This window comes from Crassostrea angulata, chromosome 3 (genome assembly GCF_025612915.1).
Source record: "Crassostrea angulata isolate pt1a10 chromosome 3, ASM2561291v2, whole genome shotgun sequence".
Taxonomy (NCBI): Eukaryota; Metazoa; Mollusca; class Bivalvia; order Ostreida; family Ostreidae; genus Magallana; species Magallana angulata.
Genome location: NC_069113.1, coordinates 41,888,109 through 42,155,389, shown reverse-complemented (window position 1 = coordinate 42,155,389; position 267,281 = coordinate 41,888,109). Strand labels below are relative to the sequence as shown.

General features: G+C 33.6%; 11 protein-coding genes and 2 pseudogenes across 18 annotated transcripts; 8 read left to right on the top strand and 5 right to left on the bottom strand.

Annotated features, from left to right (window-relative positions):
* Positions 1-11,959: 11,959 nt before the first annotated feature.
* LOC128178648 (synaptotagmin-7-like) lies at positions 11,960-42,852 on the bottom strand. 2 transcript variants are annotated; one of them, XM_052845911.1, is made up of 12 exons: positions 42,512-42,852; positions 25,723-25,852; positions 24,538-24,693; positions 16,855-17,292; positions 16,467-16,652; positions 15,456-15,562; positions 14,209-14,376; positions 13,886-14,005; positions 13,547-13,753; positions 12,935-13,049; positions 12,610-12,815; positions 11,960-12,471 (listed from the first exon to the last, which is right to left on the bottom strand). In XM_052845911.1, coding segments are annotated over exons 2-12 (1,827 nt in total). In that variant the 5' UTR covers positions 25,724-25,852; positions 42,512-42,852; the 3' UTR covers positions 11,960-12,348. The 2 variants fall into 2 exon arrangements, with proteins under 2 accessions (XP_052701871.1, XP_052701872.1); XM_052845912.1 differs by lacking the exon at positions 42,512-42,852 and adding an exon at positions 26,548-26,636.
* A 25,447-nt stretch (positions 42,853-68,299) lies between these two features.
* Positions 68,300-128,314, top strand: LOC128178375 (cadherin-23-like). Its single transcript, XM_052845495.1, has 60 exons — positions 68,300-68,569; positions 74,785-75,070; positions 77,695-77,814; positions 78,461-78,664; positions 78,928-79,071; positions 79,363-79,550; positions 79,862-79,964; positions 80,436-80,597; positions 80,853-81,075; positions 81,524-81,726; positions 85,289-85,415; positions 85,759-85,880; positions 86,202-86,363; positions 92,231-92,401; positions 94,581-94,745; positions 97,473-97,619; positions 98,221-98,443; positions 99,587-99,771; positions 101,635-101,847; positions 102,022-102,186; positions 102,629-102,799; positions 103,033-103,197; positions 103,452-103,598; positions 103,685-103,874; positions 104,721-104,950; positions 105,234-105,482; positions 106,035-106,196; positions 106,466-106,640; positions 106,852-107,000; positions 107,324-107,458; positions 107,734-107,976; positions 108,195-108,365; positions 112,555-112,800; positions 113,039-113,194; positions 113,443-113,601; positions 113,962-114,126; positions 114,235-114,381; positions 114,612-114,765; positions 114,935-115,155; positions 115,384-115,635; positions 115,936-116,112; positions 116,403-116,714; positions 116,998-117,156; positions 117,413-117,652; positions 118,037-118,192; positions 118,393-118,556; positions 118,713-118,947; positions 120,615-120,725; positions 120,824-120,898; positions 121,133-121,318; positions 121,525-121,686; positions 121,911-122,058; positions 122,196-122,320; positions 122,662-122,964; positions 123,145-123,327; positions 124,983-126,312; positions 126,891-126,998; positions 127,193-127,290; positions 127,557-127,613; positions 128,204-128,314. Exons 2-60 carry the CDS (start codon positions 74,795-74,797, stop codon positions 128,267-128,269), a joined length of 11,385 nt encoding a protein of 3,794 aa, XP_052701455.1. The 5' UTR covers positions 68,300-68,569; positions 74,785-74,794; the 3' UTR covers positions 128,270-128,314.
* On the bottom strand, positions 127,620-159,452 carry LOC128178376 (uncharacterized; annotated as a pseudogene).
* Positions 159,453-160,266: 814 nt separating this feature from the next.
* On the top strand, positions 160,267-162,263 carry LOC128176891 (CAAX prenyl protease 2-like). The gene is made up of 3 exons (XM_052843422.1): positions 160,267-160,324; positions 161,896-161,958; positions 162,061-162,263. The coding sequence occupies exons 1-3, from the start codon at positions 160,267-160,269 to the stop codon at positions 162,261-162,263; spliced, it is 324 nt and encodes a 107-aa protein (XP_052699382.1).
* Positions 162,264-164,660: 2,397 nt separating this feature from the next.
* On the bottom strand, positions 164,661-167,213 carry LOC128177867 (sarcoplasmic reticulum histidine-rich calcium-binding protein-like). The gene is made up of 5 exons (XM_052844764.1): positions 166,951-167,213; positions 166,767-166,838; positions 166,486-166,540; positions 166,257-166,293; positions 164,661-165,941 (listed from the first exon to the last, which is right to left on the bottom strand). Exons 1-5 carry the CDS (start codon positions 167,104-167,106, stop codon positions 165,854-165,856), a joined length of 408 nt encoding a protein of 135 aa, XP_052700724.1. The 5' UTR covers positions 167,107-167,213; the 3' UTR covers positions 164,661-165,853.
* A 193-nt stretch (positions 167,214-167,406) lies between these two features.
* LOC128177866 (dynactin subunit 3-like) lies at positions 167,407-171,820 on the top strand. 2 transcript variants are annotated; one of them, XM_052844762.1, is made up of 8 exons: positions 167,407-167,518; positions 168,530-168,553; positions 169,437-169,521; positions 169,679-169,765; positions 170,112-170,195; positions 170,807-170,865; positions 170,989-171,048; positions 171,549-171,820. In XM_052844762.1, exons 1-8 carry the CDS (start codon positions 167,423-167,425, stop codon positions 171,630-171,632), a joined length of 579 nt encoding a protein of 192 aa, XP_052700722.1. In that variant the 5' UTR covers positions 167,407-167,422; the 3' UTR covers positions 171,633-171,820. The 2 variants fall into 2 exon arrangements, with proteins under 2 accessions (XP_052700722.1, XP_052700723.1); XM_052844763.1 differs by lacking the exon at positions 168,530-168,553.
* Positions 171,821-175,334: 3,514 nt separating this feature from the next.
* On the top strand, positions 175,335-181,238 carry LOC128176890 (protein phosphatase 1 regulatory subunit 21-like). Its single transcript, XM_052843421.1, has 11 exons — positions 175,335-175,382; positions 175,715-175,783; positions 178,232-178,378; positions 178,509-178,610; positions 178,809-178,973; positions 179,140-179,198; positions 179,523-179,617; positions 179,841-180,043; positions 180,667-180,768; positions 180,898-180,986; positions 181,094-181,238. The coding sequence occupies exons 1-11, from the start codon at positions 175,335-175,337 to the stop codon at positions 181,236-181,238; spliced, it is 1,224 nt and encodes a 407-aa protein (XP_052699381.1).
* A 116-nt stretch (positions 181,239-181,354) lies between these two features.
* Positions 181,355-211,478, top strand: LOC128178781 (protein lingerer-like). 5 transcript variants are annotated; one of them, XM_052846111.1, is made up of 31 exons: positions 181,355-181,438; positions 181,760-181,887; positions 182,259-182,519; positions 182,762-182,863; positions 183,513-183,659; positions 183,945-184,091; positions 184,530-184,628; positions 184,723-184,860; positions 195,143-195,226; positions 195,549-195,659; positions 196,808-197,091; positions 197,333-197,458; positions 197,616-197,710; positions 197,883-197,932; positions 198,073-198,170; positions 198,610-198,715; positions 198,912-199,277; positions 200,979-201,136; positions 201,355-201,541; positions 204,375-204,468; positions 204,611-205,653; positions 205,873-205,990; positions 206,205-206,302; positions 206,397-206,471; positions 206,569-206,659; positions 206,833-207,026; positions 207,293-207,380; positions 207,544-207,627; positions 207,950-208,008; positions 209,700-209,870; positions 210,203-211,478. In XM_052846111.1, exons 1-31 carry the CDS (start codon positions 181,399-181,401, stop codon positions 210,308-210,310), a joined length of 4,950 nt encoding a protein of 1,649 aa, XP_052702071.1. In that variant the 5' UTR covers positions 181,355-181,398; the 3' UTR covers positions 210,311-211,478. The 5 variants fall into 5 exon arrangements, with proteins under 5 accessions (XP_052702071.1, XP_052702068.1, XP_052702067.1 ...); XM_052846108.1 differs by lacking the exons at positions 181,355-181,438; positions 181,760-181,887; positions 182,259-182,519; ... (3 more) ...; positions 184,530-184,628; positions 184,723-184,860 and adding exons at positions 193,441-193,588; positions 194,386-194,542; positions 209,224-209,286; XM_052846107.1 differs by lacking the exons at positions 181,355-181,438; positions 181,760-181,887; positions 182,259-182,519; ... (3 more) ...; positions 184,530-184,628; positions 184,723-184,860 and adding exons at positions 193,441-193,588; positions 194,386-194,542; positions 209,224-209,286 and having other exon boundaries at positions 205,873-206,035.
* A 343-nt stretch (positions 211,479-211,821) lies between these two features.
* On the bottom strand, positions 211,822-225,217 carry LOC128178783 (6-pyruvoyl tetrahydrobiopterin synthase-like). Its single transcript, XM_052846113.1, has 6 exons — positions 225,077-225,217; positions 222,555-222,634; positions 216,267-216,289; positions 216,000-216,056; positions 214,274-214,344; positions 211,822-213,879 (listed from the first exon to the last, which is right to left on the bottom strand). Exons 1-6 carry the CDS (start codon positions 225,139-225,141, stop codon positions 213,750-213,752), a joined length of 426 nt encoding a protein of 141 aa, XP_052702073.1. The 5' UTR covers positions 225,142-225,217; the 3' UTR covers positions 211,822-213,749.
* Positions 225,218-225,241: 24 nt separating this feature from the next.
* LOC128178782 (TM2 domain-containing protein 3-like) lies at positions 225,242-230,438 on the top strand. Its single transcript, XM_052846112.1, has 5 exons — positions 225,242-225,396; positions 225,901-226,187; positions 226,727-226,889; positions 228,859-228,934; positions 229,998-230,438. Exons 1-5 carry the CDS (start codon positions 225,309-225,311, stop codon positions 230,161-230,163), a joined length of 780 nt encoding a protein of 259 aa, XP_052702072.1. The 5' UTR covers positions 225,242-225,308; the 3' UTR covers positions 230,164-230,438.
* Positions 230,439-234,356: 3,918 nt separating this feature from the next.
* On the top strand, positions 234,357-244,129 carry LOC128176623 (uncharacterized). The gene is made up of 7 exons (XM_052843078.1): positions 234,357-234,481; positions 234,680-234,750; positions 237,367-237,532; positions 238,320-238,368; positions 240,382-240,512; positions 240,897-241,040; positions 241,661-244,129. The coding sequence occupies exons 1-7, from the start codon at positions 234,436-234,438 to the stop codon at positions 242,071-242,073; spliced, it is 1,020 nt and encodes a 339-aa protein (XP_052699038.1). The 5' UTR covers positions 234,357-234,435; the 3' UTR covers positions 242,074-244,129.
* Positions 244,130-246,143: 2,014 nt separating this feature from the next.
* LOC128176889 (short-chain collagen C4-like) lies at positions 246,144-249,396 on the top strand (annotated as a pseudogene).
* A 138-nt stretch (positions 249,397-249,534) lies between these two features.
* Positions 249,535-262,910, bottom strand: LOC128176621 (neural cell adhesion molecule 1-A-like). 2 transcript variants are annotated; one of them, XM_052843073.1, is made up of 8 exons: positions 262,765-262,910; positions 262,565-262,665; positions 260,983-261,073; positions 255,120-255,196; positions 254,444-254,642; positions 252,367-252,519; positions 250,683-250,820; positions 249,535-250,544 (listed from the first exon to the last, which is right to left on the bottom strand). In XM_052843073.1, exons 1-8 carry the CDS (start codon positions 262,814-262,816, stop codon positions 250,162-250,164), a joined length of 1,194 nt encoding a protein of 397 aa, XP_052699033.1. In that variant the 5' UTR covers positions 262,817-262,910; the 3' UTR covers positions 249,535-250,161. The 2 variants fall into 2 exon arrangements, with proteins under 2 accessions (XP_052699033.1, XP_052699032.1); XM_052843072.1 differs by lacking the exons at positions 260,983-261,073; positions 262,565-262,665; positions 262,765-262,910 and adding an exon at positions 258,362-258,480.
* Positions 262,911-267,281: the final 4,371 nt, after the last annotated feature.

The following is a 267,281-nucleotide window of genomic DNA, read 5'->3' as shown; positions in this document are numbered from 1 at the left end:
TTCCGTAAAATAACGAAAAAACCGCACGATCACGCACGGTAAAAAACGCAAAGCAATTTTCCTGATACACGCACGATCCCGCACGTTACACGAACGATCACCCACGTTATACGAACTATTTAACACGATTGGCTTGTTAACAATAACGTTGTTACCACTGTACCATGTATGTATGGGCAACAGCGCTCACATGAGCGAAAACTTCGGATGCAGGGTCAAGCTGATAGATCTAGACACTGTTGGATCTAAACTCTGTTCCAAGTTTCTGCTTCTGTCATTTTTGCTTAATACATGTACATGTATTTTGATAATAAAAAAATGTTGAAAAAGATGATATAACATTACCCATTATGATAAATCTCCGTTAGAAATTTCTGGGTGAAAAATGAAATCTGATGATGTGTCGACGAAGAAATCTTGGATATTTTCCCTTTCATCGATTTCAATTATACTTCTTTTACAGGTACATATATATGCATTTCATTGAAAATCGTTCTATTAAAGTGAATCCCTTTCACGCTTCATTAGATAATCTTGCGAATTTTTTTCTATTACATATTTTATACTCCAACTAGAGACTCTATATGACCCGGTGTAACGAAGATTTTTGACCTGGGTTGAAAATTGATCCGGGGGCCACGTTTCAACGTTGAATATTGAGACCAGAAGTGTTGAATAAAGACCCTGGTCAATATTTAAATTTATTCTTGGATTTACATGTTTTCATGTTTTAACAGTCGGACGAAAAATATAACATTTCAAATGACCATTTTTCGAATTAACATAGTAACCTTCAAATACATGTATATACACATGTTGTATGTGTACATTTCCATGCATACTCTTTCTTGGGCTATACTGTTAACGTAATAACTATGTATGTTTTTGATATTTTTCAGCGTTTTATTTTGCTGTGAAAATGTGATATTAGGATAAGTAATGATCTAACTAAATATAATGAAATGATTGAACAAATATTTTTTTAAGGAATTAACAATTCTGCTTAAAAGAATTTATGGTAAATTAGCAACCTAATTTTCAACTTTCAACTTTCTTTATTGCGTAATTTAGACATACATCTTATTGCATATGAAATTTTTATAAATAATATGTGCAGCACATTGCATGGATTTTCTAACAAATGGTAATAGCAATGGATATGTAATACAGTGATGATAACATTGGAGAATGTCAATTCAACACATCAATTTAATTACAATTGTTTTAAAAATAGTATATTAGTCAACATGTAGTTTGAAGGCATGATGCAAGAATTTTCCTAAGTTACAGAGTTCTCTAACATTGTTTACACATAATAGCTGTATAAATTTATACATTGATGGTTTTTTCCAATAGTAATTTTTTATATATTTGGCTCTTAATTGCTGGTATCGTGGACATATTAAGACAAAGTGATATTCATCTTCAATGTCGGATTTACAAAATTCACATATTCTGTTATTTCGCACAATATTTCTGTGGCGTCCACTTTCTATGGATAAATTATGTGAAGACATTCTGATTTTACTGAGTTGTTTTTTGTAAATACAAGGAACGGGTTTCACCAAATAATATTGCAGTGAAAAATGGTCAATAATATTTTTGTGTAAGGATGACAACCACGTAAATCTGCATGTATGGTTTCTAAATGGCTTAACATAGGTTTATTGTTTTCGTCAATAAAATCGTAAATTACATTTTTGAATAACCAAAAAAAAAAAATCCTCAAAACATATCGTTCATGAAAATGATGTAGAGGAACATGCAATGGGGTCATAGCAGGTGGCTGACCTCCATATCACAGGCACCAACATAATTAATGAATATATGGTATCTATTATTTTATAATAAGAAAATTATATGATGTCGCGTGCATGTGTTTCAAATTCAAATATACACGTATTTAATGAAATTGAAAAAAAAATAGGCATCGATTGTATTCTTTAAAAAAAAAAAAGACTATACATATGCAGAAAGTTGGCTGAATAGCTATCAGGAAAATTTGCGAAAAAATTATATATTGTCAAGTCGAATAAATTAAATAAAAACCGTTGACGACTTGTGAGATAAAAATATGACAATTGTTCATTTATTATTTTGTAAGGGAAATGCCCTGACTCCTCAGATACATGCACCTGACGTTAAATATATTTTTTCCTTATAGATATGTATATATAGACTCCTTACTAGCTGCAGAATTGTAGCTACACGGAAGTTCGGCAGTTACTGTAACCCTTTACTTAATAACACAGTATTATTAGGACGAATGTATACATTTTTTATTATAAGAGACGTCCGGTGCCTGTTAAATTAAGCTATGCCAATGTGCATAAAAAGTTACGTTAACGTCCAGTATTTGTTGGACATATTTATCAGAGATTATGATGAGTTTACATCAAATAAAGGAAAAAGTGAGGGTTGATGTCAATTTTCGAGAAAAGAAATTTTAGTTGTATTCTGTTTTAGTATATTTGAAAACAAATAAAGTATTTTCTTTAAGCTACAAAAAATACTAACAGCAAAGACTGATAATTAATCCAAAATGTTCCAAGAGGGAATGAAAATTCATTCTATGTAATAAAAAAAGATTTGTTACCTCGACTCACCTGTCTATATCAGAAGCAAAAGCTCTTTTTTAAGCATTATTTATATATAAATTACATAGTATAATAAATGGATATATACCAAGTTTTCAGTCTAATATTAAATGATTGTAGACATAAAATCAACCTTAAACATGTTAAATCACTCAAGTCGGCAAATGAAGCGGACAATATAAAAGAGTTAAAGTTTTGAGACTGAAACTTTCAAGTACATACATGTACATTTAAACCGTGAAGAGCAAGTTTCAGTTAAGGTGGCTCTATACACCCACAGTTTATTCCAATTTTCAACAGAAGACCACAAAACATATACTTATCAAATATTAAAATGATGATAGGGATACTATAGGTGTTTTAAAAGAATGTTTTGTCGTGTTTTTGTAAAATAATTTTTTTAAGATTAACTATTAACAAATTAAGAGAACTTTTTTTGTCATATGATGGATATTTCCTTCGGACACCTAAAAACATATAACACTTCTTAACTTTAAAAAATGTTATTGCAATTTTTTAAAATAATTCCCCAAAACATAATTTTTCATATTTTCTTACTCTGTTGACAAACCATCTAAAACCATCTAAAAAAAGCTGATTGATGTTAATAGAAAATGTTTTTTAATAAATGAGACATAAAATATTGAATGAAAATCATTGCAAATAAACGCAAAAAAAAAAATAAATTTTATTTGGACTGAAAGTTCCTCAGGTAAGAGTTATTGTTCCTGAATCCCATTGCCCAAACAATTTGGGGACTTTCCATTTCTGAGTTAAAGAAAATTTTGGGTTGGAATAATAAATACATACATATTTCATTATAGGCCTATATACGTGAATATATTCGTTTTAATACAAAACTAAGTCAAATTAATAAAGGGGAAAATTAACTAATATGATTTACATCTATGTATTCCAACATGAGAGAAATTCAAAGCCACCCTCCCATCCCCTTATGGTGGTAAGGAACATCTGCAGATATTAATGTGGATTAAAGTATATTATGATTGATATACTTTCACCGGTTTAGAATTAATTTTTCTTTCACAGCATTCAACCAAAAAATACGTTTTAAAAAATTTTGTTTTTTTAAGATTTTTACATGTATTGTCCTTAACGGGATTCGAACTCACGACCTACAGGTTTGAAGTGAACCCACTTTTTTTTTTATCTTTTATTTATAATCACCACTATATACATTACAAATAAAAAAAACTTTCACAACAAAGAAAATTACAAATGATTCATAAAATAAATAACAAAACTCTCTCTGTTTCTTTTACCAGAGGGTTTCTGTTTAAAAATAATTTAAAGAACATATTCTTCCTGTTTTCCTTGACACACAATTGATAATAATTATATGAAATAAATTGTCTTAATGTGTTCTTGCAAAATTTTGTTACATCCAGCTTTTGCTGACTTTTAATATACATTTGCCTTCTTTTCTATATACAAAGTCTACACACAGATAAAAAAATGTTGACAAAAAATGTATTAACATTTTTTATGCTTTTTGACAGTGATGAGAAAAAGATTTTATCAAATTCTAAAGTATTGTATATACTAATATCTATATCTTTCATTAAAGTTTCTAAATGATATATAACAAACTTGTTTTTAAAATCTTGTAATTCTGAACATCCAATAAACATGTGTATTATATCTTCAATTTCTAACAAAGAAATAGGACATAGATTTGATTCTGTTTTATCAATTTTAAACATTTTTTCATAAGTAAATATAGCATTGTGATATAATTTAAAATCTAGCTCAACAATCTCTGGTGGTTTGTGAGATTCCCATATTACATTGCATAGAAGTGAACCCACTAACTCACTGCGCTACGCTGTAAGATGTCGGTAATGGGAAAGAAACTATTTAAAAAACTATACTTGATTTTATTGTTTATTTCGATACGTAATACAACACAACGTGAAGGTGTTACATACCAAATTACTTGTAAGGAATGAATTTTCCAATTAAATTAAATCTATTCATTTAACATTTTTTTTAAAAGAGCGGTCCCCATACAATTCGCCTCAGTTTAAATCAGCCAGTACCGGAATTGCATGCTTCCAGATTTACTTTTTTGCGTAAAAATCAAAAAGTGGTGTATAGAGCCACCTTAATTAAGTTCAAAGAGAGTTCAAAACTCTGAAGTCGTAGTCAATTTTCAACAGGATCAATTTTCAACGTGTTGATGTCATAAGAGGTTTGAAAAATATTTTTCAAGCTATTGAAAAATGACATCGGGTATAAATTCCACGTCTTTTGGCCTTCATTTTCAACGTTGAAAATTGACCCCGGGTCAATATCCAACGTTGAAAAATGACCCCCGGGTCAATTTTCAACCCTGGTCAATAATCTTCGTTACACCGGCGGGGGAAGGGGGTGGTGGTAAGACTACATTTGTGTACTAACTAAATTCATACAGGTCATTTCCCACGAAGATAGAGCATCCACTTACTTCATAGGGATTTATTTCTATGTACAGCAAAAAACAGAAACAACAAGAACAAAACAACAAAAACAAACAATTAAAATTAAAAAAAGCATATATAGTAACCCCTCGAACTGTGGTACCGGTACTCTAAATCTACATCCTAAGTGGTTATTAAAATCAAACATCTGAAAGATCTTCAAACTTTTCTTTTATTATTAGCTAGCTTCACAAATTAAAATCTTATACATGTAATTACTTTACTTTGTTTAAATGAATTTAAAACACAACCATCACCGCAACCTCACCAGGTTTAAACTATTTTTAAAAAAAATATACATGTATATATTTATGTTCCATATTTGCTTTCACAAATCATGCAACCACATTTTCTGCAAAGGGATTTCCAAAATAATTTCTTAGTAAAATTGGACCCATCCAAAATATTTGGTTTCATTTTGACCCCAGTGTCACAACATGAATAAAACATCCTCATACTTGGTCCTATCTATCATAAATTCACTTATTAATAAACTTCGGCAATTTGCCTTAACAAATCTCTTTGATACACATTCTTGATATTTTGAGCCATCTTGCTTTTCTTTTATGTCAACAACAGGGGTTATGGCATTACTACACCTGAAAAATGTGTATAATAGCTTAATTTTTAATCAGTTGCACAAATAATAGCCTAAATGTTCTTTGACTTTTTCAGATGAACAATTAATTTAGAAGTTGTTTTTTATCTATCTTTTTAATGAAATTTTAAGCCTCATAAGAACCCCTTCCTGGCCACTAAAAGTCATCATTTGAACAAGCTTCAATATATATACCTTATATCAGAAAGCAAATAAAACCTTTTTAAATTAGAAGTTATTTAGGTTTTAGAAGAAGATTTCAAACACTGCATGCCCTATTTTCATTTTTTCTTGCCCTATTTTCATTTTTTCTCAGTCCACCCTTTTAAAAGAGAGACAGGCGCTTCTTTTGAACAAACATGGAGTCCTTTAATTAACTCAAGGAATTTGATGCTCTGTGCCTATTTTGGTTAAAATTGTCCATATTGTATTGGAGAAGATTAAAATATAAAAGTTTACGACAGTACAATAAATGACGATGACAGACAATGGACAGATTTTGATAAGAATAACTCACTTATGCCTTTTGCTCAGGTTAGCTAATGGCGAAGCTGAGATTTAAGAAGTGACTTTTATTCGACCAATTTTATCAATGAGGTTACGTTTTCTTTCAATCTACCAAAATTTCATTTGATTATGAATAAGCTTTTCTTTTTTAAATTTTCATTTTGTTCACAGAAAATATACAAAACCATCTACGCAAAAATATCTTTATGAAATGGCGTCATATGTTATGATTGCGACATTAACTGACTTAAGGCTAATCACTTAAATAGATAAAAAAAAAAGAGATTATTATGGAAATCGTCACAACTAATAATACCCCTGAAAGAAGGAAAATCGCGACAGGCGAGTTTCCTGATAAAGATTACCCTCATAGGGAACCCAAGAGTTTGACGGCAACTCTATTGGTCTAACGCAGCATACGCAGCACTAAGGAATATTACCAGGATAGTTTGTTGGAATATAAGAACAATGATTTATGTACCATGGCAAAGACACCAGTAGCTGACCGTTTATCAAAGAGTTACTCCACCATTATTAGGAAAGGCACACACAGCTAGCATACACAGTCCGCGGAAATTTTGTTCGGTACAATTCATGAAACGCTTTTCCGAGTAGAGACTAGACTCACAAAGATTGAGCTGAAGAGTAATTTGCTTGAAACAGACTGCGTTAAAATCGTTAAAGAAATGACAAACCTAAACAATTCCACAGGAAACTTCTCAAAAGTGAAAACTTTTGATATTTTAATGCAGAGTATGAAAAAGACTGTAACTGAGGTAGAAACTAGTGCGAATGCGATGAGCGAAATGTTCGACAGCGTGAAGACTGGCATTTCACATGATCTGCAACAAGTGAAAGGAACAAATGAACAACTAGACAGCAAACTCTCATCTAGTATAAGTGGCTCAAGAAGAAAAAAGAACCCGAAGACTCAATCTTTAACTGATCTAAGAAGCAGGTCTATGCGAGACGACTTGATATTTACCGGAATTCCAGAGAAAACTCAAAGGCATGGAGAATGTGTAGAGACTTTACAAGATCTTCTGAGAAGAAAACTTTACTTTTTTGGTGACATATCTTTCGAGAGAGTACACAAGCTGGGAAAATTTTAAGAGTACAATGAATCCCCCGGTATATTGTTGTTAAACAAAGACTACAGGACAAGTTCATTCAAAAATGGACCAGTGATATTTCCCAGTCATCAAAGAGTACGCTTTATAGGACTTTTAAGACAACTCTGGTCTAGAAACATATTTAGAAATATTACCAAAAACATTTTAGTGATGTACTACACCAAAATGTTTTAAATTTTCAAGAAATTATGTCCTAAAGAAATGTAGACACACTTTTAAAAAATTCTGTATTTTTATTTGAAAAATCAATGACACAGTCTGCTCTCCATAAATCTCTGTTTTATGTTTGTATATACATTATTCATGTTATCTACACCCTTCTTTCTTTTCCTTTTTTGTGTACACGTCCTCCTCTGACGTCACTTAATTTATTAAATTTTTTTAATAATTATGTTTTGTACCTCATGCACCATCTTTGTATGGTTTGAGAGAAAACAAAGCTCAAGTTCCGCAGAAACACAAAAGCATCAGCAAAAAAAAAAAAAACCCAGGAAGATGTCTGATATCAACAGATGAAATATCAAAGACTATGCAGAGGATTCCATCTTGAAATAAGACTTGCGAAATGTTCCAGCAACTATCAGAAGAAAAGGACACTGTCAATGAAACTTGATCCATGTGAAAGAAATACTAATTAACTAAACAGAAATAAAAATATTTATTCTGCAGAAAAGATATTATAAAGATTGATTTACTACTGATTTATACATGACCATAGTCGTAAGGAGGAAACTAAAAGATTAAATTTGAAGATCAATCTCAGAAAATATAAGGGAAATAAGAAAGAAAACAAAAAGCAAAGGAGAAAGAGGTCAAAATAAGAGCGAAAGCTGAATAAAGGAGAGATTTGGAAGATTTCGCTTGTAAGACGGATACTGCAACAAAATCAAACCATCTCAGTAAAAAAGACTGCTCTGTGGGGAAAAAAAGAAGCGGACCAAGCGGCATACGATCGAAATAGGGGAGATTTTTATTGAGGATAGTAGAATACTGGAGAGATGACAATAACACTTTGAGGAACTTTTCAATGTCCCAACAGAAGCAGCTGAACTTCTCAAAGGATGTATCGTCCAGATAGACGATAAGACGAAGGTATTGAAATTGACCCAGCACAATAATAAAAGGGATTTTCATTTGGAATAACACACCTGGAAAAGTCACTCAAATTAACAGTATATGGGTGTATCCCTCTAACTTTTTAGAATCGGTAGGACAACAAAGAAGTGCCTTTAAGCAAAATAGTTCCTGTACTTGCAGAGTGTATATACATATATTGGGACATTTTAAATCGAAATGCTTGACTCGTTTTAGAAAAGAAGATTTGCAATTTTAAAAGCAAGTGTCAAAATTGAATTATCATTTAAAGAAAAGAATTGAAATTGTTTGACGCACACCCTTTCCAAAACTGTGAAATTCCCTACATTTACTTTCATTTTCAGAGTTTTTCAATACAGACGCATTTCGCCGGAAAACGAATCTGACTTTACACCACCAAATTTTAACAGGAAAGAGACAATTTAATGAGCTTCCATTCAAGAGGTCCCTCGTTGCTGAACGAAAATTAGGGCCGGATCTATGAACTCTAACGTTAACATTACCGACTATGGAAAATGCATTAGTGGACTTTACTCACATTATTTGATTATGAAAGAAAATTTTAAACAAGCTGTACATATGTCAATTAAGAAAGCAAAAATTTTGCAGTTTGAGGATAAAATAAAATTTTAAAAAATTCAACTCAGTAAATAACAACAAAAGCCACTGTGGGTTTTCAAACTCAGAATGTACAGATCACAAACCCGACACTTCAGCCACTCGACTACTGAGTAAGATACATGGCGCCGCCGATAAGATCCCTATAATAAAACAAAATGTCGTTTCGATCAGAGAGCAGCCATTTTGTGTTTATGCGTTATTCCAGTTAAAAAATAACCATGAATCCTGATCACAGTGTTGGCCACTCTACTGAAAACTAACAACATTGAAAAAAAAATCTTGTCAGAAGGGGGATTCGAACCCACGCCCACATTCGTGGACCAGAACACCCACATTCTCCGAGATGAGAACGAAGAGTAATCTCTCTTGAGTCTGGCGCCTTAGAGCGCTCGGCCATCCTGACAGATGTAAAAGATCTTATTCTTGACTTGAAACATATATTGATGCAATATTCACTTTTTAATTTTTGAAACAATCCTACCAAACAAAAAAGTGATGTGTTATAATTATGATAAAATATATGAAATATTTTTCATTAAAATCTGATGTATTTTATTTAAGATATGAAATATGCGATAACGACAACAAAAAAGACAACAGACAAGAAATAGGAATTATTTTTGCATGTAATTTTCTCCTGGTCTATTTTTGGGACAAAAAGGACTCGTTTCATTAAAAACTTATTAGGATTATGTTATATACATCGTAAGACGTTGTTTCGCCGTAAATTAATAAACAAAGTATGCGTCATTTCAACCAGTTTAGTGTTACAGTGTACAATAACATTGTTCTTAACGACACTGACATTACTTACTTTTTCTTCGAATAATTTTTTTTCATATCAGTCCAGCTTGTTCACTGCGATTACTAACTTAATCAAATGGAGCACATCGCATTTGGTATATTTCATACAAATAAATAAACGTTCAGCAATGCCACTGAAAAAGGTACCAAAGTGATTATGAGAACATGTACTCTCTGTACTATATAGTTCAAACAAAAAGAATATTTTTATTGATTACTTTAATTTCGGATTACATTTCTTCAGTTTCTGTAAACAAAATATTTATCGCTGAATGATGCCCCAAAAATAATAAATTGTAAATTTTAAAGACTAACAAATGTAAAAAAAAAAAATCAACCATATGCATTGATTTGTTGTTTTGATGTTACACCGCCGATACTGCTTTGTTTTAACCTCCATATTTATCCTGGTAACCAGGCAGTCCAACTTATATTCATCCCTTTCAACGTCATAATACGTCCAATCGTCTTAGACGCTATTTCATTGGACGACAGTATTACGTTCGTGATTCCCATCCAAAAGTTTCTTGCAGTAACTTAAAATTATTGGATTTTTGCATTGTAACGCCAAGTTCTGGATCTCCTAAACACATTTGAGGAGTGTTGGTTGTTTTTTTTGGAACATCTCCTTTTTTGTCTTTTTTACGTGGTGGGGGTGGGGAGGGGGGGGGGGGTTACACCTGTAATCCCATCATCATGATCAACTACATGTACATGTACTATGTAGCATTAGTGGAACGCTGAAGATTGAATAGTTACTGTACCATCCACCAAAATATAAGGTACCGTCAAGTACAAGTAATATATATCCAAAGGCATCCGGTATGTCTGATCGAAGTTGCTCGTTAAATGTGCCTGGCTTTTTTTTCTCCGAGTAATATCTTAGAATCATTCTTCGGTCGAAACTTGGAGAAAAACTTTCAAATGACGAATGTATGAATAAGAAAAAAAGCACCCAAAAAATGAACGTAAAACATTTTTATTTATAAAACATATCTATGTCAACAATTTTCTTGATGCACTCCTTCAACATTCAACGACATATCAACAGAGACAGAAATCTATTATATCTAATATCACATGAAGAGATCTCAACGAAAGTAAATAAAAGTTCCGTGGATAACATTAACATACATGTATCTGATAGGGACTAAACATGTATACGTACAAGCATTTGTCATTCATATCATAACCAACTTTTTACATGTCTTTTATGATAAAACTAATTATAGAAATCCATTGTTAAAAATCATACTGCCCGTACAATAAGGGTGTTGTTACAACTACTATGTTTTTACCAAAAGATGAAACAGGCGTTCGGTACAAAAATTATTTTTTAAGGCCTAAGTTTGAATCTGAGAAAGGATTTGGTGTTTGGCTTTGGGATATCGGTGTAACATTGGAACAAAGAAAAATTACTTATTACAAATATAACAAAATCAACAGTTGTGTATACTATAGTATATATGTAATAGTATTAAGTAATTCTCACTCTTTCTGCCTATTATAATACATTTTCTCGGAAAAGCAGAATTTTGCAGATGTATAATTTACCAACTGTATTTGGCGTTGCTACAAATCTTAAAATAAATGAAAGGAAACATTTTGGCTTTAAGATTAAACATATCTACTTATTATAACACATTCCTAATTGTAAGTGCCCCTAGTAGGTAAAGTTACAAATGTATCACAGCATTACGCCTCAACACTCCTTCAATGCATACGTCATCAGTCACCTACTTTACATCTTTAAAACCTAGTGCAGTTTTGCAAATTTGAGTTAAAGCAGTTCTATATCTATCTTCTCTGATGGTGTTTCGCTTCATTTACCAAAACGGGGTGAGCACACCAGAAAGATTTAACAAAAGATGGTAAAGCGAGGATTCTAAATATTGCCATACTGCTTTTTAATACTGGGCAATATATATTTTTACTGAAACAATGGCACTGACCGGTAAAATAAGAAGAGATTTCATTTCTTGTAAATATGTAAGGATGCATAAACGCATCCATCTGTTTTAGAAATAATATTGCTATCCATTTCTTTCTTGATGTTCAAATTCGTTTTATTACATATACAAGAAAATGTGTTTCATTTTGTTATGATTAATAATAAGATGGCAGAAAATAGATGAGGGATTTAATCCTGGTATCTGCACATTCACACCATTTACAAATTCTTGGAAATTACAAACATATCGTTTTAAGAAAATATAATGTTAAAAATCACATTTTAAACCAGTACACAAAACGAGAAAGACAACTGTAAAATATACTATTTAATGATGCATGCTTAAATCAACATACGCATTAATATATGTCTCTGATGAATTGCTTCTATAACAGGTTTTTATGTAGAATATCGCTTGTATCATACCATAAACAACAATTCTACTCTAAAAATATATCCTTCTGGGGTTCATATTGGGTATCATTAATTGTTATAACATCTAACCCCCAACAGACACTAAGATTTTCCTGTCACATGTTCTGGTCACGTGATGTGATGGGCGTTACGTCTGTATTTTGCTGGTTTTGATGATCTGATGCCAGTAGTCGGTGGGTCGGTGTGGGTGTTCCATAATGTCATACCAGTGGTCAAGCTGCTCACCGTGACTGTGCCAACCAAACTCAACCTGCCCCGCAAAAAACGTACAATTAAAATTGCAATTCATAAAGTTTAAGGTAAGATTTCCCTCCACATTCAGCATTTTAAATGACGAAAAGGAACAGTAAGCGTGCGGTATTTTTTTTTAAATTGTTGCAGTTTATACCTGGCCTATTTCTTGAATGCCCATCATCATGTCTTTGTGGAAAATACGGAATACAAATACATGGCCCAACAGTTTGGGATTTTCTCGGTTGATTTCAAATACAACTTGGTGGTTCCACATTGGGTCCTGAGTATTCTGGCGGGTTTTAGTCGTATCTTTTGACTCCCTAATGCCATTCACAAACATTTCCACTTTCACGTACGGATCTAAACAGAAATAAAAATTTGGTTTATTAGTTTTCTTTTGATTGTTTAGGAAATGTGTTGGTGGTTTAAATATTTTTTCATAATCCATTTCGTTCATGCAGTGTGTTGATCATACGTACTGACAGCACCAAGAATTGAAACGCGTGGAATATTTCTAGCTTCTAAGATGTTGAAAACCATTTTGCCGGCTACAGGTTGATAACAACCGGATATCCTGATGTCGCCTTGATGAAGCTGAAATGAAATAAAACCGACTGTCAAATCGGGGGCAGTTCAAGGAAACAAGCGAAAACAATCTTCAATAGTTGAACGAACTGTTTGCAGTACACAAGGAACGTTATACCGGAATTGATGTGTATTGGAGAAGAAAATATGGTATTCTGTGTTGTTTGAATGTACGAGAATTTGATTCACAAAACTTATAAATAATGATGCTATTGTTCGATTTGTAATTTTTATCTACAATACGTTATGTTCCTTATACTTTTTAAATTTCTATTAGGATTATCATTTTCAGCATTAAATTAACAAGTGATCTTTTGAAATAAGACCATGCAGTAACATTTTTCGCGTGATATTGAATTCGCGGCAAACGGACTTCCGCCTTCTACTAAAATTTAGGCATTGTACAAACCGATTGGTGATATTGATTTATGATTTCATTTAAGAAATCAATACTGATCATTCTCAACGTTCTTGTACATCGTGTTTGCCTGTTTTCTCATACTTACCCTGAATACAGTTTGTGGCATGATCGTCAAATCTACTAGGCCGTTTTCTAATGTTTCTATCGTTCGTAGAGATATTGAAGCCACACCCACAAGATGTCGCCTTGTCACATGATGTGAGGAATAAACTTGAAATTCTAAAACGGTCTCATCGTTAATATCGCTTGGCACAATGTCATTTATGATAAACTTTTCGAAAAAGGCTGGATTCTGTAAATTAGAAATAAAAGAGACAAACATTAAGATCACATTGATCACAATGAAAAATAATATAGATACACGTAATGTTTTATAGATCATTCTATTTGGTTTCATAGGGAGTTGAAAGAAAACTCAACCAACCTTTGTTTTTGGTATGGTTTTTGTTCTGTATTTGAATGATTTCCCCGGAACAAGGAAAGCTTTCACGTATGGGTTCAATTCCGTATCGTTTGGCAAACCTTCAATTCTTAAACGCGAAGCCTGTAACCACAAAGAATAGGTCTCAATATAATACATGTATTTATAATTTAATTAATGACGCGAGAATTTTGTTTAAGGTCGACTTATCAAAATATTATTACCAGTATATGTTGATGAAATTGGTCGACAAAATGATTACAAAGAATGATATTTAACATAACGTCCTTGAAATGATCATTGAATGACCTTGACATGATAATGACCTCTATAATGATGACCATCAGTGATGTTCTGTCCTCTGAATACTGGAACTGTACTTTCAGTTTTCCAGTTGGGTTCAAGGGAACAGCAGACCGATGCACAACCATCTCTTCCAAGTTCAGATCATGCATGACGACGGGTCTATCTGGTAGGCCGATCCCGACTTGTCTCTGTTGGTTGAAGATAAAACAGGTTGGAAAGTAATTACAGGTATTTCGCATTGTTTATAACCAAAATTAAATAACGGTAAGAATTAAGTGGTTTTGTCCTATCCCCAACCCTCTCTCCCCAAGTCCAAGTCTAAACATGACCTGGTGTGTGTATATATAGAGACTAAATTTGTACTCTTTAGTGTACGTCACACTTTCTTGAGCGTAACAAAACTGCAAAAATATACAAAAGTTTGCTCTATCGATGGTGAGGTTAATAACTACAATGGAATACATTTTGAGTTAGTGTTTTCTGTTTTATCCTACAACAGTTACTACAGTGTTCTTCAGTTGATATGGATCCCGTAAGTTTGGAATTCCTGACAATTTACAGATCTGAAAATGTATCCGTTTGATTAATTATTAATCCTTTTTGGCTATTGGGTCCATGGGGTTTTTTTTCTATTCAATATAATTATATTTAGAATTCTTTTCAACCTCTGCAGGAATCTTGGCGTGTAAAGAAAATTAGTGCGATATTTTATTCAATATCCGATTGAAAGTTTAATCTTACAGACATTTCCAGTGCGCTGACACGGATTTGCATTAATATTTCCTTTCGCTGATAATCAGACACACAGCATAAAACCAATTATACCACAGAGTACAAATTAATATCAAAATCGATTACTTATTCCTTCTGAATTTCGCCATTTTTAACTCTGCATGCTCACATAACAAAATGCAGACTTACATAAAACGAAATGATTAACACTGTCTTTTTAATGTCATTAATTTTTAAAACCTCATATATCTTGCACTGTGTCATTTATTTTTCCAACACCATTTCAAATCATATACATGTAATTAATAACTACTCCCTTCTGAATGTCATCATGTATACTTTTTATGTAACTTACTATATGTGCCAATTCAACATTAAATTATCAATCGTAAAAATATAAAGCAGAATTTCATAACTGATTTGTTTGCTGTTATACGTTTAATTAATTTAAGCATTGATATGGATTGCATTTCTTGATAGCTGCTCTGAACACGAGAGTAAATTATGCAATGTTCAGTTTTCAGTTAATACATACATTAAATTTAGGTTTTTTCCGTTGATACTGGGGGCCAGCTGTGCTAACGTTGTTATCCAACGCCAGTGACGATAACGTGATCCGCCTCCCGTCTGCTCGACCTCGTCCTATACAAAGAAATATCAAAATAAAAAAAACACTGTCTCTATGTAATAATGCTTTAATTGCCTGAATAATATCAGAACAACAATTTGACAAAGGCATAAAATAGTTCCGGATGCAGGGCGCGCAGGTTTACAATCAATAAGCGGTGATAAGGTGCAGCTGTCTTCCTTTGATGGAGGCTACATCCGGTAGAGGCATTTATGAAAGCTGCAGGCGACAAGTATTTAGTACTATAAAGAACGCCATGATGTCAGCAGAAAACAATGTAGAATTTCTTTGGCATGTTTGTGTTATCCTTTACTGCCATTTTATCTGACACTTTTATAAATATGGCTAAAACCTTAAGGTCTAATAAAAGCAAAAAATCAAGCAAACGAACTCCAGATTAGAAAAAAAAATGTATACATTTGAATATTAGCTAAGATTTTTAAATCTAAACTTTTGGGGTTTTTTTTTACTTTTTACTGTGAAATCCTTTTCAAAATTTTTGGGTAGTTCTGAAAGATAATTTGATGAACCATCTTAAACTAGTCGTGATGCAAGAAATCGATTGAATCGTAGCCAATAAGTAATTAAGGAATAGAATGACCGGTAATCTGACTAGAAATCAAAGCTAATAATAAGGCAAAGAAGCGGGAATATTACAATACATCCATAAAGTCAAGTAAAAAAATAGATGTTATTGGGTATTTTCCACTGTTTAAGGTGCCATAAAAATTTTCTAATTTCTTCGAGTTAAGATTAGCGGCTTTATACATTTCTGTTCAGTCATTCAAGCTCTGCTCATATTCCGGATTTGGCTCTGCGGTTTTATGACATTACGGACATTTTTTAGGGGGTAACACTAACGTATGATATTAAATCTTAATCATACATACATTGTGTCATATATATTATATAGGGTACCTTCAGGCAGAAACACGTGGGTAGGTCGAATCTCCGCTAGTGAATGGCTCCTCCGGTACAGCATTTTCTTGTCAGCGGGGGCCACCGTTTTTCCAAAATTTTCTTCTAGACTCGATCTGCGCGGTTCCTGCTTCTGTAATACAGACTGGTACTCTTCCTCCTCTAAGATATCACAGTCTGAAAAATCTGTCAAATAGTCGTAGTTAGTTGAGTCGAGCATGTTATCATAAAAACATCAACATACATGTATATAAACAAAATCATTCATTATAACAAAAAGTTCTAACACCCTTAATTTTTTAATGTTTATATCAAAATGATTAAATTATGTTAGAAAATAAATTAATTGCGATACGAAAGAAAAGAAAAACAGTTATTGTTGGCTTACCTGCTAAATTGTCGTCTGTAATATCACCAATTCTACTAGCATCCGAACTTTTTCTGCTACTTTTGCTACTTCCGGATCCTCGTCTTGACGGACATTCAGAAGATAACAATGAAGTTCGTCTACTGCAAATACTGCTTCCGGAACCCCTCCGATCAATATCGGAAGCAGCAGAAGTTCGTCTGCTACTCAAACTACTTCCGGATCCTCTTCTATCATCCATTGACGCCAATGACGAAGCACAAGACGTCCTCCGACTGCTTCCGCTTTCGCCTGATGATCTCCGGTGATAGTCCGATGCGTAGGAAGTTCTTCGACTTCCGTAGTCTACATAAATCCGTGGAACAACAAACTTAGTCTGTTCCGATTGGCGCCTGCGCATTGCAGGCATCACTACTGTCTTTGACTCTTCCGGTTTTTCTTTTTCCCGTTGAATTTTGTCTGAACGAGAAGAAACAGAATTTTGAGTATTTCTAGAATTCAAACTAAGAGGTAAATCATCCTTAGATGGAAGATAAGAAGAAATCTTGGAAATTACTTCGCCCATTTTGTGTTTCTATCCGTTTGAAATTGCAAACAGGCATAAACAACACGTCATAAAATATGATTTATAATCCTTCTGTTTTTGACATCCTTTGGAAGCACATGACATCTTCTAATGAAATGATTTAATGATCCGATGCGATCGCCTTGTCTTGACGCCGTTCATATCTACATATAACTGGCAAAGTATTATTGAAAACTCCTCCGTTGGAGACAGCGACAATTACGGCAGCACTAATCGGCGACTGCGTTTCTCAGAGTTCAGCTTTCAAGAAATTCACTGAATTTTTTTTCCTTACAGATCAAACACAGTCAAAGCTGATTTAACAGAGTCCATGAACGTTTATACATGATTATTTCAAGAAGTCCGTGTTTTTTGACATCTTTCTTTTTTTTTTTTTTTTTTTTTTTTACAAATTACCAGCAACCTCGATTTTACACAAATATTCTATTCACGGCTTAAACGCACGCTAGCTGTCCACTCATGGATTAGCTGTTGTGGCGGAAAGGCTCACATGCCGCAAACCAACAACCGCGCTGTCGTCTTTCGAAATTAAAATGGCAAATCATTTCTGCCAAAGCTTTATCGCAATAAATATAATTAACATGTTGACAAGTAAAAATGTGTGTTTGGGGATGATTAGCCCTAAGTTATGACGCCGCAGATATAACAGTATACTGCGTTCAACGTGATATTTGCTTTTCTTCCCTCTATACAAATCGGAATAGCTCACAGCTGGAGAATTTTCAATCAAATGTTGACTTTGATATTCCGGATTTCGTCGTTTTAATTTACCTTTCGCAGACTGTCAGATTCATTTTATTGATTATATAAATCATTTTTTCCGTTTTTGTTTCTGGTTTGTTTTTTTTATACTATTCTCCAAAAATTATTATACAGTACAAGTAAAGGAAGCCAAAGGCATTTGATTATATTGTTTAAAAAAAACCCCAAAAACGAATATTATGACTAAAAATATTTTAAATTCTGTAGAGGAAATATCGTTTATGATCCCATCCTCAAAGAGAAATAATTCTGAAAATTGGTTAATAAACAGAGCAAACTATAGCACGCACACAACGTCTGTGTTCAGGTTTAGCTAGACGTCGATGTCGCGTTAACGTTTGGTTGACTTTTGAAGAGATATCGTTCTTAAATTTCGACGTCTTGGAATTATAATTTTTAACTCTTTGTCTTTTAAATTATAAAACCAGTAAAAAGTTCAATGCCTTGTTTACAATTCTGACTTTATAAATATGATTTTGCCAAAAAAAAATCTGTTGGCTTAGAAAAGTAAACTTACCGTTTGAATTTACTAAATTTCAGACTTCAAAAATATGTGATATGTACGACTATATAAAACAATTGATATTTGAAATACATTTACTTCTGACGGGCATTTAGATGAGATGCCTTGCCTTACTGTCTTAATTTTCTAAGCCTTAACAGAGTTTGTCAATGCGTAAACAGTTTGGAAGCATCGATATACTTCTAGATTTCGTCAATTTTAATCAATTTCCAAACTATATTTATCTCCAACAAATAAACGACATTGCCACGTCTACCATTCCGATCACATTTCAACCGCTAGTTTTGTATTTTTCAAACTGTATTAAATTTAGGACAATAAAAGTTGAAGTACACGCCACCAGGGAGTCTACATATCTCGTAAATATGTTCCGAAATTTGCGTGAATAGAAATGCCAGCTGTTATAACTAATTTTAACCCAAAATAAACCAATAGAATGATCTATCAACGTCATTTGTAAACCCACATATTTTTATATAACTTCGTTCAATTTTGCATGGCGTATGCATCCGAAGTAAAGTTAGGTTTTTGATAGAAAGTGCGTGTACATGTTTCCCTTTTATTTTTATTTCATTTAATATTTGTAAATGGCACTCGTTTTTCATTCTGTATCAAACTTTATTTATTTGCTGTGTTTTCCTTTTTCTAATAAAACTCAACCTACGACTTGGTGAGTAAAAACTTCGTTGTTTTCTTTTATCTCTTTAACACAGACATACTCATGTTAATAAAAGCTTGTAATTTATTCAATCAGATTTATGTTTTCATTTATTTGCCGTATTTTCCTCCTGTTTTTTATTTTTTACTTATACTCTGTCCTGAGTTTTTGCTTCCACCACTTTTTGCTTGATATTTCGATAATCATAAACACCTTTGTGCTCAAACTACGTTCATCCACTAATATGAAAAATGTCCAGATTATCTGTTTTGAAACGCCCCCTCTACCGCTTCAGGTTTCAATACACATCCCAAAATAGAAAATCTACGGGGATTTTTCACTGCATCAGCCGTTAATAAGCCCGGATAATAACGTTGAAAAATTGCGCTAGGTATCCCGAGTACTTCCGAGTGGAGAAAAGATGTAAATATTTCCCATTATAAATTTCTGTAAGAAATTTGTTTTCGTTCCTGTGAACTGAGTGAAAAATGATAATTGTTCAATGAAGATATCTTGGACATATTCCCTTTCATCGATTCCAACTGTATTTCTTCAGATATGTGTATTTTTATTAAAAATCATCAAAAAGTGATGGAAGCAATAACATGGGACAGATTTTAAATATATTTACGACTTGGTAAATGAAAAATTTGGGGTTTTTTTTTTTTTTCATTTTTACGTCTTTAACACAAAGACATTTCTGTTCTACTTAGCGATTACTAGGAAGATCAAGATTGATGTGAGACTTAGGTAAGGAGGAGGCTTTTCGCGCCACCTACCATAAATCACAACGTCAACAGATTCTTCGTGCGATTCCATTTTGTACAAAACACGAAAAATGCGCAATTAATGATCGGAACAATCTGGAAAATAAATTACTGTTAAACGACCGAAAACCTATTGTCTCATTAGTTTATGTTTTTTTCTTCATTATAGATATTTTGTTTTGTTAAAACAAAAATCTAAGCAAAAGATGCCATGGACATAATATGCATTATGAATATGCACTCATGACTAATAATCCTAGCAATATTTTAAAATACTTTGTGAGCGAATTACTTAGTCAATATTTAAAACAATTATTTAAGTTTTATTGATTTCTTTTTAAAGTTTAATTTGTTTCCTTTTATATCTATTTTCTTTGTGATTTGAATCATCATCATTATCTATAATTTAGCTATTTCAATTATGATGTAATCATGCCTGGTAATGGCTAAATGATTAAGGAATTGGTTGCGCAGAATACAGAACTATTGAAAGAGGCAAATAATATGTGTCCCTCACGTGATCAAGCTTGGTTTGGCACAAAAGGTCTTACAAAAATAATGTCCCCAGATATTATATCAGTTGTAGATTTTCTTTCCTATATATATTACATGTATATGTAATCACATTCACATGCTAGCTATATCAGTCCTGTTAATTACGTATTGTCATAATGTCACCTGAACTTCAGGGTGCATGTTTTAATTCTCTCTCTCTCTCTCTCTCTCTCTCTCTCTCTCTCTCTCTCTCTCTCTCTCTCTCTCTCTCTCTCTCTCTCTCTCTCTCTCTCTGGGGTTAATCATAATATACACACTTTGTCAACACTATGCCGGTATATGAATAGGAAGAATAAGAATACAAACCTACAGTCCTCGCAAATGTTTCATATAGCTACTGAAAAAACACCATTTCAACTGTTTTATAACTCTATTCAATATTTTAAGCTCAGTCTTGTTTCAGATCAAGACTAATCTTTGTATATTGCATGTATAATATGTAGTTTATGATTTGTATCAGATTCGGGGTTGTTTTTTTTTATCATATTACACTTATGTGTGTTTGGAGGGGGGGGGGGGGTACATTTGATATTCCCATAACGATTTGGTCCGCAAAATATCAGTTAGATATCCTTTCAAACATTGTCAAGTTTCATAGCTAAGGATAATGTTCAGCTACTTTCGTAAACTGTCTTCGGTTTGTTCAAAATCTAGCAGGGAAATGTGCAATACGCAGACAATCTATAATTCAAAATATTGTGAAACACTGGTGTTTTGCTGCTTTCTGTACAGTTATAATATTTCTATCAATTGAGGAGCTGAAATGATTATGACTGGAAGTTTTTCTCGATTTATGTTTCATTCAACTAGAGCAAGTGTTTTGGGTTTTTTTATTATTAAAAGAATGTCTGTACAAAAAAGTCATTCTTTCTTTTTCAAAATAAACATTTTTTAAACGACCCTTATTGAAGATCAAATTTATTTTGAAAAAATGAGATAAACCCCAAACACTTTGGGGTTTATTTCCTTTAAGTAGGTCACAGGCAAAATCAATTTCGCACAATAAGAAGGGGGATTTATGTTTCGCCAAGAGCTACGAGATTATGTGCTTAACAGGGGAAATGCTTTCAATCAGCTTGTCACTCTCGTAATACACAACATTAGAGAAGCAAAGTCTCTGTCAATTTCAGAGGAACGTGTCGGTTGCCGATCGCAGAGAGTTCTGCTCTCTGATTTAGCAACGGTTGCCATGACAAATCCAAATGCCGAAATCATCATTAGCCGTAAACGGTTAAAGGGGTGTTATTGTCGTAAAATCGATGTTGGTTTTCTCTGGATATGACAGTTCTGGAAACGGTGGACCAATCTGTCAGCCAAAAGGCTAATCAGGGGGTGTTCAAAGAGATCTTTCTATCATGATGAACCATTTAATTAAAATCTGATATCATGTTCGATGACGAAACCCGTCCTTCCCACAGATTGTTGTATATAGTTATCCAAACCTTTACTATACATGTATATGGTCCCAGTAAGGACGAGATTTATAGTTATGTTACATCGCTTTATTGGTCTTAGATAATTATTCGTTGAATAAGATTTATAATATTGATCGTAATTACTAAGATCATAACAATTGTGTTTTAAACATACTGTTATATTTTCTATGGGTTTTCTAGTTGAAAATATTGATTGGATCTAAAGAAGTATCATTAGGGACCGAAAATAACATTGAAAGTTATAACGTATAAAGATTGTTATTCCAGATGTTAAAAATAATCATTTCTTTTGATTTATTCGTCTGAATCTACCATTAATTTTTAAATTAAGCTTATTTTTCAGTTCTAAGATATTCTCTGGAGGCTTGACAAACTGAGGATTGAAAAAATAAATAAATAAATCACGAAAATAAATAATTATTTAAAAGAACAAAAGTAGAAGAAACCTCATCTTCGCTTATTTTAGTTACGCAATGATTGGTGTAGATTTTATAACTATCATAATAAAACCACAGAAATGAAAAAGTAATTGCAATGTACACACATATTTAAAAGTACAGAAGTAATTGGCATCACCGTCCTTGCTTAATTTGATTATCACAAAGACTAGTGTAGACTTTATTACTATTATATTTGTATATACATGTATGTACTTTTCATATTTTTTTCATTTCTTAATCTGTGGGGTTTTTTTTATCACATTAAGGCATCTACGCACGCATATCAGGTACAGCTGAAACAAAATCTACCATATCCAATTTTGTGTGGGCGGCTGGGTGCAAGAATCTGTTTATAGAGCATATCAAATTCATTACAGATTTATCTCAATTTGTTGTATATACGCTCCCTCCTTCGAGAACAAGACATCGCTGATTACCGATAAAAACATATGTGAGCCCTTTACATAATTGTTTTCAAAGACCCTCCCCCACACACCCCAAAAATACTATATAATCATAGTTCTCAAGGAAACATGGAGTCATGAAATTAAAACATTCATTGATTGTGGTATCTATTGTTTGTATTTAAAGTTTGGACATATTTTGTAGATGTCCAATTTCATTCTACACCTATGGAAATGATAATCTATACCAATAAAATTGCATCGGTTGTCTAACGTTAAAGTGCCATTTTGACTGAAGTTTTGGCCTTTACTACATGTATTCCTCGCATTGGTGTTCAAATCCTGCAACTGCAAAGTGTTTTTAAGGACAACGTGTAGCACTAGTCACTCTTTGATTTATTTAGGGATTTCTGGTGCAGAGTAGAAATTGACCACCAAACAAAGTGTCTTTCTGTACTTTCAGTACTTTGATTTTACATGATTTAACTAAAACCAAACGTCAATGTAGCTTTCAGTAACAAATCTATGAAAACAAAGTGTGAAGACTAATGAACTGAAGTTAGAGTTAAGATTTGGTAGAGGTTTACTCCACAGGTATTCGTTTGATGTTACTACTTTGCTTTCATTAAATACATGTAACAAAGAATCCTCCCAATAATTAAGAAACTTGATATTCTTGAATTTGTAATAAAGAGAAATAAAAAACAAAAGAAGGCATATGGTTTGGGCGGATGAAATAAAAATTGATTAATATGTGCTTTATCATACGATATCTTTGAACTAAGAAACGGGTTTAAAATCCGTACTTAGCGAAAATAGCAAAAGTCTTAATATGGTAAAGAGGGGTTTTTTGGTTATCGTTCTGCTGTTTACGTAGTTTGAGATTTACATTTATTAGGTATTTTCTAAATTTCTATTCTGTTTCTTGATGTTTCCACATCTGGATGTAAGCATTTCTTGAAATTTTAAAAACATCCTTTACCATTGTTTCGTTGAGTGACAATGTTTCACCAAATACATAACTGAAATTATGTTTACATCAAAAGAAGTCCTATTTTAATTGCCATACATGTTAACTTTACGTATGTATAGTGAGTTTTAATTAAACTAACTTGGAGGGTGTATATACAAAATTTTGTATTTAAACACACCCAGTAAATTAATAAAATATTAAAATAATATGGCATTGACATGATCATGAGGAGTGGCTTACATGCATTTTGTGATCGATCGAAAAATAAAGGTAGAATAAGAGCGTGGACTGCACGGGCTGCACGGACTGCACGGACTCACGTAAGACTTTTTTTTTAGGAGAGACTATATATCAAATTTTAAATTGATTAGTGTCTTACTGTGTTTTAATTAGATAACTCAAGAGTAGCCTTTTACAGTTTCCAAACAAGTAATCTTAAAAATTCATGCTTTTGCAATTTCAATTTTGATCATTATTACACCCGAATAAATATACATCTTCATTCGTATTGTTTAAGTTCGATCTTTTAGAAACTCGTTTTCTTTTTTCCACTTGGTAATTTAAGATAATTTCAAAAGTTAGGCAAATTTAGAAACTCACTGTAAAGAGCTCTAAGAATCTTCTTGGTCTGTTTGTCCCAATATGTTCTAGTCCTTATAGAAGGGTGCTTCCAGCAGCAGAATCCAACGAACCCTGCACTGAAAAGCACAAGGCTCACCATAGCAGTCAGCATGGCGACTAGCTCCAAGGTCTCCACTGAAAGGAGAGATGTCAGAGAATGCAGAATAAATAAATTTAATTCCTGCGTATAGAAGACTCCGCACAATAGCTCTGCCGATAAAGGTAAGATTTTTATTTTAATTCATTTATGGAGTTCATTAAAGCAATGTGAGCTGTATTTTTAAGAATATATATATTTTTTTGGCTGTCGAATCTTGCTAGTTGTGATCATTATGTTCAAATCTTAAAGCTAAAATAAATGGAATTTTTCTTTACTGAATAATAGTTTGTAAATAAAATAATAATATCTGAAAAGGTCGATCTGTTGGCTATTTTGTTAGCAACACAGCCTCAGTATACAGGGTAACAATTACATTGTAACCTCGAGATATTAATACTCATTAACATAACGATAATTATGATAAAAACATTTTCATTAATTTCGGGGTTTTTTTCTTGGCATTAAAAACAGAATTACAACATACAGATTTTCGACAATTCCAAATCATAAGCATGTATTGCTTTGGAACATGAACAGACTTTGTGCTTGGTCGCATAGGTTAATGAGCCACTGGGGAAAAATTGACATTTATATATAACACATATATGTCATCTCAAATAAATATGACTAACTTAATATCAAAAGATAAACTTGCTTCGTTTTAAGACATTATCTTAACTTCTTCTTATTTTTTAAAAAGGGAGGTAACTCTCAAATGTATTAAAACGGGGCGTATTACGATCCATACTGTGATACTTATTATTTTCATACTTTTGATTCTATTTTTCATCAAGTATTTACTAATAAAAGTTTACGTGTACGTTGGGTATAATCATACAGAGCTTAAGCTTAAAGCACAACATAGTACAACACTTAACACACTTAGCTTAATACAAGATGCATGTAAGTGTAGTAACTTTAATTTTTATTTAAATTATACATTCAAATGTAAAGATGCATCTATAATATTTTCATCTTAGAAAGATATACAATAAACATTTTATCAAGGAATTTCTTTAAAGTAGCAAACCTAATACATGCAAAGAAAAGATCAGGCTTCTTACTCAATGTTTTTTCTTTATCCCAGTAAAATATTGATCTTGATCTTGCGTAGCAGTAATCTCTCTTGGTCTATTCAACCTGTGCTCAACTAAAATGATCGGTGGATCGCATCCCTGTCGTGTTGTTAATGGGCTAAAAACAGAAAAGCAGAAATCAACTCTTCTGTAAAAATCAATCTAACATATAAAAAAGAAAACTGTCGAGGAAATGGGCCGTATATTTTTATAAAAATCTGATCGAGGCTATTTTCAAAATACACAAATCAGGGCTTCTTGGGAGAAGTGTTAAAATCTTAAAAAAAACCCAAAAAACTTCCAACTTAAGAACACTTCGTTTCAAAAAAGCATTTTGCAATGAAAGAAACGAACAATTTATAACGCGGTGCTATTGCACGCATATACAAGTTGGAAGTCCAGCAAAATACCACATGAAAAACAATACAAACTGCAGATAATAGTACTAGTTCAACAAAAAACAGACGCTGTATCGTGGGGTTTTTTTTACAAGTTGTTTAATTGGTGTTTTGCATAATTATACGATCAATATATTATAAAGTATGTCACAATTGGTTATTTTTCTTTAGCAATAACATTTCCATCCGCTTTGACCTTGGAGGAAAAGTGCAAGTGTCTGTTAAACTAAGGACTGCGGACCCCAGTCCACCCCTCTGGACGCTCCCCCACCCCCTTCTCCCCGTGTTGGGGGATCGACTGGGGTGCAAATTGAACCGTTGCATTGCATACAAAATTTTGCAAATTTGTACTTTAGAAATTAAATCGTCCGCAGCAAGTCAATATCAATAGGTATTTCAAAACTATAAGCCTTACCTCTTTGACAAAAAAATTAATTCCTAAATTCTAAAATTTCAGAGCTGTCTGAACGGGATTTTCACAATTAAAAAAAAATCCCAACAGCACAGATCAACGCGAGCAGCAAACTTATGAATGAAGTCGATTTACTTACGTTGCAAAATATGTTAAAATATTGATTGAAATTCTCGCCGTTCAAGAAAAAATGAGTAGAGTTTTTCACATCAAGCACCGAGTCCTCGGAGGCAAATGAAAACCTGACTTATCATCATACGTTTAGGATGAAAAGAAATATTTTGTTAATATGTCTCTTGGGCATACTCTTTCACTGACATTTTTCTGTAAAAAAAAAAATAGTTCGTCTGCGGTTTTCTTACTCATTCGTGTACGTAGACTCCACACGATTTCAATTGGCTTCTTCGATGAAAATGAAGAATTTTTGTACGTCTCTTTTTATATGTATATTGGATATATATTCAGCAATCCTCCTTGCAATAGTTTCCAATTTTGTTTCTATTTTTCGGTACATTCGGATGTCATTTATTCACTGACATACCCAATTTCGTAATCCAGATCCAGAGTGTTGGAAATATGAAATTGATTTTTGCATACGAACCTTATTTTAATTTTGGTTGCATGAAATACCAATCAACAGTTTTAACCATGTACCTTACAATTGTCGGAATATTCTATAAACAGAGCACCGATCCCCTAGTTTTTTCTTACCTTTGCTTCTTAGCACATTTTATCTCTGCCTTTAGGATAAATGATCAGTGCATCCTAACTCTGTGGTTACGGCCATGCCTATATATATTCTACAAGATTAATTGAGTTTTCGCAGCAAAACAATTTAATCGGGCTCATTATTCACTTTAAATCAAATAATAGTAATGGCGCAAGTGTGACAGTGTGATTGTGACCTCACGTGATAACGAGTAGGCTTGTCGATGAATCGAAGCACAAGTAAATAAGCTATATATGAAGCTACTGTTACAATACGTCGTACGATGTCGTACGATATTAAACTCCCCATGGACCTCTTGGTGTGAAAGCAAAGTTACTACAATACGCAATGACTGACTGTATTTGGTACAGATCATCTATCATTTCGGTAATAATTGTGACAATTTCTGTATTCATAAGTCATGCACTAGTGCTAGCGGCGGAAATTTTCCTTTGTATTCAATCATTTCTCAGAAATTGACATAAGTTTTTCTAATATCTCTATCTAGACTCTTCAGATAAAAATCTGAATTTACATTGCTCTGTCTCAACCATTTGTTAATGAAAATAAACCGCAAAAATGATTCCAAAGTACTGGTATTCTGGGATGCAAAATAATTTTCATCCTTGATGTATGATTTACTTAGCACGATTCCACCTCTATGCCAGCCATTTTAGCTGGAATATTTAAATGCATGCTAAAAACATAACAGGAATAGACAGAACGTATATAGTGGAGAAACAGGATAATTCGAATACACTGAAGACAAGTGTTATACCAAGGACAAGTCCTCCAGTCCTCCCCTATTTCAAACGGCATAATTTTCTTTATGTGATTTATGGCCCTGTTCTCGATTATCATTTCATTTGGATACTATTACAAGTTAATCTTTCTCTCTTTTTCTCTCTTTCTCTCTCTCTCGCTCTCTGCGAGGTGGGAAAAAACCCTTAAAATAAATATAATGCCCATCGAAATTAAAAGGTTGAAAATAGAAAACAATTACTACAGGCCGCATGATTCAGACACCTTTTACAAGATTCAGGTATTGCCTTGAAGATTGCGTCGATCAAAGACCATTCGAGCCCGTTTACCCTTTCTAGATTAATTTGTGACCACGTGACAATCCTAGCTCCCCCACCCAACACACCCCTCACGGCCTTCTAAGGATAAGGTGTTCATCTGCATTTGCAGTGAAAATGTTATTGCTTTTCGTGTGATGAAAACAACGGAGATGTTTGGAGATTAGAGTCATTTCAATATTGTTAATTATTTCGTGGGCGGCAAATTCGACAAACACACAAGAGAAAACCTTTGGCAGTTGGACTGTTGCTGAAGATGTAATAGCTAATCCGAATTGATATATAGAAGCGGAGGAGTATTGTCAATATCATAAGAATCTATTTATGTAATCTTATGGGTGATATGCGTATATTTACTATCCAATATGGACTTCCACCGAGTAGGTGCAAAATAAACCTGTTGCACAACAGGATGTACAAAATCTTCTGTATCTACAGTTACATGTTTTTAAAATTGATCTATGATATTTTTATCCATCAGAATGTTGCATTAACTTACATGTATTGGACATTATTCAGATCGAAAAATGGTTTACATATTTCGATTAAAAAATTCATTTTGCAGTTGCAGTTGCTTACTTGCGTGTATTTGTCTATTTCATGCAAAGTAACACTTGATAGGCGAGGTGGGTGGGGGTGGGGGTTAAGTTCTCTTTGTGTGTGACAGTGTATTACATGTAGGGATCTACACAGGGTAGGGCTAGGAAATCTCTGGCATGTGGGACACGGTTACCCCCACCCACGCCTTTCAAAATAAACAATTCCAAGGCTGACACGTACACCTTATCTTATTATATGTTTTCTAACGTGCAGGTTATTTAATTCATAATGTAACCTATACGTCTCTTTGTCTAATGTTCAGTTTTCAAATCTTGTATATTAAAAGTTACATGACCAGAATAGAATCTCAAACTATGCCATATAATTTAGTAGTAATTAAGGTTAAGTAGATGTGAGTGTTTTCAGATAATCTACAAGTGCCGCTTTAAAGTAAAAGAAGAATGTTGAATGAATTTAATGATTTCTGTTTATTCCAGATTTGGTCATATATGGGAGTGGACCTATTCCCAAAGATGTGTCTGGTAAACATTTAATTGTTTTACCTTTTGCATTTATCCTAATCGAACGCGCTCACATATACCGTATTCTTTGGCTAATAGCCGCCCTGCTATATAAGTAGAGATAATACTTGTGACATCGAACCTTGCAAACAATGCTAGATTAAGTACTTCATTCTCCACTCCAAAGAAAAACATGATTATAAATTTACGTTAAGTAACGACTCTTTTTTATAACCAAACACGATTGAATACGTTTAATTTACATGTAAAAACATGTCCAATATACCCGCTCGCAAAGATCTGTAGGTAGTAGGAGGGGACAAGCGTGAGTTCTTACAAGAAATAGCATTGACAAGCAATGTCATTGCGGGCGACTCGCAAACAAACAACAGCCTGGGTATACAAGGGCAATACCTCCCAACCAGAGAAGAAGCAGCTCTTATTATATGTCGTTAAAGATGTCGTTGACCATTCGATCCATAGCTGAGGGAGATACAAAGACTGCATGCGGACACATAATTACAAAACAGATATACAACGATGGGATAGTCGTTTATACCGTCTTTTTATTGTATCATTGTTCTCTCCCTTAAGAATATATTTTATGATATGAGTAACTTCAAACTTGGTTAAAGCATGTTTCATTGATCATATCAAAGGAATTGAGCAACAGGAAAAACATTATCCTGTAAACTTCGATATTTTCACGTGTTTTCTTTTATAATAATGGTATGTGTTATTAAATCATTTCGCGGATTGATCAATATTTATTTTTTCCCGTGAATTTGTTGCATATTATCCCTGCAGTTTACTGTCAATCTTGCAAAAAAAGTTCGTAATTTTTTTTTTTTCAAATTATATGACTGGGTGAAAATAAAACTTTTTTTTAAAGGTTTTGCACATTTTATTTTACGCATGATAATGCATTTGATATAAAAAGTACTGCATGTGACATCTGCATTATTGTTTCTCCTGCTAGGCATTTCAAATGCAGATTGACCCAAAATAACTATATATGTACTTTTTATTCTCAGCTCTATGTACATAAAACTGATAAATCAAAAACTGATTGATTTTTTTTTTAACCTTTGTTGTGACTAGCATGATATGATAACTTTTATCTTTTCTAGAAAACTGTATAGATGTGTGAGATCAAAGTAAGGCAAGCTCAAATTAGAATTCGAGATAAACGATGGCATGAAAAATATTGTCGTTCGATAATGCATACATATGACTCAGGTTTTCATTTCTATAAAGAAAATGACCTAACTTTTTTTGGTTTTCCTTTTTTAACTTCAAATCAGTAATAAATCGCTAATATTTCAATAAAACGGGAAATTGGGGTCCTTGGAACATCAAATAGCCATTACCAGGATATTTATATTGATCAATATCAACACGAAATATTAGGTTTTTTGTAATATTTTAAAGAGTGGGCGGGACATTTAATTAGTTCTGAACTGTAAGCATGAAAAGCTAGGCAATTTCAAACAAGAAAACGCTGACGGAGTTACGCGCGCGTATTTTAATGCGTAACACATAAATTGGCAATTTCCCAGAAATCAATGTAAATCGTAGGCAAAAAAAATAATTAACGATGATTAAGAAAAGAGAAAAAATAAAGATATTATACAATGTATAGAACAGTTAAATTAGGATGTAATGTAATGTGCATGAAAAGATCTACTGCAAGAGGGCATATACCTGTATTAAGAATTTCATCTCATAACAAACTCAGGAGATTATTTAACTAAAAGGTGCTATTTCTTGCCAATGGTTTGATGCATTCAGCAAGATGCATGCACAATATTAGTATTACCAACGGCATCGCTGTATCTAAGACTGAGATGGTTTTCGACCAATCTCAGGAAACAGACGACAACCCGAGCAACAGAAGTTCTAAAGAAAAATGTTCGTGTTAGAGGACCGTCTTCCGATGTCAATAAACTTGAGGAGGGAAATGGGCTCTGATTGAAAACGAGACTAATCATGGCCGCGCGATGACATGCCTGTGTGCGATTAAGTGAAATGGCGGTTTGTAAAATCAGCGGATAGTACGAACATACAACAACCTGTTGGAGCCAATAGGAATCTCAAACCAAAGCCAACGGCAGCATGCTTGCTCTTTAATGACAGAGTAACACGGCTTCGATTTTCTTTATATCTAAATCTTTGATAAGGAGGCGCTTAAGGTTCTATTTATGCCCGCTTCTCTGGCAAAACATTGCTAAATCGACTTTTCACGAATAAAAAAGTTTCAATTATATTCTTTTTTAAATTTATATAATTTTTAAAGAAATGCAATTATAGGCCTCTGTCTATTGACGATTGGAGTTCCGAATTTTAGCATTTTTTAATTATACACAAACGGTTTCAATAAAAAGAAAAACATTAACTAGAGCAGAGCTCGTGGCAAAGCCACGAGTAGGTCTTCCGTTGTTGCTGCGGGTTGAAAATATGTGTGATATGGTGTCAAACGATTATAATGACTAAACTTTCAGTTTTGCTTTTGTTATAAAAATGTGTTGTGATTGAAAGCCTGTATATAAGACGTGTTTTGAAAAAGAAAGGAAGAAAATGTTTTAGGAAAACTATTTGTCGAACACAGTTTGTGTAATCGTTTCAAAAGTTCTTTAAAAAATGAGATGTTTAATGGCGAGTTAAATTTTCAAAGGGTAGCAAGCATTGTTATAAACAGTATGTACTCATGATTCATATCAGGAATTGTATTTTTTTAAACCGAACCTGCCTACAAAACACGTAACCTTTTCTATTGGATAACTCTTTATTTAAATCTTTCTAAATTTTTGAAGACTATGTGCAAGTTGTAGAATTATTACGTGCTGACAAAATTTAGTAATTAGTCAAGATTGATGGCTTCCCTGAACTTTTCTACAGGGAAATGTGTGTCGTCCGATATTATTTAATGATACGAGTAGACTTGGACATTCAAAATAATATATAATCAGCTAAAGAAAAAGATCAGCGGGAGAATTTATGCAAAAGCGAGCATCTAAATTTTACACCAGATGGTGCTGTTTCATAGAGACACCGCTATGTTACGTGAATTAAATAACCTTATTAACAGAAATGAATATTACTTTTCTCGACAATGTAATAATATGCAAAATCTTTATTTTTGTGTCAGTGGGTTGACTAAATAAATTGAAAAAAAAAACTTCAATTGCGCTTGCGTAAATTGGAATTCTGGGAAGGAATTAGACAGTCCGTGTAAGAGAAATTCGAAGAAGTTATGAAACTGGTCAGTTTCTAGATCAAACTGCGCATTGATGTATTAAAGGACTATCATGGGTATCGTCTGTACCCGCGGTCCGGAATCTCTATATGCAGTCATACATTGTATGTACATCGATACACCTTTACCTCCCCACATACAGCCATACAAATTAGGGTGCAACTTTCATATACACATGCATAGTATTATAGTTCTGGAAACTATTTATCTTGTATTTTAATATATTGGGTATTCATTGTTCAGCTAAAATTAGTATTCCACTGGCTGTAGCTAACCTTGTAAGTAAGTTAAGTTGCATTACAACCTCATAATACACAACTTCAATTAAAAGTTGTTTTTTTTAAATCAATTTTCATACAATTAGCAATAAATAAAATCCCCAATAACTCACATCTATCTCACTTAAGTGTAACTTTGAGAAGCGCATATATATCTGGGAGACAGATATGTCGCTATATTATAGTCTGCAAGTCAAGTGAATTATCATGGTCTTTAAAAGAAATAAGAAATCTGTCGACACTTGAAGTGCTTTGATGATTTCTATGGCGATCGACTGCATTGCATAATGTAGTCGTACTTCCCAAGAACAAAATTTCCTTTGACTTCAAACTTTTGATTATAATACATGATGAATTATTCTGTTCATAACTATAGAAGTTTAGCGTGTTTAACAGGTTAATTTATTAGCCACATTCTCAGGTTACGATTTTACATCTTCAATGTGAAGATGATTGACTTCGAATAATAGTCTTTTTGGTTATAAAAGCACCCTTCCAACTGTTACTCAATTACATTTGTTCTGAGAATCTTCGGTCGCACGTGGCGATTGAATTAACACAGACTGACCGAATTAACAAACGGGTGGGAAAATGAAACACGTTGAGGAGAAAATGTTACACATAAGAAAAAGTCACCAAAAATGATTTTCGACAGTTCTGGGGATCTTTTCGGCAATTTAAAAAAAAATCCAGCGCGAGCACTTGTCAGCGGGGCGGGAGGAGGGGGGACGCAGCAATGAGTTCGCTTCCACACTGAAACGAACAACCATGTAGAAAAGACTACAGAGCGATTAATATGTGACCGATAGAACCTAATCTTAAGTTGTTTAAAACTCATGTGAATATTCTTTAAAATAATCATCAAATGCCTCAATTCTGGACAATTCAGGACATTATTTTATCGTGCTAGCACCTACCGCAAACATGTAACATGGAACTTTGATTATAATTTGATTTGATTTTTAAAATACCTTGTACGCTATCGTATAATTAAATCAATGCTTAATCAACTGTACAAGTAAAATAACTTTATCTTTTCATCTTAAACCTATATAATAGTTGAAAACACAATAAAATATAGTTCTGTCCGTGCAAAATATGAAACATGAACGCGTGATAAGGTACGTATAGAAGAACACGAGCCGACCGCGGATCACTTGTGCACTCGCGCTGGATCTCCTCGGCCATGTGCGAGGGATGATCATCATTTAATATTTGTGGGGGGGGGGGGGGGGGTGGGGTTAAATTTTTTTAGATATACAAACCAACCATTAATTTATGTCTGACGATGTTTCCGATTTGGAGTAATATCGTTCATTAATATTCACTTACACTCAAATTTTTAATAAAATAAATACTGGATGGACAAACTTTTATAACATAAATTTAAAACAGTTCTTGTATTTACGGCTATATAAACTCAAACACGTTCATATTCATCTAAGTGTGCGTCGCGGTGTGCGAAACTTGTGTATTAGATAACCGCTAACCGCTAGGTAGTGCAGCCGTGGCTGATCTCCTCGACCGTGGATGAAGGATAGTTTACGTAAAGTTACAACGCACAGACACGCACAGCTCAGAACCCAGGAAGATTTGAAAATTTGCAGTATAATGACCATATTCTATCAAATAGAAGTTCTTTATTTTAAACTTGAAACCCACAATTGATCTATGTCTGATATTGCTTTAGATTGAAAATGACATAGCTTTTATTAATTAACTGAACGATTTCTGAAATGACACCTAATCGTTTAGTCCATAAGCTTTTATGTGTAATCAAAACTAAAACAATTCTTGAGTTTGCGGCTAAATAAACTCATATTTGAGAGACGCAACTTCTCGTGTATTAAATAACCGCTGACCGCTAGCTAGGTAGCCCAGCCGCAACCATGGTTACCGATTTTCTCGGCCGCGGGCGAGGGAGAGTTTCGTTAACTTGGCCAAATTGCCGCGGGTACTGGTCAACACGTATTATTTTTTACCCTCATATTATGCAATATCCGAACACAAAAACAGTTTTATGAGATCAATAAAGTCACAAACAACATTTTTTGCAGCGACGCCCATATCGAAAAATTTACCGTTTTAGAGTTATGAGGCAAATACTTTTAAGGGATCTAGACCCCTCATTTTAGGGGCTAGCCCCTTTTTTATGGTATCAAATGAAAGCTCTTAATATTCTGCACAACTTTTGTTCTATATGTGACTAGAAAAAAATTTCAACTAAAAAGTTATTGAGCAAAGATATAAGCAAAATTTAACATTTTTTGAAACATAAATTTCGATCTAATTTTTTAAGAAGTAAACGTGGGTTAATCAAACATGTAAAACTAGGAGGACAACGTTCAAGATGTCTACATTAAAGATTTGTAAATTAAAACTACTTGCTACGGATCAACTCGGAGCCTTTGCAGGTACACGAGACCCACTAAAAAAATATTCAAAGGGGAATAACTCAAAACTGGAAGTAGCGATTTCACAATCTTTTGTGCTATAGTAAGCTATTGTCATTTCCAATAAACCCTGAAAATTTGAATAAAATCTAACGACAAACAAGCGAGATATTACAGTTTAAAGAAACGTCTAGAAGAAAAAGAAGAAGAAAAATAATAATGAAGAATTTCCAACAGAATCAGTACAAGGTCTTCCGTTGGAAACGGAAGACCTTAATAATATCAAACCAGAAACGCTGACGCCGTTAAATCACGTGTTCACGTACTTGGCTACATGTCAGGGACACAGTCCGCTAATAAAACACTCAGTGCTGTTCGGTGAATTTTCCCAATTTCCGCGGTCCTTGGAGTCATTAAAGAACTGCCTAAATGATACTAGTTGAAATTGTGTTGGCACCGATCCTGAAGCCTAAAAAAGATTCAGGTATTGTACGATATAATTGTTTTACCAAGATTACAGTTGCTGTTTACGAAGCGAATGAGCTCAGAAATATTTTCAGAAGGATTTGTCAAAGAACTCCATTCAGAAGACACGATTTGCACCGTGATTTTAGATATCAAATTAATGATTAGCTAACGATCAACTGGTAAAACATTTATTCAAGAGAGTCTATTTCCGAATCCCGACAATGGCTTGAATGAGTACTGTATCACCTGTACAAATCATTCATATTTGTCGGGCATCAAAAAGGCATGATAGTACATGCATGCTCATCTGCAGCTGATCAGTTGAAAGATTTAAAAGTGTTATTATATAATAGTTAATCATTTTTAACGTATCAAAATAAGTGTTTCAAAATGTTTCACAATTAATTTAACGAAAAACTGATTTGGGGGTGGGTGGGGGTTGCTTTTGGGGTTTTTAGGAAGGCTGTTTAAAACAAACCTTGAGCATACATGAAAGTTCAGACGGCTCCTTTTTTATGGGAGAATCTAAAAGTAGAAGGGGCTGTCTTTGATTTTCCTGGTATGTATTATGATTCAAACCGCTTTAATAACTGCTAACAACATTAATTTGGACATTCTTCAAATTCCTGCATTAGAATTTTTGCCATTAATTACTAGCACTTGCTATTATCCGTCAAACATATTACGGAAGAGATACATGAAAGTATCACCAATGCTTCGGACACACGGCCTTGAGCATAAAGCATAACATAACCACCTGACCAATCTATGTCAGACCATTGAGGAATTCGCGGACTACAAACGCTATATAAATATACGATGTATGTCAACAACCATGCGTCATTTTCGATCGCTGTAATAAAAGTACAATGTATTCAAACTGAAAAAAATGATTGTTATTTTTTTTATATAGAGCGAGGCATCAAAGTACATATAATCCTGAGGTATTGCCATTTTACCCAAATTAGGCACAATGATAAAGGCAATAGTTTGTTTTGAAGTTTCTGTGTACTATCTTGTGCGTTCCGGGTTCTGCGCAAAGGACATTTATAGTATTGTGTGCGTACCTTTTATTTGCAACATTCTGTAACGATTCCAAAACACGATCGGTAATGTATATAAGCCTTCCTTGGGGATAAGTGACATTATATGATTAACTTTAATGGGGCATGCACACCCTATTTAATGCCTGGGGAGTTTCAATAATTATCCCGGACCTGACCTCAATATCCAGCCAATCAATAGGATTCCTAGAACCACTCTGATGTCATATATTGAAGAATGGGATTTTTTGCCTCTTTTTTAACTGTCTCGTTTATTTGATTACCACAGTCAACATCAATCAAATGATAAAGCAGCACTGTGTGCACACTGTGGCAGTACGTGTGATAAACAGACCTAGCTATCAGATGGGCCGACTCCACAGATAAAATGGTGATTTGTGATTATGGTTTCACCAAGCACCGCGTCCTTCCCGTTAAAACCATTATGTCGGTCAACCAAAGCGAATTACATTTAAATATACTCATTGTGTAGAATGCATTTCATACAGTAGTTTTGTCAATTGTAGGATTCACCGACAACTATTGCATCATTTCAGTAGAGAAACTTTTCAATCAAATAGAAATTTTACATCGCTTATTTTGCATAGAATCACGGAAGTTCATTTGCGAATTATCACAAATTACACATTTTCAGCAATTTGCTGACTGTATAGTTTAAGGTTTTTTACTAAATCGATTTACGTCTAGTTGAAACTATTACTACGAACGCTTTGTGTCTGGTCTAAGTAAGTCCCTTTTTGAGAGTGTTTGTGTGTACAAAGGGGGAGCAGTTTCTTTAACCAAAGAATCCTATCGTTATCCTATCTTTATACCTTTTGTACGCATATACGCCATAGGGAATACATATATATATGGCGATTTGCTGTTGTGATCTTGACAGTGAGTTCAGTTTTACAGTGTCCGCGACAGTCTGTGTATACTGCACTGCTTATCTTGATGCCTCGCCCAAATAGCCTACACTATCCCGGCTTGTCACCAACAAACCATAAATAGATTCTAATTTATATATAGTAGTATATTTCATGTTTCATTTACTAGAGGTAGTCTACGTATAGGTTTAGGTTCCAATGAATGTGTCCGTAATTATATAGTGCAACACTATTACACAATAACTTCCCAATGAATTGTTTTAATTCCACCTACAAGAACAATTAGGTGTCCGTAATTATTGCCTATCACTATTACACTATAGCTCTTGAATGAAAAGTAATGTGATAACAACATCCCACCTGCACCAAAGAAACCCACAGAAAAGTATCGGGTGCCCTCGCCCAGTCTAAAGATAAGTCGCCCCCTGGGGAGTGGTAGGCTGTAATATACGGCGCATGGAACCCGAACACAGCAAAACTGTTGCACTTCTTTAATTCATCTGCATACATTTCATCCAATTCTAATTCATCTTTCCCCTACTTAAGGGAAATCATGGATTGTGTTAGAGACCAAAATACTTATGTAAAGAGTATTGGCAGGCTGTCACTGAATGTATTATAGATAGTTAGTCGACAAAGTGGTTAGCTATAAGTATTTCACGTGGGACAGCACCTAGGCCGTCAATTTCATTAGGAAAGTCTATAGGATACGGAAGTAGCATTATTAAAAAAGAACAATCGTGGCAACATTTCGGTATATCAAATATAAATAGTTTTGAGAACAAATTTTGAATTTAGTATGATTTATGATTAAACACGATTTTTTTTTCAACTGAAAGTAAATGTTAAAATTCCCTTGGCCATAAAATCTATATTGGATTGGGAAATCCAAAGCTATGCTAATCGTAAAAAAAAATATATAAAATTCTGAAAAATATTCGTTTGGTAAAATCAAATTTTTTATGGAGATTTGAGTAAATAGTTGATTTTCGATTCATTCGTTTTGTCCAAGTTGTCAGTCGATTTTGAGAAACGAATTCACTTGACTTTAAAGTCGGTCCAAAGCCAGATAAAAGAGGTGAAAATGACATTAACCTAGGCACTGGCTATCAGGTCTCCTCATCATAATCAAGGGACTTACTGTCAGGCTAGACATGTCGTCATCGAATCGGAGGCATTGTTGGGATTTTTGCCGCAATTAGCCCCGATTCTCTCTGTCCAATTAACACAAAGAATGCAATGATCAAGCGAAGAGATTTTAGCTCAGGAAAGAGAGGCCGTTGATTCTTCTCTCTTTTTTTTCTAGTTGTCACATCAATTTATTGACAATGGCCATGAGAATAAGCCATCCTCTTGCTTCGATAAATCTCTCGGTATACAAGGGTTATCAATTTCAATTTCATTGGGAATAAGAACTGGAGAAAATGGATATTTGAATTAGCAATGTATGTTTCCACTTCCGCTTCTGTTGTAGGGTTTTATATTTAAATTCTACACACGAAACCGTTTTTGCAAAGACCTTGAAGATCCTCGAACACAATCACCTCACTACAATCAAACGACTAATGAACAAAGCAAGAGATGACCGTCTGTAGAAAGGGTAGTAATTCCGGAGTAAACATTTGAGACTTCTAGTACACCTCAATGCAAAATAGTCCTTTCCTTATTTGTTGACTACAAAATAACACACAGAGCGTAAGGAATGGGATTCCTTCCCTCTCCTACATACGCAATCGTAGCATCTCGAGCTTGTCCGAGAGGAGGAAAAGCACTTCGAACGTTTGTTCACCATTACTGGTTAAAAGATTCTACATACAAAAAAAGTTGCTTCCAAGGGATGTGTTTTTAAAAAGAAAAACTTCCGACTTCCGACAAAATATATGAAAGCTGACTATTTATCAGCTTTCTTGATTAATATTTCAAACTTAAAACCGATAATACTTTTTTAGAAATTGAAAAACACGAGGATCCTATAGTATTGTTTAAAAGTCATTCCACGGGACTGAACAGATTTACGACTTGGATGTAAACTTCTTTTGTTTAACACAACCAAGAATTTTGAAGTACTGGCTAGACAGAGCGGAGCGTTCCTTTAGTAGAGTATTTTTAGTTCAGTTACATAATTTGATCAAATAAAATTCAGTTTACGACAAAGGAGTGAGAAAAAAGGTACAGAATATCGATTAGCATAGAATCTTACTTCAGTTCTTAAAATAGGAGATTTATAACGTGCATACATTATTATTAACCAGATTTGGATTTCACTAATTGAGTAAGCAAATAAAAATATACAAAAACCCGTAGAATTAAACAGTCAACCAACAACAAATTTAACCAACGCTTAAGTAAACCGTTTTATCTTTGAGTTATATACGTGTTGTGAAATTTATATTTATAAAATAATTAGGACAAAGAAAAAATAAAAGATTTGAAGAATATGCATACATTGATAAAACCTTATCCTTGAATCAAAAGAGCCGGTTTCCCTACAATAACTTGAATCAGCTTAATAAATACAGCCTCAAATCCTAATGCAGATAATTCAGAGAGAGAAATTGATTTTCCAAACGTCTTTAATGGTAGCGATAGAGTACGCCCCTTGAATGTAAATTCAATTCAATAAGATCTGTACAATATGAGCAATGATCATTTGCATAGACGAGATACAATGACTGCATCGACTTACAGCTTCAGGATGAATAACTTTGTTAAAAGATATCCGGTTGTAATGCATGAGAGTATGGTGGCATAGTTTTGCCACCACTTGTAAGATAATCATCTTTGACTTGTCAGATTTTAAAGTGGATCGAACTGTCAAATTTACAAGTAAACTCGTCGGATCGTTAAGTTACACTGTCAACTTGTCAGATCTTAATGTCGACAAGTCAGAAACGTATTAACATTAGAAGGAATTCAATATGTTTCAATTAAACTTGGTTTTGTCAGTAACAGTCGTCTACTTGTCATATTATTTGACAAGTCGCCAAATCTGACAAGTCGACTTATCGATTCAAGGTTATCGTTTTTTAACGGTATTATGATAAAAGACGACACTAGTGTACAACGAGTAAACATTACCTATTAGTCGACTTATTAATTATTCAGAGTACTTTAAAGAACACTGTGTTTATTTGTCAGACATTTATGGTGTATTTTTGTTGTGTTGTCAGATCCTTATGTCGACTTGTCTGAAAAATGTGACTGGATGGCACAAACAGAACAGGACTAGATAATTTCAATTTATTGGCAGATGGCACTTTAACTTTATTTTTGCCATTTTGAGATAAAATACAACATCATAAAATTTTTAAACGTTTCTGACATTGAATAAGTCAAGTCGATGATAGATCGGACAAGAAAGGAAAAAACATTACACTTATAGATTGACGATGTCCCCAGTATTACCATTCTAAATCAAATGCACGCGTTTAATTCACCAAATTTGGTTATCGTCGTTCAAAATCCAACACTTATTCAATGAATACTAGCTGCTCGATTATTCGTACATTTTACGAAACATTTTTGGTTTGGCTGAATTTCATTCTGCACTAAATGTTTCACTAACACTAGCAGTAAAATATGCTGTGGCCTTGTCCCCTGGTATCACTCACTGAACACAATAGTGTCAAGTGGAACACTGGGAAAGTGCACATAGTGCTTTGGTTGTCGATATTCTATAAAATTGGAACAAAAATACCGTAAGATCTTCCACAAAGCATCAACTTTCACGATAAGCGGTCGAGCAAATTTCCGCTATCTTGGGATAAATTTGTTGATCTTTCTGTGAGGTTTGGTTTCATCAAACATCGTTTCAATCATACTCTGTTCACATAGACGTTAAGCATATTGCACATAGATTTCCCTTGAAACAAAGTCGTCGGACATAAAAAAAAAAGAAAGATTGTATACACTGCATTCATTTTCCAAAATACTGCTGTTGAGGGAAAACTTTTATGGAATTAATACAAATGGGCACTCAAATGATTGAGTTTATATAGATCCATGAGCGAGTTAATTATTAAGACCTTACTCTAACAAAAAATGCATGTATACACATATCTTTATCTACTCACCCGATATATTTAAAAATCTAAATGTTATGAGATTTTAACGATTAAATGAATAAATATCAAAATGTTGTGCGGAAGGAAAACTGTAAATTACCCAAAGTTCGATATAATATGAGAAAACACCGATGTTTTGTGATTCTTTTGAAGAAAGCTATTACGGTTGCTCTCATCATCACATTGCAGGGATTTTTTTCAGTGTGTAATTAAAAGTCTACCCGTCTAAGTCTATCAGACCATTATTGTGGAAACATCAAAGTTGAGTTGACGCTTTTAGATAACATCAAACTCATTCAGGATTAACTCTAGCTGAAGCCTGTTTGGATCGAGAAAAAAATCACTAGTATATTTAACAATACTTGATGAAACATCAGAGGAGAAAACATTCTGATATAAAACTTAACTTATCTACAGATTGAATAAATGTTATCAATTTTATTCACGTGCATGTATAATAACGACCTTATAAATACTATATTAGAAATCGAAACGCTAAATATCTTAATACTAGCAATGTTTATATTGAATACAGATCTTTTTATTAAAACTATGGTTATTTTTGTTTAATTCTCTTCATTCGTTCAATTAAATTAATCCATCGCGCTTGTCTAAAATTAAATCGACTGAAGAAAAAAAGAAGGAGAAAGAAATCATGCTAAAAAGGATGGAACAATATTAACCAATTTTGTTTTTTGTAACAGAAATATTATTATAATATCTTACCTCAGGTCTTGTAGAATGAAGAAAATTAAAATTCCACAATTGCAAATGCAAAAGCTTTTGAACAGAATATTCCTAATAACCCCACATGCTTCGCGTTTCTCAGAGAAAATCTCCACAACGAGAGACGAACTGATGACAAAGTCGGGCTCGGCCTCCTCCTACACGATAACCGTTATCGGAAAATAATTGCCATCAGCGGGTAGCAACCGCTGTCAATACGAGATGCCGCCTGTCTTTCTCTGACATCAAGGTATTATGTCCCATCATTAAGCGTTTTGACTATAGTTAATTAACGTTAATCAGCCCGGCGCTGTCATATTTTTCAACTCAGATAAAAGTCGAGATTAAATGGTATAACTCGCAGCCCAAGGCTGGCGATGCTTAACTCGGATTTAGAAAAGTTTTGACGTAGAATTCTGGCCGAATAGGTCATTGGACAGTATGAAAAAAAACCTGAATGTACATCTATCTTGTTCCTTGTCACTTTGCCTGTTCTACAAAGAGTTTAACTGACGAAGATATTGTCAAAGATTGGCTTTGCAGAGCTTCGACTTGTTTTGTTTCAATCACGCTGGGTTTACATCAATGGTATCTTTACAACGAGATCTCGTACAAGTGTCGCGTTTCGGAAAGAGCATAAGCTATCGTTCACACACACAAACACTGATTTCTTCGATTTCCCTAAAGAGATTCGACATGGAAGGATGTTAGAAATCGGTAGTTTATTGTTTATCGTAAGGCTGTCAGCATCCATGGAACAACGGAATACGCAATATTTGCAGAAAATGTATTGGGAAAAGCACATTTCTTTCCAAAAAAAACCCCATAAACAATGACGCTCTTTGAAAAAATAAAACATAATTTTAAATCTCCGATTTCCTTTGAGCGATCGATGTTGTAGAACTCTGACAGATATTAGCAGTGCCCTTTGCTCCTATGGAACAATCCTAGAAAAAAAACAGAATTGTTTGTGATTCTAGTAAGTTCTTCCGGTCGCCGGAAGTCAAAAACTGGCCTCTTTTGGGGCTGTTTGTTCAGTAGAAGGCGGTAACGATGACTGAGCGATAATCTACGAGACAAATAGGGCTTACCCTGTCATCTTTGTGTTGAATTATTGAAAGTATTGTGTTATTTTAAATGATGTTTTGTTCAGCAAGATTATTTCAAATTCTCGATCATTCTGGTCCACAATAGTATTCGAGTTGGTTCAAAGATCATCTTTCAGTACAAGCTTGAGGATTTATAAACAAATAACCCACGGTTATTTGTCAAATTATTTAATATATAAACATGCATGTGAGCATCGATATCAATACTAGTATTGCATGTATATTATCAAAACCGATTTGGTTTGACTTTTCCTATAGCGTCACGATCATTTCTGTCAGCTACGTCATGCATAAATTATACACGCCGCCGGTGTGAAAACTATATGATTGGTTAACTCCTATTTTTAGGCCGAGTTATCAGTATACGCTTATGCAATGCCAGAGCTGAAGGATTTCTCAGAACAGTTTATTTCCCCCCAATATTATTCATTCAAAATCGACTATCCCGTATGTTTAAATTCTGTGCTAAACTCTCTCTCTCTCTCTCTCTCTCTCTCTCTCTCTCTCTGTGTAAACGGGCGTTAAACCATAGCCTCAAGCTACGGTCCAGAGTACGGCGTTATAAAAAATATAATATTTAAAAGTTGCATGTGCTAAGCGTTCATTTCATGTAAATACCGTAAATGTATAATGCACATGTATTACCTACTACCTTGCCAGTCAAAGTGATAGGTATGAATTCCTCGATTTCTTCACCTTTCGATCGGCAATCGACAGTCAATAAAAGTATTGAACGGTGGTGTGAAAGAACGAGACGGAAGTGGAGAGTGCAAGGAGGTTTGTACATGTGCGTCTTCATTAGGCAAGTGTCCGATTCGTTTCTCTTCTGTTGCCCTATCACTTTCGGTGTAAATATATATACTAAAATATCCACAAACCATTTACTGCAGATTTCTTTATTTTACCTGTCTCTGAACCCCCGATCACCCGCTCCATACATGAACACTGGTTTGTTTACATACATAAAAAATACAGTTCTTGATCCGCTTTCCGAGTCCGGTTAAAGGTTGTTACTTTAATAGGAGAAAGTTTGGGGCGGGTAAAGCTACAATTATTAACAGTAGTAAACTAAATGAAGAATTATTTAAATGGATTATTTTCACAAAATGTGGTATGGTATGATATAAATATTTTTCAAAAATAGTGTTATTTTTATACGGGGCAAATTGCCGTAAAGTTTTTTTGTACATGTAAGTATTGTATGCACTGTAGCTTTATATTTTCTAACCCAAAATTTATACACAGAGCTACAGCTATATATGTTATGTACCGTATGTATTGTTTTATCACAAGTGTACACTTTCGAAAAATAGCCCAATTTCGACAGTCACGAGTACCCATGTGAATTTTTCATTCTCTGATATGTTGTTGTTCTGTCCGTGCATAATTTAGTCTTAGTTAACCAGCAGCCAATCAGCGGTAAGCTGAATCCACCAATAAAAAAACTGTGGTTAAGGTGCGGGTATTGTTTATGTATGACGTAGCTGAAAAAGTTGAACGCGACGCGATCGGAAAAGTCAAACCAAATCGGTTTTAGTAATAAACATTAGACCTATTTAATCGAATAGCTAATAAAATTAATCCCTATATTGTTAAACGATGTTTTATTCGCTGCGACATAATTTTGCAATTAACCTGATATAAACTGGTTTGCGGCACCAAACTTTCGCGACCAAGCCTTCACACCCATTTTGTCATAAAAGTCAGTTTTACGACATAGACTTGTTCGTATCAGAAATTATTCGCGACGCTGCATGAGGCTCTCGCGAACCTGGCGAAAAATTCTCGCACGCAAATAAAGTTTAGTTTACAATATTTGAATCTCATTCCAACCATAGATTTTTTTGGGGTTTTTTTGGTTTTTTTTTTGTTCCCTGCTGTTTTACAATTTAAGATATGAATAGTGGCAAAGTTTTCAAATGCAAAGTAATTTACAAACCATTGTGAATAAATTGACATCTAATATACTAAGCCTTATAACCAACAAAGAAGACTAATTTAGTACAGTACAGCTCATACATGATCAAATGCATGGACACGTCCAAAACTTGCATTTATCAAATATTAAAAGATGATAAGTTGATCATAATAAGCTAGACATGAATGAAATGGCAAAGAAAAACAACTTTAGGCTAACTCTTTTGATAAACAGAAAACTGCTGTGAATTAGGTATCCATTCCTCTCCCATTTCATGATCATTGAGATAAAAATCAGTTTTTTCGGTGGATATTCAAACAATAAAATGCTTTCTTTGGCGATTCATGCGGGATATGAAGGTTTCAATGTTGCAGAAAGCGTAAGTGGGTTGTGCAAAAAAAAATTCTGCATTGATCGCTACTTTCATAACCCGCATGAATCATCAAAGAAAGCATGTTATTGTTTATATTTACATCTTTTTTTTAACAATTTATAAATCGATTGTAAAAAGTAAGTAAAACTCACTAAATTGCTGTTAAGTTACATGTACATCATTACGTTAGCTTAAGGTAGTCCATCCATAACTAAGGCGAATTTTACCATAGCTCATCGTTATAATTGAAAAAAAAATCATAAGTTGCCTGAACTTGTTTGTGATTTTTTCAATAAAATACATGTATGTTAAAAATATGTAATTGAGTCGTAAAGTTTTTCGAATGAATTATCCGTGGACTTGTACTTATTGCGCACTATCAAAGATACATTTGTAAATATTGATAGAGTTTTATGAAAAGATATTCTATGTATAATTCAAGTTGAGGTTTAGGTTAATGCATTTGATTTTATGCTCTCTCTAAAGACAAATGCATGTATGTTTTTGGGAGGGACTTCCAAAAATAATTTATAATAATTATATGTCTGGAGATATTACTTTAATAATAAAACAATTTGGCATTTAATAATATTTTTTATTCAATCTCATATTAATATGCTTCGGCAGAGAATGACATTAACCGCCTCAGAAAATAATTAAAGATAGTTTTTGTAGACATGACTGGGCACGAACTATATTAAAAGTTCAGAAATAGCCAACTTGACAAATGCTGAGAACACAGTAACATTTGCAAGTGCTCATATATTACTCAACGCGGTATTTAGAATAATCCCACAAATAAAAATAGTACACATTGAATCCGTTACATTGTTTGTAAAACGTAATATTAAATAGATGTCAGTAATATTCAAAGGAAACAATTAGCTTTATTTCATGTTACAAGCTAACGTGCAATTCATTAGAATACTCAATGTTTAGTTTAGAACCATTTTAACAAGAGCTTGGACTTTGGGTAGTTGTGTCAAACACCTATGTGACGTAGGCCTGTCTATTTCATTGCTGACCACTCAGCCATGGCTCTTTGAAACACAAGATTTGTCCGACTTTTGAAGTAAGACTACACAATCGGTGCGTATTTCGCTTGAAACCAGCGTCATTTTAAACTTGTTTTGACGCAAGAAATAGATAGCTACGTCCTTACTGAAGTCCAAGGTCTTGTTAAAATGGTTCTATCTTGAACATGCAGTTCCCAAAAATAGTGAGCGTTTGGCTTATTTTGCAATGAACCTCTATTTCCGTAGACCGTAGATATTTAGCGGAGATTTTTTTTGGACAATACTTTTTGTGATTTCATATAATATCGTGTTCGCACAGGCATATAATATTTGAAACGATTCACCTTTGTATCTTTAATTTCGCATACCCCACCTCAAGCAAACACTTTCATGTTTATTGTTTTGAAGTTAAAAATCAAGATTTTCATATCCGATTCGAAATTGCTTTATTTTTAAGATAATTTTTGAACATTCTTTAACAGCAATTTTTCACCACGTCTTTTGTGCAGAAATAACTCTGAAGTGTAAGGTTTATGAAATAAAATATTTTGAAATACATATACGTGTTGTAAAGTACCAATATCTACCTTATGGGGAAATTGTGGCATTTTATGGGTTTTTTCGTCGTTAAAATGCAACAGAAAGAACAGCCAGCGTGCCGAGGACACATAAAGGCAGTGTCTGCACTTTACGACAACAAAGTACGACACCGACTAGACCAGATTGTGGTACATTTAAGACCAGATTGGCCTCAAATTTCTAGCGAGCGCTTATGAAACAAGAGTACAGGTAATCAAGAGTGAACATGCACTCCATCGCTCTTCTGTTTTCTCACTCAGTAGCTGTTATTCGTAAGATAAGCCAAATAAATGTCATTTATGATATAGATCGTCAATGATAGTACGAAAAGTTCTTTAAAAACTGATAAGTTGAAATTGTTCTCCGCATAATAATAGATTTTGACTTTTCGGAGACTTATTATTATTCGTTAAAATTGATTCTTTTGTGGCAACTGTTCTAATCTTTTTTTTTATCGCAATCTGTTCTTTTTCCGAGTAAATTAAACGAAAAAATTGAAAGTGGAACAAATGTAAAGGTTTATCTCTATAATGAATATCTGAAATTAAAAAAAAAATAAACAGCTTTATGATTTCCCGAAAGTATATATATAAAACCCTCGTTAGAACTTGAAATGGAAACATTATTTTTTTTTATTTAATGATTCTAGGCATCTCTCTCTCTCTCTCTCTCTCTCTCATTAGGAATGATTAATATATGGCATACTAAAATCCTTAATTTGTATCGATATAAAAGGGATATATTCAGCAGGGGAGTTTTGTTTACATTGTAGCGTACCAGTGATATCCTGCTTGCTGCATATTGGGACCAAGACGAACAAGGGATTGGGGAGTGCGTGTTTGCATGTTAAACTGATGGTTTAATTTAAATTCCATCATTGGCATTGATACAGTAAATGTCAACCTGTCAGTTGCCATACAAATAAAATATCTGGAATTCCCCCATTTTAGCTTCTTTTTTGTATTTCCCCGTTAACAATTATTTGCAATGTATACGCGTCGCAGAATCTATGGACCCTTCCTCCCATTTTTTAATGAATGCATGCAAATAGTCTATAATTTTCTAATTTACTTCCTGTTTGAAAATTGCATTTTCAGTAATCTCATTGTTTGCTCCACCCCCACCCCCTTCAAAAAAATCTATAAAGAGAAGAGATACCCATAAAAAATACAAAAAGCCAAAAATATGAATAAATAAGATAAAACTGAAAAGTCGTTATATACATGTGCCACATTCGGAAAAGTAGCCCAGCTAAAGGTTTAGACCTATGTCACCACAAACGGTACGTCATGAAATGAACGGGTAAAGGAAGGGCTTGACCAATACATTCCAACAATTGGACGCTAGGGGCGCCAACAAAAGAGAGATGTCGTGAATTTCTCGCAGTTTCTTGAGGAAACTTTTCCAAAGATGCGCAGAAATTTATGGAAAAGAAATGGTAGGAGTGTAGAAAGGGCATTGCGATGAGTCATTCCACTGATGAGAAAAAGAAAATTAAACATTCAGAGTCGTACAGCAAAAGGTCATTACAATGAGCTAAGCAAGGAATGTAGTGGTTATGTGATCCAAACTTACAATAAAGCTTGGAAACCGTCTGGGGAGTGTCTCCAGCCCAGTCTTTGGGCCTAACAAGGATTTTTGGATGATGCCAGATGCTAGACCACAATCGTGTTGAGCTAATGTATGAATATAACTTTGCGGTTCTACAATGAATGCACTTTTTTTTTACGACAGGCATCTATTTTTTCTTGAGATCATGAAACGTTGACGTTGAGGTTTTTAAACAATAGTAGGCTACCTATATTGTACTGACTTTGAACTGAAACAGAAAAACGTTGGAAAAGTAATGGGATCCCATATGCATTGTAACAAACTTACATTTATAAGTTACACATCAATTTGACTTGTCAGTGTTGTGTTGATATTGTAATCAAACTACAAATCATTCTCGCTGTGTTCCGCATGATAATTATAAGGGTCGTAGAGTTTAATCAAACAAAAAGGAAAATTATTTAATAGATTATTCGCGATCGATCGCATTCTTTCAAAATAATGTCCATGCTTATTGGCTTTTATAAAGGAGTTTTCCATCCCAAAAATTGTTTAATCAAATCGATACAAACATTAAAAGCAAATTAAGATAAATCAAAAGGATGTCAAAACGTACCTCTCGTGGATTGATTTTGTATGGAGATTAAGTACGATAAAAAGAAATCATGCAATCCCTTTTGGGATTTCAATATAAGAAATTTCATGCAGAAAAAAATGAGAAGAATATATTTATTGATAAGATAATTACCTTTCAATATAGACTACCATCATAAACCTCGCCAAACTAATTACAAGTTTGATTGCTAGATTTAATTCGACATTTACGTTACAAGTATCTAAACTTAAAGAACTGCTTAAAATCTCTCAATCCGGGTACTCTCTGTTAAGATAATTTATGACCTGGAAAAGGTGATCAAAGACCTTGTAGAATTTGTCTTGGAGATTATTGACCACGAGAAAACGGAAGTCAAACCTATTTCAAACATCACCCCCGAGGACAAACACCTCGTTGTTATTACAGACAAGACGCGGTACTAATTGCACGCTCTGCCATTAACGTAAGACCTCAGCCTAGCTGACTGGCGTCGTATTGAGGGTATTTGGTACAGACCAGTTTTACTTGTTCTTTTTTTCTAAATAAAATGTACTTACGTTGTATTACATTCTCTGTTTTCGTCTTAAAGAGGGTTTTTTTCTATAATTTTTTTAAATGATTGAAAGTGACGTAGATTTTAATCAGTTTTATTACATCATAATGCAATCCTAAGATAATAGGTAGCATAAGTTTGTATAGAACTAAACATTTTGTGGTGCTTTATGTCATAACGATCTTGCGGTAAATGAAAGCAGGTACACCGAAATCCGACAATACAGCGGTGACTTTTACAGCCAGAGGGAAACATTGATATTTCTTTAATCACAGTCGACGAAATTATTCTGTATAATGAAACATTGGCGGTATCATTTATTTATATCAATTAATGGGTTATACGGTAAAGACGAGCTCGTTGACGCTGATATATACTTGCAACTTATTGCTTTTTCCATGGTAATTGCATATCAGTAGCAATTAATTGGGCTAATTTGTTGAATTTTTGCGCAATTGGTCTATTTTTGTTTTATGTCATACTTGGTATTTATCGGGTATAAAACTTGGGCTTGTAAGGTATGACGTCATTGTTTGAAGAGATTATCTTATATTATTAGAATGTTATAATATCTTCAGTCGGGGAAGCCGATGTTTACCATAATGAAGCAGCAGTTTATTTGATAACCTTTGACAAATAAGTAGGACAAATACAAACAAAAGCTTTCAAAAATATGATTTAGTTATTCCGAGCATGCTTTTTATAATGAATATATGCTAATTTTATTTTGATCGCATTTGCCCTGTATCAGATAAACCCTTTAATTCCTATAGTTTTTTTCAGCAGATACCTTTTATTCTCTGTAATGCTACTCAAACACAACATTATATTTTGGGAATTAAAGGATCTTATTGTTGGATCTTGGTCTAGTATCTAGCTTTAAAAAATGTCCTTGTTGCCAATACACAACAAGGACACTCTTGGAATATTTCGTCTATTTTAGTTGCTAACATGTGAAAAAATAGACAATTGATGAATAAAACTGCAGCCTTGAAATGTAAAATCTGCCGCCTCGACGCAGAAAAGGAAATTTCCATCGCTCCTCTGTTGTTGCTTCTTTTTGTTTTATCCCAATCCCAGCTGCCATTCTGCTGTCTACGGTTTTTCTCCTCTCACGTTTTTAGTGTAGTATAACTTGCGGTGTGGTTACGTGTCTTTATATTGGAAAGCTCGGCTTTTATCTGAAGCCTACGTTTTGTTCCGCTTCGGTACTTTTTCTTTTAATAAATGCGAAATAAAATTACACCAAGGAGTTGAAATATTTAAACAATAAAATGCTTTCTTTGAAGATTCATTCGGGATATGAAGGTATAGCGACATGCAGAAAAAATACATAACCTGCGTTAGCGGGTTATGTATTTTTTCCTGCAATGATCGCTACCTTCATAACCCGCATGAATCCCCAAAGAAAGCATTTTATTGTTTATATTAACATCTCTCTTGTAACTAATTAATAAATTGATTATGAAAAATAAGTAAAAATCACTAAATTACAGTTAATGTACTTAAGTACGTTAGCCAGAAGAAACAGCCAAATCGTCTCCTGTGAATCTGAGAGTCTGACATCATCATGATAACTTCGTGCAGTCCGTGATATTTTGTAGGTCGCTGAAGGTTTAGACAATCGATAAACAGGGCGTGTCAATTTCAGACCTGTCAATATCTTCTCAGTTTCAGCCGCTGTAGATTTCGACCAATCGATAAACGGGGCGTGTATATTTCAGTCTGGCTGTTTCTATAGAGCTATGAATTAACTATAAGTTTTGGAATAATACTTGGTAGATGTAAATATAAAGCATTGTTCACTTGTGATATATTTTTTTAAGGAAAGGGGAATATATCAGATTAAGGTCTAGGATACAAAAAAGCTTGATTAACTTTTTGACGTCAAAAAGTGTTCTTTTTGAAATTTCTTGATAAAATGCGTCGTTTCAAGTTACTATATATATATATATATATATATATATATATATATATATATATATATATATATATATATATATATATATATATATATATATATATATATATATATATATATATATATATATAGCGTTACGAGGATTGGCTTCGCCGCTTTTAGCATTGGAGTATGTTACAATGGAAGAAAAAATGTTTCTTGCATATGCCTATTCTAAATCAATCTCTAAAAATCATATTTACATACATAGGTTGATATGAGTCTTGACAACAGCACAAAGATAGAATCATATCAAAAATCATATTGGTTGATGAAAATGAACCAGAAGTACTACTAGTATCCGCGGCATTAATAAAATAAATATATGCTAGTATATCTTGATCTCTCGAAGTAAAATCTGGGTCTCGTACATGTATGTACATTTTTCACTGTGTTTCACTCTTGATGACTTTGTACTTGTGTCGTACTAATCGTTATCAGTTTAGTAGTTAGATTCTTGTGACATGTGATAGTTTAGAGGATTATTCTAGATTGCATTTTAACTTTTCTTCAATTAAACTGGAAAATTAAGGAAATGAGATGAAGGCATTGAGCAAATTTACTGTACACAGGGTTATATTTACATCTACCAAATATTGTTTCCTCTATTTCTTAGGGAAACTTATATTTAATTCATAGCTGTATAGAAACAGACAGACTGAAATCTACACGCCCTGTTTATCGATTGGTCGAAATCTACAGCGGCTGAAACTGACAAGAAAATGACAGGACAGATATCGACACGCCCTGTTTATCGATTGGTCCAAACCTAGAGCGACCTAGAAAAAATCACGAATAATCATGACGATGTCAGACTGAAAGTCTCAAAGCAGACGATTTGGCTGTTTCTTTTAGCTAACGTACTTACGTACATTAACAGTAATTTAGTGAATTTTACTTACTTTTCATAATCAATTTATCAGTTAGCTAAAAAAAAGATGTTAATATAAACAATAAAATGCTTTCTTTGATGATTCATTCGGGTTATGAAGGTAGCGATCATTGCAGAAAAAATTTACATAACCCGCTAAGGCGGATTATATATTTTTTTTCTGCAATGTCGCTACCTTCATATCCCGAATGAATCACCAAAGAAAGCATTTTATTGTTTAAATGTTCGCCCTGTGTTATTTTCGCCCTTCTACACTAGCAAACAATTCGCCTCGTCTTGAATTCGCCCAGATGCAGTTGTGTTAACATAGATACAGGTATTATTTATACAATATAAATTCGCCTGCTGAGTACGAAGGCGAAAGGGGCAAAAATAAAAAGGGGGCGAATATTTCTTTGTTTACAGTATTCTTTTTTACAACAGTAAATCCCAACTTCAATTTGGAAGGTTCAGTGCACACTATTCCATTTGATGATTAATGATTGATTGATTGATTGATTGTTTTTGAGAGAGAAAAATCATTGTACATCACCAAATACCCATCCCATTTTTCCTTCGGGAAATTGTAATTATTCCTTTTTGTACTCTTTAACGACAAAGTCATTTTTTCAGGCAGACCATTCATAAAACAAATAGGTTAGATAGGATAATTGCCTCCCTTTCGAGTTGCACTTTTAAAATGTAGGGAAGATTAAATTTTCAAATTGATCTTAATATTCATTAGATGTCACATTAGTGAATTACGCCACAGCTAACTTCTTTTGACTAAGAAAGAATCAATATAATTTAAACTAACAACATGTAATTACGAATTTTGATGGATGCTGATATCATTTTGATTAAATTACACTACTTCTAAAAAAATATCGAAATACGATGACTGTAAAAATCGTCATCTTGCAGATAGTTTTTTTTCCCACTGACATATTTATATATCGTATGTGATTCAATTTCCTATTACAGATTTTTCATTCGTAAAACTGTATATATCTTTCATAAAATACTAATTAGTTGGGTCTTAGATATCTGAAAACGTAAAATAACAATGGAATTCCACACCCCCAAAATCAAATCTCACCGAATTAATTTCAAAGGAAATCATTGTTTTATGTTATATTTTGTCTAGTTTGGTAATTTCTCACTTGGGATCATTGAGTCAATGAAAGCACTTCTATCAATAGCATTACGCATGAATTTCGTGGCGGTCTCATGTGTAAAATAATAAATCCTACACAGATGTTTTGAGTGTTATTGTTCAGCTACCCATTAATTAGATGTATAAAGATCAAAATGCAAAAAAATGAAGTGTGGTTGAAGACGACATAAGGCCTTTCACTGAACCAGAAATCTTGAACCTTTTTTCCTAAGACATGTTCCTTCCTGCTTTCTTACTAATGACAAGAAAATTTTTCCGCCGGGGGGGGGGGGGGGGGGGGGTCTCCGAGGCATATGTTTGGTAAATTTATAATGAAATTAAAAGAAATTTGCAGACCCCCCCCCCCCCCTTTAACCCCTCTAGATCCACGCATGACCAACGAAAGGTTTTTTTTAAACTCCTTTGCTCAACTTTACGGATGCGTATCAACATCTATGTTTAGAGGGTACACAAAACTGTACCTTTATGATGGAAGCCATGGCTCTGCATCGTCTTTTACAGATACATATCAAAGATAAACTTTGAAGACATTTATTGATATCCTAAAGCTAGGCATGTAATACCACGTGGGAGCCTTTGGAAATTTAAGAACCCTCTACAGATTAATGAAAAAATTGTTTTTCAGCTTTAGCATAAACTTTACGAGACCGAGTACAGTTCGAATGCGCATGCCTGCACACCTCTTCATTTTCATTCAGCCGTAGGTTCGAAGTTATAATAAGGTCTGTCAATCTAAAACTTGCGCAAGTTTTCTTTTAAAAACGTAAGGAACCGGAGCTCCCAGACCGTCCGTCCATATTTTTTGGAGCCGGAGCTACAGACCTGCAGCTATCCTTTACATACTTATAAAAACTATCAATATTCATGAAAACGAGAAAAACACGACGAGTTAGCCCACGGTCAGTAAGCGTGTGCGAAACTGGTAAATGGCAGAGGTTTTTGACAATGCAATAATATTCTATACTGTAGTATATCAGGTTAAAAAGGAAACTGGATGTGCTGAATATTGACTGTAACATGTAAAAGTACAGGTTACATTCAAATATACTGGGTTACATTTTAGTCGGGGAATTCATGTTTATCAATTTCTTTTCCATTAGTTTCAAAGATATGGAAAAGATCATTACTTTTCCGTTATAATTGTAGCTTTCAAAATTGTGTTTCAGTGGTAGAAATAGTTGGATTTCAGCAGGGAGATAGAATGTTATTCACAAAATAGAGAAATAAAAGTATTTTAGATAAAATTATATACACTTGTAGATCTTTTACCAAACATCTTCTGAATACTAAGTAAGAATCTTCAGGTTTAGAGAATGATATAAGTAATCAATTAAATCATCAGTCATTATCATATAAAATTTATATTATTTTATTTTGTGATTACATATATTTTTTTCATAAATGACAGGACACCCCCCCCTAAATGTCGTGGCTTAGAATGATTCCCTGCACAATCTCTTGCGTAATTGGATACAAGGTCATCTTACTGTGTCGTGGCCGAACGATTAAAAAACCACAATAGTTCTGTACCAGTGTACACTGTATATGTCAGTCATTACACTTTGCATCTATTTCAAGGTTATTTACCTTAATACTGGGTAAAAGAATGAATCATGAGAACACCTGTGCTGTTTTAGGGTATGTCCTTTTGTAAAGGTCGCTATAATCACCAGAAGGCTGCATTTTTTAAAAATAAAATATGGAGATGGCAAAGAATTATGTATGTAATGGTCTTTTAATTAAGGAGAATAAAGGGATTCATTCTGTACATCATTACCAAATAAAGGATTTCCAATCCATGAATTTTACGACATTGCTGTTCATCGACTGTCGTAACCCTTCCCCGACCACGTGACAACGATATAGCCATTGATCAACGGTCATGGCTTCCGTTTGCGATTGACTTCATACTTTTTTGCAGCTACGTTCATTGAATTTTAGATGTTTTCCCGATTTTATTTTATTTTTTCAAGTTTCCGGTTCTTTCAGGTAGCATCGTCTTTTTAGTGTTGTTATTGATGCACAAATCAATTGAGTAACTGAAACATGTTACATTTCTCATTGCAAATCCCATTGTAAATTTGGTGTTGATATTTCCTGCATATAGCCGTGCATTTATAAAATAAAAGTCGAAACTCTCTCTCTCTCTCTCTCTCTCTCTCTCTCTCTCTCTCTCTCTCTCTCTCTCTCTCTCTCTCTCTCTCAAAACAGTGCTTCACTCTCAACAAAGCTTAATTTCGTTACGATATTTTAATGATAAAATAGTTGTGTTTATTAATTCTACTTTGCAAAAAAAAAAATAACTTGATATATTTACATTTTCAACTGTCTTTGTCTGTGATAACATTACAAATCAATTTTGAACCCTAAAACCGAATAACATCAAAAAATATGAGTGACACAAAATGGGCGTGTCTTATAGCAAAACCGAAAAACTGTATTGGCTGCACGGCGCGCGTAGTAATACATTGCGTGTGCTAAATAAAAAAAGTAGTGGTTTTGAAAGGTTTTCTTTTCGCACACAAAATGAATGAAAATTAAAAGGAGCATGTAAAGTTTACCAATTAAAATAAAATTTATAGAAAAATATCTTAATATGCAATTTAAACATTTTATATAAACGAGCCGTCTGCTGATGAATAGATTTCTTATAATGATCGTCTGCTGATCACTTCATTTCTTATTTCGATCGAATGCAGCCACCATGAACGACAATATATCAGATGCGGTAAAATATGGCGATTTTGAAGTATTTAGTGGGGATAATTATGAAGCCCTCCTGCCAGAATTAAAATTAGAAGGTTTTGATTCTGATTTTGACAATTTTCTATCCGAAATGGTCGTTTCGGACATCGATATAACATTAACCCAACAGGCATTTGCCGATTTGAAAAAATCCGATGATCCCGGGTTGCCAGCCCCAGAAACGCCAACAAGTACTCGTTTTGCCAAGCTTTCCGACGACGAAATTAAAGGATTTCAGGAACTCACACAATCAAAGGCTACAAAACAAAGCACCAAATGGGGTATAAAGATTCTTACAGGTACGCTTCTTTTTTCTAAAAAAGTGAATATTAGTAAGCAGAAATTAAACGCAAACAAAAACAGCCCATATTATGCAGTTACAGTTTTTTCTCAAATAACTGTCAAAACATGGATATCATTGTGCGTTTTCTATTACAGATTGGCATATTGAAACGTTTGAAGTCCCTCTAGATCTGGCTGAGATTTGCGAGGAGGATCTGGCGAAAAAACTCAGTCGCTTTTACCGTGAAGCAAAACCCCAAAACCCGAAAAAGGAGCATACCTCCGAATATCATAAAAATACAATGAAAGCAATCAGAGCCGCCATAAACAGGCATTTATCCGACATCGGTCGAAATATAGACATTGTAAACGATAAAGCATTCAAAACTGCAAATAAAAGTTTGACCGGTCTCATGAAGCATAGAATGGTCACTGGAACTTCTCGCCCTACAACTCATAAGGAGATCATTCACAAATCAGATTTACAGAAAATTTCTGATTACCTGGAGAGTGCATATTCTTCTCCAGTCAATCTGCGACTTGCAATGTGGTACATCATCGCGATACATTTTGTGTCTCGTGGTCTTGAATTCCATCATCAGCTCGGGTAGATTCCATCGATTTCAAAGTTGACGAAAAAGGCTCCATATATGCTTGTTTGAAGCATGAAACAAAACCAAAAAACTATCAAGGTGGCATTCACAAACTTGAAGCACTGAACGACAAAAGAATGTATGAAACTGGAAACGAAACTTGTCCTGTGAAGATGTTGAAGTTCTTCTTGTCTAAAACGGACCCAAATGCGTCTCATCTTTTCAATAAATGCGTTAAAGATGCCATTTCTTACCCGAAAGATTGCAAAATATGGTACACAGCCGATCCCATGAAAAAGCGATCATATTATATTTCCTTCCGGATATTTGCAAGGCCGCCGGGTGCTAGCTGCAGAACTGTAGCTCTCTGGTTGAAAAAATTCGGATAGACAAACCAGAGAGCTACAGTTCCAAGCGTTGTAAAAACCTCCGATTTACGCCGCCGTTTTTGTGTCGCTCGCTTCGGGAATTATATCCGACTTTAAAAGCATTCAACCGCCTAAAAAATTGGATTTATTAATTAAACATATAGTTTACCCAAACTCTGTTAACTTTGTTTTCCTTTCAATGGTTCACAACGGCCATCCTTCGCCTTGGAATGTCATCGTTTTAAAAAACTCGCCTTATGACAACCATGTTTACCTAGTAGCGAGATCTCGGGTGCGTCGATTTACCCAAATAGACCCAAATGAACCCAAATGGCGATTAAAGTGGAAAACAATTATAATACAATCCTTATTACTAATATTATCACTTGTTTTAGTCATTTCATGGGGTTGTTAGCCGTTATTAAGAAAAATAAAGACCCAAATAGCGACCCAAATGGCGATTCAAGCGGAAAAAAATTATAATAAAATCCTCATAATTTAGGGAAATTTGGAAAAATAAAAGCCGAAGGTCCAAAACAATAATTAAAATTATTTCAGTATATCTTTAAAAATTGTTTTTGAAAAATAAAGATGAGCATTTTATCTCGATTTGTAAAAGTATATAATGTATGTAATTACATGTAAATTCAAATAATATAAATATATATATCATATAAAAATAAAACAACTTTTTAAAATAATTTTAATTTTTGTTATGGACCTTCCGCTTTTATTTTTCCAAATTTCCCTAAATTATGAGGATTTTATTATAATTGTTTTCCACTTTAATCGCCATTTGGGTCCATTTGGGTTCATTTGGGTCCATTTGGGTAAATCGACGCATCCGAGATCTCGCTACTAGGTAAACATGGTTGTCATAAGGCGAGTTTTTTAAAACGATGACATTCCAAGGCGAAGGATGGCCGTTGTGAACCATTGAAAGGAAAACAAAGTTAGCAGAGTTTGGGTAAACTATATGTTTAATTAATAAATCCAATTTTTTAGGCGGTTGAATGCTTTTAAAGTCGGATAAAATTCCCGAAGCGAGCGACACAAAAACGGCGGCGTAAATCGGAGGTTTTTACAACGCTTGGAACTGTAGCTCTCTGGTTTGTCTATCCGAATTTTTTCAACCAGAGAGCTACAGATCTGCAGCTAGCCTGGTGCAAACGTTACACAGCTCACTGTCTAAGAGCGACAGCTATTCAGGCCATGAACGACGCTGGATTTGAAGCAAGACACATCATGTACTTCTCCGGGCATCGCAACGAAGCTTCCATACGTAGCTATAATCGTGAACTGTCTTCTACCCCCCAAAAAAGTGCGAGTGCTACTTCATCTACAATAACCACCGCAAGTGTCAAAATAAATGATCCATCTGAAGATTCATGTGTAATTTCCGGCCAACAATCACAGCATCTTCAAATCGTTCCCTATAATTCTGAAAATTCCAACTTACCTGTCAAAAATGAACTTAATTGTTCCACCATGTCCGACTCGAGCATTAAATCTGGCGTTTTGAATAATTCCCGCTTTGAGAACTGTTCCATTACCATCAAGTACAATCTCGACTGAGGTGTAGATCGACCGCCTTACCGCGCAGGAGGAAAGTACCTTCCGCTATCACGAAATAAACACTCTAGTTATTTACTATTTTGCAATTACACACATTTTTTAAAAAAATCAAATGATATTTGATTTGATATTTTGTTGTATCGACTTAATAAATTTGCAAATGACTCTTTAATACATGTCTGTGAGTTTTCATGTACAACACACGGGTGATGCAAGTGTCAAATGACGTATTCCTGGGGCGCCAGTGGGGTTTGCATAATTATACGAATTAAAACAACGGTAAAAATGTTATAATTATTAGATCTTTAATCGTGCACATTAGAAATAATATAAATATAAGTAGTAAGGAATCATTCTTTGAATATTATGAGGTGATAATTTCGGTCGGAGCGTGGTCAAATCTATCATAAAGCCCTTCGGGCTTTATTTGATTTGACCACGCCCCGACCGAAATTATCACCTCATAATACTCAAACAACGATTCCTTATTCCTTATACAATAACTAAACGTGTAAATAAACATCGGGTGAATGAATACTTTTTCATATTCTCTCGTTTTGTTTGAAGAGAACTTTATTTTATTATCATGATTGTGCCAATCCTGATAAAAATGAATGATTTCAGCCTACGTTTCAAACTCGGTGACATACTGAAATATTTGTTATCCGGAAACATCCGAATTCCTCTTTTCATATCATCAGCGCGTGCATTGAAAACCTTCCTGGTTTTTCTCAATTAAATGTGAGATACTATCTACCCTTGGTTTCTCCCGCATTTAATTCAATCCTTTCAGTATGTTGTCACGATTTTTTCCTCCAATGGAGAAAAGTACACATTGCAATTTGCTGTCTTCCACATATGGGGCGCCGTTTTAATATTTTTTATATAAAAAAAATAACATCCATTTTCTGATATTATAAATTCGTTTTTGTGATATCAGGAATTTTTTTTCCATATCAGAAATTCAAACTGATTTTTCAAAATCAAAATTTATATTTTCTGATATCACAATTACAAATAAAAATGGCGAATAGATTTCACATATTTAATGAATACTCCCTTGACCCAAAAGTAAATAATTAATAACCACAGAACCCGATTTGCGTTCTAAAATTGGTGGTTTTCGTTTGAAGATTTATTTAATGTAAGAATTTAATTGATAATTCTGGTCTTATATATTAAAAGCACTACTTGTACGCCAGTGTAATGCCTTTTTTTATCATGCAATGCCATCATTTATTTTAGGATTGTCTCAGTATTTACAGCAAATCGCAAAGAAAGCAGTGCTAATCATTGAATATGTGAACAAACTTGCCAAAATGAAATCAGATTTGAAATTATGCATACTTTATCATTCTTAACATGCATCTATAGGTTTGAAACATGTTTTTACGAGACTACAAAGTTGCATCACAGGGAACATTCATTGAATTGATAGTAATTCTATGTTTTTTCTGATATCAAAAATCGATTATTTGATATAATATAAAAATGATTTTTGGATATCAAAAAATGATATCCTGATATCAAGTATGAGAATTTTTTTTTCATATGAAAAAATTACCTTTTATTAATAATATCAACAAATAGATTTGTCTGATTTCATAAAATAATTTTTCATATAGAAATCGAATTTCTGAAATCAAAAAATAATTTGATGATGTCAGAAAATTTTTTGATATCAAGAATTATTTTTTGATATAAAATTGTTTTGATGTCAATAATTCGAATAACTGACATCATTTTTTTATATCGGAAAATTCCTCACAAATATTAAAACAACGCTTTATATAAATGCAATTCATAAGCAGCACACAAAGTGATGACAGTACATTTTGCTACATATGAGTCTTGTTCATTTAATCATCGCAGTTTAGTCTGACAAGTAAGCGGCTGATTCAGTAGCAATTAACATCATATAACTGTACTTTAGTTTAAGGAGCATTTCATTCAAGATTGAATTCTATTTGGCTCCTTCTTTCTGGGATAGGGAAAGGTAAGTAAGCATATTACTGCCAGTGGGAAATATTGAACCTCGTGTAAAGTTTTCAAATTTAATAAAGACAACTTATGCAAATTGTTTCAGGGTAGCATGGATCGATGATAGGGTGATTTGCACTACAACAGTTCTTTGCTGGAAGTCGGCCATCATCTGTTTAGAGATCCAGTTTGTTCGTTGCAATCAACATCGATCACCAATAAGTGTCTAAGACGTTTTGCGTGTAAGGTTTGTATGAAAACTGATGCACTCTCTTGATAATGGAAATGCCGAAAGACGGTTAGATGCCAAAACATTTAATTAGCACCGAATGAAATTATGAATGAAATCTTTTCTGACTCGCCAGTCAATGGGGATGCGTATTTCGCACGCCAATTGATTGAAATGCCATTTAGAGAACGAATTACGAGCCAATCTTTAGTTTGTAGACCGGAAACGGAAATTGGGGCCTATTTTTTAAAAAGAAGAGTACAAAGTTTCTCTCTCTCTCTCTCTCTCTCTCTCTCTCTCTCTCTCTCTCTTAACACTTTTTTTACCTCTTATTTGAATTATCAATCTCTCTTTTTTCTTTCTCCCTCTTTCGAAGGGGGGAGAGAGAGAGAGAGAGAGAGAGAGAGAGAGAGAGAGAGAGAGAGAGATTGTGGAATAGTAGGTCATTACAGTTTAACCGAAATAAAAAGACTTCAGGTAAAATGTTAATGGTTTACCCTTTATTGTTGCTTTTTTTAACCAAAGCTCAAATGGAATTAAATGTTGAAATAACATTTATTTTGTCCATGAAGAGACATTGCAACAACTGTGAGATGGGATCTACAAGGCCAATGCATACAAAGATTATATCATCTGTTCTATCAAAGTATAGGACTTTTACTAGTATACCTATCAAACCCTGTAGGGACTAGCCGTAATTATTTTGCTTGTTTTGTCAGTCACGTTAAGTACATGTACATGATTGGAGTTTTCCAACCCTAGATTAAACAAATGTGTATCCAAGATTCAGCGCACTGTTATTGTCTTGACACAAGGATGAGAGTTCCACTTCAAGTTGAACTGCAGATAACGCAAGAGCTGTCTCAGTGCTACTGTTCGTAACGTGACAGGAAAGGGTGACATGATTGAACGTATTGTTTTGTTTTTCGGAACAAATAATGTTGCACGGTTCGGTTTAATGTCACGTGTCCATGTAACGACACGTGACAATTAAGTTGCATTACATGTTGAAATTGCTCACATGTATCTCATACTTTCTTTGGTGAGGCCATTTGTTTCTTTTGGGAGGCCATTAATACCCTCGAGTCAAATTGAGCTTTGAGATATGTTTGCAGCTGATCTGTAACTTATAAAAACTTATCGTGTAGCAATGAAAACATTTTTTAAATTTTTCATGGGATTAATTTGTGGTTTATTTTAGGTGTATAAAGCGTAGATACGGTACGCATGCTTAGTACACATAAAATTTAATCCCTTCAATAAAGTGAACATGGAATGCTTGTATTAATCGTAAAATAACAGAATAAAACGTGCATTGTTATTGCAATGAAAAAGACAAAAAGGACAATAATAACCATTGACTTCTATCATGATAGTTCCGTCTTCAACTTCATCGACTTTGGAGAGCCAGGAGTGCAAGAAGTGGATCTTGATTTGATATGTCATTCCAATTTTATTACCAAAAACAGAGAAGAGGCACAGCTATTTTGTTTGCTTGTATTTGATTTTGCAACACAGGCAGAGAACCCCATCCTTTGAATTAACGACTGCGTCTATACAGATTCTTTATTGGTGTCACTGTTTTATTAATAATCAAAGCTTGCAATAATTATTTTCACTTAATCTTGTTTTCATCTATGGGTTGTTTATCGAAGCAGTTGCCATATCTGAGTTGTTTTTAGATATTGATAAATATCCGTACAATAAAAACATGCAGAATTGTTAATTTGTAAACAGCCAATTTTTTTATTTCGATTATGCAAATCTTAATATGTTTATAAAATTTGTTCTGGTCATTTTGATAGTGATTGTCAACGGTTTAATGTATGTTCTTTGAATTTCATATTTATAAATGATAGCTGTGACTCAGTAGAACGCATCATTTAGCAGTGAGATGTTGATTTCTGTTCCCAAGCATTTGTCAAGTTACTGAGTTAGTAAATTATCATAATTCCTTGTTTCCTTGTACATGTGTATACGCATGTACAAAAACATCAGTTTCATACTTAGAGCTTTGGTTTTGTCAGGTAAGTTACTAGTAATTGCATGAAAATCAGACAGCGTTTTTAGAAAAAAATTCAAACATTGTTTAATTACATGTATATATGGTGTGCCTCGATGAATGTTACACAAACAACCTGAAACTTTCAGTTATCAAATAATCAATGAGGGATCAAATAGGCTGTGTGTTGAAATTAAAATATGAAATAAAATACCCCTTGCACCATTTGACTTTCCAAAGTGTACGGTCCAGAGTCGGTGTTTTACACCAAGTCCCAAACCTACTCGACGGCACTCAATCTAGACGACGAGATACTACTTATGGACTTATAGGAGCAATAACCTAGAGAGAATATCCTCTGCCCAGCCATATTGCTTATGAATTTGTATTACATCAATACTAGACCATTGGAACGTTGAAAGATGTTTTGTTCTTGCAGTTCTTCAAAGAGAGATCGGCTAAGCTGATTATATGATTTGTGTAAACATTAAATAGACATCTGTTCCCTTTCAAACTATCCTCTTCTTTAACTTGGTAAATCAATTGATATAATGGCACATACATTGGACTCGTGCTATTAATGAATCAGATAAGATTTTTTTCCTTTTAACTTTATAAATCCTAAATCATATTGGGGTCTTAACTTTTTATGTCATTTGGTCGCCTTCTTATTATCGATAAAGTCGGACATAGAACATGACTTTCTTGTTTAAAATCGTCCATTTGAAAGTACAGTTTTCATGATAATATATTTGTAAATTATCATCATGGTTTATCGTATTATATTTATAGTTTTACTGGACCTCAGTATTTCAATACATGGTCAAGTTTGTGAGCCTCAAAACTGCATTGTGAACGAATGGAGCGATTGGTCTGGCTGTTCAAACACTTGCGGATACTCGGGAACCAAAACTAGAGATAGATTAATACTGCAACAGTCTTCGTGCGGGGGCAAATGTGACCTCAATTTAACAGAAACAACAGAATGCAATAGAAAGTGTTGTCCACAGGATTGTCTGTATAGCGAGTGGACAAACTGGAAATTTCTCTATTTTTCATTTAATTGTTCGGAAGGGGGAGAGAGGTACGTGTTCCACAGGGGTAGGACAATAGAAACTGAAAGTACGTGTGGGGGCGTGTCATGTTCCAAAAACCTCAAGGAAATAAAATGTGGTCATCTTAAGTGTTACAGAGAATGTGTGCTGGGCATGTGGTCGTTTTGGAGCTCCTGCGAAGGACCGTGTGAGCAAACGGGTGTTCGAAATCGTACTAAAATAATTAAACAAGAGCCGAGTTGTGGGGCGGATCCATGCCCGCCACTTGAAGAACAGGAGAAGTGTATTGCGGGATGTTGTCCCGTAGATTGCCAGCTCGGGGAGTGGAGCGCCTGGACGGACTGCAACACGACTTGTGGGTGGTCCCATCGAACACGCACGCGGTTTGTCCAGGCCCTGGAGTGTGGCGGACAACCATGTTCTGAGGAGCCAGTGTCAGAGGATAGGGATGAATGTGAAAGCTACCAAAATGTGGATTGTGTGGTATGAATTGTCGTAAAATTAACTCAAACTTAATTTGTATAGAATCGTAAATGCACCGGATACAGTACATTATACATAATCATACTTGTATCACAATTTATAACCGTGGAAACGGTTTGCTTATTATGGTTATATACATGCACTTCCTCATTTCAAATACCAAAGTTTATTTCAAACTCGATAAAGAAACACCACCTCACCCCCCCCCCCCCCCCTTCCCCTCTGTATTTGAGTTTCTATTAAATCAATTTAATCATATTTTATCACTGAAATCCAATCTTGGTAAAATAGAATACCTCCGTTTTCGGTAATGGTTGCAGAAAAAACACTTTCCTTACTCCATACAAGTCAAGTTTTTACATAAATCTTGATCATACGTGGCTCCGGTGTATGTACATTAACATTCCAATAAGCAGATGACATTTTCACAAAAAAATCTTACGATTAATACATCATTGTTTTTCGTGCACACAATATAAAGCCTAAGAGATGTAGCGTTTAACTTTTGTCCAACTTTTTGTTAAGTTTGTTAATAATATGGTCGATATAAACCAGTTTTGGAGGAAAAAAGTCTTCGAAGTGCGTCAATTTGCTGCTAATTTTAACGCACTTTAAAAGTGTTTTTTTTTTCTTCAAAATTTGATCAAAATATATCCCTTGTCTATAAGGATTTGCATTGCGTTTGTCTATATCTACCATTTAATAAAGAAATATGTTTCAACCAAATATTTTATGAAGCATATGTATACCAGTTATTTCGTCATACATGTATTTTAGGTAACACTTTTGCTATATAGTTTTGTTTGTATTATAAGTAGACCAGTGTAAAAGGACATGTAGTGTGGCCCCGTTGCAATAACACTTAGTCGAGCTCACTTTTGATCTCAATCTCACTTTTCCACTATATGTTCCTTTGGTAAAAGTAAGACTGAGATAAAAAGTGAGCTTGTCGAACTTTTATGGCCACGGGGCCTGGCCTCAGGATCATGAAGCAATTTCAGGCTTAAGTCAAAATTTTAACCAGTCATAAAATAATGGTTTCTCATAAAATGACAATGGAAATTCGTAATTGACAACATTATATTAAGATACTTTTAAATAGCATTTCAATTTTGTCAGTGTTTTCAATCAAGAGATATCAAGACAGTTTACAATTTTTGACTTAAGTCTACTTTTTTTCATGATCCTGTGGCCTGGTGTTTTTTTTTAACCAATGGTCATTCTGTAGTCTCGTGAGGATATGACTTTATTAATATCAAATGTCTGAGTGTCATTTTTGGGGAGAGAAATTTAATCACGATTTTAAATAGTTAGGATAGGGGGTGTGATAAGCAGTGAAAAATAATTATAGATCATAGATTACTCAAGTTAAAAAAAAAATAGCAATAATAGGTTCGTCTTGACTTTTGGTTTATATGTACGTGTACTTTTCAATGACGAAAATCGCCTACTCAATAGCATACAAAAAATGAAAAGTGCAATATCTACCAATATACATGTAACGAGAAATTGTCGCGTAATTAAGACACGCTTTTTCTTGTTATTGCCTTGATAAGTACATGCTTTCCTGATAACGGGAATAATTTGATAAATTGATTGAATATGCTAAGGACATTGCATCAAGAGATAGTAAACTCCCCCAAACATCATAAATTACGGTACATGTATGTTTTTGGTGAATACATGTACTTGTTTTTGTAATACATGTACTATTATTTATTAGGAAGCGTAGTTCATGTACTTATATAATAGCTATTTTTGTATAGTTTTCAAAGTATATGTACTAGTATTCATGGAGCATACTATAAAAAAGAACATGTTTGATTTCGTTCAACTGCAAGGGTGTTTATTTAGATATGCAAGTCAGCCACAATTAAACAATAAAATGCTCTCTTGGTGATTCATGCGATATACATGTATATATCATATAAAGATTACAACATTGCAGAAAAATAAAAACATATATATTTCTTTCTTTTTTTGGCAATGATCGCTACATTCAAAGTTCGCCTGCATCATCAAAGAAAGCATTTTAAATTATTGTTTTATTTACATATTTCTTTTAACAAATTAATAAATCGTTTGTATAAAAAAAAAAAAAAAGAAAAAGTAAGTAAAATTGATTAATTTACTGTTCATGTACATCAGTACGTTGGCTAAAATAACCAGCCAAATCGTCTCATATGGGAATTGGACTCTGACATCATCATGATTACATGTATTTCGTGCAGTCCGTGATTTTTCGACCAATCGATGAAAGGTGCGTGTAGATTTCAGTCTTGTCAGTTTCTATTGAACTATAAGATTTCGTTCGAAACAGGAAACTTAGTCGGACGGTAGATGTAAATATAAAATCATTAAACAGTTAAAGTTTTGATCTAGTTAAACTAATACAATCGATTAATTAACATAGCATAAATATCGTATCGACAGTACAAATATCTTTACTATAAAAAACCCGAATAATCAATTACCGAGTTATAGAATTTGAAATTAATATAAGGAAAAAATCCAATTCATGACAAACATTATCGCCCTTATTCATTTCCAGATTTAATTTTACTTAAAATTTAATGACCATAATTATTTTGGATTGCTTATATAAACAGATAAATACATGTATAAATGTGGTGCAGTTTTAAAAGGAGAAACAGTTCAAAGATAAAGAGAATCGCGTAGAACTTGACAGTAAAGATCATTCTAAAAAAAACTTCGGAAGAGATTTTCTGAAAAATTTACAACCTAGGTTGCATGTGCAGGTGACAGAACGCCATTAGCGAGCCTACATTCCTCACGTGAGCACTACTTTTGTAGGTCAGCCCGTGGTCTGGTTGGGGTGTCTGTAGTTTGACAAATGGCTTCTGTGGCGAGGGATCGAGAAATAGAACACGGACAGTTGTGGTAGACCCAGAATGTCGGGGAAACATCTGCCCTGATCTAGTGGAGAATGGGGTTTGCTACGGTCCTTGCTGTCGGCAGGATTGCGAGGTCTCTGAGTGGAAATCCTGGACGTACTGCTCGACATCTTGCGGTCACGGAATCAGGTACACTGCATGCTACTTTCACAGGAGCTCATCCCATACGATCTTTTAATACCACTCATTAACCTTAAACTTTTTAAAGTATAGGGGTGGCAAACAAGATCGTGACGAGCTCCCTGAGAATATATTCATCAAATAATTTTCCATACAAACCAATTATCAACGCTATTATAGACTTTCACCTATTTTCACATGCAGATCGAATTTGTCTCCCTTCAAAGATGGACAGACATGTTAAACAGGTTGGGACCAATCGCCCAAATGGGATATAATATAGCCCATTTGGGATATAATAGCCCAAATGGGATATAAATTTAAAGTGCAAAAAATAAAAATTTCAAAATCAAAATTTTTATTTTTTGCACTTTAAAGGGGCATGGTCACGATTTTGGTCAAATACTATTTTTCTGTTTTTATTATTTATAATGCTTTAGAAATGCATTTCAAATGATGAAATGGAATTTGAGATTAAATCGTAGAGTTATAAGCGAGATACTGAGCTCACAATTCTTTATCTTGTAAACAAGGCTCGTGCCCTGTTTTTGTTTACAAAGGTTCAATAAACCAGTAAAAAATCTTTTTCAAACTGATTTGTCTATCATCTTATTCATGTTAAGCATAAAGAAACAGCTCCAAACGTTTAACACATTCATTTTAGGTCTAAAACTGGAATTTTAACTTCAACATTCAAAATGTAAACAAAAGCTTTGTTTACATAACAAAGTATTGTAAGCTCTGTAACTCCCTTATAACTCAGGTGCACTTAATATACGATTTTGCCTCAAATATTGCCTTTTGTAAACATCGGACATTTTCAATATTATACAATATTTAGTTTAAATATAACCAAAGAAATGCAAATTACACAATCACCTTGATGAAAGAGTCTTAATTATCTTACACGACATAATTAAAATATTCAGGTTTTGTTACGGTTATATAGGAAAGTAGTTAATATACAAAAAAAAAATTGGATATTTGACTATTTGAACCACTCTAAACCAAAGACATCCGATTAAAATTGTGTTCTACAGGTATTGTAGTACACGTTTACATTGAATTGGTTTTGGTTTAACGTGGTCTTCGTACTGAAAATTAGACAAATATTTCAATTAAATATTTTGGTTTATTATGTAAAATAAGACCCCAAGGAAAAATTTTAAAAATTACTACTAACCGGGAAAATCAAACAACTATATCAAAGTAGATAATTTTAATCATTAGATTTATTCAATTTTGTGATCCAAGGGAAAATCCACAAGTCGGACGGTATCCGTAATAAAAGTTTTATGAAAACCCCGAAAACTCTAAACCTGCTGAATTAACAAACAAAGTGAACATTTGTATACCGATAACGATCACAGGCACCTGACGTTGGAAATATTTTTTTACAATAAGATTCCAAGAACTTTGACAATAAAAAGATTTGTCACGGTCGCCATTTTGATTTTCAAGACCAATTTATCTGACACGATTTTCGTCATTTGCGATTCATGCAAAATTAATAGGTAAAAATAAATCCGTTCGCCACTTACTACTTTTTTGTGTAATCTCGTGCATCACCTACACGAATTACGGTACAACCGTTCCTTTCATTAAAAATCATATTCTGAAAATCAGAGACATAAATAACAGAGATTGTCAACTCTGCCATTAGTGTGTAAATGTTACGGGACCAACTTTACTTTGAGAACTACAAGTGCAACAGCAATCTTGTATAAGTCATTAAATTTGAACCTGATAATGAACATGAACCTCTAAATATTTTAAGCATGTTTTATTTATGAAATATTTACAAAAACTCTTATTTAGTTTTTAAATTCCTTTTTTTTTTTAAACTTACTGACTTTTCACAAAGTAATCGACCAGGTAATGCATTACTTTACTCATGTAATGGTAATGTAATGCATTACTTCAAGAAAATTAAGTAATGGTAATGGTAATTTAATGCCCTAATTCATGAAGTAATGGTAATGTAATGCATTATTTTACAATGTAATTCACCCCATGCAAGCCTGATTCCAACTAAGCCGGAAAACATGAACATTAACCACTAACTTTCTTCAATCGATAAGATTGTATATATCATATGATGTATAAGTCTTCCAAAATGTATAATCTATTATAGATTTTGCTTACAATGCGTTGTTTAAAATTTAAATTCAGTTTAATCAACTAAAGAGCCAACAAACGAGAAGGCAAATTCAGACTTGTTTTTATTTTCTTTGTACAAAATTCCTTTAGACTCTGAGACGAACAACAGTCATACCGCGCAAGTAGACTGGAAGCCAATGAAACACCTATTTAATTTGTAAAACATCTGTGTATAACCCGTCCAGATTTTAACTTCGGCTTGCACATGAAGTTTGGTAGTATATGGTGAAAGATTGTCAAAATAAAATTCAAAACTTTTCAAAAATGGCACATTGCATTTGGGAACTTTAATTTCGATTCCACCATCAACCTCTTTTATTGATTAATGAGCTCGTACACCAACTGAATCTCAAACGGCACCGTGCATTTAGTTACGTAACTCATTCCACATTTGAACCCGAGCAAGAATATTTTGATCAATAAAACTATTTGTTTATTTTCTAAATAGAATTTTGTTTGTACACAGAGGACTTAAAAAGATTTAATGCGTGTTTTTATAATACATATTTACTGAAATGCATGAAAACTTTCTGCACTATTTACTTACGCGTATACTCAATTCATGTGTTCTACGCGTGCCTTCCGGTTTGAGACTTTGGCTGACAGTAAACCAATAGACGGGGTCACGTGACCCCGTCTAAAAATGTGAAATGGTAAAGTTCAAAGGAACATCAGGTAGGCAGACATTTTAGTGGATTTGTGGATTGCGATGCATTACTGAATAGAAAATAGTCAAAACACAGCTTGAATAAAGTATTAAAGGTCAAATTTAACTACTATCCATCTCACTTTTTTGTAAAATGCTTTGTTAAATATCCTTATTAATGTTTTTCTATTTAGTTCTTACTCAAAAAAGTCCATCAAAAATGAAAATTGATTAACTGGTTCTATTTAGATATTTGATGTTGACAGGTTGGCTGGTTTAACATAAGAGTTATTGGACTGCTTCATCACTGCTAAGTGTTATTTGTCCTATCTAAGCTGAATGGATATAGCTGAAAAGCTGTGCAACATGAGTGGCTCATGCAGCCAGATTAGCTGCAACTTGAAATTCTACTGGTATCTGTAGTGAAGGGTATACAGCCTACTCCGGATATATTGAAATTCAGGGGACCATGCAAATTATTTCAATATATCCGTATTTCAATATAAGCGAAATTGACTGACGTGAAGCCGCCATTTTTGAAAGTTCAATCCCGATGTAAGCATAGAAAACCAAACCCGAACAAATTATTAGATCATCATTTATCTATTACAATAAACGGATTACATGGAACATTAGTCCTTGAAAGTTTGATTAAAATTATATCCGAAAGTTTTGTAAGTTTCGTTTTGTTACTATCTTAAACTTAATCATAATCTCGGATCGCATTCTTTTAAGTTTTAGAAAAATGTTAGAGAAAAATCACCACACTCGAACTCTTCAAATATTGCTGAACGCTGCTTGTATATCATCGTAAGTGTACACGCGATAATCTCAAAATCCTTAGCTATTTCGAATTTAGGCTTTGTTCTTTCATCAATAGCCATAACTAGTTTGTATTTTGCCTCCCGAGATAAGGTGTTTCTTTTCCGTGGGGTTTCCATATTACGTCTAGCCTCAATACATCTGTATTCGTAAAAACAAAAAATTAAACAGTGAATAAATTTTACTTTTTAATAAAAGTATAAAAACACACATGAAGAGAACTTATCAATTCACACCTTTGTATATCAAACGGTCAGTCTGGCATAATTACTGTAACCAACCGTGACGACAGCCGCCAGGGAGAACTTCAATATAACCGTTATAAAAACAACTAATTATCACCTTTGGGGACCGATCAGTGGCTTCAATATAAGCGATATTTCAAAATAACAGATTTCATTATATCCGTGAAATCAATGCAAAGAATATGAGAGGCAGAAACTGGGGATTTATTTCTATTTCAAAATAAGCGGAATTTCAAAATAAGCGAGTTCAATATAAGTGGAGTAAGCTGTATATATAATAAAACAGATGTTGACTGGGATTTAGGCAACACATACAATTTGGTTTTGCATATGCAACCGTGATAAGATGAAACATGATTTTAAAATTGTAAACAAATGTAATATGATATTGATTCATCATATGTTGATTCTTATTATATAATACTGAAGAAAAGATTCACCAAAACCATGTGCAGTAAAAAGATGTTCTCTGGGTTTTTTTAAGGATATAGTTCAAATATAACATCATTGATTTTCTACTTTAGCTGAGATTGTAGTTTATTCTTTCAAAATATACTGGAGAACAAATATAGCTCTGATGCTGTGATCTGTAACATATCAGTTCACGGGGGTATGAACAGAATTTAATGTGCATTTGTCTTGACATAAACTCTTATGATAATGTTGAGAGATTTTCTAATTTACTTGATCATTATGTTTTAATGAGAAATGGCTGCAAGTGGAATAGAAACACAATAAAATGATGGAGAAATTGCATTTTGTCAGATTCTTGCTGCTGAGAGGGAAAACTTGTACAGATTTGTGAAATCTGGTTTTAAATAGGAAACCAATTAAAGTGTTTATGTCCTTCCGCTAAATTATGGTAATGTCTAACCTTACGCTATTAAGGGTTTAACTTCTAATATGCTTTATATCTTTATTTGGAAGAAACGAAAAAAACAAATCTTAAACCATTTATTCCTGATGTTCATATTTTTTAAAATTGACAATAACAGCTGGTTATAATTCATGTACATGTATATATTTACATTTACTTTCTTTTCCTCTATCAAAATGCATTGGTTGATTTGAGTGATATTTACGCAATTAACACAGAAGACCCAATCACCAAATCTGGTGCGTAGGAATACATTCAGTATTCCTTCAGTATTTCTCGAAGAACATAAACTGACTCTTCTCGCGACTTCAAACTGGATCACGACCTGATATTATACTTACGCTGATTAATATTTCATTGATGTAAATATATTTTGATGGTTAAATGAATTCAATTAATTAACTTCTTAGTGTATCAAAAGTAAATTCATTAAACTGAAATTGTGTTATTAGATATAACGCTGTGCACTATATTTGTCAGCATAACTCGGCTGTTTCAATGGCTCTTCCATTAATTTCGCATTACTCATTGAATAAGTCAGAGCTTTTTAAAAACAAATCATATTTGCGAGAAAGAAATAAATGTTTAAAAATGTAAATATAATTATTGAATCATTATTTTTTGAAAGATGTGGTCTCATAACTGCGACGGTGTGTGCAAACAAATTATCATAACGCGCTATCGCGCGTTATTCAATTTGTATGCACACACCGTTGCAGTTATGAGACCACATCTTTCAAAAAGAAATGATTCAATGCTTAAATAAAATAGGAATAAATTCAATAGCTACAAAATTTATACGAGACAGCATAAACTTGGTTGGACAGTGTACACTGTACACAAAGAAGTTTAGTTAAAAAATGTACTAAGTTGTTCCAACCCTGTTTATATGAGTATAACTTCTGTAGCTATTGAATTTATTATTTTTCTTAAATCCAGAGAAGAATTTGAATTTGCTTAAGAAATAACAAGTTGTACAAAATTTGATCCAGATAATACTGAACAGTAGTGGTTCAAACTAGTCCATTAAATTTATGATTACTGGGGGTGTTATTAAAAGAAACTATTACCAGTAAGTTTTTATGAATTTAACCTAAGACCTTGATTTATTATCAAATGAATTGATGTTGTTTATGTGAAATAAGTAAATAATAAGTTCATCTGGGTTACAATGAAAATTTTATTAAGTAAGATTAGGCAAAAGTGGAGAGCTAGAGAGAGAGAGAGAGAGAGAGAGATCTTAACACAAGCACATTAATGCAAAAGTCTTCCATTTAACTTCTCTGTATGACTTGACATTCACTTAATTCTAAAGCTGGAAAAGGAGGAGAAAATATTAATGATTTGAGAGAGCTTACCCTGCTATTATTCATGCATGGCCCATAAACTATACATTCAATATTAGGCTTCTAGCTAATTATGTAGATTGAAAATAACTTTTTAAAATATATGTTCCATATTTGTATATTTACAGAACCCGGGAGATGGAAATCTTGGTGCCAGCAAGTTGTAATGGCACAGAATGTCCTTCTGTGTCAGTTCTGTTTGAGTCGCAGACCTGTGAAGTATCGGAGATGATCGATTGTCAGCTCTCAGAATGGACAACATGGTCCGCCTGCAGTGAGAATTGTGGCCAGGGGACCACGGAGCGGTCCAGAAGGCTACTGACACCAGCCTATTGTGGTGGCGCCCATTGCGTTAATAAGACTCTCGAGGAATCTACAACGTGTGAATCATTTTCAGCCTCAAGGGACTGTATTGTAAGAAAAATATTTCTTGCCTATAAAATTAAGAAAAACTGATTCGAAATTCTTTCATTATACTAAGAAATGAGAGTTCCCAAGGAAAGGTCTTGCACTGATTTTTATTTTTTTTTATGGTAGCATCTCACCTCCCTGGAGCAGTTTCTTTTAAATTGTGATGTTCGTGGCAACTTTTTTTGGTTTCATTTGATTCCTTTATGTAGAATCAGAGAGTAAAGACATATATAACAAAACAGCTAGTGCACATACCCTTTACTAGCCCAAAGCTCCAATACGTAGAGACAGCAGTGGCTGCTAATTGATGTATAAATGTTTTGGGGTTATCTTTCCCTTAATTGGCAGTTGATGCTGTGTACCTTGATGAAATACAAAAGTTATCAAAATAGCTCCAAGCGTTCCGTCATTACTGATGTTTGTTCAGCAAGGTCTGAATTCTACAGCCTTACTTAAATATACGTCATTAAGATTAATGAAATATTTACCGTCGGCAAGGTTCTTCAAATGTTGATTTTTTTCCCTTTTATTTTTTTTTCCTCTTTATAAATTGTTATTATAGATGTAAATAAAGTCAGCTAAAGCTTGTCAAAATTAAACGTTTTTTTTTATAGTTATTTAGAATTATGCTGGATATATTTTAAAAGAATGTAGTAATATCTAAACAGACCATTTTCATGAGCTCATGTATGTATTGTTATACGCTCAATTTTCAGATACTCATGATTGAATATATAAGCACAAAAAATTACCAAGTGAACAAACATTTTTATAATGATAATAGAAGATTTATGGCCATCGGGTTTGTCCTTTTTTGGTCTGAAAATCAAGAAGTTTCTCTTCAAGACATAATGAACAATAGCACGGCCTTGTTTTTGTAAGGTAACAGTCAACTATCTGATTATTCATTTAAGAAGGTCAGGGACAGTTTTGCAATGTCTCATTTTTCTGAGCTTCTTATTTTTTTTTATCTTCTATTCACATCATTTATATGAATTCACAGCAATGACAAATTAAAGTATAGAAAAAGATTTACCAAGAGGAATTTTCAAAAATATTATTAACTAAGCAGTAATTAATTAATGAAGATTGCAGTAAGGTCTATGGAGACAAGCTTGGTGGAAAGATGTATTATATCATTAGGAATACAAAAACTAATGAAAATAAATTTTATACCGTGTATATTTTTTTAGAATTAATTTTTATAGGATAAAAGCAAAGGGGGACAACTCTTCAAAAAAAGGAAAAGGTCATTAATTAGGACACATTCCACTCGTACATATTGATACTTAAATAGGAAAATTATGTCCAAGTATACTGAGTATTGCCCATATATATCTGTTATGCACCCAGATTAATTGAATCTGAGGCTATCATGGATCGGATACCTGAAAGTGTCCTGATCTAGCTTAACGTACGTTAAATATTATCAGCAAACAGAAATGTCTTCTAATAATCACATGACATGCATATCATAACAATTGCTAATGATCTATTTAAATGTCATCAGCAATCAGATTTTAATTGTTAAGCAATCAGATTTTAACTGTAACAATTTTATTTTATTTTTTTGAATTCCCTGAGAACATGCAATCAAATGATTAATGGAATGTCATAATGATTTCAAAGTTGATGTACCGGTATGTCATATTGAAGTTCATGCAGACAAGTACATGACTGAATTCTAGACATCACAGTGAAATCAATGGGGGAGCCTTTGTTAACGTACTTACGTTTGTAAATTATATTATCTGTGTAATTTTGGTTAAGTAATGCGGACAAGTCTTTTAGTTTTTTTTTTTCACTTTTTACTTCAGATAATTTTTCAAAAGAAAATTAAAGACTGCAGAAAATAGGTTGTAAATTTTGCTGTTTTGATATAAATGCAAAAGATAACAGTTATATATATTTGAACTCGACCAAGAAAAAGAAAGAAAATGGAAAAGAAATACGAAGAAAAATATGTACTCAAGATCACAAAAATAATGGATGAGTCTGTGGTTTTGATGACAATACATTCCTTCTTTTTCTATTAAGAAACTGGGTTAGGATGCGTTTATCAATGACGAGGTGAAATGGGTCAGTAGTTAAATCAATGTCTTTGACACACAGACCTCTTTTTTCAAGATGGGCGGAGGTTTAATTTTAGTCTCTGCAGAGAGTTAAGCTTCAAATGTCATTACATCAGGCAAATAGGAAATGTGTTGAGAACAAAAGTTAATCATACTCAAATTACCCACAGAAATTGATGTTAAGGGATATGTACCTTATCCATTGGTTGTTAGCCATAAACTTGGGAAATTAACTGTGGAATTTTTAAAAAAAAATTCAAGTGGTTGCAACTGATTGAAGCCTTTTTTTTTGCTGATAGAATCAGAATTTAATGATTTTTCAACTTGGGAGATTTATGATAAAAAATACAGACAGCTTAACCTGATTTGTATATGGTATTAAATAAAAATACATCAATCAAAATCTAATTGGTTTCTGCATTTTTTTAACAACTAGGAAATATAAGGCAATAACCAATATATATATTAATCCAATAGCAGACCCTCCTAAGAAAATGTTGCTTTTTTACTTTTAACAGTTGAAAAAAATTCAAATGTCCCTGGGTTTTTTTCCAGATGTCAGAGTGGGGGGATTGGTCTAATTGTGAAAGGAACTGTAATGGAGGAAAACAGGCCCGATTCAGGGAGGTTCTACAGGCCCAGCAGTGCAAAGGGGCAGGGTGCCCCAGTTCTGAGGTTTGGCATCAAATTGAACCATTTTAACAGGAGCTTGGACTTTGGGTAGTTGAGTCAATTGGCAATGTACGTGACGTAGGCATGTCTATTTCATTGTAGGCCACTCAGTCATGGCTCTTTGAAATCAGCAAGATTTGTCTGGCTTTTGGGCTATGACTGAACAGTCTGTGCATACAGTGGAATCCTTAAAATTTGTGGTGGTCAATTTCCTTGGATTGCTTAAATTTTACAGGTTCATGGGGACGTAATTTGGTGTATTCTCTTGTACTTACAAAAGGAAATAGGACTTTATAACCCTAATTTATTAATTCGTGGAAGATGTTGATTCGTGGATGAGAGGTACCCACAAATTCCACAGAAATTGAGTCAATACAAAATCTAAGATTTCTTGAAACCAGCATCATTTTCACTTATTTTGATGCAAGAAAATGACAAGAAAGTTACATCCTTCTGAAAGTCCAAGGTCTTGTTAAAATGGTTCTAAAAATAGCTTCATGTGCTAGAGCAAATGAATATATTAATTTTGCTGAAAACTCTCTTGCATCATCTCTTTGCAATAGATTGATATAGTTTTAAATTTTATTTGCCTGTCTTTATCAGGTCATGATGGTGTATTGCATGCATTATCCTTGTCTTTGTTGAGCAGGAGGTTCGAACCTGTCACCCCCTCTGTGCTCACCCTGAGATGTGTAACCAGGGAGTGTGTGGGTGTCGCCCAGGGTACCACCTGGTGGAGGATGGCTTCAGTTGTCTCCCCATCAAGTGTGTGGCTCCTTCCATCAAATACTGCCCTCCCTCAAGGAGAGAGTTCTTCAGCTGTCGACATCCCAGCAGCATAGCGTGCAAAGGAGTAGGTTATTTATGGAAATTTTTTTAGAATTAGCTTTATCTTTTCAAATCATCTAAAAAATAGAAGTCATACGGTACACTAAATTTTAGAAATTGTGACATAATTATGTATGATGAACATAGATTCAAGAGGAGAGAGAGAGAGAGAGAGAGAGAGAGAGAGAGAGAGAGAGAGAGAGAGAGAGAGAGAGAGAGAGAGAGAAGAGAGTAAATATACAAGCATGTAAATGAAAACCTACAGTATTTTGTTTTGTGCTGTTGTAGTATGACTTCAATGACACATGCACTGTTTCGTGCATTACTGACTGGTTCCTGAAAGGCCCCACCAATGTCATCACATGCCAGGCTAACAGGACCTGGAGCCACCCAGACCTATTCTGTGCCCCACCCAACAACCCTCCCCACTCGGTAAGTTTTCTCTCGGGCCAAAGGCATTGATGGAATTGTTTGGGCTGTAAACACATTGCTTCTCTTTTACCTTGATATATTGGAGTAGGCTGCTTTTCCATTGCTTAGTTACATTTGAAATGATAATAAAGGCTTAAGAAAGCTTGGCTTTATCAAGTGTTGAAATTATTGCTGTCATATTCCGTTCATTAATGGTAATTAATATATAGAAAAAATACTCTCTGCAGCCTCAATGGCCCTGCTTTTCAAAGGCATCTTTGTGTAATGTTCATAATTTGTCATACTTGGTAGATGAAAGTTGACATGACAGAAATTAAAGAGAACTCGGACAGTAGATACTGCGTATACCTTAGTACCGAAGATGACTCTTATGATGCCCAGTTCTACTCCATTCTTCATGATCCCAAGAAAATCTTTAGAGTTGATGGATCCAAACTTTGTCTGACAAGGAAGGCAGACTTTGAGGAAAAACCAACCAAGTAATGTTGAATTGTTAATGTGAAAGTTAAACAGCTACAAATGTAATGTCAGACACTGTGAGTTGATTTGTTCAGTTGAGAATTGACATCTTTTTAAAGAGGTATGGGACTTCTCTGTATTGGGAAGTATTTTAATTTGAAATAAGCAAAAAAAAATACTATTATAACTTGATGCTTTTTTTTGGTTCACTATCTTGATGTCAGATATCTTGACAAAATGGGTAAAGCACAAAAGTCGTCCCATATTACCATCTCATGATAGATTTTGTCAGATTTTAGTTGACAGTTGTGTTATTGTAAACCTTATAAAGGTGGAATGTGACAGTCCGATGTACAGATATTGAGGGAGCTTTTGTGGACAGCACATTCCAGTTTGAAATTCTAAATGAAAATGATGCTCCAAAATCAGCAAAGGTGGGTCAATAACAGAAACACTGCCAAACTTGGTACATATTTAATATTTCTTGATAGTGAAAAAACATCATTCAGTGAATTCCATGACAGACTAATTTAAAATACATTTTTTTCCTGTATAAGTTCTTATCCTAAATTGTTAGAATGAGATGTTCAACAATTTACAGAAGGTTCTAAGTAAAGTTGTAAAGTCCTTTAACTTCTAGCCAATAAGCTAGTACAGATAAACATATGCTTAAAATTAGGTGCCAGGAGTAAGTGATGTTGATTAGTTATAAACGTATTTCATTATAACCAAGAAGTCAATATAATAGAATTAAGATTTAATTTGGAAATTAAACTGACATCGCTGTAAATGTGAATTCAGAATGAGCAATGTTCGCTGTAACCATGTTTTACCTAACTTAGCTGTATACTATTTGATGTTAGTGAATACAGGGTAATTATGTACATGTATTATGAATTATGTAGCTGACTCCAAATGCTATCCCAGAAAACAGCATGGCCGGAGTCCATGTTGGATGCTTCAGTGCGCAGGATGACGATCCAAACCAAAATGTCTCCCTACTGTTGGTGGACTCGGAACACAAAATGTTCGCTTCGTACTATAATGGCTCCCAGCTCTGTCTTAAAGTAGGAGATTTAATGAAAAATCAATCTTTTGCATTCCCTTTGAGAACTGTTTATAGCCATCTTGAAAATTTCATGGTTCTTTTTTTCTTTAATCAGATATAAATTTAGATATTAACACAATTAATTTAAGTTTAATGCTTTGTTCTTTTTTTTATCATTGAAGTTATTGACATTAAGTTCTTTGCCTTATAACAATTTAGCTTTTGAGAACTAAGATTTTCTTCAAGGTTAATAATTAAAATGTTGAATATATAGGTCTCAAAAGACTCAAATCCACTGTGCACTTCTGAAGGGGGTAAATATTGTGTGTTAAATATGGAGGAACAGCAGGTCCACTTTGTCACCCTAATGGCCAAAGATGACTATAGCCCCCCAGGGATCTCTTACTTCAACCTTGCTGTGACCTTGACAGATGTCAATGACAAACCGGAATCAGTGACAATGGAACCTGACAGCATCCCTGAGGAGGTCGAACCAGGTCAGTATGTAGCCCCCAAGAAATACACTCAGGTGAATGGTTTTGATGTATTTCTTGTATTAATTTCTTGGGTGAATTTCAGTTAACAAATTGTGCCTACTGCAGAACAGAGCAGCCATTATTCCAATTCTTTCATTTTTTTTTTAAAAAGAAGAAATGATAATCTTATTTTATCATATTATCTTTACCCTAATATCCCTAGTGGATATGTAATATGTAATAAATCAATGGTAATTACACTATGACGGTTTACCACAGCAGAGTCATAATGAGAACTGGGACCAAAAATTATTTGCATTGTATTACCCATTGCTAATCTAGGAATCCTTTTATACAACTTTTTGCATCTTTCTGTCAACTTATCTCAGAATCATTATTACCCAATTTGGTTGAACCACAACTCATGGGATATACTATTTTTAGAATATTTTATTCAAAATCATTTTAGGAACCCCATTAACAGCCTTGAAAACAATAGATGAGGACATAGATCAAAAATTTCAGTATAGACTGATAGAAGATAGCTCGGGCCTATTCTCTGTTGTGAATGGAAGTCTAATTTCGTCTGTGAAGTTTGACTTTGAAGAGGATGCTGGGAAGGAGTTTCAGATCAAGATTCAGTCTGATGATAATGGCTCACCTAGTTATAGAGTAAGTGCTAGCTGAAAGATCGTATAAATCAGTAAACTATATAGTCAACGGTGTCTGCTTAATGGGAAGATAAGGATGTACAGGAAAAATGGTGTACTAGCTGATTTTATGAGATATTGATTTGAATAGTACAATCATGCCTTACATTAGTGATGTTGTGCATGCAAACTACAGATATTGTTAAATTGCAGTGTAATTTCTAGAATTTTACATCACTGATATATGATGTACATTGTCTGAGATTTGCTTTTGTATAATACTCATCTGCAGATATGAGAAGTTGAGAACTTTGTATTTATTGGATATATGCCAAATACAGTTCTGAGCAAAAAAACATCATCAAAGTAATTTGAGGCCCATTTGGGCAAAAAACCATAATTTTTTGAATCAAGTGAATCATTATCTATATAGTGACCTATGGCTATCGGGGTTTTTTTTTGTTTTTTTTTGTGTTTTGTTTTGCTCATTGTTCTTTGTGCAGCCTGCATTATTTGCTAAAATTTGCATGAACATTTTCAGCATTATATCTCTAAATTTACCACCAGGATTATCTTCACCATATTTAATGCTTAGCATCTACAGGAGAAGTGGAACATAAAATTGTAAAATTCATGACCCACACCTCTAATTGGGCATAAATTTTGGGTAAAAACTGTAAAAATTTAAGCAATTTTAAAAAATCTTCTCTTCTACTGGACATTCAGCAGATTCAGCAGACAAGCTATTAGCAAATTGTTATAATGAGCAAGTATGTAGGCTTCTACCAGAATCATGAAAGCTATGGCTCCAGAGTCAAGGGTTTTAGTTTTAGGATGGTGCTCTACATGCAGGGTTCGGGGTTCTGGTAATATTGGTCATATAGTAAACATGAAGTAATTAAATTTTCTGCTATTAGACATCACTTGGCTAGCATGCAAACTAAGTTCATGCTTCTGATGAACAAAGAGGCCTTTTCTAAATTGGTCAAGTTTGTTTTTCAATTGGCATATATCATATTCTAGGCCCAATTTCCTTTTTTTATGTGTTAATTTACCAAAGACAGTTAAATCTTAATGGATATTAGAACTAAAATAGTCCGATAGTAAATGATTCTTTGCTCACCAATATCGCAATAATGGGCTTTCAGTGGTCAATCTAGCTGAGACTTTGTTAGATTGATCAATTTATTTGAAATGTACCCATCTGTTTCTTGTCTGCAAATTATGAAAATTGAAATATACATGATTACAAATTATTTATAAAAAAAAAAAGAATTGATGAATAAACAGGTCATGACCCTTAAAGGTTTCTTTAAGTTTGTACTGCTTGATATCCACTGACTGCCCTGACCATCATCAAAAGGATAAACCATTAACCAATTAAAAAAAAATAGCTCTTCAAATATTGTTGATTCAGAAATACTTTCATGAAATCTTTTGATTTATGTGCATTGATCAATGCTCTCTAGTAATCTTGCCGATTTCGAGAGACATATTAAAGAGTCCATATACATACATCGTTATTGTCTAGCTGGTGTAGCCCTCGGCAATTAAGTATTAATATAAAGTCTAGCTGATTCAAATTATTTGCGTCTTTGAACTGCATAGAATATAAGAGGAGTTTCAGCCTTTGATCTGAAAGCTGCCAAGTTGTTTCAGATACACCGTGTATTGTTCAATAAAATCTATTTTAGAGATTGAATCAGTTTTACTTCGATATTAAGGTGAAGCACATAGGAATAAGGGAATGAATTAATTTGTTCATTTACAAATCTCCTGGTTTTTTTTTTAAATAGTACACTGGTTGTAACAGGATATAAATCAGCTTTTGATTTGTTATTTCCAAAGATTAGGAGTGGAGTTGCAATTCAAGTGTGCATTGTGTTGGCTGATCTAATGCTTGTATCAATAAAAATGAAAGAAATGTTTCATTGGATGCTAGATATAAGTTAATTCCAAGTTACAATTAACATTTCAAGGAAATTTGTTATGATGTTTATAAGTTCAGCTATTGCTATTTTCTTAATTAATTAGTGACTTGGTTAATGAAAATGTTAAATACCCATATCCCAGTGCAAAATTTTATATTAATTATCTTGGAATTATGTACAGCGAGATTAAGAGCATTTAATGCCAACCAGTGGTCTTGATTGATAAACATGCAAGTATTTTACATCTGCATCTTTAAAATAGATTTAGAAACCTTATCTTAAAGGGATAAAACTTTTTAAAAATTGCAGTGAAGATTAACTAGACTCCTCATTAGATTTCTTTCTTTCATGTTAAAGAGAAGTGTGTTGTCATTATATTGAATTGACGGTTGTTGTTATACCTTTGGCATGGGGAATTTATTGTGGATTTTGATTATTTCTATTAAGAAACTGAATCTCGGGAAAATTCCATCCCACTGCTGGCATATAGAGAACATTGATTTGGGATTAATAGTGGCCTTGAACATGATCCTGGTAATAGCTAGAGATGCAGACACATAAAAAGCAATCAGTAAATTGATAACCAAAAAAAGCTCACTTGAGGTTATTTAATCATAATCGTGGTTGCCAATTTTTATTTTGATTAGTATTAGTTTAACAGAATGACATATTTTTTATAGAAACTTTTTTTTGGCTGAATGTTGATCTGTTTACTGTTTTACCAGTACTTAATTGTCATTTTGATAGCTAACCCTTTGATTAGGTTGTATACATTTAGTTATTTGTTATACTGTGCTGTACACGAAGATGTGTTGTTGTTTTTTTATCTCTTACTATTTCAACTTAAAGAATGAAAATTTTTAAGAAAATATATTAATTTAATAGTTCTATAGTTTTAAGATGTTTCACTTTTTCCAATCTCCCTTGATTGTCAGTCATCAAATTTTTGTGTGGCAATTTTGAGTTTGTTGTTAAAATCGTCTTGTTTTCCTCTGAAACTTAGGAATAATTCTACTTGGTATGTAGCCACTGGCTTGTTAACAGCAGTGATCAAACATGAATTGTAAAAGTTATGAACCAGTGCTCCCTCTTGGAATAATAAAGGGTTTCAAATTCTCAAACAAAAGTAAGAAAGCAAGAAGACCTTCCACATATCTGTAAGATTCATAGCCCTTTAATTGAGGTATTTCCAATATCGCCTTCCCTCCTCTACTAATTTTGCCAGCACCTTGGTATCTTGTTTTGATCCCAATATCGCATTGTTATATTTTATTAATCCATATCTCGTGGTCAGTAAAATGATGAAGTAAGCTAAGCCCATGAAGTTATCAAGAACTCTTATCTTAAAAACATGCAAGGTCAGATATATCCTAAAAAGACTTGCTCAGATGTTTATATGACCAATGGCATAGACCTTTCTCATATTAAGAGAAATTTTATTTTGATTTATAACTATATTTTAAAGTAAATTATTCTTTCCTTGATCTTAGAATTTTCAGGATTTACTATCTCAGGTGACCCTTACTACCCATGGGCCTGTAAATTCCATTACATGAATTGGGTGTGGATTGGGTGTGGGTCAGGAAGTTTTGGAACTTTCTCAAAAGAAGCTGATCTAGTAGCAGTCTGTTAATGAGTTGCTTGTGATTTCAGGTGTTGTCAACAATAGTGTTTACTGTAGGGGATGTGAATGAGGCTCCCTATGACCTTCATCTGACCTCCTCTAATGCACCAATTCAGTTCCCGGAGGATAAACCTAAAGTAAAGGAAAATGCAAAAGGTAGGTCAAGTAGTATCAAACTAGGGTAAGTCTCATCCAACTGTCATTACTGAAAAAATGGTCCCTGAAATATATTAAGTTCTACAATTAGAAGGATACCATTCCAATATTACAAAATGTAAGTATTATGTCCTGAATTGAATCAAACAGCAGTCTTGATTTTTCTTTAAGTTTGTGGACTAATGTGTTCATTTACTGAAAATATTTTATAAATGCTTTACCAAAATTTTTTAGCAAAAACAAATGTCGTTTTTTTTTTTAAAGCATGAATTTAAAAAAGAATAGATAAATCTTCATCTGACACTGAAGTAAAAGAGTATAGAGTGATATTTTTCTGTTACAGCCGCAATAGTTGGAACCATTGTTGTAAAGGACCAGGATAAGGGAGATAATCTTGAGATCAATTTAGTGGACGATCTAGGTGGCAGACTGGTCATTATGAATAAAATGTGTTCTCAGGTCCAGGTGAGCTATTCAGGGACTTTGCATTCTTCTTTTGTCAAGATTTATGATTATTTGGAAAATTTAAAAAACTGAAATATACAGTCAATTCAAGAGTATTCAAGACATCAAGGGTTAAATACTTATAAAATAAGTGGATGCATGGGACTTAAAATCACTTCGACATATCCATTGTATTAGAGATATCAGTGTTTGAGATATTGAAGTTCATCTGTATTTTTTTTGATAAAAATGTAAATTTTTAATATTATTTTTTCTTGCACTCCTAAAAGCATAAACACTGGCCATTTACGATATTTTTGTAAATTTACATGCTGATCACAGGGGATAAATACGTACTGTCTTGGTACCTTGGTGACCTTCGGCTCCTTCGATCACGAAACGGAGGGTGAGGTAAACATCTCGGTGTCTGTGTCTGACAATGGCGGCCTGCAGACGACAGTGGTGTGGACTATGGAGATTCTCAATGTCAATGATGCCCCCAGTGTAAGTGGCTAATCATTAAAACGTTTTCAGGATGGATTACAGCAGACATAATTAGTCTTTAAGTGTGAAAATTCTTCCAAAACAGACTCTCCCAACATTTTGGGAGTGGATTCAGAGATATTGTTTCTCTTTATTTGCTTATGAATCATATTTGCTCAATATATGTATGATAATATCTTAGATAAATGTTCAAGGTCAATTTAAAACTGTAATGGATGAATGTTTGGTTCATTTTTAATGGGTGCCATGAATTTCAAAAATTTACTCAAAACTATTAGTTATAAATTTGAAAGGTTGATCTTCAATAGAAAAAAAGGCTTGAAAATATGTAATTTACCTAATTTTAAGTTTTTGAAATTTCATTGAATAATTTTTTATCTGAAGTAGAAGCAAAAAAAAGAATTGTTTAAAAATACTGTAATCGTATAGTGGTTTTTATCCTGTTCACGGCACCAATGTAATCGTATAGTGGTTTTAACTTTAATTTATACCAAGAGTTCCATGATATTCTTAAGTCTATAGTCGCTAAGTTAAGTCAGTCTCAAATCCGTCTGTTTTCTAAGTCTAAATCCAAAACTTCATAATAATGTAAAAGATTCTAGAAATTTATATCAACGCTCAATCACTCTGTCAGATATTTACGTTTACTTCAAATTAACAAGTACTTTTATTCCAATTTCAATGTAAACGAAAACAAGTGTTATGGATCCATATATTTATTAATGAACAAATGTTATATACACAAATATACAGTTATACAAACTTCCCGTTATCACCATCCTTACCAAGTTACAACGTAAATGTAAGCCTGCCTTAAAGTTAATTGAAAGTCCAAATAACCCAAACCTAATGCCAACCCACTTAGCACGGACTAAACGCCTAGCATGCTACACAATGGAAATTTACGGGACAATAAACAAAACACCTAGCGAGGCAATGAACGAGACGAGAAACGGAGACTGGGGCCCACCCATCTACCCGGGGAAGTGAGTTGACTCGAACCTTAGAGAAGATTCCACGTCAACTGCCGGACGAAGGCAAATCCTGAGTTTATATACACCGCGCTCTGGGGGTGTGTTTCTCTTAACCAATCAGAACGACTATATGTATTTATAACTCGAACTAGCTTTTCCCCACATCATTATGAATAACACAGACACTTTCCGAATGATACTTAAACAAATACAACCAATCATATTTATCGTTACGTTTTGCATAAGCTATAGACAAACATGTACTTGACATGTGACCATGCTAAACATAATCCTATCACACTCCCCCCACCCCAAAACCGAAATATCTTGAATAAGATATTGAGGTATGTTAAAAAACGTAAATATAATAACAAAGACAAGCATCATTTAACACAAGGTCCACAGAATTTCTTTAACTTTCAAGTCACTGAAATATCTTCAAATCAAATGCATCATGCTGGAAGTTAACAAAATAATGACGTACGTCATATTCAAAATCACGTAGGTAGACTACGACGGTATTCACTTTTCACAAATACTTGGTACATTCATTATATTACAATACACAGATATTTCATCACTGTTGAAACTGAGGACTTCCTATCTTTCGCAATCCGTATAATTCCGCTCCCGCAGTATCTCTACAGTACGTCGTTATCGAACTCCTCAACGGTTGACCTTCAATTCACGAGTCTTTAAATCAATTCAGGCACTGGTATTTTTTTTTTTCATGGTATCTGTTTTCTACACATGGAATTTCTTCTGTCTCCATCAACACTTGATAAGCGAAGAGAATCTCCTGATTTCCGGACTTCCAGGCAATCTGCACGCAAATCAAGGTTTAGGATACCGTATGCTACCTCACCTAGGACACCCGTATAGATATAAAACAGAATCTGGTAATAAAAAAATATAGAACATGTAATTAATACATAAGTATCTTATAGAGTATACACATATCTATCTAATAATCAGTTAGCAAAATGCAGATTACTTATGCTGTCAACAGAATATACATATGCACTCGTATCATGGCCCTGCTTCTCTACGGCCTCCTGCAGCATAAGAATATACTACATTCCGTTTGTTTGAAGCATTTTTCAATAACTTCCTCCATAGTCCACCTGACCACAATACCATCACACAGCCACAGTAGTGAACAGTGATCAGCATATCGAAGATACAATGTATACCTGGGGCGGATACAGGTTCTCTAAATAAAAACTTATCCCACGACAAGCTGTACAATATTTTACTCACTGGGGCCCCTAATTTCTCCACTATATTGTACTTACACCTCAATCAATTCCCGAATTGATTCGAACCTGTATTTAACTTGAAATTTATCAAACTTATTGTCAAAGAGAACGAACTACTACTCTAAACAGAATCTCACACTGTTTTTCTACACATAAAAATTCCCTCAATAAACCTGACAAATTCCAATAGTTTTGCAATGTTTAAAACAAATATTAATCAAAAATATTTCAAAGAAAATCAAAATTTCAAAAGTAATCGATGCCTTTCCTAACTGATGAAAAAATCGGCATTAATGAAAAATAACTCGTACTACAACAAATTCCAAGATATTTTAAATGCCAAAGTACTGCATATTTACAAATTAAGAAACACGAATTCCTTTTCTGAACCATATGAACTGCAGGGCAGTTACTAGACGGGGACAGTAAGCATTACCTTCCTTAAAGTGATAATATGCAATAAAAATAATTAACAATAAGGGGGCTCACTAATGCATTTATTTATGTTTACTTCTTTTTAATTACGATTTTATTTGGTTGATGTTACTATAGGACGGCAATAAGTTATGGATATACAGGGGAAATGCCACCAGTCTCCTCTCTCGTCTCAACCTATGACCATATATCTAGAGCAAATAAACTTTAAGAACCTAAATACACTATACATGTAGATCACATACTTTACTCTCATTGAGCATGAATAACGCTGCCCTGTATTACATCTGCTTTAAGAAAAGGAAAAGCCAGGACCTTCAATAACACCAGTCAAAAGTTGTCAGTGTAATGAATACACTCCCCAACTTTCATTGAAAAACTCATATCTACACTCTACATTATCTAGCTAGGTTACAACAGGTTACACGTTTTCCTTGAAAACGTAGGACCATATGTATGCATGTCCAAAAAATTCTAATAAATGAGTAAAACACAAAATCGAAACAAAATCAAATTATGTACTTCACCCAGCTTCTACTATGATCGTTCTCTGGCAGGAACGAGCCTGTCGGTTCCAGAGTTAAGTCACGGCACCAATGTAATCGTATAGTGGTTTTTATCCTGTTCACGGCACCAATGTAATCGTATAGTGGTTTTTATCCTGTTCACGGCACCAATGTAATCGTATAGTGGTTTTAACTTTAATTTATACCAAGAGTTCCATGATATTCTTAAGTCTATAGTCGCTAAGTTAAGTCAGTCTCAAATCCGTCTGTTTTCTAAGTCTAAATCCAAAACTTCATAATAATGTAAAAGATTCTAGAAATTTATATCAACGCTCAATCACTCTGTCAGATATTTACGTTTACTTCAAATTAACAAGTACTTTTATTCCAATTTCAATGTAAACGAAAACAAGTGTTATGGATCCATATATTTATTAATGAACAAATGTTATATACACAAATATACAGTTATACAAACTTCCCGTTATCACCATCCTTACCAAGTTACAACGTAAATGTAAGCCTGCCTTAAAGTTAATTGAAAGTCCAAATAACCCAAACCTAATGCCAACCCACTTAGCACGGACTAAACGGCTAGCATGCTACACAATGGAAATTTACGGGACAATAAACAAAACACCTAGCGAGGCAATGAACGAGACGAGAAACGGAGACTGGGGCCCACCCATCTACCCGGGGAAGTGAGTTGACTCGAACCTTAGAGAAGATTCCACGTCAACTGCCGGACGAAGGCAAATCCTGATTTTATATACACCGCGCTCTGGGGGTGTGTTTCTCTTAACCAATCAGAACGACTATATGTATTTATAACTCGAACTAGCTTTTCCCCACATCATTATGAATAACACAGACACTTTCCGAATGATACTTAAACAAATACAACCAATCATATTTATCGTTACGTTTTGCATAAGCTATAGACAAACATGTGCTTGACATGTGACCATGCTAAACATAATCCTATCACAATACTAACAGACTAAGTCTAATGCAATATAATGTTAAGATCGATTGAATGAAACTGATCACCACATTGAAAAATGATTTAGACATGCATGCACTCAGTTTTCTTTTGCAATGAATGTCATATCGCAATGTACAGTTTAATTTTTGATTGATGTCACTTCGTACATATATATATTATAACTAAATGAATTGACTCTGATTAAAAAAAATTACTAACAGGAAAGAGATTATATTACTGTACAGAAATAAATCTTTTGATCAGTGATCAACATATTGTTTCATTTCACCACAATTTCCTAAATTTCGGTTCCAGTGAGTTGCGATGGAAAAACTGGCATAGGATTGATTTTTAATTGTTTCCTTGTAACCCAGATTTTCTGGTATCTGATTTCTTTACAAATGAATTGAACTGTATTGAATGGAAAACCAAAGTGTATTGCATGACATATTTTCCTTTCAACATATTTTTTCTATGATTTATTTATCATTGATAAGTTCGATCATATTTCCTACATTTTTGTACTCTTGAAAATTGTCTCAATGATATTCTGAGAGCTAGCATCTCTTTCATAAAAATTAAAGTACATGTATTGAAAGGGTGGATCTGTTAAACAAAATGCACCATGCAAGGCTTTATTCAAAATCTTAATATTTTTCTTTTTTGTCAATATCAAAATGTTTTTAGAAAAGCCATGCAGAGTTCAATTAAGGTCAGACGACACGTTCCTCAAAAATCTTTTTTGTATCTCCCCGTAATAAAGAGTTCCAATAAAAAAATATTAATTTTATAATTACTTTAAAAATGATCAAAATTGACTTGGATTTGGTTATATGTCTAGATGGTCAAGTGGTAAGAACCGTGGCCGCTCACTGCCAAAACTTATAGGTTCAAGAGGTCGTGAGTTCAAAGCCCCGCCCCGGCGGAGATATTGTTCTAATATAGTGAATTTTGCTGTGCTGTAGATGTATTAATTTTTATATCAGCACTTCAAGTGTATTTTCAAGAAGATTATATAGGATATTGCATACTCTAGTATTTTGCAGAAATGCCTGGTAAGGTACCCTAATTTTTTGCAAAAAAGCTTTTCAAAGTAGTAGTAAACCATTAACAAATTATCGGAAAAAGTTATCTAAAATTGAGGAACGTGTCGTCTGACCTTAAGGTCCGACAATTGTATTGTTTTGCTCTTTTAAACAAATATCATAAACAATATGCAGTTAAAGTAAAACAATGTTACGGTGTCATAAACAATTTACAGTGAGCCAATACAGTCCTTGCAATATAATGATACTGACAGTCAAACGTCGTCATTTTCACATCAGGAAGTGCATTCTGTGCCTTTTATTTCGTGCCGTTAATCAATGCCCCATTTCAGCCATTGGTTTATTTGCTTGATCATCCCCTTGATGTAGTTAACTAGCAGGAACTGCAGATTACAGCATTATTTCGGATCCCCTATTGTTTTTATTTTTGTATTTCGTTTTGAAATAACATATTGAAATAACTGGCTTCTGTCGGGAGCTTTTATTTCTATAAGAACTAGACACTGATCAGCTGGTACAGTTTCTTTTATACAAGATATAATTTGAAGTAAATTAAGTTAGACAGAAATGTGAAGTAAAATAAAACTTGCTGGTATTGAAATGATTCATTTTGATCTACATCTAGGTGAACATTAGCAAGGCCTACATGCTTTCTATTTCAGGACATCTTGCTGAATGAGGCATCGGTCAAGGAAGGAACTGTCGTCGAAAACCACAATAACGCATTGATCGCCGTCCTGACAGCTGCAGACGACGACGTAGATGACACCCACAGCTTCCATCTTTTAGACTCAGCCGACGGCAAATTTAGGATCGAAGGGAGACAACTTATGGTGAAATTTTATACCACAGACTTTTAAACAAATTACACCCAACTAGTAGATGCAGACTGTCCTTTACTTAGTTCACACGGATAAACTCAGGAAAAAATGAATTGTTTGTGGTATTATAGGTAATTAACAATCTTGACGTAGAGACTGACATATAAATTTAGATTGACGCACATATTCAGTATTAGATTTCTCTGAATCAGCTTTACAATCCAGTGTAATAAAATGATGAAATTGTGATTGCGGAAATAATATTGGAACCTAAAACTACCACCAAACGTTGATTTTGATATTTTATGCATCAGTCTGTCTCTGGCCTTGTCATTTTAATCTCATATTCTATGTATAGCCATCAATCTGCAAAAGCTTTGGGTTTAATAAGTAAAGCTGTTATCATGAATGCAATTAATATATAAAGTACATTTACATCCCTATGCTTTTTGGATCAAATAACTTCGTTTTGGGTCATTGTCAATTATTTCTTTGACCTTGAATGTCTGTCTCTTTGGTTGATCTAAGCCTCATTATGATTTTTTTTTGTTTATTTGAATTTTACTGAATCAGCAAATAATAGACAATCATAGAGGCACATTTCAGGGAATGGAAACTCAACCCAATGCAAATAGCTGTAAAGTGTCAAAGTTAGGATATCCCATTCTAATTTACTAGGCAAGAGATATATACTCACTCTTTGGTAAAGAAGGATTTTTGCAGTACAAGATTTTGTTACAAGGTTTTTCAGATTTACTTGGATGCTTAGTTAAGAATTTCATATTAAACACTAGAAAAGTTGTGCCCATTGTGCTACTTGATATAAATAATTAATATCTGTTACCCAAACTGGGCAAAATGCATTATCCATAAACAGAATACATATACCAGGGTTCATGGTATCATACTGACTGTCAAAAACCTGTGGTTCTGGATTTGTGAAGAGAATGAGACTGGCTGTGGGTTTCTAATTTTATATTTTGTGGAGCATATATTATAACCCTTAATGAAGGGGTATTTTTTATTGTTTCCATGGGTAATTGTCTCATAACCAGCCTTTTGAGTTGGATTTGTGTATTAAGTAGAGTTTTCATATACAGTAGACATTAATAAAAGAAATGTTAAGCCCTTTTTAGGAGAACCTCCAAAATTTGAATTCAATCATTTGTCGCAGCTTATTTGAGATTTTAGTTGTGTAAGAATATACAAGGTTTTCAATTTCTGACAGTATGAGAGTTTATCCTTTTAAGTGCTTTTTAGCTCACCCGATCTGAAGTTTCAGGTGAGCATATGTACTGGATATTAGTCTTGGCTGTTGTTGACAGCATTAATAAACTTTTCACATTTATTCTTCTCTGGAACCTGGATCCAAACTTTAAATAAGGAATATTTAAGGAAAAATCAATTCTCTTCAAGAACTACAAGTTTATTATTTGCAATATTTAGCTTAATATATATATACAAATCTTGATATAGTTCAGATTCCAGTTTGTTCAAACAATTTCTTCTGGATGAATAATTGGATCCTAGGAGACTTAGGTGCAATGTTCATCATGAGAAGATTAAAGGGGGATCTACTTCTCTATTGCTACAATTTGCTTGATATAATCTCTCCAAGCATACTAATGTAGTGTAGATATTCAAGTTTTATAAACTGTAATATTTGGACCAACTATTGGCTATACTCAGCTGAAATTGGTAAAAATAATTAATTGATGAGGAATTGGAATTAAAGCATTAAATGGTAGAAATGATTTCGTTAAACTGACTCTTTATTGTCAGTAGACAATATAAAGGTTAATTAACCCCTTTTAAAAAAAATACTACAGAGAAGACAAAGCATTATTGCAAAGAAAGTCTATCTGACAAAATCCAACATCGAAGGATTTTATGAAGTATACAGTAAAACACGCTTATAACGAAGTCCCAGGGACGGACAATTTAACTTTGTCATAAGCGTATTTCGTTATATCCGTCAAGTTTTCAACATGAAATAGAGTCTTGGGGAATGAAATTCACTTCGCTGTAAGCGTCAATTCATTATAAGCGTGTTCGCTATAACCGTGTTTTACTGTATATTGCTACATAGATACTGGTTTTTCTTTAGAAATATATTATTGTAGAAGTGATAATCAATTTTTGTACAACTTTTGATTTATTTTTTTCTATATTTATCACTTCATCTCTGCAGACATCAGAATTGGCAAATTTAGACTTCGAGAATATCAACACCTACACCATTCGCATTGTGGCAAAAGACAGCGGAAAGCCAGCCATGTCATGTGAAAAATTTGTCACTGTCAGAGTGCAAGATGAAAATGAGGCTCCTCGGAACATTCGTTTGTCGGCCAACAAGGTAACAAGTTCACCTACATCAGTGTCCAGCCTTGACCTAATTTAGATCCATTTCTCTGGTGTTAATAGGTTTTGCAATCTCCACAGAGATTTGTTTTTCCAAACTGAAAAGAAATTGCAAAACCACAACCTCTGTGAAGCTTTGTGTTTTTAAGTCGGTGGAATTAGATAAAGTCGTAAGAGAGAAGAATGAAGGAGGAGAAGTCCTTCTTTTTACTTGATAAATGTCTTAATTTTTTTTAAAGAGTCTGTCTACAGTGTAAAAATACCAGTCGGAGACAGGATTGTTGCAGACAGGCGATTTTTTTTTTATCTTTGATAAAGTTGTATATCCAAGTGTATATATCTCCATAACTCACAGGTTTCCATATTGATTACTTGGAAAAAAATTTTTTTTTTAATTCTTTCAGTAGTACAATGTGTAAAGAGGGAAAATTTGTTTAAATGATATATGGAGAACTGCATGCAACTAATGTATTTGAATCATAAGGGTTAAAAGGTTAATTAAATAGTATTTTATAACTACAGTTGAAATATTGGCTCTCTTACCTTTTAGAGGCATTATTGGAATCCAAATTTTAATATAATGATGTATGTATTAACTTATGGTCCTCCTTTTTATCGGTTTTTACTGTTGTGCATTTTGTGTTGTCCATTAACAGTTTAGCATTTTTAACTCTCTGAAACTAATGAGCTATTAAATATTTGATGTGTAAAATCTGTCAGGATCAAACTTAAATTGTGATCCCCATCCCCTATGGAACATAGATTATGGGTGAAACAGTGAGTAATTTTGTCTCAACCCATAATTGGGCATCTTGCAGATAAACTAAGTACAGGGTACAATGAATGGATGCTCTCTCTCTCTCTCTCTCTCTCTCTCTCTCTCTCTCTCTCTCTCTCTCTTTCTCTCTCTCTCTCTCTCTCTCTCTCTCTATATATATAAAAATATATATATCATGGCCCAGAGTGTCATGAATTGTTGTGTTGTATTATGGAAGGACTCTATCAATCATATTATGAAAATGCATTTATTTCAAAAAAAATTTCTTCTGCCACTGGGCACCTTGCAAATAATTTTCATGGTTTTAATGAGCAATGGAACATCTAGATAAAATGTGAAATTTTGCCCCCTGGGTCAAAGAATTTGGTTTTCAAAACTGTTAAAAGTTATCTGTTGAATAATCAGCTTTTTAAAAATTGAATTGCCATTCTGTGGATTGTTTTGATTTTATACTCAGGTGACCATTAAGGCCCTTGGGCCTCTCTATTTTCTGGTGGTTTTTTTTTTAAAGTCTTTTATTATACTATAGTTAATATGGGATTATGTAAGGATTTGACAGTATTAAGTTAAGAAAGATTTGGCTTTCTTTTTTAAAACGGTGAAATAAGACTTGTGTACTAAAGAAGGGAAATTCTTATTTTTTTTTTATTTCATCATTTTGTGATTGTATAACAGTCTGAATGCCTGTCATCAGTAAATGTCAGTCTTTGTTGCATAAACCTGTCTATGGTTCTTGAAACTTAATAATGATTCCATTAGACTGAAGGATAACTGACCCCAAAACGCATAAGATTATATAAAGCCTGAAATTGAAGTTTTGGAGACATTTCATTTCTAAGTGTTAATTGATTTTATGGTTTGCACAAAGGCTTTTAGTCATCATGATCTTCTCTGTTATCTGTTCTGATATATCTGCTTTATGAATGAAAGCTTATAAAAGTGATAACCAAGGAATTCAGTATAAATTACATACCATACTTATCCTCATCACCTGAATTGAATTTCATGTGTGACAAAGGAATGCCGATCATTTAATTAAAACAATAAAATGCTTTCTTTGGTGATTCGTGTGGGGAATGATGATGAAGGTATCTAGCATTGCAGAAAAAGTACGTAACCCACTAACACGGATTATGGGGTTTTTTCTGCAATGATCCTTACCTTCATAGCCGGCATAAATCATCAAAAAAAGCATTTTATTGTTTATATTAACATCTTTCTTTTTTAAACTAAATTGAGGAGAAATTTATACTCAATGGATGTAAATACATTACAAAAAAATGCATTATTGCAAAAATGTATCAATGTAATTTCCTTCATAGTTATTTTAACCCTTCTACACTTGCATACAGTTTTGCCCCACATGAATGCGCCCAGACACAGTTGTGTTTTTTATTTCCCTGTATATAGCATACTTGCATGTAGTTTACATGGCAGTTGCAAGCAAATAAACTCCTATACAAGGTTTCAGTAATTACTAGTCTAAAAGGAAATTTGGTTATAATGAACTGGCATGGTATTTTCTATCAAAGAGACCTGGTGAAAATTAATTTTACCATAATCTGTCATTTAGTATGTTTGTTGAACAAAACATAGATAATTTTATGGTTAATACCATAAAGACAAAAATTTATGTCTAATACTAAGATCAGATACATGTACTGGAATATCCAGTGCAGGTCTGACATTTGGTTAATGTTGTAAAATTGATATTTGATGATTAATGCATAGCAACTATCAGTAAATTGATATCTATATATATTTGTTACTGTTTTTACAGTTTTTATGATTATCTTTTGTATGTAACATTGCAGCTCTCAGAATTTTATTTTTGGTAGTGTCATTTACAGGCACTGCTTTAATGAGTATCTGTGCAGCTTTCAGTACTTTGATTTCTATTTGTGCTGGTTACTGTATTAACAGCACTATGTTTATCTTTGGTAGGTCCCCGAGTTGAGTGAGCCTGGCTTTGTGATTGGTACCCTAAGTACAGAGGACCCAGACAACAGTGTGAGGGGGGTACAACAGTTTGTGTACTCCCTGGAAGATGATATCAGAGGTCAAGTGGAGGTCAAGGACAACCAGCTTCTGGCAAGTGCCTCTCTCCAAATATTGCTGCATTAACTGAAAACCTATTCAATTTGAAGCAACTTTATTTTGCAATTGTTGATGAATGATTCAATTTTTTTGCAGTATAGAGGTCATTTTAAAATCAAATTTCAGTAAAGACATTAAATTTGCATCCAGATATGTTTTTGCAAATCTTTCAAATTTTTCTAGTGGGAGGGGGGGGGGTGTTTGCTAAACAAAAGCTAATATTTTTTTCTTTGTAAAATTTCAAGAACACAATTTGATGCAGCAATATGTTTACTGCATGAGTAATTAGCTTACAGAAATATACATGTACTACATATTTGTAGCAGATGATATGAGAGTTGATCTAAAAGTTATGTTTCATAATTAATTTACATGTGTGTATTACAAAATGTTCAAATATAATTCTTGTAAATGGACAATTAATGTGATAAATTTTACACAACCTTAGAAGACAACATTTAACTCTACTCAATCTAGGTTTAGATATTAGGGTTTAACTTTAAATGATCCTTTTTTTCAGTATATCAGAATAAGTGTTGAACTGTATTTGTTTCTTGGTTTTTTTTAAATCCTTTTTTGTCATTAATGTTTTAAGGTAAAGAAGTCCATGCTGCAGTGTGATGGCCAGCCATGCAAGTTTGACTTTGAAAAAGAGTCACAGGTCAGTGTTAAGGTGAAGGTCACAGACAGTGGCTCTCCACCTTTGACCTATGTGGAGACCTTAACCCTGGAGGTCATTGATCAAAATGACCCTCCACAAGATCTGAGACTGGTGGGGGAATCCATTGTGGAGAACAGTCCTCCAGGAACCATTATAGGTGCACATGTACTTAATCAGTCATAACACCAATTTATCATATTAATTGGTATTTACATCTATTTTTGTATATCATTGATGATAATGATGATGATGATAATAACGAAAATACAGTCAAACTTGTATTAAGCAGTCACCTCCGGGAGGCACCCAAAGTGACCTCTTAACAGAGGTGACCTTTGAATAGAGACTTGTGAATTTGCCAACATCAAATATCTTATTAAAATAATTATCACAATAAAACAAAAATGTATCAAAATGATAGATAAAGTAATCGATTAAATGTTTTTTATAGTAGGCCTATCTATTATATTAACAAATAAGTACAAATACATAACAATGCATTGTACATGCAATTTCTGTATTTTTTAAAATTATTGAAAAAAGACAATACGTGGTAAAACCTTGTTGCTGACATTTTCACAATTATAACACAAATTATTTTCATGAGTACCGTGCATATATAGAAAACAAACACTTTTAATACAAATCAACAATTAAGTTTTAACTGACCGTATCTGAACTTAAATCATATAATGAAATCAAGCAATTTTCTCTTCCCTCGCCGCGGACAAATTTGACACCTATTTCATTCATGTTTAAAAAACAAACATTGTTAATACATGTTTAAACAATTCACTTGATTCCCATTCGTATCTGATCTGCCAATAATGTATTATAAATGCATCAATTTATTTTGGTTTCTCTCGCCTCAAGCGTATAATTATTGTTTACGTTTATCACCCGACTTTGGTAGCCATGTTTAAAATCCCTGGGTGTAAATCATGTGACCGGCCAAAATGGCCGCCTAATGCAAGTCGACTGTACAGTTTCGGATCAAAATACGATGACCGCTGACCGCGTTAGACAGGTGACCGCTCTTTAGAGGGCAATTATATAGAATTTTTCATCGGGAGGAAATAAAATGACCGCATACGAAAGGTGACTGCTTAATAGGGGTGACCGCTTCGGCAGTTTTGACTGTAGTGATGATGATGATCATGGGATTTTTCTTAGAAAATATAATTCTTTACTTGAAAAAAAAAATCAAGCCCTCATGAATGATTGCTTTAAATTGCATTTTGTGAATAGTGATGAAGGCCCTCCATTGGTTAGAGTCAACTTCTACTACATATGTTGACAGGTAAACTTACAGCTTTTGATGAAGATGTCGGGCAGACCCTGAGTTTTACTCTTCTTAACTACACTGATGTGTTCATGCTGAAGGGGGATAACTCGCTCGCTACAATCACAAGCTTGGATTATGAAGTCCAGCCTGTCTATGCAATCTCTGTGAAGTGTTCAGATGATGGAGGAGACCCTAAGTTTGTAAGTCTGGTATTGTATATTCATCTACTTTGATAATCATATAAGGTGCAAATATTAAGGAGAGAATGCATGTATGCATATGCATGCATACATGTAAATACAAAGAAAAGTTATTGGCTGTCATTTATTATGACATTGTATGCTAATATATTAATTAACTAGACTCTTGTTGCTATAGCAACAAAAAGGTCTTCCGTTCCTCATGTATTAATCTGCACAAATCTCCAGTTATCTTGTAAACAGGAAATGAATATAATATATACATTTTGTCTTTCCTCAAAGTTTGGATGTTCAAGTTTTTGTTTGCGGGTAGTTGTAATATCTCGTTGAAAAAAAGTTTTTGTCTCGGGACCGAAAACGAACAAAGGGAAGTGATTTAAGAAACGGAAAGTAGATATTTTAGTACATTTACCTACGGTACGTTACTATTCATCACATTGAGTAAAATGTTTTAAAAAAAAATTAAGAATTTAATGAAAAAGTTCTATTGCTTGAACGTTTCGAGTAAAACCGAAAGTGACGTACGACCAAATGAAACCCGTTAAACACATGTTCAATCAAATGTCCATCATTCATTTAAGCTTCGTGCCTTAATCTCTCACAGTTTCTGAGATCTTGCGGTTACTTTGTTTTCTATAAAAGAGGGTTACCTGAGATATTTGAGATGTCTCACCGGAAGTAGAGGTTTTGTTTTACCATGTGTAGATGACCTTTTGTATTTCTATGGCTAATATGTTACTTCAATGCTAAATAACCAAATATTTCTAAAAATTCAAAATTTGGTGTACTTCCTGTGACGACCGGAAGTTACGCCAGATAAAACAAAATAATGGTAACACATGTACATACAGAGGTCTATCATCCTACAAAGTTGGGTTGTTGAAGTAGTTTCCGTTTTCGAGATCTCGTCGAAATAAGGTTTTTGGTTTCGGGACAGGAAACGGACAAACGGAAGTGCTCAATGTAAATTGTATTAAATATTTCTTGTAGACTTGCCTTTTGTACATTATTTTTCATTTATCTAACTAAAATTATCAACGGAAAACAGATAAACTGATAAACAGCTCGATTATTTTCAACTCTTCCTGTGTAGACCGGAAGTGACAGAAAACAAAATGAAACCGGTTAAACACATCTTCAATCATATGTCTATCATCCATGAAAGTTTCGTGTCTTGATCACTAATAGTTTCTGAGATCTCGCGGGTACAAAATGTGTTTTTAATAAAGCTACCTGAGATGATTGAGATATCTCACCGGATGTAGAATTTTTTTGTTGATTTAACATTGCAGAGATAACTTATGTGTAGATTTATACTGATATAATTAATTTGTGGAAAATGAATTTTTTGCGTGAAATAACTATTTTTGAAGTGCTTCCGGTGACGACCGGAAGTTACGACGAACAAAACAAAAGTGTTTAAACACATCTGCATACACAGGTCTATTATCGTACAAAGTTTGGTTGTTCAAGTCTTTACCATTTTTGAGATCTCGAGGTGACAAGCTTTTTTGTTCCGGGACAGGAAACGGACGACCGGAAATGAATTTTGAAAAAATGAAAAAAACGTCCCTAGCGTTTATCATTTCCTATTATTCCTGAAAATTTCAAGGAAATATATACAGTCATCTCTGAGAAAATCGGGGAAAAAAATAAGAATAATAATAAGAATAATAATTATAAAAAGAAACATTACAATCACTATAAGGTCTTCCGTTGGAAACGGAAGACCTTAATTAACTATTAGAGTAAGACTTGATCAGCTATAAGATGTGGCAATTAATGCATTATATGGTATCTCAATCTCCATAAACAACTGCATTTGACCGTCATCAGACAACTAGAGTCAAACTCATACTTTAGGTGGAGTCCACAGTTACAGTGAAGGTATTGGATGTGAATGAGCCTCCCAGCTTTGTAGAAGTGATAGAAATTCATGTACAAGAGGACAGGAAGGTGGGGGAGGTAATCGGAACAGTCACGGTGGAGGATGCTGATTTGAAGGAACAGCTGTCATTTACTGTTACAAGGGGATATACTAATTTCATGATCACAAATACTTCCTGTTTTACAGAGGTAAGACTTGCTAATACTCACCTTGGATTAAAAAAAATCATTCCATTTCATTCACAGCTTCATTTTGTGTTCACATATCTTTCAAATTATTTGCTTGATATGTTTTTGAAGTGCAATGGCTTTCTAACACACAAGTCTCATTTAAATGCCATGCTCCCTTATTTTATTCATCAGTCAGGACAAGGAACTCGGTGCGTGGGGAGCCTCGCCCTGAAGCACCCCCTGGACTACGAGGCTGTATCTACCCTCCCCCTGACTGTGTCTGTACAGGACTCCAGGGGCCTTACAGCCACCCACAGTCAGATGATCAGCGTGGTCGATGTCAACGAACCCCCAACGGTATTAATAGTATTTGAGTAAAAAAAGAAGTTTTCCTTACAGAGGCCAATAATAATTATAAAATGAATTATTTTTTATGAATGTAGTTTTTGTAAAACTATTTCAATCTCTTCTTGATATAAGAAACTTTGGCCACACCAGTTGGTGTCTTTCTCGTCGGACCTGCACACTTGTATTTAAGCAAAACTATACAAATAATATTATTTTAAATTTCCTGCATATAGGAAACTCTGTTCTATTTTTGTTCTATTTCTGCTCTATATTTCATATATAAAACTGAATTTATAAATCAGAAAAAATTAGAAAAAAATTAAATAATCTGCTCGAATTTACACGTAATAATTTGCCTACAAATTTAATTGCTCTACTGCGTGTACCTTTTTCAGATGTCCATCAAACAAGATATTAAATTGGTGTGGCCTTATTTGCTCATTTATTTTAGGACATCCTATTGAATGGTAAATCTCTGACATCATTGTCTGTGTATGAAATGACACAAAATGACACCCTTGCAGAGTTGTCTGCCCATGATACAGATCTTATCCAAAGTCACATATTTTCCTTACAATCTGGGGACCCAGTTAATTTTGAAATTATTGGCAACAAACTAAGGGTAAGTTTTTTAATTATTTTTTGCAATTAAAAAAGTAATAACAATTTTGTGTGAAAAGAGAAATATGAATTATTTAATCCTTTGATGTATATCAATATATACATGTACTAGGTATATGCTCAGATTGCAAACAAGTACATTCCAGGCTTTTGATATTAAGGGTTTTTTTAAGATTGGGAGTAAGAGAAAATAACTTCATTTCATGAAGTTGTTGATTTTATTTTTTTATGCAGGTGAAGTCTTCAGCAGTGCTAAATTTTGAGACACAAAATGTATACATACTTGACATAAATGTGACTGACAATGGATTACCTCCCTTGTCAGTGGTCAAAGCTATCTCTGTTCAGATCATTGATGTAAATGAGCCTCCAGAGACTTTAAGTCTAGACAATAGTAAGGTAGGCTGAAAATATACATGTAAAGATGAAGAAAGAATAACTTCATAAATAACAGAAGGATTTCTTAACCAGAACTTATGATTTCACGAGACATATCATAAGAAATAATATATCCTCTCTCTCTCTCTCTCTCTCTCTCTCTCTCTCTCTCTCTCTCTCAACTCAATGTTACATGGTACATTCTCTTTCTCCTCCCCTCTCTCAATTCCCATTAGACTGAATAGTAAACTCCCTCACATGATTTCTTCTGCAAGGTGTCAGAGAACAGCCCTGTTGGTCAACTTATTGGAAGTCTTCTTACTACTGATCCAGACAATGTTGTGAAAAAGGTTCAGACATTTACCTATGAACTGATATCAAACCAAGATGGCAGGTTTCAAATCCTAGAAAATCAACTTCAGGTACATTCATTTCATTGTTTATATATATTTCTTAAATTTTTTGTTTAATTACAGGTGATTTGCACATTAATGATTCATTTTCATAGGTTGGCCCAGCAAACTCAGAGTGTGTGCAGACAGGGGGGCCAGGGTGTTCACTGAACTATGAACGGTCGTCCATGTACAATGTGACCGTCCTTGTGTCTGATAATGGAGTCCCTCCCCAGAGCAGTGTGTTCAGCCTGACTGTCCAGTTAACGGATGTCAATGATATGCCTTCAAACATGACATTATCAGGTTAGACTTAATACCTGCTCCTAATATAAATACAATCTATATTGAAAAACTATGCATTCTGAAAGAGTAAAATGCTATGGGTCTTAACATTTTGAGAAAATGAAATTATTTGTTGTGCTAGGTGTCCAAGTAGCGTAGTGGACAATGCACTCGCCGCTTTTCACCGCTGCAACCCGAGTTCGATCCCCATGATCGACAGTGGTTGTATGTGATAGGGTATGGCGGTCGCCCGCTTGGACATGTGGGTTCTCTCCGGGTACTCTGGCTTCTTCCCACACCAATGACCCCCTCGCGCTAACATCCGTGCCAACGAGAGATATTAAAATAAGTTGTAGAACTTGCTTATCAATCGTTGTAAAATAAATAAAGTTCAATTCAATTATATGTTAAGTATCAATGCACATTAAGTATTGTTAACCCTGAGTGTTGTTGAAAGCAAGTGCTGGGATATTAAAATATAAAGATGTCATTAATTATTCACAAGCCAAGAGCTTTCAGCCCACTCCTCTCCCAAAAAATCTTTAGAACCAGAAGTTCTTTGTTTGGAAAATTTTAAAGTTTATATAATGCAACATATGCCATCTACATGTTATGCAAAAACACCACTGCATGATGTTGTATATTGTGCACAAATGCTGGTCATTGTAAAAATTGGTATGCATCGCACTCGCACAGCAATTCTCCATTGCATTGATAAATAAATCAATATAAAAAAAACCAAAAAACGCCTACAATTCCAGTGCATTTACCATAAAATCATACATTGTGTTATTATGACGCATATTCTGAAACTTAAAATACATGTATCAGTACATGAACTTTTTATAAATACTTGGTTTATAACAGGTCACAAGATTCAGAGTGATGCAGTTAAAGGCACCCATATTGGTCAACTTTCTGTAATGGATGAAGATGCTGACCAATCGCATACCTTCTCTCTTGTATCTGGTGGAGACGGGCAATTTCTAGTCAGCAATGAGGGCCAAGTTACAAAGTCAACAGACCAGCCCCTTGAGAGTGGGAATGTTTACGATATTGTTGTACAGGCTGTTGATAGTGGCCAACCTCAATTAAAGGTTTATACTTAATAAACTGTTCTTTTTAACATGAATGAAGCATATAGATACAAAATAATAAAAACAGGTTATTGAACATTTTAAAAATAATTGATGAAATGGTTTCATCTTAACATTTTCAAATTTAGTAGACTTTTATGTACCTGCATGCTCTTACAGCTTTTAAAGACCAAGAATGTGAATATGTTGATGACTTTGAGTAAAAATCATTGAGTAATGAATTTTGTTGACCACAGATGTTTACGTCAAAGTTAAGATGGATTTTAACTTGTGTTTTTGACAGGTTACATCTACTTTTCATGTAACTGTCCTTGGCATTAAAGCACCAGTTAGTGTAGACTTCACCTCAGAGGAAGGGGTCGGATCTTTTCCTGTCAATCATCCTGTTGTCATGGAGAACTTAGCTTCTGGTTCAGTGATTGGATCTTTAGTTGGTGTAAATAATGGGATGGATCAAAACTTGGTCTTCTCTCTGGAGATAAAGGAGGGAGAGAACCCCTTCAGACTAGAGAATGTCAGCTGCAGTTCTGCTGTGAGTCGGTATTATCAAAATAGATTTGACCAATGATAAACTTTAAGACAATATATAGCATATTTACATGTACTTGCAATATGTCATGCCTGTACTTTATTTGATAAAACATATAAGTTTTGAGGGATTAACTGATTTCATGCCTTTAAGTTGGTACCAATTTTTGTCAGACTAAACCAGAACTCAATTTATAGTATTCCTTGACACCCTTCATGAGTCATTGGGGTGGGATGGGGGGTGGATTTGTGATGAAAGATACATAACAAATTCAGTGTAAATTAATCACCAAAAGTATATCTATTTTGACCTTAAAATTGTCCTAGCATTTCAGAAGACATTTAATCAAGTATCTATTAAAACTTTTCATGGAAACAAACATCAATGCCATGTGTTACTTTAAAAACCAGACAATCAACAAACTAACTGTACAGGTTCTTATACACATTTATTTTCATAAACATACAAAAATTAGCATTGCAAACCTCACCTGAATTGGAGATCCCTTTATACATATAGTCTAACATGATTTAAAATGGTTATTATATATTTTAGGATGATTTGACAAAATGTACTGTGGGGGTGAAGATGCAAAACATTCTGGATTTTGAAAAACAGACGTCAGTCTCTGTGACTGCGATCGTGGAGAATAAAGATGGAGGCAAATTGGTGGAGATGTTTGAAGTTGTTATTGAAAATGAAAATGAGGCTCCAAAGGTAAGGACTTGAGACCTAGCTGTTCAACATAGCTGGCCCTTGCAAGCATTTACTAAAATTTCCTTTCCATCCAGTATAAAATGTTTGCAAGCATGTCTCTGTTAAACAGGTCTCAACTGATGTATTGTACAAACAGTTCAGAGACAATGGGCTTTTAGACTGTTGACAAATTGATCTGAAGAGATTGAAAATGTTTCTTCAGTTTGCATTTGTTTTAAGATTTGCATTCTTGGTTCAGATTTTAATATTTGTACCTATGTACTTGGTAGGACATTCGGCCCAGCAGTACAGACCTGTCTGTCCAGGAGAATTCCAAGGGCCAGATGGTCACCATGTTCTTGGTTTCAGACCCAGATGCTGGGGATACACATTCCTTCACATTGCTGGGAAACCCTGGTCAAAAGTTCAGTCTGAGCACACAAGGACAGCTTTCTGTAGCTAAAGGTATTCAATCCTACACTGTTCCCTTTACTTTTCCCTGAGAATTTTACTCACCTCTCTGTTTCTCCATTGGGTGATGAACAAAGAAGGGTCTGTAGATGTAGCAATATTTTTGTTGTTAGCTGTCATAGACAGTTAAAACTTAAAGACAGTGATAGCTCAATATAAACCTTATATTCTCAATTCACTGTGAAATACAATTTGTTTGTACTAGATGCTGTGATAGATTTTGAAAAGAGTCCAGCCATTGACATCATGGTCCAGGTTACTGACAGGGGAGGTCTGTCACTGAAGAAAAACTTCACTGTCAGGGTGGAGGATGTCAATGAGAAACCTACACAGATCAGTCTCTCACAGAATAAGGTGATTATTAAGAATCACAAGATTAATGTTGGCTTCTTTTGGGGTCTTTATGTCTCTTTGTTCATCAATTGTTCATCTAGTTTGGGTTTTTTTTTTTTTGGCGTCCATTGCAGAGTAATTTCATGAAACTCTACACCTGATAGTGTACATAATACACTGGTACAAAAATATAAGTAACAATGTTCTTTGTGTTATGCATTACAATAATTGCTTTCTGAAAAAAACTCACACACAGGGATTAGAGTGGATATTGTACATAACAGTCACCAGTCTATGCATTGGTAAACTGATGCATGTCTGTCATCAATTTTTCTGATTCCCAGGTGAAGGAGATGAGTGAGCCAGGGACAGTGATTGGTCAGTTGACAACAGAGGATGAGGACCTAGACCAGACCCACACCTACACACTGATGGACAATGCTGGGGGGAGAGTTCTCCTTAATGGAACAACCCTTCAGGTAAGATTGCAGAAAATTACTTGAAAATGAACTCTTTGATGGCCTGTCAATCAAATACAATTTGATATTTACTTAGTCTTTATCATGCTGGTTAGTACATAAGGCCATGTTTTTTTAAAAAAAATTTAAATATATGAAAGGAAAACAAAATTAAATTGTTCAGATTCAAGTAAATATAAATTGGATTGTATGTACTAACTTTTCATTGCATTTTTTGATACACAAACCTGTAAATGTCTTCAAATTTGAAACCAAAAAAATTTTCAAATATCAAGGTAGCCATCAGGGGAGATAATTGCGACGAGCGTGGTGGATCCTCCTGTTTGTTGGATTATGAGACAATGAACAGCTTTGATGTTGTGGTCACCACACAAGACTCGGGGTCCCCCTCACTGAACCTGACTGTGTCCCTGACTATACAGGTGGTGGATGTCAATGATCCCCCACATCACCTGGTGCTGAGTGTGACCGCCCTACCTGAGGATACCAGGGTGGGAGAATTGCTGGGAAATATAGAGGTATCCTGATACTGTCCCTACTCCCTCACTGTCAAAAGCAGATTACTTTAGGCATCTGCTAGACCTCCATGCAGATTGTTGTGCAAAGGGAGACAACTGCAGCATATTTATCTTCTAATAGTTGAATTCTTTCATCCTTCATTACTGAAAAAAAATGAAGTAGATCAGGGATTTTACTTCACTATAGCCATATTCTGGTTTAAATTATTTGGATATAGGTGAACAATGCTGAGCCAGACCAGGAAGTAACATACAGCATCAGTGAGGACCAGGATGTTTTTGTAGTGGAGGGGAACAAAGTGGTTTTAAAAAATGCCCTGGACTTTGAAACACAGTCAATGTACAACTTAACAATAACAGCACAGGATGATGGAACCCCGCCAGCTCAAGTAATTTATTTTTGATATTTATTGTGTAGAAAGTTGTTTCCAAAAATTCAAAAACCAGAAATGTGTCTATGTTCCTTTATTATACATACCGTATAACGAGTATTTTGAAATATGATGAAAACTTGTAGCCGACGGCCTCAGCGATCCCGCTTTTCTCAAACCCTTTGTAGATTAGTTTTTTGTCGAATTTGATATCAGCATGATATCAGCATGAACTTGGACAAGCCACTCTGCCGACAATGGCTTTAGAAATGAAAGTCTCAGATCAACGGGTGTCAAAGTTTGGTCAGTGTTACCGTTCTCTAGCTGTTTTGATATTTGATTGGCGTACCATTTTTGAAAGCGTTCTTTTAATTTGTCTTTGACGATTTTTTGCATGGTCAAATCCATCGGCTGTAGTCGGTCGGTACAACTTGGGGGCACGAACACAATACATATACCCTTTTTCTTTAAACAAACCTGCAAAAACTGCCGTTATCTGGCGCTTATCGTCTAACCCAACAATCGGGATCTTCTGAGAACCCTGAACTTCCATGGTCCAGTTTGACACAGGGACGTAGTGTAGGCCGGTGTGGTGCCAGTTATAAATAAGATCAGGTGGAATGTCATTTTCTGTGACGGCAGTTTTAATTTTGTTTAAAAACTCTGTTTTTATTGCGTCAAACTTTTCATCAGGAAGGTGTGTTTTAGCAGTACAGCTTCCGCGGCGTTTAACAAAGTTCATTCGTTGTAATAAAGAATAGGCCCAGGTCTTTGTAAGGGTAATTGGGCCCCCATTCTCCGAGAGAAGTTGCTTGTCCTCAGACATTACAATCCCCATATCCACTGCACGCACTATTGCCGTGTTCACTAACAACCCCCCCCCCCCCCCCCCCGATTTTTTGCAAGTTAGTAAATAAATATAAATCTGAACTTAATGATCCATATCGTCTGACAATAGAGTTTTACGGCCGCGTTTTTTAGTTTGAATTTCTATGATTTGGCACTCTTCAGAACAATCAAAGTCTAATTTTCTTTTTCTGTTTGTATGAATCTCTAAAATATCTTGTCGTGGACTCTTTTAATTCTGGATAATCGGCTTTGAATTTTCTCATAGCTGCGGCAGGTCCTTGTTCAGCGTAGCTCCCGATTATGGCTATGTCCCTGGGTGAATAGGTCGAATACCGTAATGTCGCGTGTATAATACGCACTTTTTTTCAGCCAAAATTTGATCAAAAGTGGGGGGTGCGTGTTATACATAGGACTAAAATTTTACCCCATTTTTTCAAGCCGTGATTCTTAATACCTCGGAAGACGTGACTGCCGCTATAGTGTGTTTAATGCAAGTTGTATGAGTGTATATTTTCTGCTGATATAGCGCGTTATGCAAGTTGTACGAATGTATACTAAATTTACTGCATCAGAAATACCTTATTCTTAGTTTTATTTCCATGTATTGAAATATTTATCCACTCTTAACACTATTTCTTGCATCAAACAAGTTTAAATATCGCCAGTGTATTCGCCACTACGTAAGCAATCACCTGTTGACTCGGCGCGTGGTCAATGTTTGTTTAACAATTTCCGGTGTCAGAAGCATGCACCTGTCTTGTGTGGGAATTCACAGGGTGATTATTCTGATTTTATTAAACTTGATTACTTCGTGTCCAGTTATGCAGTTAAACGTTATTGCTTTACAAAGACACTGCTAAAAATACATCGATAATTTGTACGACTTGATAATGACGATATACGACATACATACGTTTCTTCAGAATGTTTATTTAACAACAATCAATGAGTTTGACTATAATTAATCAATTAAATCATTTCTTTTGATGTTGTTTTGGTTTATATCTGCAAACATTATAACTTTTAAGCTCGGCTGCCGTTCTTCCCTACGTATGATGATCTTCAACTTTTCCACTGTTTTACGAAGTGTCTAATGATATTTGATACCGCCCATGTAAATCATGCCGTCCTTTCTAAGTAAAATTGTAAGAACTTTGACTCTAATATCGCTTTGGCAATGTTCCGATCACGAAATTACAGTACCGTATTTCACGGAATTTAGGTCGATACTTTTTCCCCCTGACATGTGGACCTCGCCCTATTCATCGCTTCGCCCAATTTATGTTTTTTTTTTTGGTTGGAATTTTGCAAAAATTTATGCAACCCTCCAATAAAATCATGAGTGTTTACTGTAATACTGCTTGAATTTCTGTGTAAAAATCGTATGGATTTTAATCAATATATTGTAGTAATTTATCATTTAAACAAAATTAAATGTAAATAGATTTATTTCTTCTTACATTTCTTACTTAGATCACTGACTGAATCATTAAATGCTGTCATGCATTTTGATCGTGTGCTTACGATAAACAGGAAATCGATTTCGCGCGGTAAAAGTAAAATGAGAACCGTACAAAGGGTAATTACGGGGGAAAATATCGTCGGGTAGAAATAAAAAAAAAACAATTTGTTTTCATAATAGAATACATGAACAAGTCTTTTTCTGTATATTCAACATAAAACTTTCGATGAAATTTTAGCCAGGTGTCTCTGAAATCAGTCTGGGTAGCACTGACTTTATTTATACACAGTTGAACTCTCGGCACGTGCTACTCATGCCTGCAGGCTTCAATAAGATCAGAGGTTGACTCGTGTGTATATACACAGTAAAAAGTCACATAGAGACACAGGGTGGCATGTGCTACCGTAGTCATGCCTCCAGGCTAGGTAACTATCCCCCGGTTAACACCAGTTTGTACACATGGCAGGGAAGTAATAAAAAACGATCTTAAATTAAAACCGGCCGTACTGAATTATTTGGTTTGAAAATTTTGACGCAATTTCAGACATTTTCTTACGATGTTTTCAAGAAATACATTTTATTTCCCTTTTGTTTAAAACTGTGAAATAAGATTAAAGGCTACAATATGATAACGTTATTGGTTTAAACCATTTATTCATTAGAACTAGCGGTAATTTTTCGACCAATTCTTCGAAGTCGACCTATTTATACTTTTTTTTATTTTATGGCTAAAAACGGCCTCCTTCGCCCAATAAACCGTATCGACCTAAATTCCGTGAAAAACGGTAATTGCGCTTGGGTTACAAAATTATCATTAAACATCGATAGTTATTTGGAAAAATGGCGGCCGTCGATTTTCATCATTGTGCTATGTTCTGATCACAAAATTAAAGAAATTGCGCATGGATTATAAAATTATCATGAAACATCGATTGTTTTGGGGGAAATTGCGGCTGTTGATTTCACCATTTTTTGGGTGCGTGTTATACATAGGACCTGCTGTTCTTTCGCTATTTTTTGGTCAACTTTGGGGGGTGCGTATTATACACGAGTGCGTATTATACACGATACATTACGGTATGAACCATGTTTTTTGCTCGAATTTGGTGTTCTAGATTTATCCATAACTTCAGACACCCTTGTGTTACACTCTTGGATTGATCTAGGGGATAAACTTGCCGATAACTGTCCGTTAGGATTTGGAAGAATACTTCTGCGCTTTACATATCTTAAAATCGACATTTTTACCGTGTTCACGGTGAATGAGAACTAACTCTCAAATGTTTTACAAGTCTACTAAATACTGCTTGTGAACTTTTCTCAGATAATTTTTATTTCATACTCGACTAAACACCGCACAGGTAACATGAGATAATTAGGTGTGAAATATGACGCAGAGCCCCCTTTAACGGACTGATCACGTTTGAAAATTATAGCTTGTAATTTGAATAGTGTCAAAACTAGTAATTTTTTAAAAAGAATATTTTGCGTTTTGAATTTTTGCGGATTTTTCTTATCCGCAAAATACCGCAGAAAATAAACAACCGCAGAAAATACCCGTTATACTGTATAACACATTTTGAAAAAAAATTAACTCAATATTTGACAGTTTTAAAATATTGCCCAAAATTTAAGCTATAGCTAAACTATTTGTGCTGTAATGTTCTTTAAAGAACACACTGTTTATTCTTGCTCTCAATTTATAAGACTCCTTTGGTAAATTCTTAAAGTCATCAGTTTTTTTGTATGTATACATGCAAATGATATTTTTGAAAAGAGTTTTGGAGAAGTTCCTAATTTGTTAGCCTTTGGATTGCAAAGATGCAATATATTTGACTGCATAAGAGGTTTCACTGTATTTCTAATCATGTCAGTTAATCCATACTCTCTTGACAGGTTTCAAAAACATTTCAAATTACTGTCATTGATGTTAACGAGGCCCCGTTTGGATTGTTGATAACATCTTCGAATATGAACACCAAGTTCCCAGTCAACCAGCCAATCATATTGGAGAATTCTGTTAGGAATGTCCTAATTGGTCAAATTGTGGTGCAGGACTATGACACTGAGGATGCTGTTACCATGAGAACTACAAATATGCAAATTAGCATCGTAAATCAGCAGTGTGTGCCCACTGTAAAGGTAATGCATGAATATTCAATAGTAAATCACCACCTTAATGTTTAAAAGTTTAAAACAAACCTTGATTTTACTTGATTTTTTAACTCTGAATAGCAACATGTATAATGGTAAATTGTTTGAAATAAGCAGGATCCCATTTTTTCTTAAGATCTTTTTAAACTATTAACTTTTGTCATTAAATCTGACATTAAATCGCTATGATGATTGATCGTTCTTCCATTCATACATTCTTGTGCAGATGGTTCATTGCACAGCTGACCTGAGAGCAGCAGTGGTGTTTGACCATGAGACCACCCCCAGTCTGTCAGCAGAGCTTACTGCTGTGGACCGCCAGGGCTCGTCTGCCACTGTACAGTTTAACCTCACTATACAGGACACAAACGACCCACCCATTGTGAGAGCTTTGTCTATGTAACTTCCATGACAAATCACTTTACTGTCATTAGATTTAGGTTATAACTATAAGTGACAGTATGTTTAATTATTTGAATAATATTTGCTTAGAATAATGTTTTATTTTCCAAAATGACAATTTTGCTCATACAATATAATACTAGTTGAATCTGTATACTATAATCTTGTTTTTTCAACTACATCCTTTGTTGAAAAAATCAATGTTTCCAAAGATATTGAATGTTTCAGGATATAAATGCAGGAGAGGATACTTACACGGTGGATGAAGGCAGCCGTAACATAAAAATTACAACCCTAACTGCTTCAGATGTAGACTCGGGTCAGAACCACAGCTTTACCATTGTGTCAGAAACTCAGCTCTTCCATGTCATAGGCAATGAATTATGGGTAAGTCCTCCATGTTATAGGTAGTGAATTATGGGTAAGTCATCCATGTTATAGGTAGTGAATTATGGGTAAGTCTTGTATATCATAGGCAATGAATTATGTTTGTCTTATATGATACATGTAGACTCATATTAATTGAGAGATTTAGAATCATGTACCCAATATGCTATACATTTGTATGAATTCAAGATGTATTTAAAGAAAAAGAAGAAGGTATGCAGTAATTTAAATATCTCAAAAGCATTGGTTGGTTGAAGACAAGTAGCATTGAGAAGTTGGTATTTCAAAGAGAGTATTTTTTAAAACTCTTTTGTGTTAAAATTGTACCCCTATTGTGATTCTCTTTCTCTTTACAACTAGGTGTCTCATATAGCATACTTAGATTTTGAGACTAAACCCCAACATGTCTTGAAAATCCGAGCGACAGATAATGGCAGTCCTCCCCTGTATGTAGACAAGTCCTTCACAGTTAGGGTCAATAATGTCAACGAAGCTCCACTGAATATCAGGATTACAACCAATGAGGTAACTCTCTCTCTCTCTCTCTCTCTCTCTCTCTCTCTCTCTCTCTCTCTCTCTCTGTTCACCCATAGCCCATTTCTCATTTGAAACAAATATTTAAATGTTGTGTAGATACCAGAGGACAGCCTTCCCTACACGGTAGTGGGGATATTGACAGCAGAAGACCCTGACAATGTTAACAAACCAACCCAGACTCTGAAGTTCTCCCTTGCAGATCCAGATGAGAAAATGTTCGCTGTGAATCAAACACAGCTGATGGTAAAGATATTAGAGATGCTTCTCTTGTAAATATATGTTTATAAAAAAATTAGTGTTCTATCCCTTGAAACATTGTATTGATCATTGAGAATATTGTATTAATCTTCTCTTCTATACATGTACATTTTGGTTTCACTTACTTCCAGCTTTCATCCATTTCTGTGTAATGAAAGCAATATTCTGCTTTGAAATGTTTCTCTACTAGATCTCAGTATTTCCTTATATCTAAGTTCATCAGTGGAGCCCTTGACTATGAGAGAGTCCAACAGTACACTTTGGAGGTGATGGTAGTGGACAATGGCGATCGCTCCCTCTCAGCCTCTACCAACATTGCCATCCATATCACTGATGCCAACGATCCACCTACAGATCTAAAACTCTCAGGTTTTTATACTGTATTTCATATTTTTCCTACTGTATTTTAATGTTAAAAAATATTGTCAGATTCAAAGATGTTGCTTTTGTTTTATTGGTGTAATACAATGTTTGACATGCCTGATTTCATGTTGTATTATTATCTATACAGTAGATTAAGTTCTTCATTGTATTTCAGCCATGGAAATAAATGAGAACTGTGAAATTGGAACAGTGGTAGGAACGCTATCTGCTGAAGATGTGGACAGGGGTCAAAATCTGACCTTCTCCCTGTCTGACACCAGTAACCTTGTAGTGGAAGGAGATCAGGTCAAGGTCACAGGCAACATTGATTTTGAGCAGATGGCCCTTCTGACCTTCAAGGCCACAGCTACAGATGATGGTCACCCACCCAGATCTGTGAGTGCCCAGTTTTGTCAGTACAAAGGCGCCATTATAATGTATTATTGTACTTGAATCTAATGATCAATAATTAAAGAAAGCAGCTTAAGGTCTTTGTAGCTTTTATTGTTGTAATGATCAAATGATACTGAAATTTGATCGCAGAAAATTTAGTAGTACATGTGTATTATGTGAGAAGTACTCATGAATTCCATTTGGTAATGAAAGTCATCTTTATTTTTCAAGGTTTCCAAGAGTTTCTCAGTTGCAGTAAGAGACATGAATGATCCTCCCAAAAGCTTGCAGTTTGTTACTGGTGCTCTTGTTAAAGATTTTATGATACCAGAGTCGATGGCGATGGGGGGATCTATTGGAACACTTGAGGGGGTGGACCCAGATGGGGAGGATAAACTGTCATTTGTTATGCTGGAGGATGGAGGTGGAGTGTTTATGTTGTCCAACAGCAGCAAGTGTGGTCCCACCACTGTCCAATATCAGGTACTTAGCTATTGGTTGTTAATGTTTTCTACAATGATTTCAATACATCTTTTATCAAATCTTGATAATTGTCAAGAAATCTGCTATACTCATAATCTTGTTTTTTAATTAAGATACCCATGCTATAAACTAACACTCTGTCCCTGTCAAATAAAATTTTATATGCTGTTATCAAACAGAACTAGGATAAAAAAGTATTAAAAGGTTTGCATACAATTTACTGATGTACATGTATATGTTATTTGATGACGTTTTAGCTAGTTAATAAATAACTGACAGAGTATATTCATTTTGTTGCAGAATGCCAAATCTTTTATCGGTACAAAGTGTTCCATTGAAGTAAGGCTGGCTAGTGTACTCAATTTTGAATCAGAGTCACCAGAAATGACCTTGAAGGTCCAGATCAAGGACAAAAAGGGCACAAGTCTCATTGAAAAGTGGACATTTAATGTCAAGAATACTAATGATGCACCAATAGTAAGATAACTGTCTTTGTCTCAATGTATACTCTCTAATATCTTGTACAGTAACACCTGATATAATGCATTTTTAGTCTACTGCTGACAGTGACTTTCCAATGTGAATGCTGTGTTTAAAGTTTTTCAGTTTCATATGATGCTGTCTGATAAGAAAACCCATCTGTTCTTAAATAAAACTCCTTACCTATAGCATGTTTCATTGTATATTATAAGTTTTAGATCAGAATAAGTTTTCTAATAATAGAATTTGGCATAAGTATATTTTCTCCATTCATCTTTATTAACTAGGATATCAGTATTGATGGTGGCCAAACAGAAATTCCTGAAAATGAGCCCTCCTTTATCATTGGAGCTCTGCAAACAAGGGATGAAGATGAGGGAGACACTTTTACCTACCATGTTATCTCCCATTGGGAACTCTTCAGGATTAGAGGAAATAAGTTGGAGGTTGGATCTCCTCTGGACTACGAAGAAAAATCTCAGTACAGTGTGACCATCAAGAGCACAGATGATGGAGGGTTATCTTTCTCCAAGAGCTTCATCTTCAAAGTCCTCAATTTGAATGAGAAACCCAATAATATTTCTTTGAACCCCAAAGAAGTAAGATATTTTGCCAAGAATGAATTCTTTGTATTGAAATTGTACATGTATACTATGAAATGGTTAAATCTTGGTTCTGATGTATTTAAGGGAAGTAATATCCTTCCACTTTTAAACATTTTCTCAAATGAATATAAAGAAACTTGGTAATGAACAACTGAAAATATGATCGTGTCAGCAAGACTTCCTTATAAAGGAGTTTTACTGTAATCATATATATGCAGAAATCCTTTTAAAAGAGGAAGTTTTATGATCATGTTTTTCCCCTGTATATGGTACGTAGGTCAGTAATAACGCTGCTATGGGAGACATTGTCGGACTAGTGACTGTAGTGGACCCAGACAATGTGGACCCTGACTCCCCAATCCAGACCCACAACTGCTCAGTGGGAGGGGATGGCTTAGGGGTCTTCACTATAGACCATGGATCCAATAACTTAAAGGTGTGTATGCATGAATGAGACCATAATCCATCATATGCAAAATGTGCAGTATGAGGGCAACCAAATCAAATCATTTGGCTCAAGTAAAGATACATTTTGTGGTGATTGCTGCTAACTGTATATGTACAACTGCAAAATATTTAATGGTCTAAACATTGTAGGCTACAATCAGCATTATTGGGCTTTTGGAATGCCTACAATGGCTTTACAACTAAAATCATGTGAAAGTAGTTCAAAGAAAACCATTCTTTTGTAGGTGGTGTCAGCTATTCCAGTGGACAGAACAGATATGACAATCATCATTACGTGTAAAGATGATGGATCGCCACCATTAGAGTACTCTCAAAACATTAGTCTGATCATCAAGGAAATTGTGACAATCCCAAAGGAAGTCAAACTAATCAATCAGAAACCAGTACCAGAAAACACTGACAGTTTCACTGTAGGGAAATTCCAAGTATTCAACATGTTGACCAACAAACCTGTGGAGAACGAGGTTTGCAATAGGTTGAAACTACTGTCTCTCTGTCTATTGATTTCTATCTATTTAATATTCATTATATACTGTGTAATCTTGTGTACAGTACACACTAATATATAATACACACCCTCAAAGTTGGCCAAAAAATAGTTGATCACCAAAAGGTAAACCTGAACATGACAACATGATTTCAGCAATCTGATATCTGTGTGCGCCTGGAGATCCAAAAAAAGTCCTGAAAAAAACAAGGTAGAAATAAGTTCCTGTATATAATATGCCCCATCACGTTTGGGTAAATATAGGGTGAAAAAAAGTGTGTATCACACATGAGACTTACTGGTATATATTTCTGTCTGTTCATATAGTTTGTTCATTCAATTTGATATTTATTGTTTTCAGATGTACCTCTACTTCCTGTTAGACTATGGTGCCCCCTTTACCCTTGAGGGAGACCTTCTGAAAACCACTAAAGCCTTCGACTTTGAGATGCAGCAGTCTGTCAAAGTTGCAGTCAATGCAATGGCATTTGGATCCAACTTACATGGAGAGTTTACAGTATGTGATTTATGCTTTAGTTATTATTCAGAGCGTAACTTAATGCAAAAAAACAAAAAACAGTGAAGTACTACCTTAGTTCATCTAATAAATCATAATAAAGTACATGTAACTGTTAAATACTCCACATAGATAGCAAAATTACTTTTATCAAAGTTTGTCCTAAGACTTTTTTCTCATCTAATATGTTATATTTACAGATTGAGATAGAAGATGTTAACGAGGCTCCCATAGGGATCGGGATTTATGGAGGGGGCATTTTGAAGGAGAATAGTGCTGAGGGGACTATAATTGGTGACATTAACACTAGAGACCAAGAGAAGAACCAGATCTATACCTACACACTAGATGCTATATATCCAGGGTATGACATTTGTTTAGTACATACAGTCAAACCTTGCTATATTAAACATAATGAGACATTAATGGATGTTTTTTTTTTTATATTGGGAGTTTAGGCAGTAATGGGCATCTGGAGTATTTGCACCAACTATTAAAACAGCTATTTTTCTGTTTTCAGATTGTCTGACCCAGGGAATGCATCAATATACAAAGATGTATTTAAGCTACACAATAGAACACTAACTGTGGGGCAGCCAGGGAAGTTTTTAGACTTTGAGAAGTTCCCTGTGTTTTCAGTCCTTGTGACATCCACAGATTCAGGGTTGCCTCCCCTATCTTATGCTGGTGTTATCAGGATTGTTCTGCAGGATGTTAACGACCAGCCAGGGAATATTTTTCTCTCAAATAGTCAGGTCTGTGTTCTTTTTAAGCCAGGTTTAAGTTTGTGATTAATTTCCTGCAATGATATGGAAGTCCACCTTTTTTTGGTCTCCTTTTTTTTTTGAGTCATTTAAAGATAGTCAGCTTGCATTAATTGCGGAAATATTTAAATTCAATGGGGGGGGGGTCAATTTTCATAGATTGACAAAATATCAAAGGTTTGTGGGAATGTGAATTTTCGAAATTTAATATATTTCGATATACCGTATTTTTTGGGGCATATGCCGATGTGGGGCATAGGCCGAATTGCTCATTTTCAGACAAAATTCAGGAAAAATCCATAGACTAGCCGAATTGGGGGATAGGCCGATTTTCAATCGATGATTACTATGGTGAAAGTATGACCGCTGCATGATGAAGGAATTTAAGTTGTCGTATTAAGTATATACTTTCAGAATATCGATGTAGAAAGTCAAAAGAGTAATTAAAGTTATTAAATTTGCTTAACATATATATTTTAAGCATTTAACAAAAAATATAATTGTGTTTTGTGGCTGTTTGGTCTCTTTCGTATTCGTCGGTATATATCGTTAGGTATCGTAATTTTACATAATGTAAATTTAATTGCAACACCAACCTCCGTGGTACTGTCTGATAGAACTAAGTATGACATTTTACCAAACCTTTTATATTTTATTAAAACCTTACTGCTCAATTTCATTTGATCAAGTAATACTTTGAAAGCTACTATGGCGTCCATTAGCTCAACACGTGGTTTCATATTCAAATAGAGTTATCCCCCGTAATCGCATGAATGAGAAAACGAAATACCACACATAAAATATTTAATTTGTGTTCTTTTCCATTAATAAATTAAAAAGTGACTTGCCGTTATGCGAAGAAGTTGTAATGTTAAAAACACAATAAATGCAGTGAGGTGTAAGGGTGTACACTACGTGCCCCCAGGCTGTGTTTTAGTCACGGGTTTCACACCTTTGTATATAGACACGACACCAGAATACCGTTATTTCATCCAACAGAAAATTAACTGTAAAAACACAAAGCATTGATTTATTCTGCACCCAAGACCAGTGATTCCCACGAACGCAGACATGAAGAAATTCACAAAAGTTCCGTCATATTTCATTCTACCCGGTTTCGGTTTTTTTTTTACTACGGATTAATAGTTTCCAGGGTTCATACGTGAACGTGGGGGGAAAATTCTTTTGTTTGGGGTTGTAAAGAAATACCTCGTACAGTACTGTACATTTTATTACTCGCAATGTCATTACAAAAATTATCAACGGGACAACTATCAGAGACGTATATACTAACGGGCTCTGTTATAACTATGTATCTGCAACTATCGAACAATAGTTCAAACGGACGAAAAAAAAAAAACAACCCTGATGATAAACTGCTAAAAACAGTGGATTTTAAATTTGACTGTTTAATTTTTTCAACTTTGAGCCTATGATTAGCCGATCCCGGGGGATAAGCCGATGCTCGCGCATTGGAGAAAAAAAATACCGGCCTATGCCCGAAAAATACGGTAGTATAAAGTAAAGAAATGTGTAGTGGGTGAGAGTTATACCCACAAAATCCTGGAATATTGAGCCATCGTGAATTCTAAATAATGTTTTTATAGCTAGTACATGTAACTAAAACTTCAGAAAAGTTATCTCTTTTGATTGCACAGGTTTATGAAAACAGTTTAGCAGGGACAGAGGTTGGGAATCTGACTGTTTCAGATGAAGATAAAAAAGACCTCCACTCTTGTTCTGTTGCAACAACAGGGGTCCCATTCAAGGTAGCTCAATGTTCAAAAGATGTCGGAACAATATAGTTGTTTAGATACTGTCAACTGATTAACAAATTAATGGCCAGCATTTACAAAATGTTTTGTAGATCAAAAACAATTTAACTCTGGTGGCAGGAAGTGGGCAGATAGATTATGAAAAGGATAAAATATTTGCAATGGAGGTATGTTTTAGTTGTTATTGATTTTATCAATTCCAGTTTGATATAAGGTATAGATAATTGGTTAAAAACATGTTCTGCTGATTTATCAGATGCAATTATGATAGGTAGAAGTAAATATTGGAAATGGCTATATTTTTGTCAGAAGTATATACCTGTATAGAGGATGAGAACTTCAGATCCCATAATTAAACCTCAACTTTTCAACTGTTTACTGGGTACTTTTATCTTGAGCAGATTGAATGTGTAGACTATGGACATGGTGGACCAGGACTCAGAGTCTCCAAGATGTTTGTCATCAATGTCACCAATATTAATGAGCCTCCTTTTGACATACGCCTTAATTCCAACTTTATAAAAGAAAACGGCCCAGTTGGTCAGGTGGTGGGAGAGCTCTCAGCAGAGGATCTGGATAGTGCAGAGGTCAGCATTAATTAAACTTTAAAAATAGGATATTTTTTGGATAATCAGTTCATATTTATATGTATTTACATGTAGCAATAATTTTTTATGAAAAAAAAAAACAAAACCAGATTTTGAATATCTCCTTTTTAATTTTTTCAAATATGAATTGAACCCAAGAACATGTACTGTTTTAATTATTAAGTAAACCTGAATTTCCACGATAGATAAAATTTGAAGTTGGAGAGAACCCCTATGTTGAACTTGATGGAACCAACACAGTGGTGACCAAGACAGAGCTAGACTTTGAGGTGTTGTCACAGTTTGTGATTACAGTCACAGCTGTGGATTCTGACATGGGAAGCAACTCCACAAAGATCCAAATCAAGGTAAGAACTGTCTCATTAGTTCAACTTCAATTTCATAACCACAGGTCTTGTTTAACTACTGACAGGAGTACATGTATGATCTGTTGATTTTTTTCAAGACCTGCAAATGATATTAATTATTATTCTTTTGCCTTTGTAAAGAAAATGTACAATGGATACAAATCTAATATTTTATGTTAATACTAACTTGTATGGTTTAAAAATACATTTGGTTTTGTTTTTAGATACTGGATGTGAATGAACGACCAACAGACATCTTTATAAGTAATCTGTTGGTGAAGGAAAATTTGGAACCAGGGACGGAATTAACAAAACTTTCTACCATGGATCCAGACAACAACCAAGAGTTTGTGTATTCTATCCCTGATACAGGTACAGTATAAACTAAGGGTACTCCAAGTCACACAATGCATCTCTAATCATTCAAGTTCTATTATTCAATCGATGTATTGTCATGAGATGATGATTTGAAAAAAGAAATTAGTGTTACTGATGCTGGTTGATTGCAGAGTATTTTGAAGTGCAAGGAGACAAGCTGTTAGCAGGAAGTAGAACGATGGATTATGAGGAGAATTCCAGTCTGGAGCTAGTGATTAACAGCACTGACAGTGGGATCCCTCCACAGACCATCCAGGTACAAGTACTACATGAATCGTTTGTTTCCATTACTCAAAAAATGAGTGAAAAGAGCAAACTTTTGAAATTTAGCAATTTCTGAACTTTAGTAGTCTGATTTTGCTTTAGGGGGTTGGATGGCCATATAATTGTAAAACTTAAATTCTGAAAATGATATTTTTGGCCATAAACTATTTATTGGTAAAGAAAAAAATCCAAATATTTTAGAGTCAAAATTCGACTATTTTCCATTATCTTTATACAAAGCTCTTTGATAAAAGGAGACTGATGTTATCTCAGCCCTATTAAAGTGTACATTTAAGACTGCACAATGTCTGATTGCATTGATTTCACTTTCAGAGAACTTTTGTTATTGATGTAGAGGATGTGAACGAGCCTTTGATTGACATTGTACTGGAGGCTATAGCACCGGTCCCCGAGGATCTACCCCTGCGGTCTGTCCTGTCCAAGATCCTGGTCGATGACCCAGAGGAGACCCAGCAGCATGTTTGCCAGGTCCTCCCTAGCCTGGTTCCCTTCTCTGTGATCACCTCTGGAAACAGCATGAAAGAGTTGATACTGTCGGGAGTACTGGACTACGAAACAAAATCAGAATTCGCGCTCAGGATCAAGTGTTCAGATGGAGAGTTTGATTTGACAAAGGTAACTTTCCAAAAATGCATGTAACTACTTTGGTAAAAATGTACTTTCTCATATATTGTTATATCTTGATATTGTTGTATCATGTGAAGTGCATCAATGTATAATTTTTCAACATTATGTATATCAGATTTTGGGGGGAAAAACTTTTGATGGACATATAACATGTTTAATTCTTTTCAGGAAATCTCAATAAAGATAAAGAACATAAATGAGGAGCCCTATGGAATGACTCTGAGTGGATCACACACAGTGGTGGCCAATGGTACAGCTGGATACATTATAGGAGAAGTCACCGTCTTAGATCCAGATGTGGAGCAGACACACATCATTTCTATCAAGGGACCTAACTCTGATTTTATCAAGGCAATTTACCTTCCTATTCCAGTCAATATATTCAAGTTATTATACCCCCCGCAAACGAAGTTTGGGGGGGTATATAGGAATCACCTTGTCCGTCTGTCCGTCCGTCTGTCTGTGCAATCGTGTCCGGTCTATATCTTTCTTATGGAGAAACATTTGAAGTTCTTACTTCACACAAAGATTGCTAATGACCTAAGGGTGTGTCATGACCTTGACCCAAGGTCATTTGGGTAAGGACAAGGTCACTGGCAGAAAAAGTGCAAAATTTGTGTCCCGTCCATATCTTTGTTATGGAGAAACATTGGATGTTCTTAATTCACACAAAGATTGCTTATGACCTAAGGGTATGTCATGACCTTGACCCAAGGTCATTTGGTCAAGGTCTTTGGGGAAAATAGTGCAAAATTCGTGTCCGGTCATTATCTTTCTTATGGAGAAGCATTGAATGCTCTAACTTCTCACAAATGTTGCTTAGGACCAAAGGGTGCGTCATGACCTTGACCCAAGGTCATTTGGGCATGGTCAAGGTTACTGGCAGAAAAAGTGCAAAATTTATGTCAGGTCATTGTCTTTCTTATGGAGAAGCATTGAATGTTCTAACTTCACACAAATATTGCTTAGGACCAAAGGGTGCGTCATGACCTTGACCCAAGGTCATTTGGGCATGGTCAAGGTCACTGGCAGAAAAAGTGCAAAATTCGTGTCCGGTCATTATCTTTCTTATGGAGAAGCATTGAATGCTCTAACTTCTCACAAATGTTGCTTAGGACCAAAGGGTGCGTCATGACCTTGACCCAAGGTCATTTGGGCATGGTCAAGGTTACTGGCAGAAAAAGTGCAAAATTTATGTCAGGTCATTGTCTTTCTTATGGAGAAGCATTGAATGTTCTAACTTCACACAAATATTGCTTAGGACCAAAGGGTGCGTCATGACCTTGACCCAAGGTCATTTGGGCATGGTCAAGGTAACTGGCAGAAAAAGTGCAAAATTCGTGTCCGGTCATTATCTTTCTTATGGAGAAGCATTGAATGCTCTAACTTCTCACAAATGTTGCTTAGGACCAAAGGGTGCGTCATGACCTTGACCCAAGGTCATTTGGGCATGGTCAAGGTTACTGGCAGAAAAAGTGCAAAATTTATGTCAGGTCATTGTCTTTCTTATGGAGAAACATTGAATGTTCTAACTTCACACAAATATTGCTTAGGACCAAAGGGTGCGTCATGACCTTGACCAAAGGTCATTTGGGCATGGTCAAGGTCACTGGCAGAAAAAGTGCAAAATTTATGTCAGGTCATTGTCTTTCTTATGGAGAAGCATTGAATGTTCTTTCTTCACACAAATATTACTTATGACCAACAGTTTAAAAAAAATTGAGCAGTTGTTAATTATAGAAAATGGACGGTGAAATAGATTCATCCAATATTTTCTATAATTGGAAAAATACACGCATGTTGATTTTTATCTTAGCGGGGGGTATCAATTGTGAGCTTGCTCACAGTACCTCTAGTTAAGCAATATGTATATGATGGATTTTAAGTTTTATCTTCAAACATTGTAACAAGGTCCATTATGTCTTACAAGTATATAATATATTTAATGATTATGTTAAAATATAACACTGACTTTGCTGTCACACAGTATAATGATTATTTTTCAGGTAAAGAACAGAGAACTTGTGTTGACTGGACCTATCCCTCTGGATGTTCTAAAGAAGACCCCTCCTGTCATTGAGTTAACACTCACATCCACAGACAATGGAGAACCTCCTTTGTCTTTCAATCATACTTTCTCTCTTCCAATCACAAATGTTCAGATATTTGCTGCAGAATTGCCCGCAATTTCATTGGATAATCAAGAAGCGTGGGAGGATTCAGACATTGGTCAAGTGGTAGGACGTCTGTACAGTATTAACCAAACTATCGATGAGGATATTGAATTCAAGCTCCTGTTCAATCCAGGAGATCTATTTGCTATAAAGGACAACACATACTTGGTATTGGTTAGAAACTTAACAGAAGTGGAAGGAACATCTGTTATAATCACAGTAGCAGTGAGAAACACCGAGACCTTTGAGATGGAGACACAGAACATTACAATTTTTATCAAGAGAGTTAACAATTGTGAAATAAATGGGAAGAAATGTGATGAAAATGCTCGGTGTGTGAAATCTGTTAATTCCACGAGACATGACTGTGTCTGTGAATTTGGGTTTTCGGGGGATGGATATTCATGTGACAGCATCGACTTATGTCAAGAAAACCATATGCCTTGCAGAAACAATGGCACCTGTATTAATGAAGTGAACAAGTATGTCTGTATGTGTCCAGAGGAGTTTGTAGGTGAGCATTGCCAGATACAAGCATTGTCTAGTGCAGAGGATCCATGTTCAACCATTGCTTGCCAGAATGAGGGTGTATGTTTAGTGAATGGTGACAGCAGAGTTGTCTGCTCTTGTCAGCCTGGCTGGCAGGGGGAGCTGTGTGAGCTGAGTGAAGATGATTGTATGGGCATCATCTGTCATGGCAATGGAACTTGTGTGGACAAATTCATGGACTATACCTGTGATTGTTCTGGTGACAGGACAGGAACTCATTGTGAGTATCAGCCTAGTCTGTGTCAGGCTGACAATGTTTGTGCGAATGAAGAAGTGTGTATTCCTCTTGCTGACATCGGCAAACCAGTATGTGCCAATGAGTCCCATTTTGTAGACCTAACCTTCAGGGCAGGGACTGAAATGGAGGAGGAAGAATTGATAACAAAGATTACACAGGCTGTGCTCCAACTGGTGAAGCAGACTGGAGGCTTGGATTTATCAAACAGGAAAAAGAGACAGACAGAATCAGGCCTGGGAGTCCATGTTATCACTGTTACACCTAAAGAAGATGGCCAGTCGTGGCAGGTCAAACTTGTTGTGTACAGGGATGATGGAACTGTGATAACAAAAGAATTTGTTTATGATAGACTGAGTCAAGCTTGTACCTACAGCTGTAAGCATATTTACTGCATTAACTATCTTAAAGAGGCATGGTCACAATTTTTGTCAATTTTTAATAATATTTTGTGTTTATAATGCTTTAGGAATGCATTCCTAATGATCAACCAAAATTTGAGTGTTAGTAGTAGAACTAATGCAAGATACGGAGCTGGCAATTCTGTCATGTAAACAAGGCTTGTGCCTTTTTGTTTACACTGGTTCAATATACCAGTAAAAGTTCTTTTTCAAGCTGACTTCTCTCTATTCTGATTTGTTAAGCATAAATAAAAAGTTCGTAGCGTTTATCACATTAATATTGGGTCTTAAACTGGAATTTTCACTTCATCATTCACAATGTACACAAACCTTTGACAAAGAATTGTGAGCCCCTTATCTCGCTTCTAACAAAAAGACTTAAAGTGTAATTTTGGTATACCATTAGAAATGCCTTACTGAATCATGTCCCTTTGAGTTGTACTATATTAATTTCAGAAAGATAATTCTTTGTATCTAGGAGGTTATTTATTGCTTTGTTTCATAAACTATTTTTGCTCTTGAAAATTTTAAACCGATACAGTTCTCTGTTTTTAGTAACATCAAATATACAGGACATCATGTGCCAGTCTGCTGTCTTTCACCCTCAGACTGGCTCCGAGTCATCTAGCTTCCCTGTGCTGCCATTGGCAGGTGCCCTTGGAGGCAAGTGATATTATAATATATGTTAACAACCTTTTCATTGCTGGGTTCTTTCATATTATCTATCTCTTGCTAGTACCAATGAATATGAATTAATTCTCTAAATGCCATCAGTACTTTCAGTACTTTGATGTAATATATACATCTTTTGTCAATTAATACAAAATCTATATGTAGTTTGTTTGTTCTATCTTCAGGTCTTCTCATACTTGTGTTGATCATTGTATGCATCTGGAAAAAGCGGAGAAGTGCTGGGGAGGAGAACCAGATAGAGAAAAGAACCAGTAAAGAGGAGGTAAATTGGCTGCCACTGCTAAGTTAATTTATCTATTCCTGTGTGTCTGCTTTCAGTATTAAATAACAACTGTTAACAAGTCTTTCTCTGTACATGGTTTCATACTTCATTTATTGTTAAAAATGTTCAGTTTTTGATTTAAAACAATACATATGCAGAGAATAAATCATTTGAATGTAATTATGCTACATTGATGTCTTTATCATTGTATTCTGTATTCTGTATTTTTACCCTTTGTTACATGAGTTTCTTGGGAAATATTTCAGAACTTTGATATAGAGACTTCGTCCAGACGATCCAGTGGCTATGCCTCCATCTCCAAGGTATTACACAACAAGGGGACATAATTATGCTACTTTGCTGATACATGTCTGTTAACCAGGAAGAAATGGGTTAAAGAAAACTTATTGAGTTGATTCAGGAATATATATACAGTGTACTGGGGTTTAAATTTACCCAGTATTAGAATCTGATGTATGTTTTTAGTATTAGATATATATTTTTAATAGCTTCGAGATAAATAAAATTGACTTAGAGTTTTGGAATTGACCTTTTGTTTTAAGTTTTCATCTCACGAGAATTTTTTTTATAAGATTTATTTCAATGTTGAATAATTTATTGCTGAAATTCATTAGTTTGAGTAAAAATAAATAATTATGATTTTTTGTTATTAATTTACTTCAATGTATTTATAATTGATGAAACAAAATATAAATAAACCCTTTCTTGTAAACCTTTGTGTATATGAAAATCATGTGCAAAATGTAAAATCTTTTTCTTTGCCAATATACAAAAATAAATATACATACACACATTACAAATAATCTCTACCTACAAACATGTATGTCTTATATAAACAAATGGGTATTGTGATGTTATGATATACATTGCATATTGCATTTATTTTTTTTAGAAATCTTCGGAGGACGTAATGGACAGTAAAACAGAGTCTCCTAAAGACATGGCTACAACTTTGTAACACTTTGTCACTGTAGATAATAAACAACAAACTATATATTCATAATTCTTGTTGTTATTGTTCTTATTTTTTTTCAATTAATCCTAATGTTATGATATATAATTATCTATGGGGATAACTCTTGCAGTATCATTGTTATATTTTTTACAGATTTTGTCAGTTTGGCCTAGTTTTTTGTTTTTGTTTTTTTTTTTGCTTGAAAAAAAAGAAGAATATTGTAAGTATTCATTTCAGTACATTTTCTTATGCATTGATAAAATGGGAAGTTTTAATGCTTTGATCTTTGAATTGACTTCAAAAGTCTAAGCGATAAATGATGAAGAACCTTAAAAAAATATGGCTATGGAAGACTCCAATGAAAGTCAATAAACAATTCTTAAATTATGTCACACAGCACAATAACACCCATTACAGACAAGTACAAACAAGTGCTTCCACTCTAAAACACGTTTTCCTTTAAGAAAAAGAAATGGATAATGCTTATATAAGGAGGTTTGCTTGATTCTGAAACTGTTCTCTGTAAAAAAAATATTTCCCTTTAATGAAAACGAATGAATAATGCGTATATAAGGGACTGTGGAACTGTTCTTGATTTTGGAACTGTTCACATTGTGCATAACGAGTAGTGCATTTTAAATGGATTGTCTTTTGCAATTGCATTTTGAGAAAGACTAATTTACATTTCATTACATAGAACTGGCCAAGGACTTTTGGCGAATGTCATTCCTGGAGTGATAATAACCATTTTCCTTTAGCAGGATAAAATTTAACCATTTTCCTTTAGCAGGATAAAATTTCACGTTTGATGTCACGTGATTAGGATTTTCCATGTTCCTCAGACTGCATTAGCAAAGCGGGATCAAATTTCAACTGTCACGTGATTAAGATCGTCCGTGTTCCCGCATGCTCCGTCGGCCTGATTTTCACCTAGTTGCAGGAGTCGTTTTTTCTCTTTCCGGATTCTCTGCCTTTCCTCCATTTTCTGGAGAGCTTTGTCCACCTTGACTTGTAGCCTATCTTTCTTTTCACTTCGTCGTCTGTTTCGTTCTAACTTCAGCCGATGTTTTTTACGAGCTTGCCTTTCAAATAGTTTTTTCTTTGCCAAATTCTGTAGCTGTTTCTCAGCTGTTAAGAAAACCAAAATAAGGTGAAATTAATATAAAGTTCATCTTAGTTTTCCTTTTACTTAAGAGGCATTGCATTTCCCTCTTGCTATCGTTAAAAAGTCAATTTTATCATGTTAAAGTTCAAATTCTATTTGAAATAGTTTTTGAATGTTATTCGAACAAATCTAGCAGGAGACTTTTAGTGGTTGTATTAGAAACAGCAGTACTGTATCCTTAACCTTTGTGAATTCCTTGAAATCTTCGTACAATGAATTGTTCTTTCCCTTAAATATTATCCAAGTGAATAAGTTACTACTTACTGCTACTGTTTTTCTTGCATTTGGACATGAGAACTGAGCAGGCTGATACCACCACAACAATGGCGACAGCTATTGGGAGAACCAGCACCACCTGGTTCTGGGTCAGACGAACTACCGGGTCTACGTAAAAAGGAACGGGTTTTATTCAAAGATGTGCATGAATGCATTGTAAATAATAAATATTTTTCAGTCTACACTAGTACAAATCCAAAACATACTGCAGGGGTCTCAATCTTACAGCCTTTCACCGGCTTCTAGATACCGATATGAGGAAACTATCGAAAGGATATATAAGCAATCAATTAATCTGACAAATAAGTTTCCGTATGTAACTTTAAATAAGACACAACGAATATTTTTAATATTAAATATTCAAAGTGGTACATGCACCCGAGAACATGTACATCTATTTTTCACTCAATCCGGCTAACAACAACTTACGTAGTTCGATTTTGGGTTTCTTCGTCGTGAACTCTGAGGGAATGGAAGTGGTGATTGTTTCACCAGAGTCACTGAAAGGAGCAGAAATTACTATATAGTATTTTACACATCTTATTCTACAAGGTATTTTTTTTAAACAGCAGATCATTTAATAAAGAATACTGGGTGTTATTGATAAACAATTAGTCTACTTTTGGTATTACATAAAAATTCATAACGTATCTATACTTGAAACGGTAAAAATCACTTGTAATTTTTTATTCAAAACACCATACGTAATGTAAGTTCTAAATACACAATGCCTTGCAAGCATGAAACAATAATACTCAATGCATTGAATGTTTCATTGTTTTACAGTGTTTGTTACCTAATGCTGATGGGAAGACACTGGAAGCTGCCGTTTGGTCGATGGAACCCTTCCTGACATTTTTCGACACATTTATATGCAGGATCTAGTTCTCGTCCGTCTGGACATTTAAACCTTACACACATGAATTCGGTCTGAGATGGGAGAACACAGGAGGTGTTTAGCGGGTTTTCTTGAATCAAGTGTTCCATTCTCCAGTTGTCTGCGTAATCACACCTACATTGTCTGTCTGACGTCACATTTCCATCGTCGCAGACGACTTCGCCGATTCCGACACACGCGGACATTTTCTTCTCGCAGAGGGATGTCGACTCGTGGCTCCAGCGTCCAGTAGGCTGGTATGTCCCCGAGGGGCAAGACCGAGGTACTATAGAATTGTAAGCAAACGAAAACACTGCATACGTTCCTGTGAAGAAGAATATAAAGGAAGGTATTACAATTCTTCAGCCAAGGAATATTAAACTAAACTATTCTATACTGTATTAGATTTTCAACAATTTTTTATTTTTAAACTATATAATTAAATGGGTTACCCTTTTCGATCCACGTAGAACTCTCATTGCAGAATTCCACGAATCTGCCTTCGTTTGTCGCTAGACAGTGATAATAGGACGTATTTCCACATTTTGATAGAGCTACGAATTCCCAGTACCACTCATTGAGGGGACAGAACTCCACAATGTGTGGGGTGTTCGAAGTGTCTGCTTCTTTCTGGTCTTTCATGAACGTTTGAATAGGTACACTCAGAATCACAGGGGGGATTAAGAACAGCACCTGAAGAGAGACCATTCCGTTAACTGAGCTCAGAATAACGAAAGATTCATCATAGCAGTTTGATAGAACAGAATTTTAAAGTCCGACAGGCTGAAATATACAACTAAATGTTGGCTACTCAATCTTCGCGATTTCATTTTTGGACACTTGAAAAGAAATTCAGACATTTTTTTGATGGGGGAGATTAATATTTGGGGTCATAATAGATAATCTTTTGTACGTAAATTAAATCGCATTAGATTCCATTATGTAACTCGTTTGTTAACAATGGCAAATAATTAAGACATGGCTAGCTTGAGGAATTTAAAGACTATCGCTGGGATCTGAAATTTGACCTGCCATATCCGAAAATAAATGCCATAATCGGGGAATATATCATTACGCATGTTCCTGGTTTTTGCTGACTTGCCCTAAGAAGATGCCAAAGTAAAATGGCATTTGTAATGCTTGCTATGAGCTTTGTTGTATGTAGATCATGCACCCCTTACTCTCTTTTTAAATGAAATTATTTTTTTGTTCATTTTGTTTTATCTCTGTTTCTCTGTATCTGGTCCAGATCGACCTTCTTTAATTCGTATATAAAGTAAAATTACCAAAATAGGTCTCGTACTCCCTCCCCTACAAAATTATTCCTCATCCCACTATATTTCCCAACCGGCAAAAACTCTGGATCCACGCATGATACGTGTCGCTCAATTTGAATTGTGAATAGTACTTGATGCTTACTAGTGTTGTCAGGAGGAGTTTGACTAACATTGCACAGCACGTTCATGGACCGCTAAACCCCCGACCTGTCTGTAGGGCCTTGGCATTTTCTGACCCCTTCTGGCTTATCTGAAATTAAAATTGTAAACAAATATTTTCTCAAAAAGACGAAAGCTAGATTCAACGTTTGTAAACAAAAAAATAGTTGTACATCAGTTGCAATTACAGGGATATCCCCACCGCGTTCACCTTTCCGTCCTAGCGTTTTATCAAAATTTATTTAAATCTGAGAAAGTTGAGAAACTTGTTGCAGTAAACACTTTTTAATACAATGAGACTATCATGAATATTTTTGGATCTTTCTTGATGAAATAAAACAGTGAAAAGAAAAACAAAACTTAAAATGAATGTACTTACCTAGCGCATCCTTGGATAATTTGTCGGCACTTATTGTTTCCAAAGCGGTTTAATGTTCTGAGTATTTCTTTTTTCCTTTTTTTTTACCTATCTTTAACCTATCTATCTGCTAAAAGCATTCTTTACTCTATCCATAACCAATTGACTTCCACGCTCTTGCTTTTTATGTATTCTTTGGTTGCAAGACTTCACTTACTAAATACCCGGCCTGTTCTCCGTGTAATTTTTTCATAGTAAAATATAAACTCTTGAGTTTCAACTTTCATGTTGAGCGAATAAAACCCAGCCAAGCGGGTGCTCTGTCATTGTCTGCCTAAAAATCTTGCTGACAGCTTCCATTGAATATCAATGAACCCCCAAAGATCTGGGGTTCACCCGCGTTGGCAGTGGATATGCCAATTTGCTTTTGTTTTAATACTAAAGTAAGACAAACTAGGCTACCGGTGTTGTATTCCAGATTGATAGAGTAAAACAAATTTGTTACGAAATTATTTGATTTTTACAATAAAACCGGGGGGAGGGGTATTTTTGCAGTGCATGGGTGGTTATTAAAATGAATAAATTAGAAACACTTCAGTTTTTGGACTCCAGCTTTTTGCCGCAATATGGAATATTGCAGAAAGGGGTGATAAAATGTATAATCATTTCATTTTTCTTTGGAAAAATTCCAAAGGTTGTCTGTTAATTAAGGTACACACTTTCAACCGTACATGTATTATGTCCTTTAAGTGTATTATGTCTTAAGTGTGCTACTCTTTTAGATATGATCTAGGCAGACTTCCGTGTGATTCTTGGACCAGAAGAGTTCCAGTGACCCAACAAGCACGAAGCTGTTAAATAGCGATTAAATTATGCAATGTAATGCATGCATTCTTTGTCACTTTATTGTACAACTGCAATCCTTGCCATAGGAATAAGGTCAACAAATAGCTAGAGCTAATGAACTTTTTCTACTAAAAAAAGTGTGGGGTGTAATGTGAGGCATTTTTCGATGCAACCAGTTTGGCAGAACAGCACTTGCATTAATTTACAATTAAATAGTAGTTATTGTTGGGTTTAATTACTTGTGATTTGCAAACGTATTTTATTGCAGCTTGGAAATCATTTTCTTTAGGGGGGGGGGGGGGGGGGGGTCTCATTTAGACCACCCTTCCAAGAAATATTTAACTCAAGACTGATCTCACCATTATATTAACAAATTCTATATATAATTTTAGAAAAAGGATTTAAACAAAAACACTTTAATTTTGGAAATTTAAATACAGTATTATTTGCGACTTCACCGACTGAAAATTTTGTGTCTATACGTGGCAACAGGGGGCGGACTGTCCATCCTTTTGTCAAGTAGTTTAGTTGATAGGTCAAGGTCATAATTTTTTATATTCTTTGTGTATGGACAATATCTCAAAAAGTCTTTGACCTTTTATATGGTGACACAGATCTGCCGTTACTTGTCAAATATTTATTTTGACTTGTCAGATAATTATGTTGACTTGTCAGTTATTTATGTCAACTTGTCAGATCTTTAGATGTTGACTTGTAATAAAATAATCATACCGACTAGAAACTCAATATTTTTTTTTCAAAGCGCGTTAGTGCAACTAACTGCAATTTACTTATTATTATATCTGGCAAGTCGACATAAAGATCTAACAAGTTTACATAATTATCTGACAAGTCTACATACAGATCTGCCAAGCTAACTTAATTATCAGATAGAAAAATATGACCACTAGTTTGAAGAAAATTATTCATAAGTCGACTTGTCAAATAATGATGTTGCCTTGTCAGATGTAATGTAGTTTAGTCAAATAATCATGTTGACTTGTCAGATAGTTATGTCAACTTGTCAAAACATGATGTTGACTTAAAAGATGGTAATTTCGACTTGTCAGATCCTTATGTCATCCTGTCAGAAAATAATAATTCAGCTGGGTGGCACAAATTGGGCATGGAAACGTTTTAGTGTTGAATTTTAAACATATGAATAAGTGACAAGTCAACATAAAGATATGACAAGTCAACACAATTATCTGACAAGTCGACATCAAAATCTGACAACATCAACATCATTATTTGATAAGTGATGGTAAAACTAGGCCAAGCCAGAAATAAAGTCAAATAGTGGTAAAGTTTTTATTTTACTTCTATAACAACCAGTCACAACCTCGTCGGATGTTACCGAGGGATGACAGACCTAATTTAATCCTACAGCAGAAATTCTGGTGAAAATTCAAAAGCAAATTAATAATTGTACAAAATGACAATTCCAAAAGTATGAATATTTTTTTTAATCTATAGACATTTTCTAAAGAGTCATTGAAAAAAAAATGCTTGTAATAGATAGAAATATTTAAAATTCAGGTAAGAGTTTAAGTCATTATTTCTCATAAAGGACTATGCCATAAGCTTTTTTTAAAAGCATGTCAGAGGACATATCATTTCATCTAATTAGAACCATTTTAACAAGACCTTGGACTTTAGGTAGGAAGTATCTATTCTTGGGTAAAGAGTTAAAAATGACGCTGATGTCAAGCGAAATATATACAGCTTGTGTAGTCTTAGCTCAATAGTCAGACAAATCTTGATTACAAAGAGCCATGGCTGAGTGGCCTACAATAAAATAGACATGCCTACCATGTCACATTGCTGTTTGACAATTATCCAAAGTCCAAGCTCCTGTTAAAATGGTTCTATTATACAGCATTAGAAAAACCTTCATATTAAAACTTGATCAATGACTTGTAAAGAGAGTAAAATAACAATTTAGATTCAAGATTTCTGGCTTAACTTGATGAAATAAATGTCATTTTACCTGTGCAATAGCATGCACAAAACAAATTAGATAGAGTCTGTCATCCTTCGGAGCAACATGGGTCATCAACTATCATACATTAATGTCATCCATCAATAAAATTATTAACATAATCATACAAATAAAAATTGATAGATCATATAATGTTTAAGAGAAATGCCAGGAAATGTATAGCTTTATACATGACTGTGTGAATATTTTCATTGATAACAGAACCAGGTAAAACGCAACAAAGTAACAAAACAATGAAAGCAAATACAAGAGCAATGGTTCACAGGGAAATGTTTAAATGAAAACCAACTACATTAATATTTGATCTTATCATTTCTTTATACAATGTGTTGACTAAATGTATGTGTTTGTGTCAATTTAATTGTATTCATGAACAAAAAGTGCATGCTTAATTGACACACTGATGCGATTGGTGCTTCCTCAAAATTTCAGAATGTAAAAACAATGATTGATGAATAAAATTCAAAACACTTTACACAATATTGTTGATTAATTTGTGTAATTTGTATTACATGAAATATGGCTATTAACACTTTATACATGTATAAGCTATGACCATTTCTGAAACATTTTATTCATTAACATGTATACACTTTACTTTCGTCATATGATACATTTCACTTACCGGTATATCAGAATAATAATTCATGTGTGATTTAATAAACAGAACTTATTGGCATTAATGCATGAAATAAAATTATGGAAAAAAATTAATGTCTGTGAATTTATACATACATGTTTTTATAAAACATTCAATTTTATCAAATCCATTATTGGCAATCCTGACTAAATTCCAAACAAAGACTACAGGTGTGATGACTTACAAATCCAATATGAACTTACACATGGCTTTATGAGATCAAGCGTCAAAAGCACCTTTTTCTCACATTGAGTTTTCAAGAAAAATTTCAAAATACATGTAGGTACTGAAGTAAAAAAAAAATCTTATCTTATAATTTTTTTACAGTAAAACTCTGTGAGATCAAAGTTCTAGGAACTTAATGATAAACTTTTCTACAGCAGTATTTTTTTTTATTTTAATAAGGAATTACTTAAATATTTTAAGACTTGATGTACATGTGTAAATATTTTTTTCCTTACGTACATAGTGTGCTTATTGAAGTATTCAGTGCAAAACCTATCTGTACTTTAGAAAACAATAGGTAAATGCGGAAAATCATATGTAAAAAGAAGAATAGATATTTGCAAAAAAAGAAATCAAATGCATATACTGTATTGACACTTTCTTATATAACAGAGAAGGTTTGAAAATCAGTTAACTGTATCCATAATTCTTAGTATCAAAGTTCATTTTAACCATAAATATGCATTTTTTAGGGAAAAACAAATATCCAAGATATACCTTTGTTGGTTTAGTAATTCTTACTGTATCCTACATAATACATTTGTACTTATGACAAAAAAATCAAATTAATCTTTTCAACAATGTTCTTATTCCCATGAATACTCATATAAAAATAATTCTACTTTCTACAACACAGCTGATAGCAACTAGCAGAATACAAAATCAGCAGCATATTTGCAGCATATGCATGTAAGCATAAAAAATTCCATGTTAAAATATAATCTGATATAATACCAACCTTTTTTTTTTACTAGTATATATAAAATCTACCAATGTTTGACAAAATTGCCATAAAAAGACAGTAAATTTACAGCTTTTTTACAAATATTAAGTTAATATATAAAAAATGTACAACTGTAGTATACCAGATACTCTAAAAACCATGTTTATAAATTCATCTTAAAAATATTTCTACCTTAAAACACAGTCTAATTTTTTATATACAGGACTTCTAGAGGCAATTCAAGTTGTCTTTTTACTTTTTACATCAAACTTGATAACAATAAGATACTGCTAATCTTAATTTTTTGGGGGAAAAATTACTATCAATTTTATGCCCCCTAAAAGACACCAATAAATCTCTTTAAAAATTGAAGAATAAACGTATTGATTTTTTGTTGTTGAAAATCTAAAAATATTTTAATACATATATAAAATAGATTTCAATCATTTACAGCACTGTAGTAAACAAAATGAAGGCTGATTATAATTTACAACAGTTTTACATTGGTAAAAAGTGCTCACCTTGATAGGTACATGTATCTTATGAATCTACAGAATACATATTGTTATCACATTAAAACTTCTTTCAAAGGACACATAAATCAAACATAAACAAATTAAACTCAACAAAAATCATTTCTACAAAAGTTGGCTAAAAAACGCAGTTCTTTATATGTTAGAACATGGTCCCAAAACAATGCAACATGGAAACAAACGAAAACAGAATGGTAACATGAAACTTTCACAACCAAAATACAGCCATTTATAATACAAAGCAAAACACTATATCGACAATGCCCCTAACTAGAAGAGCGACACTGCATCAGTGATGATAAAATCTTTATGTGGCCTATTCTATAAGTAACGGTAACATCATCTATATTCATGACAAACAAAGAAGTTATTGCAAAAAACATGTATCACAGCTAACAACCTCTCCAAGGGAATTCATCAATATCAGTCGTTCCTTTATCACAGCCCATTGCAAAAAAATCATGCACATGCATGTGTGCTTTTCTATTTATATGTAAGCAATATATTAGTAGTAAACTGAAAAGGACAAAACTTGGGTCAAAAATAAGGATTTTATCCCCAAAAATACTTTTACAATCGTGATAATTTTTCCTATGAAAATTTTAACTACCGGTACTAGAATATTTTTTTTCTATAGACTTGTTTTCATGATGATAGAATAATGCATCTTTTCCTGCGAAATGCTTTGATCTACAAATGCAAGCATGATACCACTGATTTCCCTGATAGTTGTGTCAACATAAATATTATGCAATTTAAGTAATTACATATACTCTATATATGGCACTTGTTAGGAATTAGTTGAGCTGGTAAGATACTTAAAATTTCCTGACGACCTAATGAACATCAAAGTTCATCAACTCTCCGTCAGTCGCATTGGTACCAAGGCCACAAAATGGAACCCCTCTTTGTTCACCAGAATATGCCCAATGTTCAGGGGTTCCACATGACAGTTCTTTGGCGTAATTTCTTCCTTGACCTCGAGCTGATCCCCAGTGGAGTTCAACTTATGGATAATGATGGGAACTTTCAGCATCTCAGCCATGGCTTTGATTTCTACATGATCCGCCCATTTGTTGTTCTCAGTGCCTCTCAATAAGTTTTCCCAACTCTCGGGTACAAAGTCTTTGTACTGTTTGGCATTGCTTTCAAGGTATTTCCTCAGTTTCCTCCGCAGAGTGGACACATCCCAGCCATTTTTGGATACATAGAGTCTCAGAACACAGTGATAAAAACAGCTGCCATCTTTAGGAACATCCTCTACTTCCCAACCCTTCTTCTTGGCAGCCAGCTTCATGTCCTTCATGTACTCATTGCAGTCTTCTTTTTCCACACTTTCAATCTCCTGGAGTCGAATATCAAGTTCTTTTAATTTCATCTATTATTGAAGATTTTCAAAAGGGCTAAAATTTCAGGTTCTTAAACTCTCTCTCTCTCTCTCTCTCTCTCTCTCTCTCTCTCTCTCTCTCTCTCTCTCTCTCTCTCATTTCTAATCAAAAGTTTTTACAAAACACAAATACAACACTATCAGTAACAATGTGTAAATGTAAACAATTATTTTTTGTGGTACTGTAAATTCCTAATTAAATGCGACGAATTTATATCCGCGTAAAATCGCGAGAAACTCTCCTCGCACAAACCTCGCCATTTTTTTTCTGAGAGTTGAGAACTATAAGGAATATGGATAAAGGATCCGAGTTCACGATTTTATATTCTCACGATTTGATACAAAACAGCAGGATCTTGGAATTAAGTACTCGCGTAATATAAGGAATTTACAGTATTAAAAATATTATAAGTTTATAAGAACTGTAATACATGTATCACCCATACCTTTGTGCTTTCAACCTCTTTCGGAACTGTAGAGTTGGCATCTGCTGTATTTTCAACCACACTGTCATCTGGATCTGGGTCCTAACAAACCAAGCATCAATTATATCAGAAGTGCATTTTTTTTGGCACCACCCCTAAAGCACTTGATGAGAAATTAAGGGATCATTTGGTTTTCATTAAATGTGTATTACTGTGGTTTCATAATATTCATGGGCATTAATATTTAATGATTATGAGAGTCACAGTTTCAAGAATATGTAAATTTGTGGCAAATAATCCATTCAATGTGTTATTATATAAATAGTGCCTGTTTGGGAGGGTAACAGTTGAAATTGACACCCCGAGAAAACCATTGTCAACCGACGCGAAGCGGAGGTTGACAATGGTTTTCGAGGGGTGTCAATTTCAACTGTTATCCTCCCAAACAGGCACTATTTATTTTGTTATACTGAATGTCTTTTTTAAAATTTTTAAGAAAATTTTACTGCTTTTATATAGGAATAACATGAATTCTACAGCGAACCGTACGCGCATAATTTTCGCGCATGTAACATTTTTTAATGTTACCCGTTGCCAAGTGCGTTGCTAACGCTGAGGGTAATAGTAAATATTATTAACTGCGTCTTAACCAATCAGATTTCAGTATTTAACATGAAAGTATAACAATAGATATTGTACTGCAATGAACAAATACATACATGTATATTGATAAAACCATGGTATACTTTACTGTCATGACTGTCATCCATACCTTGTCACTGGCTATCTCTTTAGGGGTTGTGGCCTCTGGATCCAGGGCATCGTCATTTACACAGTCATCAGAATCCGACCCCTGAAAAAAAAAATTTCACTTTATCTATATTGCTGTTATCACTTTTAGAATTTGTTTCTCTTACAAGACTTTCCTAGTAGATTTTTGAAATCCACCTTTGGCTCTATACATCTACAGTATATGAGATGAATATCCCAAACAAAAGGCCCATGAACAACAGTTCATTGTATCATTTTGTTGCAGGTTTTAAACAGTTTTACCATAAACTTCTAAGTTGAACTTTGTTTGAACCCCTCTTGGGCCCCAGTAATAGTCTGGGGTCATATTTTAAACAATTTAGAATCTACCTTTTCTTAGAATTGTTGTAGAACAATCTCACAAACTGTAATATTGTAGTTCTTTGAGAAGATGTTTTTTAACATTTTCCCTACATATTTCTATATTAAACTTTCAACCCCTCTTAGGGTCCCCATATTAGTCTGTGTTCACGATTTTCACAATTATATTTATCTATATTTTTTTAAGATGCTAGCATAGTAATACTACAAATTGGAGAATGGCAGTTCTTGAGAAAAGATTCTCATTTTCCCAATAAATCTATACTACTACATAATAGACTCGAATTTTTGGGCTTAATACCGAGAAATCGGAAGAGTACTGTCTTTTGTTTTATATATTTTAAACATTATTGGTTCTTGAATATTACCAATTTGTTTTCATTTTTTCTCAATCAAGCTTTGCCAATTAATAATCAACTAAAATTCCTTTAAAAAATCCGGAAATTATCTGAATTCTTTGGATTTTACAATCTTGCACATGCACATTACATTCATGCTAAATCACAGGAGGCTCTTTAGTTTATGTTTCCACAATATCACATTTGCATGGATAAACTCAGAAACGATACTACAAGTACGTGAAAATTTTCATTGAAAATTTGTCTTATATTCTGTTCATCAAAGAAATATGAGAGATAACTCTAACTAAGTGCATTTAATCAACTGCAACTTCTCGGGCCTTTCCGTCAAGATCAGAAAAACACCTTGAATGCATTACCTAGGCGTCCATGACACCCCCCCCCCTTTTAAAAAACTTGCTCTGAATACAATGCATTTTAGGATCTGTTGAGATGTGACCTATACTTCATTAATGTCAATGATATACCCTGAAATAGAACACAGAAGTGACATACAAGGCTGTCTAGCCGATACTTATTTTAATGGGAAGTGTAACGTACTTGATATGATTTTAAATATATATGTTTGAATTTCCCGCTTTTCTTTTTACTCTCTAAACCTGTCACTGGAGTGACGTGTACACATCTAATTTTAAATACCGCACTCCAGTCCGTGCAGTCCAGCAGAGTGGACATGTGTCTATTCAGAGGCACGTGGTAGTCTCCAAGATTGGGAAACTTCTCCCTACTTTATACATTTCTGTGTGTTTGTCACCAATTTTAAGGTATTTGTTTGTTTTTTCAATGTTATGTATGTTTAATTGGTTTGTTTGCTATGTTAGAAAGCTTAGTTTTAAAAGCACGTGTTCGAATGGAAAATTGTCATTTTAGAACTGAACACTAACGATAAATTGTTTCAAGTATATTCCATTCTATTTTAAAAGAAATTGTATTAAAGGGGATGACGGTTTATACCAGCTGAATTATGACCACAACGTCGGAGACAAGTACGGAGCGCCAGACCCGCCATTTTTCATCCATATCGGGGACTCGTGGCGTCATTGTATGGTGACCGGGAGCGGTCTACGCTGGAGACGTGTGTATATGTGTGTTGTGTTGTGGTGTCCTAACTGTCTACGTACCGGAACAACGGTTGTGTTATCTGTCCGTGTGTCTGTCTATGTGATGTCCGGGGTTTGGGTGTAAAGTCACCGAAAATATACCGAGGAGCCAGGAAAAGGAAAAGTTACAAAATTTATTGAAATTTCACTTTCATTGTTTTGAATATTTGTTTTTCATATAATTGAAGTGATATTTTTGTGAAATCAATTTGAAAGTTGATAAACGAGTTTAAGGAATTTATTTGAAAATCTAAACATATTTGAAAAATTAAAGTGTTTAAATTTTGGAAAGAATATTTTGTTTTGAAGTCAATTTAAAGATTTGTTGTTGAAATTAGAGTCGACTCTCTCTTTTAGAATCTGATTTAATATTTCTTTCATTTATTTTTTTTCTTATATGTATTTTTTTCTTATTAAATATTTGTTTGTTTATTTTGGTGTTTTGGTTGTTTCTGATACGGACATCGGGCAATTCCAAAGAACTCGTCTGATCATTATATCAGTTCAGGATATATGATTCATGACAGGAAGAAACTCCATTTTGTATAAAATTCTAACATCAGGTGATGTTAATACATTCAAGGTGTTTTTCGAGCTTGCCGGAAAGGCCAGAGAAGTTGCGATTGAATGTCAACAATACAGTTTGTCGATTTATCTATTTCGTAAATGTCCAATATCATATGCAATGTCAACCCGTGCACGCACGGGTCAAAGTCTAGTTTCTATGTAAAACTTTGAACCTCTCTTAGGGCCCTTGTATTAGTCTCGGATTGCAGTTATTACAATTAAGAATCTGAATTATTTGAGGATGCTTGCATAGTAATCTAACAAATAGAAGCAATGCAGTTCTTGAGAAGAGGATTTTTAGAGACACACACCCTATTTTCACAATTGTCTCTCATTCAGAAAGGATTTTGCCCAATTTAAAATTCCTTCTCTATAATGATGCATTGTACCAAGTTTAGCTTAATTTGGTCCTGGGGTTATATAGAAGAAGTAAAAAATGTGAAACGTTTACAGAGATGGACAGAAGGATGGATGGATAGACAACAGGTGGGCTAAAAAGCAGATGTAAACTTTTGGTTAGAATACTGATTCCTAATGAAACAGGAGGAATAAATATCTTGGTAAAATTTCAAGAAGCACACCTTGCAGATTTTAAAATCTCACTTTCATATATCAGACAGATGTATACTATATGAAACTACACCTGTATGATAAAAAAATCTGTGTGCACAATTTTATATTCTCGCAATTTGATGCAAAACAGTTGAATCGTGGAATTAAATACTCCTGTAAAATATGAAATCTACAGTATAACATAATATTGAGAGACAGAATTTATGATCATCTTTGATAAACTGGTAGAGTGTACATATAGAAAAATACTGCTTCCTACACACCTTGGAACCAGAAATTGCTTTAGGTACTGTCAAGTCATCACTGTCTTCCTTTCCACCATCATCTGTAATATCCTGGTAAAACAAAAATAACAATTCAACTATTAATTTGAAAGTTTTTTATTTCAATATGAGATTCAATAGTATTTTAAAACCCCTATATGTCTAATCTTGCCATGTGTAAAGTTAAATACTATCAACTAAATCATACCAGTTGAAAATATGTGATATGTAAATTAACTCCAAATATTTCATTTATGTAATGTTGTACCATGTTTTTGCTATCCAAGAATACACACCCTGAGTTTAAAGGGGCATGGTCACTATTTTGGTCAAAGATTATTTTTTGGATTTTATTGTTTATAATGCTTCAGTAAGGCATTTTTAATAGGCAACCAAAATTTGAGTGTCATTTGTTGAGTTATAAGCGAGTTACAGAGCTTACAATTCCTCGCTATGTAAACAAAGCTTTTGTTTACATTTTGAATGTTAAAGTGAAAACTCCAGTTTTAGACCTAAAATGAATGTGTTAATCGTTAGGAACTGTTTATTTATGCTTAAAATAAATAGGAATATAGACAAATCATCTTGAAATATATTAACTGGTATATTCAACCTATGTAAACAAAAACAAGGCACGAGCCTTGTTTACATGACGAAGAATTGTAAGCCCTGTATCTTGCTTAAAACTCATCGACGGGCACCCAAATTTCATTTGATCGTTAGTAATGCATTCATAAAGCATTTAAAAAAATAAAAACAGAAAAATAAAATTTGACCAAAATCGTGACCATGCCCCTTTAACACAATGCACACACCCTGTGCACAACATTCACTTTTCTTTTCTTTTTTTAATTAAGTCAAAGTGTTATACTTCATTTCTGACCAGCTTTACCTAAAACTGTTTTGATAGATATCATTACCACAAATACCAATGTCATGTATATTCAAGAGAGTATGAAATATGATAACTCAAAGTGTTGTCCTAATTTTATTTTATCATTATCACACTGTAGTATTAAATTCACTTAGATCAAATAGATTGTGTCGAGGCATTTGATAAAAATGTAATGCAAAAACATCCTTTTTACGATCGAAGTAAAGTTATTGTCTACATTCATAATCCATGTCTAATTTTGTCTACACTGACAAATTAACCCAAATACCGGTAATCATAACTCATAATTCATTCATCTAGTAGTGCTTTTTTGTCATAGCTATCTGCAAATCTAAAAATACATGATTAATCAACTAATCATTTTCTTTTCTGACACATCTACACCTGAATCACATATGTTTTCTATTCAATTCCTTTTTGACATAACTATCGTCTAATCAATACTCTGTCTCAAGAAACATCAAATGAATTAACATTTTGCTTAATTACTCAAAATTTATAATGATCGACCTGAGGGTTCAAACAATGTTCATTCAAAAGTATGAAAAATTGCCAAGATTTTTCCTTAATATCAGCTTATCAGGTTTCAGTTAATACACAGCTAAAAAATGTGACATTTACAGGAATTTTGTATTGCAACAGACCTGGATGATAACATTGAAAAATTGTGTGAGGTATTAAGAGTGACCTCCGAATGGAGCAAAGATATCAAAATATCCCATTTTTTAAAATCTTCACAAGAAATCTGTTTTCATTCCTGTGAATTTTTCTTAGTGAAAAAACGATAATGTGTTAACAAAATTATTTTGGATATTTCCCTTTCATTTATCTTAATAGCACTTCTTTCACAGGTATGTGTATTTTTATGAAAATTTGTTCAAATGTGCTGCATAAATATCTTGGAACAGACTCCAGCTGTCATTCAGTTTAACAATGGGTCTCATCAAATACATGTGAATGTGTTGTGTAAAGACTTACTTGTTTTTCATAATTAAGAAGAGGAAGACTTTCAACACTTTCACTTTTCTTCTTTTTCTCTTTTTTCTTTTTCTGCAAATGATATCAAAATTAAAAACACTTTGAATAACTTATCCCTAAATGAATCAAAATAAATTTCCATATCAATTCTGCAAGCTTGTTTAGTTTTGGTAAAAATAAAAGTGAAGTAAAGAGGTGTAAAAGTAAAAAGTAAAGCGAAAATAAAGTTTTTTCTCATATAAAATTCCTTCAAATCTCATATCATTCAAGTCCTAAGATATTAGGATATATCAGATTTTTAAACCTCGCTTTTATTTTTCAGACTCTTTTGAACTATAGAAAATGACAACAAAAAATTGATGGTTGCGATTTTATATTATTCCGATTTACATAAAATAAGGAATTTACAGTATGAAAGTAAGCAATACCAGGAAATAATTACCGTGTCAAGGCTCGTTATTTTACTTTTATTGCCCATTGCTACTGTGTCTGCTTTCTTCACATTTATCTTCTGATTAAGATCTACAATAACAAAAATACATATTAATCATATTTTTTAAAATTAAATCCTATCAAAAGCTCTGAGCCAAAATCAAAAGGCCTATGTACATGTATGGAATACCAAATTCACAAAAATGAGCTAAACATAGTTTCATGCAAAGCCTGTAAACCACATACCTGAACTGTAATTAACGCAATTAATTAACGTAATTAATGTTTTAAAAATGTAAACTATAATTACCACTGAAACTATCATCTGTGAAAGCAAAACATAATTTATCTTACAGATACAGTTTAAAGATCTGTAGACTTCACTAAAATATTTTATAAGACTTAATATAGTAAGTTGCAGAATTTGTGAAACTACCAGTATGATTAACAACTTTCAACTAAAGTTAACGAATGTAAATAATAGTTTACAGACGTGAAATAATCTATATTTATCACCGAAATGTATTGTTAACTTCTTATTACAGACAAACTTAGATTAGCATTTGTAAACTATAGTTTACAACCATTAAATACAGTTTTACACCGTTTTTTACAAATGAATTCAATGATTCATTAACTTATCTTTTCCTCATATTTTTCAACCCCCCCCCCCCCCCCCCATTTAAATTTTTTGAAAGAGATATGTCTTATACAGAAGAAATGTTAAGCACTCTTTTAAGAAAGTAAACAAAATTGTGAAATTTAAGAAATAGTGCTAATCGTCAGAATTAAACCTCATCTGATCAGAATTGAGCTGTTCAAGACTCAAATTATAGAAAATGTAAACAAATATTATACTTGACAATTATAACAACTTCTTTTGAAAGTAATGATGCTTGGTTGTAATGAGGTTTGTAAATTAACTGAACAATTAAATTCATTTGATTAATCGATGGAAATATTATTGATTTTTAATTTTTAGGCAATCTGAAGCTGGATCAGTTTGTTTTAAAATAATTGGGATTGGTCAAATTTTGAAAATAAGTGATATTTTTTTAATCATTTTCTTTTTTACAAGTTATAGTCTTCACTAACTCATTATCAGAAGATCCAAACAATTTTTTTTTTTTTAATGTTCAAATTTGAGTTCCTAAGACTTACGTGTAACATGGCAGCAGACAATACAAGCAGGGAAGCCATTAGCTCCATTGGTGTCATCTGTACTTTGGTTACAAAGTCCACAGACAGCAGATATCCCTGTTTTGATGATGAAAACAAATGTTAATTGTAGAAAGATATTAATTTTAAACAAGTCTGTAAGTTTGTCCTCTAGTTACTGTATGCCTGTTAAACCCCCTTTACATTCATTAAGTATTTCTCCTCTATTATTATTATAAAACAGGAGGCCCATGGGTCACCTTGCTCACCTGTTAGATTGATGGAGTCATATACACAAAGGAGGTGTTTGTTAAACACTTGTGACTAATTTAAATCAAAGGCCGGAACTGCCACAAAGGCGTTGAGCTGACATTTTTTTCTTTTATATAGAATGATACCAATAATTTGAATTTCTGTACTAATAGTCATATCAAATGATATCAGACTTAGAATAGAAAAGTATATGAATTATGTTTTCTGCTGCTTTAAAAACAATCAAAGGCCGGAACATCCACAAAGGCGTCGAGCTGACATTTTCTTTTATATAGATTGATAAAATGATATCAATAATTTGAATTTTTGTACTAATAGTCGTATATCAAATAATACATATTAGAATAAAAAAGTAAATGAATTATGTTTTGCGTTCTTTAAAAACAAAAATCACTATATTTCCATATATAATATGTTGTGATGCGTTTATAATACAATAACTCATCATAGTTACGAAAATCAAAGAAATTTCAAAGTTAAAAAAAAATTATACATGTATTTTCTTTCTGCTTTAAACAGTCTTTGAACAATTTTCAAGGTGAATACATTGATTACGGTGTGTCTCTAATTATAATAATAAAACATACTTTTATTTATTTCAATTCCCGTTTGAAACAAGATTACCTATGGTATGGTTGTTTACAAACAAATCCACAACACATGCTATTTTTTGCTCGACCAAACCGACTGCATTATCGTGTTTATTTATTGCAACAAAATCACTAGATACGTTTATCGCTTACATTCATTTTGGAGGCCGTGCCCGATAACAAATAAATTTACATATCAAATTTTATTTCTATCGGGCGTGGTCTCCAGTTAAAATGTAATCGATAAACTAAAATAATATTTAGTAATGTTTACACCTTTTGTATTCATCCGCCATTCTTGAATAGGCAAATTTATACTTATGCAAAGAGTTATCAATAACCAGGGAGGCAAGGTTGGATTTTTTGTACACAATGTAGTTGAATAAATGGAATAAAAATCTTGTAATACGTTTAATACTTTAAGGAACTTATTTTTTTAGTGCGCATTTAAAAGGCGGTGCAGTGCATGAATTTTTGGACGATTGCCAATCCAGACGATCGCTAGAAGGCTGCCGAGCATTAGCTCGACGCCTTAAAAATCAGTATATTTTCTTATAAAATAGGTAGTGGTGCTTTTTTAATACAATAACTCATCATAATTGCAAAAATTGAAGAAATTTCAAAGTTCAAAAATAATTTGTTTCTTTCTGCTTCAAACAACTTTCACAGGTTCATAATTTGAATACATTAACAGTGTGTCCCTAATTATAATAATAAAACATACATTTATTTATTTCAATTCCCGTTTGAAACAAAATCATCTCCCTTTGAAAGAAGGCAAGGCCCTTCATAAAATCAAAGGCCGGAACGGCCACAAAGGCGTCGAGCTGACATTTTTTTCTTTTATATAGAATGATACCAATAATTTGAATTTCTGTACTAATAGTCATATCAAATGATATTAGACTTAGAATAGAAAGTAAATGAATTATGTTTTCTGCTGCTTTAAAAACAAAAATCAGTATATTTTCTTATAAAATAGGTAGTGGTGCTTTTTTAATACAATAACTCATCATAATTGCAAAAATCGAAGAAATTTCAAAGTTCAAAAATAATTTGTTTCTTTCTGCTTCAAACAGTCTTTGAACAACTTTCACAGGTTCATAATTTGAATACATTAACAGTGTGTCCCTAATAATAATAATAAAACATACATTTATTTACTTCAATTCCCGTTTGAAACAAGATTTCCTATGGTATGGTTGTTTACAAACAAATCCACAACACGTGCTATCTAAAATGCTCGACCAAACTAACTGCATTATCGAGTTTATTTTTTGCAACGAAATTACTAGATACGTTTATCGCTTACATTTATTTTGGAGACCGTGCCCGAAAACAATTAAATTTACATCTAAAATGTTATTTCTATCGGGCACGGTCTCCAATTAAAATGTAAGCGATAAACTAAAATAATATCTAGTGAATCTTTACACTTAGGCCTGATTGTATTCATCCGCCATTTCTTGATTAAGCAAATTTATTCTTATGCAATGAGTTGTCAATCACCAGGGAGGCAAAGTTGGGTTTTTTGTACACAATTTAGTTGAATAAATGGAAAAAAAAATCTTGTAATACGTTTAATACTTTTAGGAACTTATTCCTTATGCGCATTTAAAAGGCGGTGCAGCGCGTGAATTTTTGGACGATTGCCAATCCAGACGATCGCTAGAAGGCTGCCGAGCATTAGCTCGACGCCTTAAAAAAAAACAACTTGAATTTACCCTACCTAAGAATGCTTTGTGCAAATTTTGGTTTAAATTGGCCTAGTGGTTTTGGAGAAGAAGTTGAAAATGTAAAAAATTTACAGACAGACGGATGCAGGACAAAAAGTGATCAGAATAGCTGACCAGAGCTATATATATAAACCTTAAAAAGTAGTTGATATTCTATGAACAAACAAATGCCATTTTCATCAATGTGAATTAAAGACTCCTTAAGAGGCAAAATAAATCTTCATAAACAAGACATATTGAAAATAAATCCAGCCTTTCAGAAATTTGTGTCAAACAAATCTTTTTTCTTCATTTGAACATTCAAAACAACTTATAAACTTACCAAAAAGGTCAATTTATTTATGAAATATTTCTAAATTTTCAGATTTTAATAATTGTTTTCCTTCAGTGACCTCAGCTAACATGGTCAAGACATTCAACATCCAAAGGACTGCGAACGATAGCATTGTCTAGCCGCCTAACTTAAACTCATTTTTTGAAAGTTGTCTAATTAAGTTAATTTTTATTATAATGTAAACATTTATGTATATTTTCATTAAATATAAATGATTTGGTCAAACAAAGCAAGATAACTTTGTATTTTGGGTTAAAATAGCTCATTTCATAATAGCAAATAATGGAAAACGGAAATGTTTTTTAAAACATCTTTCCTCCCCGGGAAACAAAAATTCCTTTTGAGGGGATTTAATTATTGTTATTTAGCATATTTTTACCAAAGGGTTTGTTGTTTCACGGGGGGGAACATATGTCTACAGACCGAAATACATTCCAAAAAAAGAATTTTGCTTTGTAAATTTTTGAAAACTAATTAACAGATATGAATTAAAATGAAATTTTACTTTAATGCATATCGTAAATTTTCCTCACTCATAGAGACCGATTTCAATGAATTTTTTTTTTAGACCCCACGTTAGCAAAACTTTTGTTTAAAAATAAATACTTTTATTACAAATTTTGTTTTGTATAAATTGATTAGGATTTGATTATACTTTTTAGTACAAAACTTAGTTTTTGAATATCTGACAGAAATTCCGAAATATTTGGATGTAAAATGTAGGCTGGAAACGGGCGTTAGCGTTCGCAGTTCTTTGACACAATGAAGCATGATCTCAAAATTAATCAAAAAGTTAACATATATATCATATACACAGAATTTTTTTTTACCGGTACTTTTAAAAGAGCTGTATTGATCATGTCCATATCTCAGTGAGAAGAAAATCTCTTATTAAAGTTAAAGAGAAAAAAACAAATTTGTATATTTAAAAAAAAAAACATGCTTTGGCTAAAAATAATCGTATCTAAGATTTTAAGGTATGTAGATCAGATGAGAGTTATTTTTTACCATCCAGCCACCATAACAAAAGAAAATTGGGGGAAGTGTATTTATCTTACCTGGACAGTTTTGTTTCCAACAATAACAAAAAATTCCAGCAGATATTGCTGTCATCAGTAACACAATGGAAACAATTCCCATTGCAATTGCAATTGCACCTTTGTCATTCTCCTTATTGGGTATCATCACATTATCTACTGAATCATCTACCAAAAACAAATGAATACTAGTATATGAAAATGATTTTAAAAATTTTAAAAATGCTACATGACAAAATGTATACCAGTTATCTAACCCTGTTTGATGAAGATTAGATTTTTCTAATATTAATTAGGTTTTTTTTTGTCCAGTCTTGGTCTTGTCTCATTGACAATTAGAAAAACAAAGTGTATGAGTTCAGTCCGATTGGCAATGTGAAAAAAATTATATTTAACTTATTTCCTTACCAACTGGCCGTATTTTTCAGATTAAAAAAAGAATGCCCAAAATATTGTTGTCTTGGCCTGACAGCCTGGATAATCATATTAGTTTAATACATTTAACTTATACCTTTCTATACATGTATTACCTTTGACTGTTGTTGTAACCAAATTGGTTTTTGTGGTGATAGTCGGGCTTGGAGTAGATGAACTTCATAAAAAAAGAAAATTTAAATTAAATACTCTCTATGCTTCATGTACTCCATTGCCTGTGCTGAAATCTCATTTTTTATTTTTTCCATTAATTTTATTTCTTACATCCCATATGCAGATCAAGATGGGGTCAGGGAGTCCAGATCCCCCCCTGGAAAATTCATATCTCTTTAAATTAAATTACAAAATTGCCAAAAAATATGCCCCCCCCCCCCCCGGCAAACTCAAATAACCGTCGGACCCCCACCCCCCTTGGAAAAATTTTCTGGATCCATGCAAGCATCATCTTCTATTTCCACCAAAAGCTGATATAGAAACTGAACATATTGAACTCTGCAGTGTTATTGAGATTTTTTTTATCATTATCATTGACTTAATTCAGTAGGTCAACAATGTGCCAAAAACATCAACTGTCTAACCTTTTTCTTTACAATCCAAGTAGCTAACTAACTTAATCATAAATGTACAGTGTATTTTACCTACATACCGATAATTACCGTACAATGTATTATTAATTCAAGTGTTTAAAAATTTAATAGAAATAAAGAAAAGTTTAGGATGAAATTTTACAAGGAGTCACTATTCAATTTTACTAAAACCAGACTTGCAAAATTGCTTCTCTACAATACACTTTAGAAGCTATTTGGGGTCACCTAAGAATGACTTTTCAATTAGCCAATGAAATCCCCACTGCAGAAATCTTTGCTAGTACTGAGTGAACATAAACAGAGTGTGGACATTTGTTTCTTTTACACAGATGAACCTAAATGCTTGAGGTATCTCATGAAGATAACAAAGACATGCTAAGTTTGTGCTTCTGTTTTTTCATTTGCATGATTCGATCATGAAAGAATACCCGATATAATGTGGAATCATCATTGTTTATGGTGGACTAACATTTGTGGCTTCCTTAGGTAAACCCTGCCCAAAAATTTACATTCCAAGGAACGTATACACAAGCCTTTGTGTGATATTTAATAACATTATCTTACACTTTCTACCAACGAAAATAAGTCCACACAAACTATGAAAATTTTGGTTACCCACGAACAGTGACCCCCATGAATAAAAATGATTCCCCAGTAGCAGACTATGTATGCAGTGTATTCACAAAATTAGCTGGTAAAACTTATTTTGAAGTAAAAGAGACAACATAGTAAACTGCCTACATGTTGATGGGAAGCTGAAAACAGCCGCCCCCATTCCGGCGATAGTAGCCAACGGGACACTTGTTCACACACTGGTAATACTTATTCAGCTCCTGCTCCTCTGTACACATATCCAGTTGAGTGCATGTCAGATCAACACTGAGTGGGTGCACACAGGATACATCATTATTACTGATATCGGCAAGAGCTTCCAGAGAGTACCCTTTTTCAAATTCACATCCACAAGTCCTGTCTTCATCAGGCCTGCCATCATCACATGGTTTTTGTCCTTGTAAATTGCAAGGAGTCATAACTTTCTCACACTGGTAAGCCATGGAGGAATTGGATGTCCTCTCCACAGGTTGAAATCTCCCATGAGGACAAGCCTTGTGCTCAATGGTCTTTTTGGTAACATCGTACACAACATATTCACCTAGAAATACAAAATCATCAGTTAATTCCAAATCAAAATCAAAAGTCAAAATTCATCTGATAGTTGATTTTGTTGACCTTCTTTCATATTATGTAAATACCGGTAGACTCATATTTCGCTCACCCTTTCGAATTCTTTCTGGTTTCTGGCAAAATTCTCCATACCGTGCAGTTGATGTAATGCTGGTCACCATCAGACAGTGGTAGGTTTGACGATCTTCGGGACATACCTTCACCGCCCTGTTGAACCAAATATTCTCCGCATATTGGTCAGGACATTCAATTACTGAGATTGGGCGACTTGACACCCCATAACAGAGTGTTAACAACACCTACAAAATAAATCATAGCAACAAGGGTAAACAATTCTTTTATGATTATTTCCTCTGTGTAATTCTTCTCTGAGCTAAATCAACATGCTCAACTTACCAATATAAGTGCTACATTTGCCATTTTTTCCTCATCTTTGATTTATCTGAAAATAAGAATTTGAAAGTTAGAATGATATAACATGTATGCTAGTTATGTCAGCTGGTTAATTGATTTTAAAATTTTTGAATAACATAATATTCCATGCCATTTTTTTTTTTTGTACAAATCATAGCTTGGGAACCTTTAATACACTGATAGCCATGATAGCCCCCCCCCCCCCCAAAAAAAAGACTTGATTTATGGGTAATCTTATTTACATCATGTAATAGTTTCTGCTTGGTCTCTGGAGGAGAAACAGCTATTGTAATTCTTCTCAGAACTGCAATGAAAGAAATATGATTTCTTTTGTTTGGGGGACGAATTAGACAGAAATCAATTTCTACTTGGTGTATTAATGAATTGATTATCCGGAAATATAAGGCTTTCATTCAAATACCTGTTTGTGTCACCTGGTTCTTAAGAACCGGTTATAAGCAAGGATATATAAAGAATTGCTCAGGTGTTAAATACCAGTTTAGGACAATATGGCCAGAAATTAGTCCTGACTTTTACCCCATTTCATTTGTAACAAGTAACAAGGCACAAAGGTAACATAAGCTAAGACAAAACTAGGCCTAATTATTTTCTTTCCGCTGGATGGCTTAATTTCATCCAGTAACAATGGTTACAACTATATTTTATTGGTGACAAAAGGTAACAGAGGTGACAAGACTTTTTTCTGTTTAGCTTAGGTTCTTATTTTATTTGGTTACAATGGTTACAGCTATATTCTCTTGGTGACATAGGGTAACAGTGGTGACAGTCATTTTCATGATTTACAGGGGGTCTTTTTTAAATTAGTTACATTGGTAACATTGGTTACAATGGTTACCCTAACCATTAACTACCGGTAACCCTTACCCTAATCCTAACCCTAAACCCTATAGTCTGTCCCAAGATATCTTGGATTCACATTTTGCTTAATTGCTTGATATTTATAAATACCTCAGGGTTTAAACGATGTTCATTCGAAAGTATAAAAAATTTCCAAGATTTCTCAGTCAAAACGCCCCTGTTAGCATATCAGGTTTCGATACAATGCTAAAAATGAGATGTCTACGGAGATTTTGTAATGCAGCAAGCCCGGATGATAACGTTGAAAAATTGCGCGATGTATTCCGAATGGAGTAAAGATGTAAACATTCCCCATTATAAATCTCCGTAAGGAATCTGTTTTCGTTCCTGTGAATTTTTCTGAGTGACAGTTGATAATGCGTCAATGAAATTATCTTGGAAATTATCCCTTTCAACTATTACAAGTGCACAGTGTATTTTTTTAAAAATCGTCGAAATGTGCTGCATAAATATCTTGGGACAGACTATAACCTTAAACTAATTCTAACCCCTAACCCTAAACTAACCCTAATCCTAACCCAAACCTAACTCTGTTTTGTAGCCAATGTTACCAGTATTCTCTTTTGAGAAGTGGACAGGCATAGCCTATATCGGTATCAGGAGAAAACATACCCAGGAGAAAATGTACCCAATCTCTAGGGTACGTTTTCTCCAGGAGAAAAAGTACCCGGGTACGTTTTCTCCTGGAGAAAATGTACCTATGAAACTCATAATTATACTACTTAATAGTTTTTAATACTTTTAAATACTATTTTGCATAATAAATATACAGAAATGTAAGAATTTCATAGATAAATGAATTTAATACTTTATAAATTGGACATTTTAAATAATTTTCAAATGCTACTTTAATGCATATTTCAATGCATAGATGTATAGAAATATATTCATTTTATGAATGATATCTTTATAATAATTGTAGCAACTTTTATTTTAATACAAAATAATGACCTTCATAAAGTGTTATCAGTCTACTTCTTCTAATTATCCATTTATCGGTAGCCTTAACGATTTGAGTTTCTCTATTCGAGATCCCCTGATTTTAATTATAGTGATAATCAATTAAATACCTGAGGAGTTATTATTATGTAATATTATGTATTGCCTCCCCGCGCAGGAGGAAGAAATATTCACTCTCCCCACATTATACATGTCAGTGGCGTCGGAAGCAAATTGACTGTTCAATGTTACATCTCGTAGTAGTTTCCATATATATGAATCAAACAAATATTTAAAAGACTTGGACTTGGTTTTATTAAGCAACTTTGTTTTATAGATAATTTTCAAAAAAAATGTTTTAAAAAACGCGATATCGACTTCTTGAGATACTCATCATTTAGTTCTCCAAATGAGATTGCAATAAAAACTAATTATTTAACGGTTTCGTTTATGGTGGATTAATTGTCGACTAATTAAACTGCTCAGGCCACGTTCGTGTATGTGTGTTACGAATTATTGTCTTAATAATTCAAGTATGTGACCATGGTGACTATGCATTTAAAAACTACAGCAACAAATGATACAAATGTTCATTGTATATTTTATTTTTTACTCTAGAAATTGGGTACGTTTTCTCCTGGGTACGTTTTCTCCAGCATTCCCTACATCCATGGATGTAGGCTATGCCTGTCCACTTCTCAAAAGAGAATAATGTTACCAGTAACCACTGTAACCTGTCACAAGTACATCAATGTTCACTATTAATCAAACATTGTTACCAATGTAACCAATGTTACTGGTTACAAATAGAAAGGGGTAAAAGTCAAGACTAATTTCTGGCCATATATGTAAATCTGTTGAACATGTTAGTTAATAAGATTTGAAGTATTTTATCATTCCTATCTGGACTTTAAGATGGAGCTGATGAAATAATAAGATAACAGATGTAGCTAAATATGATATATGTAGATAATAACAACAATGACTAATTGCGTATTTACCTACAGTCTTGGTTATGAAAGTAGATATGTGTATGAAAGTGAAAATACCCACCAACATGACTATGATATTTCTGATGAATTTATTATTTTGAGGCAAGATTCGATAATAAAAAATTATTTAAAAACAAGAGTTTTTTCATCATATTCAACATTTATCCGTCATAACATAACAAACTTGGGAAATATATATCATAAGTGATAAAAGAAAAATATTACCTCCCTTTTTCAGTTTCGGTAATGTATAGTATCTCGAGCCCGATATTTTATTGAGTATACCTAAAAAAAATTAATTTAAATGAAATTTTTGGCTGTTAAGTATTTTACTAATAAACTTTAACTCGCTGTTTTGGGTTTACGAAGTGGTTTTTAATCTTTGATATAAGCAATTTCTAAATTTGGAAAGAATTGTTTAAAGGTTACCACCATTGTCGGCAATTAGTGCGTCCGCAGGAAGATGGCGCCTATGATATTCGAATTGCAGTCTTGGCAGTCTGTATTGCTGTGTTTGCTGTTTTCTGTCATCTACGTAGGCAGTCTGTATGTTGGTATAGATGATAAAAAGAAGAACAGGTAACACTTATAACAATAATTATTTTTCTAACCTTTGTACATACTACAAGGTCAATGATGATGCATGATGCTGAAAAGTAAATATTGAAAAATTGAACCCACAAGAAGAGAAAGATCATGTATGCATATCTAGGTTCGTAATATTCAAAGATGAAATAGAAAATCTATTCAATTCTATATTTGGAATTTTTATCTTTCATTACTGCTTCTGCTAAGCAATAAATGGACTTACTTATGGTTTCATTTCAATTTTGCTAATTTCTAAACTTTCACATTGCAGGGATCATCCAGATACAATAAAACACAGGTTTATCAATGTGTCCATCATCACTGTCATCATTCCCATTATCCTATTTTTCTTTGGAACAACATCTGATGCAGAATCAGTAAGTAATCTTATTTGTGGAAAGACCCTGTCCTAGCAAATTATTTACCTTTAAATACTATAACTGAATGTAATTATGTTTTATATTGTAACGTGTCAAGGGGTCTATTACCTAGTCATTTCTAGGGCAACTAGAATTACCGAAATACCCGTGATTTACCGAAATGCCCAGTGAAAGTACTGAAATACCCTTCAAAAACACCAAAATGCCTCATTTGAGCACAAATATTTAACATCATAGTTTGAATCTAAGTGTTTAAATGTATTTCCCCAATTTTCAGTTTGATAATGTAAGTATTTTGACATAAATAGCGGTTTTTAACATGTGTAGACATTGGGTTAAGAACGATAACTCTTGCATGAATTGCTTTTCACTCGAATAGAGGTGTGAAATTTTATTCCCAGAATAAAATAATTAAGAATTAAAAAGAACAGTTTACCAGCTTTTATTTTTTAATATCATATAAAAATTTGACATGATAATACTATAAATATTCCTTTTTCTATCAGAATTGCCCCTTTCTCTTGCACACGTATATAACACGTCATCGCCAAGCGAAATCTTTAAAAACATTGTAAAGCTAGTGGATGTGTTGAAAAATATGTGCATAATCTATCAAATTTATGTGTGTGAAGTCCTTTCTAGAGGAAAATTCAAGTTTTCAAAACATATGACATATTAAAGATTTGAAGCACAGGGGAAGAAGATCAACAAGAAACTTATTATCATGAAGAATCCGTCGATAATTCCCCTCAGAAAAATAAAGTACCCGCAAGACTACGTCAGTGACTGTGTACATCTGAACGACGGCTGACAAAAGAAATTGTTTTTTGCTCTACGAACAGCAATTCTATCAACAATTCTATCAACAAAACTGACTGGACTATAAATTACTTTGTGCAAGTGAAAACTGATAAATGATCATACCCCTTAGTTTATTCTTTAAATTTGTACTATGCATAATCTTTTGATTTAATTCAACTAAATAAATTAATAAAAAGATTATTATAGATTTAGTTACATTGGGTTTTTATCAACACGTTGAAAACTAAATTTAATGAAAGAGTTGTCTTTCTTGGAAGAATTGCATTTTAATCAATAACCACGAAAATCGGCTGATTTATTCAAAAAGTTATCTTTATATACAATAACTATCTATATACAATACTAAATATACACTCTTTTTGGCATAATAATGGGCATTTTGGTGTTTTCACCGGGTATTTCGGTGTTTTCACTGCATGGGTATTTCGGTAAATCCCGGGTATTTCGGTAATTCTATGTACCGCATTTCTAGGGTCTGGGTTAAATATTCAAATGTTAAACAATAATAATTATCCTCTCTAAATTGATTGTTGATTATTATTGGCTTTCAAATATTTACGAAAATTAAATGGCCTTCCCTTATTTAAGGTAAAATCACAAAATTTATATAATATGGTTGACCGGGATCAAAACTTTAATAATACCATGAAGTTAACACAATTTATGCCTTGTTCAGGTGGTAGTGATTACCTGCGGCATGCCCATGCTTTATAACCTACTATAGAGGTAAACCCTCAGCAGAGGCAGTCACTGTGTTAATGCCTTATGCAGGACGGAAATTGTACTACCTCTAACTAAAGGCATAACTCTTCCCTAATACTATTAGAGTATCAGCGACAGCTAAGCCATTGGAGCCTCCAAGAGGACAGCCTCTAAAATAACCAACTAATGGTCGGCCTCCAAACAAGACTGTTCTTAGATTATCAATGTGGCAAGCCTCTCTCTCAAGGCAACCCACCTATTAAAATCATACTTTAATTAGTCTCGCAATTCCTCTCTGTTCGAACTCTGCTAGGGAAAAGAATGCTGCAACTGTGAGACGCTCATTTTTATACCCAAAAATAAGTTTGCTTTTTCTGCTATTGTGATATGTGCGTTTTACGAACAAAATAGGCACATGTAATTGTTTGTGTATCTGAATTGATGTTGAACTTCAAGTATATTACCAATAATTAACCACTTTTATGGATTAAGCTTTTATTTTGAAGAAAATATAGCAAAAATAAAATTTTGCAGAAATATTCAGTCATACAATATTGTCTTTTAGTACATATTCACCCAAAATTTTATTAGCTCAAATCTCACATTGTTTCACAATAGTGACATGCAGTATGCAATGACTTGATTCTAATAGTCTGCTAAGTCCATTCAGAGTGTTAATTATTGGACGTCATTAATTATAAATACCCCTGCTATGTTCAGATGATACATCTCTTTGCTAAAATTGGTATATTAATGTCAGGAGTTTTGAACAAGATATAAAATAAAATCTTTATCATGACATGTATTAACAAATTCTTTTCTTTTTTATACTTTTGTAGGCCCACACCTTCCTGGAGTGGCTGGGAATTCGACTCCATGGCTTCATACCATCCCTTATCCTGCCACTGATTCTCACTATGGTAAGATTGATGCTGGTTCTCATGTTTATGAGAATTTGATTTCTCACTTTCTCCTTCTCTTCATTGTATAAAATGTGTATATTGGGGTATATTTGTTTATATATACATGTACCAGTATATTAGTCAGAATTATTGATAAGAACATTTGCATACTGATATATTTTGCAGTAGGAACTGTGTTTGCTAATAAAACTCTTCCATTGCAGGTCCTTTTCCTAGGGCCATTAACTCTACACTATGTGGATGGCGTATTTAGAATTTACTTAGGTATGTACAATGTACCCGTACCAGAGCCATGCCTTTTTAACCATATTTCCTAAATCTTTGGCCTTGTGTATTTTCATTAGTTACATGTAGAAAACATATATAGCCAGCTTAGGCACATGTAGCTTACTTCATCTAACCATAGAATAGAACAGTCTATGTGAACTTATCTTTTACTTGTAGAACCAAGATACTGGGTCAATAGTTTGCAAAACCTGATCTGGATTAGAAACCACATTGTTGTAAGTTCAACTTCTTTATTTTTTGCCATGTGTCCTGGAGACAAAACAAATGATCATGGAACCTTAAAGGGTTTAACTATTAAATACCGGTAACTTAATATTGCATTGTTTTGAAGGCCCCCATTACAGAAGAGATGATCTACAGAGCTTGTATGCTTCCGCTGCTTGTCCCAAGTTTTGGCACAGGATGGTCGGTTTTTCTGTGCCCACTTTTCTTTGGCGTTGGTAAGGGTTTTTGTTCAACATTCTATTACGTTATGAACATACAGTTAAATGATTCATAACATGTAGAAATAAAAGGAAGTTTTCTTTTGCAGCACACTTTCATCACATGATTGAAAAAGTTATAATAGCCAAAGAACCAGTGTCAGAGGCATTCAAAAAGTCATGTAAGTCAAACCACCATGGCAAATGTCAACCAATAACAAAGCAATTGTTTACTTTGAACAGATCTCAAAGGGAGTAGGAGTGTTACATGTATTATAATGTTAATTTTACATTGAATGTACAATTCTTTATATAATAATTGCCAATCTCTGTGTGTTGGTTAAGACGTTCATTTAAACTAGTTATACCCCCGCTCCGAAGGAGAGGGGGTATACTTCGGAGCGGGGGTATACTGTTTTACCCATGTGTGTCTGTCCGTCCGTCTGTCTGTCCGTCCGTAACAAAAATTTCTGTCGCATTTATCTCGGCAACTATTTATCGCAGATGCTTAAAATTTTTACAGTGTTTGTTAAGGCATGCCATATCGTGGGATATATTTTTGTACCAATCGGACGTCAACTTCCTGTTAAATGACGACTTTGCTTATTTTTTAGCCAAAATTTTCAAACAAATTTTCGTCAAAGATTTCTCAGCAACTGTTTATCGCAATTGCTTGAAATTTTTACACAGTATTTGTATAGGCATGCCATATCGTGGGATATATTTTTGTACCAATCAGACGTCAACTTCCTGTTAAATGACGACTTTGTTTATTTTTAGCAAAAATTTTCAAACAAATTTCCGTCAAAGAATTCTCAGCAACTAATTATCGCAGATGCTTGAAATTTTAACACACTATTTGTTTAGGCATGCCATATTGTGGAATATATTTTTGTATCAATCGGACGTCAACTTCCTGTTAAATGTCAACTTTGCTTATTTTTTAGCCAAAATTTTCAAACAAATTTTCGTCAAAGATTTCTCAGCAGCTATTTATCGGAATTGCTTGAAATTTTTACACAGTATTTGTATAGGCATGCCATATCGTGGGATATATTTTAGTACCAATCAGACGTCAACTTCCTGTTAAATGACGACTTTGTTTATTTTTAGCAAAAATTTTCAAACAAATTTCCGTCAAAGAATTCTCAGCAACTAATTATCGCAGATGCTTGAAATTTTAACACACTATTTGTTTAGGCATGCCATATTGTGGAATATATTTTTGTATCAATCGGACGTCAACTTCCTGTTAAATGTCAACTTTGCTTATTTTTTAGCCAAAATTTTCAAATAAATTTTCGTCAAAGATTTCTCTGCAGCTATTTATCGGAGATGCTTGAAATTTTTACACAGTGTTTGTTAAGGCATGCCATATCATGGGATATATTTTTGTACCAATCGGACGTCATTTTCCTGTTAAATGAGTACTTTGTTTATTTTAGCCAAAATTTTCAAACAAATTTTACTCAAAGATTTCTCAGCAGCTATTTATCGCAGATGCTTGAAATTTTAACACACTATTTGTTTAGGCATGCCATATTGTGGGATATATTTCTGTACCAATCGGATGCCAGCTTTCTGTTAAATGTCGACTTTGCTTATTTTGCATATTCACATCAGAGCGGGGGTATCATTAGTGAGCATTGGCTCACAGATATCTTGTTAATCCTCTTTTGCCATTAGCTTATTCCTAAGGCAAGCAAACATTAGAATTTCAGTATTCAGTTTGATTCTTACTTTTATTTTTCAGTATTTCAGCTAGGTTTTACAACAGTATTTGGTGCCTACTCAGCATTCCTATTCCTCAGGACAGGTAAAAATTCCAGGTTCTAAACATGTCAATTAAGAAATAAGAAACAAAATTTTTTTCATTTAGATAAATGGAATAAATCTGTTTTGATTGTTTCATTTCTAGGACACTTTGTAGCGCCAGTAGTGGTCCATGCTTTCTGTAACCACATGGGATTCCCGGCCTTCCAGGAAGTCATGTCCCACCCCAACACAGAAACCAGACACAAGCTGATGGCCAGCTTTGTCATTGGGCTGGTCATGTGGATGGCTCTCCTGTACCCAATTACCTCCCCTTTCCTGTACAGCAACAACATCTATGATTTATGATTTCAGGCACATTTACTTTATCAAATGGCAAACTATTTAATACAGCTGTTGTTTGAATGAATTGGTCTCATTATAAATGTGATTTAATTGTGCCAGATATTGTTGGTGGTGATCTTTTTCAATGTAATTTAGGGGTATTCACAGTTGTTTGGTCTATGTTTGGTGTCCTATTTTAAGGATGGTCTTTGTAAAATTTTAGTAGAAACTTTAATGCAAAAACACTCCTGTTGAATTTCCAAAAATTCCACTAGGGAACTGGCAAAGGGAATACTTTTTCAATATTAGCTATTTAATTATTTTTAAATTACTGAGATAACTTCAACATATTTTCTTATAATCAGTATTAAGAAACTTTTGGAAATTCAAGTTGTAAGAAAAAATATCCATGCACTTCTTTGAATAGAACATTTCATTGAACAATAGGAGTTATCCCCCTTTTACAACAGTCCAGCACCATGTGAATTACCATGATTTGTCTTGCAGTAGAACAATCAATGTCCTTGTTTTATGTTTTATCTGACGTTCATTTGGTGCAATATCAGTTTAGTTTGTGCAGGATGAATGTGTGTAATAAATTGAGTGGAAGAGTCCAATTGCTAGGTGGCAATTAATATTGACCTGTAAGTGTATTTAAGTATTTGTATGTTGTTAGCCTTTTGTCAAACACATACCTGTATGTTTGCTGTTTTTAAATATTATTCAAATACCATGGCATGGTCACAAGTATATTAGTAAGTAAAGTGGTTACTTAATAAGTTAATATATCATATCATATGGATGGGGTACCAATTTTTCCACGAAGATTCCCTTTCTAGTCCTTTTTTTTTATATAAAAAGAATTCTTTGTAATGTTATTTGTAAATTCTTTTTAGATGAATCAGTTCTAGATGAATCTACATGTACATGTTAAGGGACATTAAAGACATTACAATATATTTGTTTCAAACCAAGTTTAAGGTTAAGTTTACATTTTCAACCAAAACTGTATTTCATGGTCCCATATGTGTATTTATTTAGATATACAATATTGCCTAATGATTTGCTGGTCAGTTTTCACTTCAAATAACTTTATGAACTTCATATATTTGCTTTGCATTTTGACCTGTACCTGATTTTAAAGATACGTGTACATTTACATGTTTAGCATAACTTGTTTGAAAGGAAAAGAAGAGAAAGGGCAGAAGTTGCCATCTCGGAGTGCAATATATGTATTGATTTATGTTAGCATAATTTCACTTACAACTTATTTTTCCTCTGATCACAGTTGCGATTATGGGTTTCAAAAATCATTGAATGGTATATGTATAGGGAAATTAGAAGAGGCTACAATGTCGGTACTCTGATGATAGATAAATAATTACCAGGGTATATAGAAAAGCTGGATAGAACGGAAACCCTCCTACCCCAGTAATTGGATGGGGTCCTGAATCTTCTGGCCTAAAGTACTAGTACATTGTGCTTTTCTTCATTTTATAGCCATCATGTTTAATATTCTGTGAAGGTTTTTCACACATTCTTTCTATATATTGGGTACATATGCATATTATAAAAGGTGAATATGTAGCATGACAAGTCTTTCAGCTTGATGACCTGTCACATGATCTATATGTATATTTTGCAGCAGCTTATTAAGTCCATGTAGTCTATTTTTGTGACTCATTTCTTTTTATAGTAGGTTTACTTTAAATTTTGTTAATGATAATAAATTCTACACAAAAAATCTTGGTTTTTTTTTTTCCATTCCAAATGCCCATATCCAGCTTATTGTAGCTGTAATTTCTAAGATCTTTTGGTTTTTGATCTGCTCTGCTTGGAAATATGCTAAAGTAGATTTTCAGAGCTATTGTATGCAAAAATATTATTCAAACCAAAGCAACAAGCAACACTACACAGAATATTTAAAAAATTAGACTGTAAGGATAATTTGTAGAGATGTGTAATAGTGTGTTTATAAAAGCTCAGTACTGCCACGCTCCTACTAGCACTTAAGCTAGAGGATTTACCCTTTAGCTTAGTCGGTAGAGCATATGGGCTTTTTGGATTTGACCACACCCCGACCAAAATTATCACCTCATGATACTCAAAGAATGGTTCCTTATTCCTTAAATAGCATATATCAGTTTTGTTCGGATATCGGTTGGCAAGAAAAGAAAACCCAACTTCAACTAGGGCTGGTTAAAATTCCTTTTACTGTGTAAATGAACTGCTCATATACACGGGCATGTGGAAGGTCATTCCTGTTGCATGTATGTGCATCAGTAACAACTAATCTCTTGAATAGAAGTGATACCTGGAACATATTAATCATTAACCTTAATGAAAGACCTTTTGTAGCAATCCAATACTCATTCTCAAGATACAATAAAGATAACCCCAAAATACTGAATAAAAATCGCATGTAATTTTATCTTTTATTTCTTCTCTCGAGTATAAAAAAACAAACGGTACATAAATTCATAAAGGGGAGAAAATATAACATGCATGTACTGAATGGAGTGGTCATTGCAAATATAGATAAATAAATATCTGACATTCATTTACTGACACAAGCACTTCCTATCTACAAGAAAATCTATCATGCCAAAGTGTTAATTAAGGGTTTTCAGAAACAAATTCAGATGTATATGTGTTAACAATATATGAACTATACATAAAATCTATACAAAAGAAATGTTCAGTTTGATTTTTCTATTACCAAATTAAGTCACATGACATACAGAGAAATAATCTTGATGTATATGGGTTTTCACCTGATTAGTACAGTTATGTTTCTTTGGTAAATATTGTAGAAACTCTATGATATGCTGCACGGTATCACATTTTGTTCTTGATGGCTCTGTTAGAGTTCATATGGCAAGTTACAGTTTACATTTCAAGCTATTGGGATTATCACATTCTTCCTATTTAGCACTTATGCCCTTATAAAGTGTAAATACAAATATCAGGCTGCCAAATTAACTTGGAGAATACACCATAATCAAAAACCCACGGTAAGAGTGCATCCTTCTGACACTAACTGTTCATGGGCCAACTTGCTGATTTTTTCTTGCTTTAATGAATCACTTCTGCCCATTTTCAATCTGCTGTACATAACTTTCATACTTTTGTGATGGAAATTTCTCTAGTATAACATTAATGCTTACACATGCATCAATAAACAGAACTGCGTGTTTTATTAAGTGAACATGATCATTTTTACATCCCAAAAACTGAAATTTGTCAAAGCAAATATTTATGAAAATGACAGAAGCAGTCAGCTAGTTGGTCCTCAATAAGAAGGTGTATGCAAGACTACACATGGATTTTTTGACAATGGTAGTTCATGTTCGATACATAATTAATATAAAACAAATACTGGTGAGTGGTTCCTATTGTGTCAGTCTATATCCTTCTATTACGCAATCTCGGTAATATTAAGTGTAGATATGGTGAGGAATAAAGGAATACAATATTACAACACCTATATATAAACATAGAAGAACTCAACAAGTCAAGCACACACTCACAACACAACATTATCACTTGTAAGGAATGAATGATGAAATATTAACACAGTAATGGTGGAATGGTGTTTCCTAGAGTCTATCACATCATAGTTCATCTTTGTTCTTCTGAATCCAATCATCCACTGACTTTATGTCTTTGTTAATCTCATCTGGATCATGTGAAGGGAGAGCGCTGAGGGAGAAATTAACAAAAATAATGAATGATGACAAAATCTTTTTTTGGGGGGGGTGGGGGAGGGGGTGGTTATAGAGTCAAATAATTTTCCCTTTGGGTACTAGTATATCTGAGCAGCATGAGTCATGGCCATTACCAGTACTTATACAATTTTAAACCAACATTCAATGAAAAAATTTAAGTTCACATTTCATATTTTTTTATGCTAAATATCAAAATTGATTTATTTAATTATCTAGATCTAACTTAAAGGACAGGAAAAGTTAAAAGTGTTGAAAACTAGATATAATTAAGAGATCTAAATATACTTACTTGACAATAGCAGCAGAAACCTTGTCTATCATTCCACCTAAAATTAAAATCATTTGTATGGTAAAAGAATTTAAAAATTTTAACAACAAAATCAGCCGCATATACAGGTATATGGTATGAATTTTTTTTTTTAATATTTGTAGAATACAGTAAATCTGCATGTTCACTGACAGTGTTTATCATATAATTGTATAATTATAATTTAACAAAAACAAAATACATCAATTACCTGGCTGGCAGATTGTATCACACACCCCGGAACACAGGTAACAAAATTTACAATACTGTAAAAATAAATTGACATGCATGTGAATATAATACCAAATATTTTGGACAACTTGATTCTTAGAATCTTGTTATTTGAGGATAAGTCATCAAATGATTCATACAACATTGCTTCAAAGACAGTGTGCAGAATCATGGCATTATGCCTTGGGTAATTTAATTCCATCTAGACAATTCCACACTAATAACCTTATGCCCATGCTGAATATTTGTAGAAGAACCCACCTTGCACATTTTACAGTTGGGTTTCGTTGGGCTGGTTTCACAAGGACAGTCTTTTTCACAAAGCTGGCAGAACTGTAAGAAAAATCAATAAAACAACTTCATTTCTAGCTTTCCTATATATATAATGTTTATGTGGGTATTCAAAGATTAGATCTCTGTCATTCGTTCGCATATATATAGGTACCTTGCAGTATTCACAATACCCGCACACTGAACCCTTAGCGTACTCTACTTTCTCTGGATCCGCTTTTTCCTTTTCATCACTTGACTCTGTAGCACTGGCAATTGTCATTAAAATGCATAAGCCTAGAAATAATAACTGTCCTGTTTGCATCCTCATAATTTCGGCACCGTTGTTAGTGAACTTCAACACAGCGTCCAAAATCCAAAGTGTTGTTGTGTGACGTGTTCCTCGTGCTTCCTTTTCCGGGTATTGGATTTCCGGGATTAAAGAGAAAATTACATCGGGTTCGCTTCACGTTTATATTTAAAGTTCAAAGAATTTTTATTATTATCCAAGATATGTTATAAAAAAAGATTTTCTCAAAAAGTTATGATTCTTATTGTTTCAAGAATATCTGACATCTTAGTATATATTATTTTTTTTAGAAACATTAATAAGGTTTTCATGCATTTTCAGGTCATAGTCATTCAATATGGCAGACCATGAATTAGATGCACTGGAAGAAAGATTAGATTTTATTGAAAACATAGTATTTAGCAATTCAGAGAAAGATGCCTTTTATCCCAAGGTATGTTTCAGATGTATAGAAATATATTGGTTCATTTATGGAATGCTGCAATCGTAAATAATGCATTTATTATGAATTTACTTTACACAAAATTGGAACTGTCACACTGACAGATAGGATGGATGTTATATCTGTTACAGTGAAACCATTTATTGTTTAATTACTGTTGATAAGGCATGCTTGAATCTTTATGACAAACTTTGACGTATATAAACCGTTTGCCTCAATTTTGCATGGTGAATAAAAGCTGGTATTTACTGATGAAAGAGTATTATTCTGATCTTAGAAGTAAGTCTAAGGTGCTTTCCATTTAATCAGTATAAAAAAAAAACAAATAATTCCTACAATTGTAAAAACAAAAGGCATTCAAGTCGCTGCTATTGTAAACCAATCTCAGCTGGAAACAACTGAAGTTTACAGTGAATTACAATACAGAATACCAGTGGAGTTTTCAATAGCTTGCTGGACTGCTCAGTAGGGTATACAGTTTGGTCAGCCAGGTGTCACATTAGGTCTAAATCTAGGCCGTGTGATTACTCAGGTATGACTTCAAGAAAGTGAGTTATATCTAGTAAATATTTGCACTTTCAGATTTTTTTGTTGGGAATATATTTTCTGTATGTTTTATCCAACAATTATACTGCATTTTTGTGAACTAATTAAGCAGTCTTAGCATAAAAATACTATTAATGCTGTTTGTGAACAAGGAATTGAGAAACCAAAATGTACTGTGATTTTTTAAAAATTCTTTTTAAGCTAACCTATGTAAAAGTTTTCCATTTGTTTCTTCATGTTCTTCAGAAATGTCTTTTAAATAACAGTTATGATATATTTTCAATGTTAATCTGGGTAGAACTGATACTCTAGGTTCCAGTACTGGCCAGGTGAACATTCTATTCAAAAGGCTTTGAATAGAGCAACCAAGGTTTTTTTCCACTGCACTTTTTATTTCAGTGTGCATGTTAAGCATGGTTGTTGTCAAGTATCCGTTTTCTTTTGATTTTTATGCAGGACAAAAAGAGTTCTTCCGTGCAGGTAACATTGTATATAATATGCTAGTTGTATTAACACCACTCACAAACAATTCTACCTTTTGTTTCTTTTTGTTCCATTTGCACTTTGTTCACCCATTTTCTCATCTGTATAACATTATTACCAAGTATACATATGTATAAACTTTATGGGTGGATTCATGCACTGGTACCTTTTTACTTGGATTTAAGGATATGATTAAATTTCATGATTTCATATTTACATTTACTAAAGGATATGGATTATGGATATTATTAATAACATTATTAATGATCAATTTTTTAAAAACCCTATTTTGGTAGAAGAAAGATTTTTGGGATTTCGGGATTTTATGTTACTAGTATCTATTATATACCCAGTAGTATAGATTTCATATTTTGCTTTTTATTGAATTCAAAGTCGATTTTCAAGCCAGCAGAAATACAGAATTGATAAAAGTTTGCTGATAACTAGGATTACATGTTGTTACCTCTACAAAGCCAAGATTGTAAAATCTGAAGTCAAGGTTTTATTATACATGTTTTAGATAGATATTTGGAACAAGAACTGATGCATAAATGCGGAGAATGAATTATATATACATGTATCATACTCGTTTAATTTTTTTAAGATATTTTTCCTTCATACTTTTTGTAGGCTTTATTTTTCTCTTCTTCGATCCTTTTCTTTTAAAATTATTCTCAGCAGATAAAAGCTTTAATGCATGCAGTTACAGTTCATTTTGGGGGACCAGTTTATAGAGATTTTCTAATAAAGAACAGCTCTGATGAATTCTGATGTACAATGGTTGGTCCCCACCTGCATGTATTTCTAAGAATTACTAGTACATGTATTTATTTAATATACAGTTTAATGTTCACAAAGTTATTGTTTACCAAATTTTCAGTGCATAGACAAACTAGCCAACATTATGGAAAAGATTTCCACAGCAACAAAGAACAAGAAAAGAATAACTGAGATTTACAAAAAATGTAAGAAAAACAACACCAGAATCTGATGATACTTGCATTACATCTAAAAGAAAGAAAGAAAATCAAACAATCTATAAATTTTAAGAAATAAAATGTATAATTTGATGAAAATTAATGCTCTCTATATTAGGTTTTGATTCTTTTCCTCTGCTTCCAGCTAGAGATCTGCACAAGTTTTTGGACCCTGCCTACACAGATGAGATGACCATGAGTGAAGAGGCCATGGAGGAGGTCATCATGGCAGGTAGGGGTTAAAGGTCACTGCATTCTGGGAAAGCAGTCTGATTTTTTCTCTCTCATTCAGTTTATTCCACAAAACGTAGGTATGTGTAGTGAACTAAATGAGCAGATCCAAGGATACACAAGTGAATTAGATACCGGTAATAGGTTCTTGTCATTTTTTTTTTTTACACATGATGATGAGCATTTACGATGCCTATAGTGAAGGCATACAGTGCACCATCTTGTGAGATATTTACAGTACTAGTACTGGTATTATGGCTTATCATTAGAAATATAACATAGATTGTCAGCTTTTCATAATGAAACACATGCACTGGCTATTCATAATTTGTTATTCATTTTTTCAGAGGAGGAATATTTGAGGGACCAAGCTAAAAACTTAGAAACAATGGAGGAATTAAAACCAACTTTAGACAGTGAGCATCTGAAAGGTAAGGATCACATTCTGTCAGACTGTCCTTTACTGTTTAAGATTACAGCAAAACTCGGTTATAACGAAGTCACTGGGACCTAAGAAATTACTTCGTTATATCTGTAATTCGTTATAACCGTATAAGAAATTCATTAAATTTACATAGCTGGGGATCCAAGATGACTTCGCTATATCCGTAAATTCGCAATATCCGTGTTCGTATTAAACGAGTTTTACTGTACCTACTAAACAACTTTTGTGATGACCGTTATGTCAATATGTGTATGCATGTATATCATACAAATAACTTTTATAAAACAAATACCAATACATTTAGAGCATTGAGATGATTTAAAAAAAATATATATATGAACAAACAAATAATCAACATTCTGTGAAGAAATCCATCATTCAGCTTATCCATCAGAATAATTTGATTGTGGAATCTTCACTACATAAATGGATCTCTTTTTTATGGAAATTCTTTATCTTATTTCTTTTTACTGAACAAATACTTCACTTTTTGCAATTTCCTGAAAGTAGCAGATTACATTTTTTTTTCCAGACGACATAAACACCACTAGGTGCAATGTTTGAAAAGTTTTAATAAAGTTTTCTTCTTTTGAGCAGCAACACCTCAATATACAGAGAAGTTTGAGGCGTTGAGTCAGATTCAAATTACACAACAGGTAGGAATCTATACAAGGGTTTGAATTTCCTCCGAAGAATTTAGACCAAAACAAATTCTTAAAACCCAATTGTTTGTATGGAAAATAATGTATTCATTGGCATTTATTTTTATTTTGTGATAGGATCAAACTGCCGACCTCACAGAAGAAGCAAGAAGGTTGTTGGCAACATATAATAATATTGTATCCTTTTCGTGGAAAAAAAAGTGAATTTTTCAGAGAAACATGCAATCCATTTTACGTCATCAGAATATTGGTATGCTATATTTTTGCATGGATAAGAAGTGTGTCTAATGTATTAACAGGTCCATGAAGGGCAAAGGTAATTAAAGTCAAAACTCTTTACATGGCACAGGTAGGAATATATTCCAGACATGAGAAGTCAGGGTATTCTTTATTTCCTTTAAATTTATGATATCATAATGTGATCACGAAACAGGAAAAAGCTTTAAAGCATATTAAATTATGTACATATATGTACATGCATATTTAATAGACAGTTATAAAAATATGAGTTAAAATAGACTTGCTACAAAATTTCTTATGTATAAATACAGGTATTTTAAACCACGAAAAATCAGTTTTAATTTGCAAAAAAAAAAAAACGATTAACTATAGTAGGGTATTAGGATGAGAGACATTGATTGGTTTCATGCTACATGTATAACCTTAACCAAGGGTAGATAACTCTAGTATCTCGACAGTTTGTACAATGGGATGAGACGCTAACAAAAATGGAGGCCAAGAAGATAAAGTCCAAGAACTGAGGACTAAAACTGCGACCAGGAAGTGAAACTAGTGCAATATCTTTTGAAACTTAATGTCTAAAAATCTAACTGTGACTGTTCAGTTAAAAGAATATATATATATATATATATAATTACATGTAACAGTTAAAGTAGGGTGGTTTTTAGTTTGCTTGATATTATGGATAAAATAATAAAAAAAGTTAAGTTAAAAATTGAGTCCTTGTTTATATAGATAGAAATGGTGTTTTGTATTTATTTATTTTTTTGTCAAAAAAAAAAAATACAGATACGCGGTACTTATTTTTATTCAAAGTGAGCACAATTACGTGACGTTTCACATTATATCTTATAATTAAAAATAACTAATACCCGGTATTAAAAATGATGTTAATAGGAAACCGAATGTATTTAGTAATAGAGGGAACTTTTCCCTGGCAATTAAACTATAATTATTGCTTAAAATTGCAGTACAGTGTATAAAATGTTATCCTTTGATAAACTGTTCAATGTGCTAAACCATTGCTGAAATTCTGATGAAACCTTGTAATGATAACTATTACTCGGGAATATATACATTCACTCTCTCATCTATTTCTTAAAAGAAACAGTTCTTGTTCATAAATACATGTATTATAACCATTTTCACAAAAGCTTACAGCAATGTGGTGTAAGCCAGTCTATTCGATAGTTGGCCACTCAGCCAATACACTTTGAAATCAACAAGATTTGTCTAGCCTTTGAGCTTAGACTTCACAATCTGTGTACATGTATATTTCGCTTATTAAAACTAGCGTCAATTTTAACTTGTTTTGACGCAAGAAAAAGATAGCTACGTTTTACCCGAAAGTCCAAGGTCTTGCTAAAATGGTTCTAATGATCTAACAAACTTATCTTGTAGTAAATGTTAAATCAATAAAATACTTCGTTTGGTGGTTCATTTGGGATGACCAATGATGAAGGTGAGTGTAACAAGATCAATGGGTTATGTAACTTATTTCTCTCTGCAGTGATGACTACCTTCATAAGCAAATAAAAGTTTTTGAATTGTGTGTATATAAACAATAAAATGCTTTCTTTGGTGATTCATGCGGGATATGATGGTGGAGACATTGCGGAAAAAATAAATTAATTGTAGTAAATAAATAGAATAATGAATAAATAATATAAATGAAAAAAAAAATCTGCAATGATCGCTACCTTCATAACCCGCATAATTCATCAAAGAAAGCATTTCATTGTTTATATTTACATCTGTCTTTTAACAAAATAAATTGATTGTAAAAAGTAATAAAATTAACTAATTTCCTGTAAATATTCATCATTACGTTAGCTAAAAGAAACTGCCAAATCGTCTCCTGTGATACCTCGAGTCTGACATCATCATGATTATTTCGTGCAGTCAGTGATTTTTCTTATAGGTAGCTGTAGGTTTCGTCCAATCGATAACGTTGCGTGTATATTTCATTCTGGCTGTCTCTTTCATGTCTATAGAGCTATGAATTAACTATAAGTTTCCGTAAGAAATAGAAGGAATCATTATCGGTACCTAGATTAAGTATTCCATTTTGCCGATCTATTAAAAAAAAAAAAAGGAGGGGGGTCAAGACTTGAGCACGATGGCTTTCACTGGTCTATGGAACTTACTTAAACAATAAAATGCTTTCTTTCGTGATTCATTCGGAATATGAAGGTAGCGACATTGCAGAAAAAATACATAACCCGCGTTAGCTGGTTAGCGGGTTATGTAAATTTTTTCTGCAGTGATCGCTACCTTCATAACTCGCATGAATCATCAAAAAAGCATTTTATTATTTATATTTACATCTTTCTTTTAGCTAATTGATAAACTGATTATCACAAGTAAGTAAAATTCACTTAATTACTGTTAATGTACGTAAGTACGTTAGCTAAAAGAAACAGCCAAATCGTCTCCTGTGAGACTTTGAGTATGACAGCATCATGATTATTTCGTGCAGTCCTTGATTTTTCTTAGGTCGCTGTAGGCTTCGACCAATCGATAAACAGGGCGTAATAACTATAAGTTTTCGTAAGAAATAGAGGAAATAATACTCGGTAGATGTAAATATATGTATATATTTCTATTATCATACTTTAAAAACAACTTTTAGGCGTCCGAATAATTTACTCACCGCGCGTACGTAACATGTAAATATTCTAAGTTTTAGTAAATTGATATCTGCCGTAATTTTAATTCTTCAATGGGCTTGTGTTGATAGGTCTTTGATTTGGCTCTTGGATAAACAGACACCCCCCCCCATTTTAGCTCTAAAGAGTCTAATGTTTTTATTATATTGTAATATGTGAATTATTGTAAAACTGATGGGCTGTATTGGCCAAGGTTGTCTTTCTGAATAAATAATAATACCTACAATCATATGACGCTATGAATAACAATACTGCTACCAGTGTCAATCTTCCAAATAACAAAGAAGTTCAATGTCAAATGCCAAGGTCATATACGGGTTATAGCTGACGTCGGTGTAAAATCACTGTCCTAACCCTTTCTCACCAAGCAATTATCTTGAACTGTGAGAGGTTAAAGTCGAAGCAAAGTCCCAAAAATAGCCCCCCCCCCCCCCCCCCCATCGTTCTTTATTAAAGAAGACCCTTGGAGAGGATCTATCATCACTACCTCTAAATTCGATCATTGTTGGGATATTTGCTAGATTGCATGTCGAATCCTTCCCGTCTTTTACTTCCCGAACATTAATATTGATCATTTACAGGCACGTAGCAGCAAGGGGGGGGGGGGGGGGGGGGGCTGCCCCCCCCCCCCCCCCACGGTTTAGGATTTTCAGGATTTTGGAAAGTAAGCTCCCCCCCCCCCTTTTTTTTTTGCTTGTCAAGATTTTTTGGATGAGTCTGCCCCCCCCCCCCCCCACACTTTCAAAAACGATGCTACGTGCCTGATTTATATTATAATTACATTACGATATATCTGTCTTTGCAGTCTAGTGCTATATCATATGTCGATTGAGCATCTTTTAAATTTTTAATTTCATTGAATATTACGTTTTAACTTTCAGGAAACTTCTTGAATTGAAACTCATTTTTAAAAACCTGGTTTCCTGTAATATGTTATGGATTGATTGGGTAATTTCTATTTTATCATGTTTTTCGATGATTTATTTCAGAGTTTTATCAAGATATGCGCTCCTCGTCTAAATCAATGAATAAAAAATCATTAACATACACTAAAAAATTTAGTGCTGACATTTTTTCTGTAAACTGATTCCTCCAACGGGGGAGCGCCTAGCTGTGCGTTTTCTCAGAAGTAAAAGACATGCGGTAGGCTATATATAAGTACATTTTATAATTGTTTATAAAGTTTATTTTCTCTTATATATGATTTTGTACTAAACATATTTATGGACGAATACTGCCTTTTATGATATCTCGTTTTTATTTTTTCCTGATATTAATTTAATTTTATGTCGTATGTGATCATGATTACATATTTGTTTTTTAGAAATACGTTAGTTTTTGCATTGTAATAAATTGAGTTCATACGTCTTTATTTTAAGAGATCTCAAGAATTTTGTTTAGTTTTGTCTCTGGTAACCTATTGTATATTATAATGATTAATCTTGCTACAATCCCAGTTCCTTTGTATTAGCGATTTACCATCTGCGTGGATTTTATGTTTTTATAGACATTGCGAAAACGCACCCATCTGAACATACACTTCCTGTTTGAAAGATGGCTGATGCACAGAAATATCAGAAGTTGGCCACTGAATATGCCAAGGTTTTATTATATCTTGTTTGAATTGAATGCTAAAAGTGAAAGAATTCGATAACATTCAGAGTTATTAAACAGTTTACTTATTACAAAGGACTGCTTTTGTTTTTTAAATTGTTTGAAACGACGAATAATTGTTATGTCAACTAACGCCCCCTTTCACTTCTTTTGGGGTCAAAAGAAAGTGTCTTATCAGCTTATATAGTTCTTCCCCTCTGTGTATCCGTTGAAAATAAAATATTTCATTGCTGAAAAATTTAAAAAAAATTGTAGTAGAAGATTATCAAATATGCAGTCTTACTGGTGTAATATAATATTTATTTTGTATTTTATTCCAGTTGAAAGCACAAATCCCCGTTCTGAAGAAAGCTTATTTAGAAGAGCAAGCAGTCTGCAATGAATTAAAAGTGGGTCATAAACTTGTGCAACATCATTAAGAAACTCGTACTGTAATTGACTTGTCATGAAATCAATTACTACATGCTTACTGTTGATAATAAAATTGCTTCCAATGTGTTTTGTCAGTTTGACAAATTGAATCATCATTAACAATATTTAATCAAGTTTTTACAATTTTGAAGTCCCATTTCTCATTTGAAATTAGGCCTATTTTGTATTTTTATTTTTGTTCAGGTAGCTAAACACAGTTTCGTATAAAATCCAGGGGGGTTTTCTCTGGGGAAAAGCATGATGGGTAGGGATTTTCCTGCTATTTTTATGCGGTATACATGAAAATAACATTGTTAAACTCCCAGTTGCATAATATAGTGAATTATCTTTCGAATACATGAAAAAAGTATGTAGAAACATTTTAAAAATTAATTTTGTGAGACTCTAAAATAAAGGGCGGTAACTCCAAAAACATCCCGATTTTACACATGCAGAATTTCATGAATTTTTTAGCGGGGTAACATAGCTCTTTAAAAAGCTGGCGAATGTACCCTGAAAATACTATGAAATGATGCCTAAGGACTTGTTCTTGAAAATGTACAGAAATAAAAATGGCTGATTTGGTTGCATTTTGCTTTTAGGGGGAGCCTAAAATGCATGGGTGTACTGCATTTAGAGGCACCCTTTTGTCTATTTTCCGCATGTTTTGAGTGCCAAATAAATTCTAGCATTAAGTTACATGTGCATTATTTTTAAATATTTACAAAATTCACGATTTTATCTTTCTATTGATATATAAATATATATGTAACATATTTTAACAATTTATTTTTATAGGGGTCAGTTTTGCTTGCCCCTCATCTGAAAACGTCCTTATAACGTTACATATAAAACTGTGTTTTGCACCCTTAAGGGAACACATAATATAACGTTTGTCTGTCTTTATCTTACAAAATTGCTGCGTTAGCATTTTTGTTCAGTCAGTAGAGTTTTAGTTTGACCCTGAAGCATTAAATAAATGTATAACATGCTTTGTGCATGTTTCATTTCTCACTTTATGACGTTGGGTATATGATTGTGTATTGTGACGTGTTGTTTTACATTGTGATGCATTAGCATTGTGACATTTTTAAGTGTGACGTCATGTCAACAAAGCCGCTCCGATCATGAGTTCATAACTAATAGAATATAGAATAGAGAGAATATGATACACTTATTTTATGTGTATGTGTATTTAATTATGTGTTAAAATGAGTATCCGGTTATGGAGTTTTGAGCCGCTCTATTGATTCAACAAAATTTCATATGAAATGATTACACATGTGTGCATAATTCAAATAGACAATTGTGTTAAGTATCCGAAATTGTATTAGACCGGGGGGGGGGGGGGGGGGGGGGGGGGGGGGGGGGTGTAATTATTTTTTTAAAATGTGTTTGTCATCAGTATCAAATGCGCAGTACCATTGGTTATGTTCAATTCATTAAATAAAGTAGAATTAGTAAGTGGAAAGTCAGTTTTGAATTTTGAACTGCACAGTCGTGTTCGAAAGGTCTATCTATGTATTTGACACATCCTACCTAAATGACAATATCTCGGCCATTTTTTCACTAAATTCAACTTTGTGTACACCAAAATGTTTGTAATATTCTCCTCTTTGCATCAAAGCATTAAAAAGTGGCATACAAAAATATTTTATTTCCTTTAAGGTAGCTAAACACAGTTTCGTATAAAATCCAGGGGGGTTTTCTCTGGGGAAAAGCATGATGGGTAGGGATTTTCCTGCTATTTTTATGCGGTATACATGAAAATAACATTGTTAAACTCCCAGTTGCATAATATAGTGAATTATCTTTCGAATACATGAAAAAAGTATGTAGAAACATTTTAAAAATTAATTTTGTGAGACTCTAAAATAAAGGGCGGTAACTCCAAAAACATCCCGATTTTACACATGCAGAATTTCATGAATTTTTTAGCGGGTAACGTAGCTCTTTAAAAAGCTGGCGAATGTACCCTGAAAATACTATGAAATGATGCCTAAGGACTTGTTCTTGAAAATGTACAGAAATAAAAATGGCTGATTTGGTTGCATTCTGCTTTTAGGGGGAGCCTAAAATGCATGGGTGTACTGCATTTAGAGGCACCCTTTTGTCTATTTTCCGCATGTTTTGAGTGCCAAATAAATTCTAGCATTAAGTTACATGTGCATTATTTTTAAATATTTACAAAATTCACGATTTTATCTTTCTATTGATATATAAATATATATGTAACATATTTTAACAATTTATTTTTATAGGGGTCAGTTTTGCTTGCCCCTCATCTGAAAACGTCCTTATAACGTTACATATAAAACTGTGTTTTGCACCCTCAGCAGGCCAAACCCTCACATTTAGTTATGTACATATTTTTTTTCTTCATAAGTTACCTACCAGTAATGATGTGATGTAATTTGTTGTTATAGGAAAAACTTAAAGAATGTGAGCAGTCCATCAGGAAATATGAACAGGAAGTAGATAGCCTGACATTTCGAAACCAGCAGCTGTCAACTAGAGTTCTCTTTCTGCAAGAAGAACTTGACCAAGCAGAGACCAGCAAGAAGAAATCCAAAGTAAATCTTGGCATACATGTGACAATAACCTCTAGATAAAAATTTGCACTTTGATTATTTTATGAAGATTATTAGATTTGAATATTACATGCCTTTAGTTTTACATTAACTGGCTTACATTATCTTGAAGCACAAACACGATGCAAGTCCAGTGAACCTACCATCCCCCACTTCAGTGTATAATGAAGAACTGATGAATAAAATACAGGAGAATGAAATGCTACATAAACAGGTTAGAAGTTTATAGATTATATGATCGTCTGGTAGAGATATTGAGAAGATTGTGTGTTAAATGATTGTTACATATACATGTAAGATAGATTTACTTGAGTAACCACCATTACCATCTTAGCACTGAAATCTACCAATGCAGAAAACTTTCTGGCTCCTTTTTTTTAAATTGAATGTAAAATTTTTATATTTGAACCAGGTAGCAGAAAGTAACATGCAATATCAGAGTAGGCTAGAAGAACTGGAGAAGTCAGTGAAGGACTATGAGGGAAAATTCAGTCATCACCAGGAGGTGTTAGACTCCACCATACAGAAAGACAAGGCCCAAATAGACAAACTGCAGGAGGAAAAGGCCATGCTAGAGGTCAGTGGGTGGGGTCAGAAAGGGGGTGTTTATTGGGGATGGATCAAGGATTTTCTCAGGAATTTATTTGATTATTTATTAGAAAGAAATTGATTGATGTTTTTTGGATTGAAGAAATATAATTCAGTGTGATATATAACAAAAATTGATAGCTAATTTATTATAGATCAAGTGCCAGTCACTGGAAAAAGAAACCAAAAGCTGCAGATCACGAGCGGACATTGCGTAAGATTTGGCATGATGTATTTGAATTGAACACTATTCTTTAGTAGTTGTTAACATTATTACAGCTTTATTAAAAACAAACTTCTGGGATGAAGAATATTTAACAAATGATTTGATAAGGTCATCACGGCCAAAACTTCTAAATATTAGCCATGCTTTGCATGACAAAATTTAAAATTTCAATGGCACTTTCTAGCTAGACATCTTGCACTTTTTAACACAACATTCCTTGTCTATAGCATTTAGGTTTCGATAGACTGCATTGAATTGTAATTTATATATAATAAACTTGTATGTATGTTACACCTACATGTGTTTTTGTAGAGAGAACCAGCTGAAGACAGTACAGTGCCACCTACAGAAACAGTTAGAGCAGGCCAACAAAATTATCACAGACAAACTGCCCTTCATTGACACAAGTAAGATATCTTGTGGAATAGAATTATTACATTTTGTATGAACCATTCATTTTGAGTGGAGATACTCAAGAAAGATAATGTGATTTAATTTTTTGGTCTTGTTAAATTATTGGTATTTTGAATATACAATGTATATTATATAGATTTTTAAAAAACTATTCATGATAATACCACAGATGTCTTTTATAAAACTCTCTGGATGCTTTGAATACTTTCTGTATAGAAAACAGAGATCTGAATGGCTTGAATTTGCCGACACATGATAGAAGGCACCAGTTACAGGCACGGGAACTAGTCAGCCAGGCCACCAATCACACAGCAGAGCTTGTTCAGGCTTTGTCCAATTTCTACACCTACTCAGAGCAGCGGTCTAAAATCTATCCAGCTGATGGAACTCATGAGCCATACAGCCCAGTCAATATACAGGTAATGATCAGAAAGAAAATAGTGGGGAATATCATTTAATATAGAGCATTTTAAAATTGTATCACTTGTCTAATGAAAAAAACACAATTTTTTACAAAAATTTATTAACTTACCATCTACCGTAGAAGAGAAATATTCGTTGAGGATTTAATTTCGTCTTTTTCGTTGGCAGTATAAATCAACAAAATTAAGCCCAAGACAAATTTTTAACCAAAGTATTAATGAATACAAAGAGATTACAATATAATATGACAAAATTTAATGCCGACGGAATTTTATTTGGTTAAAAAACAACGAAATTTTGACCTAACAAAAATATGTGCTTCTACAGTTATGTACATATTGGTTTTCACCCACATGTAAATATTATCCATTTAGTAAAAGTATTGTTCGTGATTAAAGAACTTTTAATTGATATTTCGTGATTTACAACTATCTACTACAGTACCAGGTATATAATATCGAAATTGTCAACTAAACAGAAGGTAGTTTTTTACATTGTAAACTAAGCCACCTCAGATTTAATTATAAAAAGATTATGCTTTTATATACTAAATGTAGCTCATGATTACAGATTATGTACATGTATATGTTTTATGTGACCTATTTATCCTTGTTTCTAGTACTGTAAATACCTCCATGAGAACATGACCTACCTGAGACCGGTTGAACAGTCCCTGAAGCATTTCCTGTCCACCCTGAATGAGGACTCCCTGACCACTCTGGTAAATGTCTAACCCACATACAGTTAACCCTCTCGATGTTGGTATTCATCAGTCACAAACTCACTGTGTTAAAATTGGCATTACCCTGCAGTCACTTTGAGTTCCCTACATTGAATTATTTTTTCTCAGGAAACTGCTACAGAGTTGCAGCCCTTTGCTGTCAATTTCAAGAAAATGGTTGCTTATATGAATAAATTATTACCTTACCAACTCAGCAGGTTTGAATTTTTTTTCAAGATTAAGGGGATGTTACTGACTTTGATGTTTACATGAATTAGTTAAAAGGATGTTTTATTGTACTAAATAATTTTATTGTTGTGAACAGTTTGGAGGAGGAGTGTGCTGTATCGTCTTGCAGTGCCTCCCTCGAGTCCAAGAACATGGATCTTCATGCCTCACTGAAGCACCTCACTGCTGTCTTTAACAAACTAGATACATATGTTGGACTGTTAGCAGCTCAGAGTAAGTAGAACTACATATTTCAGCCTTTCCACTAAGACGCGATGAAGATTTTATTCTTTCAAATGGACCTGCTATGTTTTATTACCGTATTAATATTTTGATTTTGTAGGTGGTACATGTAAAACTTGTTCCCATCCACAGAAAAATCATGCTCACTTCTTTTCCCATATGTGCCAAGCCTTAAAAGACCTGAACAATGCTGTAAGAGGTACAGATCATTTAAGGAACTTTGATTTTTAAAACTATATTAGATAGATTTACTATTTTTTAATTATTTTTTTTAAAAAGACTGTAGCATAATTATATAATTGAAATGCAGAAATGTATTCAGGGGTGGAAATTCAATGACTTCAGTATTTCAAAATTTATCACCACATGAATAAGTTTGAAAACGGATAAAAACAACGCGTTTTGAACCATTTCCAAAAAAAGGAAAAACCCCTGAAACAGTTTTAATCTCTAGAAATTACAAATTTTTACCCTATAAAAATATCCACAATTACATGTACATGTATCAATTTGTATTCAGAGGTCTCCAAACACTACAATGCCAAAGTGTCGTTAGAGCACCAGTTACCCACGGCAACACAGAGACTGAAGACGACGGATGAATGTGTGGTGTCCTCTCTGATATCTCTAGTCACGTGTACAGGAAAGGTATAACAATGTATTTGGAAAAACAGTTCAAATTATCATATGTAGTGGTGTATTTTTTTTCGTGACATACATGTACACCGGGTACATGAAGATGCCATTAATTTACATGTAAGGTCAGTTTCACATCATTATAAGAAAAAATTTTAAAGATTTTTTCAATTTTGTTCATTATCTTGTTAAATGTATGTGTTCGCTCTTTATTGAAAATTGTGGAATTCTTGGAGAATGGGAAATTAGTGTTCTGGTCAATAAGGTAAAGATGATGAGTTACATATAATAGTTTTATTACCAGTAGGTGTATGATAAAGACTCGGTATTTTAACCCAGATCCGTGATATGGATGACATAGTGTTTGTCTTTTTTGCCGACAGTTTAACGCCTTCCTATCAGGGAACCTAGAATTTTTCAGCCAGTCAGCTGGCTACCGTACCAGAGGCAGTAGTATAGGTATAGACTCCGTGACGGAGGGCCCCCGGTCAAACCCAGCCATCGTCTGCTACAGACAGAAGGCGGCGGGCTATCTTAGTTCACTGGCCTCCACAGCTCCTGACTCAGTGCCTCATCAGGTTGCTGTCCAGAACCGCCAGACGTTGCTTAGTTCTGCTGAAAGCAAAGAGGGATTATCCAAACAGGTCTGTTATATTTTGTGTCATTTTGCTAGATTCTGTTGGGAAAGTTTGTTTGTCTGTGCATTGTAATGACATGAAATACAGTATGTAAGCATGGAGTATGATTTGATTGAAGGAGCAACATTTATTCAGTTATACATTATACTTTAGTTTTGTAATATTTCAAATCTGATGGGTTTTATTGAATACTGTTACAATTCCTGCATAAGTTTTGGAATGATAATTCTTGCTTTCCTTCTTTAAAGTTAGCAAATTTTCAAGAACGTGTTGGGAAGTTAGAGCAGGAAAAAGAACACTGGATGTTGGAGCTACAGCTGCTGCAGATCAAGTACGACAATGAAATCCAGGTAATGATAATGAAATCCAGGTAAGGATAATGATATCCAGGTAACAACAATGTAATCCACATAATGAAATGAAATCCAGGTAATGACAATGAAGTGCAGGTTATAACAATGTTATCCAAGAAATATATTAATGACAGTGAAATCCAGGTTATGACAATGAAATCCAGATAACAGTACCGGTAATGAAATCTAGGTTGTGACAATAAAATTCTGTTGATGACAATGAACTCCAGGTAATAACAGCTAATGAACATATTAAATGACAATGAAATCCAGGTAATGACATTGAAATTCAGGTTATTTACATCATACATGTGGATCATTCTTAATACTGTAGATTCCTTATTTTTTGCGAGTGCTTAATTCCGCGATTCAATCGTTTTGCATCAAATCGCGAGAGTATGAAATTGCGAACACCAGATTTTTGGCATAGTTTCTTTAGTTTACATCTGTCAGAAAAATGAAAGCAAGAGTTTAAAATCTGCGAGATGTGCCTCTCACGATCTTAAGCGGATATTAATTCCTCACGTTTAATTAGGAATTCACAGTATTCTCACAGAAACTTAATGCCACTCTGATTAAAACACCATAACAATTAAGCACATACATGTATATTGAATGTATAGCGCATATGTACATGTATTTATAGAAAGTTAAGAAATTGGAAAAGGAGATTTCACTAAAACAGAAACTTGCCATAGACTCTATAGAGGACAACATGAGTGATACAGTCAGGGAGAGTAAGGATAGAACCGCCTCATCAAACAGTGGGAAGTTACTCATCACTAGTGCTCTGGTAAGTGATCAACTGCTGTATTGTACTTTTACTGTATTCACTGTTAATACTCTTCAAAGACATGAATGACTTTAATATTTTTCTGTAGTACTGTAAGTTTCTTAAACATGTTCAACTGCTCACAGATTTTCTTGTATGCTACTTACTGCATTTATTAATAAATTGTGAAACTTCTCATCTTTTTGGCTGCAAGTGGAAAACAGTACTGGTAATAGAACGGTTTGATTCACCTGTGCTTGGAATTTGATAATACATGTATAGTAATTTTTGTTGCTCTTTGGGAAGCTAGGACAGCTTGACCAAGTAACCAGTGGAGCTAGTGACAGCGAGACCAGAGAAACCCTGATCAAGAACCACTTTAGTAAACGAGTCAATGAAATGATGTTACAACACCAACAATTAGACAGCAAATGTGTAGCCTTCCACTCAGAGGTAATGGGTCCCCAAAAACAACCCCCAAAAGTCATACTGGGATTCATATTAAAGTTTCCTGGTTTAACGTTTTCTTTGATTTTTTTAGAGAGGGTTCAAATGACATGTTTATTGACTGTGTCCTCACCCAAGAAATTTCTAGTCAAAAAATCTAGTTTCAGATGAGATTTACCTTTACACATGCTTTTATTGTGCAGTCATTCCAGAATAGTCATTTATTTATTTCATATATTATAAGTTATTTATTTTGATAAAAAAAAACATAGGCATTATCTTTGACTATTGATTGCTTGACTCTTGGGACTCTTCTTTAACTAAGCTCAACCTAATTTACAAATTATGAAAGATTTACATAAGAAATGAAGAGTTTTTCGAATACACGTATACATGTTCATGTACATATGCATGAATACATTCTGATTATTTTATTCACTGTAGGTACGGGCTCTACATAAGCAACTGCAGATAGCAAACAAGGTGAAAACGCAAGCTGAAGTGGAACTGAAGACAACGTCTCAGAGTCTGGCTCAGCTAAAGGTAAAGCTACCTGTGAATGTTTGAAAATCAATAAAAAAAAATTAAAAAACAATATAATGCTTTCATTCAACACAATGTGGTGCCATTGTTTCAGGATGAGTTGCAGACCACCACCAAAAGTTACGAAGGTCAGCTCAGCATGATGAGTGAGCATTTGGCGGGAATGAACGAGAAACTGACGCAACAAAAAGACGAAATAGATGACTTGAGGTCACAGCTCAGTGTTGCCAAGGTATCCACTTCTAAGGTGCATGCTCTATTTATGTTGACTAATTCTAATGTAAACTCCTTCATTTTTTATTAGCTCACCTGAGCTGAAAGCTCAAGTGAGCTATTCTGATCACATTTTGTCTGTCGTCCGTCTGTCCGTCTGTCCGTCTGTCCGTCCGTCCGTCCGTAAACTTTTCACATTTTCAACATCTTCTCAAGAACTACTGGGCCAATTTCAACCAAACTTGGCACAAATCATCCTTAGGCAAAGGGGATTCAAAGTTGTGAAAATTAAGGGCCACACCCGTTTTCAAGGGGAGATAATTAGAAATTAATGAAAAATTTCGAGAAATTTTCAAAAATCTTCTTCTCAAGGACCAGAAAACCAGGAAAGCTGAAACTTGTGTGGAAGCATCCTCAGGTAGTGTAGATTCAAAGTTGTGAAATTCATGACCCCCGGGGGTAGGGTGGGGCCACAATGGGGGGTCGAAGTTTTACATAGGAATATATAGAGTAAATCTTTAAAAATCTTCTTCTCAGAAACTAAACAGCCAGGAAAGCTGAAACTTGTGTGGAAGCATCCTCAGGTAGTGTAGATTCAAAGTTGTGAAAATCATGACCCCCGGGGGTAGGGTGGGGCCACAATGGGGGGTCGAAGTTTTACATAGGAATATATAGAGTAAATCTTTAAAAATCTTCTTCTCAGAAACTAAACAGCCAGGAAAGCTGAAACTTGTGTGGAAGCATCCTCAGGTAGTGTAGATTCAAAGTTGTGAAAATCATGACCCCCGGGTGTAGGGTGGGGCCACAATGGGGGGTCGAAATTTTACATAGGAATATATAGAATAAATCTTTAAAAATCTTTTTCTCAGAAACTAAACAGCCAGGAAAGCTGAAACTTGTGTGGAAGCATCCTCAGGTAGTGTAGATTCAAAGTTGTGAAAATCATAACCCCTGGGGTTAGGTTGGGGCCACAATGGGGGGTCGAAGTTTTACATAGGAATATATAGAGTAAATCTTTAAAAATCTTCTTCTCAGAAACTAAACAGCCAGGAAAGCTGAAACTTGTGTGGAAGCATCCTCAGGTAGTGTAGATTCAAAGTTGTGAAAATCATGACCCCCGGGGGTAGGGTGGGGCCACAATGGGGGGTCGAAGTTTTACATAGGAATATATAGAGTAAATCTTTAAAAATCTTCTTCTCAGAAACTAAACAGCCAGGAAAGCTGAAACTTGTGTGGAAGCATCCTCAGGTAGTGTAGATTCAAAGTTGTGAAAATCATGACCCCCGGGTGTAGGGTGGGGCCACAATGGGGGGTCGAAATTTTACATAGGAATATATAGAATAAATCTTTAAAAATCTTTTTCTCAGAAACTAAACAGCCAGGAAAGCTGAAACTTGTGTGGAAGCATCCTCAGGTAGTGTAGATTCAAAGTTGTGAAAATCATAACCCCTGGGGTTAGGTTGGGGCCACAATGGGGGGTCGAAGTTTTACATAGGAATATATAGAGTAAATCTTTAAAAATCTTCTTCTCAGAAACTAAACAGCCAGGAAAGCTGAAACTTGTGTGGAAGCATCCTCAGGTAGTGTAGATTCAAAGTTGTGAAAATCATGACCCCCGGGGGTAGGGTGGGGCTACAATGGGGGGTCGAAGTTTTACATAGGAATATATAGAATAAATCTTTAAAAATCTTCTTCTCAGAAACTAATCGGCCAGGAAAGCTGAAACTTGTGTGGAAGCATCCTCAGGTAGTGTAGATTCAAAGTTGTGAAAATCATAACCCCTGGGGTTAGGTTGGGGCCACAATGGGGGGTCGAAGTTTTACATAGGAATATATAGAGTAAATCTTTAAAAATCTTCTTCTCAGAAACTAAACAGCCAGGAAAGCTGAAACTTGTGTGGAAGCATCCTCAAGTAGTGTAGATTCAAAGTTGTGAAAATCATGACCCCCGGGGGTAGGGTGAGGCCACATGGGGGGGGTGTTAAAGTTTTACATAGGAATAAAGAGTAAATCTTTAAAAATCTTCTTCTCAGAAACTAATCAGCAAGATGATTCTTTATAATTGTTAAGACTTTGGCTCCAGGACAATTCTTCGGCCTCACAAGAAGGTTCAGAGTTTGATGTAGCTAAATATCCCATATATAAACAATTGTAAAGGATCTTTTTGAGAACTGCAATACTCAACATGTGATATGACTATAAAATTGAAGCAGGCAGCTATTTTTTCATTAGAATCTTTTTGTATTACTGTTTTGGGTTATTGCCCTTGATTTATTGATTCTTGATTATTTTAATTAATGCATCCACTGTTAACCAATTAATGTGATGATTATTTTTATACAATAATAAATATTCAATGTATATAAGTTTGTTCTGCATAAGTAGTTTTGGGTTAGGCTGGATTAGTTTGTTTATTTTTGATTTCCAATTTTTAGATACTATAAATTATTTTAGGCTGGCACATATATAGGGACAGTGTCTATTGCATTGCAATGAGTGACTGTTTGGGGTTAAACAGGTACGGAGAGATTGAGGGTGTTGACATCCCTGCTCTTTCTAATCTTCGTGTTTTTCTAACCAACGATACAGAATGTGCGGTCATTTCTGCCATGTATCGCATTAATACAAGTGTGCGGTCATACCTGCTTGTATTGGTGGTGGTTGCGGCGGAGCACTAGTGTATAGTCATCCCTGCTGGTGTTCTGGCCTTTCTAGCGCAAGTGTGCGGCACTCCCTGCGTTAGGTTGAGCTGTTGACGCAAGTGTGAGGTCATCCCTGCTTGCGTTATCTCTGCTTGCATTAACGTTGGTACATGTTGAGTTGCGTAGGTGTGCGGTCATCCCTGCCTGCATAACGTTGAGTCCCTATGTATGTGCAGGAGCGGTGATTAAAGTCTGCTCTTGTAAATATTTTCAGCAATCAGGGCTATCCGAGTTCCAAGGGGGATAAATGGATTTTATTTATACAGGATCTACATGTATTAATGTACATTGTCCAGATTGTATTATGACTCCATTAAGCTGACTTTATCATACCTATTGTTCCTCAGGTGAGCGATGTGGCCCATGGGCCTCTTGTTTTAAATTTCATCTGTCTTCAAAATAACACTCTTTCGTGTTAGTATGCATGTTTTATAATCTACGAATCGTTCCATGTATTTCTGCAGCTGTCATTTATTTTGTACTCAAGGATGAATGTAAAATTTGTATATGTAGACATACTCATTGTACCCATTAGTCTGTTTATAAGTATTTCTACCCAGTACTTTAATATTATATATTAAATAGTGCCTGTTTGGGAGGGTAACAGTTGAAATTGACACCCCGAGAAAACCATTGTCAACCGACGCGAAGCGGAGGTTGACAATGGTTTTCTCGGGGTGTCAATTTCAACTGTTATCCTCCCAAACAGGCACTATTTATTTTATTATACTGAATGTCAATTTTAAAGAAAACTTAAATGCTTTTCTATAGGAATGACTTGAATTCTACTGCAAACCGTATGCACATCATTTACGTGCATGTAACAATTCGTTATGTTACCCGTTGCTAAGTGTGTTGCTAACGCGGAGGGTAATAGAACGGATTATCAACTGCGTCTTAACCAATCAGATTTTAGTATTTAACATGAAAGTATAATAATATATAAAATCCACAGGCCCCCATCAATATATGATACATGTATGTTAATATTAAGTGTTTGTTGTCTATACTTGTATGGGTGTATTTATTGATATGCATGAAAGAGGCAAGTTTCTTAATCCTGTCTTTGACTTGCATTTCCTAGGTATGGGATCAAAGTATTCAAAATGAGTAAAAGTTTTAAACTAACTTTTATTTGCAATGCTATGCGAGAAATTTTTATGAGGTTCATGAGAGCCTCGTCATCACGAATATATCTTGCTGTGAACCAGTCCTCAAATTTCTCTGTTATTTTATTTTTCAAATAATAATCTGCATTGTGATTGCAGAATTAGTAGCCACAAACCTTTTTTCTCGAGTAAATCGCAAAATAAAGTTTGCATGAATAAAAGTTGATTAACAGCAAACCCCAACTCACATTACATGTCTGTTACTTCTGGTGTGATGATAATTTTTAGAAATTTGGGAAGTGTTTTCCTTATTTACTTGTTGACTATTATTCATGGAAGTCAGACTTTTGGTCATTTTCAATAATTAATTGCTTTGATATATTCCTAATTCCTAACATCTCGATTGGTATGTAGAATATAAATTGCCATCTTAATACCAGTACATGTATTTGTTTTACTTTTTAGTCTGGCAAGAAGTCAAGAAAATGACAGGATCCACAGTTTATGCAAAAATGTTACATTCCATTTACACCTGTATGGTGCAAAGAGAAGATTCACCTTGAGATTAATTACATTGTGAGATATTTATCAACCAAGTGCGATGTGATATAAAAACCAACCATACCTAGCATTACAAGAGGATCCACTTGTTTTTCCCTGTGTGGCATTATTTGGTCCATGGACAATTTGACGTAGCATTTTGATTGGTTCATGCTTTGTTTGACAAGGTTGATGTGTTCTTTCAAAGTTTTGGTTGAAAATTTCTAGCAGTAAAAACAAATTTTATTGTTGTGTAACTGTACCTGTGCAATATACATGTATTACTGCTATGTTGATTATGTCTGTGATTTAAGATTTTAAATATAAATGTTGTAGTCTGTACTTGGTTTTGTTTTTTTCATAATTTTTGGGAAAGGATATTGCCTGTTAAGAATAATCATCGAAGCTAAATTTCAAAGGAAGGGGATTGAATAAAACCGATAATCGCAAGGAATAAAACATGTGTATAAATTGTACATTGATATATGCATGTATATTTGATTCAACTGCATGGATGTGATTCAAATCGCCTTCTATTTTGCTGCTGTGTACATGTAAGTCAAGGAAATAAATTTTATAGCTAACCTGAGCAACAATAGAACTTATTCAAATCGGGTGAAATCTAATTTTCAAAAAGGTGAAATATCCTATTCATTTTTAGCTCACCTGAGTTGAAACTTCAGGTGAGCTTTGGGCAATTGGGGGGGGGGGGGGTACTTTTAAAGAGGAATACAGTGTATATAGAGTAAATCTTAAAAATCTTCTCAGAAACTTATGTGCCAGGAAAGCTGAAACTTGTGTGGAAGCATCCTCAGGTAGGGTAGATTCAAAGTTTGTTATAATCATGATCCCCAGGGATATGATGGGGTCACAACGTTGGGGGGGGGGGGGGAGGGAGAGGTCAAAAATCTACATAGTAATATAAAGGGAACAATCTTTAAAAAATCTTTTTCTAATAACCATTTGCCTAAAAAAAGCTGTAACTTTACTGAAAGCAACCTCAGATAATGTTGATCCGAGTTCTTTCAAATCAAAATCTTGACGAGTAGGGTGGGACCAGATTCAGGACCAAATTTTACAAAGGAAAACATTATAATTATTCACAAAAACTGAAATGTTATAATATGATATTTGGTTTTACTTATATGCAGAATTTTAACATTTTGCTGAATCTTTAAAATTGTTTAGACTTTCGCGCCTATATGATTCTTGGGCCTCACAAATGGTTCAGAGTTTGATATAAGTTTATATCTCATATATAAACAATTGTTTAGGATCTTTTTGAGAACTGCAATGCTCAACATGTGATATGACTATAAAATCACCCTTCTTGAAAAGGGACTTGATTATAAACATAAGAATATCCAGTGTAAAAAAAAATTGGATTTTTATTTATACAGGATCTACATGTATTATGCTACATTGTCCAGATAGTTTGTATTATGACTCCATAAAGCAGATTTTATCATGCCGATGTGGTAGAGTCAGGTATATGACATTCCTACTAGCTCTGGCTAGCGGGTTCACCCTTTAGCTCGATCAGTAGAGTGCTGGACTGGCGTGCCAGAGGACTCGGGTTCAAACCCCCAGTAGAGGCAATAATTGTCTCCATTACATTTATAAAAGTGTCAGTGTCAAATACAACAGAAATAAAATAGATACACACAGTTATATGTAAATATTTACACCTACCGAGTATTTTCTCTTTTAAAGAAACGGATTGTGATTCACAGCTCTTTAGAAACCGACATGACTGAAATCTACACTATCCAAACCCTAATAAAATCTTTGACTGCAGGATCGAAATTTCCTATATAAGACGACTTATTTACAATAATTTAGTTACTTTTACTCACTCTTCACGATCAATTCACTAATTTGTCTAAAGAAATTAAGATGTTAATATAAACAATAAAATGCTTTTTTTGATATAATTCATGGGGGTTATTATACAATGAAATGATTTCTTTAAATGATGAATCATGCGGGATATGAAGGTATAGCGACATGTAGAAAAAAAAACATACATAATCCGTCGGCGTTTGCAGGCGACAAACTTGAATTTTCCATAAATAACTAACAATAAAATATATTATTATACTCATTATACTTTCTATATGAGGAAACTCATTGAAAAATTGCAATCATGCAATAATTTCCAGGCACGTTCAATGTAGTATCGTTTTTTTTGGGGGGGGGGGGCTGGCACCCCTTTTTATTCGCAGCAGACATTTTTCTTAAATCTATATAAAAAATAGATATGTCATAATATTGCCCCCCCCCCCCCCACTTTTTTTTTTGGGGGGGGGGGGGGTATGTATAATATTAAACGAATTAAAGTAAAAAGAGGAAATCAACACTGAAACTGAAGTACGCACCCATATAACCCCCACCCCACCCCATGAATTTCAAGATTTCTGGGATGAGGCTGCCCCCCCCCCCCCCTCAACAGGCACTCTCAAAAACGATGCTACGTGCATGAATTCTACATATGTTCTTTTGCTTATTACTCTGCTGCACGGCAATAGTAAGATACAGGGTGTCTCAGAATATATTATACCATTTACTTGATCTTGAAAAAACTTTTGATTAAAATTATTTAACAAAAAATCAAAAAAATTAACAAACATTGATAAGTTTTTGGCAGATTGGGCATAGTTTATAAAAGCATAATAATTTTTTAAAGAGAGGGCGTCAATTGACGTCCTTTTTATTCAATGACAAGTCAATGAGTAAACTCCTCACAACAGCAACTGCACGGATCCCATTTTCTCACTTTCTCTCGCTATTTAAAGAATCTTTTGCAATTGTTTGTTGAGTTGTTTTCCCCAAGGTATTATTTTTCATAATTTGTACAATGTACGTTCTTTATATCTCATAAGCGTCGGAACGGTGGGGGGTGGGGTGGTGTTTAGTCCCCCCCCCCCTTTTTTTGCAAAGTGCAAAGTTAGACGTAACCATAACAAAAATCACCTTTTTTGCTTGTCAAGATTTCTGATAAGTCTAGCCCCCTTCTAATTTGTTTCCGACGCCATTGCATGTATATAGATTAGGAGTCTGGCGCGTTTGATTATACAGTTTTAAAACGGATGATACTTGCTCTCTTGTCCAATTCATCTTGTATAAAATTCAATTTGATCAGTCAAAGAAATATGAAGCAAATTGTGACATCCTAACTCAAAGAAAAGCAGTTTTTCTCCCAAACATTTTTTAGGGGAAAATTTAAACGATTTTACTTTGTATTTGAGTAACAATTCACAAGCATTGGCCAAATATCATTTGATTTATACAAATTTCAAACGTATCAGATATTCTGAGACGCCCCGTACTTGTGGAAAAAACCCCCCAAAGTTTTGTTACGATACTAATGTAGCTTTTTTTTTAAAGTAAAATTAATCATGCAGAACAGATTCGTTTAGAAATTGAACTTACTTTTTTGAAACTTTCATAGGACTAATTCGTGCCAAATTAACAAATAGAGGGATGCATTAATATACTAACATAGAGAATTTATCCTGCACTTCACTTCAACCTAGCTTAATCAATTAAATTCGTTTATTGAATAATTAAATTTATTCTCTCAAAACCAAAAAAAAAAACCAGTCAGGTTCAAAAGAAGCATATACACGTGTAAAATAAAATATAAACAAACAATCTAGAAGAGCAAACATGGAGGATAATTTATACAATCTCACAACTTTTGGTCACAATTATACATTAGCAAATGTTTTTATAATTCTTAATATTTAACTTTTAAACATGAAACCAGTTTTGTAAAATCGATATATTGTGAAAAATTACTGTAACATTTGTTTTTTTAAATGACACATTTACTTAGTCTTTAATCGTGTATCACAAGAATATAAATGAATTACCAACACACGATTTCAAAAAAAATATAGAATCATAAAAGTGTTAATTAATTTAATAACAATTAAAAACATATATAACATTATCTCAAAGTGCACTGCTCCCCCATAAAATATTTTATTTTTGTTGTTAAAGAAACTTATGGTTATGAGAAATTATTTTTATATGGTGAAATAAATTATGCTTAATGGTTTCTTTGTTCCAATATTTTCCAACAAGTATGCACTTGTTTGATAGGAGTTACTTCCCCATTGGAAAATTAACATTCGTAATATTCCGGAAATTTACAAAACCGGAAGCTTACAAATCACTGATTACACTAGGAAAAATTGATCAAATATAGAAGAATAACCTTCATCTGCTTTAAAATAGTTGGAATATCGCTTCAAAATTAACGATTTGGGCTCTTTTTAATAAAGCAGGAGGGAAATCCAATGTGACGTCATACTCCGAAAATTTTATATATGGCGGCGCGAATTCTAGGTATCATCACGTGACCCGATGCCATTGTGAGCGAAAAGACCCAGGTAATGAATGACGGAATTTCATAAAGAAATATTTCTCTAATTACGCTTTATCTTAGGGTACTAACTTTTTACTTATGGAAATGACATACTAGAGAGTGAATTTTATTGGATCTTTTGAATATTTATCTCAGTTTTGACTAGAAACGAAAGTTGAAGCGTAAATGAATATCGAGCATGGCGTCACATGTTCGTACTCCTTGTTTTGTTATTCATAAGATGCGGGATATGTCAGAACGTGCTATTCTTGATTTTCTTGTATATGCCTTTCTCCATAACCTGAACGGGGTTTTATCCTTGGAGAGCAAAAACATTAGCATATAGATGCGTTGCCATTGCAGAATTAACTTCCCGTTCTTTTGCTTGGTTTGACATTTTTCATCATTGTGTTAGCTTCAGCTAGTTGAAACCATTTAACCTGAGGAAAAAAATCGAACAGGGATCTCTGTTAACTATAATTAAACCTACCATAGTTTAAAGTTTATCAATTAAGACAATTCACACTAAAGTAACTAAATTATCCCTTTATCTTAGTAACAGGATGCAATTTTGTTAGTTCTCATTTTACCCAGATAATTGTTTTCACATTCTCAGTGTTTTCAGTTGAATGTTGTTTACATTAACATTTTGTAATAGATGTCAGTAGAATGAATGAGCTATGGAGTATCGTAAACATGATAATCTGTAATTTAACGCTAGTTGCACTTAGTGATGTGCAATATACACAATCTCAGTTCTATATGCACAAGTGTGCTGTGTAAAGAAAATGTGCAGTTATATTTACTTTCTCTCTTTTCCAGATATATCTATTGTATATAGAGAGTGTAAATACTGTATAGTATGACTACCATACTGAGCACGAGTCGTGCCAGCAACCGGCAAATTAAAGACAAAAATGTCAAACCTGCCAAAGACACAACACAGTCCAGATCAGAGGGACCACCTGAAAAGGCCAAGGTATGTACACAACAGTAAGGCCTAAAAGTACTATATATACATTCAAAGTCTTTTAATGTGTAAATGTCCATAATAACATAATAATTTAGAATGGCTATGCCACAGTACATTAGGTCACAGTTTTTTAGGTGCAACTTCTAAAATTGCTCTGTTTGATTCACCTTATGATTTTTTTCTGTTGGAGTTTATGATTTAGATATGCCAATCTGTTAAGTACAGACATGCTCTTAGCATAATATTCACTTTTATATTCAAAGACCAATTTGTACAAGTAGTTCCTACTGACATTTGGTCTTTAGAAAATATATGAGTTACAGGGTTCTCCTTAATTTTTACAATAAGTGGAGGAAAAGAAATAGTAAGGGGCACTGATGAGGGCTGCAGGCCCAAGGGAAGGGTAAGCCTGAGAGGAGATGTCCCCCCTCTTGGTAATTGGGGGCTTTGAAAGTAAAGTAATTGGCACCAATGTGAAAATAGGTGGCGAAATTGCCAGTCGCCTACACTTAATAAGAACCCTGGAGTTATATACATTAACATGCTGTCCGTAAAGGTTCTGGATATAATGGGATTCTACAAATCTTTGTGTGTATATTACAACAGGCCACTCCAGAACAACTTCGCCTAGCACAGCTTACATCTGTTAACTCGAAAGAGGATGCTGAATTTGAAAAGAAAGTCGTCCAGGTAAAGATGATTTTATTTCTTCAGATTTTTAAAGTTGTTCCTTTTCTGGTCTGTATCAACTCTGAAAGAAATGCTATAAATTGAAATATTAAAGATAAGTTTATTGTAATGTAATCATTTAGAAAACCTTTTCCTACAGTAATTGTGACTCATTATTGAACGTTTTCATGACCTTTCCGGTAACTATTGTTGGTCAGATATGTGTTCTAAACTAATTATATCTCATGCTTTGATCTGCTATTCCTTGTTTTGGCATTTAATGGGATTTAACGAAGTTTATAATCTTTTTTATCATTCTTGAATATGTGTTTGATATTTTCAGGTTATGGAAATAACTGGACGTGACAAAAATGTATGCGAAATTGCTTTACAAGACTGCAAAAATGACACAGATAGAGCTGTTAATATGCTTCTAGAAAATGACTTTGAAGAGGTTTGTCTGATTTAATTATGAAATGTAGCATATTAGAAATAGGAAGGATATAAATCAGGGCTCCCACTGGACCAAATTTCCCTTTCGCCACTTTTTCGCGTCATTACGCGGCGCAAGATGTTCATTAACTAATACCTCAAATTCAACACTTATATTACTGAATAATATGTTATAATGTTATATTATATTTATCCCTTAATATCCAGTAAAACATCTACTATAAACCAACACTTATTTCTAAATGATAAATTGTTAATTTACGTTTTGGAGTGGATGGTTTGACTATTTTGTCTGAACTAGATGCTTGAGCAGGAGGGGCTGAATGTTCAGACCCCGAATTGGAAGAAAAGCCAAACATTGACAATTTCTGAATTTTAGACTGACAAGGGTCAGAACTACAAGTTTTCGTTTTCCCATATTGACAAGCCAAATGTCAAAAGTAAATGGGGTACATGGTCAAGCAAGATTATCATATTTATACCGTAGCGCACTGGACATCAAAGAAAATTAATTATCTGCGTTGATATGTCCTTATCAATGACGACCGACTGCAGTGTTTTGAAATTTCATGAGAAAAAATCAAACACAACCCAATTATAGAAAATAATAATAAATAGTTTCAACGTTATCCAAAAACAAATGTTCGGGAATACAATTGATGTATACATATAATACGCATTTATATAACCAATTATTTGGCGATCGGTGCACTGGTTACGATTTGAGACTAAAATGGAGACGATAACAGTATAATGAGTGAGACTTTAAATGCTTTAAAAATTGACCACAAGCCGTGTATACAACCGTCTCGTGCCCGATTACATAATTATAGACGTCTTGCAGCCAAATATTACCTGAGGCTATTATCTGGCCAGAGCTCTGTGTGCACTGGAGCGACGCGAGATTTCCGGTCGTGTGCGATGACGAAATAAACACACTCTAACTGAATAAACAGGTGTATATTTTAAACGAAAACTGAACACTGATTTTTTTGGCATTTTATTACAAAAAAAGGATTTTCGCCACTTTCAAATTTCTTTTCGCCACATATGAAAAAAATTCGCCATTGGCGAAAATGACGAAGCCCAGCTCGAGGCCTGATAAAAATATGCAAATAGACATATCAATTTTGCATGTAACAATTTCAGGGAATGGGTGAATGGAGGGAGACCACAAAGAAGAAGAAAAGACAAACACCCTCCAATTCCACTAATTCCAAATCAGATTCCAATAATCACATAGAGGAGGAATCTCCCAAACCAGAACAGACCATAGACACAGAAAAGCCTGATAGGCGAGAACGACCAGAGAGCAGCAACCGACGAAACAAAAGACCTGATACACGCCCTCCACGTCTGGCCAATAAGGGAAGGGGAGGCAGAGATAAGCCAGAATACTTTCGCACTGAAAAGATGAATGGCGATACAGAAAAGTATGCAATTCTTTATACATTGTGCTTGCTGTCTGCATTTTGCATTCATTTAAGCATAATTTTGAAGTTTCTGTTTATGGAGATTTATAGTCAAGTGAGCTAATAGAATGTATTTATTAAGCTTGGATAAAGTGACATATTCATCATTGGTATAGACCAAGCATCATGGACCCTTCAAACTTCAAACGAGTGTTGAAATTTAAATTGTGTAGAGTGTCATATCATGTGTTCTTGATTTCAGTGACAGTAACTTTGGAACATTTGGCAACAACAAAGAGCGTGATGGAGATGGAAGTCGGGGGCGAGGCAGGGGGCGTGGCCGAGGGAGAGGTCGTGGTGCTGGAGGAGGAAGCAGTGGACGAGGAAGGTAAACACCCAGCTTCTTTTCTGGGGATCCGAACAAAAAAAAATCAGAAGTTATAATGTCTATTTATATTCTGCTAACTTCCAGGTCTATTTTATATGCTCTGTGGATATACTGGGCAGTTTAATAGATAATAAATATGGTTTAATTTTCTGTTCAGAAGTTATAACAGACCACAGCGGTTTGACGGTGGCCCTCAAATTGACACATGGACCAATGAAACAGCTGAAAATGCAGAAAAAGAAAACATGGCTGGTAAGTGACTGTAGGGTTGAAAAGTTGATTTAAATTGTACTAAATGAAACCCCTCTTTTAAAATGTTTGGAATCAGTTAATTTTAGGTGATTTGGTATAGGGATAAATCTGATTTAACAATATGACACATTACATGAATGCTCTCTTATTAAGTAACCTTCATTTATTTTAGGAAGCTGGGGAGACATTGAAGACTGGAGTGAAGATCAGTGGACTGGAAGTGTATGTGAAATTAATAAAAAATTTGAATATTCAAAGTTCAGAATTGGTTTTGATAATGAACAACCTTTTTTTCATCCAAGTGTCATTTTTTATGAAATTATCGGTATATAAATAAATGAACATATGATATCTAATTCCAGCTCACAGAATCCAAAGTGTTCACATCTTCAACCAAAAACACCCAGAAAGCTGAAAATTCTAACAGCCTGAATGATTCCTCGAATGGAATTGGTCAGAGGTAAAGATTTAGTTTTAGCAGTAAAAGTTGGTAGATGAACTTTAGTTTTTGGTTGGTTTTTTTTGGACCAAAATAAAATAGAGACTTCACAATTGATGATCTTAAATTGCAAGGTCATATTGATCATTATAGTTTGGATATTTTCTATGCCATGTGGCTATGCTCAGGGGCATAATGATTTACTATTACATCATGTTATTATGAACATAATGAAGTGCAAGTTAAGGAATACTTTGATTTATCTGAAATGTGTGGTGTTACATGTAATGTATACTAACTGGGCATGGTGTTGAAATTAGAAAGAAGAGGGGAGTATTGACAATAGAAATTGAATATTTCTGTAATGACCCACAGTATACATCATTAATATATAGATGTACATGTTAACTGTATAAGAGACAAATTGAATTCATTTCTAAATTATTTATTTTTTTTTCAGGTTAGATCTTGGGACTTTACTACAAAAGCCCAGCAGTGACACAGAATCAGCCTTCATCTCTCAGTTTAACCAGCAAGCTACAGAGTCCATTAAAAACTCTATTGGCGTAAGTACATGTAGTTTAAAAAAGGATGTTGTGATCACATTGAAGCTGTTTTTAAAATCGTCTCTCACATGAAATATATTTATCTGTTGAGAAAATGGAAAGAATAAGATGAGACTAGTTAAAGAGAAATTCTATATCATTTTCTTAGAAAGACTTGGAAAGATTAAGCATTAATTATTTATTCCCTGTTGAACAGATTGGTTCTGGGAACCGAGCACAGTATTCTAGTCAGGAGACCAGTCGATCTACCTTCAGTAGCAGCCCACTGACAAGCACTGCTTTGACCAATCACCTGCAGTCGTCAGCTTTGTCCTCTCAGCTCCCCAGCTCCCTGTCCAGTGACATCACATCCACAGCTGCAGTAGATGCCTTGGTGTCGACATTTACCCAGCAGGGTCAGAACATTGCAGCGAATGCCAATCTGGACCAAATCGGTGGCAGTAACTTATTGCCTGTCGTGTCGCAAAACTCCAGTTCAGACGGCTCTTCAGCAGGAAATCTACAGTCTGTTCTACAACAGAGGCCAAAGCCCCAGAGGTCAAAGTTACCTCCTCCCTCAAAGGTAAGATAGCCGTAGCCAGAGAGTAATTCAGGAAACATGTACATACTGCTGATCTGTGGTTATTGTAAACATATTGAATTTAGAGTACTATATTTTTGCAGAAATTGATTATTCATCAAGTTAGAGTGGATTTGAGTTTTTTTCTGTCAATTACTATTCCTATACATAGATGTATATTAAAAGCATATATATATATATAGTCTGTCCCAAGATATTTTTGCCGCATATTTTTAAAAATCAGTTGATATTTATAAATACCTCTTGGTTCAGACGATGTTCATTCAAAAGTATGAAAAAATCCCAAGATTTCCCCGTTGAAACGCCCCTTCTAGCTTGTCAGGTTTCAATACACGGCTAAAAATAGAAAGTCTATGGGGATTTTGAATTGCATCAACCATTATTAAGCCCGGATGATAACGTTGAAAAATTGTGCGAGGTATTCTGAGTAACTTCTGAATGGAGAAAAGATGTCAACATTCCCCGTTATTAATCTCCGTAGGAAATCTGTTTTCATTCCTGTGAATTTTTACGAGGAAAAATAATAATGTTTGAATAAAGTTATCTTGGAAATTTTCCTTTTCATCGATTTCAATTGTACTTCTTTCAAAGGTATGTGTATTTTTGAGGCGTCGAGCTAATGCTCGGCAGCCTTCTAGCGATCGTCTGGATTGGCAATCGTCCAAAAATTCATGCTCTGCACCTCCTTTTTAATTCGCATAAAAAACAAGTTCCTTGAAGTATTAAACGTATTACAAGATTTGTATTCCTTTTATTCAACTAAATTGTGTACAAAAAAACCAACTTTGCCTCCCTGGTTATTGACAACTCATTGCATTAGTATAAATTTGCTTAATCAAGAAATGGTGGATGAATACAATAAGGTGCAATGTAAACATTCACTAAAATATTGTTTAAGTTTATCGCTTACATTTTGATTGGAGACCGTGCCCTATAGAAATAAAATTTGATATGTAAATTTATTTGTTATCGGGCATGGTCTCCAAAATAATTTTAAGCGATAAACTTATCTAGAGATTTTGTTGCAATTAAGAAACACGATAATGCAGTTGGTTTGGTCGAGCATTTTAGATAGCACGTGTTTTGGATTTGTTTGTAAACAACCATAGCATAGGTAATCTTGTTTCAAACGGGAATTGAAATAAATAAAAGTATGTTTTATTATTATAATTAGGGACACACTGTTAATGTATTCAAATTATGAGCCTGTGAATTGTGCAAAGACTTTTTAAAGCAGAAAAAAAATAATTTGTTTTTGAACTTTGAAATTTCTTCGATTTTTGTAACCATGATGGGTTATTGTATTATAAACTCATCACTACCTATTTTATGACGAAAATACTGATTATTGTTTTTGAAACAGCACAAAATGCAATTTATTTCCTATTTTATTCTAATATTATTTGATAAACGACTATATATATTAGTACAGAAATTAAAATTATTGATATCATTCTATATAAAAGAAAATGTCAGCTCGACGCCTTTGTGGCCGTTCCGGCCTTTGATTTATTAAAAACCGTCCAAATGTACAGCATAAATAACTTGGGACAGACTATAGCAGTGAACTTGATTTAGCAGAATCATCTTTCCTCCAAAAAAGCTGATTAAAATACACAGCCAAATGTAACATGTTTACAGTATTAACATGATTTACAATGGACTTGTTCTTTGACTTCACAGATTCCTGCTTCTGCTGTGGAAATGCCAGGACACCAGAAACAGATGGGAAGCCTTGATGTACAGTTTGGGAATTGGGAGTCTTCAGCTGAAACCTCACTGTTTAGTTTTGGGTCTGACTCTTCTGTATCAAAGAGTATGCCGAGTACACTTGCTAGCAGGTTAATTATTAAATTATGTTTGTGTATTCATTTTTATTGTTTTAATGCGAAAGAATTGTCTTGTCTAAAGAAGATGCTGAAGAAGACTTGCATAAGTAATAAATGTATATCAATTATCTGAATAGAGAATTGGAATGATTTCTAAAATCTGTTCTGCTGTCTCCTGATTTTTTAACAAATTAGAATCAAGAGTGATGATTGTGGTTTTCTTTTTTCAGTACAAACACTTCAATGAACAATCATATTTCTCAACAAAATGAATCTGTGATGACCTCAAGGATTACTACTCCTCCCAACAGTAGCTCCACCATGGCCGGTCAAGAATCTCCGCGAAGCAGCATGTTCCATAACTCACCATACACAACTCCTACCAAGAAAGACTCCTCAGCTCTTGCTCAAAACAAGGTAAAGTTAGAAATACTCATTAAGCGTGTTATGCCGGTACATCTACAGGCTATGTATGTTCCCATTTAACAAGTACTGCTAAATCTGAAAAATATATACTTAGTGGAAAACCTAAGATGAAGAAAAGCCAAATATTTTTGTTGGGCATATGAGAAATTAGAATTTTTTAAATAAATGATTATGTATAATTAAGGAGTAATAATCATTCAAAAATAAGGGTTTATATCTTGTTAGTGATATATCATCTTTTAAGACGTTTAATGTATTTGTATCAGTTTGCTTTTACTTTTTCCATGTTATGTAACGATTACAAATTTAATATCTATTTTCATCACAACCATGGGAATATCTTGCTTTCTATTCAAAATGTGACTGATATTTTTAGGTCACCTGAGTCACTCAGGTGACCTATTGCAATTGGTCTTCGTCCGTCGTCGTGCGTCGTGCGTCGTGCGTTAACAATTTTACATTTTTAACTTCTTCTTGAAAACTACCAGGCCAATCGTTACCATTTTTGGTGTGAAGCATCTCTATGGTAAGAAGAATCTAAATTGTGAAATTTATGGCTCTACCACCCCTGGGGTGCCACGGGCGGGGCCAAATATGCAAAAAAAGCCAAATTTTCAAAAATCTTCTTCTCTACTTCCACACAACTGAGGAAAAAACTGAATGCATGGTTATGATGTCCATGAGGCCCTCTACCAAAATTGTGAAATTTATGGCCCCTGGGTCTGGGGTTCTGGCTCTAGGGTGGGGCCAATATGGCCATATAGTAATGTATTAAATCTTAGAAAATCTTCTTCTCTACTCCCATATATATTTGTTAAAAACTAAATGCATGGTTATGATGTCCATGAAGCCCTCTACCTTAATTGTGAAATTAATGACCCCTGGGTCAGGGGTTCAGGCTCTAGGGTGGGGCCAATATGGCCAAATAGTAAAAATGTATTAAATCTTAGAAAATCTTCTTCTCTACTATCATATATATTTGTTAAAAACTAAATGCATGATAATGATGTCCATGAAGCCCTCAACCTAAATTGTGAAATTCATGAACCCTCGGTCAGGGGTACAGGCTTTAGGGTGGGGCCAATATGGCCATGTAGTAAAAATGTATTAAATCTTAGAAAATCTTCTTCCCTACTCTCATATATATTTGTTAAATACTAAATACATGATTATGATGTCCATGAAGCCCTCTACCTAAATTGTGAAATTCATGACCCCTGGGTCAGGGGTTCAGGCTTTAGGGTGGGGCCAATATGGCCAAATAGTAAAAATGTATTAAATCTTAGAAAATCTTCTTCTCTGCTCCCATATATATTTGTTAAAAACTAAATGCATGGTTATGATGTCCATGAAGCCCTCTACTTTAATTGTGAAATGCATGACCCCTCGGTCAGGGGTTCAGGCTCTAGGGTGGGGCCGATATGGCTAAATAGTAAAAATGTATTAAATCTTAGAAAATCTTCTTCTCTGCTCCCATATATATTTGTTAAAAACTAAATGCATGATTATGATGTCCATGAAGCCCTCAACCTAAATTGTGAAATTCATGAACCCTCGGTCAGGGGTACAGGCTTTAGGGTGGGGCCAATATGGCCATGTAGTAAAAATGTATTAAATCTTAGAAAATCTTCTTCCCTACTCTCATATATATTTGTTAAATACTAAATACATGATTATGATGTCCATGAAGCCCTCTACCTAAATTGTGAAATTCATGACCCCTGGGTCAGGGGTTCAGGCTTTAGGGTGGGGCCAATATGGCCAAATAGTAAAAATGTATTAAATCTTAGAAAATCTTCTTCTCTGCTCCCATATATATTTGTTAAAAACTAAATGCATGGTTATGATGTCCATGAAGCCCTCTACTTTAATTGTGAAATGCATGACCCCTCGGTCAGGGGTTCAGGCTCTAGGGTGGGGCCGATATGGCTAAATAGTAAAAATGTATTAAATCTTAGAAAATCTTCTTCTCTGCTCCCATATATATTTGTTAAAAACTAAATGCATGATTATGATGTCCATGAGGCTCTCTACTAAAATTTTGAAGTTCATGACCCCTTTGTTAGGTGTTCATGCTCTAGGGTGGGGCCAATATGGCCATATAGTAAAAATGATTTAAATCTTAGAAAATCTTCTTCTCTACTCCCACACATGTGGGCAAAAAACTGAATACATGGTTATGATATCCACAATCTCCTTTACCTAAATTGTGAAATTCATGGCCCCTGGGTCAGGGGTTCAGGACATGAGGGGGGGGGGAGGGGCAATATGGCAATATAGTGTTAATGCATATAATGTTTAAAAATCTTCTTCTCTATTCTCACACATCTGTATAAAAAAACCGACTAATAATTGTTTACCAGGAAGTCCTCTACTGAAATTTTAATTTTCATGTCCCCTGGGGTATGGGTTTTGACTCTAGGGCAGGGCCAAAATGGATGTATAGATGCTAATGCATATAACGTTAAAAAATTATCTTCTTTACTCCCACACACCTGAAAGGAAAACTAAATTCATTATTTTGTAGACCAGATCTTTTAGTTTTTCACCAAAATTATAGGTTTCACAGTTCTTTTTGAATTAATTGTGGTTGCCATTACAAATTTATAATTTTTCTACTCCAGTATGAAACCTAATTAATTAGATGCATATATGAGACTCCATGACAAGTTTGTGTATTGGATATATGCTACTCAGGTGACCGTTAAGGCCAATTGGCCTCTTGTATCTCTGAAGAACTTGTATTATCTTTTATTATGGACATTTTTTATTAGACAATTGTTCAATTTTTACATCCATACATTAATGTTTTAACTCTCTACAGAGGAGTCCCCATGAGACAATGCCATTCCCGCAATCTCAGACTGACAGAAAATCCAGCTCCATGATTGGATCACAGAGATCAGGATCAAGTCAGAGTAAGTTGATAGCTTTACAATGTTCTTCTCAATATGTAGAAATTGCCCAGATTTATTACAGTATACAAACATATATTACATGTGTTTGACCAGAAAAGTTTCCTTAGAAGATACTGACTTCTCAGTTTTGATGCATTTACAGGTTCCATGCAGACAAGCAAAGCTGATTCAAGTCTGAGCTTTTCCCAGAGTGCTCCTGGGGGTTACCAAGGGTCATATCAGTCTCAGTCTGTACTCAGCAATTCCACTGGACTCAGCAACTCGTCAGGACTCCGTGGAGATGTGTCCAGTCTCAGTCGAGATCCTTCGGTCCTGTCGTCCATGGATGCCACAGGATTGTCAGTGTCAAGTCTTTCAAACTCAAGTGGATTGACAAACTCCACAGGAATGTCCACAGCATCGGGATTAGTGAATTCCTCAGGGTTGTCAAATTCTAGAGATCCATCTTCTTTAACAGGTGCTCCAGGCCTGAGTAATTCATCTGGATTATCAAATACAGGAAATCTCCAAAGTTCAGGACTTTCCAATTCCACTGGTCTGTCAAACAGTAGTGGAATGGGCAGCACTGCCTTTAATACAACTCAGCAGAACTATCAGAGCCAGTATCAATCTGGATCTAGCCAATACCAAGCTAGTCAGAATCAGTATCAGTCTGGTCAGGGCTATAACTCAAGTTCTTCTCAGTATCAAAATCAGTACCATCAGAACTATGGACAGTCTGGGTCTTCGTTCCCCAATCAAAATTCATACGGCAGTGGAAGTAGCTACAACTCGCAATCCTCGCAGAATTCTTTGTATCAGTCGTCTGTGCCGACTACATACTCGAACCAGAATTCCGCCTCTCAAAACGCCCAGAATTCCCTGTACCATCAGTCATCGCCATCATCTTACCAACAGAACAGTCAGTCTTATCACAGAGACTCGCAAGCCCCCGGTGCATATTCGGCAAATGTGAGTCAGTCCAACTCAAGTTCATACCAAAGAGACAGTAGTCAGTCTGGGCTGTCCACCACAGTGTCTCAGAGCCAGACTGGATACTCCTCTCAAACCTATGGGTCTTCACAGCATCAAAACAGCTTGCCATCCAACCTACAAAGTTCACCATTAAATCCCAACAAACTAGGAGATTCTCTATCCAAGATGTCGGTAAAAGACTCATCGATGGACACCAGGCAGTCGCCTCAGGTAAGATCAGGTGTCAAGGGAAGCTTATGAATATACAACAAATGTACTTTGTATGCATTTAAACACATTCTGATTGATTTACATTTAGTGGTATGTGACAAAAAGCATTGTAAAATAGTTGTTGAAGAAAATTGAATGTTAAAATATTCTGGTTATGTCCACATTAAAAGTTTGCAAATACGTTGCAACATTTCTCAATAGATCTGTGCTTCCTTGCAGTATGATTCCTCCTCAACAACAACAAGTACTCTGACTGGAACAACAAGCACATCCTCACTGTCCACAGGAACCAATACCCCCTCTACAACAACTTCTACGTCCTTGCCATCAGCTGCTGGTAACAGTGTATCCAAAACTAACTCCAACACCAGTAATAGTAGTTGTAAGACTTGATTCTAAATCCTTCATAGCAGTTTAGCACCAGGCCAAGCTTTGTTTTAATAGCTATCTTGTAAATCTTCTTGAAGTTTTAAGTGCTGCTTTGAAGTTGCTAAGCTTTCAAAAGATTTCAGTGATTCACCAGAAAAATTTAATTTATTTTTCTTTCTTAGCTTCAGCTCAAACCAGTAAAGCCCCCCCAAATTTACCCCCTGGGGTTCTTCTAGGAAATCCTCAGTACATCGTTGGACAGGGAACTTTGCCTTATTTTGTAAGTGAAATAATAAGTGATATTCTGATGCGATTAAGTATCCTAATGACTTGATGATGTGATTGTCATACTGGTATTTATGTTTTGATTACAGCCCAACTTACAGGCTCTTCAACAACCTCTGTATGGATATGAAGATCTACAATTACTTCAACAAAGACTGCCACTGGTATGTTAAGCTGGCATTCTGTTATTTACTTGCAGAAATCTCTCTTCCATTTATTAATGATTTTACATGTAGTGTAATTTTGAATTGGTTCTATCAGCCTGGATACAACTATGACTTGTCTGGATTTGGAGTTCCAACAACATTAGGAGGTCGAGATCAGCAATCCCTTGGAAATGTGCCATATTCAGGTAAAACTTTTGCAAATCTATATTGTGATGTTTCAATATTTCAATATTTGACAAATATTTTGGTTAACTGTAATCTTGATTACAATGTAAAGAAAAAAAAAAATTCTAGTAAACAATAAAAACAGAGTTGTGAGTTGCAGCTTTTTGATAGGATCAATCATAACTTTTCACAGGAACTGACAACAAGCTGACTCGGGTGGATGCCCAGTCACCGATTCCTACAACGCAGAACTCGTCTCAGTCCACGCACCAGCAACAACAACAACAGCAGCAGCACTTCATCAACCTGCCCTACGGATACTACTACCCCTCAGTGCTGCCCAACGCTGCCCCAGGGTTCCAGTTCCCCGGCACACCCATGTTCCCTGTAAGTTATCCTCAGTTCTTTTACACTGGTTGTATATGTGCACTTATAAATAAAACAGTCTTTATTCTTTTCATTAGATTCTTTATGTTGATGCTTCCAGAATAAAACAGATGGATTTTGTCATTTTAAATACATTATAGACATGAGAAATATGCTGTCTTAAATGAAAAAAGAAAAAAAAGGGGGTTTTCTCACAATAAACCAGTGTGCAATAGTTGTCTCTTTGTGGAAATACTTTTATATTGTAAATATGTATCATATTTCAGGTTCCTCCAGCGACCAACACTGCACATGCTGGTACATCAGCCTCGGCCCAGTATCAGAAGTATGGATCACACTATGGAAGCAAACAAGGTACATTATATTCTTCCAAGTCTTTGGTCATATTCAGCTTTCTCAAAATTCACTTCAGTGAAATCACTTTCAAAGAGGTGATGTACTACCTGTACTTTAAGTGATGGTCTAAGGGCTTTGGTATTGTAATTTATGAGCATTTGTAACTAACTTCTACTTACAGGGTATGAAGACCTGACTCAGGCCACAGATTTCTCTAAATCCAGCTATTTGAATCAGTCCCAGAATAAAGTGTCCTCTGTATCAGGTAGGATGTACAGAAATCTAGAGTTCACAACAACATCATTATAAAGTGTCATATGGAGAATTGAGGTTTATTAGTGGTAGTGATTTTATAGTTGTTTTTGCTTCCTTACAAAGAATATGAATATTGAGTTAATCGATATCGGAAATAGAATTAAATCTTTCCTTTTGTCTTTAGCATGATTCATATTGGATCTCTGCTGATAAAAAATTATGCAGTTTATTTATAATAAATGTATGATAATGTTTGCAAGTTTTTATTCTCATAAATTAAAGTGTAAAGATATAGATATGTTTTATTTAGAGAATTCTGTTATGTTTGACAGGCGGCACAGTGACAGCTGCAGATCTGCCAGGAACAGGATACGGCAAATCTCACACCCAGGTAAATATTGAAAGTAGGCCAACAAAGTGAAAGTAGAATATTGGAGAATTGTAAGTGATGTATATATGTATGCATGCACAAAAAAAAAAACCATCTGGGGGTATAGAAGATTTAACCATTTTAGTTACGCACACATTGTAGATGTTTTATTGGTAAAGAAAATAAGTATGAGTTTGTATTACAGACAGGGGCAGCATATTGAAGATAAAATTTCACATTTACATTGTATTTGTTTTTTTAATTTTACAACATTCAACATTCAATTGCTTGTTTGATGTAATACATGTGTACAACAAAGTCACTATTACAAGTAGGTTTGAAGGCAGTTGAATATTTTAAACTGAAACACTATTTGTCAATGGTACAATGTTTGTAAAAGCAACTTTTAATCATAATGATTAGTATTAAATAATTACTTTTAAAGACTAGAAGTATGTTGTGAATAGATTATAGTATAAACCAGCAATATAGGTATTATTGGATATTTGAGCAGCTGCCTCCTTGGTTATGTCAAACTCATTCTTTTGTAGTCATAGAGAGGTTGTGGTTCACCCACATTTAACACAGTATTTTGATATTATTGCTTACCACAAAGAATTTATTATACTATTTACATGCATGTACAAAGAAATATACTTGTCTAAAGAATATATAGCACAGTATGTATATTCAAGTAAAAAAACACCCTCTTTATCAAATATTCTGTGTTAATGAAGATAGTTAAACTGCAAAACTTGTGTCTGGATTGTATATGAAGTACAGTAAACGTTCAAAGTGGTACATATATTAATCTTTATATCTTTCAGCTGTAGATAATATTAGAATACCATTAATACCACAGTAATTTTTATAAATAGGAGAGGAAAAGTATAAGGTGATATAATCTAAACATTCGAAAATGCCCCTTTTTATTTAGTGAATATTAATTTTCCAATGCATTTTTCTTCATTAAGAAAAAATGGTTATTGGTGTTTTTTTCCACCTAATTACAAAATTTTTTAGGTAAAGTAGAGATTTCTATATTGTGATGTTTTGCCCATTGTAAGTAGAATTTTGACCTAAATATACTTTAGAATAAAAGAACTGGCAAAAAAAAAAATGTCCAGGAATTAATGTCCTTAAAAATTGCATAGGGATATTTTACAGTACATACTTAAGATATTATAGATAAGATCAGTAACCAATGGGCATGAAAGACAGTGTTTTGCTTTTCAGATGCTTAATTTGGGTGATCGAGTTACAAAATCCTTTCCTCCCAGACACCAACGAACGCATGATGTAAATATATACCTTCCTTATGCTGTACAGACACTAATAGATTTTTGATTGGTGGTCGTTGGGAAAAATAATAAGTGTGGGATTTTGGTTGGAAACTAATTTTGTCACTTTTAAGTTGTACAGTGTACATGTTGGAAGTATGGCAAGGTTTTGCATACTAGATATTTATGAAAACCAAGCAAATGTAGATTCCCATTGATTTTCTTTAACTGGGAGAACCCAATCTAGGACAATCTGCATGTATTGTCCACTGATATTTTGTAATTATTTCATATATTTGAGACAGGTACAGAGAAAACCCTATTCTAACATACATTACTAACTGAGAGTTGATTTTGCATACATATGTGTGTATCATTTAACACCATCAATGAGCAGTTTGAAATCCTAATGGTCTTGTTGACTATTTTCAGGCATTTGACAAGCAAGGCTTTGCTGCAGGTACCCCTCCTCCTTTCAGTTTGCCTCTAGCAGCTGGAACCCAAGCTGGTCCCATGGGAGCCCCAACAAACCCATATGGCACCCCAGGTCCATTTATTCCTGTGATGCCTCACTCCCAGATTCACCATCCCACACTTCATCAGGTGAAATAAGAGATTAAAATTCCCCTTTAGTGACATTAGAATTAAATGTAATTCTTTTGGGAGAAGTTCTCATCAAGATCAGAGGTGTTGATTTCTTTTGTAATGTAACCGATAAGAAATAATAACTACACTATTCCCTGTAATACTGTGACGGTCAGACCAGTTCAAATACCGTGCCAGATAATAGTGAATAGCGTAGTTATTTTAAAAAAAATATGTCTCTGTACTCCTTCTGTAGACTATCTTACATAGAATTAAATTGCCACATTTTTTCTTCATTGAATATTCTAGCAAGTTGTAGAAGATAAAGGGGTTGTATGTTGATTTTGAAGGACTCTAGTCCAGGAACCAGCCGAGGGAGCCAAGCTCAGAACACATCCCAGTCTAAAGCAAACGCTGCCAAGACCTACAATGTAGGGAGCTACTGGGGCAGCAGCTAGACACTCGGTCACAGACCCACAGAATCAAACTAACAAAAAAATAGTAAAATGGTGTTTCTTCTGGAGTTTTTGATGTAATCTCATTCTTTTAAGATTTGTAGTCTCGTTCACTGGTGTGAAATCATGCTATCACAGAAAATGGGTTTAAAATCAATGTCGCTCACAATGGCATAGGTGAAAGGCATTATACAGAATTTTTTTGTGAAGGGAAGACAGTTTATCAAATATGTAATCTGGGTTGAATTGGTATGAATTGATTTCTAGACAGAGATTGTACATAGTTCTTTTTTTTCACCTTGTATCCATTTTGTATTGGTCAAAGCTGTACATCCAGTAGTTGCATTGCTGTGTATTAGACTGTTTTTTCAGCAGTTTTGGGAAAGCACCAACTTCACCAAGTTTACTATTATATGGACAAGTTGTATTAAAATGGCAGTAGAGGTACATGTATTTTTATAAAGCGTTCATGTAAATCCATGGTATTTATTGTGGCTTGATGCTCGTTTTCAGTGAATGAATTGGGAGATTGTGCCTTAATTGACAGCACAAATAAGTACAATTGGTGCACGCCATCACATGCTACATTTCCTCAGTATTTCCAAGTTTAAAAAGAACTTTTTTTTTCGTGCCACATTTTGTCTAGATCAAAGAAAACCACGTTTTATGTGGGTATGTTTCCATGTCATTTTAAAACACCTCACCCCCCAAATATTGCTTACATGTTATTAGTTGTATCATTATATTGTACATAGCTCATTAATGTGATGACAGGCAAAGTCCTGAAAAATTCTTTTCTTTTTTTTTTTTGTCTTTTTTTTTATTTTGAATCAATTGTTTGAAAAATTGGTTGTATTGAATGTTTTCTAAAAACCAGATCGCTGTGCAAGAGATCTTGCTAACAAATTAACAAACATCACCACTTGTTTGGTGTTAATAACAAGTATCAGCTTCTTTTTTATGTGCAAGAGTGTATCTATAATTATACATGTTCTTAGACATGTGTAAAGACTTTTAATATTTTCTCACATGTAAATCCTTGTAAATAACATTATTGTACATATTTCATTCAGTATAGTACCTTATTTTGCTTTTTTTTTTTAATTATTATTAATGGAGACTTGCGTAACGTAAATTTCTATTGTGCTCATAATAAATTGATGAAATAATGTGACAATGTCTTTTTGCTTTTATCGATGTAGTGATTATCGGTTTGAAAGGAAACAGGCAATTACTTGACCATTTAATCATTAATTTATGGTATCAGAAGTAGAGAAGTTAAGATTGAGGACAAAATTAGAAATGAAGCCAAGATCAAGAACAATAGACTCAACTTCAATTGTACACAAAAAGTTTATACCCGTTTGCTTAAAATTGTTGAATCTGCAATGCTGAACATGAATTATTTTTAACAATTTCTGTGCAAAAGAAAAGGACAAATACCGGTAGTAAAATTTTGTTTCCAAAATATGTCACATTCAGCTTCGATTAAAAAAAAACCAAAAAGTCATACAATAATTTTGAAAACTTTTAATACTGTATGATAAAGATTAATCCTCAGAATCCTTGACAAACAGAAAAAACCCGTAATTCCCAAAATCATGAAAATCCTTTAGTATACATATGACTCCAACATGTCAATATTTCAATCTTTGCAAGGTAAAGGGGGGAAGCTGAACCCTCTATGGTGCTATGTGCCTAATGGTTAGGTCTAACTTTGCAAAAAAAGTTCCAACGCCTTTGTAACTATAGTCATGTATTTGAATAATAAGTATATTATTTGTGAATCACTGTGGAATCATTTTTATTCATGGGGGTCAAAGCTCGTGGGTAGCCAAATATTTCCTGGTTCATGAGGACGTTATTTCTTTGGTAGTGTAATCAGGATAACTATAATAAATATTAAACAAATGATTGTGTATATATAGGTTCGTAGGGATGTAAATTTGTGGCCTAGGGTTAATACTGAAGAAAGCCACAAATGTTTGTCCCCCATGAACAATGATGATTCTACAGTATAGAGCTATAATAATACATGAGGATCAACATTTATATAATATTTTGATAATATATGTATGTCGATCACAATAAGGTAGGGGAACAAGCAGAAATTACACATGTAATTTTGCAGTTAACTTCCAATAAACTGGTTCGCGACAAAGCCTTATCCAGACCTGCGTTGTTATAACAACCATACAGCAAGGACCGGTTTGCAGCAAGAAATATTCGTTAATACGCAACAATTTATCATAGGCTAATAAAAGTTGGTTTACAGAATGTATCGGTAAGTCATTAGGTCTTGAGGAACCTCGGTAAATGTTATATTGCAATACAAATACAGATATTATGCTAGTTTTTTTTTAAAATAAAGCTCATGTAAAAAGAAAGGTAAAAAATGAATACAATTTAACGATGTAAGTAAGACAAAAAATAACAAAAATGAATACAATTCAACAAATGTAAGTTAGACAAAAAAATAACAAACATACAAAAGAGATGAAATTTAAGCTATAAATGTACATTGTCTCTGATCTTGAAACTTTTAAGGTTTTTTTAGTCACAATTAACTGGATGGTTGCATGATTGACGGATAAAATAGAATTAGATTGCATCCGCCTCATCACCCGAGCTAATGATCAGTTAAGTTCCACTGGACTCTTACAAATCAGATCATTGATTAAGATCATTAACTTAGGAGTTTTCCTATCAATGAAGGGATCGAGTATACATGGGAACAAAAGGATTAATGAAGTAGGAATTGAGATTTTCAGTTTCTAAATCCTGGTAACCAGGATCTGGATTACCAGTATTGCACAATATGCATTAACAATGTACAAATACATGCAAAGCTTTGCAGATTTCATCAAATGAGTAAACATAAACCCATAAATACAATGGAAATGTATGTACACATAAAAAGTTGTTTACAAAAATCACAATCTACACACAATTATATAAATGATGTAAAAGTTCTTTGCTTGTTCTCATGGTATGTCTACAGCTTAATATATATATATGAAAATACAGTCAAGCGGCTAAATACATGTATCTCAAACTCGATGGGTGCCGAGAAAAAACATTTGAGATTCTTAATTTAGGAAATCTAATGATACATGTGTTTGATGAATCAATGTTTTATATGCCAATTGAAAGATGACTAGTAATGCCCTTATTTGGTACTACAAGTGCATGTACATATGAATTGACAGTATTTTTAGAGAGTCACACAATCAAATATTACATAGCTACATGTAGCTCCCTCTGTCCCAGACCTGAATCTTGTCCTCTGGGTGATCTATACTCTTTACTGGAACATATTTGATATACACACACATGTACTAAATAATATAAAAGTTGAAGTATCAGTAAGTACACCGGTACATATTCACACATAATAAGTTGAATGGTTGAAACAATAATGACAGCTAGTAAAGAAGAGACATCATTGAAAATCTCCACGATAGTAAACTACATTCTTTTCTGTTTCATGAATTTTGACCTCAAACAACAAGTTTGCAGGGAGGTGTTTTTGCAGCTCATTCCAGATAAATACAGCAAGGTTTTCTGTTGTGCTGTGAAAAATATATTCATTTTTGAGTGAATTATAAAAAAACAATACACTAGCTGCCAACTTAAGTCTTCATTTCAAGGCGAGGAACTAATATTTGTGTAAATGTTGCATCCCCCCCCCCCGATAACTGTAAACTTAATGAAATTATAATACATGTATTAAGGGTTTAATTGGCCCTGCATTCCTCACAATTAATTTAATATGAAACATCAAAGTTGCAGAATAAATTATAAGTAGGTACATGTAAAAAGAAATCTTCAGTATTCTGTTAAATAGGTTAGGACATACTTGTCACATAATAATATAATAGAAATGTAAATTCAGAATCAAAAATACACACAAATACTGTATTCTGTTCATGTAAGGATTGCACAAAAGATCATGAACATACACACCTCACTTTATCTTTGAAGTATGGTACATCTTTGTCTATATTCCTGTGGTCCAGTGTCTCCATTATAGCTTTCTGAAGAATGAATAATCATACATACATGTAAATTCTCCAAAATTGTCTTATTCCCGAATCTACATCTTGAGAAGATACAAGACGCCCATGTACTGCCTTGAATTAGCAGTCACCCAAGTAAAATACAATCCAGTAGACTGGATTCAAAAATGGCAAGTAAGTTAATACAGTAAAACACGCTTAAACCGAAGTCCCAGGGACGGGCGATTCAACTTCGTTATAAGCGTAATTCGTTATATCTGCCAAGTTTACAACATGAAATAAAGTCTTGGGGAATGAAATTCACTTCGCTATAAGCGTCATTTCATTATAAGCGTGTTCGCTATAACCGTGTATTACTGTATACGTACATGATAATGGATCAAGAAAAAAATAAATGATCTGGCATTCTGAAGTTTTCAAAATTTTAATTCCATTCAAAGAATTATGATCTAAATTCTGAGCAAGTATCACAACACTGCCAGCAGCCAAGACAAAGTCACTGTACTATTAATATGAAAAGTGTGAAGAAAAGCATATCCTCAAAAGAAGCTAAAGACAGCAGGAGAAAAAATCAAATTGCAACATTTTTGCTTAATGACGTGTGATGGCCAGAACAGTCACTGTAACAGGTGTCAAATACTGTGACTATATAGAAAGCTCAGTGTAGAGCATAATATTTGACAAGAACATTCAGAAAAACGGAAGTTTGGTCGCATGAATAGAGTCTATCCTGGTCTTTCTTCCAACATGTTACATTTAGTGCTGTGCCAACCTCTGGAACTGACAAGGTTAGCTCCTGTCAGGGGAAAATTTGATATCAAAGATAATTTTAAATTGTGAGGAGTGTGGCAGTAAGACTGCATGGTTCAAATACCAGCAGCACATAGCTTAGTGTAGAGCACCTTAAACGAGAACCCAGGGAGACTGAGTTTGAATTGCTGTCTGGTCCATCATTTTTTCTCCCATCCAGGTACAGCAAAACTCGAATATAACAAACACGGATATAGCGAATTTACGGCTATAGCGAATTATTATTCATGTCCCGGCAAATTTCTTATATAAACCTATAGAAAATTGATGTATATAACGAACACGGCTATAACGAATTTACGGCTATAACGAAGTAATTTTAAGACCCCCGCTGGCAAAATGTTAACGTATTTTTAATTTTTATAACGAATTTTTTCTATTTCAAATTTCATTGAAGAAACATGCAATTTTAAGATGCCTATAAAAAATACTCAAATTCAAATAGTATACGGAATTTTTTTAAAAATTGAAATGAAATGGTTATATTGACATTTTTTGTAAATGGCGGAAATACTAATTTTATAATTTACGATAGTTTAGAAAACTGTAAGCCGGAAAAACCCTAATTATCTTATAACGAATTCGCTATAATATATTTTACGACTTCGTTGTAAACGTATAGCGAATTACGGCTATAACGAAGTTTTTTCTATGGTCCCTTGAAATTCGTTATAAACGAGTTTTGCTGTACATGTCTGTGTATGCCACTTTTGACAGTCAAAACAATCACTACGCTGCATGGCAAGCAGAAAACTAAACCTAGATAGCAATAAGTCACCTGAGTGACTCGATCTTGTGACTTTAAAATATTTATTGTACTGGTACATAAACTCTAAATAACTAAGTTTACATATGTAAATCACCTGCATGAAAACCTTCAAGTCCACAATATTCATAACCATTCCAGTGACAGGATCAACCTGAAAAATAATTAATCATTTAAATAGAAAATTCTATATCCACAAGAACTAATTAATAATTTAAAAGGAATATTCTATAATGGATCCACAAGAACTAAATAGACAAGCAAAGAGAAGGGGAAATTTCATGATTTTTGTTAACAAAGCAGTATATATACCTAGTTGGAATTTAAACTTAATACTGAGTGAACTCAATTAATTATTACTTACAGGTCCTTTCAAAGTGACTTCAACTGAAATATATAACAAATATATCACATCAAAAGACAAATATAGGTGGTCAGAGATTACAAAGCTAACCGAGATGAGACAACACCTTTATGAAGCATCACCATTATGAGACCACCTTTATCATTTTATATAAAAATCCTGGTTAATCATAATTGGATATTTCATGGATACTCTTTTGACACAATATAGTATATATCATGTTAAAAGATTGTATGATAATCATATTGTTCGTTTCATATGGTATTGAAAGATACAATGTCTATCAACACAATAAAAAGAAATATGATATTACATTCTATGCTATTATAAACGAAAATCATATGATACAAAATAATACTGTAATTAATTATCATAAATGATACAATTTGATATTGTAACATACGATATGACACTGTATTGTGTAATCATTATCTATCTATATACATTTCATTGATAACATAATATCAATGATACAATATATAGTAACATATAAAACAGTTATACTTTCATGTTAAATACTGAAATCTGATTGGTTTAGACGCAGTTCATAATCTGTTCTATTACCCTCAGCCTTAGTTACGCACTTAGCAACGGGCAACATTACGAATTGTTAGATGCGCAAAAATCATTCGCGTACAGTTCGCCTTAGAATTCACGTTATTCCTATCTAAAAGCATGTGTTTCCTTTAAAATTCAGACATTCAGTATAACAAAATAAATAGTGCCTGTTTGGGAGGATAACAGTTGAAATTGACACCCCTCGAAAACCATTGTCAACCTCCGCTTCGCGTCGGTTGACAATGGTTTTCTCGGAGTGTCAATTTCAACTGTTACCCTCCCAAACAGGCACTATTTATATAATATTGTACCACATGATACAATATAATTTGATACTACATGGTATTATATCATATAATGTACTATGGCATGTGATGCAGTAATGTATTTTATTATACTTTCATGTTAAATACTGAAATCTGATTGGTTTAGACGCAGTTGATAATCCTTTCTATTACCCTCAGTGTTAGCAACACACTTGGCAACGGGTAACACAACGAATTGTTACATGCGCGTAAATTATGCGCGTACTGTTCGCCGTAGAATTCACATCATTTCTATACAAAAGCAGTAAAAATTATTTTTCTAAAATTAAGACATTCAGTACAGTATAAAAAAATAAATAGTGCCTGTTTGGGAGGATAAAAGTTGAAATTGACACCCCTCGAAAACCATTGTCAACCTCCGCTTCGCGTCGGTTGACAATGGTTTTCTCGGGGTGTTAATTTCAACTGTTACCCTCCCAAACATGTACTATTTATATAATATAAAACATGTTCAAGGTTGTCTCCAAATATTGAAGTAAAAGGAATAAAAAACATAGGTAATCACAGATTACAAAGCTCACCGAGACGAGACATCATCCTAATGAGACTTCACCTTTATGAGACCACCTTTATCATATTAAATGAAAATCAAACTTTATGATCTTGGATATTCATGGATTCTGTTTTGACACAATATCGTATATCATCTGTTAAAAAATTGTATGATAATCATATGTTCATATGTTAATCAATACAATAATTTAAAATGAAATATTGCATCCTATCATATTTACAACATATATCATATAATACAATAAAATACCATAATAAACAATGATGAGATATGATATTGTTAACGTATGATATGACATTGTATTGTGTTAAACGTTATTGTATTTGATCAAACAATACAATATTATAATATAATAAACAATATAGTATTATATTACAATATCATATTACATAATACATCATAACATTGAAACATATGATGTTATATTGTATAATATCATACAATAAACATTTCATGTGAATCAGATGTGATAATAAATCATATTATAAACCAATATCATATTATACAATATCGTATGATACGATATTTTATAATATAACAGTATCATATTATACAATTTCATGTGATATAATTCTATATTACAGAAACTAATATCATATTATACAAAATCGTATGATACAATATTATAGAAACTACAATATAGTATCATAGGATACAATATTATATTTTGCAATATCTTATGTAATAGTATCATGTGATTAAATAATAAATTAATAATACAATATAATATTATACAATATTGTATCATAATATACAATACTATACATAACGATATCATGATACAATATCATAACATAAAATATCAAAAATTCTTTTACAATATCATATCGTATCATATAACTTTTTATAATATTACATATGATATTATATTGTATCATATTAAACAATATTGTTTCATACCATACAATACTATATCATAGGAATCATGTTAATATATCATTTATCAACAAACACATCTATCTATCGGGCAGGTTTGAGTGAGGTAGGAGATTTCTTTAGCATCCTTGATAATGGAGATCAGGCTCTGCATCTGAAGCAACTTCTGCGTTTCATTTATAATATAGTTAAATCAACTATGCAAGCTATCATCTATAAAACATGTGACATGTTCCAAAAAAACTAAACCTCATCCAGCATCAGAAACCTATGGCTCAGATTCAGCATTCAAGCCTGTCAGGTGCATCAGTATACATAAGACGCATCTCCATGCAAGTTTGGTGAAGGTAGGACAAGTAATAACTAAGATATAATCATCAGAGGGCACTAGCAATTAAAACCTTAACCTGCTCCAGCATCTGCAACCTTTGGCTCAGATTCAACATCCATGCCTGTCATGTGCATCTGTATCATAAGATACACCATCCATTCAAGTTTGGTGAAGTTAGGACCTGTAATAACTAAGATTTATTTTTTAGCATCCTTGATAATGGAGATCAAGCTCTGCATCTGAACCTTCCTCTGTGATTCATTCATACTACAGTTTAATCAACTATGCAAGTTTGAAAAAGTACTATTATCTATTAAACATGTGACCTGTTCCAAAAACTTAACCATATCCAGCATCTGAAACCTATGGCTCAGACTCAGCATTCAAACCTGTCAGGTGCATCAGTATCATAAGACGCACCATCCATGGAAGTCTGGTGAAGTTAGGACAAGTAATAACTATGATATAATCATCAGAGGGCACCTGTTTAAAAAACTTTAACCAGCTCTAAAAACCTTAACCTCCTTCAGCATTCGAAACCTATGGCTCAGATTCAGCATTTAAGCCTGTCTGGTGCATCAGTATCATAAGACGCACCATCCATGCAAGTCTGGTGAAGTTAGGACAAGTAGTAAGGCCTAACAAAATAATTTGTGTGTTTCGGGTAACCCGACCTAACCTACAAAAATGGCCCGATCCTACCATTTTTAGACTGTTTTCCCCAGGCCGATTTTGCATGGCGGTACCGCCATTGAAGATCCCCCGCTATGCATCACACAGTGCCGCCATGCTTCCCGCTATGCATGTTTATTTCAAAGCAAAATTCTTTTTCCGATTATTACACATCTTAACTGTAATTAGTAGATATAAAGTTATCGTTTATCCGCTCAAACTTCAGAAAAACACTTGCACCCGCAGTGAGCGCAGTTAATTTCGACATCGATCTCAGCAATGGGGCACACGTGGTTTACGGTTTAAGAACTTAGCTTATGATTAAGATATATTTAAACTGAGTTTATTAATTGGTGATTAATGCATAAATAGGGACGTGATTACTTCTTGTTTTAATAGAATGTGCTTTTTTCGACATCTCCGCCATTATCGAATGTTGTGGATTTTCCAAGATCTAAAAATAGCACAATGTTCACTCGATGGTGTTAGCTTGGATTCGATATGCTTGAACTCTTTATTTGCCGCAAGGATATTGGAAACTTGAAAAAATGTACACAATAAAGAAAAAAAAACTACAGTTATTTGCAGAAATGCACTGAAGCGATGTCACATGACTAGAAACATCGTATATTGTATGCCTATTAAAATGATTGACTGTGTACATACATGTAAACGGGGAAGGGGACTGGTGTCAAGATATCACAGAAACTTTCATATGAACCCCCAATTTAAACAAGAAATATTAACTGCCCAGAATAAGTTGAATCAAGTTTGATGTAATTGTATGGACTTGTTCTGCCTATTTCTTGTTCAACACCCCCCTAAAAAAATCTCTTCTATAAGGAGTGGGAGTGGAGTGGGACAGAAGCTGATGTTGAACTGCCATGTGAATCTATATTTCTTGTGTTTTGTGAAAACTTGTGAGGACCAAACTATTAAAAAACTTATTTTGAAAAAAAAATGTTATTAGTTTTTCAAGAAAAAAACCCAGAAAAATTGTATATTAAATATACACAGATATGAAAATATAATTATGAATTGAAATGATACTTGTTGATGTAGATTTCATGAAAATGCATCGATTATAGTACATATCATGTAGTACGTTTCATCAAATGGTTATATTATTACGCACAGTGATTTTGCCGGTTAGGCGCTTTAATGCCGCACCGCGCACTTACTCTGACAAACTTCCACCCCATGCTTCAAAAATTTTCTGGGGAAAACACTGTTAGATGTCTGATTTTATCCGATTGTGAATTTTATCTTATTTCCAATAAAAATTACGTTTTTAAATATGAAACAAAGAAACATTCTTATGATTCATACAAAAAAAAATATGATAAAATAAAAAAAAATCCCTACCTACCTAACCTAATTTTTTCATCAGTGTTACCCTAAACACACAATTTATTTTTTTAGGCCTAACTAAGATATAATCATCAGAGGGCACCTGCAACAAAAACTTTAACCAGCTCTAAAAACCTTAACCTCGTCCAGCATCCGAAACCTATAGCTCAGATTCAGCATTCAAGCCTGCCTGGTGCATCAGTATCATAAGACACACCATCCATGCAAGTTTGGTGAAGTACGGACCTGCAGTAACTTAGATATTGCTATCAAAGGGCACCTGCAACAAAAACTTTAACCAGCTCTAAAAACCTTAACCTCCTCCACCATCCGAAACCTATAGCTCAGATTCAGCACTCAAGCCTGTCTGGTGCATCAGTATCATAAGACACACCATCCATGCAAGTTTGGTGAAGTACAGACCTGCAGTAACTTAGATATTGCTATCAAAGGGCACCTGCAACAAAAACTTTAACCTGGTCCAACAATCTTAACCTCCTCCAGCATCTGAAACTTAGGACTCAGATTCAGCATCCAAGTCTTTCAAGTCCATAAGTAGGTCCAGATGCATCATCCATGCAAGTTTGGTGAAGATAGGACAAGTAATAGCTTAGATACAGGACCTGCAACAAAAACTTTAACCAGGTCCGGACGCCGATGCCGAGGGTATAGCATAAGCTCCCCCTGACTTCGTCTCGGTGAGCTAAAAAGTAAGTAGAAGCAAGGGGGGGGGGGTCATCTGGGGGTCTAGCTTATAGCTAGATTGTGTTAGAAATGCAATAATAGCCGATAATTTCGTCTTAAAGGTGGATAAATTCCCTTAAACCTTAATTCCAGCATCCAAAACCTACAGCTTAGATTCAGCATTCTAGCCTGCCAGGTGCATCAGTATCATAATACGCATCATCCATGCAAATGTGATGAAATTAGGACTAGAAATAAGTAAGATATAATTATCAGAGGGCACCTGCTCCAAAAACTTTCTCCTGCTTCAAAACCTAAACCTCCTCCAATATTTGAAATCCATGGCCCAGATTCAGCATCCAAGTCTTTCAAGTCCATAGGTAGGTCAAAATGCATCATCCATGCAAGTTTGGTGGAGAAAGGACAAGTAATAACTTAGATACAGGACCTGGAACTAAAACTTCATAAGTTACCCCCGATTTCGTCTTGGTGAACTAAAAATTGTTATCCCATAACCTATTTACCAAGGTATCTCAATAACATTGTGTCTCCCCCCCCATTAATTAACACCACCACCCCCTCCCCACCAACCCTCCAACACACACCTACAGACACAAATTCATACACATACAGTTGTAATGTGCATGCAAATATTGATAATCAAATCAACTGTGTTTAATTACAATGACCATGTGTAACAGTATGGTGAGGTAGATATGACGATTTATCGATCCCCCATGAAAAATCATATTTCCCTAGAAATAATTTTTCAGAGGGAATAAATCTTCATATCTCTCTCACAATCATGCAATAAATTGTTTATTAAACTGTTATACACATTTACCGGGTATACAAAATAGTATTAAATTATCATATTGAGGTATAATAATAACAGTTGTATCTTCTACGCTATTTGATTACAGTATAGTTTGTTAGTTGACCTGTTTAATACTGATAAAATTGAAATATGATTGTACCTTTGTAATTATGACCATGTCCATTTGGGTTGTTACATTTCCCAAAGACGGCTTTATTTTCTTGCTCATCAAGTTGTAAGCTATTAAAAGAATTTCCACCATATTTTATATAAATAAATGAATCTGTATTTTGAACATTAAAACTCATTGATTGTTTGATGTAACCACATTTAGTTCATCAGAATCACATCTTTTACCAGACTAGGTCTATTATTGAGAATAATGTGTTATTATATATTATTTAATTTACAAAATAAAGCGCCATTATGATATATAATTTACATTAAATTACTCTACAGCACTGTACATATAAAAGTTATGGGCATAAGAGCTAAGAACATAAAGAATATACCTAAATACACTAATTAAAAGCTACATACATATATAACACTGATTATGTTTACAGGCATATATACCGGTACTTAAGAATAGTCTGAATAAGCCCTTAATTCAGTTAGTAAACAGATATCAAGTTTTCAATAATTTTTTAAAATGAATAAAATTTCCCTCTAAGATTTTGGGGAAGATTGTTCCACAATGTAGCACTTGCCTGTCAAACTGCCTGTCACCTTACGACCTATAGTCCACGCATGCGGCTGAACAAGGAGCTCTCTGAGCGCAGGGACCTAATTGGCTAAATGTACATGTAGATATGGACCAGTTCTTGTATATATACAGTGGCGATGTTCTGTATGACGCTTCGAAAGTCTGAAGGATAAGCTTGAATTGAATTCGTTGCTTGATTGGGAGCCAGTGTAACTTAAATTGACTAGCACTGGTGTAATGTGGTCATATAACCTAGTATGCGTTATAATCCTTGCAGCTGTGTTTTGAATCCTTTGAAGTCTTGACAATGAAGTGGTATACTCTGTCCCAAGATATTTTGGATTCACGTTTGGACGATTTTTAATAAAAATACACTTACCTGTGAAAGAAGTGCAATTGAAATAGTTGAAAGGGATATTTTCCAAGATAATTTCATTGACACATTATCATCTTTCACTCGGAAAAATTCACAGGAACGAAAACAGATTCCTTACGGAGATTTATAATGGGGAATGTTTACATCTTTTCTCCATTCGGAATACACTCGGAATACATCGCGCAATATTTCAACGTTATCATCCGGGCTTACTGCAATGCAAAATCTCCGTAGACATCACATTTTTTAGCATTGTATTGAAACCTGATAAGCTAGCAGGGGCGTTTTGACTGAGAAATCTTGGAAATTTTTCATACTTTTGAATGAACATCGTTTGGATCCTGAGGTATTTATAAATATTAAACAATTAAGCCAAACGTGAATCCAAAATATCTTGGGACAGAGTATACATACACTGTGTACTAAGGCACACCCCTTACATACAGGCAGTGTTGTGGTAAACTCTGAGCAAAACTTGATCAAAGGGGGGGGGGGGGGGGTTAGGGGATTATGTTCTAAATCTGGATTTAATGTCCTGACCCTGGTATATCATACTATTTGACAGTAATTTGTTAAATCATAATTGTAAAAAAATGTTGCCTGAGCCTAAATTAATCAAACAGAGAAACTAACAAACAAAAGTATCAATATATTATCAAATTCAAAATACCCTTATTTGCACTAAACAAGTTGTACTGTACATATTACATGTGTGCATATAACTAATACACAGAAGCAAGCCTATAAATGTACTGTAAAATAAGGAAAAATATATTGTACTTATAGCATTGCCATTAAGTTAATTTTAATCCACTTTTTCTTATGTTTGGTAGTGTAAAGTAAATCTCAATATAATATTTCGGTAGTAATTAATTCATTCTTCTGATTATAGACGCAATTCAACAAGATACAAATGTTTATTAAAATCTAAGAGTAGAATAAAATATAATCCATATTAAGAAAATCACAATACAATCAAAAATAGTGAAAATACATATTTGTAAATGAATGAAAGGCACTATATATACTGGCGTGCGACCAGTTCTTGCAGAGTACCATTTCTAGCCGGTACATTGTGATGTCATTTTTTGTCTATAATTTTATGTATTGATAAAATGACGTCACAATGTACTGGCAAGAAATAGTACTCGCCAAGAACTGGTCGCACGCAAGTAATGTTAAAATCCAATCTAAACCTATCATAATAAAATCTAAAACACCTCTCATCTCACTTCTCACATCCTTTTTAATAACCCCGGTTATATACTTAGTAAGTATACCTTGAATTCTCCTCTTACTCCTCCTTTACTCCCCATGAACTTTTCTGAGGTCAGACTATAAATCTATAGACTATAAATCACTACTCCCCTCACTCCCCACACTACCTATTATGTAACTCTCTCCATCTATATTGCAATTTCAAAACTGCTCCTCATGACCTGTTCACAGTCAACAAAGCAATTAATCTAAGCGTAGGAACATTAAATAATGAAAACAAACTAATCTACTAAATAAGGTGAAATAAAAATATTAAAAATTAAAATCGATCAGTAAATTATGCTAAAATATCATATACTCCTTTAACTCTTCGTGGTTTTACCTGTGTAATCTATGACAGGCACTAAAAGTCTCAATTCTTGTGATGTAAACTACAGGTGCTTGCATCTTTCCTCTTCAAATAGATCAATGTAGATAATAGAGTGATCTACCGTTCTTCCTTTGGCCGAGACGTCCGAGGGCCGAGGTGACGTTGGGCCGACCTGTCTGACATTCTTTCAGCCAATCAGAGAGCATCTTACATTGATGTCAGAAAAACGATAGAAAATGACGGAATGGATATCGTCAACAAATATCAGCTGACTATAGGAATAGTGTTGATATCATTTCCCTCTCTGATTACAGCAATCAGTCCAAGTACTGGTAAGTTCAGTTTTGCCGCAAAGAAATCCATACGATTTTCCAGTGAATTATTTTTAAACCTAAGGTATAGTAGGAATCTCGAATTTCCTCGTTTGTTATTGAGTTTCTGATTGACAGTACACTCCTTTGGCTTTCTCGGGCTTTCTGCTATAGAATACGTTAATACTAGGGTCAAAACTTTGGTGAAATGAACTTTATCATTATTAAAAAGTTTAAATGATATTATTTTCTAAATTTTATAAATACAATCATTACTCATGTAAATACTGTAAAACAGATTCTATGTGGTAGCTAGGTCTATTGGGAAGTCGTAAAAATTTATATAACAGGCGCTTGTTTCATACAGTTCGCTTATTTATTTTAAACTTTACACACTAACTAAAACATATTGTTTATAGGATATAAGTTTACTGAATCAGGGTTATTATTTAGTTACTGACTGTTCGGAAATAAGCACATATGATTTATGTGAGTATCTATGTTACAAGTTGTTGTTCTCAATAGGTTTAACAAGTACAGAAGATATTGCTACAATTTCTGCTGTTACCCAAACACCAGACTTTAATGCAACAACACAAGAAAACTTTACAACTGAAGTAAACAGTACATTGACAAGCACATCAGTAGGATCGACAACTATACCTTCCCCATCCACTCCTTATCGGTGCCCAGATGGGGCACATTGTCACAACCTAGGACCAGAGTGTCTTGATTGCCAGTTTAATTATCATTGTCTCTACGGAAAGGACACATCTGTGAATTGCACAGTGAAGGAGGGAGTAAGATGTATTGTAAGTTACTCATCTACTATGACCTATGTATGATTTAATTATTTGTATGGTATCATGACTGATTTTTTTTACTTATATTTGCGTTTGAATAAGACAATTCATTCAGAACTGTTAAAATAACAGAGATTTTATGTTTACAATAATCCAAGCGACAATCATGATCATTGTGACGTCACGAAAACGTTCATACAGAATTGAACGTTTTCGCTTTTCTATAGGTTCATATTAGGAAAAAAATTTGCAAATGTAAATATTTAAACTTGACATATGCAGTATCATTTTTCATGGATTTTGTTGTTGAGTTGATGCATGAAATTAAATGTTCAATGAAGTGCAAAAAATAATTTCATATTGTATTAAAAGTATCATTGGCCAAAAATTATGCACCAGTATCTATTGAATTTTCCCTAATTTCATGAAAATTGATACCCATGAATATTATTGAAACCCCAGTATTTCATTAAGTTTGATAAAGAATTAATATCAACTATGTTTACTATGTAACATTTGAATAAATTCCATTGTTATGGTATTTTTAGGGTTCAAGAGATCAAACTAAACCTTTGAAATGCAGGTACTGCTATCAGCAACCACAATCAAATTACACATGCAGTAAGGTAAACGCTACATGCGCTGTCAAAGACGCCCCACGCAAAAGATACACAGCTGCTTGTCAAGTAAAAGAAAATGTTTTCTGTTTAGGTAAGCATTATTAGTGCTAACATATTTTTGCCTAAGAATTAAAACATTTCATATTATAAAGGAATTACATCATTTCCGAGGAGGTATATTTTAATTTGCTTGTGTCTGTATTACAACTGTAGTGATGATTTAGTGTTTAAAAGTCACAGAATTCAATTGAAATGTTTAAGGCCAGCATTTTTTTATTTTTAGGTTTACAAACCCGCCGCTCGGTTTTCTGAGTTTTTAGAAAAAAAATAAAAATTACAAAAAAGATCTTTTTTTTCTCCCCGACAGCAAATTTTTTCTAGTAGGAAAAGTGTATCGTCATTGTTATCACAGAGGCATAAAATCTGCTCTTTTTGTGTCATGATGGCCTAAAAATTTCTTACGCATCTTTTTCTCATGCTACATTCTTCAGAGAAGCTTCTACAAACACTCTGCTGTAAGTTCCATACTTTGAAGTTTTACCGACAGTGTTGACCAGTGGCTAGACGAGATAGTCACACCTCACTGAACATGGCTTCGATAGTTACCTGTGCAGCTGTTTTCATGTACATCACTGTAAAATGATTCCCTTTCTTTTTGTGTTGAATTGGCATATGTATTCATTGGCTTTTAAAAATTTATTTTACAGAGAGAGAGAGAGAGAGAGAGAGAGAGAGATGTATTAGAGATATTATAAATTTCTACAGTAACTATTCTCATGAACACATTTTAAAGTGACCTGCCAAGTGAATTAAAAAAAAATCACATTATTGTTTGTGCATTTTCCGTTATTTTCAATTAAAATTTACCATTACATTATTAATTGCATAGTTGTACTTTGTACATGGAAATTCAACTGGATAAAATACATGCACACATATAGTTGCAGTGATTTTATAGAGTCTGTTCACATTCACAATGTTATGTTTGAGTTTTCTCACATATAAACACCCAAACCAATTTTGTAAATAAAATGTGAGATCAATGAAGTTGAATATTTTTTAACTGCAGAAAATGTGAAAGTAATAAATATTTTGTATATTGATAATTAAATACTAGTATCATACAGGAGAAAACATTATTACTTTATGTACATAAAATTTAGGTTTTTAAAAAAAAAGAAATGTTGACATGTCCGACAATAGTCTGACTAGTAACTTTGAATCTCGGGCTAGTAACTTTCTGGCCAAACTTTGTAATTGCACACCCCTGACATTGCTATATGTACATGTAATTATCAAAGCTGTATGTCTAATATTCTATTGTACTATTTCAGAGATATGTTACACAGATGACATACTTTTCACATGCTACACTTGATGCAGTAATACACCACTATCATGAAGTTGTCATTCATTATATTAATATTAGAATAAAGATGATGTCATAAAAGGTTTTTTTTCTCCTACAGAACTTTACAATTTTGTGGCTCGTAAACCTAAAAGTAAAAAAATTGTAGGTCAAAAGAGATTTTTATTTTTTTTCATTTCCTCCTCCTAGGGAACTTTATCATTTTGTTGTTTGTAAACCTAAAAATAAAAAAATGCTGGCCTAAAATAAATTAAATATTGTCCTACTAAGTTTTTGTTTTCCGATATATCATGTAATGAACTTTTGTGTGGGTGATTTCTTAAATGACAAAAATATAAAATTTTTGGTGGGCTTGTTTTTACATCATTAGAACAATATACATGTATTTAAATGCAATGCTGGTTTGGTTTTAATTTGCCTTAGAGTTATTTAACTGAAATGATAAAAAAATATAGTGTGGTTCATTTATATATAGAAATCCATTTGTTAAAACAATAAGGATATAATCTTCTGTGAAATGGCAACATTTTACAATCATGAAATTGTTATGAAATTATGATTTTAAAGATATTATAAATTGAGAAACATGGAATTACATAAATTTTGTTTGACAAGTTATTGATTTGCATATTTATACATGAACATATATTTATACTAGGGGTTACTTTTTTTTTTCTTTCCACACAACCAGGAAGCAGGACATTTCAAAAGAGTCAGTTCTGTAACTGGACAAGTGGATATAAATGGTCAACAGCACTAGCACTGAGGTAGGTGCTCTATAATTTAATCTTTAAGGATGTAATTTGAAAAGAAAAAGGTCTTGAAGAAATGTTGACAATTTTCGTGGAATCTATCTGGGGTTTGAGGAGTGGAGATGTAGTGCATTCAGTTAGTATTAAAGAAACATGGCCATAAAATACTGATGGGCACTTCAACATCCTTTTGATCAACATTAGATATGCCAATCAAAATTTTGTGTTTACAAGTTTCTGACTTAGTTCATTAATCAACACCTGTTTATTGATGTGAAAATGGTCTATGTTTTTAACCACCAGGTTTTCCGAAGGGAAAATGCAGTTATTGTATGGTGATGTGGGTGGCTGCCAAAAGGGTACCCCTATTTAACATATAACACCTCATACAGTTTTCAAGTTAGGAAGTTGTTCTTTTGCAGATCAATTGTATACGGTATATACCAGAGGTGTGCATGTTGCTAGGGTTTTGATTTCTGATAATTTATGAAATAAATACAAACTGTTAACCTTAGTCATTTTTTTTGCAAAATATTGTCAGTAGGGTACCCCTATTGCAACGATAACTCCTCTTGCACTTTTCAAGATAAGAAATTGTTCTTTTGCAGATCAATTGCACATATATCAAATATGGGGAAATTGCTAGGATTTTAATTTCTGTTAATTTATGAAAAAAAAAATGCTGGCTGTTGAACTTAGTTTTTCCCCCTGCATTTTGCATATAAAGTACCCAATATCTCTGGATAGGTAGTGTTGATCAATTGAGAGCTGACAAATGGATTATGTACCAGTATACTGTTCACACAAAAGGAAATCCAGTTTGCTGTCACATTGACATCTTTCCTCTTGTTTTTAATTAATTTAATTATTAATTATGGCCCCAAAAATAGGGAAAATTTACCATTTTGATGTTTTATATTTAATCAATGATTCAGTTCTCCTACACTTTTTATACATTTGCAAGACTATTAATAATCTTTTTCCATAATTGCTTTCATATGATCCAGGTAATTTTACCATTTCTTGTGAAATTTTCTTTGGAACACCTTAACACAATGTCTCACCTTTACCATTACAGTGTGACACTGGGCGGGTTTGGAGTGGACCGATTCTACCTGGGGCAGTGGAAAGAAGCTCTGGGGAAATTGTTCAGCTTTGGGGGGTTGGGGGTATGGACCATTGTTGATGTTATCCTGATTGCTGTGGGATACATTGGACCAGCGGACGGATCTCTCTATATCTAACGCTTTTTTCTTTTAATTAACAGCAGCTATTTTGATCATGATTTGTCATTGTACAGTTAAACTTTTCCTAAAATGGAATTTGAACTCTGGATGTTTGTGATGAAAGTTGAGAAATTGTGTGCATGTTTAACTTTATAGCTTTGTAAAAATGTGAAGGAGCTTTGAATCGAAATTTACAGTGAATTTTTTTCTTACTAATTAATGTTCTGTTTTTCATATGAATATGTTTCGCCTTCTTTTTGAATAGAAAATAAATAATAATTCATAAAAATTCAGTTAGACTTCTTGTGTATGCTACTTTATTCCATATTATACTTGCTGTTTTTTAGGTCAATGCGATTATTTAGCTACCAGAGATGTACAATATTCACCGAGCCCGAAAAAACATCAACAATTGTTTTATTATATGATCCAGCAGCAAATTGATACAAACATATAAAATTGAGGGATATTGAGCAAAGATATGTTTGAAGCCATTGCCGAACAATTTGAGAAATGTGATACTTCATTGGACAATATATTTTTAGTCCAATGTAGCGAAAAATCTAACGTTATATTGACCTCCTAGGTCATGTGCAGGTGAATATAACGTTTTATTTTTTCTAGATTGTTGGATATTAGCAAATCAGAGAGCTAGGAATTAATAATATATTAAAAATATTTTTTGACCTGATACTATCCACGTATTAGATTAGCGGTGTTTGTACCATCGTACATGATCTTTATTCTGGAGTAAAAAGGAATCACTGTCAACAATTACTTATTTGACCTTTTTTTTTATTCTAAAAATATGACCATCCATGGCATTGTTATGTGTATCCCTCATTTAAGAAAATTGTACAGATTTAGTCAATTAAGGTATCCGATCCATAATAGCCTCAGATTCAATAAATCTGGGTGCTTAACAGATATGTATGGGCCAAATACTCAGTATAATTGGAGATAATTTTCCTATTTAAATATCAGTATGTAAGAGTGGAATGTGTCCTAATTAATGACCCTTTCCTTTATTTGAAGAGTTGTCCCCCTTTGCTTTTATTCAATAAAAATTAATTCTTCAAAAAATCTACACAGTACAAAATTTATTTTCAATAGTTTGTGTATTTCTAATGATAAAATACATCTTTCAACCAAAGCATTTTTTGATATTCCAAGTAATTACTTTTTTAATTTAAAAAATGTACTTGTTTCCGTAGACCTTAATGCAACATCATTGATTAATTACTGCTTAGTTAATAATATTTTTGAAAATTTCTCTCGGGAAATCTTTTTCTACGCTTAAATACCGGTACTTCAAAAATAAATATCAAAGTATCAAATACATGATGGATATTCATGGTTGGAAAAATTTGGTCCTAATATGGATCGGATACCTTAAGAATACAGAATCATTCTTTGAGTATTATGAGGTGATAATTTGGGTCGGGGTGTGGTCAAATCCAATAAAGCCCAAAGGGCTTTATGATAGATTTGACCACGCCCGACCCAAATTATCACCTCATAATATTCAAACAATGATTCTTTATTACTTATATTTATTTAATTTTCGATTTGTATACTTGAAAACAATCTTATTTTAAAGCTACTGTTTTTTTTAATGTAGCACATGCTTCCAGTATGTATTGCTACACAGCACAGCCAATATCGTTTTTAGCCCACCTGAGCTTTCAGCTCAGGTGAGCTTTTCTGATCACTGATCACTGATCACTTGGGGGTCTGTCTGTCCGTCTGTCTGTAAACATTTTTTGCATTTTCGACTTCTTATTCAGAACCACTGGGCCAATTTCAAGAAAACTTGGCACAAAGCATCATTGGGTTAAGGGGATTCAAGTTTGTTAAAATTAAGGGCCACGCTCTCTTTCAAGGAGAGATAATTAGGATTTATTGAAAATTTGTTACTTTTCAACAAATCTTCTTTTTAAAAAACCATTAGGCCAGAAAAGCTGAAACTTGTATGGAAGCATCCTCAGATAGTGTAGATTAAAGTTTGTTCAAATCATGGTTCCCGGGGGTAAGGTGGGGCCACAATGGGGGTCAAAATTTTACTTAGAATATATACTAGAGAAAATCTTTAAAAATCTTCTTCTCAGAAACCAATCAACCAGGAAAGCTGAAACTTGTGTGGAAGCATCCTCAGGTAGGAAGGATTCAAGTTTGTTAAAATTATAACCCCCAGGGATAGGGTGGGGCCTTAATTGGGGTCAATTTTTTTTTACATAGGAGTATATAGAATAAATCTTTAAAAATCTTCCTTTCAGAAACCAATTGGCCAGATAAGCTTACACCTGTGTGGAAGCATTCTCAGCTAGTGTAGATTCAAAGTTTTGAAAATCATGACCCCGGGGGTAGGGTGGGGCCACAATGGGGGTTGGTGGCGAACTTTTACATAAAATAATTATAACAAAGTAAATCTTTAAAATCTTCTCAGAAACTGATTGGCCGGAAAAGCTGAAACTTGTGTCAAGCATCCTTAGTTAGTGTAGATTCAAAGTTGTGAAAATCATGACCCCCGTAGGTAGGTTGGGAACACAATAAGGGTCAAAATTTTACATAGGAATATATAGAGTTACTCTTTTAAAATCTTTTTGGAAACCAATAGACTAGAAAATCTGAAAGAAGTGTCTAAGTATCCTTAGGTAGGGTAGATTCAAATTTGTTCAATCACGTCCCCCGGGGATGGGACGGGGTTATAACGTAAGGGGGGGATTTATATAGGATTGTTTAGGGGAAAATCTTTAAAAATCTTTTTCTAAAAAAACATTTGCCTAGAAAAGCTGTAACTTTAGCGAGAGCAACCTCAGATAATGTAGATTCAAATGCGTTGGGCCTTATTGGGGATCCAATTTTACAAAGGGAAACATTTTAAATGTTCACGAAAGCTGAAACGTTGCAATATATATTTTTACTTATATGCAATCATTTTGTCATATTGCTGATTCTTTAAAATTGCTTAGACTTTGGCCCCTGGACGATTTTTGGGCCCCACAAGGGGTTCAGAGTTTGATGAAGGTTCATATTCCATATATAAACAATTGTTTAGGATCTTTTAAGAACTGCAATGCTCAACATGTGATATGACTATAAAATCATCCTGTTAGAAAAGGGACTAATGATAATAAACATAAGAATACAGTATCCAGAGGGAAAATTGATTTTTATTTATACAGGATCTACGGGTATTATACTTCATGTACATTGTCCAGATAGTTTGAATTATGACTCCATTAAGCTGATTTTATCGTACATTTTGTTACTCAGTTCAGCTAAGTGGCCCATGGGCCTCTGGTTTGATGCCCCCTCTATTAATGGTACTCCCAAGGTTTACCATGTATCCATTCACCCTTAGTTATTGAAGAAAATAAGTCGGTGCAGTCTACTGATAAAGAATCTATAAAATACACAAACTAATAATATAATCGATGACTTAATCAATTGACCTGCATGTTCTCTATTCGGAGAATCTAGCTTTTCAAAATAGTTGCTTTTTGTTTCTAATATATATTGCAAATTTTACACGGAATGAAGCAATTTATATGCTGCAAAGTGGTAAACGGAAGATTCAACATTAAGCTGTCACATTTATCAGATGCTTTGACACATCTTTCCCGAGATTGCATATACGTAAAAGAATGATTCTTTATTTTCAGCAATTGTTCTATTAATATAAGAGAAAAAGACACTGGAACACATAAATATTAAGGTTTTATCTCGGATGAACTAAAGATAAAGAACATCCCAATTTAATACAAATGAGATCAAGATACGGAGCACCTCCCTCTCCCAAATTAAATCTCCAGGAAAGAAGTTCAAGCAACACCTTGTAGGACCGTAACAAGAATCTGAAAGTTGGGTGTTTGTCAAAGTTCTGCTAAAAAATATGTACAAGAAAAAGCATAAAAAAGCTAACTGGTTAGAAAAGAATTTTATTATTTTCCCCCCAACAGGCAACCAGAAAAATTATTTTAAAAAAGTACATTGGGGTTACTCAACAAGTTTCCTGTATATTTTTTTTTAAAAGTGGGATTGATATAGACTTGTTATCCGCCAATAGGGGGAATCTGGTAAACTGTTAGACTGTAGTACATTACATATTAGTTCTACACACAAGCCATCTTTGTAATCAGTAAGGATCTGTGGTATGCTACACCCAGGACAAGACATAGCGGTATTTGTTACTCATCCTTCCTTCCTCATTTATGTAAAAAAAAAATCAGAAAACAGTGAGGGTCTTTCTTCATTTTACCAGCGCATCGATGATTTTAACCAAAGAACATGTTTCGCTGGTATGGAACCTTGCTTCTTGCAGTTGTGTTCACAGGTCAGTTTCACTTTTTTGTGTATAATGCACGAAAGAGTGGAAAGTTATGTAAGATATTTCAGTGCAAGGCCGTTTACAACAACTTATAACCAGAAGAAACACATAGTGGTTTTTCATTTGTTATTTAATGTTGCTTGGATATTTTACTCCACAAAAAAAACCACCATAGTATTCAAAGCTATTGTTTCTTTTTTTAAGCTCACAGTTGTGATGGCAACGACTCAAACAGAACTGAAGTTTTAAACATAGGGGAAACGTTAACGTTATCAGTGAGTAATGTTCAAAAGTATGTATTAAGACCTGGGGAAATTACATTGCAAAGTGATGCTTTACATTTTTATTACTCCATGAATTAGGGCATTAAATTACCATTACCATTACTTAATTTTATTGAAGTAATGCATTGCCATTACCATTACTTTGTGAAAAGTCAACAGAATTTAAATTAAGTAAAACTAACTGAAGAGATGATAATATATGAAACACATTTTAGAGAGTCATGGTCATGATTTTGGTCTCTATTTTTAATATTCACAATGCTTCAGTAATGCATTTCTAATAGTAAACTATTTGAGCGTCAGTCGACGAGTTACCGTATACTCATATTAAGTGAGATACAGAGCTTATGCAAACAAAGTCAGGCCTTAAAATGGATGTAAAAATACTAGGAACCGTTATTTATCTTCAGAACATATCAGCAGAGAGAAAAATCAGTTTGAAAAAAAGAACTTTTTATGGTATATGAAACCAATGTAAACAAAAACATGGCACGGACCTTGTTTACATAACAAATAATTGTGAGCTCTGTATCTTGCTTATAACTCTCAAATTTTGGTTGGTTATAAGAAATGCCTTACTAGTGCATTGTAAACAATAAAAATGGAAAAATTTAATTTGACCAAAATCGTGACAATGTCCCTTTTACAAATCTACAGGTTCATGTCCGCTATCAGGTTAAATTTTAATAATTTATACAAGATAGCTGTTGCACTTTATGATCATCAAAGTTTCAAATGTTTCACCTTTTAACTGCATCCAGCTATACTGAATTAACAGTCTCCAGGAGCACAGGAAGCTTGGACTTAAATATACTGTTTGGCCATCTTTACTAATGTAGGATAATTATATAAGTGTTCATTTGTTTTCATTTGTGTTCTAAAAAAAGACGGGTTCAGCACATGATTCCAGAGTTAGCTCTTCCGGATAACGTTGCACAAGTTGTGTTCGTTTAGATATGTCATGCAGCTTTATGCAAACCAGTTCAGTGAATGGTTCATAAACACAGCCAAGGGTAGGGGAGTGGTGTGTTAAGCACTTCTTGATTATCCTAACTGTGCGTTGTTGACACATTCTTCACATTAACAGATTTATTGAATGCACAACTAATTGGAGTACTTTTTAAAACTCTTAATAACAACACAATTTTATTCACTTGCGATTAATATTTTCAATTTAAAAAATGGATTTTTAAATATATATTTTAATAATGCAACTAAAATATTTTCATCTTATTAGTAAGAATTATTTCTTTCTACGAGGACTGCTAGTGAGACATTTACTTTAACTTCCTAGGTAAAGAAATTTCACAAAAAAGTAAACTAGGATGTCGTTTATTATAATGAAAAATTTCCAACTGATGACATCATTAGATCATTCCTTGTAAGCTGACAAACATGTTTATGTCCAATGACCCGGAACAACAGCAAACTCACCGCAACGTCATTTTAACGCGTGTCCATACTCGTATGTTTTGAACACCTTGCAAACAAACGGAAAACTTTAACTATTCTTCAATTCTCATCTTTTGTTTTCATTTAAAGATACCAACATTTATATATTTTCTCCATTCTTGATTTTTTGTGGAAAAAATCGAGGTAGTTTTATTACTGTTTGGTGAAACGTCTCTTACAATTATTCTGAACATATTATAAAACTGCTGATACCAATTTTTGTGTAAAAACTAATAATATGTAGTCCCTTTGTTTTAGCTGTGGTTGAACAATAAGTAAAAAGAACCACCGTTAAATGAAGCCCTTGGCTCCTTTACATTCTAGAGTTTTGTTAAAGCAATTGCGTGGCCTGAAAAGGTCTTCTTTCCGAAATTTCCACGAATTTGATGTTTATTTGCTGCGCTGCATTGACATCAAACTTCAGTAAACCATCGTGTTCAAATTTCTATTGTCTGGTAAATATATTTTAGCACAAATGTAAATATAAATCTATACAATAGGTATTCAGCGACGATTTAAACGTGCACTGTGGATGGCTGTGCATCTATCATAAAACTGAATGGACTTGAATGGGCTGAAACATAGCTTTCAAATTCTCTATTGCTATCGTATTTCAGCTCAACTATAGTGAAACTTGCACAAAAATTAGTCATAACAAATAACAAAATGAACATATAAAATTTTATTTCCTCTAGTATTAATTGGTTGGTCTACCTACACTTCGTAAGTAGTTGTTAAATTTTGTTTAGATATCCGAGCTTATGCCTGCGCCGGGTATCTACCTCCGAACTGTGTATGTACCGTCGTAAACAAAATGTTGAATATATTTCAATGTTACTTTGCTCAAATATTTGTTTGGATTATTTTTATGTTTATGTTAAATTTACCAAATTCGTCTCTTAGAAAGGGAAATTTTTGTGCTGTCTCAATAATTTTCGAACAAACCTCGTACTTTAAAATAGTTTTTTATCAAGTACAATTTCATGTCTTCAACTCAATTCAAAAATGATTATGATTAAATAACCATACTAATGCAAAGTAATGACACACACACACACACACACACAGAGAGAGAGAGAGAGAGAGAGAGAGAGAGAGAGAGAGAGAATGAGAGAGAGAGAGAGTTATGAAATACCTGTTGTTTTTCTAACCCAGGAAAAGACAAATTATGCGTGCTTCAGCGTCAATACCAGTGGACCAGCTGCGTTACGCAGGACAATTACAAGCACCAATGATGGTGGATTATACAGATGTTTTGATATCAATAATCAGAAGGATCCAATGGAACCTACGGCTCATTATGTAATGGTTTTCATACGTCGTAAGTAACTGAGGTAGAAACTAACATAGCAACATGCATTTCTTTTATAGCTTCTTTAGTGCTATGTACACCTCTTTTGTTGCAAGTATTAAACTTTCAACCTTTTCCAATTGTTATATTGTTTTGGTTTAGTTTTCGGCTGGAGTGTATTGTTGAGAGTCTAGCTAATGTGTTTTTAGTCTTGCATTTAAATGATAGTAATTTAAATTCATCTCAGTAAATTAAATGTTTATATGATGCCATTATAGTTTATTTTCACAGAAAAATGAGTGAGGAATGTCAGGTTTTAAAAAATATTTCTAATTTTGAAAAAGAGTTGTGTATGCAAAGGCGTAGATATCACAAGGCGCTAATTTTCCTTTTCAAAAAATGATTTTGGTAACCCACTCAGAAAAGTGATGCTTTGAATTTATTAAAACGATTATTTCAAATGCATTGACAGAATAAATAGATCTATACTAGGTGATCAAGCAGATGAGCAAGGGCTCATCACTCATGCTAATAACTTTGGTGTTGCCCTACAAGGCAGCAAGTGATTCCTGGCTCCCTTGTTGTAAGCCGCCGTGGCCTATATTTTCAATAAAATCATTATTAGGCAATATTTTATTTTTATTACTCATGTGATGGAGGCATCTTAGATAAATGAGATATCAACATTTAAAACAAAGGTGCCTTATTTTCGGCAGTGCCTTTCACAGTGCATGTTAATTCTGTATTGTGAATGTTTTTTTACGGATTTTTGAGCTGATGATCTAAATTGTCAATAATTTTACCTTTTATTTTGAAGATGAAGTGTCTAGTGTAATTGCATCAGGTGATATATGTGCGGATAACAGGTTTGCATTTCATAAATTGTGCGTAGGAATACAGTTTTTTGAATATTCTTTGAAATGATTATATTGTGTTATTGAATGTCATGTAATCACTTCATTTTAGTCACATAAAAATATAATTCGAGCATTCTCTCTCTCCTTCTGCAATTGTGGATGATGTGTTATTTTGATATACAATAATTCCACAACAAAAACAAATGTTTTTAATGTTATATATTGCAGGATTCTTGCGAAAATTTTCTTGCTAACCATTTTGTCATAAAGGCAGGACAAAAAAAGCTTTCGAAGACGAATGGAACATTACGCAAAAAATATTCATTAATTCAGTTGAGATACCTAAGACCTTATAACGAGATACTCACTCCTTGTGACCAACTATTCATCATTTTCTTTATAAGCTAATCTAAGCTCAAGCGAGCTTTTCTAGTCACCTTTTGGCGTCCGTCTGTTTGTCTGTCCGTCCGTAAACTGTTTACATTTATGACTTCCTCTCAAAAACCAATGTTCTAATTTCAAACTTGACACAAAGAATTACTGGGTAATGAAAATTTAACTTTGTTAAAATGAAAGGACCACGCCCTCTCTTAAAGAGAGATGATTAGGAATCTGTTTATATTTTCCAAAAATCTTCTTATTAACTAACTGGCCTGAAAATTTGAAATTTGTATGGAAGCATCATCAGGTGGTGTAGACCCAAATTCGTTCAAATCATAAGGGGTAAGGCTGGGCAACAATTAGAAAATGAAATTTTACATAATAAGATATAGAGAAAATTCTTTACACAGAAAACCAATTGGTTAGAAAAGCTGTAACTTGTACAGAATCATTTTTAGGTTATACATGTATATACTAGTATTCAAGTTTATTCAAATCATGATCCCCGGGAATAGGATTTGACCCTAATGGGTTGGAGGTCAAATATTTTTACGTATCATATTTTGTAATCATTCTCAAAAACCCAAATGTTATATTATATTAATAATCCAGTTCCAAAAGGGGCTCAATAAAAAAATAAAAATATTTGGAGAAAAATTTGAAAATCTTTTGTTAAGACTCCTTAAATCAGATGTTATTATGGTTATTGTTGCTCAGGTTAGCGGTGTGGAGCATAATCGGATTTCGCAAATCATTGAATACCTTTTAAAGAAATTTCTGATTTTACTGTGGACCAGTTACTTTTGTGGGGCTAATTTTCATGGATTTTTAATTTCTTACAGCTAGGTTCACGGGAATGAAATTTCGTGATAAATAAATTAATACTTTTTCTCGTAAGTTGTTGAAGATTTAAATTTGTGGATGAGGATAATTTATGAAACCTTTTAATACTGATCCTGAATTAATTTCAATGATTCCACTGTAGCTGTCAGTATCTGGGTTCATTTTCTGCCCAGAACTAGATTTAGGTGAATGAGAAGTTACAGAAGAGACCCCCCCCCGCCCCCTCTTAGTTAAATCGACAATATCTTCTTAAGAAACTATAACGTGTTGAAAACAATATGATTATAAAGTATTTATTTTTATTGTTCTTTTTCTTAATTTCTATTTCGATATAATAAATTGTAATTCTTTTCTATAAAAAATGAACTTAATATTCGATGTAACTAGATACTCATTTAAATTAACAACAATACCAGTATTTAAGATGTAATTGATTCGTTCTTACGAAAAAAACCAACTCGTTATAAAGCGATACTAACTCATAATTAGATTCTAAGATTCGAAGTTTTTAACTCGTTACTACAAGATAATTTTCTTTGTATTATTTGTTCATTATTTTTAAAACAAATAATTTGGCCTCCATGAGAATCAATATGACAAAACATTGATACGTCTAGGTACTGGTATTTGTTTCCATTCTTACTAATTATGAATTTTCATAAAACGACTCTCAGGGATATTTTATAAATATGACATTGTTTTAAAAATCCTCAAATTATGCCATTCTTTGACTAATTACCGTTCAGTTTTATGTAAATACATTATTACTTGTGTATGCGATACATTGATTCCATTTAGCTCTTCAAATTTATGGTGCTTAACAATTGAGGAAGGAACGAGCACAACTCTTTGGTGCAATGCAACTGATGGCTACCCAACCCCTATAGTGAGATGGTTCATCCGTGAATTCAACAAAATGGGATATAAAGGCATAAAATTCAAAGTCATTAAAAGATAACGATTTTCTTTTTTGTGTTTTGTTTGAAAAGACAAAATGTAAATGTGACAAGTATGGATTGTGTACTCGTTAATATTTTATTTGGTAATATGAAAATACGCTCAGTGGATTAAATAAATAAAAATTAATGTGATAGGTGTTATCTACTAAAGCCGACTCGTGAGATGCAAACTCAAAAGTAGCAACTATGTAGCAACTATGGCGGCGATATCGTTGTCGAATATGGAGTAAAATCGACCATTGATATCGTACATTATAACAAATATATAAAATAAACAATCCCAGTCACAAATGCAATATCGCCCTGTTAAAAATAAAACATGTAGACAAATGAAGTAGTATTTTTAATTCACAGACACAGATCTTGGTATTGAAGGACAGTTAATCATTCATAACATTTCTTATGAATGCACCTCTCTTCTTGTTTGTAAAGTCGGGAATTACATTAATAAAGAAAAGGAATCAACGGTGGAAAAGTTGATAAAGGTTTACGTGGGACGTAAGTTGATGACTTTTTATACATTAACAATATATACTTTTACTGATTCATGAAATAGCATGGTTATTACTACAATTCTCCTTTTTCGACGAGCGGATAAAACAACCTTAAATGCACAGGCAGCTGTTGAGTTTAGAGCTAAGCTTCTTTAAATCTTTAATTTAAATTTACCATAAGTTTGTCTGCCCATGTTTTGTAATGATTGCAAAACTCCATCTTGAAAAAATGAAATGAATTTAAGTCATGCCATTAAAGACTCAAAAAGGGGGTGAAATTTGTGTATGATTTAAAAGTTAAAATTGAATCAGATTATAATGTGTGCCGGTATGGGAGTCTTAAAAGATATATGGCGTTTATGAATGGCAAGACAGACATTTTCAGACATTCGTTAAAGCTTCTCTTAGACCTTTTTCCGATGTGAATTTGTTTATTGTTTTGTATAATTTCTTATCCTAGTGGTTGTGTCATTCTTCATCATCAAAACAAATTCACACTTTAACACTATCTCCAAAAAATACAAGTCATTATATATTACAATACTTGATCGAAAATTCAATTGAATTATAGATATAGTTTTATTCATGAAGAGATACTAAGTTAATAGCTTTGCTTTGTTTTAGGTCAGCCAAATGCTGCCATTGAAACTTTGAAAGATGGAAAACTGCAAAACAGTGGCACCAACATATCTATTTGCCCAAGAGATGGAATGGTGTTCAGTTGTAATGTTATGAATACCTCCCCACCCCCTGACGTGGTAATAATATGGAACATGAGCGATATTTACATCTTAACTTGGAATTTTACTTTGAATTCTGGTTGGAATACTGCTGCATATTTTACGTCGGACGTTTCTATTACTTGCAAAACAAAGTTTGATAGTATTATTCAACATGATAAAAACCCCCTTAATGCGACAATCGAGTGGAAGAACATCGATTTGGATTGTGTGAGTTATATTAAATGCGAAGCGGCCAACATGTTTGGGAAAGATATCAAAACACTAAATCTGATGAAAGGTCAATGCCAAGACTGACATGATTTCCAACTATGTCAGTGAAATAGCTTTAGAGAACTACGCCATATTTAGAAAACAATTAGCAAAGAAGAAGAAAACAAATTAGAGAAAAGAAAGAAAGAAAAGAAAGTAGTAGTTGCTATTGACTATACTTACAGATTGACCGTATGATATTTATATCCTTCAACTGTCTACTCTGTCAACTGGTCTATTGTATCTTTTTACATTAATATACAAGAAAGATGCAAAGATATATACTTGTACAATTTAGATAGTAAATAAAATAGATGTTACGGATAAAACAAATGTTATTATTGCATAACCAATTTTTGGGACGTTTCAGATGTCAGTTAAGACATTGTTACCTTACGCACATTCACTCATTGTATTTTTTTAATGTAAATATGCTTAAAACAATATACTTATTGTTGGTTCATGTGATGCTGAAACCTCTGAATAGTTAGATGGTGTGATGTGTACAAGTTTTATTATTTATGCGAGTGTCCCGAGTAAGATGAAAATGTCTTTGAAGTATTATGTGAAAAACATGTTTGATAAAGAAACTTGTTTTATATAAAAAAAACATTTTGGTTACGTTTATTTGTGTTAACTGCATATAATTTATAAGAATTTCAAACAATTTCTACTGCATTGATTATTCATTTAAGTACATGTAATACTGTTGAAACTGACCAATCTAAATTACATGTAATTGTTCCCTGATAACTAATAATTCCAATTCAGTCATATTTTTTCGTGTAAAAGCTACGGAATTTTTAAACAAACATCTTTTAAATTAGCGCCTCCTCTCTTTACAATAATATTAGTTTATGTATTTTTTGTTGTTTTATTTTTTTTTGTTTACAGGCTTTTGTAAGGATTATTTACCCATGTTGTTACATTTTTAGTACCAATTTTTAATTTTTTTTTTAGTGTATATATTTTTATCATTGACTGGGCTACTTTTTGTCATCTGATTTTTGAAGTTTAGCGAAAATTAATAATTAAATTATCATTATTTAAGCTGCTTGGTTCTATTTTCTTTTTATCAATTTTTGCGCACGTTTTTAAATGATAGTTATGCTAAATATGTGTATCATGATAGTCATTGCAGTAGTATGACCGGTCAATTACGCCATATTTCAATGAAAAAAAAAATGATGAAATTTTTTTTCACAAAGCAAATGACTTTAAATAGGTATCGTGTTATTTTGCATCATATTGGAATTCGCTCCTGACTTCGAGGAGGGGATGACTGAAATACGACTTTGACTTCGCTCTTAATAAAGGTCATAATGTTTTAGCAAATCAAAAATAAACCTGTGTACATTTTGTTCACAATTATTTCTGAAGTGTGTGAAATTTGGTGTAAATAGGCAAAAGTCTATATTTTTAAGATATGTGGTTTAAAAGAAAAATTATTTGATACTGTAAAAACCGGAAAAAATCGGACCATGAAGCTTTAATCAATATTGATATTATTATTATTATTATATCATACGAAAGTAGTATTATTACGAAGCCGTTTAAAATTTGTAATAAATAATTGTTATACATTCTGGAATTTTCTCTCTATCTGGCTCAGGGCAAAAAAAGTTAGACATGTTTACTTTTGTTCTCAGTCTCACATTTACAAATAATACAAAGGAATAAATAGCGGGAAAGAAAGACTAAGATAAAAAAAATAAGCTAGTCTAAGTTAAAAGCCCCAGACCCTGAATTTTCCTTAAATCATTATGTGAAAAACCAGCTTCTAAATGCCAGAATATGTTTTGATGCATTGTTGCATTTGATTCAATATCCACATTTCTCAGTATCCTTTGTGATATTACATTACAAACTTCATAAAACTAGATCTTAAGTCTAGAAGCGATTTCAATTCTTAATTTATAATGGCCTGTTTTGTTACTTTTTATGATGATCTAACATGAGGGTCTGGGACACTTATCTTAATTTTGTAACGCACTTTCTAAGAATTAGTTGTTAGAAGGAATCAAATTCCTAAACGAAGTCTCTTTGTGTTTATTCTGTATATACAATAAAATATGTTCAACATGTGTTTTTTTTTTAATCTTTGTTTTAAATCAATTTTTCCCCCTTTTTTGTTGGATGGGGTGAGTGGGGTTGTCCACATAAATTTTCATATCCAAGTGACCTCAAAATGTTATAATAAGGACACATCATTTCAGCAGAATAATGCTCAGAAGGCATGCCTTTAATTCTGCAGTTCTTGTTGCGTCTTTTGTAAGTGGAGTGGTCAGATAAAGAATGGAGGGATTCATGTTGAGCCAAATGGACTGAATGTTTGTTTGGCAATTACATTAAATGTTTAAAGAACATAGCACATTTAACAAAAAATTGAGAGATAAGTTCATCTATCTGGTGCCGTTTATATATGATTGTTTTGCCTCGGACTAGAATGTCGCGACGTCATTGGATGAAACGCGTCACGTGGCTGCCTTACAAATTTCTTTAAAAGGCAAGCGTCAAAATTTATAGCGCAACATGGCGGACGTAACGTTATTTGAACTGATTTTCGACACCAACGTTTGTTTACATATCAAACTTTAAGTCCTCGACAAAACAAAACACTTATTAGGTTTGTTACTGACTGTTTAAAGAAATTTGTGGGGTCGGTAAAGTCCAAAGAAGGCTCGGCTCCGCCTCGCCTTCTATGGACTTTACCGACCCCACAAATTTCTTTAAACAGTCAGTAACAAACCTAATAAGTAATATTATCTGACTTTGGATGGATATAAGAATTATATCTAAAAGATTAAGATTTTAACAAATTGTATGTATTTTTGGATATGTATTGGATATAAGAATTATATCTAAAAGATTAAGATTTTAACAAATTGTATGTATTTTTATTACGCCTCTAGTGAAAAAGATATGCAAAAAATATTTACAACTTGAATATATATATATATGTATATAAATCCAACAAAAACCTCAGTGGTCGGTGAAATATATATAAAACTTAAATGAACGAAAACACACTCGATCTTTGTGTTTTCATTTATTTAAGTTTTATATCTAAAAGATTAAGATTTTAACAAATTGTATGTATTTTTGGATATGTATTGGATATAAGAATTATATCTAAAAGATTAAGATTTTAACAAATTGTATGTATTTTTATTACGCCTCTAGTGAAAAAGATATGCAAAAAATATTTACAACTTGAATATATATATATATGTATATAAATCCAACAAAAACCTCAGTGGTCGGTGAAATATATATAAAACTTAAATGAATGAAAACACACTCGATCTTTGTGTTTTCATTTATTTAAGTTTTATATATATATATATATATATATATATATATATATATATATATATATATATATATATATATATATATATATATATATATATATATACACACACACAAATGAAACGTTAAACCAAACCTAATAACATGTAAACATGTATTACAATACCTGTGGAACATTATTATTCATAACAGATCACGTTCGTTTACATTGTAGCTGAATTTGTATATTTAATGCATCCTTATACACCCTCTCTCTCTCTCTCTCTCTCTCTCTCTCTCTCTCTCTCTCTCTCTCTCTCTCTCTCTCTCTGTTGTCCTTAAATGTATGTTAAGTGTGTCTCCAGTTCATAAACACATAAACAATTTTTAAAAGAAATAATACTTACCGTTTCTTAATTTTCAAAAGACGAATATACATGGTTAATGCAATAATGCCATACACAAATGCCAAACATATCTTTTCAATACATTGATGGGTGTTTAAGAAAATTTTCCAAAAAGACTTCAGGTGAAAAGATATCATACAATTAAAATAATCAGAATGAGACAATGGATTAATGATAAAGACTATAGTAGCGTTATATATATGTCATTCACTATTTCTTATCTATATATTACGAGTCAAGCTATTATTGCATCGTTATAACTTCCTGTCTACGATGCACTTTTGTTGCCTAACCGTTTTCTTCATCTCGCTGTTGTTTCCGACTCTGAAATGTTACATGTACAATGAGCAGGAAAACAGTAACGTGCATGTTCAACCTCGAATTCTTTTGAACGACCCAGATAAGGTAAATTCTCGCATGGAGGCAATGGAAAGAGAGTTGCAGTCCCTAAAGACAAAATTCCAAGCACAGGAGAGTGGAACACAAAATTTAAAGCACCAACTGGGGAGTAGGACCTCGGAACTCTTGAAAATAAAGACATCTGGGTATATAAGATATAAATAATGTATAAGAAAAAAAAGTTTGTAGACCGAAGTAATATAAAAAGAAAATTAGATCATATACATGTTGCAATATTATGTTTGCTTTTGTGTCTAATACAAAGAGAAAGCTATAAGAATAATATAGCATTTCCTTTTTTATCTTTTCTAATCTGGATCTTTGTATAGGTTCCATATGTGTCCGCTGTGGAAGAAAAACGTGTCCAAATACCAATGAAACATAATTGCTCTATAGTGGTAATTACGTTGGGAAAAACTAAATACTATTAATACAAATAACGGGCCATAGGATGAGTTCGTTAGGTTTATTCAGTTTAATAGCGAATGTGGAGTAAATTTTTAAGCTTTAGATAACCATCCATATCTGGGCTTTCCTATCAATTGACATAAAAATGTTACATTAAGCTTAAAAGTTTACTTTATAGTATGCAGTTGAAGACATTTGCTTTTTAACTCATTTAATCTACTCAACCCTCCGTTGTGTTTTAAGAAGGAAATCACAAATTGAATGATGGCAGTTCAATTAATTTAAATCTAAAAACCAGTCGTTCTAAGATTACACAATGTCCGAATATAATGATTTATGGTTATTGAAGGTTTCTCTGCTGGTGGACTGTATAACGATAAGGGGAGTGCAACAACAACTCTCTGCCTGCCCCATGACCCTAGACGCGGCTCCTGCCGGGGTACCATTCTATTCTCATTTTGGAGTTTTATATGGATCTAAATACGAATTTGTCTTCAAAACATAGCTTACAATGATGACGTACCATGTGCTGTTTGCTTTAATTCGCAAGCAGAATCGATTATGATTCCGGCAAAGTCTTCCTGTCCTTCGAGTTGGACGAAGCAATAAGCCGAGTTTTGAACGTCTGGTGGTTCTTACCCAGATCATTATGGCGCGAAATATTTATGTTTAGACGAAAATCCTGAGTATATGACCGATGTCGCCAGACAGCATGAGGAGAATGGCAGGCTGTTTTATCCAGTACACGCTGTCTGTGGGTCTCTTCCTTGCCCGCCATACCAGAATTCTCAAACCATAGCATGTGTGGTCTGTACCAAAATAAAGCGCAATTATGTGACCTCAAAAAAAATTATAATGTTTGTTGCATTTTTCTCATTCAGGATTTTTATATTGATCCTAAAATTTTCCCTGAAGTTATTGTTGGTGTCATCGTATTAGTTCAGAAATACAAAAAACCCATTTCCATTTTTAATACCTCTTTCTCAAGAATTCTGGTTATTTAAATATTGAGGTTCATCGTGCCTCTGTACGGTACACTTGTCAAATTTATGGAGATGTTGAAAATGTTGAAAAACAAGCGCCTGTGAATTCGAAGCATTTTCTTTCTATGGGTTACTTGTCCTATCAAATTTCTATATTCAGTAGAATTACATATAGTTAACATTTCCGTGTGTCCTTTTAGAAGTGTTATATAATGTAAGTATCTCTCGTAGGGATTACTCGTTCATCAGACTCAATAGTATTTTTCTGGGTATACTTCCTTTGTATACTTCTTAAATATAGTGTATTATTACCTAATCAAAGGGATTTTGTTGTTTTATTATAAATTAAACATTTTCGTCTATTTTGGCCTCGGGCAATAGATCATACTGAGCTGTTCCCTGCACATCGGGAAAAATATTCGGGTCTATCGACTGCTCAAGCATTAAATAATTGTGTACTCTTGTAAATTTAGTTTCTATGGTACTGAGGATTTATGCATGTATATCATGTCTTTGTAAATATGAATTTATATTTTTTAAGATGTGCAAACACAATTCATTAGTTTCTAATGGGTATTTACACAGGCAGAATCAGTTTTGGATACCAACTCTTACATAAATCTTCTCGATATATTAAATTTTCAATTGTTAATTAGTACATTCTGTTAACTAAAAAAAGATATAAATTATACTAAAATATAGTCACTAATAAATAGTGTACATACGTGTATTCTTCAAACATTTTATGATAATAGTACTAGTAAATGTTGTAGAGCTCACGTAACTCCCTTGCTATGAAAATGATTTTTGCTTAACAGGCCATGCCGTTAATCATAATATAAGTAAAGGTAATAAATGCATAAATTCATCTTAGTTCTTACCTGTAAATATTACACACTCTATCTCTCAAACAACACCCTAACTATGAAAGTGAAAATGTTAACAAGGTAATTTAATTAAGTTTAGGGTTTAAAATGTATAAATTGAACTTACCTCTTACCTTTGTGAGATGAAATCATCATACTGCCTGTCCACAGCTGTAATATTGATGAATTGTATATAATATTTTACTAGAGTTGAAAATTTTATTGTAATTTAGGTATTGTTGGAGGAAGATATTACATAGACACCAATGGCGGAGTCAACACGCTTTGCCTGCCTCATAACCCTGACCCAGCTCTGACAAGTCTCCCAATATTTAGCAACTCTGGTCGTATTTTCGGGGCTGAATACGAGTTCAGCTTTAAAGGTGTTGGAGTGAACGACGGTGTTCCATGCGCCGTTTGTATGACAGCGCATGCAGCATCTTCTATTATGACTCCTGCTAAAGCATCTTGTCCGCAGTACTGGACAAAGGAATATGATGGATTCCTAACCTCTGGGGCTCATTATCCAGGCCACACTTCAACAGAATTCCTATGCATGGATAGCAGTCCTGAATACTTGACCGAGGGAGCACGCCAGCACGACAATAATGGTTGATTGTTCTACAGCGTAGAGGCAAAGTGCGGTTCCCTCCCCTGTCTACCTTATAAAGATACCGAGCTTCTCTCATGTGTCGTCTGTGCTTTGTAGATTGCCAAAATTTGGAATAAAAATGGAGTTGTATATTATTCCGACCTTATATGAAAAGTAAACTCATTTATTTTCTTTCAGAAATATGTCGAATAAACCGAAACAGAGCTTATACTAGTTTTGCATGCAGTTTATAATAGACGAAGTAATTGCAGCTTTAGTTGGACATCTATTGTTCAGTTAACCGCAAAGTCTGTTGTGTTCTAAATGTAGTTCACCAGTTGTTAGGGGTTTTTTTGACAACATATATAAAAAAAAAATTGCCTTTAGATCAAAAACATTTCGTGCAAATTATCGTTGAATGAAGTGTATTCAAATTTGATACTTAAAAATAATAAATATATGTTGGATTAAACACAGGGTGTCCAGGGTTTCTGGTTTTAAATCTGAAACTTAGAAATAAACAATATAAATGTCTCAAGGTAAGCTAAAAATAATATACAACAAGTTGAAGATTTAATTATAATTATATAAAGCACTTAAAATAGCAAACGACACGAACAATAGATATTGTCAAATTTTCGGGACAACCAGTCCCTTCTTCAGGACAAAAAAAAAATAAATCACGTTGGTAAAACAAAGAAAACAAAATCTAGCGCTACTACTAAAACTACTAAAGAAACTATGAAAAAAGAATAACTACATTATAAACTGTTTTAGTTCACATTCTTAAAGAAGGTGTTGACAATGCCTCCAATCGCTCTAAACAATTTAAGTTCACAGTCGATTGATTACTTTAAAGCGACTGGACGCATTGGACTTCATATTTCATTGAAAATGACAGTTTAAAATATGATTTTTCATTGTGCTTACCAAAAATTATCAAATAAAGCTATTGTTAAGAAGCATCATATTAAGAATTTATATCTTAAATCTTATAAACCTGTAGGTACCTTTCATTTACTAGATCTTGACCTTAATACATATTGTAGACTTAGAAATACACGTTTTAGGTACACGAATGACCCAATAACAGATTGTTATATTTTCTGAAAGATGATAGATTTCCCTAAAAGCTCACTTCACATTAAACGTTTAAATATATGAAATCTGCATACAGAGGTATAGATCTATTTCTGCTTTATCTCTATGTATTTGACAAAATTCTTCTTTCCGGTGTCGACTTCACACTGGTATTTAGCAAACATGAACACTCCATCCATCTGAAATCTTAATGGAAAAGCCCAAAACCTTGGTTCCGTAGGAGTTGTCTGAATATTAGAGATAGTATATACATTATTATCTCGGTCTTGAGCATTTTTTTCGGGGCCATCTTCTCCGACTGTATAGTGTCCTATCTTGACTTTATTTCGGTACCATGTAATCTTTGTCAAGGGATTCGCAAACACATCGCACACTAATTCTATTGAGTCCTTTCTGTCGGAAAGTATAGAGGTTTCAACGCTGAAACTCCCGTTGTTGATTTTCACTTTTATATTTACATCCGGAACAACTTCAAGAAAGAAATTCAAATGTTAGAAATTGAATTAAAAGATGCTATGAGTAAACATAAAATAAGGAAAAAATGAAATAATTACAGAACTATCAGAATTTGATATGGGAGACAGTGATATACTAAATTTTAGCTTACATTTCACGTCAAGAAGGATGACTTTTGAAACTGGGTCCTTCTTTTCGTTGTAGTTGTTGGAAGCGTTGCATTGGAATTTTGTAGCACAGTCCCTTGACACGTTTTTTATCCCAAGCATTCTGCCCTGAATTCCGATGTCTTAAAAAAAAGAACATTGTCATTGGTTAAATAAATTTCTACTCAGTTTAGCCCATTCGGCTTAAAAATTATAGGATATTCAAAATTAAGTGGACCTTTGAAAAATTAAATTAAATTTGAAAAATGTATTTCTAGGCACAATATGTGATCAGAAATCTGATGGAATCATTTTTGCTTCTTTTAATATCATTTCAATGTCCTACTATTTCAAAGTTTGACCTCGGATTTATTAAACAACATCAGCTTAAAATGTATATATTTATAATTTTCAATATTAAAAATATCTCTCTCATTACATTTGTACATCATTCACCGCATTAAGTGCGTACTGCACAGTATGGTGTATGTATTTGAATCAGTTTTGAAAATGTACATTTGCTACTGCATTTTAGTTATTACGTAGTTTTCGTGTTAAAACGTATCACATTCAGTGTTTTAAAATAAACTACTAAAATTAAATTTTTTCGGAGGGGGGAAGAAATGCGCTGATTTTATTTTCACAATTTAAAAGTTATACATTTTCTCTTGTTTGATACTCGCATAAGGTTAAAATACACCAGTAAAAAAAATTCTGTTAATGAGACTTTATCAACAAAACAGACTGTTTATCATGTTAATTTCGGAGTAATATCTATAATTCCACGAATTAAAAATATACGTAAGCCATGGGATTCGATTCAGAAGCAAACATAAAATGTTAGAAAAATTAAAGTTAAATGAATGATTTCCATTGAATTATAATTTACTTCATAACTACGTAAAATCAATAGCTTGTTTCAAACAAAGAAGGGAAAAATACATATACTTGTAAAAAGAAACTTTTCCTTAACAATATCATTTACTTTCAAGACAAGGGGGCTGTGTGACAAAGAGAATTTATGCAACAAGTTTTAAATTAAACACACGTCATAGATAATTTTGGATAAAAAGCATAGATAATTTTGGATAAAAAGGGTTGGGTGATCATCACTTTCTTTACAACCATTTCAAATTAAACACAAATTACAATTGGCGTCTTTGCATAAAAAATAACTCAGATTCTGTCAGTTGATGTTTTAACCAACGTCGGAAGTAGATACGTACATCTAATAACTATAATTATGCATGATTAAATCACGTAGTCTGGTTGAATATATTTGTATATGATTGTAAAAATATATTAGTAAATGCATAATCAATGTAAACAGATATACAAGTACGCAGACAGATCTGTCATGATTAGATATTACTGTCATGTTGTAAATTTTGTATTTACACCCACCCAGTAAATTCAAAATTTACAACATGACAACTTAGTTTTCATCAGTTGTCATGTTGTAAATCTTGTATTTACACCAACCCAGAAAAATCAAACTTTCCAACATGAATTAACTACAAATATAAAAATCAGATAAGAAATAAACATAAATATCCTTGTTATCAGTATTTTTCAGGGTAAATATGTTTCAAATATGTAATTTATTGTACAATTTAATGCATTAATTTTTTCTATCCTGGCATCTACTAGGGTTTAATTGTACATCCAAAGATATACGTATACATGTACCTCTCAAAGCCTCAGTTTGTTGATTTGTGGTTTCCAACACGTACCACGTGACTTTGGGCTCTGGAACCCCTGTTGCATTGCACCACAGACGAACCTCGTGGTACTCCCAAACGCTCACTCTGGGTTCACTGGAAACAGGGATTGCTGCTTCTTCTGAAAATTCACATGGTTTTGCTATGAATTTCTTAATAATGAATTGTTTTACAAACAAATAGAATGGAAGATATGCTAATGTTAAAGCATTGTTTTGTGTATGTTTAGTATGCAAAGCGTTTGATTTCTTATTATTGAAATCACAACATGAATTCATTCCGTATGTAGGTATTCAAGTTTTTCTAAAATTGAAGCCTTTTATAAATTTTACTAAAACATAGTAACAGTTTTGTTACATGAAGTATAAGAGTGGGTGTGGGGGGATGGAGGAGAGAGGGTGTGGTTTTCTTTAAGTTTAATTTAAACTTAAAATTAAGTTTACTGTCAGCACATTGGAATTAAAGGTAAATTATATAAATCTGAGAAAAACAAGGGGCAGGTTCCATAACTCTACCAATCAGTTAAACTCAGTTCTACTAGAATGATTATTGTTTAAACGATTTTCAACAATTGTCTATTTATTTTTACAAACTAAGCAATATTTTAGATCACTGTTTACATTAATTGCGATTACGCAGAAAACTTTCAACACGGTTTCTTCGATTGATTAAAAGTCAAATGATAATTTTGTTTAAATTAAGTTTAAGTTTTAATTTTCTATGATAGAAAAAGTATATTCAATTTTCTGGGCAACAAGTACATACATGTATTTTTATCATATACAAATATTTTTAGCCCGAATTGATTAAATTTAAAATGTTTTTAATCTCTATTTTATTAAAGAAAGAGATCGATTTACATCGTAGGTGTAATAAATCCGGATATTTTAGGTTCGGCCCAGACCGGGTTTTTCTTTTAGTTCCTTTGTTTAAGGGTATAAATACGACAGTGAATCAGCTGTCGGCTGCTTAGTTGGAAATCGTTTAATAAAAGGTATTATGTCAATACAGAGCTTGCCCGTTCGTAACGGTGTTAAGTGTTTTTGATAGGCCATAGAGAGGTTGTCCTCTTGGTACTGTAGGCATTGCAGTCATTTTGGCTTGTCAGTCTTTCACAGTAGGCTTTCCTCGGAGAGGCTAGCCATGGTTCCTTTCTCTAGTGGCTGATCAGACTGTCGCCCAGGCCGTTGTGCTCACTGTCCGTCCTGAATAAGGCAGCCTACAGTGTGCACAGTGGTTGAAGGGCTACCACATATACTGTCCGTCCTGAATAAGGCAGCCTACAGTATATGCGGTAATCTGAGGACGGTCAGTCATTTTAGCTGAGTGGTTGACCTCAGTGGATTGTCACTGTGGGTGTGTACTGTCCGACCTGAACAAGGCAGCACCAGTACATCACACACAGTGTCAATTATATATATTTATTATACCCCTTGTTTTGTTTGTAAATATTCTAGATTCCCTGAAATTACGTGTTGATTATTAACCTAAGTAAGTTTAGGCTATACCAATCATTTTTGACAATCAATAGAAAAACATTATATTATAAAACTGTGTTAGTGTACACCCAAAACCCTGGAAAAAGCCAGGCACGAACCCTTCCCCTGGCAGTACAAGTAGCTCGGCACGTTACAGTAGGTAAAAAAATCATGATGCATTTGAAAGGTTAAACTGTTTCTTAAGAATAATGTTAAATGTAAAATCATGTTTTGTTGAACATTATTATTATAAAGGAGACCAAACTATTAACATTTCAACGTATCAAAAATGTGTGTTGTACAGCATCCTCATATTTAATCGTTGGTATTCTTTGTTAAACATGCTCTCAGTGGGTTTTGTTTACTATTGGCATTCTTTAAAACTTTTCATTTTAATGAATTTAAATTTCTTAGTTGAAACCTCCCTATTATATCACATGAATTTAATGTTTGTATAAATTTATACTTGATGTATGATTGAAACGTATAACGTTAATAAAATCAAATTTGAAACACGAGAAAAGACCCAGTATATTGTTTTAATTCCAGGTGAGTAAATTATCTTACCTTTGAGTTTTAGCATATAGTCACTTATAACCGAACCGTTTAACAGCTCACATTTGTAACGTCCCTCATCAGTCTTCTTCAAAGAATTTATCATCAAATGGCTGTCCCTTAAATACCGATTCTTAAAAGAATATCTATCATCTTTATTGAAAAAAGCTGTGCTATTTGCAATCGGTGTTAGGTCCTTCAACCATAAGATCTGAAATATGTTGATGAACAAAACGATAAAAAAGTAAAAACTGAATAAAGTACATTTTTTTCGTGTCATTTTTATTTCAAAAAATCTAATTGTGTTTCCATGGACAAGATACAATTGAAGTACATGCAAAATATAGCCATGTTGATTAGTCATATACACCTAACCTTAAAGAGTTTTTTTTTAAATCATAATAAAAATTATTGACAAATATTCCTTTGAAAATGATATCGAGATCTAGTAGTCTGACTGAGGCAACAAAGAATGCATTTTATTATCTATATTTACATAATTAAAATCATTTGATCAATTATCCTAAAAAAGTGTGTTAAAGTACTTAAACTATTATTGTTAAATTAAACGTTACACAGAAAAAACAAAATCGGTCAATTTCCAAATATATAAAAATTGCCATGGTACTTACACTCTAGCTCATCCTGCATGAGAAAGTATACTAATATTTTACTTTAAGAAACTTACATTGAAACCTGTGGGTCGTTCACATTCCAGGGGATATGCCAAGTTCGATCCGGATTCTCCAATAACTGTTACAGGATCTACAGAATTTTACACTTCAAGTTGATATGATAAATGTCATATTTTATTACAATAAACTAAAAAAACACAACGTTAATTTAAATGTAACACTATATTTAAAAAGATCTTTAATGTTACCAGTGCATACTGTTATAAAAAGACAAGGAAGTTGAACTTCGGATCGATTATGCATATTTATATGACAATATGCATGTCCATCATTGCTAATAAAACTTCGCAGCTTCACTTTGCTCATCATTTGGCTGTAGGTTTCAGTAAACCGCTTTATGTTTCTGGCGATGTATTGATAAAGATATTTGGAATTGATTATTGTAAAGTTTATCATTAAGTGAAACTTCCGTGACAGTTATAAGAATACTTAAAACTGTAACTTTTTTTAAATACGCCAAGAAACTTAAAGTAAACAAAAATCCACGATTCAAAATGTAATCAAAAACATAATCTGATTTCTAGTTTACATAATCAAGAATTGTTAGCTCCGTATTCCACTTATAACTTGGCAACTGGCACTCAAACTTTGGTTGACTATTAAGAGATGCCCTATTGAAGCACTGTAAACATTAAAAACAAAAAAATATTTGAACAATATCGTATTCCTTTAAGGAGATATTCATATAGTCTAAAAATGGCAACGACTATCCGGTGTAATGAAGAATAATGACCCCCGTAGAATAATGACCGGGGGTCATTTTTCGACGTAAAATAATGACCCACATTGCTGTAGAATAATTGGATTTTTCTGAAGAAAATAGACCCAGGGGTCTTTTTTCTTCATGTTAAACGTGAGGAATAATGACCCCCGTAAAAAATGACCCCCACTGTAAACACGATAAAATTGGTTATCAAGTATCCTGACAAGGTATCTGACTTTGAAATTACTGGAATTTTCACTCTGTTCAGTTGGGTTTGAAGTTATAAACTCTGAACTTGTAAAGAAATCGCTGTATATAGTTTTTCATATCCGTAGCAAACACAAACACACACAAACTTACATTGCCACAAATTGTTACGTCTCTTCTCTCGTCGACATATATCGGAAATAACGCTGCACTTGTGTAGAAATCTGCTGAACTATACTTGATTCTAAACAACATATTATATAGCTTTATTATATACATTTAGGAATTAAATTGTGTGAAAGTTAACGAACAACAATCAAGAAAGAATAATTGTTGTAATAATATAAGCAATATTCATTGGTGAATGAATTGTCAAACAAAGAATGATATATATATATATATATTCGTGCTGGGGGAAGGGATTTTTAAGGTGGAAAGTCCATCTGATAAGAGAGATAACTTCTGTAAAAATATTCTCACTTTGTTTCTGATAACTCCTAATTATTAAGGCAACAAGGACGACAACAAGCAACAAGGCAGGCGGTATGTACTGGGCCCCAGATTATGCTGGAAGATTTATTTTAATCCAAATTTTATAAGATGAAATTTGAACGGAACGAACTGAACCCCAACTTTTCAGGGGGGGGGGGGGGGCGCCAAAAAATTAGAATTGTTTTACCAAAAAGTACAAGAAATTTAAACTAATCATATTGATCAAATTTAAAGAGGTAATATCTCTACCCCCCCCCCCCCTTAAATTTCCGATCCTCCAATGCATTGTTGTTGTTTTGGTGTGTTTTTTTCAAATATACCTTAATTATATGTATCAACAACCATCAACAATACGTATTTGATGGTTTAGGCCAGAGAATCTTTAGATGGAAAGTTTTATTTCTCTCTTAATCGCTCGTTCACAAAGGTAAATGAATTAGAATTGGGAAAAACATACTAAGACAATTGCAAACTATAGAGTTAGTTCATTATTTGAGACTTATAATATTTCAAATGTTTAAAACTGAGTCAGGTTTTTCTATTTTAATAGATCAGATATGGGGAAACAAAATTTAAAAAAAAGAAAAGAACAAAATCACATTTTAATAAAGACAATATATATATCCCTATATAACAATATCGCGTCTACTCATTTATTGCCAATAAACAGTATTATTTTATAGTATTTTGTATCTCAAAATAATTTAAATGTGTTGTCACGCGTTATAAAGTCATATGTATACATATGAATGTAACTCGTCAAGATGACAACTATACCCCTATACAATACGTCAGTATCTTGTTTTAACGGAAGGAATTTTATTTTTTAAGATATACCCCTTCTTTCACTTTAAGTTTATTTGAATATGAATTATATTTTTTTTTACTTTCTGTAAACTACAGTAAAAATTACAATATTATAAAGACACAAATAATAAAAAATTATACTGAAAAACTTTAATTTATAAAGGGGTCATTATTCTACAGGGGTCATTTTTCTTCATGTAGAGTGTGCTCATTTTTGTAAAATGACACTTATTCTTTAGGCAATAGGTCATTTTTCTACGTAGAATAATGACCGGGGGGTCATTTTTCTGCGTAGAATAATGACCGGGGGGTCAATATTCTACGTCGAAAAATGACCCCCGGTCATTATTCTACGGGGGTCATTATTCTTCATTACACCGGCCCTCTTATTTTTCTGTAATGGGGTACATGTAAAACTATTGATGATAGAAGTTTTTCATGAAGAATATTTTCCATATGTATAATTATGGGCACTATAAGTAAATACACCACCGTTTCTTCACTAGGAATATTAACTAACACTGCTTTATTGAGACAGTAAGAGCCAATATCCAGTCTCCTTCATATATATACGATATACGTATTAATTAAGCACCAAAAAAGGACATTTCAAAGTTTTTTTGTCGAACACCCTTTTCTGAGTTTTCGGGTAAAAAGACTATTAACCAACTTAATTGATGCTGTCTGCAAGCGTTTTTATACATAATTAAAAATAAATCCCTTAAAAAAAACTAAAAGATTAGTTGCACTGTTAAAGTTTATATTTTGATCTCCCGTAAGAAAAGGGATTACTGTGGAATAAATCATCTTTGTTCGTGGGGGACGGTGTTCGTGGCTCTTGTGGGTAAACATTGGCAACAAATTTACATCCCCAGGATCGTATATACAATCATTTCTTTAAATTGTATTCAAATTATCCCGAACTTGCTACCAATAAATGTATGGCCAAACCAACCAGGAAAATTATTGCTACTTACGAACATTGACCTCCACGAATTGAAATGATTCCACAGTATAGTAACATACCTATTGAATAGCTGATGTTGAAACTCGCAAATATACCCAATAAGAAATAAAACGCCATTTTAGGCATTTTAGCACACATGTGCTTTTACCAAAAGTTGAGCGAAAAATTACTCTCTTGTGAGTATGTTATCATGGGATCGGAAACCGACAATCTTTGTCGATTATACCATGCATTCCTTACATAAGTGTTTGTGAACTGGAGACACACTTAACATACATTTAAGGACAACAGAGAGAGAGAGAGAGAGAGAGCGAGAGAGAGAGAGAGAGAGAGAGAGAGAGAGAGAATATCATAAATGACATTAGTTTGTCAACAAGTAACCATATCTTTGCAAGTCGGTTTGATTACAGCAACTGCATACTTTCTTCCTTTTTTAAAACCGACAGGCCAAATGACCATAGTCTAAATCAGTCCTAGGTATGATACATTGAAATGTACGTTAAAATGGTCATATTTGAACAATATTCATGATACATACATTTTGAGACTAGGGGAAGAGGCTTCATGGCTCTTAATGACTCTAGGATGCACTTAAACATCGTAAATAGAGATGTCAACGATTACCAATTGGCAAGTACTCGACTATCGTTCGATCAGCGACTAATGTTTTCTTAGTCGACTATAAAATTGAAAGCATCTGATTTATTCCAAACGCACCAGTGTTTTTGAGAGTAAATCATGATATTGTTAAGACAGAACTTATAATGACCGGTACCTAACCAAAACATGCCTCATTATATATCCACAAATATGTGCGATCGTAAACTTCAAGTAATTCGTTAGTACTTCGGAGATCCTCTTGTTTTGAAGACAATAATGGAAACAAACAATCGATCCCTGATCTCAATATTCTTCGTCCATAGTTAACTATCAGTTCCAGGCACAGTTGCTTCTGATACACAATTATGTTTTAAGCAACTAGTCTTCTGGTGTCTCTTATGACCTCTTATGGTTTTTTAATATCAGTTTACAGTTTAATCAAACGCACTTATGCATGAATTTGAGAAGACAGTCCGTGCCTGATTTGATATTTCTTTGATTTTACATAGGCAGTACAGTTAAGGCGGTCAATAAAAATATGAGCAAATTTTTGTGATGAAAACACGTATACTTTAGTTAAACTGGCATGTCCTTTTTAAAATCAATAACAGTCACTCAAATGCAATATATTTCTAAAATATATATATAACAGTACAATATTTTATGTTCATAGTTGTCACGTGATATGGCAGTCGCATGGTACAAGCAGATGTATTTGTGGTTTTGAGGTCATTTAAAAAATTCAATATTGCAAGGGCATAATCATGTCAAAATTCACAACTGAATTATGAAATAACTTGATGTTATATCGTAGAATTTGAAAAACGGTGCGAACTTTTTAAGATAAGAATATTTGTTAGTAGAAACCGTAATTTATAATGCATATGTTGAATAATTTTGAAGGTCACAGGGTTAATTTCATTGAAAAATAATTAATTTGTAAGATTTTACAAGGATCGTAGAAGTTTTTAAGTTACATAGCATATTTCAAATTCACATGTAAAAGTTTGTCGGGATCAGGTAAGTGTATGCCCTTGCAATTAAGTGATTTAATTAGGTACTCAGATTTTAGATATACGATATTTTATACAAAACCGAGGTGGCTTCTTTATACGATGCATACTTTTAACAAAATGAAAATAAGACTATATAGGTAGCATTCTACTTATAATAATGTTAAACAAAATATCCATTTATAATTTTCCGTTAATCTATGACATTTATTTTTCTTCGCTATAAAACTGCATGATAGCCTTCAATGACTTAACTTAATGCGTCATTTTGAAGCATATGACGTCATATTTTGTAGTACAGCGAGAACGACATCTCGCTTATTTTTCAGTGTGTACGACATAACGGACATCAAAATTGTAAGTAATAGCATTTGTTGTTTTTAATTAAAAGATTAGTATAAGTTAATTTTACTAATAAATAGATTAATAAGTACTTTCGAGGTTTGTAATATACTGTGATGTCATAATGCACATTTCCCGTACTTTTTGTCTGAACGGAGTTTATTGACAGCCTTAACTATGCTGCGTATTATTAACGATTACTCTTATACAAAAATTATTTTTCATGTAAAATTTTCTCAAGGTTTCTTTTTTAAAACTTGATCAGTTAACAAGTACGGATGAATAGATTAATTTGAAACAAGATGCGTTTGGATGGTCCAAAGGGAGGTACATGTATACAGTTTAATAAAATGTATCGGTGTAAGAATTCCGTAAGTTTGCAGGCTTTTTGTGAACAAAACACAGGTTATGAAAAAATCATATATGAAGCAAACTCGTGAATGAATGAAAATTACTTTTATACTTATAACCTAAAAACGATACACATGTATACAGATATTACTTGCAAAGGCTCGACTAAACATTAAATATAAACAAAATAAGAATTATCACACAAAAAGAAATATTCAGCACAATGTTTTTTTTTGCTTTCAGAAAAGTATATACACAGCAAAGTTTACGATATAACAATTTTTATTTACAACTAGTGGTTTCTGACTCGCTTAATATTACGTTGTAACGTCTCGCAGGAATCGATGGATCAGTTATGAAACATTCGTATAAACCTTCGTCATTCTTGGTGACGGATTCTAACACCAGCTTGCCAGTATTAGATTCAACAATCCCATTCTTCATGATGCATCCCTTCTGGCCATCCTGCAGATAAAGTCAGATAAAACAAGTGAAACGATTAGATAATATACCAAGACATTGTATAAAAGCAAGCAGCAACACAGGGATATAAATGGTAATGTAGGTGAAATATCATCTGAAAGGTTTAACGGTTACTAGTACATTGGTTATATTTCTTAAATGAAAATTCGCATATGTGTAATAATTTTGTGGCGCATTCACTACAAAGAACCATTTCAACAAGACCTTGGACTTTCAGTTGGGCGTAGCTATCTATTTCTTGCGTCAAAACAAGTTAAAAATGACGCGGTTTCAAGCGAAATATGCAGCGATTGCGTAGCCTTAGCTTAAAAGCCAGACAAATCTTGTTGATTTCAAAGAGCCATAGCTGAGTGTCTAGCAATGAAATAGACAGGCCTACGTCACAATGTTGTTTGACACAACTACCCAAAGTCCAAGCTCTTGTTAAAATTGTTCTATATCATCCCGTAACACTACATATTAAAACGTTTTGCACGTAGTCAGACTCGATGAAACTGCAATCAAATAAAAACTCATTAGCAAATTTTTCGTAATCCTCCACCGAACATTCACATGCGCAGAGACTCATTAATGAGAGGAACTAGAAAATTGTTAGAACTTGTATCTGATCCTTTTGAGCAATCAATAAAATATATTCAAGACAACACTTATGCGAAATGCGCCATTTGCATTCGAGTGTAAATGGGGCATGTGATCGAAGCTATGCATGTGTTTTTGCACAGTTCAACTTTTAATTGAATGATATCCGGTGCTTTACTCGCCTTTAGGTCGAATATCTTGGAATGTTTATATGTTCATTTGCTCTATTGTCTCATCAATTTGTTATCACCAATTTGGAAAACAAATACATATATTATGGTCAAATAATATGTTTCTCCATTTTATACATCTTTAGTAAATATTTTCCTCTTAGTAATTTAGCGAATTTTTTTTTCGATATCAAACGATGGAAAAATTAGAGAAATAAGTTGGACTAAAAATAAAATCATACAGTCAATGGGTAATGTCAAGAGGAACTTTTCTAGCTCGTTTAAGTTGTAAGTAAACTCTTTTTGCTCTCCTTAAAATTGCACATTGTGTTAAAATTTGCGGTGTTTACGCGTATTTCGCCTGTGCTTATTTGAAAGCTAATGAACGATTCATGAGATTCTAAATTCTCAGGAAAAAATGTATTGAGCTTCTCAAATGTACGTAACTCCCCGTCTAAAAAAATCAAATGGACAAAGAAATCGGTTTTCGTTCCTGTCAATTTATTTTGGTATAAAATGGCAACGTGCAATGAAGATATTGTTGATATTTTCCCTTTTATCGAATGCAAATACATGTATATTCTTTCATTAAAATGTGCTGCATCGTCGGTTAGACGTTTAGACTAGTACCTCTGACAGGATATTTAAGAATATTACTGTATAAATGATCGTCCTCTAAAAAAAGGAATTTAAAATAAAAAATAAAGTGAATTTTTGAACGAACCTCTGTAAGGCATTGCAATGTTTGTTTATCTCCGCACCTTGCGAAAATCATCTCAGTATCAATTGACTCAGTCGGCCGGCATTCAATCTCGTAAAACAAACCTATAAACAAAGCAAATACAAAAAGTAGCATATTTCAGAATAATGTATCTTGTTTTATAATCATTCGATATCTTAAAATTACTGTAACAATATACTTACTGAGAGCGACTCCAATAAAGCAGACAAAGTACTGAAGTCTTTTACCAAGCATTTTGTCTCGATCGTTTTACAATCTGTTTCTGATCGTGTCAACTCCTCTGGTGTTTTTATAGATGTATTGCAAATTTATATCACGTGATAAAATCGCCCTTCCTATATGGGGATTACACCTAATTTGTTGAATAATTGCTATATTTATGATTTTGCTTGAAATCGAGAGCAAAAAACAAATTCATCATTCAAAAGGTGATATAAACATGAATTCTCAGAAAGATATTTTTTTTAAAAATCTATCTAGATGATGAACCCTTGAACAACGTGTCTGCATATGTGTTTGTTAAAACATTACATTCATTGCCCGAGTACTCTGTGACTCGGTATATATACTTATAAAGCGATGATAGTTTGAATCCTCAAGTATTGTTACTTCATCAATTGATACATTTGTTGTGTGTATCAATATCAATAAAATGTCATGTTCTTTAAAAAGTTTAATAGTATACGAGTACGCAATTATGACGAATATAAAATATCCATAAAATTAAACATTTTTGTTTCAAGAGCTGTAATATTAGATTTATATATATATATATATATATATATATATATATATATATATATATATATATATATATATATATATATATATATATATATATATATATATATATATATATAATTTTCTTTTTTTCACACAAAATTGTCCGCTCACGGTTCACTAATCCATATATAATTCGAGAGTTATATATGTTAGAATATTGCACAGGACTCTAATATAGTCTCAAAACAAAGTGTTATCACGGCAACAACCATTGGTGTTGCCTGTCTACTGGTACCCATTTCAATGACGTTCGGCTAACCATTGAAACACGTGCAATAATTTAACGTCAATCGTCACAAAACGTCCAGTATATAAATTGAATATATAATAAGATCATATATTTCTAGCTGTCCTAATTTTTAGATCTTAACTGATTTATGATAAAGAAGCCTTACTCTACAGTAAAGATTTTTAAACATTTTTTAGCATCTTACAACCTATATTAAAGTTGTTTCGTGCTGGTACAAAAACAACAATCGTAAACACAGTGGAAAATGCAGTAAAATTGTAAATCTTATTCATATATATATATATATATGGGTAAATATTCATATTTTTAAACAATAACCCCCCCCCCCAAAAAAAAAAACCGCAATAAAACACCACCAAAAGAATACAAAACAATTTTTTTAAAATATACGTATTGAAAAAAAATTCTCCAATAACTCTGAATTCTGGTAGATGTAATATTTGTAAAATTGCTCGAGGTTTTTCCCTGTCAATTCACATTTGGATTACGATTTAAATATTTTTTTTTTGTTGGGAGTCCATCGTAGGGTAAAATATATTTGCAGCGTGCTTACATGTACACTCTATCAATGCTATAAACAGCGCCACTCGTAAATTTCGAGTAAATGAACCGACGGAAGTTAATACAAGTGTCACTATTTAGATCCACAATAATTAATTGGCTCTGTGAAACAAACACTTACTGTAATATACTGATATCGACGGTGTTCTTATTCAGTTTTGAAGTACATGTATAAAGAAATTGGTAAGAATTTTAAAAGAGTGAGTACTTATAAAAGGTCATAATTATATAATATGTGTTACACCAAATCACGTTGGTGACCTTTATCTTTTGGCGTTCAATCTTGTATTGTTATGTACTACTAATCAATGATGTTAGCATCTTTGATTAGTAACAGAACGGTTGTTTGAACACTTGTTTATGTGCAGTGACCACCTGTTCATACTATTCAATGACCTACTTTGACGCTGACGCTGTGTTATATATATATATATATATATATATATATATATATATATATATATATATATATATATATATATATATATATATATATAAAGCACTGAATAGAATCAACGACACTAGGCATCTTTAAAGTGTCGGATCTAATATATAGATACTAAGCCAGTAAACTGAATATATAAAGCACTAAAAATGGCTAACGACACGAACAAAAGAAATTGTCAGATTTTCGGGACAACCCGTCCCTTCTTCAGGGCCAAAAAATAAATTACATAAGTAAAAAACAAAGAAAACAAAATCTAAAGCTACTACTAAACTACTTGAAGACTATAAAAAAGAACAGCTACATTATACACATCATTTGTTCACATTCTTAAAGAAGGTGTTGATACTGTCGCCGATCGCTTTAAAGTAATCAATCGACTCGTCGATCGTCGATTGTCGATCGTCGATTGAATGAGCATATTATCTACAGATGATTAGAATTCTTGAGAAAAAGGAAAAAGAATGAAATCCGAGGAAAAGGATTTTAGCCAAAGCTACATGTAGATAGCCCACGGCATCCTTTAATCGTCAAGAAACCATTTGTCACAATATAAAACTTGGAAGTTCTTTATATGTCGCTTTCCTAGATACATAGAGGGCATTCGACACAATCTGGAGGAATGGAGTAATGTACACGTTACATCGCCTTGAAGTTTCAGAACGTCTGTGGACTCATTGAAGACGGTCATACCAATACCTCATGTTCTCATGTTCTGTTGTAGTAAACCAAACAAGCTCCACCTGGTTTCCTGTTTCGCAAGGAGTACGCCAGTGTGGAATCCTTTCACACTTATCTACCTACAATGTAGTATTCATTAACGATCCACTTATAGAAATTCATAACCAGTGTCCAAATACGGGTACAGTATTACACATACACATTATACAGTATGACTAGTTCTAACCTTACCCTTCCGGACGATATCTCTTACAGTCATCTAAAATATTCTCACCTAAGCATTCAAATACTCCTTAAATTGGACATTCAAGTTTAATGCAGGTAAGTCAAGTGTTCTCATGCCAGAGCTCAAAATTCTTTGTTAACAAAGCTCTCCCATGCTTATATATATAAACAAAAATATTGTTTCGGGAAGATCTAATTTTTTGTTTGTAAGTTAATTATGATCACGGTGAAACGTTTTGTCACGTGTCATTTGGTTTTGAACATTATATTTACTTTTAAGCGGTCTATTTGTTAATAAAAACCATTATATGAATGTTGCTAATACACTAAAGAATAAAAATCTTAAAATCATTAATTCTAGCTTTAAAAAATAGGGCCCCTTGAAGTCAGGCCTACCCGAAAGTCTTCAAAAGAATAAATATTAATATAAAAATGATATCCCTTGCTTCTTTATTAGTTCAAAGGAGACTTCATTTTTTACCTAATATAATGTGTGTAAACGAACGACATTTTCAAAATCAATACTAAGCAGATGTTTCGTTGTTCACGAAAATCAACTTTAGATAAAAATCCGATTCAAGATTGTACGTTGACCCTTAGAATTAATCTCTTATTATTATGAATATTATTATGCATAATGTATATATCTGTTATTGTGAATTACAAAAGCAACAAAATTCTATAATGTGCTTATCTCTTATTCAAATTACTTCTGTATTTTAATATTGATCATTCTCATTGAATGACTCAGAGATTTCATGGAATTAGAACAAGATATAAGTTTATTTCCTAAAAATATGAAACTTTATTGATTGGAAGTACTTAGTACCAGTGAAAAGTTAAAAACTGTAAATGTGGCTATACCAAAATAATTTTAATCATCTCCTTCCCATTAAGGCATAATGTAATGCCTATTTCTTTCTTATGGACTAGATTTTATTAAGAGATAATAGACATGAACAACTTAGTTAGTACCAGGAAACAATCACGACGTCTATATATCTCTCTCTGGGGGTTCCTGAAACTGAAGGATTTCTTGCTAGGGACCCCTTAGAGGGCAATAAAACCAGCGTCTTTCTGATATTAGTATCTTTGTTACACCTAGTAAGTGTTTGGACAGCAATAGTAACAGTTATTTGCTTTTCTGCAGTATCCGGGTGATTCTCAGTTCAGCAACATCTTTTAGGAACGAACAGTGTCCCCTCGAACTTGTACTTGAAGACATAGAAAAGAATATTAATTTGGTGCGTATCGATATGGCGTCGTTGATTTCCATAGTGGTATCTGTTGTGTTTTTGACTTAAAAAGTGAAAGGCTGATTTATCAAAATAGTAAGTTGTCTTTGCATTTATTGTGTCTAGTAAGGCTGTCAGTTCTTGGTACCAAGAGCCAAGATTTGTATTTGTATCGTTTCCGCATAAAACATATGAACTGATATACAGGTGTAAACATTAACAAATAATACACATGATATCAAAGCTCATTTGTAGATAAGGAAATAGTTACGGTTTTTCATACTATTGCTTCAATGCTGCTTTAAAAAACCAGAAAGGATTGTTAAAACGTTCAACGAAAATGCATGAGCTTGGTTGTTACGTGATCAAATATTGTATAGTAAAAAGAGTTTCTTATGAGATTGGATTATGTATTGTTAACTTATAAACATTGTACTTTTTATTTCTTATTTTGAGTTTTAAAGAGAGAGAGAGAGAGAGAGAGAGAGAGAGACAAAATGATATAAAGGTATGATCCTA

Bases quoted from the DNA above. Each gene is read 5' to 3' on its own strand.
- LOC128178375 (XM_052845495.1), top strand. From the start codon at position 74,795: ATGGAAATCTTGGTGCCAGCAAGTTGTAATGGCACAGAATGTCCTTCT. The intron at 97,620-98,220 runs GCAAGTGCCTCT...TAATGTTTTAAG, and splicing joins TCAAGGACAACCAGCTTCTG to GTAAAGAAGTCCATGCTGCA. The intron at 98,444-99,586 runs GTGCACATGTAC...ATATGTTGACAG, and splicing joins TCCTCCAGGAACCATTATAG to GTAAACTTACAGCTTTTGAT.
- LOC128178782 (XM_052846112.1), top strand. From the start codon at position 225,309: ATGGATATCGTCAACAAATATCAGCTGACTATAGGAATAGTGTTGATA. The intron at 225,397-225,900 runs GTAAGTTCAGTT...TGTTCTCAATAG, and splicing joins AGCAATCAGTCCAAGTACTG to GTTTAACAAGTACAGAAGAT. The intron at 226,188-226,726 runs GTAAGTTACTCA...TGGTATTTTTAG, and splicing joins AGGAGGGAGTAAGATGTATT to GGTTCAAGAGATCAAACTAA.
- LOC128176891 (XM_052843422.1), top strand. From the start codon at position 160,267: ATGATTGAAAAAGTTATAATAGCCAAAGAACCAGTGTCAGAGGCATTC. The intron at 160,325-161,895 runs GTAAGTCAAACC...TTTATTTTTCAG, and splicing joins AGAGGCATTCAAAAAGTCAT to TATTTCAGCTAGGTTTTACA. The intron at 161,959-162,060 runs GTAAAAATTCCA...TTTCATTTCTAG, and splicing joins ATTCCTATTCCTCAGGACAG to GACACTTTGTAGCGCCAGTA.
- LOC128177867 (XM_052844764.1), bottom strand. From the start codon at position 167,106: ATGAGGATGCAAACAGGACAGTTATTATTTCTAGGCTTATGCATTTTA. The intron at 166,541-166,766 runs GTGGGTTCTTCT...TTATTTTTACAG, and splicing joins CCAACTGTAAAATGTGCAAG to TATTGTAAATTTTGTTACCT. The intron at 166,294-166,485 runs GTAATTGATGTA...TTTTAATTTTAG, and splicing joins TGATACAATCTGCCAGCCAG to GTGGAATGATAGACAAGGTT.
- LOC128178783 (XM_052846113.1), bottom strand. From the start codon at position 225,141: ATGCAAGCACCTGTAGTTTACATCACAAGAATTGAGACTTTTAGTGCC. The intron at 216,290-222,554 runs GTACAATCATAT...TATATATTTCAG, and splicing joins ACATGGTCATAATTACAAAG to TTGAAGTCACTTTGAAAGGA. The intron at 214,345-215,999 runs GTGATTTACATA...TTCATTCTTCAG, and splicing joins ACTTGAAGGTTTTCATGCAG to AAAGCTATAATGGAGACACT.
- LOC128176890 (XM_052843421.1), top strand. From the start codon at position 175,335: ATGGCTGATGCACAGAAATATCAGAAGTTGGCCACTGAATATGCCAAG. The intron at 175,784-178,231 runs GTGGGTCATAAA...TTGTTGTTATAG, and splicing joins CAGTCTGCAATGAATTAAAA to GAAAAACTTAAAGAATGTGA. The intron at 178,974-179,139 runs GTCAGTGGGTGG...AATTTATTATAG, and splicing joins AGGAAAAGGCCATGCTAGAG to ATCAAGTGCCAGTCACTGGA.
- LOC128176623 (XM_052843078.1), top strand. From the start codon at position 234,436: ATGTTTCGCTGGTATGGAACCTTGCTTCTTGCAGTTGTGTTCACAG. The intron at 240,513-240,896 runs GCATAAAATTCA...TTTAATTCACAG, and splicing joins CAACAAAATGGGATATAAAG to ACACAGATCTTGGTATTGAA. The intron at 241,041-241,660 runs GTAAGTTGATGA...GCTTTGTTTTAG, and splicing joins GATAAAGGTTTACGTGGGAC to GTCAGCCAAATGCTGCCATT.
- LOC128178781 (XM_052846111.1), top strand. From the start codon at position 181,399: ATGTGCCAAGCCTTAAAAGACCTGAACAATGCTGTAAGAG. The intron at 201,137-201,354 runs GTTAATTATTAA...TTCTTTTTTCAG, and splicing joins CCGAGTACACTTGCTAGCAG to TACAAACACTTCAATGAACA. The intron at 208,009-209,699 runs GTAAATATTGAA...GACTATTTTCAG, and splicing joins ACGGCAAATCTCACACCCAG to GCATTTGACAAGCAAGGCTT.
- LOC128178648 (XM_052845911.1), bottom strand. The intron at 14,377-15,455 runs GTATGTATTAAC...TTCAACCAACAG, and splicing joins GGAAAAAACCTAAATTTAAT to AGACAAGTCGGGATCGGCCT. The intron at 12,472-12,609 runs GTATAAACTGCA...TTTGCGGGGCAG, and splicing joins GCATTCAAGAAATAGGCCAG to GTTGAGTTTGGTTGGCACAG.
- LOC128176621 (XM_052843073.1), bottom strand. From the start codon at position 262,816: ATGCTTGGTAAAAGACTTCAGTACTTTGTCTGCTTTATTGGAGTCGCT. The intron at 262,666-262,764 runs GTAAGTATATTG...CTTTGTTTATAG, and splicing joins CTTTATTGGAGTCGCTCTCA to GTTTGTTTTACGAGATTGAA. The intron at 250,545-250,682 runs GTAAGCTAAAAT...TCTTTCTTGAAG, and splicing joins CATCCTTCTTGACGTGAAAT to TTGTTCCGGATGTAAATATA.
- LOC128177866 (XM_052844762.1), top strand. From the start codon at position 167,423: ATGGCAGACCATGAATTAGATGCACTGGAAGAAAGATTAGATTTTATT. The intron at 167,519-168,529 runs GTATGTTTCAGA...ATTTTTATGCAG, and splicing joins AAGATGCCTTTTATCCCAAG to GACAAAAAGAGTTCTTCCGT. The intron at 171,049-171,548 runs GTATCCTTTTCG...AACCAAGGGTAG, and splicing joins TGGCAACATATAATAATATT to ATAACTCTAGTATCTCGACA.